The sequence below is a fragment of the Syngnathus acus genome, chromosome 15 (assembly GCF_901709675.1).
Source record: "Syngnathus acus chromosome 15, fSynAcu1.2, whole genome shotgun sequence".
In the NCBI taxonomy this organism is placed as follows: Eukaryota; Metazoa; Chordata; class Actinopteri; order Syngnathiformes; family Syngnathidae; genus Syngnathus; species Syngnathus acus.
The window spans coordinates 1-217,560 of record NC_051100.1 but is presented as its reverse complement, the minus strand read 5'-3'; the positions used below and the strand labels follow the sequence as shown (position 1 = coordinate 217,560).

The 217,560-nt window shown below is 45.9% G+C and overlaps 26 protein-coding genes, 4 long non-coding RNA genes and 1 pseudogene across 56 annotated transcripts in view; 21 read left to right on the top strand and 10 right to left on the bottom strand.

The window, feature by feature from the left end:
• LOC119134605 (steroid 17-alpha-hydroxylase/17,20 lyase-like) overlaps nt 1-66 on the bottom strand; it is a 2,690-nt gene extending 2,624 nt beyond the window's left edge. Inside the window, exon 1 of the mRNA XM_037271433.1 lies at nt 61-66. Within this exon, the coding sequence (XP_037127328.1) occupies nt 61-66 (6 nt within the window). The remainder of the gene's footprint in view (nt 1-60) is intronic.
• Nucleotides 67-95: 29 nt separating this feature from the next.
• LOC119134373 lies at nt 96-673 on the top strand. The gene is made up of 2 exons (XR_005100316.1): nt 96-367; nt 400-673. It is a non-coding gene; the product is annotated as an uncharacterized LOC119134373 (long non-coding RNA).
• A 1,164-nt stretch (nt 674-1,837) lies between these two features.
• LOC119134348 (condensin-2 complex subunit D3-like) lies at nt 1,838-11,965 on the top strand. Of its 3 annotated transcripts, none has more exons than XM_037270936.1 (35): nt 1,838-1,907; nt 2,418-2,590; nt 2,727-2,889; nt 2,964-3,130; nt 3,262-3,414; nt 3,479-3,540; nt 3,616-3,703; nt 3,819-3,952; nt 4,125-4,197; nt 4,289-4,414; nt 4,512-4,767; nt 5,148-5,186; nt 5,266-5,352; nt 5,462-5,535; nt 5,626-5,760; nt 5,834-6,054; nt 6,266-6,457; nt 6,529-6,626; nt 6,695-6,804; nt 7,039-7,146; nt 7,345-7,459; nt 7,577-7,666; nt 7,726-7,964; nt 8,073-8,152; nt 8,601-8,735; nt 8,841-8,974; nt 9,551-9,747; nt 9,825-9,935; nt 10,009-10,176; nt 10,479-10,582; nt 10,850-10,917; nt 11,112-11,159; nt 11,247-11,306; nt 11,505-11,553; nt 11,793-11,965. In XM_037270936.1, the coding sequence occupies exons 1-35, from the start codon at nt 1,856-1,858 to the stop codon at nt 11,857-11,859; spliced, it is 4,176 nt and encodes a 1,391-aa protein (XP_037126831.1). In that variant the 5' UTR covers nt 1,838-1,855; the 3' UTR covers nt 11,860-11,965. The 3 variants fall into 3 exon arrangements, 2 of the variants coding, with proteins under 2 accessions (XP_037126831.1, XP_037126832.1); XM_037270937.1 differs by having other exon boundaries at nt 4,125-4,200; nt 4,292-4,414; XR_005100312.1 differs by lacking the exons at nt 11,247-11,306; nt 11,505-11,553; nt 11,793-11,965 and adding an exon at nt 10,702-10,770 and having other exon boundaries at nt 11,112-11,164.
• Nucleotides 11,966-13,723: 1,758 nt separating this feature from the next.
• Nucleotides 13,724-25,991, top strand: LOC119134358. Of its 3 annotated transcripts, XM_037270967.1 has the most exons (8): nt 13,726-14,098; nt 18,194-18,807; nt 19,249-19,410; nt 20,037-20,181; nt 21,020-21,135; nt 21,486-21,607; nt 21,892-22,000; nt 23,075-23,574. In XM_037270967.1, exons 1-7 carry the CDS (start codon nt 14,020-14,022, stop codon nt 21,989-21,991), a joined length of 1,338 nt encoding a protein of 445 aa, XP_037126862.1. In that variant the 5' UTR covers nt 13,726-14,019; the 3' UTR covers nt 21,992-22,000; nt 23,075-23,574. The 3 variants fall into 3 exon arrangements, with proteins under 3 accessions (XP_037126864.1, XP_037126863.1, XP_037126862.1); XM_037270969.1 differs by lacking the exons at nt 21,020-21,135; nt 21,486-21,607; nt 21,892-22,000; nt 23,075-23,574 and adding exons at nt 25,238-25,381; nt 25,470-25,551 and having other exon boundaries at nt 13,724-14,098; nt 20,037-20,179; XM_037270968.1 differs by lacking the exons at nt 21,020-21,135; nt 21,486-21,607; nt 21,892-22,000; nt 23,075-23,574 and adding an exon at nt 25,238-25,991 and having other exon boundaries at nt 13,724-14,098; nt 20,037-20,179.
• Nucleotides 22,228-23,574, top strand: LOC119134375. Its single transcript, XR_005100318.1, has 2 exons — nt 22,228-22,920; nt 22,973-23,574. It is a non-coding gene; the product is annotated as an uncharacterized LOC119134375 (long non-coding RNA).
• tlx1 (T cell leukemia homeobox 1) lies at nt 25,397-30,415 on the bottom strand. Its single transcript, XM_037271001.1, has 3 exons — nt 30,009-30,415; nt 29,211-29,451; nt 25,397-25,630 (listed from the first exon to the last, which is right to left on the bottom strand). The coding sequence occupies exons 1-3, from the start codon at nt 30,406-30,408 to the stop codon at nt 25,420-25,422; spliced, it is 852 nt and encodes a 283-aa protein (XP_037126896.1). The 5' UTR covers nt 30,409-30,415; the 3' UTR covers nt 25,397-25,419.
• An 11,751-nt stretch (nt 30,416-42,166) lies between these two features.
• On the bottom strand, nt 42,167-43,798 carry LOC119134369 (ladderlectin-like). 5 transcript variants are annotated; one of them, XM_037270994.1, is made up of 7 exons: nt 43,566-43,798; nt 43,413-43,463; nt 43,279-43,307; nt 43,102-43,180; nt 42,875-43,009; nt 42,544-42,652; nt 42,167-42,453 (listed from the first exon to the last, which is right to left on the bottom strand). In XM_037270994.1, exons 2-7 carry the CDS (start codon nt 43,461-43,463, stop codon nt 42,377-42,379), a joined length of 480 nt encoding a protein of 159 aa, XP_037126889.1. In that variant the 5' UTR covers nt 43,566-43,798; the 3' UTR covers nt 42,167-42,376. The 5 variants fall into 5 exon arrangements, with proteins under 5 accessions (XP_037126889.1, XP_037126887.1, XP_037126886.1 ...); XM_037270992.1 differs by having other exon boundaries at nt 43,612-43,798; XM_037270991.1 differs by having other exon boundaries at nt 43,102-43,187; nt 43,286-43,307; nt 43,413-43,466; nt 43,612-43,797.
• On the top strand, nt 43,090-46,494 carry LOC119134368 (ladderlectin-like). Its single transcript, XM_037270988.1, has 7 exons — nt 43,090-43,094; nt 45,347-45,397; nt 45,503-45,524; nt 45,623-45,708; nt 45,801-45,935; nt 46,183-46,291; nt 46,380-46,494. Exons 2-7 carry the CDS (start codon nt 45,347-45,349, stop codon nt 46,454-46,456), a joined length of 480 nt encoding a protein of 159 aa, XP_037126883.1. The 5' UTR covers nt 43,090-43,094; the 3' UTR covers nt 46,457-46,494.
• Nucleotides 46,495-48,061: 1,567 nt separating this feature from the next.
• On the top strand, nt 48,062-52,672 carry slc2a15a (solute carrier family 2 member 15a). Its single transcript, XM_037272335.1, has 12 exons — nt 48,062-49,016; nt 49,487-49,585; nt 49,753-49,913; nt 50,098-50,222; nt 50,308-50,453; nt 50,588-50,720; nt 50,811-50,998; nt 51,074-51,184; nt 51,257-51,358; nt 51,481-51,556; nt 51,681-51,808; nt 52,233-52,672. The coding sequence occupies exons 1-12, from the start codon at nt 48,972-48,974 to the stop codon at nt 52,485-52,487; spliced, it is 1,569 nt and encodes a 522-aa protein (XP_037128230.1). The 5' UTR covers nt 48,062-48,971; the 3' UTR covers nt 52,488-52,672.
• A 4,414-nt stretch (nt 52,673-57,086) lies between these two features.
• Nucleotides 57,087-65,244, top strand: fgf8a (fibroblast growth factor 8a). Of its 5 annotated transcripts, none has more exons than XM_037272340.1 (5): nt 57,087-58,191; nt 61,311-61,347; nt 61,916-62,019; nt 63,419-63,525; nt 64,376-65,244. In XM_037272340.1, exons 2-5 carry the CDS (start codon nt 61,340-61,342, stop codon nt 64,658-64,660), a joined length of 504 nt encoding a protein of 167 aa, XP_037128235.1. In that variant the 5' UTR covers nt 57,087-58,191; nt 61,311-61,339; the 3' UTR covers nt 64,661-65,244. The 5 variants fall into 5 exon arrangements, with proteins under 5 accessions (XP_037128235.1, XP_037128232.1, XP_037128231.1 ...); XM_037272337.1 differs by lacking the exon at nt 57,087-58,191 and adding an exon at nt 59,815-61,211 and having other exon boundaries at nt 61,872-62,019; XM_037272336.1 differs by lacking the exon at nt 57,087-58,191 and adding an exon at nt 59,816-61,211 and having other exon boundaries at nt 61,839-62,019.
• A 4,101-nt stretch (nt 65,245-69,345) lies between these two features.
• Nucleotides 69,346-81,648, top strand: fbxw4 (F-box and WD repeat domain containing 4). 3 transcript variants are annotated; one of them, XM_037270861.1, is made up of 9 exons: nt 69,347-69,716; nt 70,744-70,839; nt 71,063-71,248; nt 71,364-71,496; nt 71,615-71,700; nt 75,406-75,471; nt 79,513-79,653; nt 81,006-81,147; nt 81,485-81,648. In XM_037270861.1, exons 1-9 carry the CDS (start codon nt 69,532-69,534, stop codon nt 81,617-81,619), a joined length of 1,170 nt encoding a protein of 389 aa, XP_037126756.1. In that variant the 5' UTR covers nt 69,347-69,531; the 3' UTR covers nt 81,620-81,648. The 3 variants fall into 3 exon arrangements, with proteins under 3 accessions (XP_037126758.1, XP_037126757.1, XP_037126756.1); XM_037270863.1 differs by lacking the exon at nt 70,744-70,839 and having other exon boundaries at nt 69,346-69,716; XM_037270862.1 differs by lacking the exon at nt 75,406-75,471 and having other exon boundaries at nt 69,346-69,716.
• On the top strand, nt 73,233-98,372 carry borcs7 (BLOC-1 related complex subunit 7). 3 transcript variants are annotated; one of them, XM_037270873.1, is made up of 6 exons: nt 73,233-73,250; nt 96,286-96,440; nt 97,483-97,545; nt 97,848-97,891; nt 97,977-97,997; nt 98,118-98,372. In XM_037270873.1, exons 2-6 carry the CDS (start codon nt 96,303-96,305, stop codon nt 98,167-98,169), a joined length of 318 nt encoding a protein of 105 aa, XP_037126768.1. In that variant the 5' UTR covers nt 73,233-73,250; nt 96,286-96,302; the 3' UTR covers nt 98,170-98,372. The 3 variants fall into 3 exon arrangements, with proteins under 3 accessions (XP_037126768.1, XP_037126767.1, XP_037126769.1); XM_037270872.1 differs by lacking the exon at nt 73,233-73,250 and adding an exon at nt 77,720-77,765 and having other exon boundaries at nt 96,283-96,440; XM_037270874.1 differs by lacking the exon at nt 73,233-73,250 and adding an exon at nt 77,748-77,761 and having other exon boundaries at nt 96,283-96,440.
• On the top strand, nt 84,715-87,396 carry LOC119134308 (annotated as a pseudogene).
• LOC119134292 (cytoplasmic tRNA 2-thiolation protein 2-like) lies at nt 87,956-92,351 on the top strand (the record flags this gene model as incomplete). The annotated part of the gene is given in 18 exon segments (XM_037270836.1): nt 87,956-88,023; nt 88,564-88,638; nt 89,332-89,410; nt 89,599-89,631; nt 89,633-89,659; nt 89,785-89,845; nt 89,920-90,029; nt 90,185-90,223; nt 90,225-90,421; nt 90,574-90,709; nt 90,796-90,927; nt 91,003-91,094; nt 91,176-91,273; nt 91,352-91,423; nt 91,492-91,558; nt 91,636-91,708; nt 91,816-91,874; nt 91,958-92,351. Coding segments are annotated over 18 exon segments (1,464 nt in total), but the record flags the coding sequence as incomplete, so codon positions are not given.
• Nucleotides 92,292-96,284, bottom strand: LOC119134302 (steroid 17-alpha-hydroxylase/17,20 lyase). Of its 2 annotated transcripts, XM_037270858.1 has the most exons (8): nt 95,231-96,284; nt 94,993-95,131; nt 94,655-94,890; nt 94,233-94,319; nt 93,714-93,932; nt 93,464-93,633; nt 93,209-93,312; nt 92,292-92,805 (listed from the first exon to the last, which is right to left on the bottom strand). In XM_037270858.1, the coding sequence occupies exons 1-8, from the start codon at nt 95,546-95,548 to the stop codon at nt 92,546-92,548; spliced, it is 1,533 nt and encodes a 510-aa protein (XP_037126753.1). In that variant the 5' UTR covers nt 95,549-96,284; the 3' UTR covers nt 92,292-92,545. The 2 variants fall into 2 exon arrangements, with proteins under 2 accessions (XP_037126753.1, XP_037126752.1); XM_037270857.1 differs by having other exon boundaries at nt 94,993-96,284.
• A 1,881-nt stretch (nt 98,373-100,253) lies between the features above and the next one.
• cdk1 (cyclin-dependent kinase 1) lies at nt 100,254-102,886 on the top strand. The gene is made up of 8 exons (XM_037270868.1): nt 100,254-100,339; nt 100,734-100,772; nt 100,948-101,104; nt 101,373-101,496; nt 101,776-101,946; nt 102,040-102,203; nt 102,262-102,403; nt 102,656-102,886. Exons 2-8 carry the CDS (start codon nt 100,736-100,738, stop codon nt 102,770-102,772), a joined length of 912 nt encoding a protein of 303 aa, XP_037126763.1. The 5' UTR covers nt 100,254-100,339; nt 100,734-100,735; the 3' UTR covers nt 102,773-102,886.
• Nucleotides 102,887-103,103: 217 nt separating this feature from the next.
• Nucleotides 103,104-117,248, top strand: vps8 (VPS8 subunit of CORVET complex). Of its 2 annotated transcripts, XM_037270850.1 has the most exons (46): nt 103,105-103,263; nt 103,614-103,682; nt 103,867-103,997; nt 104,369-104,465; nt 104,817-104,849; nt 105,028-105,082; nt 105,157-105,281; nt 105,503-105,589; nt 105,758-105,825; nt 106,072-106,225; nt 106,304-106,363; nt 106,444-106,551; nt 106,698-106,778; nt 107,102-107,272; nt 107,384-107,458; nt 107,578-107,613; nt 107,707-107,797; nt 107,887-107,933; nt 108,011-108,100; nt 108,280-108,326; nt 108,686-108,908; nt 108,980-109,069; nt 109,415-109,466; nt 109,537-109,579; nt 109,682-109,754; nt 109,895-110,014; nt 110,315-110,386; nt 110,686-110,805; nt 111,012-111,068; nt 111,500-111,582; nt 112,101-112,185; nt 112,262-112,360; nt 112,709-112,798; nt 113,056-113,102; nt 113,179-113,323; nt 113,469-113,558; nt 113,682-113,849; nt 113,957-114,005; nt 114,335-114,417; nt 114,661-114,741; nt 114,807-114,976; nt 115,167-115,389; nt 115,483-115,527; nt 115,607-115,687; nt 115,870-115,999; nt 116,729-117,248. In XM_037270850.1, exons 1-45 carry the CDS (start codon nt 103,192-103,194, stop codon nt 115,993-115,995), a joined length of 4,212 nt encoding a protein of 1,403 aa, XP_037126745.1. In that variant the 5' UTR covers nt 103,105-103,191; the 3' UTR covers nt 115,996-115,999; nt 116,729-117,248. The 2 variants fall into 2 exon arrangements, with proteins under 2 accessions (XP_037126744.1, XP_037126745.1); XM_037270849.1 differs by having other exon boundaries at nt 103,104-103,263; nt 105,503-105,825.
• LOC119134312 lies at nt 103,902-104,207 on the bottom strand. Its single transcript, XR_005100300.1, has 2 exons — nt 104,137-104,207; nt 103,902-104,017 (listed from the first exon to the last, which is right to left on the bottom strand). It is a non-coding gene; the product is annotated as an uncharacterized LOC119134312 (long non-coding RNA).
• pcca (propionyl-CoA carboxylase subunit alpha) lies at nt 116,259-122,823 on the bottom strand. 3 transcript variants are annotated; one of them, XM_037270854.1, is made up of 22 exons: nt 122,643-122,823; nt 122,089-122,286; nt 121,900-122,013; nt 121,764-121,817; nt 121,385-121,516; nt 121,233-121,269; nt 121,081-121,159; nt 120,916-121,018; nt 120,751-120,845; nt 120,443-120,593; nt 120,123-120,266; nt 119,754-119,828; nt 119,597-119,665; nt 119,452-119,527; nt 119,162-119,375; nt 118,976-119,078; nt 118,618-118,716; nt 118,484-118,537; nt 116,823-116,963; nt 116,645-116,722; nt 116,479-116,553; nt 116,259-116,400 (listed from the first exon to the last, which is right to left on the bottom strand). In XM_037270854.1, the coding sequence occupies exons 1-21, from the start codon at nt 122,694-122,696 to the stop codon at nt 116,485-116,487; spliced, it is 2,139 nt and encodes a 712-aa protein (XP_037126749.1). In that variant the 5' UTR covers nt 122,697-122,823; the 3' UTR covers nt 116,259-116,400; nt 116,479-116,484. The 3 variants fall into 3 exon arrangements, with proteins under 3 accessions (XP_037126749.1, XP_037126748.1, XP_037126750.1); XM_037270853.1 differs by having other exon boundaries at nt 116,260-116,397; XM_037270855.1 differs by having other exon boundaries at nt 116,260-116,397; nt 122,089-122,268; nt 122,643-122,822.
• Nucleotides 121,908-125,521, top strand: chchd1 (coiled-coil-helix-coiled-coil-helix domain containing 1). Its single transcript, XM_037270871.1, has 4 exons — nt 121,908-121,912; nt 122,882-123,041; nt 123,200-123,318; nt 124,865-125,521. The coding sequence occupies exons 2-4, from the start codon at nt 122,903-122,905 to the stop codon at nt 124,973-124,975; spliced, it is 369 nt and encodes a 122-aa protein (XP_037126766.1). The 5' UTR covers nt 121,908-121,912; nt 122,882-122,902; the 3' UTR covers nt 124,976-125,521.
• On the bottom strand, nt 125,521-128,611 carry polr1c (RNA polymerase I and III subunit C). Its single transcript, XM_037270859.1, is given in 9 exon segments — nt 125,521-125,728; nt 125,888-126,004; nt 126,425-126,574; nt 126,761-126,913; nt 127,016-127,147; nt 127,229-127,361; nt 127,650-127,757; nt 127,840-127,911; nt 128,316-128,611. Coding segments are annotated over 9 exon segments (1,200 nt in total). The 5' UTR covers nt 128,532-128,611; the 3' UTR covers nt 125,521-125,609.
• fbxo28 (F-box protein 28) lies at nt 126,826-134,997 on the top strand. 3 transcript variants are annotated; one of them, XM_037270866.1, is made up of 7 exons: nt 128,843-129,236; nt 129,536-129,645; nt 130,404-130,542; nt 131,278-131,473; nt 132,714-132,925; nt 134,071-134,181; nt 134,643-134,997. In XM_037270866.1, exons 1-7 carry the CDS (start codon nt 129,054-129,056, stop codon nt 134,772-134,774), a joined length of 1,083 nt encoding a protein of 360 aa, XP_037126761.1. In that variant the 5' UTR covers nt 128,843-129,053; the 3' UTR covers nt 134,775-134,997. The 3 variants fall into 3 exon arrangements, with proteins under 3 accessions (XP_037126762.1, XP_037126761.1, XP_037126760.1); XM_037270867.1 differs by lacking the exons at nt 128,843-129,236; nt 134,071-134,181; nt 134,643-134,997 and adding an exon at nt 126,826-126,949 and having other exon boundaries at nt 132,714-133,521; XM_037270865.1 differs by lacking the exons at nt 134,071-134,181; nt 134,643-134,997 and having other exon boundaries at nt 132,714-133,521.
• On the bottom strand, nt 134,296-138,590 carry zic2b (zic family member 2 (odd-paired homolog, Drosophila) b). The gene is made up of 3 exons (XM_037270864.1): nt 138,383-138,590; nt 136,949-137,758; nt 134,296-135,906 (listed from the first exon to the last, which is right to left on the bottom strand). The coding sequence occupies exons 2-3, from the start codon at nt 137,475-137,477 to the stop codon at nt 135,302-135,304; spliced, it is 1,134 nt and encodes a 377-aa protein (XP_037126759.1). The 5' UTR covers nt 137,478-137,758; nt 138,383-138,590; the 3' UTR covers nt 134,296-135,301.
• A 725-nt stretch (nt 138,591-139,315) lies between these two features.
• Nucleotides 139,316-148,249, top strand: nvl (nuclear VCP like). The gene is made up of 24 exons (XM_037270852.1): nt 139,316-139,626; nt 140,140-140,201; nt 140,375-140,442; nt 140,930-140,982; nt 141,071-141,161; nt 141,236-141,278; nt 141,715-141,888; nt 142,247-142,340; nt 142,666-142,754; nt 142,947-143,081; nt 143,217-143,318; nt 143,395-143,512; nt 143,773-143,917; nt 144,025-144,325; nt 144,389-144,607; nt 144,703-144,807; nt 145,073-145,135; nt 145,405-145,524; nt 146,138-146,237; nt 146,691-146,797; nt 147,088-147,164; nt 147,458-147,543; nt 147,755-147,852; nt 148,082-148,249. The coding sequence occupies exons 1-24, from the start codon at nt 139,359-139,361 to the stop codon at nt 148,124-148,126; spliced, it is 2,763 nt and encodes a 920-aa protein (XP_037126747.1). The 5' UTR covers nt 139,316-139,358; the 3' UTR covers nt 148,127-148,249.
• A 406-nt stretch (nt 148,250-148,655) lies between these two features.
• cdt1 (chromatin licensing and DNA replication factor 1) lies at nt 148,656-152,421 on the top strand. Its single transcript, XM_037270856.1, has 9 exons — nt 148,656-149,436; nt 149,530-149,759; nt 149,848-150,042; nt 150,140-150,285; nt 150,565-150,665; nt 150,733-150,921; nt 151,006-151,149; nt 151,438-151,639; nt 151,756-152,421. The coding sequence occupies exons 1-9, from the start codon at nt 148,726-148,728 to the stop codon at nt 151,917-151,919; spliced, it is 2,082 nt and encodes a 693-aa protein (XP_037126751.1). The 5' UTR covers nt 148,656-148,725; the 3' UTR covers nt 151,920-152,421.
• Nucleotides 152,246-154,076, bottom strand: aprt (adenine phosphoribosyltransferase). Its single transcript, XM_037270870.1, has 5 exons — nt 153,867-154,076; nt 153,496-153,599; nt 153,139-153,272; nt 152,547-152,625; nt 152,246-152,469 (listed from the first exon to the last, which is right to left on the bottom strand). Exons 1-5 carry the CDS (start codon nt 153,953-153,955, stop codon nt 152,330-152,332), a joined length of 546 nt encoding a protein of 181 aa, XP_037126765.1. The 5' UTR covers nt 153,956-154,076; the 3' UTR covers nt 152,246-152,329.
• Nucleotides 154,077-154,327: 251 nt separating this feature from the next.
• On the top strand, nt 154,328-174,471 carry piezo1 (piezo-type mechanosensitive ion channel component 1). 2 transcript variants are annotated; one of them, XM_037270848.1, is made up of 54 exons: nt 154,328-155,027; nt 155,839-155,934; nt 156,518-156,683; nt 156,754-156,895; nt 157,028-157,256; nt 157,380-157,593; nt 157,823-157,994; nt 158,336-158,449; nt 158,523-158,595; nt 158,809-158,903; nt 159,045-159,124; nt 159,209-159,389; nt 159,520-159,625; nt 159,929-160,110; nt 160,947-161,095; nt 161,169-161,327; nt 161,457-161,515; nt 161,616-161,782; nt 162,110-162,286; nt 162,555-162,680; nt 162,767-162,964; nt 163,161-163,365; nt 163,650-163,754; nt 163,852-164,008; nt 164,376-164,619; nt 164,829-164,925; nt 165,353-165,518; nt 165,838-165,927; nt 166,110-166,192; nt 166,278-166,337; nt 166,420-166,520; nt 166,677-166,821; nt 167,016-167,072; nt 167,425-167,597; nt 167,671-167,768; nt 167,875-168,048; nt 168,191-168,449; nt 168,750-168,938; nt 169,127-169,276; nt 169,361-169,535; nt 169,770-169,905; nt 170,070-170,217; nt 170,360-170,512; nt 170,771-170,832; nt 170,911-171,069; nt 171,157-171,304; nt 171,559-171,747; nt 171,984-172,076; nt 172,233-172,405; nt 172,647-172,769; nt 172,844-172,923; nt 173,039-173,228; nt 173,743-173,884; nt 173,970-174,471. In XM_037270848.1, exons 1-54 carry the CDS (start codon nt 154,964-154,966, stop codon nt 174,084-174,086), a joined length of 7,590 nt encoding a protein of 2,529 aa, XP_037126743.1. In that variant the 5' UTR covers nt 154,328-154,963; the 3' UTR covers nt 174,087-174,471. The 2 variants fall into 2 exon arrangements, with proteins under 2 accessions (XP_037126743.1, XP_037126742.1); XM_037270847.1 differs by having other exon boundaries at nt 162,764-162,964.
• A 654-nt stretch (nt 174,472-175,125) lies between these two features.
• On the top strand, nt 175,126-180,488 carry ddx51 (DEAD (Asp-Glu-Ala-Asp) box polypeptide 51). Of its 3 annotated transcripts, XM_037270843.1 has the most exons (16): nt 175,126-175,270; nt 175,453-175,745; nt 175,828-175,988; nt 176,426-176,576; nt 176,648-176,793; nt 177,184-177,255; nt 177,733-177,839; nt 177,906-178,014; nt 178,087-178,235; nt 178,603-178,804; nt 178,877-178,992; nt 179,070-179,186; nt 179,514-179,615; nt 179,681-179,744; nt 179,841-179,975; nt 180,311-180,488. In XM_037270843.1, exons 1-16 carry the CDS (start codon nt 175,248-175,250, stop codon nt 180,332-180,334), a joined length of 1,971 nt encoding a protein of 656 aa, XP_037126738.1. In that variant the 5' UTR covers nt 175,126-175,247; the 3' UTR covers nt 180,335-180,488. The 3 variants fall into 3 exon arrangements, with proteins under 3 accessions (XP_037126738.1, XP_037126739.1, XP_037126740.1); XM_037270844.1 differs by lacking the exon at nt 177,184-177,255; XM_037270845.1 differs by lacking the exons at nt 178,603-178,804; nt 178,877-178,992.
• Nucleotides 180,489-181,080: 592 nt separating this feature from the next.
• Nucleotides 181,081-183,940, bottom strand: degs1 (delta(4)-desaturase, sphingolipid 1). The gene is made up of 4 exons (XM_037270846.1): nt 183,730-183,940; nt 182,173-182,915; nt 181,719-181,927; nt 181,081-181,503 (listed from the first exon to the last, which is right to left on the bottom strand). The coding sequence occupies exons 1-3, from the start codon at nt 183,809-183,811 to the stop codon at nt 181,781-181,783; spliced, it is 972 nt and encodes a 323-aa protein (XP_037126741.1). The 5' UTR covers nt 183,812-183,940; the 3' UTR covers nt 181,081-181,503; nt 181,719-181,780.
• Nucleotides 183,941-184,033: 93 nt separating this feature from the next.
• On the top strand, nt 184,034-201,233 carry zswim8 (zinc finger, SWIM-type containing 8). 2 transcript variants are annotated; one of them, XM_037270841.1, is made up of 26 exons: nt 184,034-185,293; nt 185,554-185,707; nt 187,473-187,567; nt 187,745-187,917; nt 188,325-188,432; nt 189,016-189,097; nt 189,212-189,332; nt 189,844-190,045; nt 190,340-190,515; nt 190,893-192,093; nt 192,764-192,895; nt 193,075-193,254; nt 193,851-194,034; nt 194,234-194,332; nt 194,665-194,789; nt 195,303-195,561; nt 195,985-196,134; nt 196,312-196,534; nt 196,687-196,976; nt 197,152-197,375; nt 197,542-198,036; nt 198,315-198,489; nt 198,566-198,727; nt 199,067-199,186; nt 200,129-200,307; nt 200,789-201,233. In XM_037270841.1, the coding sequence occupies exons 1-26, from the start codon at nt 185,116-185,118 to the stop codon at nt 200,990-200,992; spliced, it is 5,691 nt and encodes a 1,896-aa protein (XP_037126736.1). In that variant the 5' UTR covers nt 184,034-185,115; the 3' UTR covers nt 200,993-201,233. The 2 variants fall into 2 exon arrangements, with proteins under 2 accessions (XP_037126736.1, XP_037126735.1); XM_037270840.1 differs by having other exon boundaries at nt 195,985-196,146.
• Nucleotides 201,234-203,275: 2,042 nt separating this feature from the next.
• On the top strand, nt 203,276-207,848 carry LOC119134582. Its single transcript, XR_005100371.1, has 3 exons — nt 203,276-203,382; nt 203,593-203,774; nt 207,813-207,848. It is a non-coding gene; the product is annotated as an uncharacterized LOC119134582 (long non-coding RNA).
• The last annotated feature ends 9,712 nt before the right edge of the window (nt 207,849-217,560 follow it).

The window sequence follows — 217,560 nt, the reverse complement described above, 5'->3', positions numbered from 1 at the left end:
AAAAGCACAGCCCGTCCCGCTGGCGATTGATTCTACGCTCGGTCAGTCGGTATGCCTGGCTGCCATCTTCCTCTACCGCAACCTGACCGGGTAGGGATGAATGACATGACATGACATGAATCACATGCTTATGTGAGAACAAGATGAAGTTGCCTGTATTTCTACCATAATGTAGCACACTACCAAAACAAATAAAGCCTTCGTCTTGTCACCCGTCCTGCTATTGATGACAAATTGGATCAAACGGTGATCATTTCACCAGACTTGGCCCAGACAACCAATATCTATCTATCGCTCCCATTTGGCTCACTTCATTCACACTAATTTTATTCCACCTGCTCATCAGACTCCACAAGTGTGTGTGCGCGTGTGTTTGTGTGCGCGTGTGTTTGTGTGCAGGTGTGTGTTTGTGTGTGTGTGTGTTTGTGTGTGTGTGTGTGTGTGTGTGTGTGTGTGTGTGGCGCGCGCGCGTTCATCACTGCATTCCATTTTGAGTTTGCTAACAATTTGTTTCGTGAAGTTTTTTTTTTCTTTTGTATGCCTCTCATTATCTTGTTTTGGCTTTCCTTTTGTCATTCTGTTACCTATCTGTTCTGTCTCCATATGAAGCCCCCCCTCAATTCATCGGCCATAGATGTTTCACAATACAGCATCTCAACTTCAGTACTGTGTGGGTGTGGGTGTGGGTGGGTGGGTGGTTGGCACGCACACACACACGTGTATATATACAGGAAAAAAAAAACTTGCATACTTGTGCGGATGTGTGTACATGTGTAAATCTTCTTCAGCTTGGATCTGCTAAATGCATTGGGTGGATTGAGAGAATTGCACATTATCTTAATTTTTCTTAGTAGTAGTTGAAGTAGTACTAGTGGACAACACATATGACCGAGAACCCTCAAACTTGCCACCTTCTCTTGGAGGGGACCTGAGCCCGAAGAACCCATACACATCATCCCCATGGGGTGAGGGATTTTTTTTTTCCTGTTATTTGTGTGCGTGCGTGTGCGTGTGTATAGATATATTGATATAAACTGAATTATAGGTGGTCATATTACTAGTACTATAGCATAGTACTATTGCTAGTAGTAGTAAGTACTATATATATACTATATATATATATATATATAATATATATATATATAATTCTATAGATATATATATATGTATAGACCCATATGTCAGATCTCACATTTGTTCAGTAATCTAATGCATTCTTAAAATTGTCTTGATTCAATATGTAATACTAAACAGAAAATAATGTACTCCAAGACTATAAAATGAAAAGGTCCTTCTGTGATTCTTGTTGAGATGCATTGTAAAGACTACACAATTATTTATTCTACATTTGGGGGGATTTGACAGTTACATAAGATCTGTTTGCAAACTGTTGTGTATGGTGGTAACCTAAGTGCAGAATTTCATATAAATACAATGTTCTCTTGTTTTCATAATAAAGGCGACTGAATTCAGTTTGAAAGACTCTCTGGGAATATATTTTTATTTCAAATATGTTAAAGCTACTGGAATAGTGTTTTGTACCGCCTGATGACATGTCACATTCAATCAAGCCCCAAACTGAGTCAAAATGGATGATTGAAAGAACGAAAGAAGCCCGTCGCCATGGAAACGAAGGCCGCTCTCAAGGCTGCTTTCGTTTGTCACGTGACGTGTTGCCGGCGCGATCCGGAAATGACGTTACGTCGCCCGTACCATCCTATCGAGGACGCAGCCTGCCCAATTTGGACACGGATGAAATCCGAGGACGGGTAATGACGGGCATTAACGTCATTTCCGATGAAACCGATATGTACTGCGCAAGTGCAAAACTGGCTGGTGGCGGGTTTTATTCAAAATGGAGTTGACGTCTCCGTTGCGGTTTTTGAAACTGAACCAAGTCCCACAAGGTAAATTTGCGAATACGAGATAATTGCAGACAAAATTACGCGTAACTTAAAGGTATGAGTCCCACGAGTTGAACACATTCCATGGATAATCTATATTCTTTCTGTTTTTATGACTACACTCGTACATTCTTAACTTCGTTCTTGTTTATTTTAAGCCTGACCAAGGGCACAGCGGGCTTTATTGACACGATTACATTGATTTCATTAACAGTATCGATATTAATTTGGAGTCATAGTATTTCGTTGTTTTACTGTCCAAAAAAAACCGGCATTCTAAGGAATTTTGAATTGACATTGAGAAAGTTCCTGGCCAACACAGCGCGTATTTGGGATACAACGTTTGAACGATATGACTGGCTTGACCGCCGAGAAAGCCACAAAGCATGCATGTTATGTTAATGCCACTTCTGTTTTAACGTGGAGTATTGTAACGACTGACAACTTATTTTATAAATCATTTATTGTTCTTCTTGGTCATGTCATAAACTTTGATTCTTTCTTTCTTTTCAGCCTGGGTGAATGCAGTGTGGGATGCAGAATTTACAGAGATGGTACCGATGGACGATGATAACATAGAGGAGGAATTGGCAGCCTGCGGAGAGGAAGATTTCAGAAGACTGTACGCATATCTGCTGGCGCTTTCTGAGGAACAACAGTCTCCTAGCACCGATGCCAGTTTTCAGGTATATTTGGTCCACGCTGTGATCTGCAGAGTGCGTGCATCAGGGAATGAGGAAGAAGAAAGGGACTGCCATTCAGCACTGTCTGCAATCATTTGGAATGAAAATGCTTTTGTCAAGCCTCTTTGTTCTGCTGTAGAGTATCTGGATGCAGCTGAGGGAGAATGGTGTTTCGGTGCAGTCTTTGGTGGCTGTGCTGTCCTCCTTTGTTTTGCCGGGCAAAGCCAAAGCAGCGAATGTTCAGCAGAGGGTGGCTAGCCTTCATGCTGCTTCCCTCTATCTGTTGCTGCTTGGAATCCCAGGTAAATGGGAAGTATAGTTTGACATACATCATTTGTCTTCAACACTTCTACATATGACTGTATCTGTCTTCTAGGAAGCATTGGCAACAAAGTTTTTCACGAGATTTTATTGGACACTTGCTTGAGTGCAAGCGCTCACTGCTGGCCTCAAGACTTTGGCAAAAAGCGCAAGAAGGGCACTGTCAAGACTTCTCAGGCAGAGGGCAAGCGTTCCAAACCACACCGGAAGGAAACTCAAGAGGTCTCCCCATTCAAAGAGCCCGTATGGTTGATCTTAATGCCAGCCTGACATTTTCAACCGTTTTTCTTCCAAGCGCATTCAGTGAATAATGTCGGGCGATAGTGATGCATAAGTGTGTCTGTCGCCTGCAGATGGAAGTCGATGAGGAAGAGGAGCTCATCTTCTCAAGTCAAGACCTAAATAAGATCCGAGATGCGCTGGTTCTTCTGGTTCAAAGTCTTCTCCGACTTTTGCAGACATTGTCACTCAAAGACAAAGCGCAAAGTGCTTGCCGTTGCGTCCAGGTAACGCTTAAGATGCCGGCCGACCTCACCTGTTTGTCATCAACCTGTTTCATTTTGTCTGCAGATTTTTACCAAGTTGATTTACTTTGAACCAGTCATCGGAGAGCCCAACTTTTCTGCCGAACGGTACGGCGCTGGTGGTTGAGTTTTCCCTTCATCGTTTCCGGCCGAACCTGGCGCTTACGTCGTTTCGATCCACAGAGACGTCCGAGAATTGCGGAGCCTTCCCGAGATGGCCTTCTACGGCCTGCGGCTGATTTGCGCACCAAAACATGGAGACCAAAAAGAAGTAATTTTCATTCACATGCTGACATCCGGAGTATCCGCTTCATCTGTCTGACTGTCTGACTGACTGTCTGACTGACTGACTGTCTGACTGTCTGTCCGTCCGTCTGTCCGTCCAGTCGCTGAGGAGGGTTTTCCACCGACTTCTCTACGTAATCCTGATGATGAATAAAGAGGACAGAAGCAGACCGACCTTGCTCGTACTCAGCCACGCAGTACTCGCCGCACGGGATCAAGCCATCCGCTTTGTCTGGTAAAGTGGATGATTGGATGAGACAAATGGCTACTATACTGTGCAGCTAGCTCTTAAGATTTGACTATAAATGAGCTGATTGAATTGTACAGATGAACGTCTCGAAACAAAGGCAAAGGGGTTGGAGGCGTATCAATCTTGTAATTGTCATTCTTTCCATTTGGAACCGTAGTCACATTGTGAACGAGCTGAAAGAAGTGGCTCTTCCTCTCTTAAAAGTGCTCGTGCAGCACATTTGTTTTCAGGTGAGTCATTCAGCCCAAATAGCCCCAGCATTTGTGTCGCACTCGATGCCACCTGCTCACCTTCTCCGATGTCTTTTTCCACGGGGTGGAGATTGTGGAAAAATGTGAGTTTCGAAAGCACGCGGCCCAAGCTGTTGGCACGCTGATATCAGAGATGTCAAGTACAGACTGTGCGCACTTCATCAAGTGGCTGTATAACTTCTCCAGACAATCCAAGGTAATCCCCAGCCATCCACTAGGTACAATCCAATGTTCCGTATCGCGATTGGCACGTGTAAAAGACGACGACAAATGATTAAGGGCTGCTTTGGCAGATGGTGTCTCGCCTGTTCTCTGTGGATGTCACGATGGTTCTACTGGGGCAGCCGGAGAGGAGGCCGGAGGAATGTGACGAGCACGCGGCTCTGGCCCGCTACCTGCCGCATCGCTTCCTCATCCAGAACCTGTTGTTCGCTCGACGCAATGACCACTCCACCACTGTCCAAAGCCACGTCCTGGCCTGCTTGGCTCAGTGTCTGGAGTTGCCTTCACTCAATGCTACCTGCGCTATCCAAAGCCTCTTCTCTGCCAGTAAAGATTTGTTTTCCCTGTAAAGTGCCAAACTATGAATATCTTTGATTCATAATGTTGCCCATATAGCATCGTTTTGCAAAACAAGAAAAAAACAAATTTGTCGAACACGTTGGGGTTCTTTTCACCCCATCTGGGTGACATTGATTTTGCAATAGCAATGGAAAAAATACGATTGCGTCTTCTAAAAGAAGATTTTCCCCAAAAGATTGAAATGGAGCGATATCATTATGTCATGATAATAAGTGGCCGATGACGTTGTAGTGACCAAAATAAACTACCGTTCGGTGTTGTTTTAATTTTTTAATTCAATGGGACGGAAAGCTGGTATGGCGATGTCCTTGTTCCCGCACAATGACTAAATGACCCTTTTCTTCTAGCTGTAACCCAAACTCTATTGGAAGGGGAAAGTACAGAAGGTAAAGTTTGGTAGGGCTATGTGGTTTTTGTGCAACATGTCCAGATGAGCCTAAAACGCATTTCTGAATGGTGTTTCAGGCGGTTCCCAGCATCCACAGAAAAGCTTCCAGACCTTGCCGTTCAGGACTGTGGAGGTCGCTAGCACCGAGAGCTCTGTCTGTGATGGTGAGTCCTACTAAACGCGCGCGCCAACGTTTTGAGGCACCGCTGTTTGAACGCCAATGCTTCAGGTGACGTGATGATGATGACGATGATTTTTCTTTTTCCAATGAAGCGAGAGAGAACATGGCTCTTCTCATGCGGCGTGTGCAAGACTCCAAGTGTAATGTTCGCAAATCAGCACTGCAGGTAGTTTGACCTTGCCCGTCCTTCCGTGCACGCTCTCGATGTCCATATTGGTACGGATGGTTCCGTTCCTTTTCTCTTTGCCTTTTCCAGGCCCTAGTAGGTCTTCTGAAGCACGGCGTGATCCCAACGAGCTGGGAGAACCTTTCTATGCTCTCGGAGCGCTGTCGAGACCCGGCTGTGTCTGTGAAAAAGAAAGCCTTGCAGTGTGTGGACGAGATCCTTCACGTGAGTCCGCCTTTTCAGATGGAGTGAGTGCATGGAAACGATTGCGTCATCCACTGCCAACGACCACTGGCAGGCTAAACCGGATTGCAGCCTGGCGCAGAAGGCATGGCTGCTGGGCGTGGTACCGGCGGTTGAAGATTGCGAGAGCGCCGTCCAGGAGAAGGCCCTGGAGGCTCTCGACCACATCTTGCTCAGCCAGGTCAAAGCCTACGCCGCCTGCCGCCATCTTGATAGCAGTCAGAGGCTGACCTGGAAGCTGCTAAATCTGCTCTGCGACGAGTGTCACAGCCTTAGGTTTGGCACTTTCTTTCATTGATCTTTCACAAGCATGGACTTGAATGATATCACCTCAACTTTGAGTACCTTCGAAGTGCGTGCGAGCGTGCGTGCGTGCGTGCGTGCGTGCGTGCGAGCGAGCGAACAAAAACAACGGGCATTCTAGTTCTATTGAGAGAGCGTGATTATTATACTAGTCATTATTTGTTGGTTGGTTTCTGTTCTCCAGCCAATATTTCAGTCGGGCCATCACCATCTGGACTAAACAAAACAAGTTTACGGAAACATTTGTAACGAATCTGATTTCGCACACGGAGGCTGATCACAGTCGTGGAGCCTGGCTGCTGCTTTCCAAGGTGGTTTCTGCATCTCCCAAAATTCCATATGGCAAACTCATGGATGCCTGGGACAACATGGTCAGGTAGGGTGGGCTACATTTAGCTTGTGCAAACATGGATGTGACGTACTCATCATCTTGCCTTCCTTCCCCAGATCCAAAAATGTGAGCGCGACAACCTGCTGTCACATTCTGGGTGTGATTGGAGACATTTCTGCTCACTTGAATGAAGACACAAAGGCTCGGATTGTTGGTGAGTGACGGAACCTTTGTCGCCTTTGTCCGAGCGTATTCTGGATGCATTTTTTGCTTTGTCTGCAGATGATATGATGCCTTGGCTGAAGTCCTTTACCATGTCTCTTGAGGCTATCAGTGCTGCCATAGATACTCTGCATCAAATTGGCAGCGGTGAAGATGTCAAGCAAACTCAGGTTGGAGTTTGCTTTCAGTAACCCAGTGTTATTCAAAGTAGTACTTAGCTCCACGAACTAACTTTGTCCCTTGTAAATTGAAAAGCCTAAAGGGTAGAAAGCACCCAGCATACATATATACTACGTGTGTTGACGAGCACAACAGAAAGAAAGTTTGCACTCTTCTGTGCTATCACCAAATGAATTCAAACGTCGGAAGAAATATGACAAGGTCGTCGTTCTTTTTTTTCTTAGGCTTTCCTGAATCATCACTGTGGTGAGCTGGTGTCAATTTGTGAGTCTTATCTGGCTGCTATAATCCTGACCAAAAATGGAATCCACAACGTTAATGAAGAGCTGATGGTGAGAACTACATTTTCACATCTGTTACTATGTTTCCAAGTCGCCCAAAATGATGCTACTCTTCAATTTGGAGGCCGTTCCTGCACTCAAACAATGTTTTGTTGAAGAGTTCATTCCAAATAGCGCACCGATTCAAAAGCAAATTGTTTCTTTCATGACCAATAATTGTGTCTCACTGAAAAGAATGTTGTCTTCCAGGTGAAACACCTTCACACCTTTGGTGTTGCCTCACTCAACTGTCCTGCTCGAGTGTCCAAAAGAATGATCTTGCTTGTGGAATCTGTCCTTATCCCAAATCCAGACAAATTACAAGGTACACTATTACTACATGGCTTTTGTTGTTGTTGTTTCCCCCCCCCCCCCCCCTTCTTCTTCTTCTTCATATTTGTTGTCTGTATCCACAATTGTCTTCTCTATTTACAATTGACAAATTGTCAAGATGAGCTAGCAGCTTCACTTCCCGTCTTCCAAAGCAACTTGCTGCCGACCAAAGTCCGAGCCCACGGCGTCATTACTTTGGGTGAGCAATCTGGTGCTGTTCTTGGTTTGCCTTTGTCCAATACTTTCCAACTGGATCAGGTAAGCTGTGTCTGCAACATGAGGAACTGGTCCGCAAGTACCTTCCCGTGTTCGCCAGAGAGCTGGAGCTCGGTACAGAAGTGGCCGTACGCAACAACATTGTGGTGATCATGTGTGACCTATGCGTTCGATACACAAATATGGTGGATCGCTACATCCCCGACATTTCCGCCTGTCTACGAGACGACCAAACAATCATCCGGGAGCATGCTCTCATCATGCTCACCAACCTCCTCCAGGTAGGAAGAGACTGGGCCAAACACACTTTGTTGGAAATGCATAGCATGTCTCGAGCTCTCCTTTAGACATGCTAAAATAAAGCCCAACCCTTTTTGGATTCCTTTTAGGAGGAGTTTGTAAAATGGAAGGGCTCTCTATTCTTCCGCTTCATGGTGGTGCTAGTTGATCCTGTCCCAGCCATCGTCAGGTGAACGACATTTGACGCGCTGTACTCGGATTTCCCAAAACATCAAACAGTGGTGCCTGCCAATCGAGCTGACCATTTAGGAAGCGCACGCAAATCCTTTTTATGCACTTGGAAGAAATCATTTGACTTGTGAGCATGTGGGCTAGATGTACGTATTATTATTATTTCTCCAGTTTGACTTCCTGATCCTAAAAGACGCTATCGAAAGAATCGATTGGACCTGGGCTGCTGGGAATGCATACATTGTTTTGAGGAGACTCGATTGAGTCCATGCTATATTAAGGAAGCTTCCCAGGAGCCCATCACCATGCGCAAAGCGTATTCAGCAGCCAGCCAGCAAGCCAGCAGATGAATTGGATGAGTTGGGACTGAAGATACTGCTTCAATGTCAAATCTTTGTTTTCATTGCTCATGTCAAATGACTGCATTGTCTTTTCTGTCTGTACAGTCTGTGTGAATACTGCCTGGTTCACATACTGCTGAAAAAGAGCCCAGAAATGTTTAGTCAGCATTTCATTGAGTGCATCTACCACTTCAATTTGTACAGTGGACATAATTCCTACAAGTTGACTGAAACTGAAAGGTAAGGAATGAGAATAGGAGCCAAGTTGCCAAGAGCTCCCTCACTTGCCGCTTTTTTCCCGTGAACACTGCAGTACACGGTAGTATTGTATGTATTCTTTTTCAGTGGAAAACTTCGGTTCTCCCTAAAGGGGCCTCAGCACCGCGAGAAACGTTTTCGGATTTACCGCTTTCTACTGCTCCATTTGACGGATGCGCAACGCTTCAAGATCACCAATAAGATGAACCAAAGTGTCCTGGGTGAGTGAGAAATGCGACAAATGCAATTTGCTGTGCAATAACACAATCAATCAATCAATCAATCCAAAAGCCATTGAAGTGGTCAAAGACTGATCTCGTGACAATGAACCCTTCGTTACACGGCTGTCACTCTCAAATATTTTTAGAATACATTACTCCATCAAATCATCGGATAGAATTCTATTGGAATGAAAGGGTACTATTTCAAACAAACTTTGATTGACTGTCGTCTATTCATTTTTGTTCATTTGCTATTCTTTAGTGATTTGAAAAACAACCAGACAACAGTTAAGCAGCATGGTTTTCCAAATCAGATGCTTGCAAATGTCTTCCGGGCTGCTTTCACAAAGGACGAGCAAAGTCCGAGAATACCAATGACCTCTTTGGACATTGCGCTACCGAGACAAGTTTGGGAGCTTAAGATCAGGGGATGCTTTGAGAATAATTGTCAATTTTTGTCTATGTGAAGCCCTTTGAGACTGCTTGTGATTTAGGGCTATACAAATCAACTTGACTTGACTTGACTTGACTTGACTTGAGATGCGCACGCTTCTTTCCTTCCCTTTTCCATTGCAGCCTGCTTTGCCAATGAAGAGCTGCCACTGAATGCAGATGCGGAAGACATTTTATCAGACACCTTCAACATACTGACTTTGAAAGAGATGAAGCTTCAGGCCACTGCGAGCGCTGCAGGGGACGAACAAGACGAGGAAAATATGAGCACCATGGCAAAAGCAGTTTTCCAGGCAGCTCAAAATAAGGTGATTTCTCAGGTGAGTCAATGGCCATCATGCCAGGTTCAGCTTCAGCTTGCTCAAAGGTACTTGAAGCTTGCTTCTTTGAACCCCAGGTCAGGAAGAAGGCTTTCGTGGAGGACACCGTTCCTCTCATCATCAGTCTTAAGCGCTTACTGGAGCAGAGACAGTCTCCTGTCCTCAAAGATCTCACAGCCTACCTGCAGGTTGCTACAGGTGCACTTTCAGGAGGTCACCGACACAGAAAGACAAGGCACCCAATGTTGTTGTTTGTATTAGGTGACAATGCAGGACTACCCTCAAGAAGTCAAGGAGTTTTTTGCCGGGGATGAGCAATTAGCAGCAGAAGTGGACTTTGCCCTAAAGCAAGCAGGGAAGGACCGCCATCCGGAGAAGCCGATGGACAACTGCAACCTGAATGAGGACTCCAAAATGCTTGCAGCTCAGGTTGGGAGGGAGGGAGGGAGGGAGGGAGGGAGGGATGGAGGGATGGAGGGAGGGATGGATGGATGGATGGATGGATGGATGGATGGATGGATGGATGGATGGATGGATGGATGGATGGATGGATGGATGGATGGATGGATGGATGGAGATGACCACTCACAATACATCAATACTCACAAAACATTCTGAATCAAGTCCATTTCTGAGTCAATGCCGCAAACCACAAAGCATTGCCTATTGTTGTCGTCTTTCATTTGTCCCGCTTCATTTGCCACACTTCATGACTGGCTATCTTCTGCTAGGCTTTGGCGCACCGCTCTACTTCTTTGTCAAAGAATCTGCAACCTTTCAGCTTTTCCACGCCACATCCAAATCAGCTCCATGCAAGACTTTGGCAGAGTGAGAGGTACGTACGTACGTATGTATGTTGTTGGCATCATTTCTTCTGGAAATTCAACATGTCTTTTTTGCTAACCTGTAAAAGTGAAAGAAAAAAACCCAAAACAAATCTTTAAATCGAAAAAGATTTTCCTGAAACCATTCAAGTGGATTTGTTGTTGACGACCTCACATCTCGGCCTGGATTGAATCAGAGGTGCTTCAAATGTGCAGTGAAAGTGAATCTGAACAATACTATGGATATGCGTAACTATGAAAATGAATTTGTGTCGCAGGCGAAGGCATCTCTTGGCCAGAACCGGCTCAGAACGACAGTCAAACTCCATCACTCTGGGAACAACAGGTGCACCAGCTCAAGTGTATATACTGTATTATGTGTGTGTATACTGTATATATGTGTGTGTATACTGTATATGTGTATATATATATGATATATTATATATATATACATATATATATGTACTATATTTTATATATACCCACGTGTATATATAAAATAGCTCTAAACAAGGAGCATTCCATCCGCGTGTCTTGCAGAAAAGTCTCAAGGAGTCGTGAATAGCAGAGCCATCAGCACTCCAAACGGTACGATGCCAAACCCTTAGCTCGCAATGTTGCTATTGCCTCACAGGATTGACCTTAGTCTCTCCATCCAAACCTCAACCTTTCCAGATATGGGCCTAAATGTGACTTTTGAGGAGGGAGTCAGTGCCATCTACAATGATCAAACAAGTATGACATTTGCCTCCGCTTATTGTATGAATGTGTTGTTCCCATTTTTTGATCTGGTCCTGTGTCAAGAACTTGACCTTGTGTCTGTGTCTCTCTGAAAACCGGACTGTACCAAAGTGTAACTAGTTTTCAGCCCTGCTTGATATTTGTCAGACGTTGGTGTGCGTGATCCTGAACGTTGTCTCTGTGCGCTGACAGGTTCTCGCCAGGAAAGTAGCGTTCTTCATGTACGCTCAGATGGAAATCAGTGAGTTGTACCATTATGTCATACCCCCCGCATCCCCCCCCTCTCCCCTGTTTGTGTCAACATTGCTGAGCTGAAAACGCCTTGTTGAAGTAAATGCTGCTATTAAGCTACTGCCCCACTGTAGAATATGACAATATTTTGTTGCTGTGTTTAATAAATGCTGATGCTCAAGGCTTTCCATTTGAATTTGAATTGACATCTTATTCCATATTGTACTCTGCTATGTTTTTCTGTTCCAGACCTTCTGGACCGAGGCAGTGGAATGACCAGTCCCCTTTCCGTCCTAAAAAGAAAAGCAGTCTTTAGTCCACCTTTTGGTTTGACCTGTGTGCCTTCGCTCCCCATCACATGGTTTTATATTTTAACTTTGGAATTGCAAGCAGCCTATTTAATCTCTTCAGAAAGTTTTTTTTTTTTTTTTTTTTTAATTAAGGGTCCATTGACACTCTATGTTGTCCTTTTTTTCTACTATTTTAAGGACCTGTAAGGTCTTTGGAGCAGATGGTTTTATTTACTCGAATATGGAAACATGCGCTATGCTATTTTATTTGAATTTTATCTTGTCTTCTCTTCGGTTTCCCCATCTGTCAAAAGCTTTTCTGATTGTCTCAAATTTGACATTTCCTACTGTACATTTGAATCCTTTAGTTTCTTGTGTCATTTTAAAACACCCTTTTTGAAAAAAGAAAATAAAATTTGAAAAAAGACATATTTGCAAACTTTGTATTTCTGAGTTTGTTTCATCTCTGTCTTTATGATTTGATTTGATTTGATGATTGCCTATTTATAAGAAATAAAAAGCAATCAAAGTAAAACAAGACTTGGCATTTACCTTAAAACAAAAGCCACGAGCTTGACTTCCCTAACCCCAGGGGTTCTACCGAACTCGGTTTAAGAACCACGACCTCGACTCCCAGTGCAGTCACTCTATGATGTGTATAGTCTGAATTTGTAAGTGGCCACAAGGGGGTGCCACATGGTTGTTCGTGCCACAGGGTTGTGTGTGCCACAGGGTTGTGTGTGCCACAGGGTTGTGTGCCACAGGGTTGTGTGCCGGACCCCAAATGTGCATTTCTACACAGATGACACTTATTTACTGCAGTCCATCATCTCTTTTTCAGAATGAATCTTTTGCAGTCGTACGAACGGAAGGTCAGTCACGCTGCGCCCGTCAATCGAGAGAGATCTCCCTCTGCACGTCTGATATGATGTGCGTGAAAAAAGTGCTTGTCTGTTAGTTTTGAAAACGAACCGCATTCAGCTCATGATGACCACTTGAGTGAGAAAACGTGACTCAAGTCAATCTAATGGCAGAGTGAGATGGGGTGGACAAATGGAGCTGTTTGAGCAAGCCTTTAGTATCTCGGTTTTATGATGACGAGAGAAAATGGAAGAGGACTGAGGAAGAGTGGCTGCCAGTCTCATGTTTGAAATCAAGGTAGTGGGATAACTGAATGGCTTAGTTCAGTGTTGTCTTTCTTTGCTAATTGTTGCTGTGGCGAGCCAGCCCTGCCCTGCCCTGCCCTGCCCTGCCCTGCCCTGCCCTGCCCTGCCCTGCCTTCCTCGTGTCTTTGAGTTTTGTTTGGCTTTTTTTCCCAATCCCGGTTTTCCTGCTTCCACGTTGTCGTTTGGCCTGATCTCTTCTCTTGCCTTGGCCGCTTCCGTGCGCTCGTCGGGTCCGCACCGATTGTGGACAGAATGAGCAGAGCCAAAAGAGGTCAAGCGGCAAGCTATTCAACTCTGCACACTCATTTGAGCGGAGTACCTGGAAATAAACGCTTATTTTCAGCAAATGTTTCTGAAAGTCACTTTGACTTTAAAATGTTTACAAAAGTGATACAAAAAACGAGTTCAAAAGTAAAAATGAAATCAGCACATACTTTCCTATGGAACTGTGAAATGTATTTTGGGTTTGTGGTTGAAATGAAATGTGCTGATTGTAACACCATGACAATTGTGAGCATGTGTTCCGCAGCTTTTGTCACTCGCTAGCCTAGGCTCCGAGTGGAAAGTATTTCCCTAAGCCCAAGGGAAGAACGGATGCAGCCAGCATTCATTTCCTGCTTGATTTTCGACGTATGTCCTTTTGGCCTAAAAGCCTCCATTGTGACTCCTCCTCCTCCTCCTCCTCTCGCTCCCGCTCCTCCACCTCTTGTCACTTGCTCTTTAGCACATTCCTCCACATTCTCCACTATCTCATTCCCTTGGGCAGGCACTCTGCCAGTCCTCTTGCTTTTTCTCTCTCTTCAATTTGTCCCGTTGGAGCCTGGCCCCTTTCATTTCCCTCAGCTGCAGCAAACATGGGCATCGTGACCCTATCCAAGGACTCGGCAAAAGACAGCCAGCGTTTCCTTCCATTTTGAGGGAGAAGAAAAGCAATTCTTTGTTCTTCTTCTTCTTCTTCTTCCCAACGTCAGAATTAAGTGACAGGGCGAGCGTTCCGTACATTCCCAGAGCAGTGACAAGATGAGCGTCAAGAGGAAAAAGAGCGGGCTGATTATCCGTTGGCAGAGGTCATTCTCCGTCCTGGCTCCTTGGAGGAAAGGTACGCTCAACTTTTTGCCCAAGCCTTGCTTGTCTTGAAATGTCTTGAAGTTGACATTGTGTGTTGTGCTCATGTCAAGTTCCAGACGGTCAGAATCAATGGTTTGGCATCAACCCGCATTTTTAGAAGCAATGCATGGAAAATGGGATCTTTTCACTTTACAGCTGCCAACCTTAGGAATCACGTTTTATTTGCTCCAAACACTTTGAAAGGGCGCACGGTGGGCCGGCCGGAGCAGTATTGTACGCTTTTGTTCGACTTTTTTCAGGTGTCAGGTTGCGGCACATTCCATGCGCAAGCCTTACTCGGTCGGAGAGGCCTTCCTTTCAGCTCTTTTACCGTGCACACCTGCTATGCAAGAATCCTTGCTCTCTTTTAGGATCAATCATTCCGCTTTGTGACTTTTAGTTGAGTTTTGGAGTCGTGTGGCCCATTGTCAATCTTCCACTGTACACGTGCATGCAGCAGCCTTCTCATTTGAAAGCTGCTCGAGTCACGATCTGATCGGGACAGGCTTATGATCTGGAGCCGCCTCAACTCCAGTGCACAGATCTCTTTCGATCTTGAGTCATGAGGATGGATGTCCAGTTCAAATGGTGCACTTCAACAATGAGCGGCAGTCAAATAGAAAATGCCATTTGGCCTGAATTGTTTTTACAATATGCTTTCCAGGTGAACATGTCGTTCAAACTGTAAAGGAAAAGTGTCAACTTTCAATGGAAGCGATGCCTCCGTTACAGGACTCTCTCTGTCTGTCGTCCCCGCTCGTGTCCATATTGTCGTGGTTTCTGTCTGTGTGTCTGTTGGCGCCTCCCCTCCCCTCCCCTCCCGTGTGCCCATGATCAGTGTGATCATCCTCACCTGCCTCTCGTTACCTGTCTGCTATTTAAGTCCTGTCTGCCCCTCGCTCCCCTCCCTGTCGCATCGTTGACGTCTTTACGTTTGATGGCTTCTTGTCTCACGTCCCGGTCAGTCCGTCCGTCCGTCCAGTTATTGTTTTGTTAAGTTAGGTTGGTTTGTTGCGCTCGTCCTCGCTTCCAACTACCTTATCCCTCAATAAAGCCTGCATTTGGTCGCCCTGCTCAACTCTGATCCGTGACAGACATTCTTTTCTTATCCAAATGTTTTTGATAAGCCATGGGTGGAGCTGAGAGCGGGGAGGCATTTTGAGAAAGACTCTGCAGGCAGCGTCTGGGACTCGTCCATCCGTGACTTTGATGACACGGCGGTGCTGGCAAACAGGGATTCCGCCGAGACTCAAACAGGCCCATGTGTTGAGAAAGAAGGTGGCTGGCCAGTGACTGGCAAAAATAGAGAGGAAGTGATATGTAGAGGAATTCTGCCGCTGCTGCTTGTTCTCACATTGACGGCACCGTGATTATCGTCTAAAACACAGAGGCGAAAATACAGCGAGCTGTACTTTGAGCAACAAACCTAATTCTCGTGAGCGCTGGTCAAAAGCGGCCCTTTTTCATCCTGCTTACTAGACAGAATATTATCCATGCATGGGGCAAGAATTGAGGATGCAAAAATGTTGTTATAGTGCATGTCAAAACAACAAAAAGCTGTGTTTTTTGACTTGACAACCCGTTGACCACTTTTTGCCCTCATTCTCTCTCTCTCTCTCTCTCGCTCTCTCGCTCTCTCGCTCTCTCGCTCTCTCTCTCTCACCCAGCTGAAATGCATTGAGCTTCAGGCAAAGCAACACCACCTGTCGAGGAGGGCGGGAGGGAACCCAAGTGAATCACAATCCCACTGTTGTGTGGAATGTCACATTTGTATGGCGGGAAATGAGCAGGACATTTTTAGACAATAACAAGCAAAAGCGGCTTAGTCACGTTTGGAAGGGAGAATGACCTATTTGTAATTATATGTCGCTGCTTTTAGCCAAAGACAAAGCCAGGCAGGCAGACAGGCAGACCAACAGACAGACAGACAGACAGGCAGGCAGGCAATAAAGCAAGTCAGTCAGTGACTGCAGACAATTATAGGCAAGAGCTTTTTGCGCAAGAGCTTTTTGTGCCGCCGCCGCCACCACTGCATGAGAGCAACACCTGTCTGGATGACGCCGGTCGTCGTAGAAGACGTATCATTAAAGTCCACCAGGTGTTGTTCGCGGAGTCTTTCAGAAATCACAAAGGATAGCTTCTAGGTATACAGTATAGTAGATGATGACGGCACACTGACAATAAAGTACAGTACAGTGTCAAATACTATCTGACATGAGACCAGAGTGTCACATACGTACTATAGCTCAGTACAGAGAGAGAGAGAAAGCGCAGAATTTCTAGTTGATGTGAACTTTGGCACTGCAACCTTGTTCCAGGGGTGAGAGTATTTCATTTTCAAAAGGACAGCCCCCCCCCCCCCCATGAGAAAAGGCAGCTTATACCCTCCTCTACCCCCCTCCTCTTTCTGAGAAAAAGCTCCATCTGACTGTTCTTGAAAAAATGCCGATTTCCCCCCATCCTTCTTTCCACCTAACAATGTTGTTGGTCTGATCTGAGAGATGAAGGGCAGGCAGGATGTTGTGCCTTGGGGCCGGCCGAGTGTTGCCTTTCATGGGCTAATGTCTTGTTTGGCAAAATGTTGCCCACTTCATTACGCATTACTTTGGAATTGTGATTCTATTACAAGTTTGAAGTGATTGATTATTATGCAATTCTTCAAACAACAAAAGTCGTTTTCTGATTCCTGAGTACGAGATTCTAAATATGTTTGTTTGACTTCAACAAAGGTGAATAAAAGAGGTGAAAATAGGAAGTGAGCTTTTGGAAAGCGATATGGTAAAAACACATCACTAGCAGCCTTTTTGCCAGAGTGACTACCATTCAACAATACTACGGCCTGTGGCTAAGAGATTAGGAGAGAAATCAAAACAAGCCTGGCTCTGGCTCTGGCTCTGGCTCTGGCTCTGGCTCTGGCTCTGGCTCTGGCTCTGGCTCTGGCTCTCACACCAAAGATACTCTGTTGTTTTTATACTGTTGAGTTACACAATCTAATCGACTGTACAGTTCTGTACTTTACAGCAGCGGCAGCAGCCGCCGCCGCCATAATAAGCACGTTGTGTAACTGCCTTCCATGCCAGATGATACTTTTGCACAGTTGTTTATTCAGCTTTGTGCAGCAATAACACCCCCCCCCCCTTCCATTGTACCGATTTCCAGCACATGCTTCAGTTGAGTTCATCTTCGCACATGCATCAACTTGGCTTTTAACATCATCTTTTAACATCTAACATCTGTGATGGTGTTAAACTTTGAAACGTGAATTTGTGTCATGTGTTAATGACAATAAAAGAGTCCAAGTAGCATTTAAATCTTAACAGTGGAAAGAAAAAAGAAGCTTGTGAGCAATTGGGTGTTCCGCACATTTCCAGAACAAAGTGGAATAACAATAACATTCCCATGTTATGTGTGTGCGTGGGGTGGGGCCTGTGCTTCCACTGCACCGCTCCCTCCCTCCCTCCCCGTCTTGCTCCATCTTACACTGAGTAATAGCACAAGAGTCACTCAGCCTTTAGAAGGCTGTGTAAGGAAAGCTTATGTGGGCCCATCTCTCTCTCTCTCTGTCTGTCTCTCTCTCTCTCTCTCTCTCTCTCTCTCTCCCTCGAGGATAAAAGGCTCCGATTTAGCGCTTGAAAGAACTTTTAATCTCATATTTGCCTTGGTGGCATCTGAAATTCACCCTGTAGAAAGGCACACAGTCTGCCTTGTTGTTAAAGTCAGTCAAGTGCGGTGCGATTGATGACTGTTGAGGCACTGCCATTTACAAGGTAAACAGAGTGGCGTGGCGTGGCGTGGCGTGGCGTGCAAGCCCCACCCAAAAAACAAGTACAGATATGGTCATTTTGTTCCCAAAAGCCAGCAGTGGTATCAGCATCGAGTCTATGGATGAAGTGGTGGTGGCGGTGGCGAGGCGGCACTTGGAAAGTCTGAAGCGCTCACTTGCACGTGCTTGTGGGTGGCTACAGCTTGCAGTCATTTTCTTCTCAGCCATAGTCTGCACATTGGGCACCTTTGACACGGACTTCCTTGTTGAGATCAATGGAAGTGCACCATGCCAGGCTTTTACATATTTGCTCTTTCTTTGCAGGCAAAGCGGCCCGAGACACAGTCGTGGACAGTGGCGTTGTGCTGACCAAACTCAAGCTATTTGGCAACTTCCCTGCCACTCTCTCCGCAGCTTGTGAACACAAGCTGTCAATGCGTGGCTCCAAAGACTCTTTGGTGGATTGTCAGCCTGATGACAAGTCAGGACAAAGTCGTCCACGCTACGGCAACGCAGACTACCTGCCGGGAATTTTCTCAGGCTCGCAGCTGACCAGCTTGTACAAGTTTGAGTCCGAGGACTCTGGAGTGGAGTTGTCCAGCGCTAACTCTCCGTCCACGGGCTCCGACCAGAGCTTTGCCGTCCACAGTCGCGAATCGTCCTGTGACTCGTCTCGTTTAAACCCGGAGCCTTCGGCGCGCTCTGCTCAGCAAAGCAGACATGGACAGCGCTGTGACATTTCTCACTCAGAGGTTGGGATCAGCTCTTCAAGAAGGGAACTGCACCTTTGTGAGGATCCGGAAAGAGATGAGCGGAGCGCAGCGCCGGAGGGCGACCGGGAGATGATTGAAAAGCTCAACTTCAAGGCTTGTAAGCAATCACGCCATGACATGAAGGGGAGCGCCGCTCGTGACGACAAATGCTGCATACTCCATGAGGTGAGTTGCTTCGTTCGTTCGTTAGTTAGTTAGTTAGTTCACTCGTGATGACGACGATGATGATGACGACGATGATGATGACGACGCTACAAGCAGCAGAACGCCAACACTCCTTCAACCTTCATTCCAATCAACCTTAATAGATGAAAGATTGGATAAGAGACCAATGACATTGCATCATTATTGACGTTTACTTCTTCTAGCACGGCGCTGTGTCTGTGCGCTCATAAGGAGAGTTTGTGCATAGCAGGCAGGAAATGCATGATGTCACTCTGCAAGCCACATTGTTTGCGTTTCCAGTCGCTGGACAGGACAGGACAGTAGAAACTCCCAAGAGATCTGGCTATCCTGCTTTTGTTGGGCTGAAGCAATCTGCACCCAGCAAAAATGCTTTTGGGAGTTGAGTCTTAATTGTGGACCTTTTTGATTCTGCTCCTCCAGACACAGGAATGGAGCTCCAATCCTTTGGGCTCAGGACTTGGCTATTTGGAGCACATCTGCCAGCTCATTGAAACAATCGGCCAGCTGCAGGAGAACAACCTTGGTCTTCAAAAGCAGATCTGCCGCTTGCAGAAGGACGCCCGCTTGGCAAAGACTAAAGAGGTGATTTTTCTCACGACAGCCATTGCAATCGACAGGTGAAAAGCCATTTTCTATCGAGGGGCCAGTGGTCACATCAGACGCCCCATGATGAATTGAAGTCTCAAGCAAACACCACAATCCGAGCAGATTCATCCAAACAAGAAAACATGGAAAAAGTCAAGATGGACACCACCCCAACAAAAATGAGGCAGGAGGATGTTGACGCAAACAGCAAAAGCCACATTGAAAAACAATGCCAAAAAGTGCAGTCAATACGCCACGATCGGAACGCATGACATGGCAAAGGTCGCATTGCGTTCATATTTTGCCCGACATGAAAATGACAATTTCAGCAATAGCATGCATTGTTTGTGCCACGTGTCCGCCCGGCCGGCCGGCCGGCCGCTTTAAAAGCACGCTGCCGCCATCTGGAAATGCCTTTGGCAATAACCAGGATAAGATGAGAAATGGCCGAAGCGTGTCGTCACCTCGGCCAACTTCCTCAAATATCTGCTGCTTATGCAATGCAGCTGTTGATCAAGCATATTGGAAATAGAATCGAATCGAATCGAATAGGTCTTTATTGTCATTGTCACACATGATGAAATCTGCTGCTGCTGTGGTGGTGGTGTTGGTTGTGATGACAGGACTTGTTCCAAGCCCATTGCAGCTGCGCTGCAGCCACGCTGGCTTTTGAGGACATGGGCCTTGATTTGTCCCGCAGTGGAACACTCTCCGATCTGTCCGCCGTCCCAGAGGTCTCCCGCCATCCGCTCGCATCAGCCCCGACTAGTAAGTCATGACAATTCATTGACCTTGACGCAAGAATGAAAAATGGCTCTTGTGCTGAGCGTATGAAAAAAATGGAGTTGACATTTTGGGGATCCTGCCTAATAGCTCACTCAAACAGAACGATGATGATATTGAATCTCCACCGCCACTTGATAACCTTTCAATATGCTTGTCATTTCCTGCCTGACACCTACCTTTGTGGAATGGATCCAATGCGTCTGTTATTTGATTTTGAAACCCCCAGCCTGCAGCAAGCCCTAAGGCTTTTCACTTTTCCGACTTGACCTTGTCATCAGACACCAGCTCCCCGAATTTGACTGCAGTCTTTTCAAATTCTAACTGAGGCAGGTGGGCGGGCGGGCAGGCAGCCACGCAGGGAGCCACGCAGGCAGCCACGCAGGCAGCCAGCCAGCCAGCCAGCCAGCAAGCCAGCCAGCCAGGCAGGCAGCCAGGCAGGCAGCCACGCAGGCAGCCACGCAGGCAGCCACGCAGGGAGCCACGCAGGCAGCCACGCAGGCAGCCAGCCAGCCAGCCAGCCAGCCAGCCAGCCAGCAAGCCAGCCAGCCAGGCAGGCAGCCAGGCAGGCAGCCACGCAGGCAGCCACGCAGGCAGCCACTCAGGCAGCCACGCAGGCACTGCCTGGCAGGCAGGCCGGCACTGCCTGGCAGGCAGGCCGGCACTGCCTGGCAGGCAGGCCGGCACTGCCTGGCAGGCAAGCAGGCAGCAGGCACGGAGCACAATTCCTGACAGTAACAAGGCAGAAAATTCCGTCTTCAGCTCAAAGCAAGGAACCAAGCTTCTTGCTTGTAAAGGCATCTGGATTGTGCTGTGCTTGCAGACAGGCTTTATGCTAGTTTGACACCAAGCAAAAGAAGTCTCAAGCCAATGAGTGCCAACCAGGGGGACGTCTTCCTCCGTGAAAGCAACCAAGGGCTTTCCATCCCTCATCGGCCGGTGAGTCATGCAAGCCCCTGTAGCAATGGCAGTATTTGGGGTTTTTTCTCTTGCTCATTTGGCAGGATCGGAGTCATGCCTGTGCTTGTTCGGCGCTTGATACAACAACGCGTGCTTTACTACAGAATAGTGGGAAAGGTCATCTCGTTTTTTGCACAGTGTCGAGACTTTTCAAAGCGCTTGCTACGGTCCGAATAGCGTCCATTTGAAATACTACTTGTATTTGTGGTCCACGTCCAAACGGTGGCGTCGAATGGAAGCGTGTAAACTGGAGCTCCAACGACTACTCATTGAGCTTATTTGACTGGACACGGTGCTTTTGTGTGTAACCTTTTGCTCCAACGCCTCAGCTGGCTGATTGTGACACATGGGGCAGAGTCAAGGACCTATTGAAGAAAACAAACGTAAGAAACAAGAGCAAAGTGGGATTAACGGCCAGCTCACTGAAGATGTCCTGTCCACAACTCTACAGGTGGGCATCGCTGCAAATCTGCTGATGTTCATTCAGCAACTTTTCCAAAAGTAGGGCTTTTTATTTATTTTGATTTTTGCGCAACCCAATACTCGCATCAATCGACGAGGGCTTCTCTTCCAGATTGGGAAAGAGGGTGACAATTCCAAAGACGTACATGATGCGGACATGCACTTTTCCCACAAACATTTCAAAGCAGTCAAATCCCTTCTAGGCTCTTCACATGTTCTATTTTGAGAAATGTTTGAAACGAATTGACTTTACCATTGCTTGGATTTTTCTAGGCCTGATGTGGGACTAAGGGAACCCGATAACAGAAACAGGAACTCCATGATTGTCTTGGGGCACATCAGCAAATGGCACGTCCCTTGGCTACAATCATAAAATACTGAGGTACAGTTGGAGCATGCTGACTGACAAATCAATACAGCCTCCATTGATCAACGTGAAAGGCAAAGAATCTACGTAGAAGTAACGTGTCGTGAGGATGGCGTCCCCAAGTGGACAACCACTGTACTGCATGTGCAATATGAAGTGCAAAGCGCTAGCTATCCATCCATCCATGTATGCATGCATGTATGTATGTATGTATGTATGCATGTATGTATGTATGTATGGTGGGCCCGCCCATCCCGTCTGTGTACGTTGGAGAAGCGCTTCTGGCAGAGGTGAGCAGCAGCAATTGTGCTCCAATGCACATTTGAAAACAAGGAGTTTTCTCATCGGTGACAATGGCTTGAAGCCTTGGCATGAGCTCTTCAATCATCCAGAAGCTTGAAAAACAATACAAGTTAGGAGGCCATCCTTCCGTATTTGCGCTTGCCTTTCAAAAGCACTATTTGAAGATGCTCAATGTGCCTCTTGGGTTTCATTGCCAGTGGTAAATGTAAATGTGGCGGCTAAGGTGTCTATGCGTTTGGAAATGATGACACCATTCATTGTTCAGCTATGAAGCCCAATTTGGAGAAGGGCTACTAAAAGTAAGAGAGTGAGTGGCACGTCTCGTCCCCAGTTTTGCTGTGTCTAGGTTGCCACGGTTTGTGTTGGCGTCGCCCCTCCCCTCCCCTCGCCCCTCCCCTCGCCTCCCCTCCCGTGTCACCTCAATCAATGTAACCGCGGTCACCTGCCTCGTGTTTCGTGTTTTGTATTCAAGTCCTGTCTGCGTGTCACTCCACTCCCCGTCGGATCATTGTGTGTTGTCGTCGTTATGTCTTGATGTGTCCATGTCCTGTTGTTTTCTTGTCTCACGTTCCGGTCAGTCAGTCTCGTTATTGGTTTGTTAAGTCATGTCAGTTTGCCGAGTCTGTCTGTCTGTCTGTCTGTCTGTCTGTCTGTCTGTCTTCTGCGTTCCTCCGATAAACCAAGCTGGTCCAAGTTGCATTTGGTCGCCGTGCTCCATCCGATCCGTGACAGAGAGTAAAAGTCAGTGAGTAACACAATCCATTTTTGTTCTCAAATCCCATCCAGATGTTGTCGAGCAGGAGAGCGAGCGAGCGAGCCGGAGCGGAAAATGGAAAGAACGGAGAAGACGAGCGATAGATAGTAACTAAGGAATTAAAGGGAACATTCCAACGCTGCAGCTACAGTACGTGGGAGGAAAGGTCAAACTGCAAACATTGGGACTTTGCCTGATGAATTTAGTGGGGAAGAAACAAGATACATGCAGACTAATCATATGATCCCTCATTAATTTCCAGCAACATTTCTTTCCATTTATTTACAGTCCATTGAATGTGCCATATACAAATATTTCTGTCTGGTTAAGTGCTGGTCTACCTACGCTAAATCTAGATTGTATTCAGCACATTAGGATTGGGACAAACGTGGATCTCGGTCAAGACTTTGACGTTTTGATGATCATGTAAGCATGATCTATGATGGGAGATAACAGTTCACATCAAAATCTTCTTCTCTTATGTAACAATCATGACGTCCTTTGTTTTTTGTATTTTATCAAATAAAAACAATAGACATTTGATTTTTATACTTGCCAGACACCTTTAATCGATATGATGCATAGCACTGATGCATTTTCCAAATAGTCTTTTTATGCTCTACCTTGTCCTGTGGTGTTTCTTTTTTTGAATTCAACTATTGATGATTAAGCAGCCAACCGTGACTATTTTCTTCAGCAGAGGTGCAAGCAAAATGTCGCCATCCCAAATGTTCCTCAAGTGATGAAGGAAGCGCATTGCAATTGTTCGTCATGCAGAGCTCGCAAATTTCACCTTGCAATTTTCGAGCAATCTCGACACCCCTCCTGCTAAAACTGCAATACTACTGACTACTACTTGGTTGTTTAGCCACTGCCTACAATCATTTCATTCTGTTGAGCTAACTGCACAATGTCGCCGTAGAGAAAATGAAGCGAGATTGCTTAAAATCATGCATGAAGCTTAATTGAGTCATTTTGCTCCATAATAAGCAATTCAAGATTTCATTTGCTATACTTGCCAGTGTACAGCAGGTGGCAGGAGAGAGCTGAGAGAGCGAGAGAGACAGCGCGAGAGCGAGAGAGAGAGAGAGAGAGAGAGCGAGAGAGAGAGAGAGATTCCAAGAGTTTCCCGTGTTGAAAGGGTTAGGGTGTCCTGTCCTGGGGAATGTCACATTACACTTCGACACTGGTACGCATATTTCTTTCCATAAAATGCAGTATTCCTCTGAGATTTTGATCTCATAGTACACATTTCACTACACAACATGATGCAATTGCAACTCGTTCAAATAGTGAAAGAAATGATAGATATATGTCATTAAATTGATACAATTTATATGCACAAGCAGTCAAGTTTTGATGAGCCAGAACTGCGGCCATTGCGTGTGCGTGTGCTGTGCGCGTGCCTGTTTGAGTGCGTATCGTGTACGTTTCGTGCTTGTGGTGAGTGGGACAACTTGCAAATACAAAAAGAATCGCTGCAGCGTTCGTGCTTTCCAAGAAAAGAGAATATTTGAACCCCAAAAAAATCCAATGCAACGTGAACAATGTTAAATTCAAATCATTTTGTAACATATCCATCCCTTCGGGAGATTGTCACCAAGAGTTCATTTTTTAATTATTGCGGTTGTCTTTGAGAGTAGCAGCTGTGATGTACAACTGCATTTAAGTCAAATGTCAAACATGAATGGAAATTGGATTGCAGATATAGGCGTGACCATGACGTACAATACACGTTAGCAGTAATAGACACTTTTTGGTTAGAAAAATCTGGTCGACTGTCGACACTATGCACAAAATGGTTTTGCAGTTAAGTCAAAAATTGAAATAAAAGAAAATTGGTGGTTTGGTAAGAAATGCAGCAGCATAATATAGCACGTTTTTTTTTTCATTTCGTCCATCGTAAATTGTAATGATTTACAAGTGAAGGCCTTTGACAAATGTTCATCAAAAATGTGAAATGTCACATTGAAATCTTGTCTGGTGGTGTATTTTCACCATACCTGTTTATTGGCCTGTAGGCCCATATACATACAAAAAGCCATTCACATCTTTTGTTAAACAATTGGCATATATTGAAAGGTGCTCTCTATTTTACATTGCTGTCCAATGGTCCAGATAGATTAAAAAAAAAAACAAAAAAAAAACTTGAAGTCCATTAGCAACGCCTTATAAAAGTCATTTCTTTTTCTCATGACTGATGGCGGATCATCGGGGCGTGTGCAGGGGACCCCATCCGGAGGGAGGCACATTCAGTCAGAGAAAAGGAGGACGGAAAATGGACCGGCGAGCACCAAATCGTTTCCAGCGTGAAAGGCCGGCGCAAGTCACGTGGGCTGGTGCGCATGCAGAAACCTTTGGCCGGCCACCTACCTACCTACTCGCAGGCTGACACGCTGCTGATCTTAGCAGTGTTCTCGGTCCAAGGTTGCAGATTCTGCAGGGCGAACAAAGAGCTGTTCTGCAGGCATAGCGGGTCCGGTGTGACCGGTTGGTTGATGGACTTCTGGAAGGCCTCCTGCTGCAGTTGCATGAGAATCCGGTTGGCTTGCTGCCTCTCCGCCTCTCTCTCCTCCGCCGTCTGCCGCCTGCACAAGCAGGCCAGCGCGCGCACAAATCCAAAATAATACAAATCAATCAATCAATCAATCAATCAATCAATCAATCAAATGTTAGTTTGTTTGGAAGTTGGCTCCGGTATTTGTTCTCACTGAAGTTGCATAGCATCATTTACATTTTGTCATGCAGGCTTAAGTTCTTTCATTTTTCCTGCTTTGATTGATAGGCTTCAAATAAAGGATTTCTAAATCAATTCAATTGTGAATAAAAAAAATAGCATCATTCAGATAAATATACATGCTTAAAAATGCTGCTTTCATGCTCGGGTTGTTTTGCACAAAAAATTCTTTGGTTGTTTTGTGCAATTTGAACCCAAATTGGGTTGGGTTTTTTTTTGTCCCAGCATTTTCAAGGTGCAGCGTTCGAACACTGTTCATTAAAAAATGACGTTTAAAAACCGGACTTATTTTTATATATTATTTTTAAATTCTTTCAAACAGTCCATCCAAATTGCAAGGTGTTTAAATGCGCATGGAATAATGGATAATAGTTTCAAATGACGACAAATTCGATTATTACCGGCTATGCGGGATTTATCCATGCGTGCATGGGTTTATGTGTGTGTGTGTGTGTGTGTGTGTGTGTGTGTGTGTGTGTGTGTGTGTGTGTGTGTCCTCTCTATTCATGATAAATGCAGATTTCTTTTTCGTAATTATCTTTCCATTAAAAATGGACAATTCCGACTTGGATTATGTTTGACAACATTAAATTTGCCACGTCGTCCGTAAACAGCGGGAGATTAAAAACAAACAAACACGTTTTTAAACATATTTCTCAAGTCGCCAATCAGAAATGATTTGCTGCCTGCAGAATTTTGTCTGATTTGAACGAAATATGTTACTCAAGCGGGACCATACTAATGACAAGCTGTTGAATCGAATCGGATCCAGATTGCATTTTGGCATTCTATTTAGTTTAGTTTAGTTTAGTTTATTGTTTAGCACATATTATTATAACAAATAACAGTGCAGGGAGGGAGACGAAGCCTAGGGCTTGTAAGGAGCTCCACTCCTGTATAATCAAAGTGCACAACAAACAAAGTGCTGTGACATCAAATATTATTCAAGTGTTTAAGAAAGAAAAAAAATAATAATAATATATATATATATATATATAAATGAATAAACATCAATGAATAAACACAAGCATAACTAGCTAAATATTAAATCGTCATATTTATATATGCATATATACGAAAGTGAACGTATACATACATAAACAAATACACTATACAAAATGAGAAACAAGAGAAACAAAATTTGACACTTTAGTGATGTTGAAACAATCAAAAAACACCAGGTAAGAAAATAGCTGAGCGGAAGCAGAAGAACTGCAAACAGAAAATAACAAAACAAGGAAGAATCAGGGTATAAATAGTGGTTTAAGTTGATGTTCTTAGTATGGATCAGCTGAGTGCGGTGGAGTAATTTTGGACTGGTAGGATCATGAGTGGAGAAGGTGGTGTTTCAGGTGCTTTCTAAAAGCAACCTGTGAAGATATGGATCGAATATGGATTGGTAGCTCATTCCAGAGTGAGGGCCCTCTAAAATGGATATTGTATTGATGGCGTGATGTTCGACAGGACGGTGGGTGGAGATTGTCCCCCTGTCTTGTAGGATAAGAATGTAATTCCGATACAAATGCGAAGAAATTATGAAAAGTGGCTGGAAGACAGTGTTTCCTGTATATATATTTATGGGTGAGTAGACAGGTTTGATGAATATTTACTTTATCAATTGGCAGTAATGAATAGTTTCTAAACAATGGTGCCGATGGTTCATATCTATTTGAAAAAGAGATCATTTTTAGGAACTTCTTTTGTATGATGAGTAATTTGCTGAGGTATGTTGGATATGTAGCTGCCCAGACTATGTTGCAGTAATTGAGTAAAGGAAAGAGGAAACTATAATACAGAGTGAGATGAGCAGACGGATGGACCAAGGGACAAACTTTTCGTAAGATACCTAGCGTTTTCATGGATCTTTTGCAAACCAAATCAATGTGTTCAGACCAGTTTAAGTGTTTATCTACTATAACTCCTAGGAATTTAGTGCTAGTAACTTGATGGATTTCGTTATTATTTATGTAAATTTTGGCCTGTTCTTTGGGGTAAGATTTATTTATATTGCAGAAGATCATGAAGTTACATTTGTTTATATTGAGTGACAACTTATTTATTTTGAACCATTTTGTAACAGCGTGCAACTCAGTATTCACACGTGCAATGAGGAAATTAAAATCCTCGTGGGTGGCAATGAGATTGGTATCATCCGCAAATAACAAAGGAAGAAAATTTGAACAAGACATGGAAAAATCATTTATGTACACCAAAAATAATAGAGGACCCAATATTGAGCCCTGCGGGACCCCAAATAGTATTTTAGATCTGTTGGAAGAACAACCATTTATATATACATATTGTTCTCTGTTGGCGAGATAGTTTGTGAACCATTTCAGGGCAGAATCGTTCACTCCATATCTCTCTAGCTTAGCGATGAGGATCTTATGGTCGACAGTATCAAATGCTTTGCTTAAATCTAGAAAGACACCAAGAGCGAATTTCTTATTGTCAAGAGCCGTTGAGATGTGGTTGGCAAGCTGAAGCAGTGCATGCTCAGTAGAAAACTTTTTGCGGAAACCGTATTGATGTTTATAGAGAATATTGTTTGTTTCTAGGTGCTTTGCCAATCTTGAGTAAACCAGTTTTTCTAGAATCTTGGAGAAGCAAGGAAGTACGGATATAGGTCGATAATTACCATATTCATTAGTCTCACCAGCTTTGAAGATAGGAATGACTTTAGCAATTTTTAATTCTTGGGGTACAATGCCAAATTTTAAAGATAAGGAGAAAATGTGTGTTAGTGGAATTATTATTGAATGAATAATTTTCTTAATAAGTATGCTTCTGATCTCATCATGGCCAGGGGCCGAGTTTTTCAAGCTCATGACGATGTTGTAAACTTCCTCAACACTAGGAGGGTCAAGAATGGAGAGTGAAGGAAACTGCCCTTTAATAAGGCAACAGGGGCTTGTATCAGAGGTTGAGAAGCTAGATGCCAAGGTAGCGCCAACATTTACAAAGAAATCATTGAAACCATTAGAAATATCTATTGGGTTTGAATGAGCTCTATTCTTCCCCAGCATCTCATTTGGGGTCGATGTTTTTGATTTCTTGCGATGTAATAAATGGTTGATAAGATTCCACGTTGTTTTGATGTCACCGGAGGCTTGTGTAAATTTATCAGCATAGTAAGTTTGTTTGGTTTTCCTTAGTAAAGCTGTAAATCTGTTTTTATATTTCTTGTATGTTTCTATATTTCATTTGATCATTCCATGTCATCAGATTATGATTTACATGAGATTATATATATATATATATATATGATTGGTGCAGGATGAATGAATGAATGAATGAATGAATGAATGAATGAATGAATGAATTATTTAATTAATGTTGAACTCCGTGATTTCAAGGTGACCCTAACCTACTCCAAAAATTCAGTATTTCCGCTGCCATGCAGGTGAGAGTACTCGTGAAAAATGCTCCACCTCCATTTGGTGCGTCTGTTTTGGAACCAGGTTTTGACCTGAGCGTCGCTCATTTTGAGGGCTTTGGCAAGGGTGGCCCGCTCGGCAGACGCCAAGTACTTCTGGCGGTGGAAGCGTTTCTCCAGCTCGCAGATCTGCAGTCGAGTGAACGACGTCCGCGGCTTCTTCTTCTTCTTCGGCGGCGTCCGGTTCTGGTAGGGGTGTCCGACACGACGCGTTACAGTGAGGGGTGAGAGAGACACTGGACAGACCGAAACAAGAAGAACAAGACAAAAAAAGATCCTAATGATTGAGAATGAAAATGATTATACCTCTCTCTCTCTCACTGTAATATATATATATATATATATATATATATATATATATATATATATATATATATATATATATATATATTACAGTCGTACATTGACACATGCAACTAATAAATGTTTAGTTTGAAGTTGTCAGAAAGGCATACATTTAACATCGTATTGGCCGTGCTGCGGTGTTCTTTTTAATGGTTTCATTTGATCGTCTTCAAATATAAATTTTCTTCCAATCGGATGATCAATGATTTTTGTATTTGTTTGTATATTGTATATTTTATTTTAATATTGTCACGAAAGTGCTTCATTTTTTATTCTTGTCACTGCATATTTTCTTTCGCATTGAAGTTTCTCCTGTGTGCATTTGATGTCAGTTCAACATGTTAAATTGAGTGGACTTGATGTCAATAGCGTGCCATCATTCTATTCTATTCTATTCTATTCTATTCTATTCTATTCTATTCTATTCTATTGTGTTCAGTTGTCCTACCTGTGAACCTGTCCTTTGTGTATCGTCTGTTGCTCTCCATCCAGGGGAAGGTGAGCGCGCTTATGTTGTTTACCGGCGGCATACAAGCGTTGCCGGCGCTCAGCGGTCGGTGCGCAGGCACGCGGATGACCCCAGCGGGATTGGGCCCGCTCACGTTCGTGTGGTAAGGGCCGCCGAGTTGGACACTGTTGCAGTTATATCCGCCGCCGTGAGCGCACGCGAAGCCATTGTTGGGGTTACAGTTGTATAGCGGGTGTCCGTAATCCGTCTCGTGCATCCTCGCACTCAGCATGCAACTTTGTTCCACGGTGCTGAGAATCTGGTCGATTCCAAAACTGATAGACTCCTGCGCGTGCGCGTGTTGCTGCAGATGTGCCCCCGCTAGTCCCATGTGATCCATGGCCGGCCTCCACGCATCGGCGGCGGGCGGGCGGTCGGGCTGGCTGGCTGGCTGGCGCAGTGGACACGCACGCGTTAACTCCAACAGTGAGCCCAGGCCTTGCCGCTCTGGCCGTTATCAAGTGAGAGCGGGCGGGCGGGCGGGCGGGCGCTTGCGAGTGCACGTGCATGTGCGCAACATCCATGCAGACAAGGCAGGCTTCTGCATCCCCACTGAAAGTCGCCCCCGCCTTCCTGCGCCTCATCCTCTCCCCAAAAGGCATCAATTCATTGCAAAAAATCGCCTCTTTCAAAAGTACAAGCAACACTCGGGCATTTAGCAAGCATGCAAAACACATGACATTTGTAGGAAAATAAAAGAGCACAATTCCATTCAAAGGCAATATTTTCCAGGCATGTCAGCCCATTCCAACTGAGACAGGGCGCACTCGGGACTGGTCGCCAGGCAATCGTGCACACTTCTAGGAAAACTTCACATGCCTAATGGTCTCTCAACGTTAAGGCACAAATCAAAACAACTGAGCTTTTGGAAGCATGAATGTCTTGGAATGCAAGTAGCGTTTTCGAAATGGCTTATCCTTTTCAGGAATTAAGACGACGCCGATATATCCCAGCTGACGTCTTTAGGCAGGCCAATTAAAGCCACTTCATTACAGGGCCCATACGTATCAATATAGACAACCATTCATTCATACTCACAAACACTAAGCTGGAAATGAACCCATTTTATCATGACCAGACGGCACATCATCATCATCATCATCATCATCATCATCATCATCATCATCATCATCATCATCATCATCATCATCATCACCCCAAAAAAAAAAAAAAAAAAAAAAAGACAACAATTTGGACAGATTCATTTGCAACAACGAGATGTAGATGTGGTTCATGTTTTCAAGTTCCTTATTACTAAGCTCAAAATCGACTCGCCTCCCTCTTGTTTTCTTCTTTTTCAAAGCTGATACTGAAATCATGGACAAATTGTCATGCTGTCGTGTTTTGTGAGTTGTTTTTGTCTTGTCCTGTTCGTCGTACTGTCACTTCCTGTTTTGTTTTGGTAACTAACTCTCCTCTCGTTTCAGTTGGTGGCTCCTTCCTCTGTGCGTCAGGCTACTTGACTTCCCTGATCCCAATTGTGTGCACCTGTGTGGTTGGTCGGGGAACTTGGTCCTAATTGTCTGCACCTGTGCCCTCCCCCTTCTGTGTGTGTATATAGCCAGCGTCTTCCCCTTGTCTTGTGCCAGTGCGTCTGGTCCCGTCTTGAACACTAGCGATCGCATGAGTAACAGATATCCCCTTAGAGATCCTAGTTTAGAAGAGACCTTTTTTGTCAAGCCTGAGCTCTGTGGGTTTTTTTTTTTAGTGATGTTTTTTGCCACCGTATTTCCCTCGTTTTGAGGCGCTTTTGGTTGTTGCTGTCTCCAGCCTTGTTTTCCCTCGTTTTGAGGCGCTTTTGGTTGTTGCTGTCTCCAGCCTTGTTTTCCCTCGTTTTGAGGCGCTTTTGGTTGTTGCTGTCTCCAGCCTTGTTTTCCCTCGTTTTGAGGCGCTTTTGGTTGTTGCTGTCTCCAGCCTTGTTTTCCCTCGTTTTGAGGCGCTTTTGGTTGTTGCTGTCTCCAGCCTTGTTTTCCCTCGTTTTGAGGCGCTTTTGGTTGTTGCTGTCTCCAGCCTTGTTTTCCCTCCTTTTGAGGCGCTTTTGGTTGTTGCTGTCTCCAGCCTTGTTTTCCCTCCTTTTGAGGCGCTTTTGGTTGTTGCTGTCTCCAGCCTTGTTTTCCCTCCTTTTGAGGCGCTTTTGGTTGTTGCTGTCTCCAGCCTTGTTTTCCCTCCTTTTGAGGCGCTTTTGGTTGTTGCTGTCTCCAGCCTTGTTTTCCCTCGTTTTGAGGCGCTTTTGGTTGTTGCTGTCTCCAGCCTTGTTTTCCCTCGTTTTGAGGCGCTTTTGGTTGTTGCTGTCTCCAGCCTTGTTTTCCCTCCTTTTGAGGCGCTTTTGGTTGTTGCTGTCTCCAGCCTTGTTTTCCCTCCTTTTGAGGCGCTTTTGGTTGTTGCTGTCTCCAGCCTTGTTTTCCCTCCTTTTGAGGCGCTTTTGGTTGTTGCTGTCTCCAGCCTTGTTTTCCCTCGTTTTGAGGCGCTTTTGGTTGTTGCTGTCTCCAGCCTTGTTTTCCCTCGTTTTGAGGCGCTTTTGGTTGTTGCTGTCTCCAGCCTTGTTTTCCCTCCTTTTGAGGCGCTTTTGGTTGTTGCTGTCTCCAGCCTTGTTTTCCCTCCTTTTGAGGCGCTTTTGGTTGTTGCTGTCTCCAGCCTTTTTGACCCTCATTTTGAGGCGCTTTTGGTTGTTGCTGTCTCCAGCCTTGTTTTCCCTCCTTTTGAGGCGCTTTTGTTTTTTTCTGCTGTCTCCAGCCTGTTAGAGTAAACACCTTTTGTTGGCACTCTGCATCCGAGTCCTCTCCCTGATCCAAGTCTGACACAAATGCAACAAAATGACTCCCTGCAAAATGAGTGATGTTTGTGAGATGGATGATTTATTTCATGGAGCAGGTTCTATGAATAATTCATGTTCAGAGGGATGCAATTGATATGAACACTGCTATGCTTTTTATTTGTTACTGAGGCTGTGTAGGATGCTGGAATGTTTCATTGCAGCCCGAAAACCAAGCGACTCTTACATGACTAAATCTGCCATTAATATTCATGTGCACTCCATGCAATGATGAATTGCGCCTTTGGATACAATGGATACGTATTCATTGGAATACAAAGGATGGCACTTGATAGAAACCAAAGTACGTATTATTTCCCATTTGGAGAGGTGCCGATAACTGAATTCAAGCAGCAACTACCTGAAAAATAAAGTGACCGACCCATTGATCTTTTCTGCGGCTCACAGCCACTGGGACTTAATTACTCCACACAGGGCATTAGGTTGTGAATATTTCATCACTTTTAAATGGTCCTCATTGGTCAAGTGACTAGCATCAAATTTTAATGCTAACAGACCATCATGAAGATAAGGGAGGGTACTTGCAAAAGCATTCATTCAAACGACTGGAGCCTCATTAGACCCACGCAAAGTGCAACGTGTGTACTACATGGCTCAATGATACATGTGTGGTGGATTGGGCAATGGCACATCTTCTGATTGTGCACTCATGAATCTTTTGGGTTTTCATGGATATCATTAAGGAATGCTTTGTAATAAAGGTTTATGTCGCGTAAACGTATTGGGGGGGGGGGGCTTCAAAAGTTTTTACTATATTGTGTACTGGACCACAATGCAACGGGAGGGAGGGAAATTTGTGCGCAACTCTCACTCACTTTGGTTTGGCTGTGCACAATGTCCCCCGCCGCCCGCCCTGGCAGAGCGGGTTAGTGTAGTGTGGTGTGGTGTGGTCAGGTCAGGTCAGGTCATTCTGACGCTGGACCCTTTGCAATGCTTTGCAAGGAAAAGCACACCCATGCCTTCTAGCGGCCAACAAGAGAAACAATGTTTCAATACAATGGCCTTTCAATTTCCAAATCAGACATATATGGTTTGTACTTTACTGACCTTCGTTTATTTCTGGAACGCATCTTCAGCAGACTAACTCCCTGCTGTTTGAATCCAAGCTCTGTGTTGTTGCGTTTTTCCTCCCTTGCTGAAGCAGTGTGCTGGCTTCTACCTGCAGAGTCCTTGACTCTTGACCTCCAAATCTCTGGCGCCAGCTCTGTCAGCAACTCACTACACTTTCCATTAAGGCAAAGTGCAATTCCAACATTTGGAACCTCTTGGAGCACTTCAATTGCTGAGAGTGAAACGTCTTAGTTCAAGGATTTGCACATTACAACGATCAATCCATATCAAATAAATCCATGTCAATCATGAATGACATTGAGTGTTTACATTCTATTTCATCAATGACGCATTCATTGTAGACATGGTAAACAGGAGAGAGCTTCTTTCCACGTACATACATACATACATACAAGCTGTCGCTGCGATCGGACGGTGGCTGCGCTGTCATGGGACCGACCGCAACAAAGGTTGGAAAATAGCGCTCTTTCATGTCAAATGACGCAAAAACTTGCAGAATGATGCATGGAGAACGTTTGGCAGGCAGGCAGCCAGTCAAGTGCACCAATAGTGAACTTGATCGAAAAATACAATTGAGTCGCTGCTGTGTAGTCAAATGTTTCTGTGAGGTCAACTGAAACTTGACCATTTCAAATAGCACATCACCAGTCCATTCATCGCACTTCAATTTGTTCCTTGTTGCGTCCAAACCAATAAGATGTCATTATCGCCACTCGGTCTGTCAACGGTGCTCACAAGTCGCTTGGCTGTGCGTCAACGAATGGAAGCGACGTGTGCTATTAGTGGCGAGAGCAAGACACAACAAATGAACGGACAGAGCTTTGATACTGTAGCCCCTGTCTGCTCCTGTCTGCCCCTGGCTGCCCCTTGGCTGCCCCTTGGCTGCCCCTTGGCTGCCCCTGGCTGCCCCTGGCTGCCCCTGACAAGGCCAAACACAAGTCAGTCGTTACAGAGCCACTGCGCATGCAAGTTTGGACTTGACGCAGCGAGCTTGGATTGATTGGCTTTAGTTTCTGTAAATTGGAAGGAACTGACTCCCCTCACACACAAGCAGGTGGGCTGTGTCTGATGAAATGCTTGAGCCTCTGTCAGCGGAGCACAAGTGCTGTCACCCCTCCCCTCCTCCGGTCCTGCCGTCGTCCTGTCCCCAGGCTTCGCGGCTCGGCTGAACGCTTACGGATGTTTTGGCTGAGGATTCTTCGGGCTCACCGCCAGAAAGAAAAAAGCCGATCACCTATTTCCCTTTGGACTCGGATTGATCTTAACAGTGATTCAAAATGGACTCATTTGTAACATTTCGAAACTGTGATGGTCCTTGGGGAATTTTATGTTTAGGCTCCATTTTTCAAAACTGAAACTTCCTTCATCAAAGGGAATGTATATAGATACGTATATACACCTAAAAAGATATACATTCGTTTTTTATATACGCACACACAGACGTAGACTGGCTGGCACCCGGTGCCTGCGCGGCCCCCGGGATTCATGTTTGCGCCCGTGTGCCGAAACATGCTGTACTCTTCCACATAATTGTACCATGGTTGCCTTTTCTTTGGCTCGGTCGGCTTTTCAGAGTTCTTCTCATGCTCACGCCGAAAGAATGACTGACATTTTCCGTACCATGAGTCCCAGTATGTTCAATGACTTCATCATTGCGTTTTGGCCCCACTTTGGCTCGCTGCCTCGTGGTCCAGCGGGCCTCGTGGGCTGGCCGGCCGGCCCGGCCGTGCGGCGAGAAGGCTCTCTGCTCAAGCGTTTAAAGACGTGTGCGTGTGTCCCCCCCCCACTAACCCTAACCCCCCTTTTAGCATCCGTGACACACATCTGATTTATTCTTGGAACAAAGGCATATTGATTTCATCCTCCCAAAAAACATCTATCTATCTATATTTGAGATGTCGTATACGGCAATGACGTGAGCAGTGTGTTCAACCTGGAAACACAACAACAGATTAAAAGGTGAGAGTTCAGTCAAGAAGCGTGTCTTTTTGTTTTCTCTCATTTCTAAGAGGTCAAAGGTCCGCTCTAATTGTCTTAATGGACTGTCCCGACCGACTAACAACAAGCAGATCACATGCCGGCCAGCTAGGATCGGAGACACAGCAAAAGCCAAGAGGTAGTAGCACAAGTCGCTACGACTGCAAAGTGCGAGTAGAGGCATGATATTCCCCCCAAGCAATATGAAAATGTTTTCACTCAAAATGTTGCATTCATTTCTTTTCACCACATCGCTCATGTCCAATCCAATATGACCTTAATGCTGTCCAGATGTCATCGCTGCGTTGGAGCAAGTCTAGCTCAGTCTTCAACAAGCTCATACTCGTAGCTTTCATTGACTACCTAAAGTCGAGTTACTGTTAACTGTGTGTGTGAACTTTGCTTTCCATGTCATAAATAAGTGTAACTGTGACAGACAAGCAGTAAAGAGCTTCCGAGCAGCTCCAGGAAGCTGCAGAAGCACCCTAACCCCAAACTTGACCTGGAAAATACACTCCGCACTGTGTCTGGCTTTTATATGTGGAAATGAGAGGCATCGGAGCCGCCGTGATAAGCAGACACGGAATGGCCTAACGGAAGACGTGCTGCATGCTCAGCTATCTTGAAGGGGGTGTGCTGCTTTTGTTTACATTGTCTTCAGCTGTCAGAGCCAACAACAATTTGCCACTGATGGCGCGCCGCCATCTCCTCCGCCGTCTTGATCCACACAATTCTAAGCTCAAAGTACATTGAAGAAGGAAAATTCACGGGGCGTCGTCACTCTCCAGCAGGCCGCAGCTCTCATTTAAGTGAACGGGACCACGGGCTGAAATGTACATTCTCTCATTCTTTTTTTTGGGGGGGGGGGGCATTTGCCATATGGTGAGATTTGGGCCCAGCCGAGAGCCCTCCCTCCTTCAAATGAAGCGCTCCGGGAAGCGCCGCAAAGACAGTTGTCTCGCTGTTGACTTTTTATGTCGCACTTGGCGGCGCCAATGCACTAGAGACTCCGACTCTTAAAATGAAAGTAACCAGACAACATTAGTGCGGTTCATGCGGCTTTCCATATTGGCCGATTTAATATTATCGGGCCGATAATTATCAGATGGATAATTTCATCTCTAAGGAAAAAATACAATTTGTTAACAGAAAACAAAACTACAATTGCAGACTTTTAAAATGACTTTCAAAAGCACAGGTAAAAAAAATGGTATGCTTGTTGAACTGGAAAGGACAATTTCATTCAATGCAGTTCTAACTTAGGTATTGGTCCTCTCAGCCAGCCTGCTACCCTGCTAGCCTGCCTGCCTGCTAGCCTGCCTGCCTGCCTGCCTGCCTGCCTGGCTGCCTGGCTGCCTGGCTGCCTGGCTGCCTGGCTGCCTGCCTGCCTGCCTGCCTGCCTGCCTGCCTGCCTGCCTGCCTGCCTGCCTGCCTGCCTGCCTGCCTGCCTGCCTGCCTGCCTGCCTGCCTGCCAGGTGTACGCAAGCCCTGTCAGCGTCTCCATGTCAGCAGAGAACCCGCACATGCGCCTAACCACTGTCATTTTACAATGACCTGGTCTAAACTTTCACTCAACAAGCGAGGCAAACATTGACGCATCAATCTAACAGCAATTACAAACGGCTCCACGCCAAGCGCCCCCCAGTCGCCGTGACAATCTGGATGATTGATCACCGGCGCCACCGACTCGCTAACCTGATCAGGCAAATTACCGTGCCGACCGCCAGGGCCATCTGAGTCCCAGACTCAAAATTAAATCCACTGAGCTCATCACCTCAATGCAGTGACATGCTTTCTCACACGCTACATGTCCTCCCTCTCTCCACACTTCATCCTCACAACCCCCTCACCTTTTTCTCCAAAAGAGGGAGAGCCACTAAACAGGGCCTCTGGGGGACCGTAGCCCCGAGTGACAGCCATGCTGGAGGAACATGAAGACAAATTAATGTACTAAAGACTTAATGATCCTGCACCCACAGAGGACGAGAGATGGGAGGTGGGAATGTTGTTTACTTTATTAGTTTACAGCAGATTAATGGGGATAATCATTTAAGTGATGGAGATGGATTACCCTCTCAAAGCCGGACACACACACAAACACACGCGCACGTGCACACGCACACACACACACACACACACACACACACACACACACACACACACACACACACACACACACACACACACACACAGACACTTCCTCAATATAACAGAACTGAATAGTGTGTTGTGGTGTTGGTATGTCTGGCCTTCCATCGCAGTCATTTTAAATGTACTCACTTTGGTTTGGCTATGCATGATGTCCCCCGCCCCGCTCCGCCCCGGCCGGGTTAGTGTAGTGTGCTATTTCTAAAGGTGGATGGACATTTTGCATTGTTTGATTCAAGAAAAAGCACTCTTCTAATTGACTTGCAATACACCCACGCCCTCTAGCGGCCAACAAGAAACACACGAATGCATATACCGTTTCTACTTGGCGGATTTTCGTTTTCCGCGGGTGGTTCTGGAACGCATCTCCCGCGAAAAAACAGGGGGTGACTGTACTATAAATAATTTGAGCCTTGCAGACACTATACTGTTGAGACAAACAACCAATCACACTCACACTGAGTATGAACTGAAACCACCGTGCCTGTACAGAATTGAGGTGAGTGAACCACTCCAATGAGTGAGTGGCCTACTATTCTATTCTATTCTATTCTATTCTATTCTATTCTATTCTATTGTAATATGAACTCAATGGAGACGGCAACTAAATAATTCAACATTGTCTGATGTCATTTATTGTATTAGGTTCTAATATACGTATTTTCTGAGCACATGATCTGCAGGCACTTCAAGACTGAGGAACACTTGCACATTGTAATGAGTGTCCACTCGCAAAAAGTAGCTCTATCAAGAAATTCTGCTTTTGCCAATACAACAATGCTATTTGTTTTGCTTGACTGTCAGTGTGGTATTCACTACCCTGTATACAGTACGCACAATGCAGTGAAGTGGTACTGGACAACGGTTTTCCATCATCATACTGAGAGCTGTGGCTAATATTTTGACAATCCAAATAGCATAGCCTACTGTCGAGAACTAAGATCAAATATGAAAACATCTGATCCAGTTTTACTCTTGTTAAGCTACGGATTTTAGTTATTGATCTGACTCCAAATTGCGATCAACACTTAACACATGAATCGTTATGTCCTAATCCACACACTGGTACACCTAACAATTTTGCGAGTTCGTTCTGTCAAAGAGAAGACCAGTAGATTTGTCAATTAGGCCGAATTTACCAATTGTTTAATCCTGACAAAGCAAGCTAATACAGGCAGGCGCCTGGGTCCCCCGGGTCCCTCACACACTAAAGCTCGTGTGTTCTTGTGACCATCAAGAGACAACACATTCTTCCGGGTTGCCCAGTTTTAAAGAAACACAATATGAATATTCAAGCATGCAAAATATTGTGCGGCGATTGGTCGATGGTCATCTCCTCCTCGTTTAGGTGTTTTCCGCTGCTCAGCGCAGGTGTCTGGACCACCAAGACGAGTTGTTATTCGCGTTCCTCACCGGCCTTGAGATGTCCTCCCTGTCTGGACATCCTGTTCCACAATACTTTGTAGAAAACAAGTTCATGTAGCCTGCACATTCCTTTCCACTTATTATGTGACCACACGAGTACACTACCACTGAAAATTATGTTGATATGATTATAAGTCTAGCGCCGCCTTAATAAAATATGTTTGCAAACTGCCGAAAGCACATTTCCCTTTACTCTATATTGTAATTGTATTGTAAAGTACACGAACAAAATGAATGAGTGTTGACCGTGTCAATCCAAGATCTAATCTATTATTGTCAGAAATGTTGATGCAGCGTTTGCTTTGATATTATACTGTAATCACACTAAACAATACACCTAATGGTGTGACCACATATAAAATAGAGGTTAAGCACAATAACATACGTATAGGCACAAAAGCCACCGCCTGCCTGGCTGCCTGGCTGCCTGCCTGCCTGCCTGCCTGGCTGCCTGCCTGCCTGCCTGCCTGCCTGCCTGCGTGGCTGCCTGCCTGCGTGGCTGCCTGCCTGGCTGCCTGCCTGCCTGCCTGCCTGCCTGCCTGCCTGCCTGCCTGCCTGCGTGGCTGCCTGCCTGCGTGGCTGCCTGCCTGCCTGCCTGCCTGCCTGCCTGCCTCAGACTCAAATCCATTCATCTAAACAGAAAGACACAACAGCTAACTTACACCAAGGGCTTTAATGACTGTCCGCTCTTTTCATTTCCTTTCTCCTGCCCACCACAAGATCGATTTCAGTGTCACACTGCCTGACAGATTGAGACAGAGCATTATGCGCGCGCACACACGCGCGCATACAGGCGCGCGCACACGCACGCACACACGCACACAGCGGTGGATGGAGATCACGTAAAGCAACTCTCTTCCGTAATACATTTCATGCAGATTGCGTCAATGATTTGCTACAAATCTCAATCAAGAAATAGTTCAGTTTGATATGTTTTCAAGCGGTTGTCTTTTTTTCCTAATAGTAACGGAAAAGCCATGTCTAAGAATACAAACTGTCAGAGTTGGGGGGAAGTTATCCTACAATCTTTTTTTTTGCAAACCGGCAAGGTGAACAAAGGAAGTAGTATTTTCTCATCTCTAACTTGTTGAGTCACATACGGCGGTGAGCATACTCCCTCTAGTGGTTGAGCAGTATAATGCGAGCACAAACAGAAGTGAAAGTGAGAGAAGAGATAAGCGGGAGGGGAGGGGAGGGGAGGGAGCGGCTGTCATCACTCATATATTTTTATCTGTGTTGTGAGAGCGACAAAGACTCGAAAGTGAGCCTTATCTGCAACGCCATCTCTATTTATTAAGTGCAGTTTGAGCCCTTTCCCCCATGACTTAAAATATCTATCGCAAGCAAAGATGGACTGTTTGTATTTTCACCAATACAAAAAAGTGTCACGACTCGTCCCCGGTTGCTTTATGATGTGTCTAGGTTGCCATGGTTTGTGTTGGCGTCGCCCCTCCCCTCCCCTCCCCTCCCCTCCCCTCCTGTGTGCCCATGATCAGTGTGATCATTCTCACCTGCCTCTCGTTACCTGTCTGGTATTTAAGTCCTGTCTGCCCCTCGCCTCCCTCCCCCCCCCCCCCCTCCCCTTCCCCTCCCCTCCCCTGTCGGGTCGTTGCTGTCTTTTTGTCTCGCGTCTTTGTCGGTCAGTCCTGTTGTTGCTTTTGTCGTCAGGTCGTTCTGTTAGTTTGTCCGTCTGTTCCCCTTCATCCTCCCGTCCAACTACCTTTTCCCTCAGTAAACCAAGCTGGTCCAAGCTGCTCCATTCCGATCCGTGACAAAAAGAAGATATCTTTCTTAGTTGCTTAGATGTTCTCGGATTTGTCAACAATTTTGTCGGCTGGGTTTTTGCGAGAGGAAAAAAGAAAAGACTTCTTTTCTTTATACGCAATGTATTCTGGGCATTTAAGTGTGAAATGAATAGTGTGTCTCATGCAGCATCACGTTTATATTTGCGAGTTTGTCGAATACAAGTTTTAGACGATTGAAATGTGAAAATTGCCGAGCGAAAAATGGGACAGGCGATTTAATGAAAAGAGCCATTTGTGAGCAGATGGTAAAGGTTTTACACAGCAAGTTGACGTAACATGCATAAAACGTGTCATAATTACCAACTAGCAAAAATAATTCTGTGATTGGGGGGGGGGGATCAGCTTTGGATTTTCCTGATTAAAGAGCACTTGTAAAATTGAAATGAAAAGGACATCACTGAGGTTTTTCACACCTACAAGCATATTTAGGTCAGTTGATTTGGCAACAAGGCATGGAAGTAGACTATAGTCACTACACTACAGTGGCGGCTCGTCCCTCCCTCCCTCCCTACCGAGCTCGCCTGCACCTTTTGCAATTAAAACGGTGCCGCGTTGGGTTGGGGGTTAGAACAGAGATCAATGTCTTTTTTCCTTCTTCTTTCATGCATAGTAGGGATGCATACCGTGGACCGCTACTCGTTGCTACCGCTACCAAATTGGCTCGGCACCATAGCACCGTGAAGGTTGGATACAAACGAGACGGCTAACGCTAGCTTGTTTACCAGGCCGGCCAGCGGCGATGAATGACGACTTCATTCGAATCATTCAGTAGGACTACTTTTGTATGAGCCTGCTGCTGACACACTTGCAACGCTAATAAAGACAAGCATTGAAGACAATGAATATAGAATGATTTTATTGTTGTTTGATTGATTGTCTTGAAGAATCACAAATGCGCCACAGTCTATCCCTAACACCTGATTGGATGCAAAGAAATGAAAGGCAGTCCATGACAGCTGCTACCTACTGCAAAATGATACACGGAGTTCATCATTTGATAGCATTTCCGAGAACGATTGAACAGTTGATTGTCTGCAGAGTGATAATGCTTAAAAGTGATTCTGATCTTTTGCACACACGAAGGGTTGTCGACGACCACAGCCGCGATCATTCCACTGATCGTTATCTGTAGGAAGACAAAAGAGAAGACAAATTCTTTTCTTGTCCATTCCCTTCATGGCGGTTGGTGTTCGCTCGCCCTTCCTCATGTACCTACTTGGGAAGTTGATCTCGACACAGTCTTGATTGTTGTTCATGGTTGGCCTGCCAGGAGCCCAGTCGAAGAAATCCACCGCTGAGCCATCCGTCCATAAATAATCTCCATCCTGATAGACGACGTTACATTTTTTGCTTTTCAAAAAATGACAGTTTCACTTCCAGGGAAGCTGAATGAATGTCTGAATGAATGAATGAATGAATGTCTGAACGAACGAATGAATGAATGAATGTCTGAACGAACGAATGAATGAATGAATGAATGAATGAATGTCAGAACGGCCAATGGACTGACATCAGCTTGTTGAAAAAACCAAAAGCTTGGACGTTACCACGATCCGGTCATATAGTCCAATCCAAGTCCGCGCAAAAGAGCCAGCCCCTGCCAGAATCATGTGGCGGACTACTTCATTTTCAAGTTGACTGTGGATGGAAACCAGGTTTCCGCCGAGAATGTTGCAGACAGTCTAAGGGTGGAAAAAGCAAATTACAAGATGAACAGAAGCCAAAAGAAAAAAAGCCCATCTAGTTTTCATTTCTGCGTCAGCAAAGGTTGTACCTCCGCAAGTCGGAAATTTAATGACTCGTTTTGGAAGATGAAACAGCGGGTGTCCAACTTAGTCCAGCCGGCAGGGCAACGAGGTCCTGCCACATATTTGACAATCAAAAGCAGTTCAGAGAGTTAAGGAGCCAACGGCAAGATGCCTTGTTGTTCGCAAGCGCTATTCCAGACGGTTAGCGACCTTTTTGGATGGAAGCGGCCCACTGTGAGAAAGGAACAAAAGAGTCAATCCTTTTTCACAAATATGGATGGAACAACTGGCAGTCAAATAGGGTGAGCGCAAGCCACCCAGACATTGTTCAACTTACACTTCCACTGATGCCGCCACACAAGAGTAACACGCCAAGGGCAAACTGCATCTGTCAAATGAAAGAGAAAAGCATTTTGTGTTCAATTGAATGTCGACTTTGCCAATATCAAAGAGGTTTGGGTGCCATTTGATGATGAACAAGCCTTGTTACCTTTGCTGCCTTTGCTGAGGGATCTGAATGAAAGAGCGCAACTTACCTTTTTATACAAATGAATGACAGCCAGTTATTTTTATGAAGTGGTCACGCACGCTGGAATCAATGTTGCTTACAGTTGGCACTTTGTGTAATGAATGTAGTAATTACAGAGACGTACCTTTCCAGTACAATAACGCAAACAGGTAAACGTGTGATCAAGTCAGAACTGGGACAGCAGCCATCGTGTCAATCATTCGTCAGTTTGTAATTAAGCCCATTCCAGATCGACGAGCCAGAAGCAGCCATCGTGTCAGTCATTCGTCAATCATTCACACCATTGGGGATGGGCAAGTTAGCACAATTCAAGTCCATTGGTTTGTGCCTGGTATGGTGGAGGCTATAATTGGTCCAAAAGCAACATTTACCTTTTGATGCTGTCTCTGGGACTGCTTCCAAGCTGGATTGATTCCACGCCCCGCCCAGCTCGTACCACCCAGAAGCAATCATTTGAACCTGTCACACAAGAGTGCATGGAAGAAAACCAAAACAAATGAATGTGAATCTGAAAGATCTCCAATTTTGAAAAAACATATGCAAGTGAAAAGAAATAGATCATTCCAAATAATGACCAAAACAAAGCCGACATACTTGCGCTTCAAAGAAGCCAGATGTTGGCCAAGGACCAGCAATATCTAAAAATCAGAACATGCTCTGTTAGAGTGGTGCTCACTCTAACTTATTTTGCAAGAACCACACGGAGACAGTATGCCCTTTTGAAGCATTTGCACTGTAAACCCTAACATGCTCTTTTAGCCACGTCAATGCAATTCAATTTGTAGGTCCTCCAAACTGAATAAGATCTGAAATTCAGCAATATATGTATCAATTTGTAGCAAGTGATGGGAAATGGCCACCCTATAGTCCAGCAACCTGCTGGAAGCGACGCAGCGCCAACATATACCAGTCAGCCCATTATTAGGACGTCTGTATTTATTGAAGTGGTGAAAGCCAAAGGGTGAAAGTTGCGTTTGCGGAGTGACTGCGGTGCTAGAGCGTTGCGGGCTGTCCCTTCAATCCTCATGGTCCAAGTGTCCCAGAGCAAGACGCTGGCTGAACCCTCCTCCGCTGGCAGGCAGGCAGGCAGCCACGCAGGCAGCCAGGAAGGCAGGCAGCCACGCAGCCAGGAAGGCAGGCAGGCAGCCACACAGCCAGGAAGGCAGGCAGGCACCCACGCAGCCACACAGCCAGCCAGCCAGGCAGGCAGGCAGGCAGCCAGGCAGGCAGCCATGCAGGCAGCCACGCAGGCAGGCAGCCATGCAGCCATGCAGGCAGCCACGCAGGCAGGCAGCCAGCCACGTAGGCAGGCAGCCACGCAGGCAGCCACGCAGGCAGGCTGAGCTCAGATGTACATAACTCACTTTACATATTGACTTGTGGCCCTGAGGCAAAGTTAGTGAACTGCACACACACGCATGCACGCACGCATATAAAAAGGCATCCAAGTTGAAATTGGGACTCAGCTGAACACAGTCCTGCCGTGTGGGAAGACACCAAAGAAAACTGCAGCACGCCAAGACAAAGTCTGACCACCTTTACGGATTACAAAACATGAGCTTCGAAGTTAAGGTCAGGCCAAGATTGAAAAGCCGCTAGTCGCGCTCTTTGCTTCAGATTGCTCAGCACAAGCAGCAGATGGAACGAGGCTTGTTCATCATCAAATGGCACCCAAACCTCTTTGATATTGGCAAAGTCGACATTCAATTGAACACAAAATGCTTTTCTCTTTTATTTGACAGATGCAGTTTGCCCTTGGCGTGTTACTCTTGTGTGGCGGCATCAGTGGAAGTGTAAGTTGAACAATGTCTGGGTGGCTTGCGCTCACCCTATTTGACTGCCGGTTGTTCCATCCATATTTGTGAAAAAGGATTGACTCTTTTGTTCCTTTCTCACAGTGGGCCGCTTCCGTCCAAAAAGGTCGGTAACCGTCTGGAATAGCGTTTGCGAACAACAAGGCATCTTGCCGTTGGCTCCTTAACTCTCTGAACTGCTTTTGATTGTCAAATATGTGGCAGGACCTCGTTGCCCTGCCGGCTGGACTAAGTTGGACACCCGCTGTTTCATCTTCCAAAACGAGCCATTAAATTTCCGACTTGCGGAGGTACAACCTTTGCTGACGCAGAAATGAAAACTAGATGGGCTTTTTTTCTTTTGGCTTCTGTTCATCTTGTAATTTGCTTTTTCCACCCTTAGACTGTCTGCAACATTCTCGGCGGAAACCTGGTTTCCATCCACAGTCAACTTGAAAATGAAGTAGTCCGCCACGTGATTCTGGCAGGGGCTGGCTCTTTTGCGCGGACTTGGATTGGACTATATGACCGGATCGTGGTAACGTCCAAGCTTTTGGTTTTTTCAACAAGCTGATGTCAGTCCATTGGGCCGTTCCGACATTCATTCGTTCATTCGTTCGTTCATTCGTTCATTCATTCGTTCCTTCGTTCGTTCATTCGTTCATTCGTTCATTCGTTCATTCATACATTCATTCATTCGTTCATTCATTCAGACATTCATTCAGCTTCCCTGGAAGTGAAAGGGTCATTTTTTGAAGAGCAAAAAATGTAACATCCTCTTTCAGGATGGAGATTATTTATGGACGGATGGCTCAGCGGTGGATTTCTTCGACTGGGGTCCTGGCAGGCCAACCATGAACAACAATCAAGACTGTGTCGAGATCAACTTCCCAAGTAGGTACATGAGGAAGGGCGAGCGAACCAACCGCCATGAAAGGAATGGACAAGAAAAGAATGTGTCTTCTCTTTTGTCTTCCTACAGATAACGATCAGTGGAATGATCGCAACTGTCGTGGTCGACTACCCTTCGTGTGTGCAAAAGATCAGAATCACTTTTAAGATACAATTCTTGCTCTGCAATGTCAATGGTTTGGAAATGCTATCAAATGCAAATCATTTTGAAGAGGGGAGCAGCTGTGATTGACTGCCTTTGGGATTTTTGCATACAATCAGGTGTAAGGGTTAGATAATGTGCTTTTTGCTTCCATAGCACTGATGATCATTGGAGCGTTTGTGAACACAGTAAATGAAACAAGAAACTCTTTCTAGATTCATTCTTTAGAATGCTTAGCAAGTCTGTTTGAGCCTATCCTGTTTGACCTGACCAGAGCAGAGCAAAATAAAACAATGTGCGTTCACTCTCTAATAGTGATGTGCATTCCAGTTCTTTTAGGTGAACTGAATCTTTAGAATCAGTTCACTCAAACGATTCGTTCAAACGAATCAGCTGGCGCTGCTGATTGGTCTTCACGAGTGAATGAGTGAGTGACAGACAGCATTGCTGCTCTGCCATTGCCAGCCGACACACTTTATGCCGACATTGATGTTTTCATTTTGTTTTTGTTGGCTTGTAGTTGATGGTGTTATTATATATCGAATGTGTTAGTGTTTGAATAAAAGGTTGAAAAAAAAAACGTTATGCCGACATTTGTTAATTTTGGGGACACCAGCTCATATAACAACGTAAAACACATATACATATTGTCATATAAAGCAGTGAACCAAATGTCTGATTTTTATGTTTTTATTGGCGAATATAAAAACAAGGACCAGACAAGTTATAACTTGTCACTTGTCCGCCCGCCCGCCCACCTGCCTTCAGCATGTAGACACACCTATGTTGAAGAATGTGTTGGTGAAGGCGTAGCAGATTGACAGTAGCTAAACAATGGACTGTACATTGTTTTAGCAGGTGTGTGTGAGTGTGTCATTAGTTTGGAAATGCTTGGAACTCATTTGGCCCTTAGCGTCTCCATTGACGTGCCCGTGAGAAGGTGGCCCAAATTCTACACCGAGCTCCAGAGAAAGCAAGTGGCCCGCAGTTTAAATAGGGGAGCTGATGAGTGCCCATTATGTGGCCGTTACGTGCCGAGCGTGACAGGACGGGAGGGGCCAGAGCAGAGAGACAAAACCCACTTTTGAATTCCTGATATTTGATTCAAGTAATAGGCAGGCTTGCAAAATGCGTGCAAGAGTCAACAATATATGGCCACTGAACGAAAATGCTTGAGCAAAATCCCCCAAATGCTTGGCCAAAATAAATGGCAGCATTTCATACAAAAAGAGTTTGGCCTGTTTAGGACGCACTCTCCCCGACAGGAAGGAGATGCTCTATGGACAAGTGCATACAAATCCCGATTGAGCTCCATTTTCAAGGCAGCTCACATGAACAACATAAAATGGGCTATTGTCGCATACGCTGCCCAAAGTCTGCCGGCCAGATGATCTTCACCATTTTTTTCAGTTGAAGACTAATTGGGAGATTTTCTTTTAAATGTGAACAAACGCTTCTTTTCATTGTGAATTAGTTGAGGTCAAGTCCAAGCGAACTCAAGGATCAGTCTGAGAAGAACACACACACTACTCTCCTTCATTGCAAGTGGACAGAAAAAAAAAGACCATTTGCACATGACTGCGATCGCATTTGTTAGATTAAGACCCAAGCTGCACGTGACCATTCAGCCATTTGGAGAGGAATGAACAATATTGATTCCGTTCCTATCAAGAACAAAACAAATCACCACGTTCAAACTTAAACTGAGTGACAAATATCAGTTGTGCTTGGCATTTGTACAACTTTCACAAATCTAGATTTGAGTCTGTAGTTGGTGAAATGCGTCTTCTAGTAGTTTTTCTTTTCTTTTGTATGACTCTTGTTTGCTTCCCTTGTCTTTATTTGTGTGTCACACGGAGCTTAAGGCGCCGTTCGGAATCGAGCGCTAATCCTCCCCGAGCGACTGACCGAGCGAGCGACTGACCGAGCGAGCGGAGCGACTGACCGAGCGAGCGACTGACCGACCGACCGACCGAGCGACCGAGCGACTTCCTCAATACTTTTCCTTTAACCTCGACCTTTTGATTTGTTCACAACGGGGCTCATTGTCCCACTTCTCTTTCCTCTTGGTTTTTCTTCTTTCTTTCTTTCTTTCTTTCTTTCTTTCTTTCTTTCTTTCTTTGTTCAATCTGTGTTTTGTTCATTTCTTGTCCTCCACTCTGCTGCTAGCCTTTGCTTTTTGACCCCCCCCCCCCCGCCCTTCTGGATTTTTCCTCATCTAAATTGACTTAGACTTAATTGCTTCCCGCAGGTCTTTCTCTTGGTCTGTCACGTTGCAGTCCGTCATGTGATGACACTATCCAGCTTGTGTATCGGATCTTGTGCACAGCCAAAGGAAGGAAGGAAGGAAGGAAGGAAGGAAGTGAGACATGCTCTGCGGTTTATGAAGCCTTACCCACGGACGGACGCAGTGGCTTTGCACTCGAAGCCCAACGTGACTTGTTCAGCTATGCCGTCCATCTCTCGTAGTGTACAATGAACTCTCCCGGACTGCGTGGAAATTCACGACGACAATTTTAAATGGCCGAAGAGGTTTTAATCCCGGCATCTGGCAGAATAATCCCGGTAAGTAAAACCTTTGGTCAAAGTGCTCCAGATCAGGGTCAAATTTAAAAGTGGCTCTCGATATCGTGTATTGTGTCTCGTGATTATTTGGGGGGTTCTTTGCACTGCATTTTCCTCCTCTTTGGTCAGCAGATATTCCGAATGGAAACGTGTGACATTTTCTTTGATGGTTTATTTGACCTTATCCATAGTTAGTGCTTTTTGTGTCCCGAATGTATGAAACGTAAATGGCAGTGCACTCTGACCTTCTTTGGTCGCCTGGAGGAATGCGAAGCGCGCCAAGACGTTTTTAGAACAAAATGCCGTTTCACGGACGAATAATAGCCATAGTGTTTGAACACGAGTGAGCCCAAATGCGAAGCACAAGCCTCAAGCAAGGCAAGCAGCAGGGCAACGCTAGAGGAATGCATTGCCATTGAGTGCTAAGTCCGATGTCTCCTTTTCTCTTCTTTTCTCTTTTGCTTCCAAAGCATCTGACAGGCTCACTGTTAGCCGTGGCTTTTCTGACTTCCTTTGGAAGTTCCATGCTCTATGGATACAATTTAGCTGTGGTCAACTCTCCAGCGCTGGTAAGCAAGCTACACTCCCATCTATCTCAAAGTATTTGAGTCCAAAAACACCAGAACCACGTTTGATGAATCGAAACAAGAGATCAACATTCCATGCCAGGAACATAGACTGCCATATTTGTTTGTTTGTTCCTCGTTGAGCTAATCATGCGTCTTTCTTTCCTTAGTATATAAAGGACTTCTACAACCAAACGGCGTTGAGGCGCAATGGAACCGGACTCAGCGGGGAGACACTGACACTGATGTATTCACTCACCGTGTCGGTATTTGCTATCGGCGGTCTGCTGGGTTCATTGATTGTGGGTGTGCTAGTCACTCGCTTCGGCAGGTGAAACATTTCATATAGTAACCAGTTGATAGAATAGTATTCGGTAAAGCCTTACGGCGATTGCGGTCGTGTCTTTAGTGTGATACGCGTGTGTTGTCGATGCCGGCTGGCCAGCTGGCCGGCCGGCCAGCCAGGGCCGTATGACACCTTGAGACCGCCACGCCTATCTGTGCTGTCGTTTCAGGAAAGGGACAGTGGTCAAGAGCACAGTTCTGGTGTTTATTGCCAGTTCCTTTATGGGCTTCAGCAGGAGCTGCGGTTCCCCCGAGATGGTCATACTGGGTCGTTTCATAACAGGGATCCACTCAGGTCATCGTCTCTTTCCGTCAAAGTACCATACTATGACCACAACGCAGAGCTTAAGGTCTTTAAGGCGTCTTTGTTTGTACCACAGGCATCTCTTTGAGTGTGGTTCCAATGTACCTGGGTGAGATTGCGCCCAAAAACCTCCGGGGCTTTCTGGGTCTGGTGCCAAGTATCTTTATCGGCACAGGAGTCTTTGCAGCCCAAATCCTTGGACTCCACGAACTGTTGGGAAAGGTATAACTCCCAGCTAGCCAGCCAGCCAGCCAGCCAGCCAGCCAGCCAGCCAGCCAGCCACACTGTGCCAATATGCACTTTCTCTGTAAAGTAGCTGTATCGTGCGCATTTCCAATAAAGGTCATGGTTTGCAGGAAGAGCACTGGCCTCTCTTTCTCTCTGTGGTGGCGGGACCCACATTTGTCCAGTTGTTGCTGTTGCCGTGGTTCCCAGAGAGCCCCAGGTACTTGCTGATTGACAAGCACAATGTCCACGCTACCATCACAGGTCAGTAGCGGCATCGTTAGCGCTCGGTCCGTTCCTTTGCTTTGCTTTGCCGACACGTCTCTGCGGTTTGCCCGCCGTGTCTTTCCTCAGCTCTGAAGCGGTACCGAGCCAATTGTAACATCCAGGCCGAGATTGAGGAGATGCAGGAAGAGCAGCGCTCCTTGTCGTCAGTGGAGACACTGTCGGTGTGGAATCTGCTCCTGGACGAGACGGTCCGCTGGCAGGTCCTCAGCGTGGTGGTCGTCAACGTCGGCATGCAGCTCTCTGGCATCGACGCTGTAAGGAGTATGGCTTGAGCTCGTTCGGGCTTAGGACGGCGGAGGGCTTCTTTTAAAATCACAATCATCTGATAGATCTGGTTCTACACCAATGACATCTTTGAGAACGCAGGGATTCCCACGCCAGAGATCCCTTACACGACAGCAGGCACAGGCGTGATAGAGATCATCGCTGGACTCGTTGGGGTAGGTACGCTCGCAAACAACGCCAGATCCTAAAACGGAGCGTTATCCAATGACCACGCCTGGTCTACGTAGTGTTTCACCATCGAGAAGCTGGGAAGAAGGCCTCTTATGGTTGGAGGTTTCACCATGATGGGAATCTGCAGTGCCGGGATCACGTTGACCCTCATTTTACAGGTCAGCGTTGCGGCTCAAACAATTCCACTCGCTCCACACGAGGAAACGGTGCTCTCGCGTTTCCATCCCGAGTGACTTTGACAGCTACGTTTTTCTTTTTCTTTTTTTCCTTCTTCCTCCAGACTCGTTTATCCTTCATGCGTTACGTGAGCGTCTGCTGCGTCGTCGGCATCATCGCCGGATTCTGCATCGGCCCAGGCGAGTCGCTCCGTCGGGACGTCCCGCTCACATGAGTCGGATGCTTTTTGGCCATTTCCGATTGGTTCATTTCAAACCTTTTGTCTCTTATTGGTACTGAGGCTGCAAAATGTCATTGTTGCAGCGGGGGTCCCTTTTTTGCTCACAGCAGAGCTGTTCAAACAGTCCCACCGCCCAGCGGCCTACATTGTCGGAGGATCTCTCAACTGGCTTTCCAATTTCACTGTGGGCTTTGTCTTTCCCTTCTTACAGGTGGGTGCGCTGGGGGGGGGGACGGAAACAAAAGTAGGCGGGCGGGGGGCTGCTGGCTTTGCTTGTAACATGATCTTTTGAGCATTTAGCCACTGATTGATTGCCTGTGGCTGGAAACAGGTGCATGCAGACAAAAAGGATTTGGAGTTAGAAACGTATTTTGGCCTGGCAAATATCACATTTTCTTTAGTACTTTTGCAGAGCAAATTGTGCATCTTTGAAGAAATTGTAGTTTGGCATGGCATGGGATGGCATGTGATGGCATGAGATGGGATGACATGGGATGGGATGGGATGGGATGGCATGGCATGGCATGAGATGGCATGGCATGGCATGGCATGGCATGGCATGGCATGGCTTTGGTACAAGGCTGCGCACAACTGAATGTCCCATACTCTGTTTTTCTATTTGATCCAATGACTAGATGTCGGCCGGGTCTTACTGCTACTTGGTCTTCGCCAGCATTTGTCTGTCGGTGGCCGTCTACGTCTACGCAGTCATACCCGAAACCAAAAACAAGACCTTTATGGAGATAAGCCGCTTGTTCTCCAAGAAGCAGCCCGTTCTTGAGACCCAGTGCCTTCTCCTGGTGGATCAGCTGAAGCTGAAGAAGATGAACGGCTACGGAGGCCTAGAACATCACTCGCTGGACTTTGAGAGCTCCTCCTCTGTACCTTAATGAAGGTTTACGTTTGAACTCTTGAGTGTGCTTCCAAATGTTTGTTGAGGACACACGTGCGCTGCTTCTGTAACATTAGCCAAATGCAGAAAGCAATTCATGAAATACTGTACATGGTACAATGCAACTCAACGAGTGTAGCAGTTCCGTCAAATACAGCCTGCCCTGAACCAACCACATTTTTGCGCGGAATTGTCTTCTGACTTTGGATAAATATTGACGTCATGATTCTTTGTTGTCAGATTCTGTGTTGCGCAAGCTTTCCAACGATACAAACATTTTGATTACCATTCAGATTGGTATGACTTTGCCTTCCCTTATACAACAGGGCGGAGCACCCAGTGCGTGACTCTGGTGCTCGTTGTCATAATTGGTAAGCCAAACAATTGTCACGAACACAGACTGGGGCGGGGCCAGCTTTTTCAGAAAAATCTCTGCTAGACAACAAGTTGTTTTGATTGTGGGCGGGCATTTTGTTCTCTAAAAATGACATACTAGCGGTATGATTGCATTCGTAAGTTGGACAGATGACAAAAGGCGGGAACTAAATCCCAACAAAGGAAGAACACGTTAGCGCGCTTGTATTTTCCTCCCGTAAGCAGGCGCTTGGAAAGCCTTTCAAAGCCATTGCTCATGCACAAGTCCAGCCAAGTGCTTGCGAAAGAACCATTGTTGTCACGCTGTCGTGTTTTGTGGGTTGTTTTTGTCTTGTCCTGTTCTTCGTATTGTCACTTCCTGTTTTGTTTTGGTAACGCTCCTCTCGTTTCAGTTGGGGGCTCCTTCCTCTGCGGGTCAGGCCAGCCACTTGACTTCCCTGATCCCAATTGTGTGCACCTGTGTCGTTGGCCCTAATTGTCCGCACCTGTGTCCTCCCTCTTCTGTGTGTGTGTGTGTGTGTGTGTGTGTGTGTGTGTGTGTGTGTGTGTGTGTGTGTGTGTGTGTGTGTGTGTGTGTGTGTGTGTGTATATATAGCCTGCGTCTTCCCCTTGTCTTGTGCCAGTGCGTCTGGTCCCGTCTCGAACACTAGCGATCGCGTAAGTCACAGAAATCCCCTTAGAGATCATAGTTAGAAGATACCTTTTGTCCAGCCTGAGCTCTGTGTTTTTGCCATCGTATTTCCCTCGTTTTGAGGCGCTTTTAGTTGTTGCTGTCTCCAGCCTTGTTTTCCCTCCTTTTGAGGCGCTTTTGGTTTTTGCTGTCTCCAGCCTTTTTGTCCCTCATTTTGAGGCGCCTTTTGGTTTTTGTGCTGTCTTCAGCCTGAGAGAATAAACACCTTTTGTTGGCACTCTGCATCCGAGTCCTCTCCCTGCTCCAAGCCTGACAATTGTGTTGCGCCCAGTCAACAACAGTCCCCTTAGCACGCTTTGAATAGGACCGTTCCCAATTTCAAAGCGAACATCATCTCTTAGAAATCAATGACAGCGTGACGAATTGTTTGACAATGTGGGTGTGGGTGCTTTTGTGTGACAGCTTCGTCTCAGGCTTTGAGTTGCTCTGATTGCTAGTTACGTGACATTGCAAAAGAAAGGAATGCAATGCGTGCGAGCAATTGTTGGGTGTTTGCCGCAGCCGTCCTTGAATAAACCCCGATTGCAATCCATCGCTGGAATATTGCCCGACTACAGCTGTGTAGCCCAGGCAGCGCCTTCCCCAACTCTCTAGCGCCTTCCCCAACTCGCTAGCGCCCTCCTACGGACAATCAGCAGTACTGACTCCAGACGATACAGAAGCAGCAGTACTCACGGCAGACATGATGACTCATGCAAAATATGTTGTTGCTTCTTTTTTCTTCGCTCTCTAGATGTTTTAGTTTGACATGCTCTTCAAATGAATGGACAGAAACGCGTCAAAAAGTTGCATTTCAATCCTGCATCCAATCATTTGAGCACAGCCCACGTTCCTTCTCGAATCCTTCAAACATCCCATTTAAAAAGCTTTTTCCCCGACACCGTTTTCCCCCAAGTCATGCATGTCTCGCTTGCCCGCCTCGCTCCACCTTTGCGTCTGCACATAACAAGCTTAGCCACGAGATGGCACCGACGATGCATGCGATCAGTCTGTTGGTGGAGGGACAGCGGGCGGAGCAGGTTGGCGAGCTGAGTAGAGAAGGAAAATGCCTGCCTGCCTGCCTGCCTGCCTGCCTGCCTGCCTGCCTGCCTGCCTGCCTGCCTGCCTGCCTGCCTGCCTGCCTGCCTGCCTGCCTGCCTGCCTGCCTGCCTGCCTGCCTGCCTGCCTGCCTGCCTGCCTGCCTGCCTGCCTGCCTGCCTGCCTGCCTGCCTGCCTGCCTGCCTGCCTGCCTGCCTGCCTGCCTGCCTAACCGCCCGCCCGCCTGCCTGCCTGCCTGCCTGCCTAACCGCCCGCCTGCCTGCCTAACCGCCCGCCTGCCTGCCTAACTGCCTGCCTGCCTAACCGCCCGCCCGCCTGCCTGCCTGCCTGCCTGCCTGCCTAACCGCCCGCCCGCCTGCCTGCCTGCCTGCCCACCCGCCCGCCTGCCTCATTGGCATTGCTTCCCAGCTTCACTCTGTTTGATTACAAGAGAGTTGCTCACCCAAGGCCTCATCTTGGAATGGCCAAAATGACACCCACTTGTTATTGCTCAAGTCGTTTACGATTGTTGAAAGCCAGAAGCGACAAATAGCCAATACGCAGCTCAATACACAAGCGAGGGAGTCTGTGGGCCTTTATCTGCTGCATAGCCAGTTTACCTTGAAACCTATTTGAAGTCATTGTCATCCGGGCTGCTTGAATGTGTCCCAGAGCCTCATCTTAACAAGTAGCGGCAGTTCACAACTACCTGAAATAGTGGATCCCCCCCCCCCCACACACACATACACACACACGAGTGTCTGCCTCGGCGCATAACAATACAAGCATTTCCCACCGTTGTCATCCTCCCTCCACTTGTTTCTCTTGACCCTGAGAATGGCCTTTACAGCCTTAATAGCCACAACACAGCAATAGGACGGCAAATTGAAAGCGCCGCCGAGCGCATTTGGGAGTCCAGGCCAACAATACGGTCGTTTGCTTTTAAATATCTATACAGTGGTACTGTCTGTACAATACGTACTGGATGTAGCTTTTGAAAAATATTAGATCATTACATTTTTTTCTTTGGTGTGAGCTTGTGCGACAGTGAGAGTGCGTGCGTGTGTGCGTGCGTGTGCGCGTGTGCACGTGTGTTTGTGTGAGAGAGTGAAAGAGAGAGAGAGAGAGAGAAAGAGTGGTGACATTAGCAATAGACGGATTGCTCTTCTAAGTCTCATCTTACAGGTGATTGATCAGTTAACAACTATTTCCCTTACAGACCCTTGATTGAGTGAGTGCTGCGTGTCTTTTTTCTGTGTGCGTGTGTGAGAGCCTGACGGCAATTGCCTCAGCTTGGGGTCTTTCAGCTCTTTTTCTGTGATTTCCCTTACATATTCATTGTGCTGCTGGTGCTGCTGCTGCTGCTGCTGGTGCTGCTGCTGCTGGTGCTGCTGCTGCTGGTGCTGGTGCTGCTGCTGCTGGTGCTGCTGCTGCTGCTGCTGGTGCTGCTGCTGCTGCTGCTGGTGCTGCTGCTGCTGCTGCTGGTGGTGCCGCCGCCGCCGCCGCCGCCACTGCTGCTAAACAAAGGTTCTGCATTTCACCCTCTGTGCTAGTGACAGGGGTAGCTCCAGGTATCCTAACCATTAGAATGGAAAGATTCTCTGCCAACCTAATTGTTGTCCATGGCTTGGCATATTGTTGACAATAGTGGCCAATGCAGGGCCATGTTATGAGAGATGAGAGCATGAAATCAATTGAAAGAAAAAAGCCCACGACAAAAATGAAGTCAGTGTCTCTGCGGCAGGCGGGCTCAGGCAGGCAGCCAGGCAGGCAGGCAGGCAGGCAACTTTCTGCATCGATTGGGTCAAACACCAGAGAGAGACTCGGATGGCCTTCAATCTGGCTCCCAGTTCAGCACCTATGATGGCTTAGCTCGCTCATGCGTCACCAATGTCAACTGCAAGATCCTGAGCGACATCCCCTGGGTTGGGTCGAGGGAAGCAAATGCTCATATTTCTACATATAATACCTTCGTCAATTGATATGAACATTTGAAGTTCAGCTTTGAAGGCACGCTTACTTCTTGACTTGTTCTAACGGCGAGAAAAGAGCAATGAGCGTGTCAGACCCAGGTTGAGTGAAAGAGCGAGCTGACAGCTGTGTGCACTGCAAGGCGGCCGTTTAGGCCATTTGATTGGCGGGCGGGCGGGGGTTGATTGATAAGGACCCCCCTGCTATTTCAGTGACAGCTTCTGTCAGAGAGCCACCTCACGTCAAATCAGATGAATCAACTGCTCAAGCCTGCCCCCACCCCGACACACACACACACACACCCCCACACACACAGGCAGTACAACTGTGAATCCAATAAAAGCATGCTCAAAGGTTTTGGGAAGGAACCTTGCAAATTTGAAAAAGCATCCCAAACAAAGCAAAGCGTAATGCTCCATAGCTTTCAAATTCCATACAAAGAGAAAGCTCAGCTTGGAATTAACCAGACCGCTTGAAGATTCAAGAGTTTTTATTCGCCATGTTTGAGCGTGCCAAACAAGGAATTGGACTTCGGTAAATGGAGTCTTTTGCACCAAACATGGCACGCCGTTCATCCAATCAAATCAAAGTTCTGTGTGCTCAGATGTCTCTTGCTGGCTATTTCAGTCCGCTGATAAGTCCGTGTAATAGGGAAAAGGCGGAATGTTCTGAGAAGGTCAAGTGAGTTCACGCTCTAAACTAGGCCTGATAAGACGAGCTGCGTCAAAACACACACTCCGATTCGTCTGCAAGACAGGCAGGTGTACAAAGCTGACCCCCGACCGGACATGAATTCGTTCATGGGCAGAAAGCTGTGGTTGGGCAGATGTTTTCTACAATCAAAAGTACGGGTAGTATCAGCCCCCATCCCCCCCGTTGTGAAGGTGCGCAAATCGATCGACTCCGAATGTGCCGTCATTCCGGTCGGCTGGAATGACGGCGAAGGTTTCCGTGAGTTGTCAGGGTTATCAGCCCACGGCAGATAGCCAAGTAACCTTCTCTGTCGCCACCTGCCGTGATAGGTGGAGCACAGATAACGGCTAAAGTGTCACATACCCAAGCGAGCGGGTGTGCGAGCGTGCGTGCGAGCGAGCGAGCGTGCGTGCGAGCGAGCGTGCGTGCGAGCGAGCGTGCGAGCGGCTAACCTCCCAGATCATCCCAAATGCATGAAGAAAGAACTTTTTTCAAAGATGAATGTTTATAAAAATGGCTAGCAACATCAATTTGCAATTTTAGTACCGCCACGATGCTCAATTTGTCTTTGCGGGCCAAATATAATGACATTGCGGCTGGCCAAATTTGGCTGGCTGGTGGGCCAGAGTTTGACAGCCCTGCTCTTCCCCTGGCTGGGCCTTCTTGGAAGTCATTGAAAATGTCATTGAAGAAATTGACATTGTGACTAAAGGCCCCACTCTATAGTTGACCTTGACAAATCTAAGATTTACAACCACTGATTTGAAAATCAGTATGGATACAATTGTAGCTCTCTAGGTCCTTGCTTGCCAGTCATGTGTGTGTGCAGGTTCAGCCGTGTCAGACTACTATCGTGGTGGTGGCGGCGGCGGCGGCGGCGGTGGACTACTGCGCTCCGAGAGCGACATATGATTAAATGATCACAGCTGGCGCCTCTCTGAAGGAGAAACAACAGGTCGGAACATCATATGGATCCCTTTGCAACCTTCTCTCTCTCTCTCTTTTGCTCTCCCTCCCCTCTGCTTTTTCGATTATTTATTTATTTATTTATTTATTTATTTATTTATTTATTTATTTATTCATTCATTCATTTATTTCGTGCTATGATAACGGGATAAGTATGACTCACCTTTCATGTAGATGCGTGTGCATACGTGGGTGCATGCACACACACACATGTTGCTCCATTCAACAGCAGGCCCATTTGGTGATTGTCCCTTGGAGGAATTTGAAGAGTGCAGCATGTGCGGTCCCCGTCAGCTCATGCTAATGTCATTGTCATGGCGTGCCAACATTTGAAGTTAGATGACACAGTGAAAAAAAAAAGCCACCATATGCTCACTACAATCATTTTCAAGTGACATGACTGGAATTTGCCACCATGCAAATGGGGATGCTGCTGCTGCTGCTGCTGCACCATCTTTTTGCAAAGCGCTGGCTGGCTGGCTGGCCAAAGTGAGAGCAAGGGGGGGGGCAGATGGCTGCATCTTGCGCCATTTCAAATTGGGCTGCCCCACTCGCCGTATTTCATTTTAAAATTGGAGTCGGTGGCTTCTGACTGTTAAGTAGGACACAACACAAGCAAAGAGAAGGTCCCTGAGGGTTTCTAAAGATGATCAAAACGAAAAACAAAAGTGTCGGGATGGAAAGCCAAACTCGTGAGCCCGGAGGAGGGCTGGACTAGGATGTGTCCGTAGTAAGCGTCAACGCCTTACCGTACGTCCAGCAGTGACGATGTTAGATCAAATGAAAGTGATTGAGACTCAAGCGTATCAATTCATTCTGCTCTATACACACTCCATGATAAACACATCAAGTCCAAGGACAACACCATTGATGGAAGGTTTGGGCGTCAATATTTTTTTTTCCCAGGTTCTTTTGGAGCTCCAAATACACTACGTGGTGATGTGTTTGTCAATATCCCACCAATGTTAGCTGATTCTTTCTTTTCTGTTTTGGCTGTCAAATGTGAAGTCATCAATAATTGATTTCCATAACTCTGCTGGGGGAACGGAGAGAGACCGTAAAGTAGCCAGCGAGCAGGAGCGGAGGGGGAAGGGGATTTGCCCCCCCCCCTGCTGGGCTGCTAATGGATGGATGGAGGGAGGGATGCAGGGCTCACCCGCTGTCAGGCAGGCAGGCAGGCAGGCAGGCAGGCAGGCAGGCAGGCAGGCAGGCAGGCAGGCAGGCAGGCAGGCAGGCAGGCAGGCAGCCAGGCAGGCAGGCAGGCAGGCAGGCAGCCAGGCAGGCAGCCAGGCAGCCAGGCAGCCAGGCAGCCAGGCAGCCAGGCAGCCAGGCAGCCAGGCACGTCATCATCCTTCCAGTTTTCCTCCCTCCCACGAAGCCCCCACTGGTGACCTTACCCTACATTTAAGATTGGAACTTGTTTCATCAAGTATTTTCACCTTGACGGACTGGTCACAATAGTGTTCTCAAAAGTCCATTTCAAGTGCTTGGCCAATTTGATGAGAATGTTTATTGTGAGGCGTAGTTTCAGCGATACACATCAAATGCCCTGTCTCTGAACCAGTCAATCAAGCCTAATCAGGCATGGTCTCGACCAGCGCAATTGACACATATAAGAATGGCTCGTTTCATAATGAAACAGGCGACTTGAGGTGTAACTAGCCAGATTTCGTCGAACTTTTTCTCTCTCTCGCATGCTTTTAAGACTTTGGATTGTTGCAGATAAAAGGATCGACAAGGCTGCTCGTTCAGTTCTTCACCCCACAAGCTTTTACAAATGAACGGAGGGCTCTTTTTTCAAAAAACGCTAATCGTTTGTAATCCTTTTAATGTCTGTCACGTTGCTCTGTCAATACACACAAGTGAGCCTTCGTGCGTGCGTGCGTGCGTGCGTGCCTGCCTGCAGCATCCCGAGCGAGCCCGAAGAGTGATGGAGCTGCCGCTCGGCGCGCGCGCGCTCGCGCTTTCACTGCGCCGCGGTTGCATTGCGCTCAAATTGAGGCTGTCCTTATTCGACATTATAGGCTGATGACTGTGATGGCGCAGGTTGGCATTTGCACTCAGTCCCTGAGTTGGCTATTTCTCTCAGGTAAAGAGATGTTTCAAGTCAAAGGGGGTGGCTGGGAGGGGTCGACGGGCGAGGAGGGTGTGAGGAGGGGTGTCTGCTTTTGTTCCACAGAAAAAGGGGGCTTGTTCTTCGCAGAGCAGCTTGACATTTTAACCGGCGAGGAGCGCCAAGTGAGACGCTTGACAGCGGAGCGGAGCGGAGCGGAGCGATGTGTGTGCGTGCGTGCGTTCGTGCGCGTGTGTATGGGTTAGGGTTGGAAGCAGTCAGTGCGGAGGTGCACCGTCCAGTGTGAAATTCTACCAGAGCCGAGTGGGTCAGAGTTCTGCAACCTCTCCCAAACCAGTGACGGGACCGCACCGGCGGGCGCACGCAGGATCACTCACAACACCTGAACGCCGCGCCGCGCCGCACGGACCACGAGGCGTGCAGGCGGGCGGAAGAAAAAAGTAAAGTCTGATGATACGGACGAATTTCTAACACTATCGGACTTCAAGGAAAGAAAGAAAAAAAAGAAAGAAAGAACGAAAAATGAAAGTAGATTAACTAAACCATGCAGCGCCTTTTCCAACAATTCAACTCTCTGCCCGGCTTCTGCAAGTGCACTTAAGAGTTTTGCCAGCCAGCCAGCCAGCCAGCCAGCATGATCTATTAGGACCAGTTGAAATCCACTTGAATAAGTGTGCTCAGTGGCCAACAACGGACTATGTCCGTTTGACACGAATATGCTCAAAACCAAATTGGCTGTGCGTCCGTGAGCGCAGCGCAGCGCAGCGCAGCGCAGCACGCACCTCTGTGACTTTTGTGGATTTCTATCAAATCACTTGGAGCTTGAGGGATCTATTTCCCGCACGCAAGAACGTCTGGACTGACAAGTCTTTCAATTCCTGAAAGTGCTTTTCCCCTCCATCCAATATGCGACCTACATCGAGATGTAGATTCGTGTAAGTATGCCTACTCTTTTTTTTTCTTTTTTCTTCAGCTTCACTGTGCTTGTGTCAATATTCCAAATCCGCAAACTAAATGTCATTTGCACATTACAGGTTTATACACATATTCGCATTCTTCTTCTATGCTCAGGTAAGTTGTTTTATTTTTACCTCAACAATATTCGTTCAGTCTTCATTTTGGAATGACTTTATTTGTTAAGCGCAACCTCCACTAGGATTTGAACATAAGGTGAGGGCAGAATAGAATAGGCGGCCCACCGAGCCGGGTCAGCCACCCTGCCGGTTGCACATATAGCGGACCCGGTGCACGGGCTTTTGCTTGCTCCGATACAAATATATACGCTTGCTCTCATTCTACCACGGCCGACTGGGACAGGTGGAGAGGAAAAGCAAATAGCAAATACATTTTGATTTGATTAGATTTTTTTATTTTATTTACGGTTTGTTGCGAAGCTGTCCTTCAAACTGCCGTAGATTAAAAAAAAATAATAATAATAATACAAAAACTAATTTGTTTGCGACTCCTGCCGTCGATTAAAAAAAAAGAAAGAAAAACATTCGATTGAGTTTGCATTTTTAGACGTAGAGGTACTGATTGTGATGACATCTAATTTCTGACAGGTAACCAATCAGTCCCCGCCTAATTTCACGCAGCATGTAAGCGAGCAGAGCAAAGTGACAGACCGCGTGAGCCGCAGGTTGATCCGGATCTACCAGCTGTACAGTCGGACCAGCGGCAAGCATGTGCAGGTCCTGCCCAACAAGAAGATCAACGCCATGGCTGATGATGGAGATGTGCACGGTAAGGGCAACGTCGTCTGCATGCGTCGCCAATGGGAATTAGATTCGAATTATTGACATTGAAGAAAATGTGTTTTTTTTTTTTTTAAGATGCATTATAGCCAATTCAAATCAACCATTTAGTTCTGCTGAAATGGGCAAATTTACATGTTCACCTTTGCTTGGAGCATGTCATAAATATATTGCCCTGTACGCTAAAGTATGTCGGATGGTCCTTTATGTACGTTCTCAGTCTTGTTATTATCCATTTCCAGTCAATATTTTGGTATGATTCTATCTTAGAAATAGAACAGAAACAAATTTGCCTTCAAAAGGCCACAAAGACAAGTTTTGCTCGTTAAAAATACTACCAGCAAGATATTTGTAGATTTCAAGTTGTTTATTGAGCTGGATATATTTTGATTTAACAAAGGATGAAACATCAAGTGACTATTTTAGGTACAGATCGTGTGCAAATGTATTTGACTGCAGTGGGTGCTTGACATCTTTCTGTACGTCTGGAAGAACCATTAAAGTCTTACATCCACGTCCCTAAAATTTCCACTTCACAATTTGAAATGCTTGAAGTGGAACTTCACAGCAGTTCCCTGTCGTTTTGTTGTTACAGGTGAGGGAGTGTGCCTCATTGACTCAATTTGAATATGACACAAAATGTCTCTTTTTTTTTTGCAGTGCAACAAATATATATGGAGGGCGGGGGTCTTTGTAATAGATTTGTATTACGTTCAACACCAGTCTCAGCCCCCACTAGCATCATAGAATAAAGATACAGTATTTTCAAGTCAATATGGATTTACTCCAATTTTGTACATTTATGATGATGTTTTCTTTTGGGGGGGGATACCGGTGCATAGGAAACTAAAAATGGCCTATTGCTCTGCAAATTCCCTAAGCTTCATAGATCTCGGCCCCTTTTTCATGTTGCTGAAATGCAATCCAGCCGAGGCCATAATTCCTTCGTGTTACAGTATTTGGGGGGATATAGAGATAAATGTGAATGCAGATTTATTTGAAGATAAATTCCTGATGGGGATGACGGGCTTGCCTCTTTAACTTTCAAAGACTCCAAAGACACCTGGTTATATCCTTTTGAAAGAATTTCAGGATAGAATAGAATAGATCTTTATTGTCATTGTCACACATGTACAACGAAAATCCATGGAAGGGAATGATTCCACAGGTTCTTGTTTTACGTATGTGTGGACAGGAAGAAAGGGAAAAGAAAGGCTGCTGAAACTGAATTTCAGACCTGCATGCACACGTGCGGCGGTCATGTAGCTGATGAACATAGTCATAGAAACATAGTTGCTCAAAGCCTTCTCTCTCATTAGCGTGCGGCGGCGGCGGCGGCAGCGGCAGCGGCATCATTTGTTAGTGACAATGTTTTCTTTTTTGCTCAGCCAAACTCGTCGTGGAGACGGATACGTTTGGAAGCCGCGTGCGTATCAAGGGAGCCCAGAGCGGCCTCTACATTTGCATGAACAAGAGGGGGAAGCTCATTGGCAAGGTGAGAACTCCCATGACTCTCCTTCTTGTTGTTGTTGTTGTTGTTGGCTCTCGGGTCAAATGTCAAAGGTCATGTGAGCTCAATTCATAAGAACAAATGTCTAGTTTTAATGATGTTTCATGTTGACACAAAGCAAGATGAAGCAAACATCAATGATGCAAGATGAGAGACATCTGAATTCACAAGACTGTGAATGAACACATTTAATAGCATAGGTCAAGGTCCAATGGAAAAGTGATGATCTAAATGGCGGTAAGATAGGTAAGAATAATTTCACGGATCTGCTCCCTACCTCCCTCCCTTCTCAGCGCACGCGCACACGCGCACACACGCACACACACACACACACACATAAAGAGCGTGGCCGGCCACCCACCTAGCTAGCACCCTGCCTCGTATACCATCTGCCCGTAGCTCAATTACAGCATGTCCCAGACCCATGTAGAAAAAAAAGATACAACAGAAAGAGTATTTTGGATGTACCTGTTCATAAGATTGCATCTCCTATTTTGCAATCGAGTCGGTGCGCTACCACTTCTTGTCCAGCGAGTTGAGTCATAAATTATCCTTGAAACTACGCAATGTTATCAACCAATGAAGAGGAACACTTCACTCAAATTCCTACAAGCCATACCGACAGTCAATCAACAATTTGTAAGTGAAAAGTGGCTGTTTTCACCCCAAGCAACCGCCCTCCCCAGTTGTAATGTAAGTAACATATGCTGCATTTCCAGAACGAGGGGAGGAGGCATCATTGCGTTAGCATGTGTCTGTGCATGCAGGGTGCAGGCACTTCCAATTGGGCTTTTGAAAAGCAAATCAAATGGCGCGCATCACTCTGACTGTGCAGAAAAACGGACAAGGGCGCGACTGCATCTTCACCGAGATTGTGTTGGAGAACAACTACACGGCGCTGAGGAACGCCCGCTACGAGGGATGGTACATGGCCTTCACCCGTCGAGGACGGCCGCGAAAAGGCTCACGGACGCGCCAGCACCAGCGTGAGGTCCATTTTATGAAGAGACTGCCCAGGGGTCAGCAGCCCGCGCACCCCGGCCACCGGCGACCCTTTGACTTTGTTCACTACCCCTTCAACCAAAGGACTAAACGTGCGCGCTACTCCGCAGAGCGCTGAGCAATCCAAAAAGTGCTGAGGCAGGCAGAAGGGAAACAAACTGCCAGGCTGAGGCAGGCTGAGCCAGGCTGAGGCAGGCTGAGCCAGGCTGAGGCAGGCTGAGCCAGGCTGAGGCAGGCTGAGCCAGGCTGAGGCAGGCTGAGGCAGGCTGAGGCAGGCTGAGCCAGGCTGAGGCAGGCTGAGCCAGGCTGCTACATTTATCATCACTAGTTGATTCAGTGCTCTCTTCTGCTATGTGTAGTGGATGTATTCTTTTTTTTGGGGGGGGGGGGGGACTGTAAATAGACAAGAACTCTATTTTTGTACATCAGATTTTTAATTCCTGACTATAAAATCAAAAATAGTGAGTTATTTTTTAGAAGCACAGAACTTATTGAATTATTATTGACCAGTTAGTAGAGCCTTGTTGTTTTTTCAATATCTCTTTTGATTGTGTCCCTTGAACTGTAACTTGAACAGATTGATCGCAGTTCACTGGCCAATGACCGTGTTCATTCGTTCATTTATGAGGGAATATGCGGCAAACACAGGAAGCTACGTTTGAATATCAGCGCTGAGTACTATTATGACATTAAGGTGTAAAAGAAAAAAATCCATCTTGGACATACTCATTGGCCCTCCCCTCCAACTCGCTTGTTCTTTGTATGTCTGTTTTGATACATAAAAAAGGATATATTTTATTTGACGTGTAAAAAAGGATGAAATATTTATTGAAATATGTCATGAAATACTGAGAATAAATACCTACTTGTTTGCTACTGCTTGGATTTCCCCTTTATTAGATGATTTGATTCATTGATTTGATTCCAATGCATTGCTCTGAGCTTGGAGCTCCTCTCCAGCAGCCCTGGATAGACCTCAGCAGGTCAGGAGGCTGAGGAGCGTGAGTCATCTGTAGTTGCAACGCACCCTACGCCACCCCCGCCCCCCAGCCTTCCCTTCCACGTTCTATGCAGCCACTTTCAGCAGCCGGGTAACGCAGCACCAAGGTCCGAGGAAAGTTGATCAAAGCAATCTGTACTTTGATTTGTTTTTCCTCTTCGGCTTTTGCTTGAGCTGAGAGGAAATACTCTTGCCTTTCGTACGAGGCGCCCAGATGAAACCCGAGCAGGTGGGCAGGCATGTGGGCAGGCATGCAGGCAGGCAGGCAGGCAGGCGGGCGGGCGGGCAGGCAGGCAGGCAGGCAGGCAGGCAGGCAGGCAGGCAGCCAGGCAGGCAGGCAGGCAGGCAGGCAGGCAGGCAGCCAGCCAGGCAGCCAGCCAGGCAGCCAGCCAGCCAGGCAGGCAGGCACGCAGCCACGCAGCCAGGCAGGCAGGCAGGCAACCATACATATGGTTGCTGCAATGTGAACTTCTCATCAATGGAGCTCTATTTATTGACAGTGGAACGGTTGTTACTTGTTGATTTGTGATTTCTCTCCGCCGTTGTGTTTGTTTGCCAGCCAGCAGGGGCGCAAACGGCTCCTGTAGAGCTGATTGGAACTTTGTGACTCGCATTGTGTCACATTCAGATTGATTGCTTAGCCCGTGTTCATCGTCACCCTGGCTCCGTCAATCATCCACGCGGTCTCGTATTCCGGACCAGACGAGGCGAGGAGCGAGCGCTGGCGGCCGCCCGGCGGGTCGGTTCGGTTCAGCGCACGCGATACCCCGCTTTAGCTTTGCAATACGTTGCTGAGCTTGTAATTTCCCCAAATCCGACTTGGGATGGTGCTGTGGCTTTTTTGTCTCCACACATAGGACGTGACTTGCTGCTGAGATCCAGAGGTGGCCATTGAGGAAAATCCTATTTATGAGCCATAGCTGCTATGAGAGAAATGCATTGGACCCTCTGACTAGCTGATCTGTTGTAACCTGTGTAAACTATCTGCTCCTAAACCAGTCAGTCAGCCAGCCAGTCAGTCACATTACAATGGGCTTCGACATCTCGACCAAACCATTCTGTGCTCATGCTTGACCGACCTCCCATTTGTTGGAAATGGGCTACAAAATGTGTTGCTTAGCACTCTTGACAATCATACAAATGAGTTGCAGAGAGCCCAAACATTTGTTTGACATGACAGTAAGCTGATTGTTGAGCGTTCTTCAAAAGAGCCACCAATAAAAGGCACTTGACAATACTTGACATTAATCTGCTTAAAGCCTTCCGCATTGGATTAACCCGGCGTTTTCAGACACAAGGACACTGGAAGCTAGTCAGTCCCTTGGGATCACTTGATCTGGTAAGCTGCGTTTGGTTTGTGACGACGAACGACAGACAGTACGACACGTTTATTGCACTGGCTCTGAAATTTGCATGCCTGCAGCAGCAGCAGACTGTAAATGGATTAAACGAGGCTACTGCTCGAGCCCGTCTATAGAAGCAGCTTGTGGGAAAAATCACACCTTCTGCCTTTGGCAATTCCGCTGAGGCCAGATCACTTTCATCCATTTTATTGAGCGCAACTAGCATCCCTGAGAATCAACAAACAAAGGTAGCAATTGAACCCCTGCCTGCCCTGCCTGCCTTGCCCTGCCCTGCCCTGCCCTGCCACGACCCCCCCTGCCGAGGGGCCGTAGAATAGCGGGCCTACGCGGGCGGGGAACGCGGCCACCCTGCCGAGCTCGGCGGCGGCAGAGCTGCTCCAATCCAACAGCAACGATTTGATGAGGATGATGAGCAAACAACTTTTGTCGACAGTCTGTGACGCTGACGGAAAGTGAGCTGGCTGCTGGCCATTCAGGCTTTCGTAGGAAGCAATATCTGTCAGGATGGGATGCCTTTCATTCCCACAATACATTGCCCTTGTGAAAGAGATGGGATTTTCGTCTTTCCCCGATAAACGGATGATGAATCTTTCTTTTTTTTCCAACCTCATCCTTCATCAGGGTATGTTGACGTGAGGACTCGAGGACTTGTTAGCAGTGCCCCCAAGTGGTCAACAAATGCTGATTTTCAACGCAGAATGGAGCCAATTTCAATTTCTCATTGTCGACTCATTCAATTGAAGCATTTTTTGATTTCGCATTCTTCATTTTGTAAAAACATCAAATGAAATGTCTTCATGCGTGGCAATGAAACAATTGTGTTCCGATGACAAACCATCCGCATGCATTGCTGATGTCAGTTTTTCTTTAAATCCATCAATATTACTGACTACATGCGGAGTTCCTTCCTATTCCTGCACAGGTTGCCGCCGTAACTTCCACCAAAATCACGTTACATGAAGAATGATGTCATCCACAAATCATTGATGTTCCTGAATGATGGATGTCATCATCGTCACACAAGCAATGCAATGCAATGCAATGCAACGCAATGCAACGCAATACATGAAATCATTGCTAGAGATATGGAAATCACTTGGGTTTTTTTTTTCCAAATGTTGAGTCAACTTTTGTTGCCCAAATGTATGAAGGAATTAGTCCTGTGCTAATTGTGATGGATGGCTTTATTCCACTCTCTGAGGGCTCTTCCCATGTGCAAGGGATGTTTCCAGATTGGAAATGACAGGCCGGCCCATGATGTGCGCAGGGTTAACAAAAGGCGGCGCTTCAACCAGGCTGAATAATTGAAAGGCAAACAAGTGATCAAAGTGGAGATCCATCTCAATAGTTTCATTGTTTATGGATGTGAGATCTGTTGACTTTTCCAATTGGAGCTGTAAACTTTTGTTTGTCCATACATTTCTAAGAGTCTGAGCTGAACAATTACTGGCTAAATGTGTTTGCCAGCTCCGAAGCAACTCCCCCGCTTTGCCCTCAAAAGATCAAAGGGAAGACACCCCCAAACCCCAAAGGTCCCCCCCGTTTCCTTTCAGCCATGACAATTCAGCCGGAAAGCCAACCATTAATGATTTTTTCTTTTTTTTTCCTCCCCCATCTTTGGAAAATGGCATTTTGGAGCGCCAAGCTTTCAACATTTCCCTGCAAAACCAAAAAAGTGAAAGACAGTGATCAGCATATTCTAATTGTGTGTTCAGCCGATCAAAGAGCCGGCGGGATGTCAATTGTAACGGAAGGTCGAAAGAGCCTCATGATGTGAATGAGCACAAATTGATGCTACTGATGCTAAACGGTTAGGCGCCTCACAGAATGTCAGAAGGTCAATCAACTTTTGGTAGTCATTTGACCGTGACACAACCTTTGCAGTTAACAGCCCTGCTGGCTGGCTGGCTGGCTGGCTGGCTGGCTGGCTGGCTGCACTTGGTTGCTTTCTAATTTCATTCAACTGTTACATGGAACTAACAGGATTAGATTTTTACATACAGTACAGTCAATGTCCCACACTTGTACTTCTTGGAATGACCTTTTCAATCAAGCTACCCCAACTTTTGTTTTCAACTGCATTTTGCAATATCAATATTTTTTGATGCTGCTGAGTGAAAATTATTTCAACATGCATTTGGCGTCGTTGGGTAAAGCAGAAACGGATGTTTTTTTTGAATCCCGAGTCATTTTCTATGCTGATTTAAACAAACACTTGAAGATTGTTTTCCAAAGAATAACCGTTATACTTTCAAGCACCATGTAAAACATGTTCATAATTATCATGATGCATATCATTATAATGGATGGATCGTTATCTGAACGGAAAAGAATGAGTTTAATTCAAATCGTAGGCGCGGTGTATATTTTGGTGGGGTGGGCAACCTTTATTTAACAGAAGCATCGCATACAAAATGACGCCACACGTCAGCACATACGTCATACGTCACGCCGTCGCCATCCAAACACCACGGGGAACTTTACATGAAGTGAATGGGCTGCTAGCCTGCCGCCGTCTTTTTCCCCGTTCATCACCGACCGCTCGTATAATTCTTTTCACCAAAATGGCCGGTTGTGTTACAGCGTGCAGTTAGTTGTGTGTACTCCGTCGTGTGCGTTTGAAGCATGCTCCTCTTTCAGCTACCAGAGGATGTTTTGTATCACATACTGTCTTATTTGGACTGTCAAACACTGAGTCGTCTCTCTCAGGTTTCTAAAGTCATTTGGCACATTGTAAGCCGTGATGTGGTGTGGAAGAAGATCGCCAAAGGCTTGTTAAATACTGGAATTACTCGATACTGGACAGACATGTAAGCTAAGTCACGCGAGCGTGCTGTGTAGTATTTAACTTAGCATTAGCACAAGCTTGCTACCCGAGCGAGAGAGCGAGCGAGCGGCTGTGTCAAGTACGTACTCTTTCGCTGTACTTGCTAAGTACACACTCAGCTACTTTGAAGGAGGCATGCACTCTGGGGTCGTGTGAGGCGGCGGCGGCGGGAGCTTGCTCCCTACCTCCCTCCCTCCCTCCCGCCACCTTGGTGGGCAGCTTCCATCCCGTTGTTCTGCCTCTTAAGCCTCTTCATGCTCCCTGAATCAAGTAGAATCACTTTGTAGCCTGCAGGTTGATCTGCTGGCTGGCCCACAGTGAAGGGGAGTGAAAGTAGTCATCATGTGTATTTGAGTTTTCAAATAAATAGTTTGTGACACAAGTCCTGGTATTTGTCTGACACGTACCCTTCAAGTTATGATCAAAGCCCCTCTCCAAGCCGTGTCAAAATTGAGAATCCGCCTGAAATGTGGACACTGTTTTTTGGGATTTCAATTGCCACTACAGTGAACTATCCATACGCTACATGAGAAGGAGAAATGAAATAACTCAAATAGTGTGTTCACCACGCTGAAGCTCTCCAATCATTAGCCAAAGCGTCAGCAGGCAGCCCCCACCTCTGTCTATTCTCAAGGCTAATGCACTGTTTAGCACGTTGCCTCACCGTTGAGACGTTTGATTCCTGCTCGGGCGTTCCTCTGTGGAATTTGCGTGCGTGGGTCTTCTTCGGGTACTCCGGTTTCCTCCCGCATTCCAAAGACATGCGGGCTAGCCTGATTGAGCGCTCCCAATTGCCCGTAGGTGCGAGTGTGGATGCTTCTCCGTGTGCGTGCGTGCGTGTGTGTGTGCCCTGCGTTGGGCTGGTGACCAGTTGAGGGTGTCCCACGCCTCCTGCCCCACCTGAGGAGAAGCGCTTCACCAAATGGATGGATAGATGAATTTGAATGACACTGTCACTTATATGTTATGTGATGATCCACAATAATCTGTCAGTGTCATTTCCGCCGCAGTTATCCCCATATCCTGCTTAAGGAGCGAGTGAAGATTGCTCAAAACTGGTGCCATGGAGTGTGTAAAAGGACTACGCCTTTGAAATGGAAACCAAAGTATGGAATCATATTTACCCAATGTTGATGTTAAACAATGAACATTAGAACATAGAGCTTCTGCATTTGGATACATGTCTTTTCATTTTGAAGATACAGATTGTTAGAGCTATGCATTTGGAAGTGGGAGACCAATCGCTGATCACCGTGGCCACTTCTTCTCATTTCCAAAAGGAGATGCACAGTGTTACTTGACTAACTTTCCATTGAAATATTTCCATAGATTGTTGCCGTGGTTGCAGCTGGATGGGGACACACTATTTTTGTCTCAAGCTGGCGAAATTCAAGCCTACCCTCTGCGCCAAGACTGCAAGAAGATTTGGCGTAAGCCAATCAAAATCTACTCTGGCCACCGGGCAGACGTCTGCAGATTTGTTCTCACGGACACGCACCTCATCAGTGGTGGAAGGTAGCGGCGTGGCGTGGCGTGGCGTGGCGTGGCGTGGCGTGGCGTGGCATGGCATGGCATGAAATATGTATTCCTTCAGCTCGCCTCATCATAACTCCTTTTTTGTCTATTTCAGTGATGGCAAGATTGTGGTCCACAGTAGAAGAAGTGAGAGCCCAAGGAAGTTATTTGGTCATAATCAGGAAGTCAACTGCATTGACTCCAAAAACCAACTCATCATCAGTGGATCTAGAGATCAAACAACCAAGGTCACCATTCAGTTTCTTTTTTTTCTTTTTTGTTATTATGCAGTAATTGTCATTAAGGTTTCACCATGGATGATCCATTCCAAAGTTTGGCTGTGACTTGACTTCCTTCCTTGTGTAGATCTGGACATTGGCCTCCAGCTGCCCCCGAGACAGCATTCCCCTGTATGACAGAGTCTGGTCTGTTGCAATTAACCCGACACTAAGGTATGAACAATTTGCACCGGAAAAGGCTGTTTGTGATCATCTGCAGACTGTATTGCACACGCAGGCTGGCTGGCAGGCTGGCTGGCTGGCAGGATGGCTGGCTGGCTGGCTGGCTGGCTGGCTGGCTGGCTGGCTGGGTGGCTGGCAGGATGGCTGGCTGGCTGGCTGGCTGGGTGGCTGGCTGGCTGGCTGGCTGGCTGGCTGGCTGGCTGGCTGGCTGGCTGGCTGGCTGGCTGGCTGGCTGGCTGGCTGGCTGGCTGGCTGGCTTCCTCCTCCTCCCACTTGCTTAATCCCCGTGTTTATTTTTCCGACGTATATGAACTGAAGCTTTGTCAGTGCGGCTTTCTTGTAGCCAAGTTGACTTATCAAGGCAGGTGTGTGCGTGATGGTCTCCCGCCCGCCCGCATCTCTTAAACCCCGATGCGCCTTCGCAATCCCTTTTCCACTGATTAGTGTTAGACGAGGCTCTGCTGCTGCTGCTGCTGCTGCTGCTGCTGCTTTATTGCTTTTTTGTTTTAATTGAACTATAGGGTGGCACGATATAGCGACAAAATAACGATAACGCGATATTGAGCCATGCCATATGCAGCTGGCAAAAACATGCAATCGTTTCCTTCAGTTTGCTTTGTCTCAATTTAACACAATGGGAAATGTGCATCGCCATCCACCCATCCACCCACCCGCCCACCCGCCCGCCCATCCACCCATCCACCCATCCACCCATCCATCCATCCATCCATCCATCCATCCATCCATCCATCCATCCATCCATCCATCCATCCATCCATCCATCCGATAGTAAACATGGGGTGTGAGATGCTTGCTTCCAAAAGAAAGCAAGAGCCAGGCAAAATTGCTCAACATAAGCACATTGACCATTTGCGACACTTCTTGTTCCGTGAGTGTAGCGCTGGCTGTTTTCTTGATCTCGTCAGAGCATCTGAGGGCCCAATTTGCAAATTGGATATTGTGCATGCAGATTCATCAGTGACTCACACCCAACGGGAAAGCCATTATTTGTTAGTTTGCCTTTGATGGTGTAGTCGCTGAAATCCAATTAGGTCTGCCCCCCCCCCCTACACACACACACACACACACACACACACACACACACACACACACACACACACACACACACATTCCTGCCAAACAAGGCGCTGGCCCGATTTTGAGTTTGTGTGGCTGCCTTTGCTGTGGGGTGGGATGCATGCATGCAACACTGACCATTAGTGTAGGAAAAAAAGAAAAGGGGGCCTGGCCTGGGCAGGAGCCAGTGAAGGGAGAAGCTACCCTGAAGAGACTTGGAAACAGGGAGGGGAGGGGATTGTTTTGTCTCGAATTCCTCAAGCACAACTACAAAGATCTCGCAGGGGCCAAAAGCGCTTTTGAACATTTTAAAAGAAGAAAATGATTGTTGGATAAACCGTCAGCTATTTGCCACTTTCTCACCGCCGCCGGCCGGGGGGGATGACCTTTGACATTTGCTATCAAAGTACAGGCTGACGCCACAGCAGCCACCCAGCCACCCAGCCACCCAGCCAGCCAGCCAGGCCGGGTGTGCCTTCTTGTATGAGTGCACCCCCCAGCCAGCCAGCCAGCCAGCCAGCCACCAGCAGCACCAGCAGCCCCACACACTCCAATTTCACCCCCACTGCTCTGCCCCCCACTCAAAGCCTGAAATTCACGTCTTTCTCATTGCCGGCCGGCCATCCCTGCGGTTCAGGAGTCAAGAATTCAATTAGTTCAAAAAAAGAGGAAGAAGAAAAGAGAGAGGCCGCAACAATGCCATAAGGGGCCAGCCACAATGTGCGTTCGTTCCCACAGGCTAAAAGCAAGATGCACACGGCAGGAGGGGAGAATAATCACGGCTCACGCTGAAGCCCCTCATTACACACACACACACACACACACACACACACACTCACCTTAAATTACTTCAACGCATGCATGAAGAGAGACACACTTGATTGAGCATTCTCACAGATAGTTTGCGCAGAGACGGACGGCCAAGCACCGACAAAATAAGACCGTTCTAGTATGTATGCAAAGTTGAATTCCCATGACATCTCCAATCCAACTCAACACTTGGGTTTGTCTCAAAGGCAGCTATTCTCGTCAGGATTGGTTCAAGGTGTTGGCCAGATGTTTGTCTTGACAATTTGTTTGAGGAACCTCGAAGAAACCCTGACGCGACGGCGGACATTCCTGCCTTCGTTTGAAACGTCAAAGCCGTCCGTCCGTCCGTCCGTCCGTCCGCTTGAGGAATGTCTTGCTGACCTTCTACACAAACACGAGGCAAAAGGCCCAGGCTGATGAGGCTTGACCGCCGTGTGCATGCAAGTGTGCCCGTGCGGGAGTGACAAGTGTAATGTGGATGTGCGTGGACACTCGGAGAAAGTTGCCCAACCCTTGTATTAAAACAAAAAAAAGGTCTTCTTATGACAATGTGAAATAGTAATATGCTTAGTAATGTATGTTTAAGTCCTCATTCCAAGTTAACTTAACCAGATACAGTATGTTTGCAAATGTTGCCTTTAAAGTGACAAAATCATTCCAAATATGAAAAAACAAACAAAAAAACCACGGGTGATGCAAAAATGGAGCAAATACAAAAGATACAGGAGGCTTGCTAATGTTCTGGATCTGATCAAGGCCTGATTTTCACAGCTTTTAATTCTTTAACACAACAATTTTGCCCCGATGTGCATATGTATGCCATTTCATATCTGTGGGGTGGGGGGGTTGGAAGGACATAAAGTGTTGAGGGTTTGTGCATGTTTGTTGGCTGGTGTCCAACAGTCAGGGGTCACTTGCAGCCATTGTCTCCCCCTGTGCATCGTACCTAACCCTTTTAGCTGCGACATATTTACAAAGCAGATAAAAGCACAAAGTGGATACACGTTAGCCGGCCGGCCGGCCGGGCGGGCGGGGTCAATCGCAACAAATTAGCAAGCGACGGAGGAGATTGGACTTGGGAGAGTGGAAAGACAAAGTTGAAGCGCCCCTTGAACCCAGATCCAAATATTTGATATGTCAGAGGTGAGTCATATTTTGGTCCAAGGCAGGTGTCTTGCTTGGGATGAGCTGACCCAAACGCCACGCCAGTGGAGATTGTGAAGGGATGGTGGACACATATTGCGTGTGTGTGTTTAGGATGGACACCTGCCTGGCCTGACCCCTTAGCAGCTGTAATATCAGCAAGCTCTGATCAGGCAGGCAGGCAGGCCTGTTGGCGGCTGAGTTTTGGGCACACATGTAAAAGTGGGGTGCCATCACCCATTGAGGGGTGACTAATAGAGAGTAATAGGATCCAGATAGTGATTGTGACCATAACCCTATTGTATCTTATGTCAGCAGGGTCAGAGGTCAGCCGCCCTGCTTACCGCTCCAGGCAGGCCTCACCCCAGCCAAGCCAAGCCACCCACCCCTTTGGGCCCTAAATGAGTTTAGCCAACACTAATTACCTAGCAGGGCCTCGCCATGTCGCCTAACGGGCTTGACAGCTGCCGCCCGCCATCTTCTTCTTGGGCCCTGTCTCTCAGACGCTGAGTGAGATTGTTTGTTTGCTTTTTTTTTTTTTCCCCCCCCCCCTCAAATGCTCCTCCCAGGTCTGCTGCTACTAAGGCTTTTTTTTTTTTTTCCATGATGAAATGTTAACGTGGGGTGATGGTTGTCATATTGAAAAATTTCTCTCTCTGTGTGCAGCTCCTTTGTAACGGGTACGGCTTGTTGTGAGAACCTCTCCCCTCTTCGCATCTGGGACGTTGAACGGTAAAGTAATGGCGCCGACAGCCGACACGAGTGGAATCTAACACACGACAAACATCAGCCCTCAGAACCTATGACAACAGCCAATACGTATTTGTGTTAGAAAAGGCCCAACTCTGTGGTCTTATTGGCAATTCCCTTTGTTTTGAGTCCACGTTAACTTGATGACTTGAAGTTGTCGCGCTGTTTCAATTGCAAAATTCCTGCATGTGTGTGTGTGTGTGTGTGTGTGTGTGTGTGTGTGTGTGTGTGTGTGTGTGTGTGTGTGTGTGTGCGAAAGGCACGCCTTAAAACGTATCCATCCGTGTAAATCCCAGCTTTACCCGCTCAGATTAAAGCAGACAACGCGACTAACAATATGCCGAGGGCTTGAAATAGGAGAAGGAAGAAAGGACCCTCGTTTAGCAGAACGTTGCTACAGAAAGAAAGAAAGAAAGAAAGAAAGAAAGAAAGAAAGAAAGAAAGAAAGAAAGAAAGAAAGAAAGAAAGGTGGTCACAAAAACAACCTGATTACTTCAAAAACATTTTGATGACTTCCTTCCGACCTCAGTCCTTCCTTTTTTGAAATTGCTCATCCTTCATCAGTAATGTGGACAATGAAAGAACCTGTGAGCCGCAAGCGTCATTGGTGGGTGCACCGATTGCATTCCTGATGTTTGGACCTGAGAGGTGCAGGCTAAAAAAAGGTAAAGACCCAATGATTGTCTCACACACACATCTGGGTGTGGTGAAATTTGTCTCTGCATTTAACCCATTCCCGAAGGGAGCGGTGAGCAGCAGCGGTGCCGCGCCCGGGAATCATTTGGCGATCTAACCCCCCAATTCCAACCCTTAATGCCGAGTGCCAAGCAGGGAGGCAATGGGTCCCATTTTTATAGTCTTTGGTATGAATTGGGCGGACATGAAACCAGTTGGGAAGCCCCCCTGTTTGTTTTAGTGAGTCAAAACCTCAGCAGGCAGGCAGGCAGAGCAGGGCAAAGCAGAGCAGAGCCGGGCCGGGCCGGGCCGGGCCGGGCCGGGCCGCCATTCCCTACTTGTCAGACAGCTTTTGACTTGTTGTATGGCCGTGGCTCCCCACGCTTCTCTGCCTCAGCTTTAACGTAGCCTCCGAGCACATGCAGACAGTGCTTTTAATGACACAGCAGCAGCAGCAGCAGCAGCAGATAATGCCCTTAGCTTTTTTTCCTTTGACAATTCATTAATGATTTCTCCTTTCACAAGCTGTGTGTGGCCCTTAATAGCGCGCTGGCTCCTGCAGTGAGAGTGGACAGGCTTAAATGGGGACAGAGAGCCCCTCGTGACAATCGCACTCTGTGACTATACACACACACACACACACACACACACACACACACTCCTATTCCCACTTTTAGGAGCCACTTTACAAAGTGCTTTTTCATTTTTTGCTCATTTCCCCTCTAACAAAGGAATGTCTAAGTTTAGCAGAGGCATTGCGATGAATTCATTATTTTGGGATCAATAACACGTCGCAAGCCAAAATACGCTGCCACATGTGCTTAATCCTCGTAACTAAAAGATTCATTGGTGTAGCGTAAAATTGGGTGAATAACACACAGTTATGGTTGCTTTGATTGATGGTTATGTGGATTGACTTTTCTACTATGCTTGACTCCTAGTCTTGGTGTTCATGAGGCTCAATAGTTGCAGCATTAGAAAGACAGCAAGAACAACAAGGTATAGGGCCTGTGCCCAAGCATCAACTGCTCAATAGATAGATAGATAGATAGATAGATAGATAGATAGATAGATAGATAGATAGATAGATAGATAGATAGATAGATAGATAGATAGATAGATAGATAGATAGATAGATAGATAGATAGATAGATAGATAGATAGATAGATAGATAGATAGATAGATAGATAGATAGATAGATCGATCGATCTTTATTGTCATTGTCACACATGTACAGCGAAATTTAAAAAGTGCCAACCGATCAGCGCATGAGATAAAAAAATAAATAGAATAAAATTTAAAAAAAATACAAGCTAAAAACCCACAGAAGAACATACACAGACATAATCATTTACGTTTAGCGGCAAGCCCTAATAGTGTTTATTGATGCAAAAGCACTGGCTCCTAGTTAGGTGGACAAAGAACAAACATGGGCGTCACCACTTTATCCATCGATTTTCAACCCTGCCTGCCTGGCTGCCTGGCTGCCTGCCTGCCTGGCTGCCTGGCTGCCTGCCTGCCTGCCTGCCTGCCTGCCTGCCTGCCTGCCTGCCTGCCTGCCTGCCTGCCTGCCTGCCTGCCAGCCAGCCAGCCAGCCAGCCAGCCAGCCAGCCAGCCATTTCTTTGGCTAATCTTCCAATTTCCCAGTGAAATAAACAGTTGACGTTTTGGGCAACGTGACGCAAGACGTGCTTGCTGTTTGCCGCCGCCGCCGCGAAGGCTCCCCATCCCATCCCTCCCCTCCCCTTCCCTCCACTGCAAGCTCCACCCCAACAGCTAATATTGGTCTACATCAACAACAGTACTTTGCAATGGCCGTAAGGCGGGGGTCGGGGAGCCCCTGCCGAGCGTAGCGTTTGAAATGCTACGGGGGTTGTTGTTTATAGAAGAAAAAAAAGCAAGCGCAAAACCCGCATCACAAATGGCACACACTGGTAGCTACGTACTTCTGAAGTTGTGTGCCGTAGCAGCAGCAATAAAGTTTTGTGATTGACAGAGTTTGAATATGTCATCTCTCTGGTGTTAAGGTCTTGGATAAGAAGTCATTATTTGACATGTTGGTCATTCATTCTTTGGCTTGCTGCTTGTTTTTTTGGCGCCATGCTAAACTGCTTGCTTTTTGTGTTCAGGAGAAAATGAGGGGTCAGTACCCCACGGGCTCCAAATGAGGGACTCCCCATTGGCTAAGACTTTGTCACCAGAGCTGGGCAATGAGAAAGCTCTGGGCCAATAAGGCGCCCTACCGAGAAGGTCCTGGTCCAATAAGGTGGCCCCCTGGGGTCAAGACCAGGGATTACCACACAGAGCTGGCCTCTGGATTGAGCTTCACAGAGGAGGGGAAGGGGCGGGGCGCGGCGGGGGCGGCTGCTTAGTCAGTCACCAAGGCTAGCAGACCTCTTTAAATGGTTGCTATGGGCCAGGTATCAAATGTGTGAACGTCTCACACACTCACAGTCACGGTCACGCAGGGTATTAAATGGCAACAAAGAGACAGTTAGAATGCAATAATACGCACTGCTGAGTGCAGGTTATTCTCCAATAATCAAGAGACCTGCACCCAGCGAGCCAGCAAGCCAGCTCTACAGAGCTGTGATCACAAGAGCATGCTGCTGAGCATGCTGCTGCACATGTTGCTGCTGCTGGTGGTGCTGCTGCTGGTGGTGGTGGTGCTGCTGGTGGTGCTGCTGCTGGTGGTGCTGCTGCTGCTGCTGCTGCTGCTGCTGCTGCTGCTGCTGCTGCTGCTGCTGCTCCTGCTGCTGCTGCTGCTGCTGCTGCTGCTGCTGCTGCTGCTGCTGCTGAGCATGCTGCTGCTGAGCATGCTGCTGCTGAGCATGCTGCTGCTGAGCGTGCTGCTGCTGAGCATGCTGCTGCTGAGCGTGCTGCTGCACTCGCTCACACGCAGGCAGGTCACGCCACAGCAGCCTAGAAAAACACTCATCAGAAGTTGCCCTTACTTACTTGTACTTTGTGTCCCATCTGCGTTCACTATGCAACACGTGACTTTGGGCTCCCATAGACCTCTGACCAATTCCACGCAACATCAAGATGATTGGTGAAGATGCTCTTAATTGGCTTCACGTGTAACGTGCTTGCCTATCGGTCCGTATGCTACACACCGCAATGATGCGATGTGTGCTTTTCATTGTTTTATTCTTTTTCTGTAAGCACTGTGGATTTTTATTTGACACAAACAGAGGGCCGGCCGGCCGGCCGTTGGTGTTCTCCGTTTCAGCAATTAGCATCTTTAGCTTTCCAGCCTCACCGCGGTCGCATTTGAGACGCGGCTCATCATTCCTACTTTGGCGAATCCAACCAGACCACTCTCCTCCTCCTTTGCTTGTCTCCAGGTCCGAGTGTATGGGCAGTCTGGGTTCAGAGTTCCGTCGAGGGGCCGGTGTGTTGGATATGCTGTTTGAGAGCCCTTTTCACCTCTTCACCTGTGGCTACGACACATTTATTCGACTCTGGGATCTTCGCCTAAGTCGGCGGTGAGTGGAAAGTGTTGAAAGTACTGTATTTCGACGTTTCCCGTCTTTTTTTCTCATTTCAAGTTGTGATGAAAACACTTGTTCTGGAAGTCGAGTCAATGAATCGGGGGGCCGCTCGGGACGGCAGTGGTTACTCTGCCGCTCGCTCAATTTTGGGCTAATGGGCTTCACTGGAGTCCATCTAATATGATCTGATTGGCCAATCACTCAGGGGATTTACAAAAGGGTAGGGCTGGCTGGGCTGGGCTGGGCTGGGCCGGGCTGTACATTTCAAGAGGGGCGACCTCTTTCCGTATCAATAATGAATCGAGTCCACCTTAAGCGGCATCCCGAGCGAGCGAGCGAGCGAGTGGCTCCCGAGCGGCTCCCGAGCGGCTCCCGAGCGGCTCCCGAGCGGCTCCCGAGCGGCGAGCGAGCGGCGAGCGAGCGGCGAGCGAGCGGCGAGCGAGCGGCTCCCGAGCGGCTCCCGAGCGGCTCCCGAGCGGCTCCCGAGCGGCTCGGAGCTTCAGGTCGGCTGCAAATTTCAACTTCGGTGAATGCACGGCGACATTTCAAAGGATTTGATCCACAGTGCAGTGTGAAGATACAGTATGCCTCATCATCATGAATGCTGTTTACGAGAAGAAAAAAAAGCCTATTTTGATTTCCTTTCTACCATTTTGAATCCTCTCCGAAGAGAGTGAAGTGAGTCCGCAGTGGGTTTTGCTCGCTGAGTAGCAATGATAGCGAATTATGAACTAATTGACAGCGCACAATGAATTATACATTGGCCCACCACCGTGTTTATTGATCAAAGTCTAAATTCAACCACACACTACATCTATCTGTCTATCTGTCTATGTATGTATGCAGGTGCCACATGTTCTATTCCTGTCCACTGTGATTTATCACACTGTGTGCTTGCGTGCATGGCTGTCTAGCACTTGGTGTTTCTTAATCTCTTATTGATGAGGCCGTGTGCACTAATGGAGGATCGATTCCTACTGACGAACAAAAGCCTGCTTATGTTTTGTGAATCTGAGACGGCAATCGGTTTGGCTGTAAAACGGCTTAAAAGGGAAACATTGCTTGTATGCAAATAGTCGGCGGGTCCTGTGCCTGCCAACCAGCGGCCAGTGGAACCGAGTAAATGGTGTCGGCCGTAAGAAGGTCGGCCGCACGTTCTGCTCGGCTGGACCTTTTTCAAGCGACGGCTGAACAAATCTTAACGAAACGCACCGTTTATTTGTCGTGTTAGCTAACAGCATAACCAAAGCTATCTTTTATTGTGAATAAAGTACTTCACTTGAATGTAAGCAGTTTTTTTTTCCCCTCAATTCAATGCATCTCAATGTGGCTCTTGTTACCAACAGGAAGAACGTCATGGAGTGGGAGGAACCCCACGACAGCGCCTTATACTGCATGCAAACGGACGGAAATCACATGATAGCCAGCGGGTCCTCCTACTATGGTGTCGTTCGACTCTGGGACAAAAGGCAAACTCAATGCTTACAGGTGTTGTTACATTTATGTCATAGTCAGCCATTATTTCATGTGTTTGTTTAAAATGTTCTTTTTGATGAACCGTATCTTAATATTTTGAATTTAAAATGAAAACCATATCATAAAAAAAAGGATTTGTTTAAAATGTTATTTGTGATGAACCACATCGTAATATTTTGAATTTAAAATAAAACATAAGAACCATATGATAAAAAAAGAAAAAGTTTCTTTTTTGCACCTTACCGGTCGGTCTCCAGGTCCATGTATAGTACGGAAGTCCAAAAGTTGGTATTGTGACAGCATAAAAGAATCATTTGAAAGCATTCTCACGAAGATGTTGCTTTTTCAGTTTTTCCAGTTGAGCTCGGACCTTGTGAGCAGCCCAGTGTACTGCCTGCGTTTCAGCAACTCTCACCTCTATGCAGCCCTGGCAACTGCACTCCACTCATTAGACTTCAGACACAACGTCATCACCATCAGATGACACCAAATAAAGCGTCCACTTTAAACTTCCAATGTCTTCTTGCTTTGCATGCCTTTTATACTGCCTTTTTAGCACACTTGGTCGCTTTTGTTCTCTTCCCGTCAGTCACAGTGGAAGCAATTTGGGGATGAAACGGCCGGGGCGACGTGGCGATTCAAACTCGGCAGCCGGCTCCTTTCTCCCGCCCGCCCTCTCGGAGGGAAGCGTCGGCACGTACGGATGGATACGACATGGAAAGTTTCTGAACGGACAGAACAATCGAAAAGTCATTTGTTGCCCATAAGAGGCAGGCATGCATGCATGCGTGCGTGCTGCAGCCCGCTGGAAGAAGGTTCATCCGTTAGCCCCGGGGCAAAGGACCGCGACACGCCCGTCAAATGCAAACGCTGGCTGGCGCAGCCTGCTTGGGAGTGAGGAAAACAGCTCAAACGTTTCTTTGTGAATGCATCAGAGGCCTTTGAAGAGGTGAAGGCGCACGATCCTCTTGACAAAGTCATGGACGTACATTTGACCCAAGCACCTCAGATCACACACCGTGGGGGATTTGCATGTTTGATCCCCCAAATCCACTTGGTGCTGTGCAAAGGTACGACGAGAGACGGCTTGCATTTGCACAGACCTGGCGGGATTCTACACGCACACACACAGATATATATATATATATAGTGCACCTGGAGGTTGACACTACAAAGGCTGCTGCAGGCTTTGGTGGCCAAAGGTCAAGTACAACTGAATTGCTGCTCTCTGAATTGCACCAAATTCAAATCGACTGTACATAGCGTGGACAATTGGATCGCTCGGCATTTGAGATTCCTATCAAATCAATGGCTCAACTAAAACTCGTGATCCCCTGCAACGTACATGGAGCAGGTCTGGAGCCACACGTCTAGAGAGACACAGTCCAGTGCCTGCTCCTTTGAGATGGGACAACTCGATGTATTTGGCCGTTGGAGATTTCGAACCTTTTTTTTTTTTTTTGAAGTTGTCAAGCTGCTTTTCCCCCTACTTACCTTGAGAGAAACTCGTTCCAGTCTGCCAAATCCCTGTTTATACTGTACTGTAGTCATATGGCCATCTAGTGGTCTCGAGGTAAAGTACATGCGGTTGCTTTAGCTGACCTACTCAAGTCATCCATCATAACTTGATCTGAAAAATCGTTCAAAAACAATGCGTACGTCAGCAAATTTGTCTCACTCATTTTGCTCTCTCGCAACCAATGACGTATTGTATTTTTGTAATTTTCTAGAGTAAAAAAAAAGAAAGCGCATTCAGATGTAACCGGTCCGTCTCGAAATTGGTGTGATATAACACAACTTCATGTCATAACTCGTGCCAAAATCGCATTCATATGTAACCGGTCCGTCTCGAAATTGGTGTGATTGTTTCCTATAACACAACTTCATGTAATAACTCGTGCCAAAATCGCCCAATGAAATCTGGCTTTACGATTGAAGTTTTGTGTTGTTTCTGTTTGTTGTGCAATTTGCAAAATGGACGGTAGCATTTTAAAAAGCGCAGACAGTAGTAAGAGACATAAGCCCGTCAGGCAGGCCTTAATTCATTCAGTACTGCAGGTCTTAATGTGCCTAACCATCCATATTATATCGAATGCAAATCTATGTAGTAGCTGAGCCAAAACGATGGTTTCAGAGTTTCCGTATTATTTACAGTGTGCACACGCAACCCCCACGGATAAACTCTAGTCCTAGCTTCCACTTCACCTGTCAGTCATTCCTGGGTCCCTGGTGCTCAGGAGACCAAATGCCTGTCAGACCTCCAACAGCCCCTCAAAGAAGGAAACCCCCCCACCATCCCTCCCTCCCTCCCCTACTTCACCTCAATCCTTGTCAGAGCCGCCAAACCAAACTAAAGTCACATTCTAGAGAGTGGTCGGGGCTCCTGCTTTGCAGATCAGTCAGCGGACGCATGATTGTCGCTCACAGGGTCGGGCCCTTAATCCTATTGTTTCTCCGACAGGATTACTCTCTGCGCCCCCTCGCTCCCTGTGGCAGTGTGTGAGAGAAAGGCTAGATTAAGGGGATTAGCATGTATCCTCCTGACTTGTCAAACTGGGATGTAAGGAACCATTGACTTTCTTGGGATTCTGAATGAGGAGGTGCGGAAAAAAAAAGAGGCCATGAAAAGCGGCAAACAAACAAAAATTCCTCAAAGGACAATGTGATTTGTTTTCTTTTGTTCCCTTCAACTGGGCTGAAAAGTTCAAAAGACAAGTCATGAAGCGAGAGCCTCAAAAGACGGGGGGGGGGGGGGGGTGAAACGGAAGCAGAAAGAGGGTCAAGCGCAGCGTTACCTTATATTTACAACATGGGTTGCTTTCAAAAACCCGAAATCATAGCTCAGGATTGGCCCTTAACAGAAACTGTGAGCTTTTATCAAGTACACCTGAGTTGCACTCCCTTGAACGTTCTCACTATTTAGCTGACATTTTTTGGACCACAGTCATGATGACATGAAACAGTGTCGATCACAAATGGAGTAACGTTCCAGTTGGTTCATGCAGTCAGTATATACTACACTAGTCATTTGGCTCCATCTGGTGGTGGTACTGAGAACGACAGACTGATTGCAGTCAATAACCCAAGTCAATAAGGATGCTAATATTTTGGTTTTGAAAACCCGGAAGAAGCACCACACTTCAGGAGCGACAACAGTGTGATGAAAGGCAAAATGAATTGGAATATTTGCTTCATATTTATTTCACCTTTTTTTTACTTGGGCAGTTTTTGCTCCTCCATAGCCACGAGGCAGCGAAGCGACCGTATTTTAAAGCTATTTCTCCATTCACTTCCTTTCTTAAATGTACTTGATTCTCTGTACTGTAGCTCATTTAGTTAGTTGTGTTGAAAAAGAAACGGGTGCTCTCTTGCCTAGTGACTGGTGAGGTCAGCATCAAGGGAACCTATTGTATTTTTTCTATCAACGACCAATGGTTGCACACTCTTCCTGCTTCGACCAATCGTAGACAGATGAGGCAACTCAACTGTTGAAGTTTGGCACGACGTGATTTGTTTTGGGCAGCAGAAGCAGCAGCAGCAGTAGCAGAAGCTGCAGAAGCAGCCGCAGCCACGGTCACAGCCGCAGCCTGCCACTTTCGCAGATGTTCCCCCCCCGCCAGCCCAAAATGTGACATTTTAGCAGCAGTTTGACCATTAAGAGAGATCCGATCATAGAACTCCACAGCAATGGGGATGTTTGAGTACACCGTTGGACAAGAAAGTTTAGCGACCGAGGCCACAGTGGCGGAGGTAACATTGAAAGCTTAATGCTAACGTTAGCCTTAACTTTATGGAAGCCTTCCTTGACCGGTAGCCAAGAAGCAGCGAGTTTCCTATTACATATCATTTGTCATACTGTTTGCTTCTTCAACTCCAAACCTGATGACTGATTCTTTGTATGGATATCAGTGGAGCTTATTCGACAGCTTGTCAGTTATACTCTGTAGCACGTTCCCGGTCGGCCGCGTCCAATTCCAACAAGGAACAACTGCAACTTCTCTCATTGATGAACCTTTTCATTGACCGTGAATTAAACCGCAGTACAAATCCTTTTGAGATGAACGAAAGTGATTTTTCACGTTACATCGATGGATACTAATTCTAATGTGTTTGAACAAAACGAGAGTAGCAGCGTTTTCAGTGTTAAGCCAAAACAATCATGTGCATTCGTAAAGTGATTAAGTTCAGACTTTGAAAATGCACCTAAATTAGATTCCATTGAAAATTCGAATCACTTCTATCCATCAAGTATGGACGGACGCTCTCTTTTTGCACATGAAATCTCTGAGACCCTAACAACATTTCTATTTTCACTCCACAAGTAAATACAATGGTTTGAAGAGTAGGAAAAGGTTTCTCCAAAGTGGTGCAAATGTCTATCAAACTGTGAGCAAATCCATGCGTCCACTTATCAACATGAAAAGTGCCTTTTGCATCTGCAGGAGCGTTTGGTGTGCACGGGCTTGAACAACCAGAGCTATACCTGTGACTCTGGCCACTGCTGCGGAGAAACACAGTGCTGCAGCTACTACTACGAGCTGTGGTGTGAGTTACTCGCCTCCTTTTTAGGCACCCTGAAAGGTTTCACGTAGAATCAATCCTTTCCAACGAAATTTGATGGGGGAGGTTTTGGAATCATTGAATAGAATGATATTCTTCGAATGAATTCTTGAATCATATGTATCATAGAATGCTATTCTTCGAATGGATACTTTGAGTTTAAGATCTGCTACTGTGGGATAAGGAACGCCAGGAGATTTTCTGTCCTGGCACAGCAGCACGCTTTCTTTTTTGGCTTGCAGACCAGGGTGAGCATGGCAGATCTCACCCAATGGGAAGTTTGTAGGCCAAATCCAAGCATGAATCCAAATCCGGCCGGCATGCGTACTACGTACGTACGTACGTACGCTCGCAAGGTGAACGAGAGGCTGCGCACAATATATCTCGCTGCTCTTAAAGTTGGCCGCGTCTCGCGTTTCCTTCTACGCGTCAGGCGCATAGTTCATTTCTTTTTGTTTGATCACAGACACTCAGCAGCAACAGCGCTTTACCGCCGTCCAGGCACAAACAAGCCCGCCCGACATAGCTTGGTTGCTGCCACTGACAAATCTCTCCGCTCCATTTAAGAGTAGGAGCGGGCGGGCAGGCCATATATGGCTTGATATACAATGCCGTCTTAGAGCAACTGTTGTTATTCCGATTGTTTGTGTGCATGTTCCAGGGTTCTGGTTGGTGTGGACTCTGATTGGCATTCTGACCTGCTGCTGTTTGTGTCAGCACTGGCGCTCCAAACAGCGCTTCCAACAGCAGCGTCGGCAGAACGAGATCAACCTCATGCCTACAGAGAAGCTCACAACAACTCTCAGGTTCCTCTCTACCTCAGTAAGGAAGACTTTGGAAGTCTTGCTCTGCATCTTCCACGCATAGCAGGCACCTGATATCATTTTGGCAGCAGTTGGCGGTCAAATCATCATTTGTTGTCATTTGTCAGGATTCCTACCCTCTTCTCTGTTGCCCGCCTATGATGAGGTGGTTGAGCGGCCAGCGACTCCCCCGCCTCCTTACACACCTGTCCTGGCAACACCTCTGCCGGCGCCAGCAGACGCACTTGAAGCACCTTGCCGCCGCCACCACCACCACGCGGCCACGAGCGTCCCAAGCGATGCGGCTTGTCCCGGCGTACCAGAGACCCTGCTGCCCCACTCTCAAAGCACCAGCAAGGATTCGATGCAGGGCAGGTACCGGCGCTTCACAGGGGACTCTGGCATCGAAGTCTTTGACGGCCAGGAGCTGTGGGATCCGCTGGGGGGCTTTTTGCCAAGAGAAGAGGCGGATGGCGGAAGGGGACAAACAGAGGAAGCCTGCGTCGGCTGCGCTTCCCGGGGATGCGAGCACGCCGACGGTCGCGATGGCCCGAGCCGCCGAAACACAAACGGACACGCCGCGGACCCACAGTGTCATGGGTAAACAATCAAGTATGGATACCGTAGGGATGGATGTGAAGTTGTTTTACAAAAAGTCTTTGACACTTTCAGGGTGAGTCATCGATTGTAGCCTTTTGTCGGTACGCTCGCATTGCAAAGCTATGCTGAGATCTTTTTCAGGCATCGTACGTGCTTTGCCACAGGTTCTAAATTCGCCGCGAGCCATTGCATCACAGTTCAATGGGAGTGCTCACGTGAGCTCATTTTGTTTCAGGGAAATGCATTACGTATGTATTACATTTTATACAGTAGTTTCAAAATAAATCATTATTTACTTACCTGTGTGTGTGTGTGTGTGTTTGAGTGAGAGTAGCATACTCAATTCATTTTCCAATCGAGAACTGATCCTAAAAATGTCATTGGATTTTATCTTCATATAAATGAGTGTCACATGATTGAGAATGATATCACATGTATTAGCAGTTCAATAAAAAATGCAACCTTTTTCATTTTCCTAATCCAAGAAAACCCTGGCCAGCTTCACTTGTGTGTCCCCTTTAGGTAGAACTGCATCACAGTGCCGTGGCTTCCAAGCTTGACTCGACTTCTTATGCTGTGCTGTGCCTCGTTTTTGCCACGTAGCTGATATGCGGTGTATCTTTGGGCTATGTAGCACTTGCTCCGCCCCTCCAAAACTCAATTAACAATGACACGAACCCCAGCGAAAATTCCTAACCGGAGCTCCATACCACTAGTGGGCGGTAATGTGCCCCGAACTATGCCAACCACCCTTAAACAGCGAGAGAGCGCCGAAGAAGACGAAGACGGAACTTAGCAAAACTTCGGACCGAACAGGCGTTCGGAGACAGCAACCCGTGTGATTTTGGCTCGTGTTTCTTCTGTCGGTCCGAGTGTCAGGTGCTGAAGCCTATAATGATGACTTGGAGCAGAAGGAGGTTCCGAGGTACCCTTTTAAAGCTTCATTGCACAAATGACGAAACTCGAGTTTTACGCACAATCTCGTACTTGCACATGTACAAATATGACACGGTTCTCTACATGGATGTGAGGACGGGCCAGGTAAGCCTACATGAGTGAAAGAAGGTCATGAAGCATCGCTTTTATCAAGCTAGTAAGGCTGTTGGGCCTCTTTTTAGTTGCGATTCTAAAACAGATACTTCGCTTTTCCCGTCTAGAATCAAATTAGCGTCGCTGAGTTGAGGTAGCAAAGTGTCCCAAAAGGCCACAAGTAAGATCATTTAGCACAAGGAGAGCATTTCCGAATGCCACCAAGATCGCTTGGTTAGTTCAAACGGACGCCTTTTATTTTTTGAATTGAGGTAGTTGTGTTAATGATGGGCAACTAACATCCTGTGTTTTTCATTGAAACAAAATTAGTCGTAATCCAAGGCATTTTTTGACTCTGGTCAATCCTTTCATTTCATTTCTCAATGTCCTCATCTGATCTGAACTTTCTCATGCTAATTGCTTGATCTGCTGCTAGCGTGTCGAAGAAATGTGTCAAATGCAAGGAGGCGATTGCCGTGGTGGCCATCAGAGCAGGGGACCGATACTGCAGGTAAGATGCACACATCACTTAGACAGACATTTGCCAAAGAATTCCAATATTTACTTAGTAACACTATGCAACATACGTATGTGCATTTTTTGAAAAAGTCAGCCACAATTATTTTGGTACTTTTGCGCGATATGTCTGCTGTGTGCACACTTGCTCCGTTTTGCTCCTCTTATTTATTGTGTTATTTGTTTATTTATTATTTATTCATCACTCTTATTATTCATTGTTTGTGCCTTCTTGTTTTTATTTTGTGTTGTTTACTTGTATGTATATCGTGTACTATGTCTTGTCACCGTGGGATAGTGGAAACGTCATTTCGATTTCTTTGTGTGTCTTGGCATGTGAAGAGGTTGACAATAAAGCAGACTTTGACTTGACTTGAATTCCAATGCCACTGAGCGTTTTCATGCATTGAGTAGAAACATTGGTTGAAAGCACTTGGAAAACGGAAAAGATGATAGGCTGGCTGGCTGGCCGGCAGGCTGGCAGGCTGGCCGGCCGGCTGGCCGGCTGGCTGGCTGGCTGGCCGGCTGGCTGGCTGAGATTTGGTTTCAGAAGTTGCGCAATCCAACGAATCCTTTGCTGTTGAGGCGCACGCAACTCTTGGGAAGGCCTACTGAGTTCATACTGACCACCTGTTTTGATGTTCTACACACCCCAGTCGCTTATTGCAATTTCATTCATTCTTTTTAGGGACTGTTTTGAACAGTACTTCCGTCATAAATTCAGGGCCATACTGGGCAAAAACAGAGTGATTTCCCCTGGAGAAAAGGTATGGTGCTTTGGACTAAGCAACACTCACACCCTTTGCGCCGCAATTGTCGTACCTACGTACGTAGGTCCATTACGCACAAGCCAGTGCGCACAATTGATTTAACATTCAAGTCAGTGCCCACAAAGCCGGTGGCCGGTACTTTCTGTTCACAGCGACTCCTCTGCTCATGGCTTTTCTACTCGTAGGTACTGCTGGCGGTATCTGGAGGCCCTTCTTCTTTCTTCAATGCTCAGACAAGTCCAAGAGGTCTATCACTTTGAATTATTGTTCCCACCTTTTGCGGGCCTAGCTACTTGTTTTGTTTTTGTCATGCTGATCTAAAAGTCATGATTTGACTTACATGTAAGCCATCTTTCTCTCCCCACTTCCAGGCTTTGAGTCCAAATGCTCACAAGAAGTTGAGATTCATTCCAGGCATCGTCTACATTGACGGTAAGTACGTCATATCAAAGACGGTCCCTCTTCGCTCGCTTGCCAAAATCCGACTGGATTGCGTTTGCTTTCAGACGGCGGTGTTTTCAATCGCTCTGTGGAGGAGAGACGGCAAACGGTGGCAAAGCTTCAAGATATTTTTCAAGCCACGGGATTCCCCTTCCACGTGGCGCCTCTAGAACAGGTGGCCTTTTCATCACTCAGTCAGATGAGCGAAATACGAGGGCAAATAGTTTCGGGCTGATGGTACCAAAATGAAGCAACGATGGCTTAGCATCGTATTTTCATGAATGATTTTGAAATACACGGGAAGTCATTTGTGTGCTTCTCCGCTCGTAGGTTCTCGAGCTTCCCAGTTCAGTTCTAGCCGCGGCCCTGGTCTTCCTCAGCGCAACGAGCGAGTTCCTACACAGCGTGTGCGGATAACGTCATTGGCGATGCTAGCGACAACTGTTTGACAGCAGAGCCGCCGCGTGAACCTTCTTCCCCTTACGTCGACCAAACTCGCTTACTGCAGCAGCTTATTGACGCTCCCAAGACGCTGACGGCCAAAGAAGATCTACTCGGCGTGTTGAGGTATTTCTCTTTGAGCCGTAAGCGTTTGGATTCATCATTTTTGACATCAAACATCCAAATCTAATTTGAAGTGGAGGACGTCTGACAAAAATGTCTAACCCTAACCCCCCCCCCCCCTCTTATTATCTCTCATTCTTCTGTGTTTTTCTTAGACAGCATCTTTTAGTGCACACAGCTCGTTGCGAAGGCTACACTAAATTGATGTTTGGAGACAACTGCACCCGACTGGCGGTCAAACTTATAAGTAGCATATCTTTGGGCAGAGGAGCACAGCTTGCTCAAGATACAGTAAGTGTTTTTTCTTGATTTGTTTTCTTCCGAAAAAGAAAGTGTAACAAATTGCTGCGTGTGTGTGTGTGTGTGTGTTTGAACAGAGTTTCTCAGACTCTCGCTATGGCAACGTGATGTCATTGAAGCCAATGAGGGACTACTCGGCCAAAGAAATAGCCTATTATAACCACATCTTCCGTGTCCCTTCAGTTTTCACACCCAACCTGCACACAAAGGCAAGATCAATCCCGATCAATCTGCACTCACTCAAGTCTCACATGCTAAAAGTCAAAAGTGCAATCTTTCAACAGAGTGGCGAGAAGGCCAGCATCCAGCGTCTGACTGAGAGCTTTGTCAATAAACTGCAAGTTGATTTCCCATCGACAGTCAGCACGATATACAGGTTAGGAGGACATTGGTTCAATCCTTCACATCAGTAGCCCAAAATGTGCGTTTGACTCGCAAATGTTGCTCCCTTGTGAAGAACCGGTGAAAAGCTGCAAACAACTTGTAAGAGTTCCTCCTCTGCCGACCCTGGCCCCAGATGTTTGCTCTGCGCGTGTTCCCTGGATACTACCATAGGTACAAGTTGGAAGTCGGGTGACAATGACACCGTTTCAATCTATTTCAAATCCTAAATTAGCCTTTGGCCTTTTGTAGAAAATGCTTCGGCCTTCCAGTCCACTCGAATCTCTGAATGCCTCTCCCAGACCAAATGTGTCGCTGACGCAGGTACTGTCCAATTTCAACTTTTATGCAACGGAGTCCGACGTATTTGCATGGAAATGGCTTGCTTCCAGGATGGACACGCCAAGGAGAACCTTGCCGTCCGTCTGTGGAAGAGAGAGGCTGCTGTTCCGTCGCCAGGTACATTTCCCACAATCTTGACATGGGCCCATGCGCCCAACCTAACCTAAGGTGTGAGGATGCCATTTGACTTGTAGTCACAGGGTTCCAGACGCAACGGATATCAGAGGCCTGCTGTGTTACAGTTGTCGGTTGACCGTCAAAGAGATGGTGAGTTGACAGACACGCAGATTGTCGGGTGAAGAAGGCCTTTGGCTTAGCACGTAGAATGTGGCGACGGCAGCCAGCAACAGCGTTTTTTTCCCCTTGCTTTTCAGTCTTCGGTGGATCGTCTACCTCAATACATCTTGTCAGAGGCTCAGACGAGGCAAAGGAGGTAAGCGCTCGCTTTGTATTTCCGCCAAGGGAAATCTGACAACAATACGCGGGTCAAATGATTGCTACTCTTTTGTTCTTTAGGTCTCGTATGAGAGAGGAAATCCGAGATTTCCTGCTGGAGGATTAGTTGACCGATTGTCTGGATCAGGAACGGTGTTTGCTATCTTCTGTGGTCACGTCCGTCTGCACGCACGCACGCACGCCTTCCTTCTCTTAGTTGGGGATGTGGCTGTGTTCCACTCAACCAATGTCAGCGGCCAACTGCCACCATTGATGAGCCCCAAATTAAGTTCAAGGCTTTATCTTTTTCATTTCTCCCCCCCAACCTATCTCCAATGGACGTCAACACGTTTTTTTAAACAAAATTCTTTATTGACAACACAGGCTTTCAACTTACTCGAGAAAAGAAAGTCAATTTCTGTTCCGGGAAATCACGAATGTCTCTTTATTATAAAAAACAAACAACTGAAGTCAAGTCAAAGACTGTTGATTTTCTTTAATGATATTTATATGTAGAAATATCGATAGTTATAGAAAACCCTGAAACAATGAACTCTTGTCAAAAGCAGTTGTCATTTTGATGTGAGGTGGAAGTGTGGCGTCTGCTGAAAGTCACGTCTTAACTTAGTTACTTTTCAAAGCAAAGTCAAGTTACTCAAGGTAAATGTGCTAGAAAGCACGCCATCTGGGTGTGACGGTCACCTTGTACTTGGCTGGTTGAAGGACCACGCCAAACTTGCCCTCCAGCGAGGGAGGAGGTTGACCGGCTGGGCTGGAAAAGGTGAAACGCTGCAGAATCCAGGCCAGGAAGATAAAGAGTTCCATCTTTGCTAAGGCCTCGCCGAGACACACCCTGACCCCGGCACCGAAGGGCATGTAGCTGGACGACGGCTTGCTCAGACCTGTGCCTTCGCTGTTCAAAAAGCGACCTGCAGTGGGGGGAAACCAGATGAAATGGAACTGCGTCCCCGTGTCCACATTAAAAAGTCCTTTTCTCATTCTGTTTGGCGATTGGGACACCCAGAGCACCACTGGAATCATCCATCCTTGTGGCATACATATCATGTTAGCTTTTCAAATCCAGGTCCTGAAAGCAGAAATCCTGCCACGCTTTTTGCTTGGAACGAAGCACCGGCCGGCCCACTTGCGCCTGTGGGTAAAGCCAAACTGAATGCTTTTGAATTTGGGGACCTGCAGCTCCGTTCTTTCAGTTGTTGAAATTCTTTTGCCTTAGCATGTGATGATATCGTCCCACCCGTTTCTCCTCTACTGCCGGCGCCACTTTTGTCATTCACGACCACGATGTATACCATACTATCGGTCGCTTCTCACCTGGGTCGAAAAGTTCAGGGTGTTTCCATTCTTTCTCGTCGTAGTGCAGTGACCACAGGTTGACGATAACTCTGGTCCCTTTTCGCACTTTGAAATTTCCAAGGCTGGAAAACCAAAATGTTGTATCAGACGTTTCTGGCTACAGCTGCTCGAATGCAGGAATGAAGATATAACAGCTACAAACAGAGACCTAAATACGAATGCATATTTTGCACGATTGTACAATAACTAGCCCCTGTCCCATCGGAAGTGTACCTTGTGTCCTGGAGGGCAACGTGAGGGATGAGGAGAGGGGAAACGGGGCGGATCCGCAACACCTCCCTGATGGTGGCCTCGAGGTAAGGAAGACTGCCTCTGTCGCTCAGGAGGGGGCTCCGGTCCCGCCCTAAATTGCTGTCCATCTCATCCTGGATCCGTTTCTGCACCTGAACCCGCCCCAACACACACACACGCACAGACTGGCAGGCATGAGCTCTCTGCCAAAATAGCTGATAATAAGCATTACCTCAGGGTGATAGAGGAGGTAGATGATGGCCCATCTGAGGACGGTGACGGTGGTTTCCACCCCGGCTCCAAAGATGTCTCCGACAGTCATAAGGATGTGGTCGTCGCTAAGGCCCAAAGGCTGGGAACTCATCTCTGCCGTGTTGTTGTTGTGGGCATTGCGTTTTGCTCGGAGCAGAGCGTCTATCAGGTCTCTCTGCAAATGGTCACTGTACTGGGCCTGGTGGGGAAGGGGCGGGGGGCAGCATTTAACACCGCCACGGCCCTTACTGGAATATTGATGAGATCTCATTGAAGGCTATTCAAATGAAAGCTGTGGCACCATACGCTGCAATGTCAGCGCAGACAGTTTTCTTTCCTTGAACCCGTAAAGCTCACATGATTGACTTCAACACTTTACTTCTGACTTGACCACTTTATTTCTTGCTCCCCTCTTTGTGCAATACTCTCTTTGGTACTACTTGGAAAGTCATGAGCCTACTCTATGGTCCAGACCTAACAAGATATCTAGCTACTGTACCTTGTGTTCTTCATATTTCTGATGTAGAAGTTTGTCACGGGTGGAAACGCATTGTTTCAGGAGACGCAGGTCTGCGTTGGGAAAGAGCTGCAAAATCAAATGATGCTTTTCAAAACATGATGACGCTACATGTCATTTCCACCAATATTTTCATTCCACAGTTGACGAAGAAATGACACGAGGTGTCGTTCGTTCGTACGCTCTTCTTCTCCTGTTCAGGGTCACGGCCGATCTGGGTCTTATCTCAGCCGAGGAGTTTGGTCGAGAGGTGCGCCCGACCGAGACTGACCCGTCGAGCGATTCACATATCAGTCTGGCTATTGTCAGGTGGACGAATTCAAGTTCAAGCGTACAGATACATGCATGTGGGCGTTTCTCAGGTGAGCATTTCAAGCACTTTCATACATATGACGTTTGCTGACCTGGAGCCAGGGGAAAATATCCACCAGGCTGTCTTTGGCGACGGTGTCCACAATACCCTGGCTATAAAGAAGGATGGCCTCAAACTCAGGATCTCCAATTGGGTACGTGGAGTTGAAACACAGCGAACAGATGACGTTGGTGACGACCCGCGCCAGGTCAGGAGAAAGGTCCACGCAAGCCTCGCTACTAGCTTTCTCCAACATGACGGAGCAAAGGGACTGGGCCTGTGTGCAGACTGACAAAGCAGAAGAGCCACATTTAGTTCAAGGCAACATTTCATTCAAAGTCATTCACTTTGCCAAATGTGTATATACGCAGGATATAAAAGACCACTCACTGATCTTCTCAATGGAGGCGGAGCCTTGTCCAAACATGTGGAGAGCTCCGTGGACAACTTTCCTGTGGAACTTCCAGGTAGCGCTGTAGTCTCCAAAGGCGATGTCTTTCCCATCTCTGGTCAGCACGTCGGTGGTTACCTTCATCCCATGGAGAGGAGCATCAATGTGGGCAAGGAAAGATAGGTTTGGCAGGCAGGCAAAGGACTTTTTCAAAGAGAAGAAAGACGGTGCACCCACTGTTCTCGGTCTCCCTGCAAATATCTTGCCCTTCTTCAGCAGCACTTCTTTGGCATGGACGTAGTGGTTGACGACGACGACCCGATGCGAGCCCATCATCAGTGAGTACGTCTGACCGTATCTCTCTTGGAGTTTCTTGAAAAGAACGTGAGGAGGATGTACGCTCCGGAGACTCAGCAGACTGCCGATCAAAGGGAACGACGGGAGGCACGGGAGCTCTTGGAGGCCGCTGTGGACCGGTTTTCTTAATCGTAACTTCAGCGCTAAAAGACTAAGGAGTGTCAAAAAACACCCATATAGATACAGATCCCAGTCCATTGTTTGAGTCTGAGAAATGCTCAGCACAAGTGAAGAGAGAGGCCCTGAGCTGCAGCACAGCACCTTTTTATGCTGCTCCTTCAATGTCACATCCTTGAAACGGTGCCAATTGAAGAAGAAACCAAATCAAACAGCCCTGGAAACATGGAACAAACACGATCATGAAACATCCTTTTGTACATTTAATCATCAAAACGACAAAAAACGAGATACTATGTCATACAAATGAATCGAATATTGGCTCAAGTATGCTTTACTATGAACAAGTTCTACCCATGTTTGTGTGGGTTAGTTATCGCCCACATATGTGGCTTTCTCCCACATGACGAAAACATGCACCTTTGTTCCAATGAAGATTGTAAGGTTGGCGTTTTTGTTGCAAGTCACCTCGTATAACCCTGTCACAAAATAAATGGATGAATAACTCCTTTTGAACCAATGGAACTTTGAACAACGACTAATAGGTGGCACCGGGTCAACTGGATAGATAGCACAGTGTCCTTATTATAGCGCACGCGTCGTCGTTTAATTCCATACGCGGGCCTAGAATTTGCACGAAATTCCTAGGGAATAGCGTTCCTTTTTGTTTACAGCAGCAACATACTGTCGACAGCCTGGTCAACTGACTGCAATGGTTGCTTCCATAAAAGCGAACGATTAGGTTGCTGCACTGTTTTGTCCCAACTCGCGCGCCGTCGTTGGCTGTCTGTCTGTCTGTCTGTCTGTCTGTCTGTCAGCCCGTGGCAACACAAACATGGCGGCGTCGTCGGCAGAAGCCCAACCTCGCTTTGGGCAGTCCGTCAAAGGATTATTATCTGATAAAGTGGGCTCTTGCAGCGTAGACGTGATCGCGCTGACACGCCAGGTGCTTAAAGTTTCCCGCAGCCAAGAGGTAGGTTGAGGATCGCAGCAGCTTCACATGGAATGGGAACAGGCAGGCCAAGTCATTTGTGCAATATTCGTAACGCGCTTGAATTCCAATTGGCCAAGTCATTTGTGCAATATTCGTAACGCGCTTGAATTCCAATTGGCCAAGTCATTTGTGCAATATTCGTAACGCGCTTGAATTCCAATTGGCCAAGTCATTTGTGCAATATTCGTAACGCGCTTGAATTCCAATTGGCCAAGTCATTTGTGCAATATTCGTAACGCGCTTGAATTCCAATTGGCCAAGTCATTTGTGCAATATTCGTAACGCGCTTGAATTCCAATTGGCCAAGTCATTTGTGCAATATTCGTAAACGCGCTTGAATTCCAATTGGCCAAGTCATTTGTGCAATATTCGTAACGCGCTTGAATTCCAATTGGCCAAGTCATTTGTGCAATATTCGTAACGCGCTTGAATTCCAATTGGCCAAGTCATTTGTGCAATATTCGTAACGCGCTTGAATTCCAATTGGCCAAGTCATTTGTGCAATATTCGTAACGCGCTTGAATTCCAATTGGCCAAGTCATTTGTGCAATATTCGTAACGCGCTTGAATTCCAATTGGCCAAGTCATTTGTGCAATATTCGTAACGCGCTTGAATTCCAATTGGCCAAGTCATTTGTGCAATATTCGTAACGCGCTTGAATTCCAATTGGCCAAGTCATTTGTGCAATATTCGTAACGCGCTTGAATTCCAATTGGCCAAGTCATTTGTGCAATATTCGTAACGCGCTTGAATTCCAATTGGCCAAGTCATTTGTGCAATATTCGTAACGCGCTTGAATTCCAATTGGTTCGTTTGCAGCCATGTGAGTCGAATTCCGCCATATTAAATAAGAATGGGTTAGCCTTCTTTCAAGTTGATGATGTTGTCGAGCTGATTTGGACGAGACCCAATGCAGTATTTTGGCCCGAAAAGCCCAAGGTCACATTAAATGAATTGCTGTATGAATTGCTGTATGTTGTTTTGGGATGGAAATCCAAATCGTATTGCCATGCCTTCCAGCTTCTCGGTCAAGCAGCCAGAAATATGGTGATTCAGGAGGACGCGATCCTACACTCGGAGGATGTAAGTACGTACTACATTTGTGTGGGTGGATTAGAAAGACTCTTGGTACTTTCCATGATTCCATGGGTTTCAATTAACAAATGAATGGATGCAGGCTGTCGGTAGGTAGGTAGTCAACACAACCCTGTGTTGTGATCGGTGAGGGACCATAAGAAACTTGTAAATGCCTTTGATTCAATTCTTTTTCAGCAGAAACCAACTGGAATGGGGCAAAATAAACAAATCCATCACTGCCTTCACACTGTGTACCTTTAATAAAGCATAGTGGTGGTAACGTCCTTCTATCTCATCTGTCTTTTCAGAGTCTAAGAAAAATGTCCATCATAACGACACATTTACAATATCAGTAAGTCATTTTCTGCCTGACACCAATGCAATGCACATTGAAACATCCTCCTTTCCTCTCTTTTCTTTTCTTTTCTTTCATTTAGGCAGGAGGCCATCCAAAAGAAGTAAGTCTAAACGTGACCTTCTCGTTGGACTTGAGTAGAAAGAGTCGTTTGTCTCAACCCTAAGCCATAACATCATGTGATGCTGATGCTGCTTTGTTCTCTCTCCCCCACCCCCCCAAGTGTGGAGCATTCTAGAAATTTGCAAGATCAACTTATCCACCTGCTAAAGTAGACGTACATCAAGTTGGTTTTCATTGGATAACACCAGCCGTGTGTTATGTTTGCAACAACGTATTCTCATATCCCATTGTCATCCACTTACAATAGTTGGTTATGTTTACACGTCACGGCGTCCGCTAAGCGCTGGTCAAACATTTACTGCAAATGTTCTCGATAATCACTACCATGAAATATTACAGAAGAGTGGGAACCAGAGATGCGCTGTAATTGCTTTATCTAATGGTCAAATCCTGTAACAACTCTGAAAAGCAGCCAGCACTGAAGTCTTAAAAAAAGTTAAATGGGAAATTATTCAGGGATGTTTTTTTTTTTTTTTGTGATGTCTTCATTAGGTCCATGGGATACTAATGAACAATGATGTTCTTTTGTACTAATTAAAACATTGTTTTCACCCATGAAGTAAAAACGGTTCCATTGTTTTTTCAAAAGATGAATGGTAAAAAAAATCAACCCAACAGCTCTATTAGGAAAGACAAATTGTTATTTTCGTGTTGACACATGAAGTGGATGCAGAATTTGTCTTGGCGGGCCAAATCTAATTCCACGACGTGGGCCAGAGATTGACACTAAAGCATTTAGTACATGTTATCAAATGCCCTTCACTGACTGCATCACCAGCAGACAAAAGGACAAACTTATCAGCAGTTTCTTGGCCCAAACAGCTGCATGACCATGATGGTGTCCCTGAGACCTGATGCTGAGATGCTACCTAATGCTGCACATGCTCAATATGGCCTAGCATTCTGAATTCATGTGTACAGTTCATGGTAATATACTGAATCAATTGTTTTGGTACACGTACATCTTAGCTGTCGATGGAAATCACAAATGTGGTTCCTTCCTGGGACCCAAACGCACGAAAATGAAATTTGTGTTGCCATCAATTGACTAAGGATAAATAATCGAATCAGCAGTGCAACGACTGACATAAATGTCAACGCACCCGAGTTCTTTTTGCTTGATGTGGAAGAAACGACGCAGAAAACTTGTAGTCGTGAGATCTAGGTGATAGGAGAAAGGATTGTTTTGGCAGGGACACCGAATTTGGCCTTGGTGAAGGTCTGCGCTCTCTACCGCACTATCAAAGGCAACATTTTTGATATGACATGTATATGTATGTACCTAACGAGTTGCTAAGGATGTCTTGCTCTGCAAAGATCAAACACAGTCCATTTGAATGTAAATTCAAATATTTCAGTCATATGTTTTGTACATCTAGATGACCATGAAATGAATTCGGCTTGGGGTCGTTGTGTTTTTGCAATGACAGTGACACGTGCTTGATACCCTACCTACATTCTCCTATCATACATAGTATGTGAGAGCATTGCGCGTGAGTGAGCAACAACAAAATAGCCCGCGTCGCATTTGGATGACGCGCGCGCCGTGCGACTGTTTGTGGCGTGCTTGCCAAATATTTCCCCCCGCCTGACTAAGCCTTTGAAGTCAAAGGAGAAAACCTGGTACGAAAATGGACTGCCGTTCAAAAACTGTTGATTGGCCACAGAAAGAGCCCGTTCACGAAGCAAAAATGCGCTACGTTCAGTTGACGTTCGTCCAAAACATGAACGAGCTCAGGAAATTTCCTCCATTGAACAGTGACAATAATAGTCTGTGAATGGTTGATGCAAATACTGAAGCCAACTTCTGATGCTACATGCAGGACCCTAGAGTGGAATGTGCACTTAGAACAAGCGACTTTGGGTTTTTGAAAAGCGCTATACAAATTTAATGAATTATAGAACAGCGTTAAAAAAAAAAAAAAAGTTGTTCGCAACTGTGGCAACGTAATGTGGCTTTCATTCTGCGTCACGTGATCTTCCTCCGGCGCGCTTGTACTACGGAACTTTATGTTATGTATAACGTTTTGCATAAATATACAATAGCATCCACAATGGGATCCGTGGGAAGAAAGATTGTTCAAAATAATAAGGGCCACGGTGATAAGAATCTTTCAGAACGAACGCCCATTCCTCGTGAGCACCGACAGGAACCGTTTTTGATAGGTACTTTTGAAATACGTCGCCTAAAGTCATTGGTCGATTTTGAATCTCACGTTGCTTCGCGTCTTATTCAAACCAGTCTGACTGCCAGTAGTCTGTCGGAGCGCACTGGAAGATAGAGCGTATTCAGCAAAAGGAGCAAAAATCTTCTCAAGTCAGGTAATGCTTGTTGCCACTGTTTAATCGACCATTTCACTCAGTCATTGTGATAGTTTGGTAGAAATGTGCCGTTTTGAGCTCGTATCAAACGGAGGTTTTCATCGTGGCTCTGCTAACGTTCGAGGCTAGAAGAATCAGAACGAACAAATAACAAAACAACGGACAAAAAGTGTATTTGGTTCACGTTTTGGAATAGCATGTGTTTTTGTAATCAAAGTGCCTGGGCCAGCGTCATTCAAACAGGTCGAATCCTTTCTAGGTTATGTCTTAGTGGCATGTTAACAATATACTACGTATCGCCAAGTCAAGTGTGAACCCTGACAAGATCGACGCAAAACTGCATGCAGTGTTGCGCCAGTCCTCATTCAAGTGTTATTTTCTCCCCCTCTGGCAGCAATGGACGATTATTTGAGAATCGAGAAAATTGGAGAAGGTTGGTAGAAATGTTTGATTGTTTGACCAGAAATTCAGTTTCATTCTTGTTTGTTGATTTGGTTAGATTGCATACTTACAGAATACACACAACCAGCAAGGCTCCCCAGCCTGATGACATTCACTTGACACAACGACTTCTCACCCCAGTCCCGTTTTATTTTCCCTCTCATTAGGCACCTATGGGGTGGTATACAGAGGCAAACACAAGGCCACTGGTCAAATTGTGGCAATGAAAAAGATCCGCTTGGAGAGTGAGGAGGAAGGGGTTCCCAGCACTGCGGTGAGAGAGGTCTCCTTGCTTCAGGAGCTCAAGCACCCAAATGTTGTAAGGTATGTATGTATGTATGTATGTATGTGTGCATGTATGCATGCATGCATGCTCACTGGGCGGCGACCCCTTAAAATGGCCGCTTCCACAAAGTGAAATTATTCACAGTGATGCAAATGCCCTTGAGGAGAGCACTTGCTCACTTTGCCGTGTCTATTTTGCTGTCTGTTTAAAAGTAGTTTCCCCAATGAATCTTTTCCAAATGGAGAGAGCAAAATGGCTAAATGTGCAGTCACACGGTGTTACTGAAAAGGCCCTTTGATTCGACAGACTCCTTGATGTCCTGATGCAAGAGTCTCGTCTCTATCTTATCTTTGAGTTCCTGTCCATGGACCTGAAGAAATACCTGGACTCCATTCCTTCTGGCCAGTACATGGAGCCCATGTTGGTCAAGGTAACGCTCCGTTTATAGCGCACGCTCCTTTCGTTTGGTCCGTGTTTCTCAATGTTGAACGAGTGCAGGCGCATTTCTTACGTTGGTTAGGGTCGAGGTATGCATAGCGAGGGTCGATAACAAATACTGTAGTGTGGGGGTGAAATGGTTTGATTTCCAAGAGCCCAAAGACAAAATGCAGTGAAGTTAGGAAAAAGCCACTGATATGACTATATGGTTCATTGACATAGGAACATCAGATATGCTGTACCTTTCATGTTCTTTCCCCTGCTTCTTCAGAGCTACCTCTACCAGATCTTAGAGGGCATCTATTTCTGTCATTGTCGTCGAGTCCTCCATCGAGACCTGAAGCCCCAGAACCTTTTGATTGACAACAAGGGAGTTATCAAACTGGCTGACTTTGGACTGGCTCGGGCCTTTGGTGTTCCCGTCAGGGTCTATACCCACGAGGTATATGTCACTTGAGGCTTTCCTCAGATCAACTGCAACTTGATGAACAGTCGTTGTGGTCTCCATGTTGCTAAGTACTCCGTCTGTTTCCAGGTAGTGACCCTTTGGTATCGAGCTCCCGAGGTTCTCCTGGGCTCCCATCGATATTCAACTCCCGTCGACGTTTGGAGCGCCGCCACCATCTTTGCTGAACTGGCCACTAAGAAGCCACTGTTTCAAGGAGACTCTGAAATAGACCAGCTTTTTAGAATTTTCAGGTAGTGTCCTAAGTAGTCGCAAGTGTGCTTTCCTTTAATACCCATTGTTTGTTTGTAGGACACTGGGAACGCCAGATAACATTGTTTGGCCTGACGTGGAAAGCCTGCCTGACTATAAAAGCACTTTTCCCAAATGGAAGCCTGGCAACCTCGCGTCAATGGTGAAAAACCTGGATAAGAATGGGCTGGACCTACTCAAAGTAAGTCTTATATTCAGAGAAAAGGCTCACATTCTCAGACCTGCATATTGTACCAAACTATTTGCCTGAATAACATACAGCACACAACACTGGTTGTTTGTTCATGAGTTAAAGTAAGATCCATGAGTAAGTCATGACGCTTTGGCAATAAAACATTGCAGCAGCGCACGTGTAGCCGGCTGATGATGCGGTCATGACATTTGACCGTTTCAAAATGCAATCAACTGTAACGCCTTCTCCTTTTATTGACAGAAAATGTTGGCATACAATCCTCCCAAAAGAATTTCAACCCGCGAGGCCTTGACTCATCCTTATTTTGACGATTTGGACAAGACGAGCCTCCCCTCGGCCAACATCAAGAAAACCTAACTTCCTTTTAAATATAGTCATGTTTACCCTGTAATACTTTTGTGTGACAGTCCTGAACATTTGGTGTTTGTCATCCTTCTCAATAAAGCAATATTTACTGTCATCTCACAGAAACGGTTTGTGGTTGCTATCGGCGTTGAAATTGGAAAACCACCAAACAATAACTAAAGATAACATACAACAAAATACAACGGCAGCAAACGGGAAACACCCAAAAAGAAAACGATGGGGCGGATGGGCAAACTTCCTTCGTTCCTGTTTCTCGAGGGATTGAAACTCCTGTCCGTTAGGTGGCGCTAGTGCACCTGAATGTTTTTTTTTTTTTTTTGTCAACCGCCGGTCCAATTCATAGACCAGAAGAGACGAGGAAGCATATTCGTGGAAAATGAAAAGTGTGCAGCAACTGACCCCATTTCAACATGTCGGAATCTTTGGACGCTGGCGCTTTACTCTCTTCATCCTCGCCGCTTGATCCAATGGATGAGGGAGTGGTAAGGCAAACAAATATTTCAGTGTAGCTACACACACACACACACACACAGAGAATGTGGGAAAACGTTGTTTTTCTGCTCTCTTATGATGGACGTGTTTAATCAAATGAGTTGAGTTGCACAACATTTAGCACAACTGTCTCTTGTGTATTCAACATTTTGATACCCATTTAATTGTCCGTAGTGACAATAAATCGCAAAACATGGTGAAAATAGCACGTTTGGCGAATGACTGAGAACCAAACAATACGTACAGGAGGGTGATTACATCATACACAAAGGCTCAACACATTTCAGTTGGCGAGTGATATCTAACAGTGCCTCTCTCATTACTGTTTCTTTCTCTTGAGATTGATGATAAGGAATTCGACATTCCCCAAGTAGACACACCTCCCACCTTGGAGAGCATCCTCAATGAGGTGAAGTATTACTTTTCATTTCAGTCTTGTTGTTATGATCATAAAGAGATGCCAATCTTCTCACCTCTTTCACCAAGACAAAGTAGATTGATTATGTTGAATCAAAAACATTTGTCACTCATGTCAGTAAAGGCAAAATAGAAACCGTGTACTCCCATCCCCCCACCCCCCTATGGCATTGCAGCTGGAGGATGAGGAGGAGCCATTTGTGCTGGAAGATACGTGTGTGCTGAATACTGAAAATATTGATGCTCATTCCTGCGATACTGCTTCTCTTGCCAGCTCTGACAGTGGGGACCCGGCTCACTTCAAACGGCACGAATTACGCACGCACACTCACACGGGCGCGCGCGCACACACACACACACACACACACACACACACACACACACACACACACACACACACACACACACACACACACACACACACACACACACACACACACACACACCACACACACACACACACACACAAAAGACACACTTGCATGTTTTGAAGTTGCTTGCAGTATGTACTTTTATACACAGTGCATACAGAATAAATGAAAGTATCACAACTGCACATACTGTATTGTACATCAAAAAGATCTAAATGTGCTCCATCGAAAAATGTGGCGCGCCATTTTTTCCAGACGCGTGTGCGTTAACGCTGTTTTGTGAATCTTAAAATGGCCTGGCTTGAAGGAAGAAGAAGGCAGGGGAATGGAAAGCGGCCATTCATGGATCGGTTCTACGACACAGCGTACTTCAGGGCATTTCTGCGCAGATCGTCTCCGCTGCGGTAATATTTCGGCACGCTCGCTCGCATTCATCATCGACAATCGAAGCGAAGAGAAAGAGAGTACAGGTTGTGCCGTGTCAGTGTTGACGTGCTTTCAAAATTGCTCTTGTCAATTATTCATGACAACGATTTTCATGATCAAAATGAATCGATGAATAGAAATCATTGACAAATTGATTTGAAAATCTCGGTGACGACCCTACTCGGTTGTGCATCGGTGTCTGTTTTCTACTAGTTGCTGGAGCTTTGGGGAAACAACGGAATGTGTTGACTTGATTTGAGTTGATCATTTTGCAAAATGCATCGCAGAACAACTGCTTGACTAAAGACAGCATTTGTATCTTTCCTCAGGACAAGGTTGATGCTGGGTTACCAACTGCGATAGTGAGTATGGGGAGCTCATTTGGGAACGCGTGCACGTCGTGAGCAACTGAATCCCACCCACATGGTTGAATTTGAGGGGAAATACACTTGTGAATTTGCTGCCTAGTTGTCTGTTCGCAGGATTTGCTCACGAATCGATTTGACGTTTTGTGTACGGTATGGTGTCTGTCGTCTTCAGACGCTTGCCGGCGTGATTGTGGTGGGAACATCTCACGGTCTGGCTTTGGTCTTTGGTAAGGCAAATCCAGATTTGTCATTTTGAATTTCCTGAGCTTGGCTTTGACGCCGCTTGAACTCTGGTCTCCAGATAACAACCAAGCGTTGAGACTGTGTCTTGGAACAAAAACGACGGGTGCAGAGTTTGGCGCAATCTCTGCCCTCAGCATCAACAACGATTGCTCAAGACTTCTCTGTGGCTTTGCCAACGGACAGGTACAATCCCAATCATTTTTGGGCTCGTCAAATCACAAGCTAGCAGGCGTACGTTTGGTTAAGTCGCAATTTAGTAAGCTGGTGCCATTGTCTGTCGGAATAGCCTTCCTGAAGCTCGGAGTCAACAAAAGAACAAAACCAAACCATTTGTTGTTGGTGTTGTTGTTACGATTGACCATTGTAGCGTGCTAATAATTGCTCTGTGTGTTCTTCTTCCTAAGATGACCATGTGGGATCTGGCCAACGGGAAACTTCTTCGAACTATCACAGACGCGCACCCTCCGGGCACAGCGATTCTTCACGTGAAGGTAAGCGGCTGTGGAGAAAAACCATGCGCTCCGTTTTGTCTGCACGAGAGGGAATGTTCAAACATGTCAGCAGTAGTTGCAAGCAGCGGCCAATCATTTCCGTGCCAATGTCAATTGTTGATGGCTTATTTTGGCTTTGATCACGTGTTCCCTTCTTTTTGCTCCAAGTTCACCGATGACCCAACTCTGGCAGTATGCAGTGATAGCGGTGGATCCGTTTTTGAGCTGGCTTTCAGGTCAACGGACGTCTTTGACCCGTTTACGTAGTCATGATACGCAATGGTGGCATGCTCTCACCACAGCTGTGGCAAAGCACTTTATAGCGCATCTAGCAACATCAGAGCATTTGTATCATGTGATGTGACTTGAATATTACGGTCCTCGGATTACGTCGCTAAATCCAGAATGCATTTTGAAAGCAAGCTTCCTAATCGCCAAGATGTGCAAGCTTGATCTGAAAACAATATTTGCCTTGCTTCCAGGAGAGTCATGGGCATGCGTTCGTGTGACTCGAGATGTCTCTTCAGTGGGTCCAAAGGGGAAGTTTGCTGTATTGAACCGTTGCGCGCGTATCCAGACTTCAGCGAGCACCCGATATGCCATTATTCTATGTTGGCTTTGGCTTCCCTCACAAAGGTACGCGGCGCCTAACCCTCCTCGTGGTCATTTCAAACACCGAGCGAGCCGCTTCAGCGTGCTTTTTTTTCCCTGCAGATTCTGGTTATTGGACTCAAGCCCTCCCTCAAAGTTTGGATGACCTTTCCCTACAGCAAGGTCAGATTCTCCCATGTAATTGTACACATGTATGCAAAAGAAGCACGATAGCAATGAGTTTGTCTTGTCTTTGCGTCTAGTCGGAACCATCCAGCGTCCCGCAGCTTGCGTGGCACTTTGTGTCTGTCCAAATGGCCGTCCACCCGTTCTTAGCTTTTTCTAAAGGAGATACCGTCCACTTTCTCATGGTATGTACGCAAGTCCCTCAAGCCACAGTCTCCTCACCATGTATTCATTTTTGGACGTGACTATATTTCTGGGTGTCTTCATTTTTTACTTGTCCAGTTATTGCAGCATCTTTGCCAGTGCTCCTTGTTTTGATATGCATTCCTAGATCAAAAGAGAGGAGATGGGTGCCATCCATGTCATCAAACAGAGACATATTCATCTCAGCTGTGATATTATCAGTTTGAATGTAAGTAGCAACCTCGGTCTAACACAAATCCCGGCCAATTGTTGGTCTTTTCAAAGTAGATGGATAGATAGTATTGATCATGCTTGACTCGTGACATGTAATGGCAATTAAGATCGAGATGACAAATGTCATGGACGGCTCTAGGGACCAGATCCTTTCAATTATTTGACTCGCCCACCGTACAATGGATGCTTTCTAAAAGCTCTTGCTGAGCTGTAAAGCAAGGTGCATTTCCTGTATGTATCATTTATTGACTTTTGTGCCTTTCCTGTATGTGTCGTTTATTGACTTTCTCTCTCTCTCTCTCTCCATTTTACTTTGAGTGGATCAACGGTCGCACTTTAGTCCTGGTCGACAGCCACGAGAAGCTCCAGGTTGTGGACCGTCCCAGTCAGGAGATTTTGGAGATTTTGGACTTGGAGCAGGTGCAGCTGGTATACAACAGCCGCCATTTCAAATCGCTGGCCACAGGAGGAAATGTTTCCCGGGCTTTGGTGAGACAAATCGAGGGCATAAAGTTGCAATGAGTGATTGATAGCGAGGTTGCCTTGAATTGGATTTACTATGTATGTATTCATTTGGCTCCCATTTCTTTTGTATTCCAGGCTTTAGTTGGAGAAAAGGCTTGCTACCAGTCCATTTCAAGCTATGCAGGACAGATGGTCTGTTTGGGCACCAAGGTACGTACTCTTTTGGAGTCCCGGCCGGCATTTGTAAATCGACACCATCACGCGGTGGTAGCCATGAGGTCACCGTTAACGTTGACTGCTGAGTCTTTCCCATTGCTCTTTTGTTTCAGTCAGCCCATTCCATGACGCTCAGAACCTGGAGAGAGGTAACTTTTATTATTATTATTTTTTTTCTTTCTTCTCCCCTTTGTTGTCCGCTGTGGTTCTTCTCTCACTTGATTTTCTCTCCGCGTATGCAGCGCATCGACTGTTTGTTGAAGCAGGAACATTTTGTTGAAGCTCTCTCGCTGGCCTGGTCCTTCCATGAGCGAACAGCTAAGGCTGTGATTGGTGAGTGCTCATGATAACAAATGAAAGTCTTGTCGCAAAATGCTCACACGGATGACGATCATGTTAACGGTGTCGTGTGTTTCCTCCAGGCTTGTGTGGAGATCCTGTGAAAAGAAAGGGGATTGTCGGTGACAAGGTATGCGTAGAAAAGCCTCATTGCAGATGTGTCAGCTATGGACTTCAGTTGGATGGTAACTGTGTGTGTTGCCGGAGATGGTGGAGACACTGCTGCTCTTTGCTGATCACGCCATGAACAAGTGCCCCGAACAAGGCAGAATCCAAGTGATGGAGCAACATTTTCACGTAAGCCCGTTCCAGACTCTACTGTAGTCGTACGCCGTCCTGAAAACAAATGCTACGCTTAGGTGGCTGCTTTTTGTCCCCGATAAATGTCGTGTGACGCCTTTGGGACATTTTGATAGGGTAGCTCCCACACTTTGATTGTGCATGTTGACTGTCAATTCTTGTCTGTTTCTGTTCAGGATGTGATTCCTATACTGATCGATTTCTGCCTGTTGTTACAAAGGCCGTAAGTATTTTGGATACGGTACATCATTGCAAGCGCGACCGCTAATGTCAGGATAGATGTTGGCAAAATACACACAGTGTTGGTAGCCCTGTGGTCGTGGAAGAGAAATCCACAGTCAATGAACTTGATGGAAATTGACTGGAAATGCAGCCCTGATGAAAATCAGATCGGCTCCAATTTTCCATCATTTCAAAGCAGCATTTCAAGCGGCACCCACTTTGTGCCGTCGAGAACCCGGGTAGGGGGAAAGTGGGCAATTGGAAGTGCGTCTTTAATGTTCTTATTTCTCTATTTATTTCGTGTCAATCATTTGGACCCCTCTTGTGACTGTCCGGTAAATATGTGTGTTTTGCTTTTAGCGATCTACTATTTGAGCAGCTTTACGCCGGGCTCGCCGAGAACGTGGTCGCCAAGGGTGTTTTCCTGGAATCGCTGGAGTCCTATGTGGTTACGGAGCGACTCGGTCACCTCCCCACGCCTATTCTGAAGGATCTCCTGGCCCATTACCACAGCAATGCTTTGATGGACAACTTGGAGAGATGCATCGTCCGTCTGGACGTCACAAGCCTGGATATACAGCAGGTGTGGAAGAGCGTGCAATTGTCGTCGTCGTCGCTGCGTTCCCCTCAAATGGAATTCAATGTGTGTTCAAGGTGGTTCAAATCTGTTGGGAAAACCAACTGTACGATGCTATGATCTACGTGTTCAACAGTGGCATGAATGACTACATCACACCAATGGAGGTACTCAAGAAAACTCTTGTCGTCAAGTAGTCGGGTGGCTTTGGAATACAAACGTTACGAAGCCGGCATCTGATGTTTGGGTTCGGGTTTTTATTTTGCTTGTGGGTGACCTTTATCAGATTGTTTTTGGACAGTTCCTTTTGCTTGGGCTGACTTTCATGTACAGCTTTTGCAATGAGAGCCAGGTTAGGGTATATCAAGCATCAAGCGGACATTTGTGGTCATTCAGCAACACAAGACGGTTCCTTCAAACGACGTCATCTTTCGTAGTCGTATCCAGAGATTGAAACGCCTCCGTTCCTGTTCTGAAAAGGAGGAACACAAAATGCTGACCTCTTGTTTCAGAAACTTTTTGCTGTGATTGGTCCACCGCTTCGGGAGGGAAGGAGCTTAACAGGTCAGCTTCTTTCTGCAACTCATTTGTATAGGACGGATATAGTCCTAATACTTGGCTTGATTTTGAACAGCTGAACAAGTGGTGATGGGAAACAAACTTTTGGTGTACATCAGGTAAGCCAAGATTGGGTCGTTGAATGGCGGCTTTTTGTGACGTAAAAATCCATTTTGAAGCTGGATCCATGTGTGTTTTTTTTTTTTTTTTTGTGGGTGAAGTTGTTGTCTGGCAGGAAGAGCATATCCCCTGGGAAACATCCCCGAGGATCTTGTGGTTCAGGTCAAGATTCAGGTATCAAACCGTCAGCCCCATTGAACAATGGAGAGGCACGCACCGTGCTCCGTGCTCCGTGCTCGGACCATGAAATGTGCACTTTTATTTTGTAGTCAAGAGGAAGTGGCATATAATACGCAGCTCTCTGTGTTTGTCAGGTATTTGAGTACCTGATTGTGCTCCACACAGGGGAGTCCTCATCCTCATCTGATGCTTACCCTCTTATTCGTACCCTCCTCCACTTTGACACTCGAGAATTCCTTAATGTGCTCGCCATGGTGAGTTTTCCCTCAATGCTGTGTGGTGAATAGGGCTTTTGGGTGAGTTTTCCCTCAATGCTACGTGGCGAATATGGCTTTTTGGTGTTTGTCCGAGAGCTCGTTTACTAGGGCTCATTTACTCGAGCCAGCGGGCCCCCCGGCAGAAGAGACTAAAGAGAGTCGGGGGGGACCTTGAGCGGAGCTCGTTCCTGTGTCCACAGCCGTTCGTAGCTGTGGCCGTGGCAAAGCCAGAAACTCTGGAGGAAATTCTCATCTGGAGGCGCTGATGAGGAGTAACGCTTGCTTTCTTCTTTCTAGACATTTGAAGACTTTCAAAATGACAAGCAAGCCATCGAGTACCAGCAGAGGATAGTGGACATTTTACTTCAGGTAAAATGATACGTGCGTGTACAGGGTTCTCGAGACGAACGCAATCTTATCACTTTCTCAGTAAACATCAAAACAATCTTAATGAGGGTGAATTTGGATCTATTTCACACTTTGTATGGGCAGCATAAGATTCTTTTGTTCGAAAACGGGCATGTGGATACGCAAGGCGATTGTATCAGCTATAGATTTCACGCAGAGTCAAATAAATGTTCAATATTAAATGACAGCTCCTTTGTTCATCAATCAAAGCTGGTCTGCTTTGACATGAATGTTGATGCTTTTGCTCCAATGTGCTCCAGGTGATGGTGGACAACCCAGACTTTACACCGTGCCAGGTGGGCGGCCTTTTTGCCTTTTTGGCCCGGCAGCTGTCCAAACCGGACAACACGCTTTTCGTCAACAGAAGATTATTTGATCAGGTAAGCTGTTTCGTTCAAAAGCACTCGATTTCTTCGAATGAGCAAAGAAATACAAACAGTGGTTCCAAAATTGGTTAAAAAAAAAAGTTAGGAATTTATCACTTTCAGTTGGATAACTTGAGATCTTAAGTTGAACACGCGTGATTTGCCTCCAGCCAGCCAGCCAGATTTGCATTGGTCATTGCTCTCTATGATATTGGTTTTAGGTGTTGGAATTCCTCTGCAGACCAGACGACGTCTCTCGACACGCTGAACGACAGCAGGTTTGAATCAAGCAAAGAATTGAATGGAAAATATTCACCGTAACGCTCGAGAATGTGTGCTCACAGATATTTCAGACCTAGGTTCACGTCACACTGAATAGAAGACCACATTTGTCGTATGTGACGCGCATTGAGGAAGAAAGCCCTTGACGAATGACTTTGCAGCCATTCCAAACTTAGAACGTATCCTGCCAATTGCAGCTTTAAAGCAGAGAAGATGCCAACTAGCACAGGACAATCAATAAGTGAAGAAAATCACACATGACATTTTTAGATTTGTTTTGATGACCTTTGGGGTCTGCACGATGATCATTCTCAAAAATAGTTTTTTTTTTTTTTTTACATTTTTTCCCGACTAGTCCTTGCTTCTAGACAAGAAAGGAACGTTGTTTTGCTATATTGCTATGTTTGATTCTTTTCTTGTTTTCAAGGTTCTGCTGCAGCTGCTCCAGGTTGGAGGAGTGGTCCAGTTTGATGAAGAAAAGCTGTTGACTTTGTCGCAGAGAGCCACGTTGTGAGTACTTCACTGGTTCTTCTATATCAAACAATTTGTTTTAGGTTCATTTACCTGACATGTTTCGGCGGATCCTTCCACCTTCATCAGAGTGTCACTGATGTGATTGTGACGCGTCTTTATCAGCTGATCACAATCACATCAGTGACACTCTGATGAAGGCGGAAGGATCCGCCGAAACATGTCAGGTAAATGAACCTAAAACAAATTGTTTGATATAGAAGAACCAGTGAAGTAATTGAAAAAGAAAAAACAAGATGAACTTAGTACAACTATCACGTTGTGAGTAGCTGACCAAAACTACGTTTGCATCACCATAGCCATACTCAGAAGGAAATGCACGCTAGAGGAAAAAGAACAAATACAATCAAGTGGCATTAAATACTGCAATGAAACCGTAGCATTCGTGTGACAAAACGCTTTCCTCGGCAAGCAGACGTTACATATTATGGCCAATACTTTGGCGTCAATGAAACCGTTTGCAAGTCTATTGTTTTTGTGCGTGCCTTCCAATCCAGCTACCAAATTTTGGAATTTCTCTACGAGAAGAAACGTATGTACGACAAGACCATTGACTGCTACCTAAAAGACCCTCTGAGAAAGGTCAGAAAAGATAGCTGGAATGGATGGAGAGCCAGCCCTTTCCAACGTACGTGTGTGTGTCTTTGCGTACATGAAGGGCGAGATCTTCAGCTATATGGAGCAACTGATGTCCATGTCAAGCCACACATCCCAGGAGAAAGAGACCATGAAGAAGAAAACGCTCCGACACATTCAGGTCAGCGAATGTGCCTTGTTGATTCAAAATACCTATGATTGCCAATCATGCAATGGGAAAAACCCCAAATCATTTTGACATCACTGGACTCTACCTGAAGAAGTGCAACCCTGCGCGTGTGCGCGTGCGCCTGTCCCATTGGTCAGAAGGCTCGCTCTTACATCAGGGAATGGCAAAAAACAGAAGTTCGACAACAACTTTTTGTCTCTGTGTAAATAGCCCTGGTTTGACCTTATCACGGTACACACGTCATTTTGATTTTTCAAGTGGAGTGCGTGCAAATGATGGCGCTACTTTTGTCCAACTTTGCTCTTTTTAACCAATGTACGTACACACGTATGTTAACAGGATCTGATCATCTTTGATACGAGCAAATCCGCCGACCTGGTTGTGTGTCACTTTGCTGAAGAAGTGGATCAAATTCTTTGCGCTCTTCCGGTATGTGCACGCAAATGATTTTGTCATTTGTCTGCCGCATCAGTCACAAACAACCCAATCAATATTTGCAAAGTGAACACACCAATTGAAGGAAGCATTTTGAGAAGACTTCACTTGTGGTCTTTTAAAGCATTTCAAGAGAGTGTCAAATGGTGGAAATTAGGTTTGACCGAGTGCAGTACATGTTGGTCAAATCATCTGATGTCAAGCTTACAATAGTCTTTTGTGTGTGTGTGTGTGTGTGTCTCTTCCTACAGGATGGCAAGCTGCTTTTCAACTTTTTGACCTCATTCATGGAGTCATGGTTTGCTGGCTGTCGTACAAAGCTTTCCCGGCCATCTTTGTTTTGTGTCACCGACAACTTGTTTGGTCTTTCTTAGGGAGCGTCATTATCCAGGCACCAGCCTTCCTCTGGAACATGATCTTCACACGCGTCTGCTGGACTTACTGTGCCGCTTTGCCCCTCAACAGCTCTTGGCTTTCCTTCAAAGCTCACAGCAGTACAGATTGGAGGAAGCGATTCAAGTACGACAATCTGTCTTGATTGGTGTGAAATGTTGTGTTGGCCTTGCTCTCCCTGCAATTGGGAGAAAATCTCGTCCTCATCCAAATTCGCGGAGCAAAGGTGTAGGCGGGAGATTCCAATTGACTTGTCTCATTCTTTGTTTAGATCACGGAGAAGTACCGTCACAGCGAAGCCACAGCCTATCTGCTTGAGAAGAAGGGAGACTGCAATGGAGCCTTTGCAGTTTTGTTGGAGGTACGTCGTCCATTTAGACTTGTGATAGGAATCTGTTAAGTTCATTTACTGAGTTCCTGTGGGAAAGCATCGATTGAAGCAAAATTGTGAAAACAATTCTCCGCCTCAACTCTCCCTTGATAGGCGTTCAAAGAGCAGCTTTCACTACTGACCGCTGACACCAGCAGAGGGCCGAAGGAAGACGACAAAGAAAACCAGTCCGTGGTATTGAAGAGCGTGGAACATTCCCTCGATACCATCGTTGCTTTGGGTCGGCGCAACTCCAAGAAACTCCAGCAGCCGCAAATCAAGGTCATTTCTCTTACTGTCAAGAAAGCGCAAGTACCACTTTGGGCTGCAGAGAGCAGTGAGCTTGCCTTGCTTGTTATGTTTCACTGCTCTTTTTTTCTTCCATTCAGGAGCTGTGGTTTTCATTATTGGAGACAATGATGACTCCCCAGAAACAGGGTAAAGCAGCTCACTCATCCACTACTTTGTTGCGTTACTTTGGCCCACAGTACGTAACGTGTGAGCTACACTCAAACGTCACAGGGGCAGGCGTACTGTGAAGACCACATGCTGGAAGTATATACGTACATACTGGAGAATTCTAGGTATTACCAAAGCATGGTTAAGCACCGCTGCCCGACATCATTTGGCAAAACGGATCTTTTTTCAGGCTGACGTTATTTTACAAAACGTATGCTCGCCATTCTCCTGAACAGCGGCGAATTTGGAAAGGCTTTGGCTCCACATCGGTTCTTGTCAATGCAGCATTTTGTGCTTGCCTTTTGCAGTCTTAAAGGATCTGACAATGAACGTTCTCAACAGTATGAGCAGCTTGGTTTCAATGCCTGCTATCATCCAGCAGATACTGCAGGTTTGTGCATTTGTACCTTGACCACAATAGCCGACTTTGTCATGTTTCAATCGAAGCATTGCTAGCTGTCGGAGTTCCAATCCCATTTCATTCTTCATATGAACGCCGCACGATGTGCAAGCGGAGCTGAATGAGAATGACCCTGGTAGGGCAAACATGAGGGAGCAGACAAAGTGTGGCTGGCACAAGGACTCGAGGCTTGGTGCTGCCACTTGCCATCTGACCAAAGCTCTTGTCTAACAGAGTCCCGTTTATGAGAAAGGACAACTTGCAGAGATCCAAGTCCTTATCCTTGGAATGCTTGACACCTTCAACTATGAACAGGTAAGTGGACACGTGGAGGGCAAGGCTTTGTCCTATACATACCTCATTGGTGTTTTGTGTTCCAGACTTTATTTGAAACAACAACGAGTCTGTTAAATCATGACCTGCACTGGTCCTTGGCTCATCTGCGCACGGCCGTCACAAAGGGACTCCACCCCAGACAAGACTACTGCAACATTTGCCTGCAACAGTACAAGAGGTGGCAGGACCCAGCTGAGCAGATCCTTTTATTTAGGTAGCCCAATGTCAAATGACATACGGACATAGATAGGTACATTAGTGTTGCCACTGGAGAGCCAAAGCTCCATTTTACACGCTAACCCTAACCTAACTAGCCGAGGGGCTAGCGAATGTGCCGTGATCCTACGTGAAGCGTAAATCTGAAATGACGTTCTCAATAGTAATGCATCTGTCTGTCTTCTCAGCTGTGGTCACCTATACCACATTCAGTGCATGCAGCAGCAGCAAACTATGGACTGTGGCTTGGGAGGTGCTTCAGAGCAGCAGCAGCAGCGGCGGCGGCAGCAGCAGGAGCAGCAGCAGCAGCAGCAGCAGCAGTGGAGCTGCTACAAGTGTTCCACCATCCATCGAGGAAAAGGCGGACAGTATAGTGTACCAAAGAGAGTTCGGAGTACATCCCTTGCACAGGTCTGTATTTGAGGCTGTGCCATGAAAAATGCACCCAAAAGCATGGCCCAGTGCTGCTCTGCTGCAATCTTCTGCTGAATATCTTTTCCACAGACTCGACTTTCATCCCTGCATCACGAGGAAGCTCGTCGAAAGAAGGTCGGAATTTAACAGGGAGGGATCTTGAGACAAAAGGAATACCTAGGTTGTAATAAATGAAACAACTTTGGCAATGTAGGTTTTGGAGGAGGTTACGCTGGATTTTCAACAAGAGCAGTCGTGGGATCAGCTGCGTTGTTTATACAAAGGACCATCAAGGGTAAGTCATTTGGCACGGCGCCATTGCATCATCAACAACCACCACCACTCTGACTGCAAAAGCCATTTGATGTAACCACGCTGGAGTACCATGCCATTGTTTTGAATAGCTCACCTACTCTTTGTGTTCCGCTTTATAGACGTCTGGCTGTGTTTTGTTGTCTTTATGAATTGCCTCTTCAGTTGGCCATCCTGACGGAGCTCTCTCAGCGCCACAGCAGTGATCGAGCAGGCACACTCATTCAAGCTCATCCGGCACAAGAGGCTTTGAGTCTTAAACTGTCTCCTCCACCTCTGTTGGAAGAATAGCAAGGTAGGTGAGCACGTGCCACTTGTTGATTTGTCTCCACCCTAAACTCTGGATGGAGTGAGTGGGCGGGCTCTACTCCAACATACTAGTTGTCAATGATTTTGTTCCCACCTCATCAGTGATGCTTGAATGACGTACGATATGTTTGTGACCTGTGAGACTTGTTGGTAAAAGTATATAATGTTGGGAAGTCAAATACAATTGGTTCCAAACGATTTGGCAGATGCTCTTTTTGAGGCATGGGCAACAACACAGGCCAAACAGTGTGCTCAAATGATTTTATTAGCATGTTCAAATAAAAGTGGCTTGAAAGCAAACAAGAAATACAGGATGGGCAGGACTAAGATTGATATGATCGCTAAAGCGCCACCACGCTCAGGCACTGTTGAGGTCACCAATCTCTGCTGGGGACAGGAGAAATCAACCGTTTTTTTCTGGTATTGATCATCCACTATGACTTAAGAGGGACGGATCATGAATACCTTGAATTATTCAAGCTCGACAAGCAAATCTCCTTCACCAACCGTCTCTCCTGGCTTACAGTGGACACGCTTAACCTGGCAAGAAACAAAGATGGACGACGACAACACACTAAGAGCACAATAGTCTTGTTTGAAATGAGATTTCATCTATTGTGGTGACACTGACCTTTGCTTGTTTGACAGCAGTCATACTGTTCTGCATTTTCATGGCTTCAATAACACAAATCTCTTGGCCTTCTGCAACCTACAGTACACGCAACATCACGTGAAAAGGGCAAAGAGCATGAGAGAAAGAAGGCATCAACGCAGCATCCTACAAGACAGCGCCATGGATCATGGTTTACCTGGTCACCAGGCTCAACAGTAACTGCCACCACCGTGCCGGGCATTGGCGACCGCAGGATGCTGCTGGTGTCCTCGGGAACTTTATCTGGCATGTAAGTGTTTAACTTGGCAGCCAACTTGGACAGAATGCGAACCTTGAACTGCAGAAATAGAAAAGGTTTGAACACAATTAAGGTTGGAATCAGTATCCTATGAATAATGTCAACTGGAAACATTCATCCCACTTTTGACACTTATGTGGATCTCTGCACGCAATTCCAAATGACCTCCATTGCTAAGGGCAGATAGCATCAATTAAACCTCAACAAAAACAAAGCAGTGGTTCCCAGCTTTTCTAATCCTTCAATCATGACTGACATTCCCAGCATGCACATTAACAGATACATTTCATTGAGCTGAATACATCAAATGAAGACAAATGTCAAGATCCAGGTCAAATCTGGTCTCGTCTCTTTTTGGTCAAGTCACAAGTCATCAAAAGAGTGACTCAAACGGATGTATATGCGAGTCAATCGCTCCTCTGGGAAGTAGGGTTGTCACAAGAACCGATACTTCCGGGACCAACACGCAAAAAAGACCGAATAATTCACTTTTCGCTAGGCGAGCGGGCTGTGTCGATTCTTGCCTGAACGGAAGGGGGCAGTATACGCATGCGAGCAACAGTCAGAAGAAGAAGAAGAAAACTTTGGGTCTTTCTCAACAATGGCTTCAACAAGTGTGGGATTGGAAGTCCAACACGCCGAACGAACGAACGAACGAACGGCCGGCCAGGTCGCTCAAAGAGTCGTGTGTGGAAATATTTTGCAACCGGAGCAATTCTACATTCGAACAAGCAAGCCAACGTGCAACAAATGCTCGAGAGGCTTCCTGACCAAAGGTGGAAACAGGTCCAACATGGCCAAATACCTTAAAGACAGAAATTCGAGGTGAGTGATTTTTCCCTTCACTATCACGGTTGTGCCACGTTACGTTCGGAATATGCCGATTTGCCGTCATTTCGAGCTGGGGAGGGCGATGCGGTTGACTTGAAGGCTCTATGCCACTGCTGCACTTTTTTAAATTTAATTTATTTGTATAGCTGAATATTGTTATCATCATCAGTCTTGCTCGTTTTTAGAGATGTGTGTGACTTGAAGGCTCTGTGCCACTGCTGCCCTTTTTTTATGTTTAGGATTGAATATTCTTTATTGTGATGGAAGGCTCTATGCCACTGTTGCTCTTTTTTTATGTATAGAGTTGAATAGTATTGCTTATCAGTCTTGCTTGTTTTGATAGATGTGTGACTTGAAGGCTCTTATGCCACTGCTGGTCTTTGTTTATGCATCCAGTTGAATATTATTCATGATCAGTCTTGCTTGTTTTTATTGACTTATTGCTCCATCCCGTTGCTGCTCGTTTTTTATGTGTACAGTTTAAGCAGTTTTAAATAAATAAATGAGTGATTTTAAAAGTAAGTGGGTTCTGTTGTTTTTTACCGTGGCACCGACACAGTATCGAGAATGGTGGAAAATCACATGTATCGGTACCGACTCCTCAAATTCAGGTATCGTGACGACCCGACTGGAATGTAAACAGTAATGTATCTATGTATATCATGATGGCTGTAAACAGTGTTGTGTACATGTCATGTGAGCAAATTCATACAACCTTCAAACCTTACCGATGTGCCCAGATACTGTAGAACTATGTGTCCAGAAGCATCTCGGGATAGACACTGAATCAGAATATTATATATTACTGTTGTGAACACAGCTGTAGTACAAATAGCACAAAACGGCATGTTTTATTCATTACCTGGAACATTCTGTGCTTGCTATTGATCGTGAGTGGTAGCAACGGCGATGCCAAGTTCCACTGTCCGTGGACATCCACCCGTTCTCCGTCCACGTGCACCTAGGAAGAAGAAGAAAAAAAAACCACTCTGATAAGCTGATTTCACAAATTAGCTCCAGCGGTGCTTCCAAAGAAAGATTGAAAGACACATCTAATTATAGGTGAAGTGTAGTTTATGATTTCAACAAATAAAAGGTCAAGCACATCAGCAAACCAAACAGTAGCGTAAAGCTGCAGCAATTGAAAATTCAGGGATGTTGCACCTCTGCTTGTTGCCACTCCAACTCTTTCTTTGAATTGAAAAACGACCTTAACTCACCGAGTAGAGGTCACCGGATTTGTTAACTTGCACTTGGTGACATTGCTGTCCTAGCTGTGCACACAACTCCCAGCAAGTGCTCTCCACAGGTTTTGAGGCTAGCCTGCAATGAAAACACACAATGCAGATAAGATAGTTTTTGAAGGGACCCCAGCTGGAAGGATGGCTCGCTCGCTCGCTCCTCACCTCAAGTGACCAAGGATGTTCTGGGAAGCGAGTTGGGCTGTGACGTAAAGTGCTGCAGCAGCTGCTAGCAATTCCTGCTTTTGTTCCTCTTGTAGCTGGTGACCTTTAAAGCCCTCGGGGTAAATCTCCGGAAGGAAGTTGGTGCTGATGTCACCAGAAATAAAGCGCGGATGGGTGATTATTTCTCTCAGGAGTGGAATGTTGTGGGTTACACCTAAAGGCAAAAAATCCCACGTTAGAGCAAGCCCATTTGCAAAAGAAAAGCTAGCTGCTTGTATTACAAACAATACCTCTGATGACGTAGTTATCCAGCGCATCCTCCATCTTGGCAAGCGCTTCAGCTCTTGTAGCACCATAGGTTATTAGCTTCAAACAGATAGATACATGAAATCAGCGCCTTCCTCGTCGACTTGTCGAGTACAATATTGGAGCAACCTTGGAAATCATAGGGTCGTAATAGATGCTGATGTCACTTCCTTCCTCGATGCCGCTGTCCACCCGGACCTGGCCGCAACAAATGGATTCATCTCAAAATCTTTGCTCTAAGCAAGGATGGAGACATTGGGCCAATTTTCCTGAGCACACGACCTACATTGTTGAGATCGGTCGGTTCTTGGTATTGTGACAATCTTCCAATGGAAGGAAGACCAAATGACTTGTAAGGGTCCTAAAAGAACAAATGAGAATATCAAGTCCAAGTTGAGAAGAGTCAACTTTAGCATGTTTAGTCCAATTGTTTTACGGGAGGAGGAAAATGCACATTCCCAACGTACTAACAAATATTGGATGACAATACGTCTGACCGCAATGTATCCATACTGGGACGTCTTTTTGATCATATTCTGGATCATTTGTTACGGAAGCTGTGGAGAACTAGCAAATGAAAACTCCTGCAGTGCACTGATCCTTCACCAAGTTTCAAGCGGAGCCACCAGGCCAATGCGAGACGAGCCGGTCAAACCTCAGCGTAGACGCGGCTCTCGAAGGCCCAGCCGTTTATCGGGACATCTTCCTGTTTGTGCCGCAGCGGGTAACCTTTGGCGACTCGGATCATCTGCTCAACCAGGTCCAGACCGGTAATACACTCCGTAATGGGATGTTCAACCTAGAAGCCAAAGTTAGGAGAACGGTCGTTACGTTACTGTAAAACATATCATTGTAGCTCCAATCAAAGTCTGCTTTATTATGTCGGCTGGCTATTTGAATAAGCCTTTGGTTCACGTTGCCTTGCATGACTGTGACGTACAAAACGTAGCAATTTGCACCTTAAAAGCCATTTACCTGTAGCCGGGTGTTCATCTCCAGGAAGTAGAAGTTCTTCTTGGAGTCTACCAGGAACTCCACTGTCCCGGCAGACGAGTACTTGACAGCCTTGGCGAGCTGAACCGCTTGCTCGCCCATAGCTCGTCTTGTCGCCGAGTCCAGGAAAGTACTAGAAAAGTCCAAAGTAGCATCAAAACATGACATATTTGCTCGTGTAGAAACAGTCATCAGCCCTGCCCCGCCCCGCCCCGCCCTCTGAGTTCTTGTGCTCATGATGCTGCAAACTGCTGAGCCTGCAAACACCATTGATCCCGTTTGTTGCTAACCTGGGAGCTTCTTCCACCACCTTCTGATTCCTCCTCTGGATAGAACACTCTCTTTCATTCAGCCAGAGAGCATTGCCGTGCTGGTCAGCCAGCACCTACAAGGAGAAGCGTAGACACCAGTCTATTGGATTGCTCTACAAAAAGACATACTACGTAGGTACCTACCTGAATCTCAATGTGTCTCGGGTTATCGATGTATTTCTCGATAAGAAGTCGGTCGTCGCCAAAACTCGATGCCGCTTCCTGGGACGAAAAGCGGAACCCTTCCCTGGGAGAACAAACACGTTTCATGGTTTGGTTGATTTGTTTATTTCGGCGGCACGCACGTACCTTGTTTCGGCGTCGTTCCACGCAACTCTCATTCCTTTCCCTCCTCCGCCCGCAGATGCTTTGATCATGACCGGGTAGCCTAGCACGCAAAGACAAGCAAGCAAGAAATAGAAGCTAACAGGCCTGACATGATGCCTCCGTTCTGTTCTTACCAATGTTTTGTGCAATTTTTACAGCTTCCTCCGGAGTCTGGAGCAGAAGGGGGAAAAAACAAAACAAAATAGAATGGGATTTTTCAAACAATGCGTTGAGCAAAAATACTAAAATCAATGCAATCATTGAAATGGCAGAATGTTTCACATACCTCGACCACTCCATCGAATCCTGGGATAGTGTTGACCTTTGCAGCCTTAGCAATGAGTTTGCTCTCAATTTTATCCCCCATGGCTTGAATGGCATGAGTGTCTGGGCCGATAAATGTCACACGTTCCTTTGCCTCGAAAAAACAATCATCATGGAAAATGGTTAACTAGCTGTTACCTTTTCTTTATTACTTTATTAGTTTCTGTCTCAACTCATGGAAGCAGAATTTCCTGAAGGCGAGGGATTTTGAAAACTTAACCTGAGGAACGATGTAAAGAAAGGTATTCCTTTCAAATGCTAGGAACCAAATGTCATTTCTTCCATTTGGCCCGACACACTGTTTGTCGTCAAAGCTTTGCGCCAACGAGGCTCGTACTCACCAGTCTCTTTGCAAACTCTTTGTTTTCGGAGAGAAAGCCATATCCGGGGTGAACCTTGGGGGGGGGAAAAGCAGCCACATCCCGGGGGCGTCAATATAGAATCCGGATGGATGAGCGATGAAAAGGAAAAGCTTACAGCTTGCGATCTGGTGTCTCTGACAGCATCCAGAATGGCGTCCATGTTGAGGTAGCTTCGATTGGTCGGGGCAAGGCCAACGCATACTGCCTCATCAGCCATCTTGACGTGAACCTGCGTACGTACACAAAACACTTTGACAGCGGCATCCACATATACTTGTTGTCTCAAGAGTCCGATTGGACTCACGGCGTTGGAGTCGACGTCACTGTGGACGGCGACTGTTTGAATCCCCATCTTCTTGCATGTCTTGATCACCCGGCAAGCAATCTCCCCTCGATTTGCGATCAAGATCTTGTCAAAGGTCTTTTCGTTGGTCTTAGGCTTGGTGGAATAGTTGGCCTTGCATCCAGACTGGAAGGGGGCATGCTGCAACACACCAGCCATCTTTCTTGGTCATTGGTTGACATGATGTCCTTACAGACATGCATTATTACCATGTCATTATCGTGACATCTGGAATACAAACCCTTTTTTGGATCCATGATCTGGTATTTAGTAATAGAGCTCCATGCAATTATCATAGGATATTTGGTGTCATACAGTGTTGCACTCAAATCAAGCATTACAATACTGAGCGCCCTCATTTGAGGACACGTCATCATCGCGAGCAGCAGCAGCAGCAGTTATGTAGGCGAGTTTGAAATTGATTTATGCAATGAAAGCATATGTCCACCACGAAGGACGTTTGCTGGGGTTTTCTCAAACGTTTTGTGTTGGTGCACGAGCCTTCTTCTTCTCACCTTTAAAACAAACACCAATCTGGCGGGTGGTGGTAAAATACTGCGCGTTGCCATCGCGATTCCAATCAGAAAAGTCTCACGGTTTTTTCCAATAGATATGTTTTATTTTACTTGACTTTTTTCTTCTTCACCTTCCACTTTTTCTTCTTCTGCGTTTCCCCCCCTTCGTCTTCGTGTTCTTCTTCTTCGTGTTCTTGGTTGTCTTCTTCTACTTGTTTTCTTCTTCTTCTCACCTGGAGGCTCCGGCGACTCCGAATGTAATGGCGTCCCAGGGCGGAATCTTATTTCAGGAAAAGGTCAGCAGGTTGCTCTGCAAACAGAATAAAAGACCTGTACTGAAACCCAACAAAGCTCTTGTCCTGAGAGATTCCGTGACCAGCCGCAAAGCCAAGAAAGGAGGTAAATCTTTGCTCGCGTAACGTAGTGCCAGCACCAGAACGGACGGAACAATACATTCCCACCTACCTGTCAGTGCGTGTATGTCCTGTCTCTCTCTGTACGCCGAAAATGTTTTGACTGAACAGTCATTTTATTTTATTTTTTATTTCCCCCAACAGAGGCCACCTGTATCACAGAGTTGTCAGTCATGATGGCCTGTTGGAAACAGAACAACTTTGTGGACAGCCTGTGCTCCAAAGAAATGGCCGATTTCTACTCGTGTGTCGAAAAAGCTCAGGTATTTGTTATATAAATGATAGGATTGGATATTTATATTCTAGGCCAGGGATGGACAAACTACGGCCCGCGGGCCACATCCGGCCCATGGGACCGTTTAATCCGGCCCGCCAACCCTGAATTAATTGTATTATTAAACTTTTTTTTTTTGGTCATTTTGCCTGCAATGACTGCGTTTCCCCAGTAGATGGGGAACCGCTCGCCTGCGCATTTACTACCGGAAGCCGTGTCAGAAAGCTCGGTGCACACTCACAAGTGCGTGTACGTACGTACTCAGTAGTACGGACATGGCGCACTCGCGCTCTATTTGTATCAGTCCCGAATTTAGAGCGTGGGCTGTGACGACAGCATTCTTGTAATTCGCTCGCCAGAGCTTTCAGATACAGTTTTTACGCTAAAGCCACCCACAAACCATCCCCTGGAATCCTTCCATTAAAATGATGTGGCCCGAAGAAAAGAAGTGAGTGCCGAATGTTAAAAGAGTGGCCAATTTGGCTCGACGTACGCGACGTGACGTTCAGCCACATCAACCCGTCACAGATCGAGGTAAACGGATCTCTCCTAAGAATTGCCACAACAAATTTTACTCCAGACTATGATGCACTAGCAAAAAAGGGAGACCAACAACACTGTTCCCACTGAAAATGAAGGGGAGGCTCTCAAGTTTGTTGTAAAAAAAATGCATTTTGAATATGATTTGTACACATAGCAGGGATTGAAACTAGCGACCATTCTCATTTTCAAACAATGCAGGATGCTCAAGGACAATGATGCACCTGTTTGCGACTAATCTTAACCCTGTAAAGTTCTTAAGGCTTACTTTAAGGAAGTGTTTCCCGTTTCCTCACCTCTGTTACCAGGTGTTTGTGAGTTAAAACTCTGCTCTGATGTTCAGATACCCCTCACCGTGTTGCCGTTTTGATTACTTCATTTGGATGTATGCTTTCACCGATTCTTCAAGATGATATATTTGGTCAGAATGTTTGCTGTTTGATGTGATCTCATAAGATAAACATTTTTCATTAATCTGACCTGCAGGCACTGAAGTGATGGAGACTGTTATTCATAATAATAGTGTCGTATTTTATGAGAATCACTGATAGCAGTTTTTTAGTGATTTTTTTTTTTTTTTTAATGCTGTTAATAAATGCATTTGTTTTCAAAAAACTTGTTTGGAATAGCCATGCTTTACTACCTACTAAAGACTAAAATCTTTTATGCAATGACCTTTACAGGTCGCTTATATTACTTCACACAAACCATCTGCTCCTGGTTCGGCCCTCCGGTCCAAATTTAGAACCCAGTTCGGCCCGCGAGTCAAAAAGTTTGCCCACCCCTGTTCTAGGCAGTTGCTACACTGAACAATGGTGTGGTCTGGGACTGAGATGGAATTAAGCCCAATTAAGCACCCCCCCCATCTTTTTTTGCACCCATTTCATTTGTATATGTACAGCCACTCTGTGTGGTATGAATGCTGCTGGATTTCCTTGCCCCTGGGATCAGTAAAGTAGCAATCTCTTTCTCCCTCCCTCCCTCTTCATTTGCAGGTTTCAATGAAAAACAGCGCAGGAGAGACAAGTATTCAAGGAGGACGTCTGACGCCAAAACAAACCAACACCCTGTTGAAGAGATATCCCACGCTGCGATTTGAAATCTAGGAACACGAGTGTCTTTTGTGTTTGACTTGAAATGTACAACATCAAAAGAGTCTGAGCCCTGGAACAATGTTTCGTCATTTCAAGGTACGTAACTCGGTCAAATCCAGGGCTGTCAAACTTATTTGTTTGCGATTTGGCTTCACTCGGACGGCCACTCGCAGTGACACCAAATGTTGAATTTGTCCTCATCAATGTCAAGGATAGAAGTTTGTTCAATTATCCTTTGTAACCATGGTGATGTTGCGGCCTAGTCAGACAACATTTGATCTGAGCATAAAACTCGTGAGATGTCTAAATGTAGTTTGTTCAGAAAAGAAATGGATTGTATTCAATTCGTTAATGTACCCCTTTTTAGAGCTGTCATTTTAATATTGTGAATAGTTTTGCTCATTTCATCCAACGCTTAGCATCATGCCTGCTTGGTACTTGCTTCACATTTACTTCAGACTTCTGACTTGTTTTCACCTCTAGCTAGGTCTGTCATTAAAGCTCATTATATAGGCGTTTCAGCATTTGTACAGTGCTAATAAATTCAAACAAAATGCTTTTTGTCCCACAAAAGTTTAATTGCAAAATGAAGGTACGAACTAACAATTCTACAGGAAGCCCTGCAATAGATGTCATTCCCATTATTTCACTCTGCGTCAGTCGAGTCCAGTGCATTGAGGAATCTCTGACACTTGGCCATGAGGACTTTGATGCCTTCTGTGACGAGGATATTCGGGGGCAGAATTCCAGTAGACTCCACAGAAACTGTTTGAAAATGGAAAACAATCAATTCCAATTGCACACATTTGTTTCAACAAAGTCACATTTTCGACACCACAATCCCTTAAAAAGATTTAGGTGGAGATGGCCGCATCACTTGACAAATTTCAATGCACATAAAATGAAGAAAAAAAAAGAGCATACAGATGAAATGGTCTCGCACTCGTCCGAGTTTCACCACATTCTTTAAGTCATCGTGACGGAGAACTTCTCTGCTGCACGTATCCAAGCGACTGTTGACTACTTTAGCAATCTTGCCCCCTGAACAAAAACAAATGAAAAGCTTTCAATCCATTGTTAGAATCCAGAATTCATTTCTTCTGGCAACTAATGGGACTGCAACTAAGTTTGCCCCCCCCCCCCCCCCCCCCCAACAATTCAAAAAAGGGATAACAACCGTTAAAAAACAAAACAAAAAAATGAACATATAGTAAACACACTACACTATAGGTTATTTTTTTCCATTTATAAATATATATATTTTTATCTTTTTTTTTTACAAGATGCCTCAGTGGCACCCCCTACAACATGTTGAAACAGCAGCCCACGTTGTCCGCACACCTAGGTCTATGAAAAGTTGCTGGTAACAGCCCGAGACAGACATAAAAGACCTATACCTCTCTTGGAGCTATGTGCTAAATCAGGCCATTTTGAATTGACTTTGGCGTAAGAGAACGTTACCTTCATCATCTTCCAGTTGTATAACTCCTTTGGAAAAGCAACGTTTTAGACGTTCTGCCTTCTCTCCCCGCACTGTATCGAGGAGGGTGATCTCCGGCAGGAGGCGGTAACTCGCTGTGGCCACGGGAGAGAACTTGGCATGATCCTTCCCTGTTCAGAGAACAAAAACACTTCAGTATAATGCACTGAATGAACCCTAGTCCCATTATAATAAATGAATGTCGTTAAACTGCTTATTTCTACATGGATGACGTTCAAACAGGCCAATAATTCATTGCCGCTGTTTATGCAAAAAGGACAAATAAATAATAGCTGAAGCAAAGTAGGCTTTCTCACCAATTCCTTTGACACAGTGCATGACAATGTCCAGTTCCTGTCCTGGCCGGAGCAGCGCTATAAGGATATCATCGTATACTGGTCCAATATTGGGTCAGCAAAACACATCAGCTTGGTTACCGATTGGGACCCATTTGATATCTCTGGAATAGACTACAAGAATGACAATATGGGGGGCGCTGTAACAAGGTGACCACTTGGAAATTCTCCTTCCGATTTATAAAACGGAATATACGTAGTCGCGGCCTTCCTTACCTTTGTTGTTTGAATATTGTTCTCGCGGATCCGAGATGTCTTTGCCCGCTTTAGCATTCCTGGTGCATTTAATCTTGAGGGATAGCTGAATTGTGTCTATTTCCGAAACTTCCTCTTCTGCATACTCCTTCTCTAAAATGAAACCAAATGCCGTATCAAGTAAGCGATGCAGTCCTTAAGCAAGTCAATGTAAAAAAAAAAGAAGTGGCTTACCAGTACTTCTGTACTCAAAGAGAAAGGGGTCCGCTTTGATGGGGATGAGGCCTAATCTCTGTGCCAGCACTTCATCTTGGACGATAGATGTGTTGCTATAGATGAAAACCTTTTCAATAGCCATGGTGGGCACCTACAAGCACAAACAAATATTCTCATGTCAAGCCAATGTGCCCCTTTTTTCTTGCTTGCTTTCACAGTGTGCTGTTCTTTGCGTATGTTGATTGAAAAGCTAAATAGGTATGGTATAAATGGCGTGCCTATTAGCACCCAATTTGTGCAGATAGGGAACAAGAGGTCACGGTATTTGAACATCAGCTGTGGGGTCCCGCAAGGCTCAGTTTTGGTGCCCAAATGATCATCTAAAGTATTAATGATTTATTAATACAGAAATCTGTATTTCTTAAATAAAGATTTCAACCTCTGCTAGTAAGATCCTTCTGAAGGCATTGGCAATAGCTGCATCGATCCCCACCATGTCAAACTCCATCAAGTTCTCGCTGACCTCTGCCACATCAATTCTGAAGCGCTGGAAAACATGCGAGCGTGTCATGACTGGAATACAGTTCAGACAAAATGATAGAAACAGTTGTCATTGAGAAGATACCTACCTTTTGGAAAGCCTGCATATCCCAAGTGTCGTCATAGCCAGGGTAGTTTCCAGGGAAATCACTTGTGTGAACCTAAACGTGACCAATGAATAATCATAACGTTGATAGCCATTCTGTTGCTAACCAACGCAAACGTGCCTTTTACACTGTGGTCATCATTTTGTTTACTTTTACAAGCCCAAATTGTGTCATTGAAAGTGTGCCAACTCGTGGCGCAGTCAGTCGGTAAACCCGTCACCCAAAAGGGGCTGCTTTATATTGACGATTTTGAAAAGTTTTTGTTTTTTTCAAATCCGGGAATAATTTAAAGATTGATTCAACCAGCTTGGACTCAACCAGCCGGAAACGGCACATGGTCGAGCTCGTTGAGTGAACCGCCAGTACTCTTTGGACCTGCATTTGAGAATTTTCCTTCCTCCTGCTCTGCTCCAACACCACTACGGAACATCATATTATTATGGCAAAACGTAACTCACATTTCTCACGCAAAATTCTCCTAAAAGAATCCGATGACGGACTTCCTCCACATTTCTACTAACGTCCACCATTTCCACTGTTATTTTCTTTTGCTTCTTGTTCCTTGCTCTTCCGCTTGCTCTTCTTCTTCTTCTTCTTGGTTTTCTTCTTCGTCCCCTTCTTCCCTTGTCAAGACGCGGACAGCTGGGTACAAATTTCCAGGCTGCGTCCTCCATAGGTCGGTGCAGGTACCAGAATTTTTATTTTTTTTAACTTGCCCGATGACGTTTACATACGGCAGGGGCAGGAGGATATAGTTTGGTAACAATATGAAAACGTCAATAGATGTTGAACAATTAGACAAAAGAGCAAACAAAAGGGGACACTTGGCATTTACGTTCAAAATATAAAGGAACAAGAAAATCAAATTATTACTTAAAAATATCAGAACTTAAAATAGCAAACAAAGGGGATCGTAGATAAAAATTGGCATTTACATTCAAAAGATAAAAGAGCATAAACAAGAACTAGAAAATACAAAATGACAAAACAAAGACGATTGCCGCCCTATCGATGACGCAGATCCAACATGGCGGCAAACCGATGACGTACCACGCTTGCACCCAGGTGTTCAACACTCGTGCGCTTGACTGAGGGACGCAGAGCGAATGTAGTGTGATTATTCGGACAGGGCCGAGGACCAAGGAGACGGTAGTTGAAGGTGTCTCAACGTCATTTCCGTTTTAGCAGAGTCCAAAATGGCTACCAACGTGGAGCGAATCGATAGTCGCGTTAGTTCATTACCTTCAGATATTGCGGTACTCAAACAACAAGCAGTGGATCAGACCCATCAGAACAACCCGCTTTTAGGGCTCCCAATTGTGGCCATCGAGGCTATCCTCAATTTTTTATCTTACGATGAAATCAGTATGCTGCGCTCGGTAAGAACAACAAAAGGCGTGACGGGAAATCAATTGTTATTAGAATTTTATCAATCTGTTTGGTCACCTCAAAGCTAAATATTTGATCGGAAAATTGAGATTCTAGTATTCTCAGCATAATCCGTATGTGTGCACAGTTATATATGTTAGGAAACTGTTAGTGTACAGAATTAGGATGCAACTAAAATGGCAATTTGCTCTCCATTTTTCATCACCTATAGATATACTGTTAGCAGCTGTGAAATGCACACGACAGAATATGCCCTTGGATGAATGACATTGATTTTGGTTGTTTGTAGGTTTGTAAGCGAATGGATATGATTTGCCAGCGGGTTCTTAATCAGGGCTTCCTTAAAGTGGAGCGTTATCACAGCATGTGTCAGAGGCAAGTCAAAGCTCAACTACCCAGGTAAGTGTCGAATGTCAGAAGAAACGCTTACTACGCTCGATGCTTAGTGGGTAGCGGCAGGCAGACAGGCAGGCAGGCAGGCAGGCAGGCAGGCAGGCAGGCAGGCAGACAGACAGACAGACAGACAGACAGACAGACAGGCAGACAGGCAGGCAGACAGGCAGGCAGACAGGCAGGCAGACAGGCAGGCAGACAGGCAGGCAGACAGGCAGGCATCCGGTCATGCCCATCTCCTTTATTTTATGCCCACTCCACCAGAACTCAAGTATAAGCAGGGCTGTACAGGCAAGCAATTGCTTAGCCCTCACTCAGCCACAAAATAAAACCTACGAGTGGGACAAGTTATCTTAGGCAAAGCAACAAAGACGATCAAAAAGCCCCGATTGAATGCAAATGACACATTGTAAAAGAGCACAAACGGTACTTGTTGTATAGCTCATCCTGATTCATTTTCCTCCTTGTTTTCTATTTTGCCATCTTTACGGTAGCCGCGAGGACCATTTATCTCGATTTTGCAACACCGTGGGCATTAATAACTCACCCAGATTTTACCGTTGACCACCATGCAATGTTAGTCTACTTAAGGTAAGGTATTTGGAACTAAACAAACGACACGTCAGCAAGTGGGAAACACAAGCTCTTGTCCACAGTACTCCTGTCTCCCTTGATATAATTTCAGCCAGCGTCTGAGGCAAATCTTGTGCAATTATTTGTAATTATTACCACACAGTTATTTGACTGCTTCCCATCCCCCCCAGACGAGAGTCGGAACGGAGAAACCATTCACTGGCTCGACACGCTGACATACTCGCTGCAGTGGAGACGCGTCTTTCTCTCCTTAACATGACCTTCATGAAATATGTTGACTCCAATCTCTGCTGCTTCATCCCCGGAAAGGTTGGCTATTTGAATTTTATTCCTTTAAATAAAGAGTCACCAGAGTCAAATCAAATGACACCGCCGTCTATTGGATTGATATTCAAATCTTCCTCCAAAAATGAAAAGAACACATCAAGAATTGGGTATTTCTAAAATGAGACAACTGCATGCATAGGTGCATGAATGAATGAATGTGTTAGCTTTTTATTAACGTTTGCATGAATGTTTCCAACGTATCAAACGCTGCTCCTGCGTCACTTTTGCAACATGACTCGGACACAGGCAGCATCAGTATTGTTTCCTGGAGTCACTGGCGACCGATGTCCAAGTGGTTACTACCTCCACAGAGAGAGAGAGACAGCCAGCCAGCCAGCCAACAAACAAGCAAGCCACATCCCAATTTGACCCTCTTTCTGTTTTGCGGGAGAAGTAATGAAGGATTGAGTACTCCTACCGATCCATCATTAAGTCTCCTTCCTTTGGCCATTCCACCCACGTCCTACCAGACTCCTTGGTTATTATTTTTTGCCTTCTTCCTTTTCTTTCCTCGGGCTTCATTTTTAAACCTTTTCAAAACGACTTGAATACTCTTCTTGATGCTCGGGTGGACAAGTACAGTAAATACATGACATTTAGACACATCTTGTGATGGAATCTGATTTTATTTTTTTTGAAGCCTAATACTTGCAATATTGGATTGTTTACTGTTTATTGCTCGGTTCCTGTCTCGGTAAAGCGTTTTATTTTTGTCAGGTCATCGATGAGATCTACCGCGTGCTTCGATACGTGAACTCGACTCGAGCTCCGCAGCGAGCTCATGAGGTTCTTCAAGAATTGAGGGACATCTCCTCTATGGCAATGGAGTATTTTGATGAGAAGATTGTTCCCATTCTGAAGAAGAAGCTGCCCGGAGCCGACTTGTCTGGGCGGCTAATCGGTTCCGCTCCTGGTAGTCTCCCTCCCTTTTTCCAAGTTCATTTCTAATATCCTTGACTTTTCTTTTGGGGCGAAAAGTGAAACCTCGTAGCTCAGCGTGGGGGGGAAACCAAGCGGACAGATCTATATGCTAAGGTAGACGCAATTTGTGAGGAAACGGTTAGGGAACCAATGGGGAGTAAAAAGTCCCAACAGCCCATTGCCATTTGTACGATATCAAAGAGAACGGATTCAATCATTTCTCACCTTTTCTACCAGTTATCTCCAACTCGTATTGCTCAGTTGGGCCAAAGTAAATGTATAAATGTGGTTTAGGGCTGGGCGCTAATTCAATCCCAAGACGCCATGTATTGCCATAGACGCATGCATGACCAGCTCAGTGGCCTAGTGGTAGAGTGTCCGCCCTGAGACTGGAAGGTTGTGGGTTCAAACCCCGGCCGGCCGGGTCATACCAAAGACTATAAAAATGGGACCCATTGCCTCCCTGCTTGGCACTCAGCATTAAGTGTTGGAATTGGGGGGTTAGATCACCAACTGATTCCTGAGCGCGGCACCGCTGCTGCTCACTGCTCCCCTCTCCCCCAGGGGATGGATTAAAATCACACGGGGATGGGTTAAATGCAGAGGACAAATTTCACCACACCCAGGTGTGTGTGTGTGTGAGACGATCATTGGGACTTTAATCTTTTTAATCTTTAATGATGGTCCTCAATCGAAAAAGCCTTTAATAGGAAAAAGATTGCAAAGCAAGCAAGCGCGGCTCATGGCTTTTCTGCCTTTGGCAGCACTCCTGCATCCTTGTTCAGCTTGCCTGTAGCTCAGGCAGTAGAAAAACACCAATATTGTCCCAATTTTGTCAAATGGTTTGGTAATCTGTCCTGTCAAAGCCGCCGCGCCGAGCCGCACCGACGTACCAAATGACCAAACCATTCATGAAAGAATGGGACGGATAAGCAGACCACTGCCTGCCTGATAAGCTTATTAGCCTTTGTGAAAAAAGATGCCAAACTTGACCTGCTGCACACATCACACTTGGTAAACCAATGCTACTTTATGAGTTTATAGCACCTATTTTAAAACAAAAAACCAAATGGATTAATTGTGCCTTCACCAAGTTCTACCAAAAATTGGAGACATACAGGTATGCGACAGTACGGACGGATGTATTCAGTGGACTCGGGCCGCCTCGGCACCCATCGTCTGCGTGAACTCCATCCGGGAACAAAGTATTAATGCAACGTTGTTTCTTTCAGTGGCAGGGTCCTCAAGTTCTCTAAGCACCATGTCTTTGTTGGCCAAGAACGCGCCGTCGCGCTCCGAGTTGACCAAGGTGCAGCAGCAGGTGAAAGTCAACGGCGCATCGGTGACCGTTTTGCGGAGGGAGATGCAAGAAATTCGTGTCAAGCAACTAGAACAGCAGAAACAGCTGCAGGACCAAGAGCAGAAGCTGCAGGAACAGACGCAGGTCATTGGCGAACAGAACGCCCGCCTGGCCGAACTGGAACACAAACTGCGTGAACTGGTGGACAGTAATGCTGCTTTGGGAGGAGCCAAGGCCAGAGCGTCTGCAGCGTCCACATCCAACGCTGCTGCCGCCGGCGCTTGCGCTCGTCCCGCCGTGGGCTCGGCGAGCGACGGGGCCCGAGCCTCCTCGACCACCGGAGAACTGGCTTGCGACGGAGAGCCGGCACTGAAACGCACCAGAAAAAGCTGCGAGCTTTTAAGAAAATCCAAACGTTTGTGTCGTAAAAAATGACCCTTCTTTAAATCTCGTGCTTTGCTGCTTCTTTTTCCATCTCTCTTGGACTTCTCCCTGTGTTATGTTTTGACGGTAGGTCGAGACCATGTCATTTTCATTGGGTTCTTGTCTCCTTCCTTCTCCATTCGTGACTCATCTCTGCTTCACTCCAAAGCTGGGATAATGGCATATTGGAATGGGATTTTGCTTTGAAAAAATCTGACGTCTCCAAAATGTGGCAACATTTGAAAATCAGCATGATTTCTTAGTAAACAGAATGTTGCTACCAAAGCGAAATAAAAGCCTTTGTTTTTACCTGTCAACTTGAACTTCTTCAAAGGAAAACAATCAAATGGAGTTCAAGGCCAAAACCCATTTGGCAAACGGCTTCAATCAAACAACTCGAAATCGAGGTGAAAGGTACAATTTTGAAAATCACTGACTCGCCCTCCGCTCGGTCCTCTCATTTGCGAGATCCACTTTAACGGCCTAAGCCCAAATTTGCTGGTTGAGTGATAAATGTGGACAGAGAGACAGCAGCGGCAGCAGCTTGACTTCTACCAGGGCTCAGCAACTTCCCGTCCTCAAGGGCGCCTGGCTGCCTGCCTGTCCAGTCTGTTTTAGTTGTAGGTCTGATTCAAATGATCAGGACGGTCATTGGCTTGAATCAGGCTTTAGGGCTGCACGCACCCCTGATTTATACAGTATCCACGCTCTTAAAAGGCAATAGGGTGAAAGTGATGGCAAATGATTTAGGATATGCAGCATCGCATTAGCAAACCAATCATGTTCAAATGGTTTGTAGTGTTAGTCGAAATGACTATAGTGGCAATACGTTGGCTTGAAGGATGTATTTGATGATGTTTTTACAGAGGCTGATCCTTCATTATTCTTGCGTACGCACGGTCGGAAGCTGGAACGCTGACAAATTCAAGTACCAAGATATTGCTGACTCACGTTGGCCATCGGCACACGTATGCTCGGTAAGTAAACGAGGGCTGTTGACGCCTAAGGAATTGTTAGGATGAGGAGACTGTTGCAGAGTTGGTTTTTGCCAAACATCTTCAATCTCTAAGTCTTCAATAACATTTGGAATGTTTTCAGTCAAGTCGATTTGTATTGTTGTATAAAGGTCAAGCGAGAAAAAAAAAGTGACTGCAAAGACTTTTGGACCAAACTGTACGGTCCAGCCTGCACTTGTAATCATCCATTCAAATATTCGTGATAATCCAGAAAACAAGTGTTGACATCATCAAACACCAATAATGATACAAAACATAACCTCAGGTGAGCATTTTTATCATACAATTTAAATGTGCATAGCAGTGTAGTTCATATTTTTGATGGGAAAAAAGTCGAGCGTGTGGCATCTTGAGGAATTCAGTAGTGAGCCCAGCCCAGCCCAGCACTCCACACAGCCTCCTTTGCGGTTCCATTTCAACAGGTGCGTAGCAGGATGATCCCAATTGTGCAACTTTGCCTTCAGTACTCATCCATTCTGAACGGAGAGCTCAACTCATCGGTGGCCGCTTCTCCGTCAACGGCTCATGATGGTCACTCTGCGGCGCCTGTCTGAAGCCCTCCGGCCTCATCTCCTGTGAACAGTGAGCCTCTGCTCTGCTCTGCTCTGCTGTGCTGTGCTGTGCAGTGCTGTGGCCTTCCCTCCACCTCGCATTCAAGTGAATGAGACACGGTGAGCCAGTGTTAGTGTGCCCGCTCACCATTTTTTGGGTCTTTTTTTACCATCATCAAAATGAGCACGTATAAAATTGTAAATATAGTTTAGCTTTGTTGTCAAATACTGTACTATGCTCATTGTATATACTGTATTCTGATGGCGACAGCTAGCGGGCGGCTCATCTAAAACCAGTCAACGGGCGTGTCGGCCGGGGTCGCTCGCATCGCTGTCAGATGACAGCGGCAACAGGGCCCGGCTCGGCCCCAGATGAAACACCTGGGTGACGCTGGAACACAGAACATCTGGCTGGGGCCAAGCAAGTCCATTTGGGTGTGGCGCAGGCAGGGCTAATGTCAAAGCGCCTCAACGCACCGCAGCTTCCGAAAACAAAGGGCACAATTCCACGACAAAACGCCGCCACCATTTTACGTGACATAATCCTCCTCATCGCTTGGTTCCGATTTGATGTCCTCTGGGTGAGGGAGAGCAAAGCTGGATGCTGTAGTTCTGGTACACACGTACCACTCCTTCATGTTTGGAAATGTAGGAATGGCTGGGTTGACTGACAGATGGCTCCTTGCTGGGCTCCTGTGAGTCTGCTGCTGCTGCTGCACGGCAAGGTCACTCTTCAGTCCCGAAAGAGATAAGTCCAACGGCATTGCCAATTGAGATGAACTAGCCTGTAGCCTGTGGCTTACTTTGTTGGCTGTGGTGTTATCAAAGTCAAAACGTGCCTTTTTATTGTTCGGTGACAGATGGTTCATTTTAAGGTCAAGCGGTTCAAGGAAAGACTGAGGCGGCGCCTGTTGACGGATGGAGTCGTACAGGTCAAAGGGTTCAGAGGTAGGTGACGATTTGATGTGGACTTTCATGTGCTTGCGTAAAGAGCTCGGATGCGTATAGGACTTGGTGCAGCCCAAAGCTTTACAGTCGTACGGTTTTGAAGAACTGTGAACTTGGGAGTGCTTCTTGCGGTCACTGCTGTTGGCAAAGCGTCGTTCGCAAAACTCGCACTGGAATGGTTTCTCACCTGGAACGCAAACAAAAGCCACAATCATACGTATGTATCTTCAATGAGTGCAAACAGATGACTTTATTCATTCATTCATTTGTCAACCGCTTACCCTCCCTCACACGGGAAGGCTTAGTTTAATACCTGATGATTTCATTGGCTAGACAGCCTCAACAAACGCACAGCCTATTTAAAACGATCCCCCGACCCCATTGACGGAAATCTGTGGTAGCCACGGAGAACCATGTACGCTTGCATTCTTTACATTTATTTCCAATTCAATACATTTATTTCCACTGTCACAATCACAGAAACTGGAGTTACTTCAGTTCAGGGCGTATTCTGCCTTTGGCCCCATGTCAACTGCTCCAGCATGAACAGGATTGAAAATAGATGCAATGTGTTGTTATTTAGAAGATTCCATTTGAATAGGTTTGATTCCAAATAAATGTCATTTGTAGAGTCGACTTACCATTGTTGAGGAATCTGTCATCTGGACCAGTACGCCACATACATGGCTTGATACATGACTACGGGCCGCGGGCCAATTGCCGTCCATTTTTAATGGGCTCGCAAGACATTTTTGAAATAGAATATGGCCCGCACTTCAACTCTTGCCTGAGTGGCGTTAGAATATGGGCCGCACTTCAACTCTTGCCTGAGTGTAATGAACTCCAATAGCAGCTATTTAACAAAGACATTTAAATCAAAGCACTGCTTCGAAATTGAAAGCGAGACGTTTTCCGAGGAAAGTTACAATGCTTTGCTAGGGTTCGTTTAAAAAAAGAAAACACAACTCAAATGTGACATTTTCCACACAGAGCTCCACATCACTCGATGAGTGCGACAGACACAATGAATGAATGAATGGCATATTTGGTCTCTCTCGGAACGTACAGCAAGCGCAAAGGGCGGATGTGACTCGTGAGTGAACTTTGCCATTTTAAAAATGGTGGAGATCCTATATCCATTGGGGATGTGTTTTTTTTTTTTTTCTCTATTCTAATCATGGCTGTCTGTCATTGGTACAACGTTACCAAAAGAGAATCGTTCATCCTACCAGTGTGCGTGCGAGTGTGGATCTTGAGGTTCTCGGATCGTGCAAACATCTTGCCGCAGTTGGGGAAGGCACACAAGAAGGGCTTCTCCCCGGTGTGCACACGGATATGGTTGATAAGTTTATATTTGGCTTTAAACGCCTTGCCCTCGCGTACACATTCGCTCCACATGCAGACGTGACTGAGGGTGTCGAGCCCTGATGCGACGTGCTCGGCGGTGACGTGGTCTACCAGGTCGTGCATGGAGCTAAAAGTTTGGTTGCAGACAAACGGAGCCGTCCGCTCAAACCTCTGTCTGGAGGAAATTCGGCCCGTCCACTTGCAAACCAGCTCCGATTTGACGGCGGCGCTCCTGTTCGTCGTATTTAATAAACACTCCTTGCCTTCACTGCTACATCGGTCGCTCGAAGGGGCGACGATATGAACGGCTCTCCTTTGGGCTAGCGAAATGATGCTTGTAGCTCCAGAGTTGTTGTTACCAAGCGGAGCTACCAGGCCATTGTGCCTGGTAACCACAGCTACCCGCTTCATTTCGACTGTCTTGGAGTTATCCAGTCCAAAATGGATCAATCCCACCGAAAGACGTCCTTCGCTCCGAGGCTCCGTGTCAAAGCACAGTGATGACGAAATTCAAACTAGTCCCCGACAGCTCAAGCCTCCATGGTTTGATTTAGTGTGTAAATGAAGGTGAATGGAAGGAAGGCAAGGCAAGGCAAGGCAAGGCAAGGAATAGCCGTCGGCAGGCCGCGATCCAATACTATTTGGCGGCGTCCTTGTCTTCCCGACCCCCGCTCCAAAATGTATGGCTTCCACTTTGAATAACGGCACACGTACAAAGCATGTAGAATTATAGAAGACAAATACATTGGAATCAATGGTCGTCTACGAATCCGATTGACCAACAACAATATTTCAATCATCTTATCCATTTATTATTTGTGGCAGAAGTAAGAAACAAGAGCCGGAGAAAGCCCACGCAGGCACAGGGACAACATGCAAACTCCACACAGGGATGGAGGGGATCGAACCCACAGCCTCCAAACTGCGAGGCAGACGTGCGAACCAGTGTGACGTCACCGTGCTGCCTTAGAAGCGCTATGTAAGCATTTTAAAATGTAGCTTGAGAGATTCAAGAGTTTTTTTTATTCGCCATGTTTGAGCGTGCCAAACAAGACATTTAGGTGACTAACAACACTCAGGACATGTGAAAAATGGCAAAAACAGTGTAGACAAATTCAAAAAAGGTGTGAAGAGCAGGATGTTATTGCACAGTAATGACTCTGAGACTCTTAACGAGTGGTGTGAGTTCATCAGAGCAACAGCCTGGGGGAAGAAGCACAGGATTGGTACAAAGAATTTCACTTGGATTATTTATGGCTGGTATGTGTGTAGGGTACAGAAAAACAGTCATTCGTAAATGTATATCTGCATCTCACCAGCTGCTGAATATAGTATTCCTTGCACTTTACGTTGGAGTTGAATGTGGATCTTCCCGCTGCCATCAAATTGGATGGCAAGTATACCCGAGTACAGTAGATGGCGGTCATGCGCCTGCTTACTGGTTAGCCAACTGCCAAACCAATTCGAAAGAATACCTTCGGAGGACGCAACTGGTGAATTTGGACACAGCCCTTGTGTGTCCGAATGCACAGGCTACATTCTCCGAAGGCCGCTCATTTTCGGAGCGACCAGAGGGCACGTCACGTGACACACGCACGCCGCCGCCTTCAAACCGGCCTTCGTTTCCATGGCGACGAGTTTGTTTCTTTTAAAATAGTATTCATTTAGGAACACAGAACACATCAACACAACTGCCAGTAGGTGCCAAATGAAGAAATAAAGTACTCAATTACAAGGGGTTGTGTGCTTTGGAATTTGTGGATTGACCAATAGTTACACAAATAAATCGGGTTTCTGGTTCATGTATCGACATTTCTAAGCATGCCATTTAGCCAGCAGTATCTTGGAAATATATATATTTGTTCAGATTCGTTGCATGGGCAGGGTAACACTTAAGTACTTCTTTTTCATTCGTTCGTTTCTTTTCAGGGCTGGTTGTCGAAGGCTGCGTAACTGAGGACGCCTGCGTGCGGTCTTGTCGCGCCGGAAATGACGCTACGTCGTCGCGTACCGTGCGTTGAAGGACGCTGCCGAACCATTTGTTTGGAGCTATTTCATCCATCCATTTTCTGTAGAGCCTGTCAATTTGGACACAGCTAGCGCAAGGAATCAGTAGACTCGGGACGTGACAACGGACTCGTTTCCGCTTTTTTTTGTTTGTTTTGGTTTTAATTTCGTGAGGTAATATTTCTGCGAACACGTCTCACAGGTCTGTTTTGCATCTTCTAAAAAACATTTTTTTTAAAAGGGGAGGGGGCATAGCTCTTCCTTGAACGAGTGTTTTTACAAGCAATGCCGAAACGAAAATGCACCTTCACGGTGGAGTTGAATCAAAAATTCCCGTGCTTTCGCCAGGGTCGTGATCCTCATGAAGCAGAGTGCTTGATATGTAAGACAGGCACTTTTGTGTCTGTGGCAAATAAAGGTGCCAACGACCTGCAGGCACACATCAATTCAGCCAAGCACACAAAAGCAGCGAGGGCCGAGAGCTCATCATCCAAAGGCACAGATTTCGTCGTTGTGACCAAGTCCAAAAGTGGAGCCGTCACTGCAACACAAGGTAGTTATGCTTTTCGTACAGTACATGTACGTTTGACATTGACCAGACTACATAGTAACGTCCCCAATTCTTAGAAACTTGGCCAAATATACACCGTTTTGTTCTTTAGAGGGACAACTTGCTGGAAAGCATTTTAATTTTCATGTCTCGTCCCGACATGTGGGGAACACGTGCTTCATATCAGCTTTGTTTGTGCTGGTACGGTTGAATGAAAGTTAAAGGTAGCTATAAATTGCGCATAATCATGATGTTGACTTAATTACTCTTTGGAGGCAAGTAAGCTTTAAAAAAAAAAAAAATCTTGAATCTTGAAATGTTTTGCCGTGACTGGCAATTCTACTGCGAGCGTTGTTTGGCCGTGACCTTTTCTTTAAAAAAAAAATATATATATAATAATAATTGAAACTGTTGCGTAACATACGTACAAAAAAAGAAGTCTCTTTGAGTCATGTGTCAAACCAAACTGGAGAAACTTTCAATTTTCTTTTTCTCATTTAAATGTCTCCAAATCAGAGAGCATGAAGAACCGAGGTGCTGGCTGCCTGGATGTTCGGCTCAGACAGCGATTGGAACAGGTATGTACGTCTTCTCTTCCCGTTGCCTGTTTGGACTGTATTTTTTCAAGTATGAAAGTTGTGACTTACAGTCAGTCCACCCATGCCCTCTAGTGCGTCTTGGAAGTTTCAATAGGATGGTGTTTGAATTGGTCAGAAACCCTAATCTGTGTTCAATTTCAATTCTTTTTCAGTATTTGGCTTCCTGCACTAATGGTGTAGATCTGTGCTCCGCTGCACTAGAACTTCAAAAACAATACAGGTAAGGTTATCAGTAGGGATGCAGTGTGTGTGTGTGTGTGTGTGTGTGTGTGTGTGTGTGTGTGTGTGTGTGTGTGTGTGTGTGTGGTGTGTGTGGTGTGTGTGGTGTGTGTGGTGTGTGTGGTGTGGTGTGGTGTGGTGTGGTGTGGTGTGGTGTGGTGTGGTGTGGTGTGTACTGTACATTTTAAGAAGTTAAAGTGTATACGTTATTTTTTGGGTCAAATGTATCTTTAGATGTCACACCCAAATTTGTATTTAGAAAAACAAGGGTTTGACTTCACTTTTGTACTTCTTTTGGGCGCAATCAAAGTCACAATAAATCTCGTCAAAATGGTCCAATTTGAACTGTGCGCATTGCTCAATCCTTAAATTCAACAGCAATATTTAGGCATTGGGAAGATGATTAAATCCAAATACTTCATTTTTTCTTTGAATGAAGTTTGCCGTTTTATCGTTTTCATGCTCATTTGAAAAATTGTTCTTTGTAGAATGGAGTATGGTAGAAGAAACAAGACGGCATTCAGAATTCAAGTTGAGAAAGGTAGGTAGTATCAGAATGGCAGCTTTCCCAAATGAAAAGGAGAGTTGACATTTTAATGTCTACATCTTTGTTCCCACTTTGCTCCCAGTATACCAAGCAATCAAATGGGAGTCTGGGCTGGATGAAGTGGAAAATGCCCAGCTGACAAAGCGAACGAAGCACGTCCACGATGAATCCAGGTAATTAGGGCACATTCAGCTGCATCTCTGCGGTTGACATCGTGCGCTGACATCATGGCGTTTGGGCTTCATAGTGACGACGACAGCGGCAATTCAGAAGATGGACTGGATCATCCTGTAAGTGACTCTTTCCCTGCCACAAGTCACGCTTGGCGATATTATTTGTCATTGCAAAATGACTATTGTTGCTTTAGATAGCAGGAGCTGCATACTTTGGGCTAGGAAAGCCGAATAAATCAGACTGACGATGTATACAACACCCTTTGACGGGACGGATAAAGGTAGAATTAAAAGCAAAAATGTTTCTAGAAATAAACTCGGGTTGATGTGAAAGCCACAGGTGGAAGCTCTCAAATGTAGTAGGTATGTAAAAAAAAATCCGTACTTGCTTGGAATGTAGTGTATAGTACGTACTGTTGTTCTGCAACATGGATACGTATTCAGAGGAAGTGACAATGAGTTGAAAATGAAGCTAAGTGGTATTGTTTAGCGTGGCCCAAAAACACCTTGGCGTTCATGAGTGACTCTTTGTCATCTTTCTCACCTCCTGCAGAACAGCAGTCACATGAACAGCTCCCTTGCGTCTCTATACCGGAACGCCGATTCGAGCGAGATGCCTGATGCCGCCGGTAAAGTGTCCACAGGCGGCTGGTTCATTGATCGAGGCAAAAGGTCTGCAAAGAACAACATCTTCATCGACCTGAGCCAAGATCAGCCGAGTGACGCAGTAAGCGTGAACTGAAGCGCACACAAGCGAGCGACACATTTGCTCCGATTGACTTGCACCTTTTTGAGTCTACTTTGATAAATCTCCGAGTTGAGCATCAAATGCTAATCTAGAGGTTGGATGCCCTCTAAGAGAATTGAAAAACTCGCCATCTATGGATAGGTCCGATGCCATTGGAGTGGTTGAAAGCCATAAAAGCAAAGTTATCTGCCCAACTTGGGACGTCCAAGTCTTCCTTTTTTCATATTGCGCCAGGGTGAAGTCATCTGATGGCTTTCTGTTTCAACATAGTGGCTAGTTCGACGAGAGTTACTTGTGGAAACGTTTCTAGTTTTTTTTTTTTTTTTGGGATCAACAGAAAGAAGTTTCAACATTGGAGTCCTCCAAAAGGTCAGCAAAAAGGAAAAAGAGCCCTGAAGAAAATGCAACGAGCCTGGCTTCCAGCAAGAAAGGTCAGGAACTCCTACTCAAGTAGAAGCATTCCGATTTGACAACGCCGGCCGGGGCTAGCTAGATTTGAATTCCGAGTTGGCCACGTGAACAAAGAAGGATCCCCCCGTTTCCCCATTGGCTTCAAAAGTCAATTGGCACCAAAGTTTCCATGGACAGCTGTTGGCAGGCAGGCAGGCAGCCTCTGTGCAGCTCAAGTGCCTTTTCACCAGGGTGTGTCTTTTTGCTTTCACCGCTGCTATGCTCACCAGACATGAAATGAGCAGCTGTCAACAGTTGTCAAGATGCATCCGGATGCAAACAATTCCAATCTTATTGAAAATGCAGGAACACCCTTGGAAAAATCCAGATGGACAAAGTTGCAGTATCCCACTCTTAAGTTTGAAGACGTTGGTGGTAATGAAGAGACATTGAAGGTAAGTAAGACTTTTCATCAGTACTGTTAACACAATATACTACGTACGTATTCTGTACAGTAACACCGAAAATATTCATCGTACTGTCGTCATTTTTTTACTCCAGTCCTGCCTGGTTTTTCTGCTTTGTGTTTTGACGTCAATCCGTGCGACGCCTTCTTTCTTTTGACTCCATGCCCCTATTTTCTTCAGGACGTGTGTAAACTGCTCATCCACATGCGGCACCCCGAGATATACCAGCACCTGGGAATGGCTCCTCCGAGGGGCTTTCTCCTCCATGGACCTCCCGGCTGTGGCAAGACTCTGCTGGCACAAGCTGTGGCAGGGGTGAGTTGAGCTCCACCACATTCCAAGATGTTGCTGGCATCCATCACAGGGGATCAATGCAATCCTTTTCAGCACATGCATCGTATTGTGAAGTTAGGGATGGCTGACTGTATGTGTGTGTCCATTCCATGTCAGGAACTGGACCTGCCCTTGCTCAAAGTGTCCGCTCCGGAACTAGTGTCTGGAGTATCAGGAGAGTCGGAGCAGAAGCTCAGGGAGCTCTTTGACCTCGCTGTGGTTGGGCTACTTGATTTGACAAACAAATCCACGTCCATGTGTCCAAATTGCTGTTTGAAGCATCTTTCTGTTGCAGAGCTCAGCTCCGTGTATCCTGTTTATTGATGAGATCGATGCTATAACACCAAAGAGAGAAATGGCCTCCAAAGACATGGAAAGGAGGATTGTAGCCCAGCTCCTCACCTGCATGGATGGTAGGTAGCTACATGCAAGCAAACATGCTGGCACGCACGTACGTGGACAGAATTGGCCTGAATAAGAAGCATTTCTGCCAAAACAATGTCTATATACTAGTATGCAGCGGACCTGAATAACGCTCCTCTTTATATAGTCGATTCACAAATCATTTGGTTTTTATGAATAGTGCAATAAATGCAGTTATCGGAGAGTTGGTTGAATTTCAAGTTGAAAGTGAGATCTTGTTTTTTTCCCCTCCTCCCTCACCTCCTGACAGACTTGAACAGCATGTCATTTGCAACGCAAGTGCTGGTCATCGGCGCTACCAATAGGCCCGACTCCCTGGACCCTGCACTGCGTCGGGCCGGACGCTTTGACAGAGAGATATGCCTCGGTATCCCGGACCAACAATCTCGACTCAGGTCGGTGAAGAGCCATCCAGTGTAAAAGTTGTCAGGAACTTCCATCTTGGAGCAGTAACTTGTTTCGCGTTCTCACCTATAGCCAAGCAAATGTGGTGTTTTGTCAGGATTTTGAAGACTCTGTGTCGGAAGCTGAAGATTCCAGAAGGTTTTGACTTTGGCAAGCTGGCTCGCCTCACCCCGGGATACGTGGGTGCGGATCTCACGGCGCTTTGCCACGAAGCGGCCATGAATGCGGTCAACAGGGTTCTCTTGGCGGTCAAAAGGCCAGAGGAAATCAAAAGCGAGGTCCCGGACCACGATTGGCCGCCTGCTACGGAAGCGGCGACAAACGACAGCGGCGAGCAGCAAAAGCGTCCGGCGTGGCCTCCTAAGAACGCAGCAGCGGCTGACGACGAGCATCTGCCGGTAAGGACCTACCCCGACCGGATGGATATGGTCAAGCTCCATCCGGGACTCGCTTTCTCTCAGGGGGAGCTGCGGCACCTGCTGCGACTGCTCAAGAACGCCAACACCCTAGCAGAGAACGAGCTGAGCGGCCTCTCGATGATCATGTCCGACTTTGAGGCGGCTCTTTCCCACGTGCAGCCTTCGGCCAAGAGGGAGGGCTTTGCCACCGTGCCTGATGTCACCTGGGACGATGTGGGAGCGCTTCATGAAATAAGAGAAGAGCTTACAATGGCCATCTTGGTAAAGCGCTTTGACTTGCATGTATAGATATGTAACTAGTACAGTAGATATGTAAATGATGGCATCTAACAGCATACTATGTGTCATGCACGCAGGCTCCAGTGCGCTCCCCTGAGCAGTTCAGGGCTCTCGGGCTGAGTGCGCCATCAGGACTGCTGCTGGCTGGTCCCCCGGGCTGTGGAAAAACCCTTCTCGCTAAGGTTCTCCAAGACACAAACGCTAACATGTCACTATTAAGGTTCTCCAAGACGCAAACACGACTAACATGTCAATATTGTGCTACACAGGTCTGTATTATCAATTGGCTTAGAACTATTGTTCTCATAGTCAGTTTGATTGAAGTAATCCCATACTTTCTTGTCACCAAGTTTTGTTCTGAATTCATAACGAGTGCAACTCCAATTTGGCAAAATGTCAGAAAACCATGTTTTGCACATTGCCTGTTGTTTGAATGCGTGGTTCCAGGCGGTGGCCAACGAGTCGGGTCTCAACTTCATCTCTGTCAAAGGTCCAGAGCTTCTCAACATGGTGAGTGAGTCACAGAGCACGCGGCTGGATAGATGGGTGTCGCGGCGCAGTACTCCAGACTAGCTTCTTGACTGCACGTTGATAGGGTTAGGACATTTGCTACGCTGTTGTTACTCTGTGAAAATCTGTCATTTTGCCCAATTTTTCTGACATGACGCCAATCATAATGTGTACACGTGCGATCACGAAGCGACCAGGCCTTTTTGTAGCACGCCATCAGCCGAATACTGAACCGTCACTGCCTGTGTGTGTCCTTTCTTTTTCTTCAGTATGTTGGTGAAAGTGAGCGAGCGGTGAGACAAGTCTTTCAAAGAGGCCAAAATTCTGCTCCTTGCGTCATCTTTTTTGATGAAATTGATGCTTTATGTCCTCGACGTTCAGGCCACGAGGTAAGGACACGTGTGCTAGGTATTTGCACACCAACGGCTTGCCCGTCAAGTCCTTTTGTTTTCCGTAACAATAGTATCTGGTTTCAACATGCTATTCTGATTAATAGCTTGCAAACAAACAAAGTCTTTCTTTCAGCACTCTTGAAATGACTGAGAGAGATATCGGGGCGTGATCACGCAACCATCAAGCATTTCGTTATTGAAACGAAGGCTGGCTATATTGATCACCGATTTTTTTTTTCTCATGTTCATTTGTGCACACTAATAGTTGCATAATAAGTGTGCACACAAAGACATTTTCCCAAGAAAGCCAGAATCTCACTTTTACTCTCTGAAATATTCAAGTTTGGGGTTTTGAACGTTTTGGTTGACCGAGAGCACTGGAGTTGGTCCGACCCAAAATGAATCCTCAAAATGACAACTTTGCTAATAATTGTGCACACGGTGGTGGAATGCCCAAATCCATCCATCCATTCTCTAGCGCTTCTTCTAAGAAGGTTAGCAAATACTACCCGACTGGTTTCCAATTATTCCTAGAATTGAAGTTGCATCGTAAAATGAATGCCCGCATCTTTTTACGGTCCGCTTTGAAACTCCTGTTGTTTCCATCCAGTCAGGAGCCAGCGTTCGCGTGGTGAACCAGTTGCTAACAGAAATGGATGGCTTGGAAAGTCGGCGACAAGTCTTTATTATGGCTGCGACCAACAGACCAGGTAATGATCCGGCTTTTGGAAAACCCATATTAATCTTTTATTATATTCATGTATGGCCAGCCCAAAACAGCCTCACCATGCGCCAACCCAGTGGGACTTATTTGTCCAAACGCAGAATGTTTCCACCCATACTTAGTGCCAATCTGACCAGGGAGAATGGGAGGGCTTTGGGATTCTCCATGGTGCAGCAGTGCGTGTACACCAGCATAATGACGTCGTCACCTATTCACATTGGCTAAATACATGTTTCTTGGAAGAGAGTGAGACTCCAACGCCCACCGCCAAGCCAAACAAAGAAAGTTGATCAAGTGTACTGTACTAATCATGGTGAAGCCTCACAGTTACGAGCAACTTTGATTGGGCGGGGGTGTTACTCCTTGCTTCTGTGGTTGAATAGTTAACATCATTTTTGTTTTACTTCATAAGACGAAATAATTGTTCCTTTTTTATCAGATATCATTGATCCTGCCATTCTGAGACCGGGTCGTCTAGATAAAACATTGTATGTGGGTTTGCCACCCCCAGCTGACCGACATGCAATTCTGCTTACCATTACAAAGGTAAAGCATATGACTTTTATACTTTGCTTTACATTACATTGACCAGGGCTGTGTAAATGTTTTCGTTTGAGGGCTGCATTCATTAAAAGGCAAGGATTCAAAAAGCCGTCAAGCAAACAATATATATTGTTCACAATATTGGTTATTTTGAAAAACTGTTACTTAACAGCTGTCTGTTAAAGCTGATAGGACAAATTGTTTCACTCACAAATAAGGGTCATGCACATTATAGAAATGATATAATCATCCAATTGTATATATATTTTTTCATCTTTTTATCTATCCTATAGAATGGAACCAAACCTCAGCTGGACCAAGATGTTAGTCTGGAAGAGATTGCTTATGATGAACGCTGTGACTGCTTCACGTAAGTCTCAAATGGAAATGTCTGCAGTCTTTTTTTTTTTTTTGCACGCACACACACACGCACACACGCACACACGCACACACACACACACACACACACACACACACACACACACAGGTCCCCAAGTGACTGGCGGATGTTGTAGCAACAAATGTATTATTAAGCCTCTGTTTAGAATATGGGTATTCAGTAATACTGTTATAGCACTCTGATTACATGCTTATTCAGTCTCTACCTGTTGGTCTGTTTTTTTTTTTTTTTTAATCCTAATTGAATCTATCAATTTGCTACAGAGGTGCTGACCTGACTGCATTAGTGAGGGAAGCATCAGTTAATGCTCTGAAGGCCTACCTGAAGTCCCAGCCTATTCAATCGTCTGGTAACTTCAATTCTATTGTATAATGTAATTTGTCAAACGAGCTCCTTCAAGCTTTTTATAATTTAGGTACATTTTCATTGACTCTGATTAATGGTAAGACTAAATACCAAATTATTGTATACCTGCAGCCCATATACTGTATTTGTAGTGTTTTTAAGGGGGAAAAGAGGGAACAGGAAAATAAGTGTTAAAAAATGTTTTTTTTACACAGGCCATACATTCTCCTTTGAACCTGTTGCTGATATCAGAGTGAGCAAAAAGAATGTGGAAGATGCCTTAAGAAAGGTTAAACCATCAGTGTCAAAAAAGGTAAATGATCAAAAGTGGAATTGATAACCGTATCATCCATCCACTTGAATCAACGCTATGATTCATCCTCGTTTGGCCTACTTCACGTAAATGAAATTAGCAAAAAAAAAAAAAAAAGACCATTACAAAGTAGTAAATGCCATCTGACGAGGTATTATTATTTTGATCCACCTTTACCTAAAAAATATCATGCAACATGCAGTGACTCAACACATGTATTTCTTTGCAGGACCAGATGATGTATGAGCAGCTGAAAATTGCCCTGAGAGGATAAGTGCAAGACCAAATAAGGATTCCCAGTAACAATTTACAATTCACCATCATAAAAAAAATGCTCTTTTATTACAATATAGACATTTGTAGACCTCATTAAATTTCTACATTGGAAAAAAAGTGACGCAAATGTTTTGCTATTTTGAATCAGCTATATGTATATTTTCAATCTGTTTTTTCCTTCTTTTGAATAACATTACTAATCAAGCACACTTCAACTTCAACAACGAAATTTGCATTTCAAATGTTCTCTTCTTGGTGTATACAACTCGTTAATTTTGTAACGTCTTAGAATTCAAATCTTTATATGGGGACCTTTATCTGATATGACATTAAAATTAATGAATTAATTCGATAAAATAACTACAAATCCTGTAATTGTATTATTATTTCTAATCGCCTGACAGCATATGTACACACTGTCAAGCTTGAGACAAAGGACAAAACCACTTTAAAACATAATGAATGGCCAATGAAGGCACAAGCGATTTACCACGAACTACCATACGGACAATTTTATTTTTTTACAACTTTTACCAAGTGCATGCCGTACATGTTTTGCTGTAGAGACAGAAAATAACATGGCGGAGAGAGAAAGCAATGTGGTATTCCAATCGGACTGGATTAGAGATTGGCAATGTAAAATGGCCGTTGGTGGCTTCACCCCTCCGACGCCAAATGTGCGGCATAGTAGGGGCGGGGCGGATGTGTGGGCGTGGTTTATTCCATTCCGCGGGAAAATCGCTTGTTCTTCCTGTTATCACAACCGGTCGGCAAGGTGGGCTTTCATTAGGCTACGACTCCAGGCTGCTCAAGTTTTCACAGGGCTTATTAATCATGTCGCAGGCTCTGGTAACAGATTTCTTCTCTCGTCGTAAGAAAAGGACGGCCGATTCGGTCAAACCGAGTTGTGCTGATGCTGCTGCTGCTGCTGGTCGTGGCTCGTCCCAAAGCAGCGCGGTCAAAACAAGAGCAGTCGCCTCTTCCTCTTTAAACGAAGACCTTTTCTCGAAGTCGTCACCAAGTCAAGTCCGTGATGACCTTCTTCCAATCGTCGACGCGGTAGCAAGTTTACCGAAAGGAGCGTCTGATCTTTGCAAGAAGCTCAAAGATAACCCCCCCACAGCTCGGATTCCAAAGCGAACCTCTCCAAATGCAAAACTCGGGACGGACGCAGTGTTGGGCTCCACGGAACACAGCGCAGCAAAGAAGCGTCAAATGGAAGTTTGTTCTCTCGACACAATGAAGGTTCAAGCAAAAACGACCAAATTGAGCAGAAAAAAACGTATCCCCGCTCATCCCAACGAACAGGTAGTGTTTTGGTTCCCAGACAATGTTGCCGCCTCTTTTTTAGCTAAATGTACGACATATGAGCTTGCCAAAAACTTTCACTCCATCTTTCAGGCTCATTGTGGAGAAACGATTACGTCCCATAATCCGCTCCTTCATCGGCTCAAAAAACAAGCCGATGACTCCGGCACGACTTGTGTTTCGCCATCATCCGTTTCATCCTCCGTTGCTGTGTCAAGGGCAGCTGTGACACGAGCCAAAGAGCTTGCAGCTAAAGCTAAGAAGGCCAAGGAGAAAGACTCGGAGGATGAAAAGTTACAGAAAGAGCTGCAATTTGAGGAGAGGTGAGCTTGGCATTTTTCTCGTTCATGCAGTAACGTTTCCAGTCCAAGATAGAAAAGTCAACTCACCCTAACCCCCCCCGGCTCACAGGGTTCACCAGCCAGCATACCAGAAGTATCACAACCTAGCCCAGGACACTCCCCCGGGCCTCTCCCTGCCCTACCACTTCAAGATGCTGGCTGAGATGTTTAGGAACACGGACACGGTGGTCGCCATGCTTTTCAACCGTTTGGAGACTGCCACTTTGGCCAAGATCAAAAAGGGAGTCCAGGACATGATGCACAGGTAAACGTGAGCACACTGGAAGCAGGGACTCGCTCAGGGAGGCATGGCTGTCGCTGGATGCTAGCGTATTTACAATTGTATCTTTTGGTATCTGCAGACGCTTTGAAGAACACCACATTGGCCAAATGAAGACTGTCTTCCCTGAGGCCTACGCCTTCAGACAGGAAAAGAACATCCCAACATACAACAACTGTATCAAGAAAAGCAGCTACCAGCTGACTGTGGAACCTGTACTTTTCTGTGGTTAGTAAACCTTTCCGTTTCATCTTCCTCGCTTACTGTGGCATGTGTAATTTTGCTCCAAGCCCTCTGTGGCCACTTCACGTCAGTCCACATTGGAAAAGCCAAGGCCATTTTGAGCTGTTGTCGACGTAAGACTTTCTCTCTCGGCGTTTGTGTAAGATAAATGGATTCATAGCCAATCGTTTTCATTTATTTTTTTGCCACAAGTCGTCTGCTCACGAGATTGTCCAGGCCAGTGGATGCTGATAAATTCACTCAATGTCCATTTATCATTTCTAGGCCAAAAGGAAGGTCGACCCGCATTGACGGCCTCTGATCTTTTGGAGAGACGACGCATCTTCCATCACAAGCTGCTTTCCATTGTCAAACAGCACCACAAGGTCAGTTGGACGTATTTTTGCTTTGGCAACAAACTGAGGTCTTCAAACCCAATGCCTTCATTTGCAGCTTTTCCTCTCCTCGTTAAAACCTCCACTTTGCGTGCCAGAAGACAAATTGACGCGCTGGCACCCGAACTTTAACGTGGACACGGTCCCAGCTGTGCAAGCAAGCTTACTGCCGCAACCTCCTCGCGTGGACAAACTGGCAACTGCACAGGAGGTTTTGGACAAGGCCCAATCTCTCATCACACCCAAGGTCTGGCAAAATAGATTTTCTAGAGTATTAACCCATTTTCAGAGGAAATGAAATGGGATTTGTTTGTTTTTTTTCCTCACCCAGATGGAGAAAGCACTGGTTTCTCTGGTTGAGAAGGCAGGAGATAAAAAAGAGACGTCGCCACAAAATGTGACCCGCGAGCAAGCATCAGCTTCACTTTGTATTCCAAATGTCCTGAATGGAGTGTCGCAGTCCTTGTTAGTCAGAGTAAGTAGTTTACTTTTGTTGTTGTCGTCGTCGCCGCCGCACCATTGGCACAATAATTATCATGATACCATGTAGTCGTTTGTTAGCGCACCCTTGTGCCCCCCCCCCCCCCCCCCCCAATGATTCGGACCCATCTAAAAAAAGGCTCGTCTCGCTGGGCATGCAACTGATCCGGTCAACCAAAAAAGAAATTTTTGCGTGCGAGTCTTGTGTGTATTGTTTCAATGGATAAGGTCAACAGTGTGCAAATTTGTGCCGCATGACAGAATTTTCTTCTTTTTCTTCTAGATTAGGGCAAAGGAAGCCCAGAAGCTGCAGGCAGCCATGACTCGAAGTCCATCTCAGGAAGAACGTCTCTCCATGATGTCCCGGCTCGGGGAGCTAGCTCGGATTCTTCGGAATGTTTTTGTGTCTGAAAAAAAACAAGCTTTAAATATGGAAGTCCTTTGTAAGCGGATGGTCACCAGCTCCAGATCAGCTTTCACTTCAGGTTAGTCGCCACCAAAAAGATTTTTGTTTGTGTATCATCTGGAAAAGTGCACTCTGTTCTTCTCTCCTAAAGGATTTATTCTCTCTCTCTCACACTCTCTCTCTCACTCTCTTTAGGTGAAATGGAGAAACACATCCGATTGCTGGCGGAGCTCAACCCCCAGTGGCTCTCCATACATCCAGTCAGGAAGGACTTGTACCTTAAATTGAACAAGCACTTGGACCTGAGTGTAATTCTGGACAAATTGACTTGTAACCTTGGCCAAGAGGAGAAATACTAACTGCAATTTGGTGAGCCCGTCACATGAACTCGATCACCTCATTCATGAAGGGCTGCTATGCAAATGTTTAAGGAATCGTGTTTTGTTCCCCTCAATTTGTTGTATTGCTTGCAGTTTTTTATACGGGTATAGCTGTAGATAATTGATACTTTTGTGAGCAAGTATTAACGAGCAAAAATTAAAGGAACACAAACACCTCACGTCATCTGAGAAAGTTAGCGTTGGACAGGAAGGCGAATGTTTGGCTCCATTTACTTCTTAATGAATGACACGCGGCGGTCGTGACACTTTTTGGGAGGGTTAAAAACAGCCTCACAAACCCACTTTTGAACACTGTTTAGTTAACTTTTACTATACCTCCATCAATGAATTGTCATTATTCATTTGAAAAGATCGTATATATTTTGTGGTCAGTACTGAACCAGAGAGAATACACTGTGCGCTTTCAGTTTGTCAACGCCTTTCAGTTCCGTCAGCTCAATCACCACCATGCAGCCTTGAATTTTGGCGTGTCGTTTCTTCAGGAGTTCACAAGCTGCAAACAGAGTACCTAGAGAAGCATTGAAAACACATTCAGAATGGCGCCCAGAGAAACATTTGGCTTGGACAGCAAATAAAAGAGCTCACCTCCAGTTGCTAGAAGGTCATCAACAAGCAGTACTTTCTGCCCCGGTGTGACTGCATCCTCTTGGATCTCTGCTTCTGCCTGAAACCGTACCATCAATTGGATGGATACCTAGAACCAAATGCGGTGGAAATGTCCACCGCGGACTGGTCCCGAGTAGACAAAAAAATTCCCCACTACAGCAAAATCTATTTATTACCTCTCAATCCTAAACACAGATTATTATTATTATTTTTTTTTAATATAGAATAGAACTACGCAGTTTAGAATCGTGCGAAATAAAAGGCGGACTGTATTGCATGACACTGAATCCCTGCTTCCTGGCGTAGGCAACGAAAGGAGAACTGTGTGCTTACCAAGCCAGCACTGGTGTCACCAATGACTCATGTTTATTTCCACTCTTGCAAGATCAGGCCAGGCCAAAGTGAGCCTTGGTCACGCGATTAAAACAAATCAAAAGGGGGGTGGGGGCTTGCATTCACGGTGTTACGAAGGCCAAACTGACACCACTACTATTTCTATTAAAGCAGGAAATTTAGTGGCTTCATGACACATTCGGCAGCGTTTGTAGTGTAACTTCTTGTGCGCTAGTACCTTGCCATACTCCAAATCGTAGGCCACAGACACGGTGGCTCCTGGGAGTTTTCCTTTCTTCCTGACCATGACAAAGCCAACTCCCAGCCGCTGGGCAAGAAGAGGGCCAAAGAGGAAACCACGCGCATCTAAACCTACCAGTCAGACACAAAACATAGTATGGCTTTGTACTCTGCCGAGATCATCCTGATAACAGTGCGGGCACTACTGTGACTAACAAGAATTCTGAGCTACTTTTTTTTTATTATATAATCAATTCGGATTAGAGCCAAAACTTTTGGTAGCCACTACAATAGAACAGATTTCTTGCAAATCAGATCGTCTACATTAGATGGTGATTGAAGTGAGGCTTCTTACCTACAATCAGATCCACCTCCCACTTTTTGTTTTTTACATGCTCTTCAAAGAGGTCAATAACTGCTGTTAAGGCAGTTGGCTCCTTCAGGATGGGAGAGATATCTCTGGAGGAGACACACAAATGGATATTTTATATTCATGAGAATCAGTGAGCCATACCAGTATTAGGTCAAATAGCAGTCCAGAATGTGGCATTAAAATTTGCTAGAAAATCAATCTGATCATATTTCATTTATAAGTGAGCGTGCACAAGTATACAGTCATATCTGCACAAGTTGACAAAAATACAAAAAAATTGAGCAAGTTCAGAATTCTTTTCACCTCAAAACCTGCTTCCGGGTACTCACTCGCGCATGTGATCGATCTGTTACCTGAACAAGATGCCCTTCTTAGGAAAGTCTGGAACGGCATGGATATGCCGACGAAGCAGTTGAATTTGGGATTCTGAGCGGCCTTCCATTGAAGTGACTAGCACTGATCCTCAATGTCCACTTACATGGACTGCTGTTTGCTATACGCTTGTCTTAAGCATACAAACAGTCTTATGACAACCGTCGCACGATCCGAGGCGCGCATGCGTCCTGAATCGCAAACGACGACAAGAACACTAGGTCAAAATATATATCTATTTTTTTGAAATTACAAAAACAAAAGACTATAGCTGACCTCCTAGAAACCTGCACAGTTGAAACAGCATCAATAAGAATAAGAATTTTTAAAAAATGCATAAAGATGAGTAACTAGCATAAAAAAAAACGTATTGTGATATATATCGTGTGTGCGCGCACGCATTCTGCTGTAGCGGACCAAAATGAGTTTGACACGCCTGAGCTAGAGGGTGCTAGTAACTTGCAAACTGGAAATGATTTGTAACAGGTGGGGGCATCCGTTCAACAATAGTTGGCTCACCGTCTGTGGAGACTGTCACAGGCGAATACTGCTTAGAGTTGAAAATTGTTGTCATTCCAACGAACTAGTCAAATGAAAACTAAGTTACAGTAAGGATCAATTGGTTCAGGATCAATTGTTTTATATGCGCCACTCGTCTGCGCTCACTGCAGACTTAGAGGACAACAATTTTCAGAGGCCAGGTGACCAACCACCACCAGGCAGCAACTATGAAGTATTCCAATATGAACGTCCTTCAGAGGCCCATGAATCACTTTTTCCATCCACATTACTTCGGCTGGGCTCACTTCCAGCGGAAGACACGCAAGTCAACCTTTTCCTTGCCGGCAGAACCAGCGGAATGAGTCGCCTCCCTCTGCTTCGAATCGGCACCGAGGGGCGGCGATATGACAATTAAGGACGCATTTCGAACTCGTGTCCTTCCAAAGTACACTAGCAACGTTACCGGGACTGTTTCCTTCTTGAACAACTTGGCAAATTTACAATCATTGCTCTTGAAATATGTGAACATTTGATCGAAACTTCGCAGCCATCAGGGTTCAGATTGACCTGCCGGGACATGGATCTTCAAGTGACTGTTTGGCTTATTTACTGCTTTTTTCTGCCGGTCGTTTTGTTAACAGGTAAGCAGTCGAACTTTTGAATGGATGAAAACAGTCAAGACAACAAGTGTGGCATTGTTCTCGTGCAGTACTTTCCAAGCTCCCTAAGCGAAACTGTCGTCATGTCATGTGCCTTTTCGAACACGTTGAATGTGACATCAACGTTATGTTTGAGGGCGTAACGTTTGTTTAAGAGTTGTGTTCTTTTCAACTACCTCCAACCTTCCCTATCTTTGGAAAACATGTAGGGCACATCTTAACAACACATCGATCAACTTGGTTATGGGCAGATAAGTGCAAGTTGTGATGTGTCATAATCCGTAGTTTTGAAAAAGTTTCCATTTCGGTATACGTGTGAGAAACCACTTCATTTGACGTGGAATATGAAATGAAATGTCAGGTATTTACCTTGGGATTGACAGAAACCATATGTGTGCCCTACACCTGCCTTTCAAGATATTTAGCAACACAAGTTTCAGTATAATTCATTGAATTGTAGTTTGTAAGATTTCGGATTGTTAGTAACAGACGGCACAGTGTATTTGCGAGCACTCCCCCTTCTCAGTGGCGGTTCTACACTGAATCACTCCCCGGGCGAGACTATTTCCGAGCCCCCCCCCCCCTCTGTAACAAAAAACGCAATTTATTTCACACGTTCAGACGTCTTTTCTAAGAACAGTGTATGCACCAACATTTTCGAAGAATGTTCTCGTTATTCACAGGCCAAACCGGCCCGTGAATAGCGGGGATCCGCCGTACCTGTAAATACATTTCCATTCTCCTTGTGCCGTATCAGTTGCAAATATGCTGTTGCTCATTTGTGTTTCTGCAGCTTGTCTTCTTCGCTACAACGTACTCTCCCTGGTCTACTTTGTTTACCTGTTGTTGCTGCCCTGGTTTCTGTGTCCCAACAAACACACCATCAGAGGTAAGAGCGCCCGCCCGTGTGACTGAGAAAAGCCACTTATCGTATGACGAAACGGGCATGGCTCCCTCCACACCATTAGTTTTCTCTTCAACTTGCGTCAAACTAATGGAACATTATTGTTGTCGTCTATCAACGGTTACATCAAAAAAGCGGTCACTGTAGATGCATTCATCATATACGCTCATATAACCCCCCCCCGGTTTGGCCCCTGTACATTGGGGTTCACCCTGGTGGATGGGATGGGATGGGATGGGATGGGATGGGATGGGATGGGAGGGGAAGGTAGCATCCCTTCACCCTTCTTGATTGGTGTTTTGTGCCTATGCACCCACCAGCAGTCCACTTGTGTCAAACATGCAGGGCTAGTGCGGGTGCGGGTGCTGGTGCTGGTGCTGGTGCTGGTGCTAGTGCTGGTGCTAGTGCTGGTGCTAGTGCTGGTGCTGGTGCTGATGCTGATGCTGGTTCTGGCAGGACAACCACAGCATTACTCATGGTGCCCCGCCAGGAAGGCTTATTTAAGACCCCGATAGCATCCTTATTCTTCCATTTAATATGTCCATGTTGTTTGTGTTTTGTCTTTCAGGACATACCGGCCATTTCATCAGAGCCATATTTTGTACCAGTCTGCTGTTTGTACTCGCTCATGTCTGCTTCCAGACCGTCCTATACACCTATCCTCCTCTAAACATTGCTATTGGTGACAACTGTTCGCACATGGCTACCATAAGCAGACATATCGGAGTGTCCAGGTATGCCGCTTGGTTGGTCCAGCTCATCCCGGGGATCCCAAGGCTCCAATATGAACTGTGTTCTCCTCAGGCTTCCACTGGAGGATCCTTGGACTGTGTTGCGCCTACTGTGTCCCGACCTGGTGCTGTGTGCTATTTCTTTGTTAACCATCATCCTTTGTAGAAGATTAGTCATGACCCGAGACATACTGGCTGCAGCAAATATTACCGCTGTAAGTTGTTATCGTGTGAAATGATCATTTGGGGGGGATTTGGTAATGCCAGTAAATAGTAGGCATTGGATGGGATCAAATTTAGTTTTGGCTTCATGATGAGCCTTAAATACTGTCCTGTCCCTCACACAGATGCAAGAAGAAGAAGAGGAGGAAGAAGAAGAAGAAACAAACGACGAGGCTGAAAGTGAGCAAGAATCAGAGGACGAGGATGACGAAGGATCATTTCCTTGCGACGCCGCTCGGGATCTTTCGACGGCAACCTTGGCCAAGCAGCTGGCTGAGCGTCTAAAGGCGGTGGTCCATAAAGTACTGCTAGACCTTTGGAGAATCTTTGCCGTCAGCCTACTTGCTTTGGCCGGTGGGACCTGCGTTCAAATTTCTTTTAGCCAGTCGAGTTGGCTGTTGCATGGGAACCATGTGAGTGGACGAATCAATCAAATGTTTTTCTAGCATGTGCGCTTTTGCCTTTGTTTCTCTCTAGGAATCGCATTGCCCTCGGCTTTCTCAGCCGTCTACTTCCTGCTTTTCCTGGCTGTCTGCACGTGGTGGGCATGTCACCTTCCAATGAGTCCCCTGGCTTTCAACACGCTCTACATGATGGTGGGCTTCTTCACCGCTGGCCACATTCTTGGTCTCTACCTATACCAGTGTCTTCTGGCCCAGGTTCTCTTTCCACCACGCAGTCTGTGGGCAAGGTAAGATTACAGCCGTACAGTCATCATTTTCAAGAAGGTAACTGCAGTCAAGTGTATCTTTGGAGACATTATGCGTTTACGTGCATAAGATGGATTCACTGGTTCGCGTGTCTGCCTGCGTGCCTGCCAAAATCAGCAAATGCTCAAACAATGCAGGCAGGCAAGGCAATTTACTCAGATGGGTCGGATGGTGACGTCGTCTTTTCTGTTTTGGGTTGTTTCTCCGAAGGCTCTTTGGTCTGAAGGACATTATCAAACCTGGAAACTGCTCGACACCGTACGACTTCAGCCTCAACACGGAATATGACTGGCCGGTGTATGTTAACCCGGGACTACTGTTCCTTCTCTACGTCATCTCGGCAATGGTTCTGAAGACAGGAGGCCATGGATCACTGAACCAGGTCTCTGTTAACAGTTAACTTGCTTTGTCTTTGCTAACTGCCATTCAAAATGAGTCATTGGACTGTGAGTTTGCAAATCTATCGTTGTCTTTAAACATTGAACCCTTCTTGATTGTTGGGTGAGAGCCTTTGGGTGCTGCTCTTGCCAGACAACGCTTTTCCACACCAGTGAAATTGGAAAGTCACTAACCACAGTCAAACATGGTCAAGTCAATGTTGAGCTGTGATTTTGATATGAATGCTTGCTTGTCTTTGTGGGAGCACATACAGTGAGCGGTAGAAAACCAATTTTGGACTTCAGAACCGAAGCGCAGGAATCATGTTTTTTCTTCTTTCCTTAGGAGGAAGACAAGCAAGAGCAGGTGAAAAATGCAAATGAGCCAAAGGACGAGACGCTAGAGTTGAGCGCGTGGAATCAAAAGAGAGGGGAGGACGACTGTGAAGATGACGTACAGGTAGAGTCAGGACTGATGATTTGAAATATATCATTCTATATCATACTTTTTCTCCCCCCCCCCCATTTCTCAGCGCATGCTCTTGTGTGCGGGAACAGAGCAGAGTCAAGGGGGAAGTGTGGCAGAGGAAGGTCGAGCACAAAATGGTATGTTTTCTTCTCATGATAGCCAGTATGTTATGCGCTGGGAATCACAAATGAAGGAAATCCCGTGGCGAGCTAACGTGAAGTCGGAACGTGCCATTAGTCTAGAGCGGCCCGTCCCCGGGGGCTCCTGGTTAGCGCGGTGTGAGCTGCTTATGAAGGAAGGGATTGTATCTTTCTGATTTTGCGCTAAGTGTCGGGTGTTTTTTTCAACAGGTTTTGCTGTCGGCCAGCCGTCCGAAAGTCCCTTTTCGATGCTGGCCAAGACAATCATGCAGCAGAGTTACGTTTGCGCTCTGATAGCGATGATGGTAATTATTGATGCAAAGCAATGAACGAGAATACATAGTCCATGACAAAAAGCCATCAGGATCATCAAATGTCAACACGTGGCTGTCGAATGAACGAAGCAATTGTTACAACATGTCATCTGTCATCTGTTGCTTTTCCAGGTCTGGAGCATCACGTACCACAGCTGGCTGACATTTGTGCTGCTCCTGTGGGCTTGTCTCATCTGGATTCTGCGTGCTAGGTTGAAAAGCAGGCATATACGCCGCGTATACGTACGTTGCGCATGTACGTACCTCAACTCTCTGCACTCGTCTTGTGTTTGTAGACGACGCGCCGCCATGCTTTGCTCTCCGTTCATCATGCTCTACGCGCTGGCACTGTGTTGTCTGCAATACGTTTGGGCCATGGAGCTTGCGCCGGAACTGCCGACCACCGTGGGAAGCATGAGTCTCAGGCAGCTAGGGTTGGATAAAGCCCAGTACCCCTGTCTCAGATTGGGAGCTATGGTATGACCAACAGTTTTGCTCTCTTGAACGACAAAAAAAAGACGTGCTCTTTGCCTATATATCCACTAGAAGGTGCATACATTTCTACACAAGTTTTTATTGTAATCCACCTACGTATTTTTCCCTTCAGCTTCTGTTCACGTCAACGTTCTGGCTTTTAGTACGTCAGTCGGTGAAGGAGAAATTCAGCAAGAGTAGGACAACAGCCACACCACTAGAAGAAGTCACTTCAACAGGTTGTGTTTTTAAACTTCAATTTTAATACACGTCAACGTTAAAAAAGACAAAATCAGAAAATGCCATCATTGTTGCGCACACTGTGTCATGGCATATGCGGGGGTGGGAACACCTTATCGCAGTTGTTTTGGGTACTCGATCCAAAATATTATGACTGTGATAACAGACATGGCAAATATCTAGTACATACATGAGAAGAACTGTTCATTTGTACAAATAATTCCGATTTTGTATTTCATACTGCGTGCGGGCCAAAAAAGGTCCTTTGCATGACACCAAAGATGTCTCTTTTACCTGTCAAGGGATGGATTCCACAAACCAATCCCTGCCAAAGGTCCTGGGAGCCTTGGTGCTAAGTTTCTATGCCAAGTATTGGATCTATGTGTGTGCTGGGATGTGCCTCATGGTCTCTTTTGTGGGAAAACTTGTTGGCTACAAGCTGGTCTACATGCTGCTTTTCCTCCTCTGCCTCTGTATATATCAGGTGAGAATAGAAAATCAAGCTCCTACTAGCACTATGAAATGACTTGCTTGTGATGTTAGCTTCAATAATATTCAGGGTCCTATAGACCAGGGGTGCCCAATACGTCGATCGCGATCGACCGGTCGATCGCCAAGCCACTATTGGTCGATCGCGTGATATTAAAATGTTTTTATTTTTTTCCGCACTTGACGCGTGTACAAACAACGGCGCTAACAACACAACACAAACACGCTAGCTCGCGAGTTCCCTCCAATTGTCAGAACCCTGTTTTTTCTCTTAAACTTAAGAAAGGATATAAAAATGGGTTTAATGGGTTATTGGTCTGTTATTTATTCATCGCTCATTTTATTTTATTTATTATTTATTATTTATGGTTTGTGCCTTCTTGTTTTTGTTTTGAGTCGCCTACTTGTATGTCTCGTCACCGTGGGATGGAGGAAACGGAATTTCGGTTTCTTTGTGTGTCTTGACATATGAAGGGATTGACAATAAAGCTGACTTTGACTTTGAAAATGAGTGGGACAGCTGGCCATAGTAAAATAAATTTTTTTTTTAGTGGGTAGATCTTTGTGACTTGGTCATTTCAAAAGTAGCACGCGAGCTGAAAAAGTTTGGGCACCCCTGCTATAGACCAACATTAGCACAATGACAAGAGTGTTTGGAAAATCACCTTCTGTCACCGCTTGCGGGTTTGATTCCGGTCTAATCACTGTTTGCCATATTTCATCAAATCACCTGCTTTGTAAAATCCACAAAATATGTTTATTTCTTGTTCTTGCCACCTCTGTGCCCCCCTCCCAAATGATCTTAATGAAAATGGTCTCTCCATTTCTAAGCTCTACTACTCTGTCTGGAGGCGTCTATTGAAGCTCTTCTGGTGGCTGGTCGTGGCCTACACCATGTTGGTATTGATCTCCATCTACACGTTCCAGTTTGAAGACTTCCCTGGTTATTGGAAGAATTTGACCGGACTCACCGAACAACAGTATGCTCTTCTGTAGCGTCTTGTTATTTTTCCAAAGTGGTCCATCCAATCGAGTCCGCCTTTGTCTCCGAAGGCTCACAGCCATCGGTCTGGAGACCTTTGCCCTCTCCGAGCTCTTCACCAGTATTATGATCCCCGGATTCTTCTTGCTGGCCTGTATTCTGCAGTTGCACTATTTCCACAAGCCCTTTATGAGAATTACTGACCCCGAACACGTGACACTGATTCCCCGGTAAGTCCGCTGGTACATTTTTGACTTTAGGTATTGGGCCGGTGTGACTTTAGCTACTTTTTGTCCTTGGAATTGTTTTCTGCCTCCCTCCCTCCCTCCCTCCCTCCCTCCCTCCCTCCCTCCCTCCAGGAAAAGCAGCTGCGAGCAGACCCCGTTAACCGCTATTGTCGACGAATCGGAAGATAAAGGTACGTGCTGTAAAGCACTTCCTCTACTTCGCCTACGACACGAGTGAATTTCCCAAAAGTTTGACGAATGTTATGGCGACCTGTTTCCTTTTCTTTTCAGTGGACTTCATGCCCAGTAAATGGGCTCTGGTGGTTGACAGGCTACTGGTCCTGTTGGACAAGTTCTCGGACATTCTCAACAAAGCTCAGGTCTTTCTCTGGACTCTTCTGGACCTTCACATCACTAAGATGGTGGCACTCTACACTGTGTGGGTTGCACTTGAAGAGGTAAATAGATACATCAAAGCTAAAATCACGTTATTTGTTCTCCACACAAGATTGGCAATGATCTTCACCCAACAACAAAACAATATACGTACCAGCTACTTTGACTCCACTCGTAACCGTATGCTGGGAGGTGCTTCTGATTGAAATGACTGTGGAAATCATTTCCTCCCGAAGAATATGACACGGCCGTTCAGGGTGTAGATGTCAGCCGGCCGGGATAGGCACCTCATCTAAGAGCAGAGCAGGGCAGTGTAGTGAATTGAAGCTTCACGCGAGCCAGCCACAATGTGCATTTGAGGAATCCCCACCTTTTTGTGCTTTTTGTAGCCATCTGTGTTTAACCTGGTCCTGGTGACGCTGTGGTCTTCGGCCATGCCATTCAGTGGCTTCCGACCCATGGCTTCCAGCCTGTCCACGATCTGGGTGTGCGTCATCATCATGTGTAAAATGTTGTACCAGCTTAGCGTCGTCAGCCCGACCCAGTACTCCAACAACTGCAGCCTGGTAAGAATTGCGCAAACGGCCAGACTACGCAAGCCCTCGCTCGCTGTCGATAGGTGGCTGTGATGATTGCTTCTTGGTCTGGGGCTCTGTGAGCGCTTCGGGGTGTGTGTGGTCTGTGTTGGGCTCCAGCGCACCCCGAGGCCCTTTTCAGCTTGCGAGCTACTTCCCAGTCACAATGATCTGCCTACAACAAACAGCCCCTTCTATTTCTTCTATCTTCGCAGCCGTTCACGTCTTCCATTTGTCTTTCTTTCTCTTTTGCCATTAGCCGCTTGTGAACGAGACCAACCTTTTACCAAGGGAAATCCTGAATTCGTCCTTGTACAAGGCACCGGTGGACCCGGCCGACTGGTTTGGCATCAGGAAGGAAGCGAGTGTACTGGCCTATAGCAAGGTACTATATACTGTATGTCGTTGCAGCAGTGTATGCAAGCAGCAGACGGGTCTGAATAATGACCCTTTGACGTGTTTCTCCAGAAGCATTTAGCCGTGCTGCTGTTGCTGGTGTTTGAGGCCACAGTGTATCGCCACCAGGCCCACTACTATCGTCAGCCGCAACGAGCCCCCTCCAAAGTACCTGCTCTGTTCCCAGACGCCACAAGGGATACTTTAGACCAAGGCCTTCTAGCCTGCTTCAAGTACCTGCTCAACTACGCCTTCTACAAGTTTGGATTAGAGGTGAAAGCACTGTGTGATTTATTAAGTCAAAGGTGGATTTTGCTCTTATTTATTAAGCCACTTGAATTACGAGACACATTTTCTTATCGTCAATCCCAGATAAAAACAAGTCCACTATGTTCTTCTCTAAAGATCGTCTATCCCAGAGACAAAAAAAACAACAACCAAAACAAGTCAACTATGTTTTTGTCTAAAGATCTGCTTCCTGATGACTGTGAACGTGATCGGCCAACGGATGAACCTCTTGGTTATAATCCACGGTTGTTGGTTGGTGGCCATCTTGGTGAGACGACGTCGGGCGGCCATTGCGAGGATATGGCCAAAATATTGTGTCTTTCTGGCCATCTTCACCATTTATCAATATGTTCTATGTGTGGGTATACCACCTGCTCTGTGTAAAGGTGAGACTTGATCAGGATAATATTACTACTTTTGAATGTATTTTCCTCAAAAGTACTACTACAAGTGACATCCAAACCAACATGCCTTTAAAAACGGCCACTTTTAATGAGGCATAGGGCCACGTACCCCTCCCTCCCTCCCTCCCTCCCTACTCTCTCTCTCTCTCTCTCCCTCCCTCCCTCCCTCCCTCCCTCCCTCCCTCCATGCCATCCAACCATTGTTTTATTTTCTTTCATCCTCATCATCTGCAAATCTGCATTTTGTCTCTTTGTTTTCCTTGTAGATTACCCATGGCGGTGGAACACCCCGCTTCTGATGAACTCTGCTCTTATCAAATGGCTTTTTCTGCCAGACTTCTACACTGCGCCCAACTCCAAAAACCTCATAGGTTGCTTGACGTTGACTGGATTTTGTATCTGTGATTTTTACTTTTTTCTCTCTCTCTCTCTCCTTCGTTATCCTAATGGCTTCTGTCTCTTCCACAGTGGATTTTATGCTTCTGATTTGCGCATCCCAGCAGTGGAAAGTATTTAAATGCGAGCAGTGTGAGGAGTGGGTGCGTCTGGCTGGAGACAATACAGACGACCCTGAACCAATGAAAGGTGGCCAGCTTAATCCTGTGCCTAACTTTGTCAACTGCAGGTAAATGGGATTGTTCTAAGGAGAGCTGCTTTCTTCTGGTTTAGATGGCTGTTTCAACGTGACGTCACGTTTCAGGCCTAGGACAAAGCCCCAGTCCGCAATATTTCTTGTGCTCTGCAGTCAGGAGTCGAAACGATTTGTTTGGGGCTGTCCAACTCAAGCCCTTGTAGTTGTGCTTATCTACCATGGCTTGTGACAAAATCTTGCTAGAAGAACAATTGTCTATCATAGGAATACCTTGCCGCCAAAAACTGACTGCCATTTTGACTGTTTGCGCTTTTTGTCCTGGCTACTTTTGCTGTATGAGTAACACTCTCTCTCTCGCTCTCTCTCTCTCTCTCTCTCCCGCCCTCCCCCCTGTTTTCAGGAGTTACCTGGACATGGCTAAGGTTTTGGTTTTCCGCCACTTATTCTGGTTTGTATTGTCAGTGGTCTTCATGACCGGAGCGACTCGGGTCTCTGTGTTTGGATTGGGATACCTTCTCGCTTGTTTTTTTTTTTTGCTCTTTGGGACCCAACTCTTAGTCCAAGCCTCCAGGACGCGCCTTGCCATGTGGGACTGTCTCATCATCTATAATGTGACAGTCATCATATCCAAAAATATTTTATCAGTAAGTACGGAATCGGCTTTTGTGGTGGCGAGTGTGACCGCGTTGTGACTTTTTTTTGCTAGCACGTAACAGCGTTCAGAGTCGCTCACGGGCTGCATACCAAACCGCTTGCAGCTGTATCACTTTACGACATTGCTTCTTCTCTTTGATTGAATGCTGATTTGATTTGATTTGTATTTGATTTGGATTGATAGATGTCTTTGTTACAGATTCTGGCATGCGTGTTTGTTATTGAGATGCAAAAGGGCTTTTGTTGGATGATCCAGCTCTTCAGTTTAGTCTGCACAGTCAAGGGATACTACGATCGTAAGTGTCATCGTGATTGTGTTCATGAGTGACAAGTATTATGGCATTATGACCAATCATTTACACTGCATGGTCAAGCGTAAGACTGAGCCATGTGACTGAAAATTACCATAGTAGTCGACCTATTTGATATTGGTGGATATCAATATACTACTCTATATTGATTTTTATTTACAATGATTAAGCATTTTCATACTGTATTTTCAAGTTTTCCAAAAAAGATCTGGGGGAAAAGAATAAAAATATCAAATGAAAAATATCTCTCTCCATCAAAGTGCAAAAACAAATACAAATAACAACAGACAAGGCTAAATTGATGTCTGGGATGCAGGTGCTCGCCTTGGAGCCTCGCCTCCAGGATAGCGATTTATACGTAAATCCATGGTGTACATGTCGGTAAATACTGTGTTGTTCTTTGTCTTGACAGCAAACTTAGTTAGTGATAAGAAGTGCAGCCTCCCTATCGAGGAAGCTGGAATCATCTGGGACAGCATTTGTTTTCTCTTCCTGCTGCTGCAGAGACGGGTCTTCCTCAGTTTCTATTTCTTCCATGTTGTAGCGGAATTGGAGGCATTTGGCAAACAAGCCTCAAGGTAAGCGCTCCCAATATACACAACAGAATCAATGCTGATTGGCCTTTGCTCTTTTGGGACAAGAAAATCATGTGAAATGATTTTTGCCCTCTTTTTGCATGCTTGTTAAGTTTGTGTCTACACACATACACGTGCCAAAAGTGCAATGTGACAAGAGCTCATTTGTTTGAAGAAAATGAGCCAGTCAGCCGCCGGCATGCTTTTATTACCGTGTCAGCTCCGTGTGAACGTTTACATCATTTGTTGTCGTCAACTGTTTTCAACCTTCCATTCTTAATGGCAATGACGTCTTGCTCGTGTTTTCTTCTCTGAATGGCAGGGGGTTTGAGCTCTTCAAAGCCACTATCATGAAGAACATCAAATCACACCAACAGGCCGAGATGAAATCCTTATCGCAGCTCAAGAGATCGTAAGTGTTCCGAGATCAGGGTTTGGCAACATAACATAGAGAGTACTTCATTTACGTCCGAATCGTTTGGTCACCCTTGTGAATTGGTGTATGTTCTGTACCACAGCTTGCATTTCTTTTGGGCATCGATGGAAAAACAAAAGAAAAATCTTCGCATCTCTTTTCTTTTTGTTATCTGCCAGAATGCAAAGAATTCGCTCTAAACAGCAGAGGTACAGAGAGGGACCTAAAGTTAGTGAAGAAGACAACCAGAGTCCGAGTGCTGGTAGGAAACTTACAGACGAAACCACTTTGGTGGTGATATACTACGTGCGTGTGAATATCTGTGGGTGCTTATGCGTGTTTCGAAGAAACGAAGACGGAGAGAAAGAACGGAAGCTGGTCTCAATCGTGGCTCGACCACGCAACAGGTCTGAGAAACGCCATTCGGTTGTCCTATTTGCACTTGCGTCGTTAGGGAGACAAAAGTCGTATGTCATTCCTTTCCCACAGTGCTGCATTCAGGGTGGTACTACCTTTTTGAATCGGACAGTGAGGGGGAATGTGAAGTGCTGTCAGAGGAGCCGAAGCCTCCGAAACAGACCGCCTATCAGGTCAGGCACAGAAATAATCGCAAAAGCCCTCGGGTCCTGGCAGCGTTTGCAGCTTGGGCCCCAATAACTTCAAATAGTCAGCAAAATGGACGCTGCTCTTGTAAGTAATCTTGTTGTGGCCCCGTGTCGCAATGCTTCGTTGATTTGCTTTCCCAGTTGGCTTATCAGGCGTGGGTGAACAATGTGAAAAGAGCTCTCAAAGAACATCAGCGAAAGCGAAGGTCGCAGAGAAGACGTGAACCGGTCGAGGACGAGAGTGCCACACCGCACACTTGGCCGGAGGAATCTTGCTCCGTGACAGGTACAGAGGCATTTGCGGGATGTAGAGGGCCGCCATGTTGAATATTGTCTGGCCTAAGGCCTCGCAAGGGTCGGTCGGCCGGCAAGGCTGCAGCCAATCCGGAGGCATCTGGCCGTGCTTTCTACAAGAAGACAAAGCTAATGAACGAACACCGCGACATCACGAACCAATGACAACCATGTCCCTTTCTGTAGGCTCCGAGGACAATGACGTGTTTGAAGAGCCCCAAATGAAGGAGCCGGAGGAGTCTGGTAAGTTCCTGTTTTCCTGGCGAGCCTCCTGGTTGTTGTTGTTGTTGTTGTTGCTGCTGCCGCCAGGACTGAGTAGTTGGCGGGGATGCTGTCGAATGTTCCTGCAGGGAATTCTGTCATTTTTCACTGCTCTCGTGGGCAATGTCGCATGTATTTAAAAAAAGAAAAGGAAGAAGAAAAAAAAAAAAAAAAAAAGAGCCCCGAGGTGAGAACCTGAGCGGTACAGTCTGCCTTTGGCCCGATGTCAGCTGAGCTGGGATAGGCTCCAGCACCCCCTTGCACCCTGAACACGAGCAGTGGTGTTTTGAAAATGGAAACGTTGTCATTTTGGCTATGGAATTGTCTCCCACAGGTCGCGGAGAGATTGTTCAGAGAATCTTGGATATCGTACGTTTCTTATGGGCCATAGTACTGGCGATCATGGATGGATTGACCCAGTGGCTCAACCTGCTGACTAAGCAGTATAGGGAAACATCGGCCGTTCTGTGCAACGAACGCTACTTCTTCATACACAAGATAGAACAAGTAAACACACCGCATCTCATAGCCTATATGTACCGTAATAAGATGTCCCCGACTGAAACACTTGTGTTGGCAGCCTCCTCGCACAGCAGCAGGCTCCACGGGTGACCATTCTCAAGGCGCTGAGAGCCCACCACTATACGACGGGACACCGACTGAGAGCAATCAATACCGGTTAGTGCAAAGAAAAAAAAAAAAAGGAATTCTTGCAATGATGGTCAATTTCCCCTGAAAGTTAACAGTGGATCCTAGCAAACCAATGTGTGCTTGATGTTTGTAGCCTTTTGGAGGAGACACAGATTGCGGAGGACTCGTCTCCTCCCAGACCCAGACTCGACAGCACGGCAAAGCTCTTGAGTCCAGAACTCCCGGTTGGAAGCCACCTGACAGCTGGGAGCCCATTCGGACAACAGCGCAGACACTCCAGAACAGCCAGCGAAGTGCTCGGAGACAGGTACGCAGCCGACAGACAAGATTTACAAAGATGAAAAGTGTTTGTTTGTGACATTCTCTTTTGCCTCCTCCTTGAGTACACAGCCGACAGACATTTACAGATGAAAGGTGTTTGTTGGTGATGTTCTCTTTTGCCTCCTAAGGGACTTCATGATCCAAGAGCTGGAAGAAAGCACGGTGTTCTACAACAGGCAAAACCGCACGCTGAAGCTCTTGTTTGCCACACACAATGTGTTGGCGGCCAACTCTGAGCTGGTGTGTTATTTGATCATCATCTTGAATCACGTGGTCAGCGCCTCTGTGATATCGCTGGTATTGCCCATAAGCGTCTTTCTGTGGGCTATGCTGACTGTGCCCAAACCCAGCAAAACGTTTTGGATGACAGCCATTATCTACACGGAGGTAGGTCCCGTTTGACTCCAATCTGGGTCAAAAATCCTCAGTCAGCTTGGGTCTTCATCGATATTTCAGTATACATAGGACGTGCGCTTGTTGTTTGGAATCCACCACTTCGTACCGCTACGGCAGTGTGCATTTTAGCCGGCAAGTGACGCAGAAGAATTGGACCGTTTCATAAGGAAGAGGGCTTTTATTTGGAGGCATAAAGCCCCAAAATGAAGGGAAGCGGTGCACCGACCAGGAAAGTCACCAATTGAGGCCTAGTGCCAATGAATGGCTCTTTTCTATGTTGTCGCCCTCCAGGTGATGGTGGTGATCAAATACCTTTTTCAGTTTGGATTTTTTCCCTGGAACAGTGATTACGAGATGACTTTAAACGAAGACAAGCCTTTCTTTCTACCGCGCATCCTCGGCGTGGAGAAAACGGACACTTACATAAGATACGACCTCCTCCAGCTGCTGGCTCTCTTCTTCCATAGATCTTTGCTCATGGTGAGTTGTTGATTGGATTTCTCCCGCAGGAGGTCAATGTGTAGCCTTTCGTGGCTGAACTGATGCAGTGAGCTCAGCGCGTGTCGTTTCAAGCGCGCGCGCGCACGATGCCGCCACGTCCTTTGTGCGTTTGCGACGCGTTACAACGTGGTACGTTACGATGCGTATATATACGTATGTGTACGCAGCGTTATGGCTTGTGGGACCACAAAGACCCCTTGGTGGAAGAAAGTAGTAACTCATCAGGTCATGGCAAGGAAGGAAAAGGCAAAAACACAGACGGCAGGCTAAACTCGGTGTCGAGCACAGAAAAGCTCAACCTGGAACAACGTGGAAAGGTATGCGTGTCCAAATACGTAGTAGGAGCAACTCAAACTCTGACGAGCATCGGCCATTTGATTGACTCGTTTTCTGTCCGTCAGCTCTTTCCAGCTGACTCAGCAGCATCCCTGGACACACAGGAACACGTGTGCGGGTGGAATCATTCCACAAGCGTGAAAAAGGAGCAAATGAGCGGGAGCAACAAAGAGGTCTTTGAGGAAATGACGCGGAAAAAGAGCGGGCTCCACTTACGCAAGAAACCCAGAGAGCTTCGAGGTCAGCGGCGCACTAGTCAACTCGGCACAAACACTTGGACACGTTCCCTTTCAATGACTGCATGAATTGTGGTTTGTGCCTAACAATTGCCAATTGATGCTTGTCCAGAGAAACATGCAGAGTAATAGCATAGTTAGTTCATGGATGCCAATTGTTTACAATAGACTTTTCTTTCTCACTTAATGGACTTGAGTTGATCTTAGGCTACCAAAGTCAATGTTGGTCTCTTTCCAGCGAAGGCCGCCACTGAAAGCGCAGCTCCCCCCAACAAAGAGCTTAGGACGAGAAAGAAGAAAAGCAAAAGGAAAGAAGCAGCCGGCAATCGGATACGGGCTGTCGGACGCAAGCTCAAACAAGCCTTTCTCTCCGGGTCAGTTCACCAGTCGCTTTTTTCTTCCTCTCATACAATCGCACTTGAATTTAGCTAGCGAGCGAAAGTAGGTGAGACGAAGGCCAAATAACGCTGTTGTTCCTCTGAACACATGAGACTATTGGGATGCAGCCCAAAATGGAATTTTGCGTCTCCCTGGACAGGATTCGGGGACTTTACCGACCCGTCGGGGCTTTCTTCCTGGATACTCTCCGAGCCGATTATCGTGTCGGCGCTGACGTCTACGCGCTCATGTTCTTGACCGATGTCATCGACTTCATCATCATCGTCTTTGGATTTTGGGCTTTCGGGGTGAGCGTTGCTTTCAGAACTTGAGACATTCAATATGTGAAGTATTCTCGTTTGATTTGGAGTGCAGCGAGCGAGCGAGCGAGCGGTGTGTAAGGACAAGAGATGTAGTCCCTTAATCCCTTTGTTGCATTTTGTCTGTTAGAAACACAGCGCAGCAGCTGATATTGCCTCCAGCTTGTCAGAGGACCAAGTTCCTGAAGCCTTTCTGGTGATGCTCCTCATCCAGTTCACCACCATGATCATCGACAGAGCTTTGTACCTGCGGAAGGCCGTCCTGGGGAAGCTCATTTTCCAGGTTGGCAAGCCCTGCTTGGATTCTGAACAAGTCAAGAGACTCTGCACAATTCTCTGGCGGGCAATTACACTTCTACCAGATGGGTGTGAATACGATTGGCAGATGAATGTTCTTTAAAAGTGGATGTGTATGTCGACAGCCAGCCCCTCTTGCTCCTGCCATGCCATGCCATGCCATCCCATGCCATGTCATGTCAGCAGCGTGAGGTCTCAAAGCGCGCTCCAAGTACAGCCCATTGACCATTGTCTCTTCTCCAAGGTTGTTCTCGTCTTGGGGATACACCTGTGGATGTTCTTTATCCTCCCTGCTGTCACTGAAGGGTCCGTTTTTTTTCTTTGTTATTCCGTGACTTTCCCAATGGATGTGACAGTGGCCCTTACCGCCTTTTCTATTTTTAGGAGATTCAATCAGAACTTTGTGGCCCAGCTGTGGTACTTTGTCAAGTGTATTTACTTTGCCCTGTCAGCGTACCAGATCCGTTGCGGCTACCCGACTCGTATTCTTGGCAACTTCCTGACTAAAAACTACAGCCACCTCAACTTGTTTCTCTTTCAAGGGTATGAACAATTGGGAGCTCATTTTTTCAAGTCCGAGTGTTTTGTGGAAAACGGTTGACGGTGTGCGCTATGTGTGTTGGCGTGCAGTTTTCGTCTGGTTCCTTTCCTTGTAGAGTTGCGGGCGGTAATGGACTGGGTTTGGACGGACACCACTCTGTCTCTGTCCGATTGGATGTGCGTGGAGGACATTTACGCCAACATTTTCATCATCAAATGCAGCCGTGAGACTGAAAAGGTAAGAACCTCGGAGAGCCTTTCTGGTTATTCCTATGCCTCCTCTTTTCAAAATGCCATGAAAGAGAGCAGGTGAGGTGGCCTCTAGATCGGGCGGGACCGATTCCAAAATGAGCGAGCTGGCCGTTGATGCGAGGGAATGGTTTGAAAATGTCAACACTAGCAAATCTCGATTGGCATATTGATCTTCTGTTTTCTGACGATTGAGAGAAAGCATCGTAGCTTGAGCAATGTCTTGACATATATGTTGTCCAGAAATATCCCCAGCCCAAAGGACAAAAGAAAAAGAAGATGGTGAAATACGGAATGGGCGGACTCATCATCATCTTCTTGGTGTGCATCATCTGGTTTCCGCTGCTCTTCATTTCATTGGTCAGATCCGTGGTGGGTGTCGTCAACCACCCCATTGACGTGACTGTCACCGTCAAGCTCGGAGGCTACGAGGTAATCGCTCGCCGTGGCTATTCATTCAACAATGGTGCAATATGTTCATGCTGCAATCTTGACGTATGTACCCTGTTTCCATTCACCTTTTGTCATCTTTTAATTCGGTTTGATTCGATTCGGTTCTTTCATCCCTCTTTGTATGTTATATTTGCAAATGTGTTGTGTTGTTTTCTGAACACGTCTGATTTGTTTGAGTTTTGTTTACCATGGCGCATTGTTTTTTGTTTGCGCAGCCTCTCTTCACCATGAGTGTCCAGCAGCAGTCCATCAAACCCTTGACAGAGGTGGAATATGAAAACCTCACCAAGAAGTTTGGGAACAATGCGGTGGGTTACGATTGGAGTCCTTTTGCTCTCTGTGCTCCACTGATGCTGAGTGGTTGCGCACACTCTTTTGAAACTAAAAGCAGCATTTGCGAGGCAGAAGTGGAGAAAGGAAGAGAAAGGACTGACTCGTTCGGCCGCTTTTCATTTGTGTTGTAGGTGGCTATGCAGTTCATTTCTCTGTACGGCTACGAGGACGTGGTGACGGCCACCATTGAAGGCAGTTCGGGCTCAGTGTGGAGAATAAGCCCCCCGAGCAGACAGGAGGTCATAAAAGAACTGCTGGGAAGCCCCGCTGACCTAACGTTGCGTCTGGCGTGGAATTTCCAAAGGTCCAAACTCTTTTCTTCTTACAAAGCATTCGATTTGATTTTGACAATCTGTCTTTCTCAAACAAAGAGGATTGGAATCATGCTCACATCTTTGCTGTGGCCATTGACTTGACTTTACGTTACAATTACAAATGGTCTTCTCCTTTAATGACCCTGAGAATGGCAAGCATTTTTCTTGCCACCTCACCTTCATTTGCAGCCAGCCAACCCTAAGACCGAACCGCTTGCTAATCTCAAACAGGGACCTGGGAAAAGGAGGGACCGTGGAGCACACGTTTGAAAAACATTCAATCGACCTGGAACCGGGGAACCCCGTAAGGGCCGACCTGGCTTCTCTTCTGCTCGGCAATCGCACCGAGCCGGTGTAAGTTTGCAAAGACGACCGGAACGTTTGGAGTCGGTCGACGTCAATTGACTGGCAACTTGTCTTCTTTCCAGGCACGTTCCAAATATGTTTCCAAATTACATCCGGGCGCCCAACGGAGCAGAGGCCAAACCCGCCAGTCAACTGTACGAAGGTCACAACAAGCGCAATATATTTGCGTTCTCTCCATATGCTCAATCGAATCACACCTCCAGGGACATGCACTGCAAGGTGGAGTGCCATCCACGCGCTTTTCTTGTTTGTTTTAGGAAATGAAGAAGGCTACCAGAATATCACCCTGTCGCTGAAGAGTGACAATTCACTCGACTCCAGTGGCAAACAGGAATGGTGGGACATTGCCATCGGAGGCTGCGCCCCTTCCGCGTGCGGCCTCCTGTCCATGATCATATTCAACGACAAAGTCAGTCCGCCCAGTCTTGGCTTCCTGGCTGGATATGGGTGAGGGAATTAGATGGTGATGATGATGATGAGAGCAAAATATACATCATTGATCCCCTGCTGAGCCTCTCTCGCACTCTCTCGCTCTCTCTCTCTCGCTCTCTCTCTCTCGCTCTCTCTCTCTCGCTCTCTCTCTCACTTGAGGTGTCCATTAACATTCAAAGTCAAGTCAAAGTCTGCTTTATTGTCAATTTCTTCACATGCCAAGACACACAAAGAAATCGAAACGACGTTCCCACTATCCCACGGTGACAAGACATAGTACACAATATACATATGAGTAAACAACACAAAAATTAAAACCAAGAAGGCACAAACAATGAATAAATAAGAGTGATGAATAAATAATAAATAAACAAATAACATAATAAATAAGAGGAGCAAAAATGGAGCAAGTGTGCATGCAGCAGACAGTCAGAATATAGCGCAAAAGTACAGGACGCTACGCAGCCAAGGGGGGAGAGAGTTTGATACGGATCGTTGATTTTGTTCTGCTTCCGTGTCATCTTTCTAGAATCATGGGTTTGTACGTCTCCGTGGTCTTGGTCATTGGAAAGTTTGTCCGAGGCTTCTTCAGTGAGATCTCTCACTCCATCATGTTTGAGGAGCTTCCGTGCGTCGACCGTATACTGAAGCTTTGTGTGGACATATTCCTGGTCAGTCTCTGGTCTTTCTAGTACACTGGCAAAGAAAAGCCATTCATTCTCCTCTATGCTAATCCATTTTATGGAAACAATTCAGGTGCGTGAAACTGGAGAGCTGGAGCTGGAAGAGGAGCTTTATTCAAAACTCATCTTCCTTTATCGATCACCGGAAACCATGATTAAATGGACCAGGGACGTCCGCGGCCGAGACTGACGCTAACTGAAATGGGCAGGAATACAAAGCGTCTCTCTTATCAGGTCTATGTTTACAAAATGTTTTTTTCAAAGTGCCCAGTGTAATGTCGTCCATATCGAAACTGCCTTTTTTCCCCAAAAATTATTTATTAGTGGTGAACGGCTACGCCTGAAACTCTAAGTAGCCCTTTGAGTGAGTTATAGGTCGGCACTTTGTTCTTTTGAGATACAATCCCTGACAGAAGTTCTGTCGCTTATCCACGTCATAGGAACAAAGGCTGACTTTAAATTCATCCATTGGTTATAGAAATGACTCATATGACAGCTGAAACTCTTCAGAATGAGGTGTAATGTATAAAAATAAATGTGCTGCTTGACTGCAGGAATATGGATCATTTAATGAACACAGAATAGTCCGTTTTTGGTAAGACAAAGGTTTTGCACGCCATCCTGTGCTCACCCATTGATGGCTGTGTATAAAAAGAAGCCCGGGATTCCAGTCCAGACCTTCACTAGAACTGCAAGTTGACCTCTGACAACATGCCAAAACTCCACCCTGAGGTGACTAAACACTCGTTTTGGACAAGGCCAGGTCCGGCAAGACAACTGCTCGGCGGAAGGAAGGAAAATCCAAAGCCTGTCTCGCTCCACCGGGCCTGCTCGCACAGTTTGTAGGACTCTGTCTCGAAATGGCCTGCCTCCATGGTCCAATCGGTGGCCAGAAGCCAGTGCTAAACAAAAGGCTGTTAAAAAAAAACGTGTGGTATTTGACAAGGCCCACAACCTACGTGTGCCATTTGACAAGGCCCACAACCTGCTAAAAAATGGCACAAGGCGGATTCCTCAGATACATTTTCAGTTGAATTACACCACAGCCATTTTAGGGTTTTCAAATCCTTTGGCCTGTTATGCTAAACTCTACGACACAGGCGAACTAGTAGTGGACTTACTCATCCTGTAGGTGGCGGTAATACACCGCCAAGGTATCTAATCCGCTGTTTAAACCTGGAAGAAGAAAAAGCGCCGCTGGCGGGAGTAAAAGTAGAAGAAGAGAAAGAAGAAGCAGCAGCAGAAGTAGAAGAAGAGAAAGAAGAAGAAGAAGAAGCAGCAGCAGAAGAAGAAGAAGAAGGAGACGCAGACGCAGTAGTTTAACAACGCTAAAGTTCGATTTTTCAGTGCAATGTCCTTGTTTCGGGTAAACAGGTAGGAAATACTGGCCACTAACTGAAAGTGTTTGTGTAGCTTTCTCGTTTGAGCAAACTTCAGGAGCTCTTCCTGACATATCGATGCAATGAATGTAAATGTACCACGTGAAACGTTTCATTTCGGGTCGAAATTGAAATGAAGAATTGTTAGCTATTCGTTAAATATTTTTAAATCAACAGGTATCTTGGAGACGATGAAGATGGAAGTATTTCAAAGGAGTCCCGAGCCCAGGTGTTTCTTTCAAAACTGCATCTGAAGGCACAAGAGAATCAGAAGCAACGTTTCGCAGAGTGTTCTGAAACACAATCAGGTCATCAAACGAAAAGAAAGGCCTATAATGACAGCAGCCAAGAAAGCCAAAGATGCAAAAAGAGGAAATCCAAGGCCGTTTCGGACAATATCCATTCTGTGGAGGATGAAGTGAAGAGAAGAAAGAAAGTTGAGATGAAGAACCAAAAGAATAGCCACTCAGGTGTGTGTGTGTGTGTGGTTTTTTTATACACTCAACATTTTCTGTACCTTTTGAATAACACAATAATTCTTCATCATCATAGACTGTGAAATTAATAGACTTCGGGGGCCTGGTGTCGTCAGCAGCTACAGAGAGGTTGAAAAGACGCCAGATGATGACATCCCAAATCCCAGCTCAAAGATGCCTTCTACTCCATCTGGTTTCACAGTTCTGGGAGGATTTGAAAACAGACCAGTCCAAAAGGTACAATGAATTGTTGATGCTCACTATAGAATGTTCCAAATTGGCCAAAGCAAGTTTCAATGAAGATTGGATGTTGTGTTAAACAGTAAAGAACCCTCTGAATTTAATTATTTGCAAATCATGTTCAACCTAGAATTGAATACACTACAAAGATGAGCTGTTGAAACGGATTAGTTTTTGCAGTGCAGTCATTCCACTTTTGACTACTTTCTTTCACGTTTGACTTGTCGGCTTGTGACTAAGGGTCGGTCGGCTCCAGTCGGAACCCCTAGTATGGGGACCGCCTTTTGGGAGCACTCTGAGTAAGCAAAGGGCAAATTTGAGCCAGCGCTTGAATCTGACATGTTAAATGACAAACACTCTTTAAAGGGTACCAAGAAGCTAATGTCGCCACAGTTCTTGTTGTTTCTTCAGTTTTGCACGCACACTGTTCCCAGGTTCACAGAGTACTGCCCGATTGGCTGGCTCAGCCCAATGTGATCCCCCGGGACTTGAAAAGTAAACTGGTGCCTTGCTCAAATATCAGAGGACTTAGTGTGTCGCTGCTAAAGAAACTCCACCATCATGGAATTCAGCACTTTTTTCCAGGTGACTCGATGTTGGTCTGGTACATGTGCTGTGTGGTACTTAATGTGTGTGTGGCCTTTCTCCAATCGCAGTGCAAGCAGAGGTCATCCCAGTCATCTTGGAGGGTGCACACAATGCACTACTGATTGGACAAGCTGGCTATCAACCCAGAGACATTTGTGTTTCTGCTCCAACGGGCAGTGGCAAGACTCTGGCTTTTGTCATCCCTGTGTTACAAGTGAGCTGCCCACCCACCTAAAACTGAAGTGCAAAGATTTCTTTTCCTGCTTTGCTGGTATCTCTGAACCACTCTTGAAATGGAGTCCCAGTGGGCACAATACACAGTCACCGTCATCTGTCAAAATCTTTATTATCATCCCATTTTTTTTCACCGGATGGTGTCGATAAAGCGCATTCCGCTCATTGATCCCTTACAGGGATTGTCTTCTCTCGCTGCAATCATTGGATTCGAAGATGATCCGAGTCAGAACGTCAAGCACCCGTCGGCCTACGTTTTACTTGAGCTTTAGGGAAATGAATGATGTTCTTTCGAATGTCAAGCACCCATCAGGATTCATGATACGTATTTGAGCTTCGGGGGGGAACTAATGATGTTGTTGTCCTTCAGGTGCTGATGAAGAGGGTCGTTTGCCAAGTTCGTGCCTTGGCCGTGTTACCGACCAAAGAGCTCGCTCAGCAGGTCTCGTGTGTCTTTTGACTTGTATGTGGCTAAATGTTTGCGCATGCGTTGGGACTATTGTCATCACTTGCACTGGTGAATCCAAATGTTCAGTTTGATCCAGAAAAGATTTCGAATTTCCAATGACTGAAAGCGGTTCTTGCTTAGTGGCCTAGTGGTAGAGTGTCCGCCGCCCTGAGACTGGAAGGTTGTGGGTTCAAACCCCGGCCGGCCGGGTCATACCAAAGACTATAAAAATGCGACCCATTGCCTCTGCTTGGCACTCAGCATGAAGGGTTGGAATTGGGGGGTTAGATCACCAAATGATTCCCGAGCGCGGCACCGCTGCTGCTCACTGCTCTCCTCTCCCCCGGGGGATAGCTCAAAATCACACGGGGATGGGTTAAATGCAGAGGACAAATTTCACCACACCCAGATGTGTGCGTGTGTGTGTGTGTGCGTGTCGATCATTGGGACTTTAACTTTTGCTCCGTTTAGGTCTTCAAGGTGTTTACATCCTATGCGGAGGGAAGCACCCTGAAAGTGGTCATGCTGGCAGGCCAGAAGTCATTTGAGGCAGAGCTGGCTTTGCTTTCTGAACACAGGTGATGATAGTCTAAGTCAAACTTTGGAGCTGTAAGGATGTCATTCATTGGATTTCTTCTCCTCAGAGGGGGGGTGAGACGCTGTTTAGCTGACATTGTTGTAGCTACTCCAGGTCGACTTGTGGATCATATTACCAAGAATTCGGGCTTATGTCTGCATCACCTTAGGTTTCTAGTAAGTTCCCAGCATTCAAAGGTTGGATATTTTCAAACTCTTTGTTCTGACGGATTGCATCGTTTGGCCCAGATTATTGACGAGGCAGACAAGATGATTGACAGTATGCGCCAGTCTTGGCTCAGCCGGGTGGTGAAGGCAGTGTATGGAATGGCGGAAGCGAGAGCAGAGAAGGTGTCCTTCTCCAGGCAAAAAGCACCCTTGTATGTTACAGCAGCCAGGTGAGTCCCTCAAGGCCTTCTTGCAATGATTGCACAGTGCGCAGGTGGGTTTTTGAAACTGGCTGTTGCCTCCATTGTAGACATCTCAATTGGAAGAAGAAAATCGACACTCTTAAACGACTACTTTGTTGCCACTTCTTTTGTTTGGCATCACAGCACAAAACAATTGCCACTACTATGCACACTCCTACCCATGATGATAAATCAAGTGCTGCTTACATGGCCATGAAATGGCTTTTCTGCTTTGTGGCTCATGTCACTGCTGTTGTTGTGTACCGTTTTGCCTCAATAAACCTGAGCTTCTTTTTCCACCTTCTAATCCTATTGTGAGGTTCATCATATTGTTGTTCATTTGTGGCCATTCCAGCCTATCTCCTCCTCAAATGCCACTTCAGAAGCTGCTTTTCTCTGCCACACTCACGCAAAATCCAGAGAAATTGCAGCAGCTGGGCCTCCATCAGCCCAGACTTTTCAGCTCCACCAACGCCGCTGCCGCTCGCCCCTTGTCAACTCAGCCAACTGTCGACTCCCATAAACTCGAGCACTTTGACTTCCCCCAAAGTCTGACGGTTAGTTTGGTGCGAGCGACCGAACGCCTATGGATTCTCGTACTGAAAAGCGACCGCTTGGATTTTTCCTAGGAATTTTATGTGCCCTGTACGCTTAGCCAAAAGCCTCTCATCCTCCTCCTCTTCATCCTGCGCCTGAAGTTGAGACCCATTCTTTGTTTTGTTAACTCCAGAATGACAGCTCACAGGTTAGAGAGGAAAGCAACTTCATGTATTAATCTTGGTTGTATTTGTCTAAAAGTGTCTGTTCGTTTGTTTGACTCAGACTTCACCTGCTGATACGACTGTTTGGTGGCATCCGAGTAGCAGAGTTCTCCTCCCGACTGTCTCCCAGAGAAAGACAGAAGAAGCTGAAGGAATTTGAACAAGGAAAGATCCACGTGTAAGAATGCGCACACACTCCTTGAAAAACATTGGCCGTTTAGCGCAGAGCCTAATGCCTGACTCAGTGGGCGAATCTCCCGGCCAACGCCGCAAGGAATAGAAAGCATCAGTGGACGGGCCGTTCCGTTCGTTGGTTCGCTCGCCTGCCCGCCTCCCCCCGCCTGCCTTCCGCAAGCCTTCTATTTCTTCCGGACGCCGCAAGCGTGTTTTCTTGAAGTTGGAGAAATGACAGGAAACGGAGCGTCGGCGTGTATTTCAAAATGAAAGCGTTGTGCCAACACCAGGTACATATAGACATTGTAATTGGGCACGTTGGCATTTGAAGGTTGATCAGCACGGATGCAGCAGCCAGAGGCATTGACATCTCTGGGGTCAAATGTGTTGTCAACTATGATGCGCCACAGTACATCAGGACATACATTCACAGGTGAGCTCTCGTATATAGATGCGAAGTTGCAACAATTGAACCTTAAATGGGGGTTCTTTTGTCAGAATTGGAAGAACGGCAAGAGCTGGAAAACCTGGCCTGGCCTTTACCTTTCTGCTTGGAGTCCAGGTATTACACATCTTTATTGATACATGCATTACTCGCAATCAAGCCACACACAAATCATTGGTTCGCGCGTTGGCACATCTTTTGTCGTCCCTTCAGAAGAAAGACTTCCTTCAGATGGTTACTGAGGCAGGGAGCCGGGGGATCCAAAAGCAGATCATTGCACCCGAAAGCCTAAAGAGTCTAGAGGACCGATATGAACAAACGCTACAAGAGCTTGCTTCTGCCATTAAGGTAGGTAGGTAGCTTTAGGACTTTCTTTAATGAGTGAATAACCACGCAGAAAACAAGAGGTCAAGCGAACAATCTGAAGTGCAAGTCAATGCATCGTCCTTTTCAAATTGTCCCATTAGAAAGCAGCCCGACAACCTTCCATTGCGCTTGAACTGATTCTGCTGATCCTTCAAGCGCATAGCAGACCTATAGAATCATTGTGCCAAAGTGGCTCGGTCAAATTCTCATACACAACAGGAGCTCCTATAAATCAATGTTGGACAAGAACAAGCTAAATAAGTAGAAGTGGAAAAAACTGCTTACTCACCAATATCATCCCTTTCCTATTTTTCAAGGAGGACAATGCGAACCAGATATGATGTGATGCCCCCTCTGATGTGAGCTGACAGAAGAGCAGTTAGCGAATGGAAAATTGTCTTATTTGATCTTTTTTTTTACAACACAAACATGACAAAATATTTCAATAACATTTTGTTATTAAAGGACAATGCCCTAACACGATGAAATCTTGTACACTCGGTATTGCGGTTTCTTTCAAACTTGCATGTTTACATTCCGCAAGACAACAAATATCACGGATAGTATTTGCATCAGTCCAATACGGCAGGGGTGGGCAATTGCGGTCGTCGAGGGCCGGCCGGTGTCCTGCATGTTTTCTATGTCACCCTGTTGCAACACACCTGATTCAAATGGTCAGATGATTAGCAAGGTCTGCAGAAACTGGATAACAATCCTGATCATTTGAATCAGGTGTGTTGCAGCAGGGAGACCTATCAAACATGCAGGACAGCACCGGCCGGCCCTCGACGACCGGAATTGCCCTCACCTGCAATACGGTATAACAATTAATCATTGTTTTCAACCAAGTATTTTACACCTTTTATATAAAGTATATCATTTTGTTTCCTGTACCTCAAATTATTCCCGTGTTAGTCGGTTATTCATCACTATCGTCACCACCTCATAGAAATGTCCTTAACTATGTAAACCTCAAATTATTCCCGTGTTAGTCGGTTATTCATCACTATCGTCACCACCTCATAGAAATGTCCTTAACTATGTAAATAATGATATAATCCCTTTTTATTCATTTCTTCTTTTTTTCCTCCTATCCAACCATAAAATATAAACTTTACATTTTTGATATTACCTTTATTGAAAACATTCGAATGAAGCAGACAATTGTAGAACCAAGATGGCTGCCATTTAATGATAAATGTGGTAATTTCCTGTCATTCTTGCATTTGATACATTAAGAAATTTGCAGAAAAATGCAGCTCATAAACTGCTTGCAAGTGTTAATACATGGACAAAAATGTTGCAGAATCCATACAAAATGTTAAAAATTCACAATGACAGGTCGTTAGTTGATCAAAAGGTTTACTGCAACTTATTTCAGGAAAATATTTCACCTACACATCGTAAAAGTATGGTAAGTTGTTTCATAGCTAATTTCTCATGAATTAAAAATAAGACACAATTGAATGTTAACAATCCGGTAGGAGACCCCGGGGACAACCCAGGACGAGCTGGAGAGACTATGTCTCTCAGCTGGCCTGGGAACGCCTTGGGATCCCCCGGGATGAGCTGGATGAAGTGGCTGGGGAGAGGGAAGTCTGGGAGTCCCTCCTGAAGCTGCTGCCCCCGCGACCCGACCCCGGATAAGCGGAAGAAGATGGATGGATGAATGTTAACACTTTTGTGTGTGTGTGTATATATATACTATATATATATATATATATATATCCAAAACATAAATTGTCTTGGTTTTTGGTTTTTCTTCTTCACAGAAACGCTCATTGAAATTACTCCAGTTTGACATCTCCTTTGAGCTTCCTTTTTACTCGTGAGTATGGGCTTAATGTGTCATCCATGATGAAGTCATACAGGACCTTAACCCACGATGTGTACTGGGGAAGGCCATCATAATATTCTGCTGCTATTTTCTTCACCTGCAAAAGAAACGACAATTAGGAGTACTGACCACCATGCACAGCCCAAAATGTGTGCACCTGAAACATTTGCAGAGCATTTAGATGAGGATTTGACTCAACGGTGGTTTCATTTTGACGGATTAAGCAATGAGATTTGTCGAATGGGGCCAAAGCTCTCAGAGGTTGTTTTGTGGGGTGTTGGCTATCACATAAGCCCGACATGAATAATTGTGACGGTGCGTGACACCTTCAAGTATACTAACCATAGGTAGCCGACGTCCTGGGATGCTGGGGAAGTCGTGGTGCTCATTGTGATACCCTACATTGAAGGTCAGCAGATTGAGGGAGCCGTAGTAAGAATAGGTTTCGTGGCCCTTGAGGAACATGTAGTGCTCGGCTATAAAGTGACCAGAGATAGGGTGAAGACCCATACCCAGCAAAGAGCCAGCCAGCATGTACACCACCGGCTTGACTCCCCACACCCAGAAAAGCACAATGTCAAAGGCCAGCTGAACAAAAACATTGGTCAGCTCCAATTGCGTGATGGGTTTGGGGTTGATGCAAAGAGGTCGAATGGCGTAGAAAAGTGGCTGCAGAATAATCCAGACGAATTTGCGAAAACGTGTACAGAAAAACCAGCCTTCAAAGTCAGTCGGGATGTCTACGTCGACACCGTCTCCTCCGAGGTAGCGGTGATGGTCTAAGTGATAGCGTTTGAAAGAGGCAGAGTACGGCAAGCCGATAGGGAGGTTGGCAAACATGGCAAAGTATCGGTTCCAAATGGCTTTGTTGTTTCCGAAAGCCGTATTGTGGGAGATCTCGTGGATAGCCAGAGTCATCGAATGGTTGATACAGCTCCCGAAGGCATAAGTCCAAAACAAAACCCATTTCCAGTCCAATTCTTTGATCAAATAAAAAGCTAAAAATTGTATGGCCACCATCATGCAGACAATCCATTTTAGCCGGAGGTCAGGACCCATCAGAGACTTGATCTGTGGATATTTCGCTGTAGGAAGGGGAAAAAAAAAAAAAAATTCAAAGTTATATTCAGAAAATAAGCAGTTGCATAAAGTAAAACAAAATGCATTCACTTATTGATGTACAGTGATCCCTCGCCACTTTGCGCTTCATCTTTCGCAAATGCGCAGGTTTCTAAATGACGTTTAAACAGACGCTGCTAGAGCAGGTCTATGATATGAGGGATGAAGAACGCCGCTTAAATAGTGCGGGGCGGGGTATGCCTCTGAGCAATGTCCTAAACGTACTGCGTGCCACGGGTTGTTGGGAACAGAAGCCCATCGGAAAGAGTTTTAACTCCCACCCCCAGCAGAACTTTGCCCACCTCTCGGGGGACATTTTATTTACTTTTGTTTTGTTATTCGAACAACCCATTCACATTTACACAGCATTATACGCTGATCTTTACAGTTTCCTATAGTCAAAAGCATACGTTGATGGTGTATGTAACAACGACGACGTATTTAACGGGGCGCGCGTTGGGAAACCATTTTTATTTGACTGACTCGTAGATGGGCTATATTATAATCCAAGGGAGTGAAGGGAAATAATGAACCATTCCACACACAGACTAGCCTGGTCTGACCGAAATCGCGTACATTACAACACAGCCAATAACTAAATAGGCGAAGCTAAGTGATGTCATTGACATAGCTTCTGGAACGAGCACGTCAATCGCAACTGATCTGTAACCGTTAGCCATTAGCCAACTGGGATAACTTTAATCGTAAGAATAATAATAAGAGGGGCGGCACAGCAACGTCTGTACGGTTTGGGATTTATGCAACTTGCTGCTAACTCACCAAGGATCTCTTTCCTCCTGTCAGCGTGTGGCTGGTCAGTATAAACCCATTCGTAGTCCTCACGAGTGACCCGATTTCCCATCTCGAAACAGCTTGAACGAGTTTCACGGGTTGAAAATCTACGACGTTATAAAATGGTGGTCCTTCTGCTTTGCACTTCGCCACCGCTGCAGCTGCACCCCGCCCGTATGACGTACTCGGAAGTCTTGACACGGCCTCTGCAGTGCAGGCAATGCGTGTACGTATCTTCTGTGAGAATGAGGTAGAAACAATCGAGCACATACTTTTTGAGTGTAGTAAGACTCGAGGCTTTTGGAGGAGAGCACACAAAAAAAAAAAAAAAACTTGTTTTCATATATTGATGTTTTGTTTGTCAGCTTGGATCGCTCAATAAACTTATGAAACGAAAATGAAACGAGAGTGCATGACTGGACTCAGGGATATTTTGACGTTCTACCTATTTCAAGGGACCTCATCGTGACATTTGGAACGTTTCTTTACCACAACAAGCTGGTTTATAACCTGATTCTCTGTCTTGCAAAGTTTTTTTTATTCACAGACTTCTCAAGTCCCCGCCCATTCTGACAATCTTTCTGGTCGACCTATCTGAAATCCCTTCATCGTATCAAAACGGAAAGGTTTGAATGTATCTATCACCGATTATCTGACCTTATGACAGGTGGATACCCCCTTGCAGTTGTATTCTTTGTTTCTGTTGCGTTGTGTTTTTGGTATTGTATTGAGTATATGAATAAAGCTTCCAAAAAAGAAAACGAAGAAGAAGAAGACGACGAAGAAGAAAAGAGAAGACGAAGAAGAAGAAAAGAGACGAAGAAGAAGAAAAAAGAAGAATAGAAACATTAGTCTGGTGGTGACTCAAAATTTGATAAAAAATCTAAAACAAAACATTTGCGGCACAAGCTAGACACCTTGTTTTTCGACACGGGAACACTTAAAACGCCAAAGGGACGTCAAACGGAAACGGAAAGCATCATTTTAGGTGGGAACGAAACAACATAAAGGGATAGCCTGTCGAAAGCAAAACCGGAGATTTCAACGGAATGGTCTAAATGTGTGAATGATGTCTGTGTAGTACCAAAGTTGTCTTTGCATTGAGGTAAATACCAGTTGTCTATTTTAATATTCGGCGTAAACTGACCAACCCGCAATGGTAAATTCTTCGAGACTGTAACCGGACAGGTCCTCCGATTTATATAAACACATGCTTAGAAACGCGTCACATTCGTCCCCGTCCCAACAAAACAAACAATGAAACACAAAAACCAGTCCAAACATTGGATATTTTAGTCAATGGACGACAAGAAGTGAAGAAGAACTCAAGTGACGGATCCGCCGGCCGGCGGATGAATCTTTATCGTCGCCGGAATGGAACTGATGTTTGCCGAGTGGGAAGAGGGGGAGAGGTTCTCATTTGAAGACTCTGACCGATTTGAGGAGGACTCTTTGTGCTCTTTCATTTCTGAGGCTGAGAGCCTCTGCCAGAACTGGAGGGGATGGAAGAAGCAATCTGCTGGAGCCACATCTCCGACTGCGAGGGCTACAGGTTGGGGAAGCGCTTTTTTTTCCTATCCATTGAATTTTCAAGTTCAACTTGTGTCATTCTTGCTGCTGTCCTAAATGGTAAGCCTGACTGCACTGTATGAAACGTTTGGTTTTTTTCTCAGGCTTATGTGATGTCCAGTCCCCTCTCGAGCTGGACAATATGGCGATACATAGCGTGAAGACGATACTAATGTGTTTATCGTGCCTAATGTCATTTTTCCCTCCTGTGTCTTGTATTTGATCATTTTTTCTTTCTTTTAGATGGTCAGGTAATTCCATTGGTGGAGTTGTCTGCCAAACAAGTAGCCTTTCACATCCCATTTGAGGTGGTAGAGAAGGTTTACCCCCCTGTGCCAGAACAACTTCAGCTTCGAATTGCGTACTGGAGCTTCCCTGAAAATGAGGACGACATCAGGTGGGCTCATGACATACACTTAAAAATGGTACTTTAGAAATGTAATTATGGCCCCGAGCAGCAAATGCTGCGAGGTCCCAACAACAAATGGAATGATTCATTATTTGAATGGAGCAGCAAACACTGTGAGATCCCTAATTTTTTTTTTTTTCCCATAGTAGTCGACTCCATCAGTAACCTTTGCCGCGCCGCCGTCATTTGTCAGCGGCCAGGGTATCCGTTGACCATCGTTAGTTCAACATCATTTCAAGTCAAACCAAACTGTAATCGTCAGTGCACCGTAGTTATTTTAGCTGCGCTTCTGTCAACAAATTTCACCTGTCTGTCAATCGTCTGTCTGTAAGTCAGTCGAAACAGAAAGATAGTCCAACGAATGAAATATCCTATTTCACCGAAGCCTTATATACACTTGCAAACATGATTTAGTCAACAGCTAGGTGCAGTGGCACTCTGACTACCTGCCACTGTTTTAACTACTAAAACAACAAAAACCTTTCCTTTCAATTTAGAATGAAACAGACTTCATGTTAAACGTGAGGAACCCAGATCAATTTGAGCGTGAACGCACGCACCCCTGTGCCCCGTGTCGAGTTCAAAAGTCTCACGGCATGGGGGAGAAATGATCTCCTCCCCTTTTCCGTGGAGATGTCACTGAAGCTACTCCTCCTCTCGGAGACGGTGCCATACAGTGGGCGGTCCGGGTCGTCCTTTATGGACAGCAGCACCCTGGCCGACACCCGTTGTTCTGCCGCCGTCAGACCAGGCAGCTTCGCGCCCACAACAGAACCCCTCTTCCTCAGCAGTTTGTCCAGGCGGGAAGCATCTCTCTCGTTGATGAAGAGGGCAGGGCGCTCGCCACAAAAGAACGATAAAACACCCGCAGCAGCATCGCATTGCAGACATTCAAGGATGCCAACCGCACACAGCAAAATATTTTGTTGTTGTAATTGTTTATTTTTCTATCATTCACAGGCTGGCATTAAGCCAGCTGGAAGCCGGACGAGTCGCTGCAGAGTTGGGCTCTGACCATCATTATTTTGCCAGGCCTGGTGTGTATGCAAAGTCTCATGAATTTTCGGCCAGGTCCAAAACAGCATCATTTTGGCGCTGGGTTCATGCTTGGGCCCTAATAAGAATAATTGCTACAAAAACAATTGGGATCTCACAGCTGTCACTGCTCGGGGCCTATTCATCATTTCTAGAGTTGTTTGAAATGATTCTGTACGTGTTGAAACGATGGCTCTCAAAATGTTTCAAGACTTTTGCTCACGGTGTTTGCACTACTTCATTACCAACTAGGCCAGGTGTGGGCAATTCCGGTCCTTGAGGGCCAGCCGGTGTCCTGCATGTTTTCTATGTCACCCTGTTGCAACACACCTGATTCAAATGGTCGGATAATTAGCAACGTCTGCAGTAGCTGGATAACAATCCTGATCATTTGGATCAGGTGTGTTGCAGCAGGGAGACCTATAAAACATGCAGGCCCTTGAGGACCGGAATTGCCCACCCCTGAACTAGGCGCTGCTTTTCAATTTCCTTTTTTAAGTTTAAGTTAAAGTTAAGTTAAAGTCCCAATGATCGTCACACACACATCTGGGTGTGGTGAAATTTGTCCTCTGCATTTAACCCATCCCCATGTGATTTTGATCCATCTCCTGGGGGAGAGGGGAGCAGTGAGCAGCAGCGGTGCCGCGTTCGGGAATCATTTGGCGATCTAACCCCCCCCAATTCCAACCCTTTTGATGTGTACTTCCTCTGATTGCAGGTTGTATTCGTGCCTGGCAAACGGAAGTCCTGATGAATTTCAGCGTGGTGAGCAGTTGCACCGGATCAGAGCCGTGAAAGACCCTCTGCAAATTGGTGTGTATATTGCTGGACTTGATTGACATGCATGAAGGTGTGCCGTGTGTGTGTGTTTCATTTTTGTTAATGTAACTCTGTTTGGTTGCTCTGTTTTATGCTAAGATTTTTGAAAACATGAAGTTTCAGCAGTTCACAGTGCTGATGTCTGTTCCCCCCCCCCCCCATTTCTGTCAGGTTTCCATCTCAGTGCAAGTGTGGTGCCCAGTCAGTCGGGACAGTCTAGAGGCACCTACAACGTGGCAGTAATGTTTGATCGCTGTCGCATCACTTCCTGCAGTTGTACGTGTGGTGCTGGGGCAAAATGGTGTGCCCATGTGGTGGCTCTCTGTCTGTTCAGGATTCACAATGTAAGTTAAAAAAAAAAAAAAGCATGGCTGACATGAAATATTTCGAGCAAATGATCATCGTCATATTAGAAGGTATTTTTATAATCTTAATTGACCGTCGTACATCCCATCCCGTTGACCCTGTCTGTCGCCTTATCTAAAGCTAACATTGTCGAATATGGGTCTTAAAGTGAAGAGTAAAATATTGGAGGGGCAAATTGGTGCTGTTGTTAAAGCCATCTTTTTTCATCTTAGGCACCTGGTTAAAGTCAAGCCTCTCCTTTTCCAACAGCACTTTTAAATAGTAATTCATTCCTTTGTCACCAGTCCTCCATGAAGCGTTTCCAGTTAGTCCATAGTCCAAAGTGCCGCTTGCCTCTCGACCGGCGCTTGTCAGAGGGATGGCATAACTCTGGCTTTCTCGACAGGCTTCAGCTGTCTGTCTGAGGGCCCCGGTGTCAGAGTCTTTGTCCAGGCTTCAGAGGGATCAGCTGCAGAAATTTGCCCAGTATCTTATTAGTGAGCTACCTCAACAGGTATGTTTTCTTTCCAATAAAACAAATCATATCATTGGAAAGCAACTAAAAGGAGAGCATGCAATTGCTGCAGTAGCTGCAGGTGAAGGCTGAGAGGCTGACTGAAAAGTTGTCAAGGCATATCGAATGATGCGAAAAGACAAGGAATGACATATAGAGTCGCTGATGACCCAGAACCGGAGGTCCAGAGTATACTTCCGGTCTTTTTGTAATGTAATGTTCGATGTGTAATGTTTTTTTTTTCCCCCTCACTCTCTCTTTACGCTACTATGAATTTGGAACGAATCCAATATGACTTGTCACTTTGACGGCGCAGTGTGGTCCGTGCCAGCGTTAGGGCAGGGGTGGGCAATTGCGGTCGTCGAGGGCCAGCCGGTGTCCTGCATGTTTTCTATGTCATCCTGTTGCAACACACCTGATTCAAATGGTCAGATAATTAGCAAGGTCAGCAGAAGCTGGATAACAATCCTGATCATTTGAATCAGGTGTGTTGCAGCAGGGAGACCTATTTGCCCACCCCTGGGTTAGGACATGCCAAGACCGTTCATTGTACTTTGTGCGTCGGGTGGCTTTGTCTCTCCAGATTCTACCCACAGCCCAACGACTGCTTGATGAACTCTTATCCTCTCAGTCTACTGCAATCAACACCTTGTGTGGAGCTCCAGGTAAATTAGCCCAAAACATCCCATATATGAGAATACCACAAGTTGATCTTGAATGAACAGCAATTAAATAATGACAATAAACCAAAAATGTGGTGTGTGCGTGTGCGCTTGAAGACCCCACAGCTGGACCATCGGTTTCTGATCAGAGTACCTGGTATTTGGATGAATCCACTCTGAGTGACAACATCAAAAAGACACTGCATAAATTCTGCGGACCTTCACCTGTTGTCTTCAGGTTGTTTATTTCAAATCGAAACACACTATCAAGGTTTTCGATTGTTGGTGAACCTTTACTGACGCGGGTTAATTCTTTGAATGATTCTGTAGCGCACATTCTGGATAAAGTTGAATATATATACATCTTATTCTTGCCATTCTTTGTAGAAAGTGCAATCCATGCTAAGAAAACAATGCCTCGTTACTTGCAAATGGCGACACCGCCGATAGCCGCGTGCAGCGCTGCTGCCGATGAAACTGTCTTTTACAACGCCATATGCAGTATAACGTACTGTATTATAGCAACTACACTCCCAACGTGAGCTAAGTTTGACATAAAGCATTTTCTTCCCACCTTTATGGTCAGAAGACATAAATCCAAAGGAGTCTGAGGGATGTCGGGCACGCGTAGTCGTTCGTCCCCAATGTGTCCATGTGCATCTTTAAGACCTCGACACGCCAATTCAACATCGGCGGCCGTTAAGTCGGACTCTGCTGTTAATCGCTTGTGCGTGCGTTTGTGTTCACAGTGACGTCAATTCCATGTATCTGTCTTCCACTGAGCCACCGGCTGCTGCCGAATGGGCCTGTCTGCTAAGACCTTTAAGAGGCCGAGAGCCAGAAGGCATTTGGAACCTTCTATCTATCGTCAGAGAAATGTTCAAGAGACGAGACAGCAACGCTGCACCGCTCCTCGAGATACTCACTGAGCATTGCCTGACTTACGAACAGGTACATCGTCCATGCTTGCGAGAGCCTGAACAGGTGCCCCTGATTGTTTGTTTGTTTTTCTAGGAATTATTGGGGCTTGCACCAGGAGCTGTGCGAGGTCCGTAATCTTTGAAATAGAAAAATTATGATTAGGGCCAGAGGAGCGAAGACATTTATTTTGGAAGAAATATTTGAAGGGGCCGGGAAGCGATGGCTGCGAGTTTGCTATTGCTGTTGTAGGAATTATTTTGATTGTGGTGGTGATTATTTGATTGTTATTATTTCTGAATATATGTCTGCGGTGTTTGTTTCCAGATCATCAGTTGGTGGTACAGTGTTCGGACATCTGCATCACACAGCAGTGCCAGTGGACACACTGGACGAACCAACGGTCAATCGGATGTAGCGGCTCATGCCTGTGCCAGCATGTGTGATGAAATCGTGGTTCTGTGGAAACTAGCAGTGCTAGACCCCACTATCAGCCCCTGCAGGTCCGATGATTTGCATAAGCACATATGTGTATATACATTTTGTTTTTGTTCAGTCAACTTTATCCTCCCCTTCAAAAAAATCCCGAACAAAATCGACACATGCAACTCAAAATGGCCGTCCGTCTATGATTACAGCAATTGTTATTGGACTGGAGCGCTACGAACTTACTAAGCCTTACGAATATACCGAACATAATGTATTCGAGTCCGAAGAATAATATAAGAATAGTTTGAGCTTCTGTTGACCCCAAAGTCCGTGTAAACTCTAGGCTTAGCTGTACTACTCATGAACCTATAAACCTATCAGTAGGTAACACCAGTGATGTAACGAGTGATCTTTTTTTTGACGAGAATACTTCTTGTGTCTTCTCTCCTAGGCGTCTGGAACTGGCAAGTCAACTGAAGCACCGGCACCTTAAAGTTATCGAGATAGTGAAGCGTGGGCAACATCGCAAGTCCCTGGACAAGCTCTTCCAGGGCTTTAAACCTGCTGTGGAGTCATGTTATTTTAACTGGCAAATGGCCTACCCTCTGGAAGGTATCACGTCCTGTCACGCTGAAAAGAAGACAGCCAACTTGTCCTGGCCTCGCGGAATGCAGCAACAGAGAGCAGCGAGAGCCTCTGCGGCGGCATCAGCTATCAGGGAAGCTTCGGAACTAAGAGGAGCAGATTGTCATTCGAGAGGAAGCGCTCGGTCGTCGTTTCAAGAAGAGGTTGTAGTGAGGCCAAAGGAGATGGTGCTAACCAAAAAAAAGACCATTGCAGTCAATGGAGGGGGAACTATGTTGGTTCGTCTGGGAGGAGGGGCTCTCTCACTGTCTCTAGAAGATGGAGAAGGAAAGTGCTTTTACAAAGGAACAGGTAGTGCCTCCGGGGGGAAGTTGAAACTGATGAAGGGCTTTGGGAAGGGGGGCATTTTAGGGGGATGTCAAAATATCAATGCTAAACAGAGAACCAGCAGCGAGGATAGCTCTCTGGAGCCAGACCTTGCCGAACTCAGCCTTGATGATGGCTGCAGTCTGACTTTGGGGGCCGAGGCAAGCAACACGTTTGAATATATTCCTCCAGCATCGATGGGGTTTCCCTCCAACGCTCCGCTGCCCCAAGAGTCGTCGTGCAAGAATGGCAAGATTTTGGATTGTAAACATAGCAGCAGTCATGCCACCGTAGCGTTCAAAGAGACAGACGTGGCTGTATTTGATGTTTCCGAGCAATTCGAGTACCGGACGCAACAGGAGGACTCGGAAGAGACCAGAGATGTCAAGCCAGTTCACGGTGACCAGCCGCTAGCCAATTCGTGCGATGGATCTTCCGCCGAGCCTCTTGGTGGGCTTGAGGAGAAAATGCGTGCTGGAACAGAAGCAGAGAATAGAGAAGCCGCTGTGTGTGGAATTGCTCCAAAAGAAGCGGAAGCGTCAAATGGTGGTGGACTAGTTGTGTGTGAAGATGACTACCAGCTTTACTACCTGAGCCCTGCTTCAGAAGAGGGAGCATACAGACAGCTGGTTGACAGCCACGAAGACGGGCCAGACATCTTTGCAGGGATCAAGCCATTAGAGCAGGAGGAACGAATGGAGGTAAGTTCAACTATTATTTTGTGAGGCAATGACTTGATTTTCTGACATCAAGGTTGAACACTTCATGCTTGCTATAGCATGCTAACAGTAACTATCAGTCACCCAGCCCTTTTAAATTCACGCTTGTTATAGTATGCTTTCACACCGGAGTCTCCATAACATCTAGCCGCCAATCCGTTGACATGATTATAAATGAGGACTTATTTCGCAACATGGTGTTCATGATGGGCACGCCGTGAAAAGCACAAAAGTCCAGTCACAGCACTTTGGTTGCGAACAATCCGTCGTTTGGCTCTGCCACGTTGGAGCGGCGTCTTCTGAGCCAACAAATTACCATATCAGTCCCGATGTGACGAATTACCGCTACTGCTCGTCCTGCTGCAATTGCTGCCGCTAATAATGATAAAAATAATTGCAACAATCTATGTTCCAATTCCAATCTGTCAGTATCCAAAGTACCAGGTCTCCAACATCCAGGGATGTGAGATCCCTTTCTAGACCCTTTTCTTTTCTTTGTGTTGCTGGAACACTTTGATGGCATTTCCATTCATAAAGTTGATTGGAGACACAAGTGATTTGAGTTTCAATGTGGTCATAAACAAATGATTAAGGTATGACTGGTTATGGTATTCTTTGAATAGTGTGAGCCAAAATGCTGTTGTTCGGATAGGTGCTGTTTGCCTGTGCCGAGTCTCTACATGCTCACGGATATAATAACGAAGCGTGTCGACTGGCCGTGGATTTAGCAAAGGAGCTCCTGGCCAACCCTCCGGACCTAAAAGTGGAGCAGCCACAGACTAAGGCAAGTGAGCTTACTTAGTAAGTCGTTAAGCGGTCGTAGCGGCTACGACTTGTCATTTAGACTGTCGAGATTTCATTGTATCAAACAAAAAAGATTTCAAAATCAAATACATTTCAAATGTAGTACGTTTATTTCTAGGGTTGTATAAAGTCCTCATCTTTGCCTTTGTATTTCTTTAGGGTAAGAAGAATAAAGTCTCGACAGGCCGTCAGACTCAGGTAGCCACCAACACCTTTTCAAAAGCAGCCTTCCTCATCACTGTACTCAGTGATCGACCGGAGCTCCATAACCTGGTCTTCAACACCGGGATGTTCTCCTTGGAACTCCAGAGACCGCCAGCTTCGACAAAAGCTTTAGAGGTAAATCAGCTATTAAAACATTTCAGAAAATGATTTTGGCTTGAAATACACTGTTAGAGTGGTGCTCACTCTAACTTGTTTTTGCAAGAACCACACGGAGACAGTATGCCCTTTTTAAGCATTTGCAAATGGAGAGCCATTTGTCGCTGTGCGTACAGCGAGGATCGAATGAGGTCTGACTCTGGCCTCTTGCAAGAGCATTTTTATTAAGAGAAACAGGGTGGGGGTGAGAGTGGACTGGATGGAGAGAAACCCCGTGACCTCTAGTCAAAGCATAGCAGGGGGTGTTTTACGACGTTGTGTAGGATGGGACAAGCGAGGTCATTTATTACAGGTTACATTCCAACATAAGCATAAAACTAATCTAGCTAGGTTATTTATTACAGGTTACATTCCAACATAATCATACGATCAAGATAATCTGGAAAACCCTGACATACACCATCAGCACCGCTTTATTTTTCTTTCAAAATTCAAACTCAACACATGCCTTTTTTGAGTTGGAAGTTTTAAACTTTTGGCCCCTATCTAACGCCATAAATACGAACGAATGTATTTCACGTAGAAGACGGACTTACTCTTTGTGAATTAACCAGGTGAAGCTGGCTTACCAAGAGTCAGATATTGTGGCTTTGTTGAAGAAACTTCCTATGGGTCTTCCGGAAATGTCGCTCATCAGAGAGAGGGCTGTGCAACTCCGAGATGGAAACTACTGTGGTTACAGACCAGTCCCTCCTCTCATGTTGGCCAGCTTTATTTTTGATGTCCTCTCTGCCCCGGGTAAGAACCGAATGTGGCTCAGTCTTTGTCTCGCACTTGCCACTTTTATCGTCATCTGTTTACGTGTTGCATTATTTGTTTTTGTTATTATCATCATCATCTGTTGAATTCTTGACAAATAATCTTCCTTGTCTGTTATGATGTCAAATAGCCTTACTGGGGTAGAAATTCCAAACAACCCGTTTTTGTCTTTGTCCAGTTGTCTCTCCAACTGGCTGCAGCTCCTCCAGTCGCAAGGTAAGCAGTGAAAAGCCGGGCGATGAAGAGCTTGGCTTTGATGCAGCTGTTTCAGCACTAGGTAAGTACATATGCTCCGCTCGCAGATTGCTGTTTCTTCTTCATTTTGCACTTGAAACGGTAATATGTAGTGTCATCATTAGAATGAAGGCGTTTGTCTGTACAATGTACGATAGCGATTCATTCTGTGGATTTCCGTCCGCTTATGCGGGTGGGTTCAACGGCTTTAGCAGAGAAAGGCAGACTTCCCTCTCCCGAGCCACTTTATCCAGCGGGTCATTAAATTGGGAGTCATAGGCTCAATCCCAATAGCACCACTTGCGTCTGTCTCGCCTTGTCCCTCGCACGTTTTTTGTCTTCTCCAGACCCAATCATCTTTAATTGTGTATGCAGGCATGAAGACCACAGTAAGTGAAGCAGAACATCCTCTGCTTTGTGAAGGAACAAGAAGGGTTAAGGGAGATCTGGCTCTGGCCCTCATGATCACATATAAAGATGACCAGACCAAGCTCAAGAAGGTAAGAACATTCTGTGCTGACAAACATGTTGTTCAAGAGAGACGCTTTCATATATATATATAGACGACGATACATTGTGTACAGATGAAAATTCAACGTCAGCGCCTCGTTCGCAATAGCGGAAGCTTCCAGAAAGACAACATTTTGCTGTTCCATGTTAAGGGCACGGTTGTCCTTTGGATTCATTTAAGGGCAAAGAAACTTCTTTCACAGGTTGCTGTGCGCACTGGAACCACGAGAGAAATTATACTTGAGCTGAAAAGGTCACCTCTTGGAGAGGTTCCAAGAACACAACCAAATCCAGTAGAGTAGCTGCTTTCGCTCCACTTTTCTCAGTCATGTTTGATGAACCTGATTCTTCTTAGAATGATCTACGACACCAGCTATTTTCTCCGCCCAGCATTTGAGTGAAGGCCAAAGGAAATGTCACTTTGGTTGTTTGTACATGCTTGCGTTTTTCATTCCCTTGCTTACTCAACACTATCCTCTCTTCTGTCATCTGTCCGTCTTCAGATCCTTGATAAATTATTAGACAGAGAGGGTCAGACACACAAACCTCAGACCCTGAGTTCCTTCTACTCCAACAAGCCCGCAGCATCCAGCCAACGCAGCCCATCCAAACACGGCCCTTCGACTTCGTGTGGAAGCACATCTTTCAACTCCACGTCTGCTGCTGCTGCTGCTGCCGCCGCCGCATTGGCTCGCCAAGAGCCGGCGGATGAGCAGAAATCGGTGCAGAACAGCACTGCAGGACGCAGCGCTCCTAATCTTGGTAAGCATTGTGAGATGTGGTCCTTGCAAAATGTCCTCCTCATTGACATCATTGCCAATAGAAAGTCACAACCGTAGGCTCATTCAAATCACCATTCCCCAAATTGCCACATATAAAAGATTCGCCGTTTTCCCCCAAATATTGAAGAATTGACTTGTTCTTTTCTAATTTGTATGTATTTTAACCGATATGTCTACTTATTCCAAGAACTCTACATTCTCCCACAAGTATTTGGACTCATTCAGTTTTTCCCCCTCTAATTTCTACAGTTCTTGACTGCAATTCCAACCATTCCACCTTTAAACGATTCAACTCATGTCAGTTCTTGATTCGATCAAACCATTCCACCTTCTTCTTATTGCTGCTTCAGAGTATGTGTATTGATTTGTATTGTATCGTACGGCTTTGCTTCCTTCCGTCTAGTCCCGGGAGGCAATCAAAGTGACTATCAAAGCGAGTCAAGCACATTCAAGCTTGACAACACCGTGTCGAGCAGAGTGGCACTTGGGGAACGCTGTGGATACAGCCAACGTTGCTGGGGATCTCCTGCCCGACAGAAGAAGAAACACACTGGTACCACAGGCAATTGGTTTCATTTTGATTCACCTTACATGTTGTATGTATATTTCTATCGTAGCAGCACGGTTCACACTCAAACCCTAAGCAAATACTACCTTGATGTTTTGAATTGTGTTTAATGATGACGATAACAAAGAATAGATTGACTTTTCATGTAATCTGCCCGCACAGGTATGGCAAGTATTGACAGCAGCGCTCCGGAGACGACCTCAGACAGTTCTCCCACTCTGAGCCGACGGCCATTACGAGGCGGATGGACGGCGACGTCGTGGGGTCGGGGCCAAGATAGCGACAGCATCAGTAGCTCGTCTTCAGATTCTTTGGGATCCTCCTCCTCTAGCGGATCAAATCGTGCAGGGTGCGGTGCCAGGGCCAAGAGCACGGACACCAGCAGGTAAGCGCTTCTTGTCTGCCTGCCTGCCTGCCTGCCTGCCTGCCTGCCTGCCACAAATACTTCAACAATCAAACCTTTCACCAGGGATGTCACACCCTACCTGCGACGGTATTGTTCGATGATTCTAGATGTATTTTCCTCTCTGCATTTAGATACAAAGGACGTCGTCCGGAATGCCACGCGCCTCATGTCCCCAACCAGCCGTCAGAGGCCGCGGCTCACTTTTACTTTGAGTTAGCAAAGACTGTGCTCATCAAAGCTGGAGGAAACTCATCTACTTCCATTTTCACCCAGCCGTCTGTTAGCGGAGTGCATCAGGGACCTCACAGAAACCTTCATCTGTGCGCCTTTGAGATTGGCCTATATGCCCTCGGCCTCCACAACTTTGTCTCTCCCAACTGGCTGTCCAGAACCTACTCATCACATGTGTCCTGGATTACTGGTGTGTTTTGGTACATTGTGGACGGACGTGTTGAGTGAACCTTATGTACTGAAAGTGTTGACAGTGCCAATACACAATTTGGGGATTTCAATTGCTGCTCTAACTCACTGTCAAGGTGTATGCTTTTTTTTATTTTTTTTATTTTTCTCATTTGCCATTTACCATACCCTTTCAGGACAAGCTATGGAGATTGGTAGTGCTGCCCTCAACATTTTGATGGAGTGTTGGGATGGTCACCTCACACCGCCAGAAGTGGCGTCATTGGCCGATCGGGCCTCACGGGCGAGGGACCTCAATATGGTCCGTGCAGCTGCCGAACTGGCTCTCAGCTGCCTGCCTCATGCACACGCTCTGAACCCGAATGAGATCCAGAGAGCCTTGGTGCAGTGCAAAGAACAGGTGCTCTAATATTTCTTCTAACTGTTGTCAGTTTGATTGTCAAATCCAAAATGAGGCTATGAAGGCAGACTAAAATAATATAAAGTTACAAATGGATGCAGTTAACCATATTTTTTATTTTTTTTTTTCCGCTCTCCTCTCTCCTTCTCCCCCACCTTCATTCCAGGACAACGCGATGCTAGAAAAAGCCTGTGTAGCTGTCGAAGAAGCAGCTAAAGGTGGAGGTGTTTATCCTGAGGTATTGTTTGAGGTGGCGCATCAGTGGTACTGGCTGTATGAGCATTCGATCATAGGAGGAGGCTTAAGTCAACAAAGAGAGACTTTGGGGCGATGTGGGGCCAAGGGATGTGTAAGCAGAAGGACCCCAGAGACCAGCTGCGGGGTGGGAACGACCAATGCGGAGTCGGCCGGAGTAGCAGTTACGGCGGCGGCAGCTATTGTACCAGTTATCTCTGTGGGTTCCAACATATATCAGTCCCACGGCATGTCAGGGCAGGTTATGGTCCATGCTCATACACATGGCCTTCACCCCTACGCCACCATACAGACCCATCTGCCCACAGTTTGTCCCCCCCTTTGTTCCCCCCAATACTTGGGTCATCCTCTTCAGCACACACCAAGACCGGCTGTCTTTCCTCTGTCTGGAGGTACATACCCACAGGTGAGGAGGCTCTTGCTGTAATATGTTGATCTAATTCATGACATTATAGTCTGTCCCTGCCTTGTTGCCTTAACTATTTTCTCCCAGGTGAGGAGGTTCTTTCTGTAACATGTTGTTGGTCTAATTCATGACACGATAGTCTGTCCCTGCCTTGTTCCCTTAATTTGTTTTACCCCAACCTGCTCCCCCCACCAATTACTAATTGCGACATTCCTAACACAGCTGAGGGCAAGTTTCTTTCTTCCTTTCTCACTGCTGTGTTTTTGTCTCACCGACAGGGTATCCACCCAGCCTTTTTTGGTGCCCAGTACCCTTTTTCTGTGGCTACTGCTCCCTCGCCTTCCATGGCAGCAAGTGCTGTGAGCTTCCCTGCAATCCCCGTGCCGCCCATGACTCAGATTGCCTATCCCTATCATTCAGAGAGCAGTCTGCCAATGAACTCGACTGTAGCAGGTCAGGACTGGCTGGGTTTGCTTTTTTTGTGTACATTTGAGACCAAGAACTGACCACATCTGTCATCTTTTTTTAGTTGGCAATCTCCATACCGGCTCCACCTTTCAGGCTATCCAGGGTTCCTCGCTTTCCTCCCAGCCGAGTCTACTGGCGAGCACTTCCTACCCTGCAGAGGATGAACACCTTCAGCCAATCAGTCAGCAGGGCATGCACTATCTCCATTCTGCCTATAGAGTTGGTGAGAATTGTTTTCTCTTCTTCAAACATTCTGTAAATGTTTCAAAAATACTAACTGTGGCGGATCTCTAGTCTATTATATCATTTAGGCCTCTCACCAGCAGGCGTCTTTCTTTTGTTACAGCGCACTGCCTTAGGAGCTTTGCCTTTGTTTACTTGTTGCACTTGATGGTTTCCTTAGTTGGCGCTGTTGTGACTGCTAGCCTTTTCGCTGAGCCTATTGATTGCGCTCATGTCGCACACACGCTCTGCGGTATGAATGCTACTAGAAAACTGAATCCCCCCCCCTAACCCTAGCTACACAACCTAATAACAATAAAATTCCACCTCCTTTTCTCAGGTATGCTAGCGTTGGAGATGCTGGGAAGGAGAGCTCATAATGATCACCCAAACAACTTTTCCCGAAGCCCACCCTACACAGATGACGTCAAATGGCTTTTGGCACTTGCTTCAAGACTCGGTGAGCCTATTTGTTATAAGCATTTGTTTGGGTAAAATACATAGATATATAATGACAGTGTGCTAATTTTGTGTGCAGTATATTAGCTGTCTTCAAAATATAAAAAGAAAAACGCTAGCTAAACTTTTTATTTTGTCCAACACTGTTGCTGTGGCAATGCAGTTTCTTTAAAAAAAAAAAAAAAAAATGCATATTTTCAAGGTCTTAACACTCGTAAAAACATATGAAACATATGAACGACCAGCTCAGTGGCCTAGTGGTAGAGTGTCCGCCCTGAGGCTGGAAGGTTGTGGGTTCAAACCCCGGCCGAGTCATACCAAAGACTATAAAAATGGGACCCATTGCCTCCCTGCTTGGCACTCTGCATTAAGGGTTGGAATTGGGGGGTTAGATCACCAAATGATTCCCGAGCGCGGCACCGCTGCTGCTCACTGCTCTCCTCTCCCCCGGGGGATGGCTCAAAATCACACGGGGATGGGTTAAATGCAGAGGACAAATTTCACCACACCCAGATGTGTGTGTGTGACGATCATTGGGACTTTAACTTTGAAAGCTGGCACACACATCACACATGTAGTTTATCATGCCTTACAAAAATGATGACTTGCACTCTCTTCAAATGAAACAGCCCCTGCTCAATGTTGCCAGGGCTGCGAGGGTCCTTTATACCAGCTGGCAGAGCTAATTAGTCTTTGACCCAACAAAAGACTGACCTTGTTGTTGCTCTATTTTTCGCTGCATATTAATACTACTGTACAATTTGTTTTTTTTGTTTTTTTAATTGACCGTGCTTTATAAATAAAGTGCTATTTTATTGCATGGCATTGTATGCTATATGGATGAATTAAAAACACTGCATTGCCTGGCCATCACCGCCGTCAGCCTCCCTCAGATGTTGATCAAACTGTCTTGAGCAACTTGTGTCGTATTGTGTTTTGTCAGGAGTCAACTATGTGTACCAATTCTGCGTGGGAGCGGCTAAAGGTGTCCTGAGTCCATTTGTTCTACAGGAGATCATAATGGAGGCACTTCAGAGGCTGAATCCTGCTCACTTTCACACCCACCTCAGAACTCCTGCCTTCCACCAGCTTGTGCAGCGCTGCCAACATTCCTACCTGCAGGTATGGTACCAAAATTCCAAGGTTGCCAAAGAGGTGATACTTAGCATTTTCAGAGTCAGTAGATGAAGGAGCCGTCCCCTTAACCACTGCGGAGGGGCCTTGCGTGTTGCAGTGATCGGAGGATCTAGGTTTTCTGGGGCTTTGTGACACAGGGCAAACAGGTCAAAGACCCTTTTTGAAGAAAAACAGGAATAGACGGCGGTTTCCCTGAGTTAAAATTGTTCGTTCAGGACATACAATGTTTTTCTCCTAAAACTTGACACTGCAAGTCAATGTTTCCATACACTTGCACTTGTGCGACTACTAAATCTGATGACTGTTATTGAATATTTATTTACTAGTAAATATCTGCTCCAATTGATTAGTATTATAGTAAAAGCTCCCAGCACAGCGCTTGGAACAAGGAATGGAGTTGACGAGTTTTTCTGTGCTTTTTTGCTGAATTGTTTGGCAATCAGCCTTTCTCCTTTTTTCTTTGCAGTATATCCATCACAGGCTCATTCACTTGACACCCGCCGACTACGATGACTTTGTCAACATCATCCGCAGCGCCAGAGCCGCTTTCTGTCTCACACCCGTGGGTGTCATGCAGTTAAACGATGTGCTTCAGAACCTGAAGAGAGGCAAACAGACTAAGGAGCTATGGCAGCGCATTTCCATGGAGATGGCAACGTTTTCACCTTGAAGAAGCCATTGTGCATCACAATGGGCCGAGCCAGCCACATTCCAACACTTTTTGTCTGAAACTTTGCTCCCATCTCACCCCCAGTAATATACAGTGAGCAAACGTGTTCACTCGAGGTTCCTGTTTTCTGTGTCAGACAAAATGCGTTTCTGACTGTAATTACATTGAAATATAATATTGACTTTTTTTTTCCTTCTAATTTCTACTGAAAATCATTCACTAAGACAAAGCTTGGTCTGTTGACACTCTTTTGTCATTTTCAAGAAAAGTATTGGGGCCACTCCTTTTTGCAGTCAAGCGCATTATATTGCTGTCTAACAAAAAGCATTCTTAAAGGCAAAGTCAACCCCCAAATATTAACGATATGTTGTGTGTAGCTCAACTTGTTGAAACACATTTTCCCAAGCAATGTTTCGCTCGTGGAATATAAATTAAGTAGGCAAACTCCACCTGTTTTGTGGCGGCCATTCTGCCACTTACTGTTGAGTGAAAATGATGTCACAATTCAGTTTCAGAAAACTGGTCATTGGTTGTGACAAGAGATCTGTCAACCGTGACGTCATTTCCAGTCAACAGCAATTGGCAAAATGGCTAACCCCGAAGTTGGATACAAATGGGAGAATTTTGCTGCTTAACTCGTATTCCACAAACGCATATTAGAGAAAATGATTTTAAAAGCAAAAAAAGTCGATTTTCCATGATGTCTCTATTTAGGTTGAGTCAAACAAAGAGGTATGTGAATATTTGTTTGGGTGTGGCAGTGCGGTGCGGTGTCCTGTATTCAGCAATGGGATGGATGAAGTCCCAGTTTCTCGGGTCTATTTTGATATGTGCATGCTCCTAATTCAGTGTCGTTTTCTTGCAAAAATTTTCAATGAGACAAATCTGCCAATGCATTCAAATGTGCCTTTGAAAGGTAAGGACTTTATTGTATTTTCAAACACGGTTCTGGTACTTGCGGGAAAAATGACATCACGGTTACTCAGTTAACCGCCAATCACAGCTGAGCTTCAGAAACCGCTGAGCAACTGTGATGTCATCAAAGGCGCGTTGAAACAGCAACTCTGCGCCCTCAATCTCGAGTACACAATATCCTTAATAAGATAATTAAAATAAGGTATATACATGAAGGAAAAAAATGCTGAGCTCAGTGTCGAACTCGCTACACGATGCACATGAGGCGGCCGTATTATCTAGTGCGCCACTACGTCGGGGCGTAAAACTAAGTTTACTGAATAAACAGCGCTTTTGGTCCGGACCAAACTAGGACAAATACTTTTCTGGTCTAAATAAACCCTGGGATACAATATCCTTTATATGACAATAAAAATAATATAATGGTATATACATACAGACAAGGGAGAAAAGAAAAAGTGCCAAGACCGGAGTCAAACTCGCATCATGTTAGAGAAGTGGCGATACTAACCAGTGCGCCATTGTATCAACGCACAAAATCTGTAAGTCTACTAAACAAAAGAGCGGTTGCTATATCACGTTGCTACGTCGCAGTCATGTGACGCGGACATGACGTCAATAGGTGGAACTTCCGCCGAAATTCAAATCCGTGGGCAGTTAACTTGTTTAAAAGGCAGTGGGAGGAAGACTTATTTGATTTAAATCTATTTTGAGTGTGCGCCATTATGTCAATGCATAACAACTGTAAGTCTACTAAACAAAACAGCGGTTGCTATATGACTGGTTGGATCGGCCTCCAAACAAGACAAGCACAGACTGCAACGAACAATCAGGACTGCAGAAAAGATCATTGGAATCAACCTCCCATCTATCCAAGACTTGTACCTGTCCAGGACCAGGAAATGTGCAAGGAACATCTCTACAGACCCTTCTCACCCAGGTTGCAGTCCGTTTGAACTACTCCCCTCCGGACGGCGTTATAGAGCTCGGTACGCCAAAACCAGCAGACACAGAGACAGCTTCTTCCCCCAGGCTTCCCATCTGTGGTCTCTTCTCAAGGTTTCTCATTTCCCCTAGCTGGAGTTTTGAGTTTTTCCTTGCCCTTTTGGGAGTTTAAGATCAGGGGATGTTTGAGAATATTTGCCATTTTTCACATGTCCTGAGTGTTGTTAGTCACCTAAATGTTGAAGAGAGGGTGTGATTTACCGAAGTCAAATTCCTTGTTTGGCACGCTCAAACATGGCGAATAAAAAACTCTTGAATCTTGAATGACGTCTGCTACGTCGTGGTCACGTGACGCGGATATGACGTCATTGGGCGGAACTGCCGCCAAAATTCAAATCCGTGGGCGTGGCTCGCAACAGGAAGGAAACTGGCGATGGCGGCGAACGAGAGACAGCGGATAGTAACACGACGACTAACATGAGAAATATTTTTATTTTCTGCTTGCAACTGGACCGTCTAGAGCGTACACGGTAAATACAACTCATTGTTTTTAAAAAGTACTTTTGTAGCCCTGAAAAGCGAGTGAGTGTGGCGTTTGGGGGGGGGACGTCGAACTCGGCGTCTGCTTCCAGCCACAGACTCCGAATTTCGACGATTCTTTCTGGTCAACGTTTGTAAATTATTGCGTTGATTAAAAAAGAAAACTTTATTTAACTCTACTTTTAACTTTACCGTTTCAGATAAGCGGGTATTACGTCGCAGTCATGTGCCGCGCCAATGACGTCAATAGGCGGAAATCCCGCCAAGATTCAAATCTGTGGGCGCGGATTGCCGTGAGCGAGACAGCGGATACAAACACGACGATTATCAACAGAAATATCTTTATTTTCTGCTTGCAACTGGACCGTCTAGAGCGTACACGGTAAATACAACTCATTGTTTTTAAAAAGAAGTACTTTTGTAGCCCTGAAAAGCGAGTGAGTGTGGCGTTTGGGGGGGACGTCGAACTCGGCGTCTGCTTCCAGCCACAGACTCCGAATTTCGACGATTCTTTCTGGTCAACATTTGTAAATTATTGCGTTGATTAAAAAAAAAAAAAAACTTTATTTAACTCTACTTTTAACTTTACCGTTTCAGATAAGCGGGTATTGCGTCGCAGTCATGTGCCGCGGCAGTGACGTCAATTGGCGGAAATCCCGCCAAGATTCAAATCTGTGGGCGCGGATTGCCGTGAGCGAGACAGCGGATACAAACACGACGATTATCAACAGAAATATCTTTATTTTCTGCTTGCAACTGGACCGTCTAGAACGTACAAGGTAAATACAACTCATTGCGTTTAGAGATTTACGTTTGTGTAGTTTGACTAAAGTTGTCGATGTAGCTAGCGTTCACTGTGTAATAGCAATGTGTAGCTGAGTAGCTAACCCTAGCTCAGGGGTGGCCAACCAGTCAGAGAATAAGAGCCACATTTATTTTTACTGTGTACCGTTGTTGTGCGTGATTTGGTTCCCCCGTGAAATTTTGTTCCCCCTGCTGCGGGAGCGCGCACGCCTTATTTGGAAAGCGAAAAACCGATGTCGTACGGCGTCAGCACTACGTTTTCAATAAAAACATGAAGAACTCACGTTTGCGTCAGTCAATTTTAATTTTCATAAAGGATTATTCTCATTTGATGTCTTTAAATTCATCCGCGTTGTGCCATTGAAGCGGGGTGCATTCAAAGACCAGTCGTACAGACGGAACACTCATTCACTTCACCAAAAAGCAACAATATAATTAAGTGATCTCTTTGCATAAACCTCGATGCAAAGAAACTCCTCTTTTTGGGTACAGGCTACAAGGAGTATATATTACAAATACTTAATTGTGATCATCATCCATCCATCCATTTTATTCCTCAGGTATTTTCAAAGCAAATTAATATTGTTGCATTTATTAATTTGCTTTAAAATGACAGCGCAATATAATTAAAAGCTGACACTATAGCAATGTCAAACGTGTTCATTTAAGAAAAAGCCACACACGTTTTGTGATCAAATCTTTCATAACGAGAATGATTTGAGTGAATTGATTTGAATGAATAATTGAGAAGAGATTTCAGTTCTGAAGGCTCCTTTTGTCCCAAGCAAAGTGACAGATGGTGGGGAGGGGGGATAAAAATTGTAACAGGAATTCTATAAAAATGTCAAGCCGTGAGGATATGTTTCCCCCCCCCCCCCCCCTTTATTTTGAGAACGGTGAGTGCTGGACTCCAGATGTTTTTTTTCTGTCTTCCTGGGGGTCTGTTCAGGTTGTGTGAAAAATTTGAACAGGTTCCCTCATTCCTAGGCCAAATTACAGGGGGGGGACACATCCTCACAGCTGCCCGGTGAGGATATGTCTCCCCCCCCTTATTTTGAGAACGGTGAGTGCTGGACTCCAGCGTTTTTTCACTCAGTCACTCACCGTTCTCAAAATAAGGGGGGGGGAACATATCCTCACGGGGCAGCTGTGAGGATTTGTTCCAGCCCTGTAATTTGGCCTAGGAATGAGGGAACCTGTTCAAAAATTTCACACAACCTGAACAGACCCCCAGGAAGACAGAGAAAAAAAAAACAGCTGCAGTCCAGCACTCACCGTTCTCAAAATAAAGGGGGGGGGGGGGACATATCCTCACGGCTTGACATTTTTATAGAGTTCCTTACCATTTTTATCCCCCCTCCCCACCATCTGTCACTTTGCTTGGGACAAAAGGAGCCTTCAGAACTGAAATCTCTTCTCAATTATTCATTCAAATCAATTCACTCAAATCATTCTCGTTATGAAAGATTTGATCACAAAACGTGTGTGGCTTTTTCTTAAATGAACACGTTTGACATTGCTACAGTGTCAGCTTTTAATTATATTGCGTCATTTTAAAGCAAATTAATAAATGCAACAATATTAATTTGCTTTGAAAATACCTGAGGAATAAAATGGATGGATGGATGAATGATGATCACAATTAAGTATTTGTAATATATACTCCTTGTAGCCTGTACCCAAAAAGAGGAGTTTCTTTGCATCGAGGTTTATGCAAAGAGATCACTTAATTATATTGTTGCTTTTTGGTGAAGGGAATGAGTGTTCCGACTGTACGACTGGTCTTTGAATGCACCCCGCTTCAATGGCACAACGCGGATGAATTTAAAGACATCAAATGAGAATAATCCTTTATGAAAATTAAAATTGACTGACGCAAACGTGAGGTCTTCATGTTTTTATTGAAAACAACGTAGTGCTGACGCCGTACGACATCGGTTTTTCGCTTTCCAAATAAGGCGTGCGCGCTCCCGCGGCAGGGGGAACAAAATCTCACGGGGGGACCAAATCAAGCACAACACCGTAAAGAGGGAGAGGGCAGCCAATGATCTTCTGTGCTGTGTTGATGACCTCTTGGAGCTTTTTCCTCTGAGCAGCAGTGCAGCTGGAGTACCAAACACGTATACAGTACGTTAAAGTGCTTTCTATGGAGCAGCGATAGAAGGACACCAGCAGTCTGTGTAATGCTGTGCCTCCTCAGCACCCTTAAAAAGTAGAGTCTCTGCTGGGCCTTTTTAAGCAGCTCAGAGGTGTTCACGCCCCAGGTGAAGTCCTCCTCGATGTGGACTCCCAGGTAGCGGAAGGAGGACACCCTCTTCACACAGACCCCGTCGATGATAAGTGGTGGAATGTCCATTTTATTTTTCCTCCTAAAATCAATGACCAGTTCTTGGGTTTTAGCCGTGTTTAGGAGCAGATTGTTCTCTCCACACCACTCCGATAGCTGGACCACTTCGTCCCTGTAGGCAGACTCATCCCCCTTTGAGATATTCAAAAGCATATTCAAACTGTCTAATTCCAAACATTCATGTTATTCCACTCGGTCTTATTACCAACTTCTATCAATTCAACTAAGTGTTTATTTAATATGTCCTATCAGGGCTGAAGTCAAAATCTGGCACCATCATGTGGTGAAATTTGGAATTGCAGCACATCCAATTTTGCCTGGGAACAAACAAAAGTTTTGAAAAGAAGGCCATTAGAATTATAAACAAATCTGATTACCTTGAAAATAATAACAAGCTATTTCTTAAATCACAAATTCTTCAATTCAAAGATTTGGTAGATTATCAGACTGCTCAAATGATGCTCTGAGTGAAGCAAAACTGTTTACCTAAAAAATATTCAAAAGCATATTCAAACTATGTCTAATTCAGAACATTCATGTTATTCCACTCGGTCTTATTACCAACTTCTATCAATTCAACTGTGTTTAATATTTCCTATCATGGCTCAAGTCAAAATTTGGCACCATCATGTGGTGAAATCTGGAATTGCAGCACATCCAATTTTGCCTGGGAACAAACAGATTAAATAAGTCTTACTTCTTGCCACTCCTTCTCAAACAAGTAAACTGCCCATTTTGCGCAGTAGATGTTCTGTTAATACCTAGTATTTATACAAAGTCATAATTTAAATTACTTTCAACATTCATTCATCCATTCAACCACCGTTACTCCCCTCGCTCTTCTTACCAACTTCTGTCGATTTAACTAAGCGTTTAATACATCCTATCAGGTCTCAAGTAATGATTTGGCACCATGCATCCAATTTTGCCAGGGAACAAAAATAGATTAAATAAGCTAAATAAGTCTTCTTCCTATTAAATGAGTTTAATACGCCCTATCAGGTCCCAAGTCAAGATTTTGGCACCGTACTTTGTTGAAATTTGCAATTGCAGCAAATCCAATTTTGCCTGGGAACAAAAATAGATTAAATAAACTAAATAAGTCTTACTTGTTCCCATTAAATAAATTAAATAAGTCTTGCTTGTTCCCACTCCTTTTCAAAAAAAGTAGTTTAAAACGAGGGCCCCTCCCTAACCCCGCACGTCACATTGTGTTGTATCTGCGAATATTGGTTGTGGCCAAATGATAGTTTTCTTTCATTCCTTTAGGTTCCACGGTGTTCTTTGGCTGTATGTTTTCCACTGTAAGAAGGATAAAAATACAAAGTACAACGGTTGCACGTTGGCGAAGACGTCTCCGGTGAGTCCTTCCTTCCTTTTTATTCATGGGAAAGTCACAGACAACAATAGCTAAAGTAACACATTGTTAGAGGTTACAAACTACATTTGTCTTAAATTGGATAGATGACTTGTTCCCACACCTTTTCAAACAAGTAAACTGGCCATTTTGTGCAGGAGATTTTCTGTTTATACCTAGTATTTATACAGTCATAATTTAAATGAACAAATAAGATTCATTCACTCACTCATTCATTCAAAATATCCAAAGTTGTGTGTGCTATTTGTAATTGAGAATAGATTTCATGTTACTCCACTCGCTCATACGACCAACTTCTATCAATTTAACTAGGCGTTTAATACGTCCTATCAGGTCTCAAGTCAAGATTTGGCACTGTGCTTTGTTGAAATTTGCAATTGCAGCAAATCCAATTTTGCCTGGGAACAAAAATAGATTAAACAAACTAAATAAGTCTGACTTCTTCCCATTAAATAAATGAAATAAGTCTCTCTTCTTCACAGTCCTTTTCAAACAAGTAAACTGGCCATTTTGTGCAGTAGTTTTTGTGTTCACACCTAGTATTTATCCCAAATCATAATTGAAATGACTTCATTCATTCATTTTGGAAATTTGAGATTCCAGCAAATCCATTCTTTCCGATAAATAAGTCTTACTTCTTCCCTTTAAATGAATGAAATAAGTCTTACTTCCCACTCCTTTTCAAACAAGTAAAGTCTGCCCATTTTGTGTAGTATAATTTCTGTTTATACCTAGTATTTATACAAAACCATAATTAAAATGGCAATTAGCAAATAAATAAATTAATTTACTCCAAAGTCTTTAATATGTCCTATTAAGTATGATATTAAGATTTGTCACCATCCTTAGGTATAATTTGGATTTGCTGCAGATCAAATAGACAAATGCTTTGGCCAAGTTATTTTAAGAGCACGTGGGGTGATGTGATTTCCTTTGTGAGATGTTTTGCATTTGTGATGTCATACTCTGTTTTTTGTGATGTCATACTCTGTAATTGTGCTAAGAGGCTAGGTGCTAAGAGGCTAGGTGCTAAGAGGCTAGGTGCTGAGGTCTGATGTGGTTAGGTGCTAAAGGTGACATTTGCAATGTGCTAAAGGTGACATTTGCAATGTGCTAAAGGTGACATTTGCAATGTGCTAAAGGTGACGATTGCAATGTGCTAAAGGTGACGATTGCAATGTGCTAAAGGTGACGATTGCAATGTGCTAAAGGTGACGATTGCAATGTGCTAAAGGTGACGATTGCAATGTGCTAAAGGTGACGATTGCAATGTGCTAAAGGTGACGATTGCAATGTGCTAAAGGTGACGATTGCAATGTGCTAAAGGTGACGATTGCAATGTGCTAAAGGTGACGATTGCTATGTGCTAAAGGTGACGATTGCTATGTGCTAAAGGTGACGATTGCTATGTGCTAAAGGTGACATTTGCTATGTGCTAAAGGTGACATTTGCTATGTGCTAAAGGTGACGATTGCTATGTGCTAAAGGTGACGATTGCTATGTGCTAAAGGTGACATTTGCTATGTGCTAAAGGTGACGATTGCTATGTGCTAAAGGTGACGATTTGCTATGTGCTAAAGGTGACATTTGCTATGTGCTAAAGGTGACATTTGCTATGTGCTAAAGGTGACATTTGCTATGTGCTAAAGGTGACATTGCTATGTGCTAAAGGTGACATTGCTATGTGCTAAAGGTGACATTTGCTATGTGCTAAAGGTGACATTTGCTATGTGCTAAAGGTGACATTTGCTATGTGCTAAAGGTGACATTTGCTATGTGCTAAAGGTGACATTTGCTATGTGCTAAAGGTGACATTGCTATGTGCTAAAGGTGACATTTGCTATGTGCTAAAGGTGACATTTGCTATGTGCTAAAGGTGACATTTGCTATGTGCTAAAGGTGACATTGCAATGTGCTAAAGGTGACATTTGCAATGTGCTAAAGGTGACATTTGCAATGTGCTAAAGGTGACGATTTGCAATGTGCTAAAGGTGACATTTGCAATGTGCTAAAGGTGACATTTGCAATGTGCTAAAGGTGACATTTGCAATGTGCTAAAGGTGACATTTGCAATGTGCTAAAGGTGACGATTGCAATGTGCTAAAGGTGACGATTGCTATGTGCTAAAGGTGACGATTGCTATGTGCTAAAGGTGACGATTGCTATGTGCTAAAGGTGACGATTGCTATGTGCTAAAGGTGACGATTGCTATGTGCTAAAGGTGACGATTTGCTATGTGCTAAAGGTGACGATTGCTATGTGCTAAAGGTGACGATTTGCTATGTGCTAAAGGTGACGATTGCTATGTGCTAAAGGTGACGATTTGCTATGTGCTAAAGGTGACATTGCTATGTGCTAAAGGTGACGATTGCTATGTGCTAAAGGTGACATTGCTATGTGCTAAAGGTGACGATTGCTATGTGCTAAAGGTGACGATTTGCTATGTGCTAAAGGTGACGATTGCTATGTGCTAAAGGTGACGATTGCTATGTGCTAAAGGTGACGATTGCTATGTGCTAAAGGTGACGATTGCAATGTGCTAAAGGTGACGATTGCTATGTGCTAAAGGTGACGATTGCTATGTGCTAAAGGTGACGATTGCTATGTGCTAAAGGTGACGATTGCTATGTGCTAAAGGTGACGATTGCTATGTGCTAAAGGTGACGATTGCTATGTGCTAAAGGTGACGATTGCTATGTGCTAAAGGTGACGATTGCTATGTGCTAAAGGTGACGATTGCAATGTGCTAAAGGTGACGATTGCAATGTGCTAAAGGTGACGATTGCTATGTGCTAAAGGTGACGATTGCTATGTGCTAAAGGTGACGATTGCTATGTGCTAAAGGTGACGATTGCTATGTGCTAAAGGTGACGATTGCTAATGTGCTAAAGGTGACGATTGCAATGTGCTAAAGGTGACGATTGCTATGTGCTAAAGGTGACGATTGCTATGTGCTAAAGGTGACGATTGCTATGTGCTAAAGGTGACGATTGCTATGTGCTAAAGGTGACGATTGCTATGTGCTAAAGGTGACGATTGCTATGTGCTAAAGGTGACGATTGCTATGTGCTAAAGGTGACGATTGCTATGTGCTAAAGGTGACGATTGCTATGTGCTAAAGGTGACGATTTGCTATGTGCTAAAGGTGACGATTGCTATGTGCCAAAGGTGACGATTGCTATGTGCTAAAGGTGACGATTGCTATGTGCTAAAGGTGACGATTTGCTATGTGCTAAAGGTGACGATTGCTATGTGCTAAAGGTGACGATTGCTATGTGCTAAAGGTGACGATTGCTATGTGCTAAAGGTGACGATTGCTATGTGCTAAAGGTGACGATTGCTATGTGCTAAAGGTGACGATTGCTATGTGCTAAAGGTGACGATTGCTATGTGCTAAAGGTGACGATTGCTATGTGCTAAAGGTGACGATTGCTATGTGCTAAAGGTGACGATTGCTATGTGCTAAAGGTGACGATTGCTATGTGCTAAAGGTGACGATTGCTATGTGCTAAAGGTGACGATTGCTATGTGCTAAAGGTGACGATTGCTATGTGCTAAAGGTGACGATTGCTATGTGCTAAAGGTGACATTGCTATGTGCTAAAGGTGACATTGCTATGTGCTAAAGGTGACATTTGCTATGTGCTAAAGGTGACATTTGCTATGTGCTAAAGGTGACATTTGCTATGTGCTAAAGGTGACATTTGCTATGTGCTAAAGGTGACATTTGCTATGTGCTAAAGGTGACATTTGCTATGTGCTAAAGGTGACGGTTTGCTATGTGCTAAAGGTGACATTTGCTATGTGCTAAAGGTGACATTTGCTATGTGCTAAAGGTGACATTTGCTATGTGCTAAAGGTGACATTTGCTATGTGCTAAAGGTGACGATTTGCTATGTGCTAAAGGTGACATTTGCTATGTGCTAAAGGTGACATTTGCTATGTGCTAAAGGTGACATTTGCTATGTGCTAAAGGTGACATTGCTATGTGCTAAAGGTGACATTTGCTATGTGCTAAAGGTGACATTTGCTATGTGCTAAAGGTGACATTTGCTATGTGCTAAAGGTGACATTTGCTATGCTAAAGGTGACATTGGCTATGTGCTAAAGGTGACGAGTGCTATGTGGCTATAAGGTGACGATTGCTTATGTGGCTAGAAGGGTGGACGTATTGCTATGTGCTAAAGGTGACGATTGCTATGTGGCTAAAGGTAGACGAGTGATATTGTGCTAAAGGTGACGATTGCTATGTGCTAAAGGTGACGATTGCTTATGTGCTAAAGGGGACGATTGCTATGTGCTAAAGGGCGACGGATTGCTATGTGCTAAAGGTGACGATTGCTCATGTGTTCTAAAGGTGACGATTGCTATGTGCTAAAGGTGACGATTGCTATGTGCTAAAGGTGACGATTGCTATGTGCTAAAGGTGACGATTGCTATGTGCTAAAGGTGACGATTGCTATGTGCGCCTAGGGTTAGGGTTAGGGTTTCGCTTAGGGCTATGTGCGCCTAGGGTTAGGGTTAGGGTTTCGCTTAGGGCTATGTGCGCCTAGGTTAGGGTTAGGGTTTCGCTTAGGGCTATGTGCGCCTAGGTTAGGGTTAGGGTTTCGCTTAGGGCTATGTGCGCCTAGGGTTAGGGTTAGGGTTTCGCTTAGGGCTATGTGCGCCTAGGGTTAGGGTTAGGGTTTCGCTTAGGGCTATGTGCGCCTAGGGTTAGGGTTAGGGTTTCGCTTAGGGCTATGTGCGCCTAGGGTTAGGGTTAGGGTTTCGCTTAGGGCTATGTGCGCCTAGGGTTAGGGTTAGGGTTTCGCTTAGGGCTATGTGCGCCTAGGGTTAGGGTTAGGGTTTCGCTTAGGGCTATGTGCGCCTAGGGTTAGGGTTAGGGTTTCGCTTAGGGCTATGTGCGCCTAGGGTTAGGGTTAGGGTTTCGCTTAGGGCTATGTGCGCCTAGGGTTAGGGTTAGGGTTTCGCTTAGGGCTATGTGCGCCTAGGGTTAGGGTTAGGGTTTCGCTTAGGGCTATGTGCGCCTAGGGTTAGGGTTAGGGTTTCGCTTAGGGCTATGTGCGCCTAGGGTTAGGGTTAGGGTTTCGCTTAGGGCTATGTGCGCCTAGGGTTAGGGTTAGGGTTTCGCTTAGGGCTATGTGCGCCTAGGGTTAGGGTTAGGGTTTCGCTTAGGGCTATGTGCGCCTAGGGTTAGGGTTAGGGTTTCGCTTAGGGCTATGTGCGCCTAGGGTTAGGGTTAGGGTTTCGCTTAGGGCTATGTGCGCCTAGGGTTAGGGTTAGGGTTTCGCTTAGGGCTATGTGCGCCTAGGGTTAGGGTTAGGGTTTCGCTTAGGGCTATGTGCGCCTAGGGTTAGGGTTAGGGTTTCGCTTAGGGCTATGTGCGCCTAGGGTTAGGGTTAGGGTTTCGCTTAGGGCTATGTGCGCCTAGGGTTAGGGTTAGGGTTTCGCTTAGGGCTATGTGCGCCTAGGGTTAGGGTTAGGGTTTCGCTTAGGGCTATGTGCGCCTAGGGTTAGGGTTAGGGTTTCGCTTAGGGCTATGTGCGCCTAGGGTTAGGGTTAGGGTTTCGCTTAGGGCTATGTGCGCCTAGGGTTAGGGTTAGGGTTTCGCTTAGGGCTATGTGCGCCTAGGGTTAGGGTTAGGGTTTCGCTTAGGGCTATGTGCGCCTAGGGTTAGGGTTAGGGTTTCGCTTAGGGCTATGTGCGCCTAGGGTTAGGGTTAGGGTTTCGCTTAGGGCTATGTGCGCCTAGGGTTAGGGTTAGGGTTTCGCTTAGGGCTATGTGCGCCTAGGGTTAGGGTTAGGGTTTCGCTTAGGGCTATGTGCGCCTAGGGTTAGGGTTAGGGTTTCGCTTAGGGCTATGTGCGCCTAGGGTTAGGGTTAGGGTTTCGCTTAGGGCTATGTGCGCCTAGGGTTAGGGTTAGGGTTTCGCTTAGGGCTATGTGCGCCTAGGGTTAGGGTTAGGGTTTCGCTTAGGGCTATGTGCGCCTAGGGTTAGGGTTAGGGTTTCGCTTAGGGCTATGTGCGCCTAGGGTTAGGGTTAGGGTTTCGCTTAGGGCTATGTGCGCCTAGGGTTAGGGTTAGGGTTTCGCTTAGGGCTATGTGCGCCTAGGGTTAGGGTTAGGGTTTCGCTTAGGGCTATGTGCGCCTAGGGTTAGGGTTAGGGTTTCGCTTAGGGCTATGTGCGCCTAGGGTTAGGGTTAGGGTTTCGCTTAGGGCTATGTGCGCCTAGGGTTAGGGTTAGGGTTTCGCTTAGGGCTATGTGCGCCTAGGGTTAGGGTTAGGGTTTCGCTTAGGGCTATGTGCGCCTAGGGTTAGGGTTAGGGTTTCGCTTAGGGCTATGTGCGCCTAGGGTTAGGGTTAGGGTTTCGCTTAGGGCTATGTGCGCCTAGGGTTAGGGTTAGGGTTTCGCTTAGGGCTATGTGCGCCTAGGGTTAGGGTTAGGGTTTCGCTTAGGGCTATGTGCGCCTAGGGTTAGGGTTAGGGTTTCGCTTAGGGCTATGTGCGCCTAGGGTTAGGGTTAGGGTTTCGCTTAGGGCTATGTGCGCCTAGGGTTAGGGTTAGGGTTTCGCTTAGGGCTATGTGCGCCTAGGGTTAGGGTTAGGGTTTCGCTTAGGGCTATGTGCGCCTAGGGTTAGGGTTAGGGTTTCGCTTAGGGCTATGTGCGCCTAGGGTTAGGGTTAGGGTTTCGCTTAGGGCTATGTGCGCCTAGGGTTAGGGTTAGGGTTTCGCTTAGGGCTATGTGCGCCTAGGGTTAGGGTTAGGGTTTCGCTTAGGGCTATGTGCGCCTAGGGTTAGGGTTAGGGTTTCGCTTAGGGCTATGTGCGCCTAGGGTTAGGGTTAGGGTTTCGCTTAGGGCTATGTGCGCCTAGGGTTAGGGTTAGGGTTTCGCTTAGGGCTATGTGCGCCTAGGGTTAGGGTTAGGGTTTCGCTTAGGGCTATGTGCGCCTAGGGTTAGGGTTAGGGTTTCGCTTAGGGCTATGTGCGCCTAGGGTTAGGGTTAGGGTTTCGCTTAGGGCTATGTGCGCCTAGGGTTAGGGTTAGGGTTTCGCTTAGGGCTATGTGCGCCTAGGGTTAGGGTTAGGGTTTCGCTTAGGGCTATGTGCGCCTAGGGTTAGGGTTAGGGTTTCGCTTAGGGCTATGTGCGCCTAGGGTTAGGGTTAGGGTTTCGCTTAGGGCTATGTGCGCCTAGGGTTAGGGTTAGGGTTTCGCTTAGGGCTATGTGCGCCTAGGGTTAGGGTTAGGGTTTCGCTTAGGGCTATGTGCGCCTAGGGTTAGGGTTAGGGTTTCGCTTAGGGCTATGTGCGCCTAGGGTTAGGGTTAGGGTTTCGCTTAGGGCTATGTGCGCCTAGGGTTAGGGTTAGGGTTTCGCTTAGGGCTATGTGCGCCTAGGGTTAGGGTTAGGGTTTCGCTTAGGGCTATGTGCGCCTAGGGTTAGGGTTAGGGTTTCGCTTAGGGCTATGTGCGCCTAGGGTTAGGGTTAGGGTTTCGCTTAGGGCTATGTGCGCCTAGGGTTAGGGTTAGGGTTTCGCTTAGGGCTATGTGCGCCTAGGGTTAGGGTTAGGGTTTCGCTTAGGGCTATGTGCGCCTAGGGTTAGGGTTAGGGTTTCGCTTAGGGCTATGTGCGCCTAGGGTTAGGGTTAGGGTTTCGCTTAGGGCTATGTGCGCCTAGGGTTAGGGTTAGGGTTTCGCTTAGGGCTATGTGCGCCTAGGGTTAGGGTTAGGGTTTCGCTTAGGGCTATGTGCGCCTAGGGTTAGGGTTAGGGTTTCGCTTAGGGCTATGTGCGCCTAGGGTTAGGGTTAGGGTTTCGCTTAGGGCTATGTGCGCCTAGGGTTAGGGTTAGGGTTTCGCTTAGGGCTATGTGCGCCTAGGGTTAGGGTTAGGGTTTCGCTTAGGGCTATGTGCGCCTAGGGTTAGGGTTAGGGTTTCGCTTAGGGCTATGTGCGCCTAGGGTTAGGGTTAGGGTTTCGCTTAGGGCTATGTGCGCCTAGGGTTAGGGTTAGGGTTTCGCTTAGGGCTATGTGCGCCTAGGGTTAGGGTTAGGGTTTCGCTTAGGGCTATGTGCGCCTAGGGTTAGGGTTAGGGTTTCGCTTAGGGCTATGTGCGCCTAGGGTTAGGGTTAGGGTTTCGCTTAGGGCTATGTGCGCCTAGGGTTAGGGTTAGGGTTTCGCTTAGGGCTATGTGCGCCTAGGGTTAGGGTTAGGGTTTCGCTTAGGGCTATGTGCGCCTAGGGTTAGGGTTAGGGTTTCGCTTAGGGCTATGTGCGCCTAGGGTTAGGGTTAGGGTTTCGCTTAGGGCTATGTGCGCCTAGGGTTAGGGTTAGGGTTTCGCTTAGGGCTATGTGCGCCTAGGGTTAGGGTTAGGGTTTCGCTTAGGGCTATGTGCGCCTAGGGTTAGGGTTAGGGTTTCGCTTAGGGCTATGTGCGCCTAGGGTTAGGGTTAGGGTTTCGCTTAGGGCTATGTGCGCCTAGGGTTAGGGTTAGGGTTTCGCTTAGGGCTATGTGCGCCTAGGGTTAGGGTTAGGGTTTCGCTTAGGGCTATGTGCGCCTAGGGTTAGGGTTAGGGTTTCGCTTAGGGCTATGTGCGCCTAGGGTTAGGGTTAGGGTTTCGCTTAGGGCTATGTGCGCCTAGGGTTAGGGTTAGGGTTTCGCTTAGGGCTATGTGCGCCTAGGGTTAGGGTTAGGGTTTCGCTTAGGGCTATGTGCGCCTAGGGTTAGGGTTAGGGTTTCGCTTAGGGCTATGTGCGCCTAGGGTTAGGGTTAGGGTTTCGCTTAGGGCTATGTGCGCCTAGGGTTAGGGTTAGGGTTTCGCTTAGGGCTATGTGCGCCTAGGGTTAGGGTTAGGGTTTCGCTTAGGGCTATGTGCGCCTAGGGTTAGGGTTAGGGTTTCGCTTAGGGCTATGTGCGCCTAGGGTTAGGGTTAGGGTTTCGCTTAGGGCTATGTGCGCCTAGGGTTAGGGTTAGGGTTTCGCTTAGGGCTATGTGCGCCTAGGGTTAGGGTTAGGGTTTCGCTTAGGGCTATGTGCGCCTAGGGTTAGGGTTAGGGTTTCGCTTAGGGCTATGTGCGCCTAGGGTTAGGGTTAGGGTTTCGCTTAGGGCTATGTGCGCCTAGGGTTAGGGTTAGGGTTTCGCTTAGGGCTATGTGCGCCTAGGGTTAGGGTTAGGGTTTCGCTTAGGGCTATGTGCGCCTAGGGTTAGGGTTAGGGTTTTCGCTTAGGGCTATGTGCGCCTAGGGTTAGGGTTAGGGTTTCGCTTAGGGCTATGTGCGCCTAGGGTTAGGGTTAGGGTTTCGCTTAGGGCTATGTGCGCCTAGGGTTAGGGTTAGGGTTTCGCTTAGGGCTATGTGCGCCTAGGGTTAGGGTTAGGGTTTCGCTTAGGGCTATGTGCGCCTAGGGTTAGGGTTAGGGTTTCGCTTAGGGCTATGTGCGCCTAGGGTTAGGGTTAGGGTTTCGCTTAGGGCTATGTGCGCCTAGGGTTAGGGTTAGGGTTTCGCTTAGGGCTATGTGCGCCTAGGGTTAGGGTTAGGGTTTCGCTTAGGGCTATGTGCGCCTAGGGTTAGGGTTAGGGTTTCGCTTAGGGCTATGTGCGCCTAGGGTTAGGGTTAGGGTTTCGCTTAGGGCTATGTGCGCCTAGGGTTGGGT

Coding starts and splice junctions, on each gene's coding strand:
- LOC119134348 (XM_037270936.1), top strand. CDS start 1,856: ATGGAGTTGACGTCTCCGTTGCGGTTTTTGAAACTGAACCAAGTCCCA. Junction 6,055..6,265: donor GACGAGTGTCACAGCCTTAG/GTTTGGCACTTT, acceptor TCTGTTCTCCAG/CCAATATTTCAGTCGGGCCA. Junction 11,307..11,504: donor CATCTACAATGATCAAACAA/GTATGACATTTG, acceptor GTGCGCTGACAG/GTTCTCGCCAGGAAAGTAGC.
- LOC119134358 (XM_037270967.1), top strand. CDS start 14,020: ATGAGCGTCAAGAGGAAAAAGAGCGGGCTGATTATCCGTTGGCAGAGG. Junction 18,808..19,248: donor AATGCTGCATACTCCATGAG/GTGAGTTGCTTC, acceptor CTGCTCCTCCAG/ACACAGGAATGGAGCTCCAA. Junction 20,182..21,019: donor GCTCGCATCAGCCCCGACTA/GTAAGTCATGAC, acceptor CTGTGCTTGCAG/ACAGGCTTTATGCTAGTTTG.
- tlx1 (XM_037271001.1), bottom strand. CDS start 30,408: ATGGATCACATGGGACTAGCGGGGGCACATCTGCAGCAACACGCGCAC. Junction 29,452..30,008: donor CACAAAGGACAGGTTCACAG/GTAGGACAACTG, acceptor CGGTCTGTCCAG/TGTCTCTCTCACCCCTCACT. Junction 25,631..29,210: donor AACAGACGCACCAAATGGAG/GTGGAGCATTTT, acceptor CTGCTTGTGCAG/GCGGCAGACGGCGGAGGAGA.
- LOC119134369 (XM_037270994.1), bottom strand. CDS start 43,463: ATGCAGTTTGCCCTTGGCGTGTTACTCTTGTGTGGCGGCATCAGTGGA. Junction 43,308..43,412: donor GTGGCGGCATCAGTGGAAGT/GTAAGTTGAACA, acceptor CCTTTCTCACAG/TGGGCCGCTTCCATCCAAAA. Junction 43,181..43,278: donor TCCATCCAAAAAGGTCGCTA/ACCGTCTGGAAT, acceptor GGCAGGACCTCG/TTGCCCTGCCGGCTGGACTA.
- LOC119134368 (XM_037270988.1), top strand. CDS start 45,347: ATGCAGTTTGCCCTTGGCGTGTTACTCTTGTGTGGCGGCATCAGTGGA. Junction 45,525..45,622: donor GGCCGCTTCCGTCCAAAAAG/GTCGGTAACCGT, acceptor AATATGTGGCAG/GACCTCGTTGCCCTGCCGGC. Junction 45,709..45,800: donor TAAATTTCCGACTTGCGGAG/GTACAACCTTTG, acceptor TTCCACCCTTAG/ACTGTCTGCAACATTCTCGG.
- slc2a15a (XM_037272335.1), top strand. CDS start 48,972: ATGGCCGAAGAGGTTTTAATCCCGGCATCTGGCAGAATAATCCCG. Junction 49,017..49,486: donor CATCTGGCAGAATAATCCCG/GTAAGTAAAACC, acceptor TTGCTTCCAAAG/CATCTGACAGGCTCACTGTT. Junction 50,999..51,073: donor AGCTCTCTGGCATCGACGCT/GTAAGGAGTATG, acceptor ATCATCTGATAG/ATCTGGTTCTACACCAATGA.
- fgf8a (XM_037272336.1), top strand. CDS start 61,183: ATGCGACCTACATCGAGATGTAGATTCGT. Junction 61,348..61,838: donor CATTCTTCTTCTATGCTCAG/GTAAGTTGTTTT, acceptor AATTTCTGACAG/GTAACCAATCAGTCCCCGCC. Junction 62,020..63,418: donor TGATGATGGAGATGTGCACG/GTAAGGGCAACG, acceptor TTTTTTGCTCAG/CCAAACTCGTCGTGGAGACG.
- fbxw4 (XM_037270861.1), top strand. CDS start 69,532: ATGCTCCTCTTTCAGCTACCAGAGGATGTTTTGTATCACATACTGTCT. Junction 71,497..71,614: donor CTAGAGATCAAACAACCAAG/GTCACCATTCAG, acceptor TTCCTTGTGTAG/ATCTGGACATTGGCCTCCAG. Junction 79,654..81,005: donor GATCTTCGCCTAAGTCGGCG/GTGAGTGGAAAG, acceptor TGTTACCAACAG/GAAGAACGTCATGGAGTGGG.
- LOC119134302 (XM_037270857.1), bottom strand. CDS start 95,548: ATGGACTGGGATCTGTATCTATATGGGTGTTTTTTGACACTCCTTAGT. Junction 94,320..94,654: donor ATATTTTCCCCTGGCTCCAG/GTCAGCAAACGT, acceptor TTGATTTTGCAG/CTCTTTCCCAACGCAGACCT. Junction 92,806..93,208: donor CCCTGAACTTTTCGACCCAG/GTGAGAAGCGAC, acceptor CCCCCACTGCAG/GTCGCTTTTTGAACAGCGAA.
- borcs7 (XM_037270873.1), top strand. CDS start 96,303: ATGGCGGCGTCGTCGGCAGAAGCCCAACCTCGCTTTGGGCAGTCCGTC. Junction 97,892..97,976: donor ACGACACATTTACAATATCA/GTAAGTCATTTT, acceptor TCTTTCATTTAG/GCAGGAGGCCATCCAAAAGA. Junction 97,998..98,117: donor CAGGAGGCCATCCAAAAGAA/GTAAGTCTAAAC, acceptor CACCCCCCCAAG/TGTGGAGCATTCTAGAAATT.
- cdk1 (XM_037270868.1), top strand. CDS start 100,736: ATGGACGATTATTTGAGAATCGAGAAAATTGGAGAAG. Junction 101,105..101,372: donor AAGCACCCAAATGTTGTAAG/GTATGTATGTAT, acceptor TTGATTCGACAG/ACTCCTTGATGTCCTGATGC. Junction 102,204..102,261: donor CAGCTTTTTAGAATTTTCAG/GTAGTGTCCTAA, acceptor GTTTGTTTGTAG/GACACTGGGAACGCCAGATA.
- vps8 (XM_037270849.1), top strand. CDS start 103,192: ATGTCGGAATCTTTGGACGCTGGCGCTTTACTCTCTTCATCCTCGCCG. Junction 107,614..107,706: donor CGCTCAGAACCTGGAGAGAG/GTAACTTTTATT, acceptor CCGCGTATGCAG/CGCATCGACTGTTTGTTGAA. Junction 114,977..115,166: donor GAGCAGATCCTTTTATTTAG/GTAGCCCAATGT, acceptor CTGTCTTCTCAG/CTGTGGTCACCTATACCACA.
- pcca (XM_037270854.1), bottom strand. CDS start 122,696: ATGGCAACGCGCAGTATTTTACCACCACCCGCCAGATTGGTGTTTGTT. Junction 121,270..121,384: donor GATTCGATGGAGTGGTCGAG/GTATGTGAAACA, acceptor CTTCTGCTCCAG/ACTCCGGAGGAAGCTGTAAA. Junction 119,376..119,451: donor GGATAACTACGTCATCAGAG/GTATTGTTTGTA, acceptor TTTTGCCTTTAG/GTGTAACCCACAACATTCCA.
- chchd1 (XM_037270871.1), top strand. CDS start 122,903: ATGGCGTCCCAGGGCGGAATCTTATTTCAGGAAAAGGTCAGCAGGTTG. Junction 123,042..123,199: donor CCGCAAAGCCAAGAAAGGAG/GTAAATCTTTGC, acceptor TTCCCCCAACAG/AGGCCACCTGTATCACAGAG. Junction 123,319..124,864: donor CGTGTGTCGAAAAAGCTCAG/GTATTTGTTATA, acceptor CTTCATTTGCAG/GTTTCAATGAAAAACAGCGC.
- fbxo28 (XM_037270865.1), top strand. CDS start 129,054: ATGGCTACCAACGTGGAGCGAATCGATAGTCGCGTTAGTTCATTACCT. Junction 129,237..129,535: donor AAATCAGTATGCTGCGCTCG/GTAAGAACAACA, acceptor GGTTGTTTGTAG/GTTTGTAAGCGAATGGATAT. Junction 129,646..130,403: donor GTCAAAGCTCAACTACCCAG/GTAAGTGTCGAA, acceptor CATCCCCCCCAG/ACGAGAGTCGGAACGGAGAA.
- zic2b (XM_037270864.1), bottom strand. CDS start 137,477: ATGAAGCGGGTAGCTGTGGTTACCAGGCACAATGGCCTGGTAGCTCCG. Junction 135,907..136,948: donor CCACACTCGCACGCACACTG/GTAGGATGAACG, acceptor TTTGCGTTCCAG/GTGAGAAACCATTCCAGTGC.
- nvl (XM_037270852.1), top strand. CDS start 139,359: ATGCCGAAACGAAAATGCACCTTCACGGTGGAGTTGAATCAAAAATTC. Junction 144,808..145,072: donor GAAAAACCCTTCTCGCTAAG/GTTCTCCAAGAC, acceptor GCGTGGTTCCAG/GCGGTGGCCAACGAGTCGGG. Junction 146,798..147,087: donor TTCTGCTTACCATTACAAAG/GTAAAGCATATG, acceptor TCTATCCTATAG/AATGGAACCAAACCTCAGCT.
- cdt1 (XM_037270856.1), top strand. CDS start 148,726: ATGTGGTATTCCAATCGGACTGGATTAGAGATTGGCAATGTAAAATGG. Junction 149,760..149,847: donor GAGCTGCAATTTGAGGAGAG/GTGAGCTTGGCA, acceptor CCCGGCTCACAG/GGTTCACCAGCCAGCATACC. Junction 151,150..151,437: donor CGCAGTCCTTGTTAGTCAGA/GTAAGTAGTTTA, acceptor TTTTTCTTCTAG/ATTAGGGCAAAGGAAGCCCA.
- aprt (XM_037270870.1), bottom strand. CDS start 153,955: ATGGAAGGCCGCTCAGAATCCCAAATTCAACTGCTTCGTCGGCATATC. Junction 153,273..153,495: donor GGAGGTGGATCTGATTGTAG/GTAAGAAGCCTC, acceptor TCTGACTGGTAG/GTTTAGATGCGCGTGGTTTC. Junction 152,626..153,138: donor ACGATTTGGAGTATGGCAAG/GTACTAGCGCAC, acceptor GTACGGTTTCAG/GCAGAAGCAGAGATCCAAGA.
- piezo1 (XM_037270847.1), top strand. CDS start 154,964: ATGGATCTTCAAGTGACTGTTTGGCTTATTTACTGCTTTTTTCTGCCG. Junction 157,257..157,379: donor CAGCCTACTTGCTTTGGCCG/GTGGGACCTGCG, acceptor GTTTCTCTCTAG/GAATCGCATTGCCCTCGGCT. Junction 172,406..172,646: donor CTGGCGTGGAATTTCCAAAG/GTCCAAACTCTT, acceptor AATCTCAAACAG/GGACCTGGGAAAAGGAGGGA.
- ddx51 (XM_037270843.1), top strand. CDS start 175,248: ATGTCCTTGTTTCGGGTAAACAG. Junction 175,271..175,452: donor TCCTTGTTTCGGGTAAACAG/GTAGGAAATACT, acceptor TTAAATCAACAG/GTATCTTGGAGACGATGAAG. Junction 178,993..179,069: donor TCCAGAATGACAGCTCACAG/GTTAGAGAGGAA, acceptor TGTTTGACTCAG/ACTTCACCTGCTGATACGAC.
- degs1 (XM_037270846.1), bottom strand. CDS start 183,811: ATGGGAAATCGGGTCACTCGTGAGGACTACGAATGGGTTTATACTGAC. Junction 182,916..183,729: donor CAGGAGGAAAGAGATCCTTG/GTGAGTTAGCAG, acceptor CCCTTCCTACAG/CGAAATATCCACAGATCAAG. Junction 181,928..182,172: donor CAGGACGTCGGCTACCTATG/GTTAGTATACTT, acceptor TTTCTTTTGCAG/GTGAAGAAAATAGCAGCAGA.
- zswim8 (XM_037270840.1), top strand. CDS start 185,116: ATGGAACTGATGTTTGCCGAGTGGGAAGAGGGGGAGAGGTTCTCATTT. Junction 196,535..196,686: donor AAGAGCACGGACACCAGCAG/GTAAGCGCTTCT, acceptor CTCTGCATTTAG/ATACAAAGGACGTCGTCCGG. Junction 199,187..200,128: donor GGCACTTGCTTCAAGACTCG/GTGAGCCTATTT, acceptor GTGTTTTGTCAG/GAGTCAACTATGTGTACCAA.